This window comes from Notolepis coatsorum, assembly GCF_963971535.1.
Source record: "Notolepis coatsorum genome assembly, chromosome: 1".
Taxonomy (NCBI): domain Eukaryota; kingdom Metazoa; phylum Chordata; class Actinopteri; order Aulopiformes; family Paralepididae; genus Notolepis; species Notolepis coatsorum.
In genome coordinates this window covers 28394259-28682616 of record NC_140165.1, presented here as the reverse complement: position 1 = coordinate 28682616, position 288358 = coordinate 28394259, and the positions used below count along the sequence as shown (strand labels likewise).

At 45.8% G+C, this 288358-nt stretch overlaps 1 protein-coding gene across 1 annotated transcript; it reads left to right on the top strand.

Annotated features, from left to right (window-relative positions):
* The first annotated feature begins 84183 nt into the window (after window positions 1–84183).
* On the top strand, window positions 84184–238516 carry prkx (protein kinase X-linked). The gene is made up of 8 exons (XM_084331108.1): window positions 84184–84789; window positions 127079–127247; window positions 133999–134262; window positions 185121–185240; window positions 209144–209239; window positions 224628–224685; window positions 233343–233420; window positions 234956–238516. Exons 1-8 carry the CDS (start codon window positions 84630–84632, stop codon window positions 235079–235081), a joined length of 1071 nt encoding a protein of 356 aa, XP_084187234.1. The 5' UTR covers window positions 84184–84629; the 3' UTR covers window positions 235082–238516.
* Window positions 238517–288358: the final 49842 nt, after the last annotated feature.

The following is a 288358-nucleotide window of genomic DNA, read 5'->3' as shown; positions in this document are numbered from 1 at the left end:
TTGATCGATACCGGAAAAGTGTTTTGAAGTGGGGGAGGGAATGGGGGATTGCTGTGTTTTTTTGTTTTTCTTGCCAATCAACTCGCTCTGTTTTATTTTTGTTTTCACGCTCACGCTCGGAACTCAATAGGACCTTAACAAGTGGATATGTATCTATTATGGTGTTCTACTCCAAACGAATTACATTCAGTCATACTGCAGCCTTTTTAGACTATGGCTAATTTGAACATATTGATCTGGAATATAGGGGGTCTCAATATACCCCATAAACGCACAAGTGTACTAACGTGGCTAAAAAGGAAGGAAGTAGACCTTGCTTTACTGAGTGAAACACACCTTTTATTGGCGGATAATGCAAAAATGGCAAATACATTTTATCATAACATAAGTTCTTCTTCTTTTAGCACCAAGGCCCGTGGGGTAGCCATAATAGCGAAACGAAAATTGAATATTAAACTGTTAGATGTGTGGTCTGATGCAGATGGTCGAATTACTATTGCTAAAATAGAATGTTCTAACCGAAAAATTGCGCTGATCTCTGCTTACGCCCCTAATTTGTATGACGCTAACTTTTATGCTGTACTCACTGCAGCTATGCTGAAATGACCTGATTACTCATTAATAGTAGGAGCTGATTTTAATCCAGTTTGGGATCCATTGATTGATAGGTCCAATCACGCTGAAACCTCTGATCAGAATCAAGCTACCACAGCCCTACAAGCCTGGTCTAAGGACACGGGGTAATCGATATGTGGCGATTGCTCAACCCTTCCGCAAGTGATTAGTCCTTCTTCTCGTCGAGACAAGACTTTTTCCAGGATTGATTATTTAGCTATTTATTTTAGGTACTGTAGCACTTTTTTGTTTTTATTATTATTATTGATCTTTTCCCCCCTCCATTTTCCTCCGATTTTCTCCCATCCCAATGTTAGTCGTATGCCAATTCCCAGTCCCTTCCTGGTCGCTGTAGGAGTCGCTGTTTACAACGACCCGGACCCACCCCGCCAGCTTCTCCCACCCTCTAATACAGCCAATTGTATTAGTGTGGACGGCCAGCCAAGCTGGTGACAACCCCGGAGCTGTGAGCTGGATTCGAACAGGCGAATCCAGCTCACAGCTCCGGGGTTGGTGACGAACGCAATCTCCGCTCGGCCACCTAACCGCCTGCTTTTTTTTTCTTTTTAATTGTTTGTGTAAAACTGTTATTGTGGGGATTGTATTGCATGTATTCTTGTGTTTTTATATTGTATGTTTTTATAATGTATGTACCAGAGGTGTGGACTCGAGTCACATGACTTGGACTCGAGTCAGACTCGAGTCACGAATTTGATGACTTTAGACTTGACTTGACCAAAACAAAAAAGACTTTGACTTGGACTTGGACTTTAAAACCAATGACTTGTGACTTCACTTGGACTTGAGCCTTTTGACTTGAAAAGACTTGATACCTCCCCCATGCCCAACGATTAAAAATTAACGTTATTAAATGTATATATATTAATTCATTTTGCGCGAATCCACACTTCATTTCCCAGAGCCACTTTGTTTTCAAACAATCCGACCAATCACGTTGCGCGAGCGATCCACAATCAGGAAATGAAACACAGCTGAGTTCACTCATTCAGAATGGCGCATCCAGTTGGAAACGTAAAATGCTACCCAGGATTGTTGCGTTTGGATATAAAAACTATTCTGTGATAAACAAAAAACGAATCGCAGTATGCAAAACATGCGGTTCGAGGATCACAGACGGAGACGCAACAACGTCCAACTTCGTTCGACACTTAAAGCTTCACAAAGATCGGTAAGTGAATGAAAACTTTATTTAACAGATTGCAGAATGGGTACAATACAGTACAGCTCAATACACACAATTTGTTAAGGGGATGCAGACCAGAGAAATACTTTCGTCTTGTTTACATCAGGGTCCCCCATTTTCAATTCATCATGACACTTGTGATAAGTAACTTGGCTTGCTAGCTAGTAGCTACAGTTAAATCAATGAGCCATCGACAACGTAACATGGCAAACATGCTAACGTTATCACACTCTTCATAAATGTATCACACTTTTTTAGACTCTTTTTGTATCACAAACAGTACTGTATTTGTAAATCTGGTATGTCATAAATGTAGCAGTACTGTCTATCTGTATGTTGTGTATGTCATAAATGTATGGGGGACCCTGATGTAAACAAGACTAAAGTCTTTCTCTGGTCTGCATCCCCTTAACAATTGTATGTATTGAGCTGTACTGTATTGTACCCATTCTGCAATCTATTAATACAATTTTCAATCAATCATTACATCCAAGATGCACGGCTGCTGTAGTCTTGTCTTATAAAATACAAACAATCAGCAATGTCTCGCTTGATGAATGGCCAGCAGTAGCCTAATTAATATTAATAAAAGTATTAAAAGTATTATCATTTTAATAATTGTACAATTTTGTCAGATTATCATTGAATGAAGCATTTAAACTAGTATGTTCTGGACATGTTTAGAATCAAGGAAGCCAGTGTAGACAATGTATGCACTTCAGTATCACATTACAAGAGAGAGATCACAGGTTACATGTACACATTCTGACAGCTGTTTAATATGCTTACCTCTTACAGATTTGAAGAATACCAGATGAACAAAAGCATCCCAGATGAACCACAACAGCCTTCAATCTCCCAGTTCATGGGGATCCGTGTAGGGCAGTATAGCATGAATCATCCACAGCAGAAAGCCATCACCAATGCAATACTGTCCGACTTGGTTATTGATTGCAACTTGCCCCTGTCTATTGTGGAAAACAAGAGTTTTCGGCACTTTCTGACAGTAGTTGACAGTAAGTACAGCCCAGTGTGTCGCAGAACATTGACATCAAAAGTGGAGAACGTCGCTGCAGAGAGACGTTCAAAACTTAAAACTCAGTTGAGCAACACAGACCATGTTTCAGTCACAGTGGACATTTGGTCCGACCGAAAGATGAGGGGGTTCCTTGGGGTCACTGTGCACTGGACCGAGAAAGATGCAGAGAGGATACAGCTAAACTCCAATCTCTTGGCCTGTGACCGCTTCAAAGGCTCACACACAGCCGAAAGAATCTGTGAGCAATTTGAGGCTATATGTGATGAGTACAACATCAAAGACAAATTGGACTATATTATTAGTGACAATGCCGCCAACATGCGGAAAGCATTCACAGTGTGCTTCCCCACTGAACAAGAAGATGAAGTACATGACGACGATCATCTTGATGACCCAGAGCTCTGGAATGACCTAACCCTGGAGGATCAGCAAACCGTAGATGCAGCTATGGCAAAAAAACAACGCTTGCAGTGTTTTGCCCACACTCTCCAGCTGGTTGTGGGAGATGGTTTGAAAGAAACTAAAGTGATGACTCCTTCTCTTTCAAAGTTATCAAAACTCAGCTCACTGCTGCACACAAGCACAACATTCAAAGATGTGTTTGAAGCTGAGTTTGGGGAAAGAGGCATCCCTGCTGCTGTCAACACAAGATGGAACTCAACACTGAGACAAGTGAAGGCAGTTCTCCAATGTGATCATCTAAAGCTCTGTCGTGTTGTAGAACAGGCTGGCCACAAGGAGTTGTTGTTCACGGGAGTGGAATCTGTTGAAGGAGGCGGTGGACATCCTGAAGCCGTTTGGAGAAGCAACAGATTTGACACAGGGGGAGAAGATAGTCACAATCAGTGCGGTTGTTCCATCTATCCTGTCCCTGAATCACCACCTTGAGAAGCTGAAGCCTAAAGCCCGTTTCCTGAGCGGCCTGGTCAGAAGTCTCCAGGCATCCCTGAACAAAAGATTTCTTGGAATCTTCATCAATGTGAAAATGGCCAGGACACAAGATGGAATCACTGCCCCCTTTTCAGATCCAGTCTACCTCAAAGCAGCGGCCTTGGATCCAGCCTTTTCTCTGATGTGGGTGGAGCACCATGTGCTGGTCAATCATGAGGTCAAAGCAGAGGTGGCACAAACGGTGAAAGGTAAGTGTTATTGAGTTTAATGTAACTTTTTTCCCCTCATTTGATTATGAATTATGATATTATAAACTAAAGGACTGCAACAATAATACTTTTAAGTTTAACCCACTGCATCACCAACACTCTTAATAGTAATAAGGGCTCTTTTGTTTCTGCTATGCTTTTACATGTTTTGCCAGAACTGATCCTGCGTGATGCTGCAGAGACTGAGCCACCTGTGCCTCGTGTTGATGAGGATGAGGGAGAGCGAGAGGACCAGACCCGTGGACAAGTGGGAGGCCTGTTTGCTGCATACCATAAGAGGCAGTAGAAGGATGTTGGGACCACTCCAGCACTACAGCTAAGTCACTACTTTGACATATCCGAAGGACAGAACGCCCTCTTGTTCTGGGCAATGAACATGAGGACTCTTCCTTCACTGTTCCGAGTGGCCATCAGGGTCTTGGCAGTGCCTGCCTCCAGCGCTCCGGTGGAGTGGGTTTTCAGCCATGGTGGCATCATACTGCGGCCCCATCGTGCACAAATGAATGAGACTGCAAAAGACCAATTTGGTCTTTTGCAAATGCAATGCTAGGTCCTAGGATAACAGAAAAAGCACAACCGTTCCTGTTGTGAAGGATCAGATTAAACCGAATATATATATTTATTTATGGATATATATTTAATAGTATTTGTATATCGTTTGATATCCCTTGTATATTCTTTGTACATATACACTGAATATCCCTTTAGTCTACTACAGCCCATAATAGTTCATTCTCTCATTGGACAAGAACCTGGCGCCAGCAGACAGGCCCCTTGAGTCAAGTTCAATAGTGCCGACGAACATGTCCCAACTAGCCCCGGTTCCGCGTAGGAATACGGCTACCGAAATACGAATGGTACTATTTGTTCACCGTGCATATAAATAGGGCGCAAGTAAAGTAGAACTTTCTTTTAGTCCATTAGTCCTTTACCCTCCAACCTAGTAACAGACGTGAAGCCTCACCCACGACCCACGTGTGGTGCAGTATGGCCTATTTTGGCCCCAGAATAGGCATTGAGACCTCGTGTAAATTCATAGCTGAATTGTCATAGTTTGGCACTGTACCGTCGAGTGGGACGTATTTCTATTAAGTTAATAATAGTCTATTATGTATGGTGCATCGTTCGGTTAAAGTTCTAAAGTGAGCAGCACCCCCTTCGTTTCCTCGCGTTATCTAGAGTCTTAACCAGGCTGGGCAGACCACGCGTGGTGCTTTCATCCGAGGAGTTCTGGGCGAGGACGAGTGGACCTGCACATTGGATTACCTACCCGGACGACTGCTGAGCCTATACGGCATGGAATATCTATTTGCTTTGGGTGCTTTGATTTGTGGAGCGGATAACAGCCAACGCCAGTGAGTGTTGGAATTACCCCCGAGAGGAGCCCAGGTGAGACGGCGCTCAACCCAGACCGAGGCCGCCTCGCTTCTCCTTCGTTGTGGACCTACAGCTACCGTCTACAAGAGGGCCCAAGTGTATTCATCTGTGGATCAAGATCCTGCGGGCACTGTTTTCTGTACCTGAATTCTCCCCAGGAATCGTTGGCCAGATGGGATGCAGCTGACGGCTCTCCAAACCCCCCCCCCCCCCCTTACTGACTTACAACCAGCAGGACCCCTTTAGTATCCCGCTATAATCCTTAAGTACCATCGCTATAGTTTCCCTAAAGAACCAGGTTGTATACTTGCTTCCTGCGTAACCAGAGATTGGACATTCAGTGTTGATTTGCCTATGAATACTCATTTGCCTTACAAGTGCATTCAAATCATAAATGTAATTAAGTGAATGTTGTATATACCTTTTGCTATATTAAACCTTCGCCTGTTATATTTGTGTGGACCTGATTTCATATGTGGGAAAGTGTTCATCATACTTAGATATCGTGTACTGGATGGCCAGAAGTTAAAGTACATCAAGCGGTAGTGGTTTAATGATACCTGTAACTGAGGGGTACAATTCCCTGACTGTATTACTAGATATGATACTTACTACCACTACCTTTGTACTTAATATTCGGCCACCCAGTACACGGCATAAATATATTATCATAAACACTCTCACGTAGATGAAACGGATCCAACACAAATGTACGAAGTCGAAACAGGTCTTTATTTCTACACAGCGATGGTGTGTAGAACAAGCACTTAATCACTTAATTACATTTATGAATTGAAATAGTATGCACTTTTATGGCAAAGAGTATTCGTCGGTATATCAATAGAGAATGTCCAATCTCTGAAGGCGCAGGTGGTAAATATACGACCTGGAATAGTTAAGGAATAACAGCAATGATACTTTAATGATTATATAACTGGATACACTAGGGGGGGTTAATCCGGTCGCTTGTAAGCCGACAGGAGTAGGAGGGGGGGGGGTAGAATCCGGCTGCCTCGTCCGGCCAAGGGTATCCCAGGTGAACCCACTGTAGTGCCGTTCAATGCGCCGGCGATCCTTGGACCACAGATGAAAGCAGGTGGACTCTTTGTGGGCCGGCTCTCTCCGGTCCACGGGGGAGAGACGTGAAGCGACCTCGTCTTGCAGAGCGTCTCCTCACCTTGTGTCCTCTCCAGGGGGGGGGGTTCCAACACACGGCAGTGTCGGGGGTCTTTATCCATGGAATAATCAAAGTATACAAAGCATAATCCGTGCCTGGGAAGGCGGGCTGTCGTCGGTAGAATAATCCGGTATACAGGTCCACTCGCTCGTCGGCTCTGGGGCTCCGCGGGTGCAGCTTCGCATGGGTCAACCACCCTGGGTAAGCAGCCAGTTCTCTGCCCGAAACGATGGGGTACTGACTACGGTAGTATTCTCACCGCACGAAGCACTATATATTAACAGACTATTATTAGCTTAATAGACTACGTCCAACTCGACGATATAGTGCCAAATATGACTATTCAAATATTAATATACACGATGTCTCAATACCGATGGTAGGCGAACTTGGCCTTACTCCCACACGTGGCGTCGCGGGGAGGCTTTACGTCTGTGACTCTATTGGAGGGTAAGAAACTGGACTGAAAAGGAAGTCCTACTTTAGTAGCGCAGTATATATACGCACTATGAACAAATAGTCCCATTAGTGGTGCGGTAGCCAGATTCCTACGCGGAACTAGGACTTGTTCGTACATGTGGAGCGGTACGTTTGAACTGGGTCTGAGGGGTATGGCAGCCTGGCACCAAGGTCTCGACCAATAGTAGAATGGAGACCATTATGGGATGTTCAGTAGGCTAGAATGGATATTCAATGCATATTGTACAAGGAATATACAAGGGATATCAGGGAATATTAGAGAATATACAAATACAATTAAATATATATATATAAATAAATATATATATTCGGTTTAATCTGGCCCTTCACAACAGCCACCCCCTGAATAGGTCCCAGACCTAATCAGTTAAACAGAGACAGATTAATCGCGTTGTCTATTTACACATAAGGGTTTGCTGTAGGGGTCAGTCAACTTCACAAAGTCATAGGGTTGTAGGGTCATGGTCATCATCGATTGTGTCTGGGAGTCGAGGCAGTTCTATGAGCCTTGCCACGGGACGGGTGTAAGTGCGACCCTGGACGAGCACTTCAGCTGCTCGGACCTTGCCGTCGGCACCGGTGATCACTTTGCTTACGCGGCCGGCCGGCCACATAGCTCTGGGCAGTGATTGATCAATAATCATGACGACTGTTCCTTCTGTCAAATTGTCTCTCTCCTTTACCCACTTCTGGCGGGTCTGTAGAGACGGTAGGTAGTGCAGTAGGAAACTGTTCCAAAACTTGTCGGCTAATACTTGGCTGTACCTCCACATTCGTCGGCCGTTCGCTTCTTCAGGCCGGTACATTGTCTGGGGTAATGCAGGATCTAGCCGCCCCATCAGGAGTGTGTTGGGGGTAACTGGGTCGATATCCGCCACATCACTGGAGACATATCCGAGGGGCTTGCACTCCGGGTGGTACCGCAGGAATGTTCTTTGTTGTGCACTCTCTATGGACGTGCAATCGTCTACGTTAGGGTCGGTGGAGGCTACGGTGCTCAATCCACAGAACACAGACTTCTTATTTTCCACCTCCTCTGGACTTGCTTCCCTCGGGATAGGCATGGGCCACTGTCCTTCCGGGAGTCTTAGGAATGCGGGGCCGTCACTGTAGACATTGCGACGGGTGAGGTCATCCAGGGGCATCCCCCGGGTGATGACGTCAGCTGGGTTCTGTTTTGTATCAACGTAGCGCCACTCTGTTTCTCCGGTTAACTCTTCGGTTAAGTCTTGAATCTCGGTGACTCTGACTCCCACGAAGACTTTGTACTTGCATGAGTCCGATTTGATCCAGGCGAGTACCGTCGTGGAATCTGACCACAGGATTGTTCTAGACACCGGTATGGTGAGCTCACGTTGGATGAGCGTGGCTAGGTGCGCTCCGGCTAGGGCTGCGCAGAGCTCTAGACGTGGGATAGATTGTTGCTTGCGTGGGGCTATTCTCGAGCGGGCGAGGACAAATGCTGTGTAGATCTCTCCCCCCTGGTCTTGGGCCCGCAAGTAGGCTACTGATCCGTATGCGACCTCTGAGGCGTCACTGAAGACGTGTAAGTCCATTTTACATGTCTCTGGCCTCACCGTGGGTGGGAAGTAGCTTCGGCGCATATTAACGCCTGGGAGTGAGTGGAGCTCCATCTCCCACTCTCTCCAGGTGGATACAAGGTGTGCGGGAATGGGGTCGTCCCAGCCCTGGTCCTTGTCCCACAATGCTCGTACAATCATTTTTGCCCTGGTGGTGTACGGTAGAATACATCCTAGCGGGTCATATTGTCGGGCGAGTGTTGTGTACACACTCCGTCTGGTGGTCGGCGCCGCCGCCGGCCTTCCCTGCTCCGTAGTCAGGGGCTTGTGTCTGTAGTGAAGCGAATCTGTTTTGAATCGCCACACCAATCCCAGGGTCATCTCCTGGGCTTCTCCCGGGATTGTAGCCATCCAGGTCTCGCTGCTGGCTGCCTTGTCCTCGGAGGAGAGGCTGCGCAGTACTTGCGGATCGCTGCTGGCCCACTGCCTGAGATCAAAGCCGCCTTTGATCAATGAGGCGCGGAGTTTAATCAGGAGAGCCTCGGCTTCTTCCTGGGTTGAAAGGCTTTGTAGACAGTTGTCTACGTAGAAGCTGTTCTTTACGCTGTGTCGGACCTCTTCGTCCGCTGCTGGGTCCTCTGCTACATGTTTCTGTAGTGCAAATGTCGCACAGCAGGGGCTGCACGTCGTTCCGAAGGGGAGGACTTCCCATTGGTAGATGGCTGGGTGCTCATCTCCTGGCTTCTCTCTCCATAGGAACCGTAACAGGGGCTTGTCCGCCTCTACTAATCTCACCTGCAGGAACATTCCTTTAATGTCCCCGCTGATGGCCACCTTTTCCTGGCGGAAGCGGAGTAGAACGCCGAGTAGGGAGGGGCCGAGTGTGGGACCGGGCAGTAACTCTTTATTCAGATTTTGGGATCCGATCTGGTAGCTGCAGTTAAATACTATGCGGTCTTTACCGTTGTGATGGACCTTGTGGTGGGGCACGTACCACGATTCAGTGGTCTGGTCAGCCTCTTTAATGTCCATCTTTGTGACGTGTCCCGCTGTGATGAGCTTCTCAATCTCAGCGCGGTATACACTCTCTTGGGCGGGGTTCTTGGCTAAGCGCCGCTCCGTGTTCAGCAGGTACCGTTCTGTGGCGTCTGTCTTGGCGTGGAAAGTAGGCATTCCTTCTCGCCGCAGGAGTGGCGTGGCGTATCTCAACACGCCGTTGACCGGGACTCTCTTGGTCCCTGTCTCGAGGAGGTGAATTGCGTAAATGTCATCTTTAGAGCGAATGTCTTTCTTTCCGTTCTTAAAGGGCATTTGTTCCAAGGTCCATAACCGCTCTACGTGTTGCAGGAGTGCGGTTTCTCCCTCTGTGACTCGGGAGTGGAGACATCTAGTGGCTGTACTTCGGTTGAGAGATTTGGCGAGCGGGCCTTGGAGAGTCCATCCCAAACGGGTCTCGACTGCTGCAGGACAGCCTCGGGGTCCGGTATGAACCCGGTCTATCGGGACAATGAGGTCTGCATGGTCGGAGCCTATCAACAGGGTCGGCATAGCATTGTCTATGAGCGGGATCGGTAACTTGCGCAGATGTGCATATTTCTCCATCAGCTTGGCGACGGGGTATGTGTACCGCGACAGTCCTATTTCTTGGCTGGTGAAAGCGTCTGCAATCTGGTACCGTCGCTCAGGCTGGCCGCTTGCTGCGATAGAGAATGAGACATTCTCGCCCTTTATCGTCTTCAAATCTCGTCTTATTGTCCGAATTGTCATTTGGGTTTCGCTTCCCCGCAGCCCTAGCTGGGCCGCAGCGGAGGCGAGCAGCAGGGTCTTCTCTGACCCATCATCGAGGACGGCGTAAGTGTCCAGGACTTTATTCTGGTAGCTTAGTGTCACACGCACTACTTTTAGGAGTACTCGGGCTCCACTGCTGCTGGCGGGATCGATGTACATGACGCTCGCTTTGCGGCTGGATGGTGCAGGTGAAGGGCGCCATCTGTTACTGTCGTGAAGTATGTCCAGATGGGCTCCATCGCACTTGGTGCACCTTTTCTTTAAGCGGCATTCGGCTGCCATGTGTGAGCGCGCACAGCGAAAACAGCGCTTGTTGGACTTTATCCATTGACCTGCTTCCTCCGCGTTCAGCTTGGGGAAGGAGTCACATTGCGCTAGCCAGTGTTCTTTCTCACAGTAGGGGCACACTATCTTCCACTTCTCCGTTCTGGAGGGGGTACTGTGGCTCCTGCTGCTCGGTACTGACTCCGATTGGTGCATCACAGTCACCGATCTTCTTCCATCATTTAGTCGTCTGGTTCCTTCTCTGGAGCCAGGGGTGCTCCGTCCGAATGTATCTAGCCGTAGGCTGCTGACTTCTCTCGCCAGGAAGTCTGCTAGATCGAGGAGGTTCGGTTCGGGGCCATTCGGGTCTCTGTGGTCCCTCTGCCGCCTAAAGCGCTCCTGACGAGCGGGCGGCAGCTTCTCCAGGATCCTTTCCACATTTGAGTTGGCGTAAAGTTCATGCCTCCCCTTCTCTCTTTGCGCTCCCAACATCCCTACCAGGGACTGCACTCTGATGGACAGGTCGTCCAGTGCTCGATTGTCTATTGCTGGGGGTAAGCGGTCGATGTGTCGGATCTCCTGGATCACGTAATCCCATATGCGCCCATACCTCTGGTCCAATGCTACCAGCGCTGCTGTGTATGGGGTGGTGGAAGTCGCGTAGGCGAGCGCTATATTATGTGCGCGGGGTACCTTTAAGTGCTTCAGTAGGATGGCGTATTTGTGGCGTTCATCCAATACATCCACCAACATGGTCTCCAGACACATGCGGAGTTCTGTATACTGGGCCCGGTTCTCTTGGGTGAAGTCGGGTACCATAGGCGTGCCAATGTATGACGCTGACTGTGGATACATCGGCGAGCGTTGGGGGAGAGGCCTCCTAGGCGAGTCTCCTCCCGCTCCTTGGTATGGGCTGGTACCGGCAGTGTACCATGGCCCGCTTGTCCAGGTGCTGTTCTTCGGTGCGGGTCGTGTGTCGTGCTCACCCGTGTATAGAGTCGGGGGTCTGTAGCGCAGCTCCGCGGGAGTATAGCCTGGGCTGTACCGGACCTCCTGGTCCGGTAGAGTACTGTGCTGTCTTCGGGCGTGGTTCTCCTCCTCTTCCTCTTCGTCTTCAGTTAGGTCATCCAGTGCTTGTAGTCTCTGGTTTAGCCTCTCCACAGGATATGCTGCTCCTTCCCGGTTGCTAGGTCTCGCTTGGACCGGTGGGGGGAGGTGGTCTGTGGGGGGTATAGACCTCGTCTGTTGGTCAAGTTCAGGGTTGTTTACTCGGCTAGGGGATGCCGCCCTGGAGGTGTGTCTAGACGAGTTCCTGGAGCCTCTGGCGGAGGGAGAGGGTGTTGTCCGTCTGATCAGCTGTTCTATTAGTTGCGACTGCTGTCTGTCGCGCGCTGCGTCCCGTTGAGCACCGGCTCGTTCTCGGGCCACATTCTCTTCCATCTGAATGCGTCTTATTTCTAGACGTATCTGCTCGTGTTCGCTTCGCTGCTGGATCTGCAGTCGGTCGCGTTCAGCAGCGGCGTTCAGGCTGATGAGGAAGGCCTGCTGTAGGGTCCTCTCTGCCTCTGGAGAAGGCGGTTGTATAGGGGGGCCTTCCCTCGGTGTACTACTTGCGGAGCCTTGGAGTTCTATCTCCACGGTGCTCTCCCCGTCTTCTTCCGTGCCGAGTTCTCTCTCGGTAGCGTTGTATTCCTCCCGGGACTCATCGGGGACTACTTCTTCAGTACTGGCGGGGTGTGAAGTCATGTCTGGTTCCCACTGGTCCCCACCGTGAACTTGGTCAGTTACATTAGAGCCCGTAGGGGCCTCTATGGTCGGGGTAGTCTGGGCGTTGGGGTTAGACATACTTTTACTTTCTAGTTTTACCGCGTTTACTGTTAGTAGAAGACTAGGTTGTTGACTGACAGCGTAAGCCTCTAAGTACTGAGGGAGCCGTCGTTCGCGCTGCGGGCGTTGGTTAGGAGGATCGTTTCGTGGAGTGTTCATCATAGGCCATTTCAATATTAATAACACTATATTAATATTACACTAATTACCCTCCGGCTCGAAGGACCAATTGTAACTGAGGGGTACAATTCCCTGACTGTATTACTAGATATGATACTTACTACCACTACCTTTGTACTTAATATTCGGCCACCCAGTACACGGCATAAATATATTATCATAAACACTCTCACGTAGATGAAACGGATCCAACACAAATGTACGAAGTCGAAACAGGTCTTTATTTCTACACAGCGATGGTGTGTAGAACAAGCACTTAATCACTTAATTACATTTATGAATTGAAATAGTATGCACTTTTATGGCAAAGAGTATTCGTCGGTATATCAATAGAGAATGTCCAATCTCTGAAGGCGCAGGTGGTAAATATACGACCTGGAATAGTTAAGGAATAACAGCAATGATACTTTAATGATTATATAACTGGATACACTAGGGGGGGTTAATCCGGTCGCTTGTAAGCCGACAGGAGTAGGAGGGGGGGGGGGGTAGAATCCGGCTGCCTCGTCCGGCCAAGGGTATCCCAGGTGAACCCACTGTAGTGCCGTTCAATGCGCCGGCGATCCTTGGACCACAGATGAAAGCAGGTGGACTCTTTGTGGGCCGGCTCTCTCCGGTCCACGGGGGAGAGACGTGAAGCGACCTCGTCTTGCAGAGCGTCTCATCACCTTGCGTCCTCTCCAGGGGGGGGGGTTCCAACACACGGCAGTGTCGGGGGTCTTTATCCATGGAATAATCAAAGTATACAAAGCATAATCCGTGCCTGGGAAGGCGGGCTGTCGTCGGTAGAATAATCCGGTATACAGGTCCACTCGCTCGTCGGCTCTGGGGCTCCTCGGGTGCAGCTTCACATGGGTCAACCACCCTGGGTAAGCAGCCAGTTCTCTGCCCGAAACGATGGGGTACTGACTACGGTAGTATTCTCACCGCACGAAGCACTATATATTAACAGACTATTATTAGCTTAATAGACTACGTCCAACTCGACGATATAGTGCCAAATATGACTATTCAAATATTAATATACACAATGTCTCAATACCGATGGTAGGCGAACTTGGCCTTACTCCCACACGTGGCGTCGCGGGGAGGCTTTACGTCTGTGACTCTATTGGAGGGTAAGAAACTGGACTGAAAAGGAAGTCCTACTTTAGTAGCGCAGTATATATACGCACTATGAACAAATAGTCCCATTAGTGGTGCGGTAGCCAGATTCCTACGCGGAACTAGGACTTGTTCGTACATGTGGAGCGGTACGTTTGAACTGGGTCTGAGGGGTATGGCAGCCTGGCACCAAGGTCTCGACCAATAGTAGAATGGAGACCATTATGGGATGTTCAGTAGGCTAGAATGGATATTCAATGCATATTGTACAAGGAATATACAAGGGATATCAGGGAATATTAGAGAATATACAAATACAATTAAATATATATATATAAATAAATATATATATTCGGTTTAATCTGGCCCTTCACAACAATACCATACTTATCAATACAGTCAGGGAATTGTACCCCTCAGTTACAATTGGTCCTTCGAGCCGGAGGGTAACTAGTGTAATATTAATATAGTGTTATTAATATTGAAATGGCCTATGATGAACACTCCACGAAACGGTCCTCCTAACGTAGAACGCCCGCGGCGCAGACGACAGACACCTCAGTACTTAGAGGATTACGCTGTCAGTCAACTACCTAGCCTTCTACAGACGGTAAACGCGGTAAAAGTAGAAAGTAAAATTATGTCTGACCTTAACGACCAGGTTACCCTGACCACAGAGGCCCTAGTGGGTTCTAATGTAACTGACCAAGCTCACGGTGGGGACCAGGAGGGAACAGACATGCCTTTACCCCCCGCCAATACCGAAGAAGTAGTCCCCGACCAGCTCCGGGAGGAAGACAACCCTCCAGAGGTGGAACCCTGCACGGAACAAGATGAGGAGAGCGCCGAGGAGATAGAGCTCCAGGACTCCCCAACGAGGACAGCCAGGAGCGGCTCACCTCTACAAGCGTCTTCCCCCAGCGAGGCGGAGAGGATGCTGTCACAGGCGTTCCTCGTCAGCCTGACAGCCTCTACCGAACGCGATCGACTCCAGGGTGAACGCGATCGACTTCAGGGTGAACGCGATCGACTCCAAACACAGCAGCGGAGCGAAGAAGAGCACATACGCCTGGAGATGAGACGCCTTCAGACGGAAGAGAATATGGCAAGAGACCGGTCCGACACCCAGCGCGCCGCTGACGGTGCCCAAAGAGAAGCAGAGCGCGACATCGCTCTCATCCAGCGCGAAGCCGAGCGCGACAGACTACAGGGCGAGCGCGACAGACTACAAGCGCAGCTAATGGAGCAGCTGATCGCCAAGGCAACACCCTCTCCCTCCGCCAGGGGTTCAAGGGCCTCGTCGAGACAACAGTCAAGGGCAGCATCCCCTAACCGACCAAGCGACCCTGAACTTGACCACCAGAGAGAGCCTATACCCCCCGCAGACCCCCTTCCCCGACCGGTCCAAGCGAGACCCAGCTACAAGGAAGGAGCAGCATACACTGCGGAGAGGCTAAATAAACGACTACAGGATCTAGAGGACCTGACAGAAGAAGAAGAGGGAGAGGAGGAGAACCAAGCCCGACGACAGCACAGTACTCCACCGGACCAGGAGGTCCAGTACAGCCCAGGCTATACCTCCGCGGCGCTGCGCTACAGACCCCCGACTCTATTCACGGGTGAGCATGACGCACGACCAGCCCCGAGGAACAGCACCTGGACCAGCGGGCCATGGTACCCTGCCGGTACCAGCCCACAGAGAGGCGCAAGAGGATACTCGCCTAGGAGGCCTCTCTCCCAACGCTCACCGATGTGCCAGCCATCCACGGCGTCATACATTGGCCCACCGACGTTTCCAGACTTCACCCATGAGAATCGAGCACAGTACACGGAGCTCCGGATGTGCTTAGAGACAATGATGGTGGATGTCGTTGACGAACGCCACAAGTATGCAATATTACTGAAGCACCTGAAAGTACCCAGAGCGCACAATATAGCGCTAGCCTATGCCACCTCTACGACCCCATACACCGCGGCTCTAGCAGCGCTGGACCAGAGATATGGACGTATATGGGATTACGTAATCCAAGAGATAAGGCATATTGATCGCCTACCCCCAGCAACAGACAATCGCTCACTAGACGACCTGTCTATAAAAGTGCAGTCCCTGGTAGGGATGCTGGGAGCGCAACGAGAAAAGGGTATGCACGAGCTATACGCCAACTCTAACGTCGAGAGGATTTTAGAGAAGCTGCCGCCCGCCAGACAAGAGCGCTTTAGGCGGCAAAGAGACCACCGTGATCCTAACGGTCCCGAACCATCCCTCCTCGATTTAGCCGACTTCCTGACGAGAGAAGTCAGCAGCCTACGCTTGGACACATTCGTGCGGAGCACACCAAGCTCCAGAGAGGGACCTAGGAGAGTAAACGATGGAAGAAGATCAGTGACTGTCATGCACCAATCAGAATCAGTACCGAGCAGTAAGAACCACAGTACCCCCTCGAGAAAAGAGAAGTGGAAGATGGTGTGCCCGTACTGCGAGAAGGAACACTGGCTGTCACAATGTGACCTGTTCAAGAAGATGAATGCAGAAGAAGTGAGTCAATGGATAAAGTCCAACAGGCGCTGTTACCGATGTGCGCGCAGTCACATGGCAGCCGAGTGCCGCCTAAAGAAGAGGTGCAGTCGGTGTGACGGAGCCCACCTAGATGTCCTACACGACAGTAACAGAAGAAAGCCTGCACCTGCACCATCGAGCAGCACAAAGGCAAGTGTCATGTACATTGACCCCGCCAGCAGCAGCGGCGCCCAGGTGCTCTTAAAGGTAGTCCGTGTAACATTGAGCCACCAAGATAAAGTCATGGACACTTACGCCGTCCTTGATGACGGGTCAGAGAAGACCCTTCTCCTCGCATCCGCTGCGGCCCAGCTGGGACTGCGGGGGAGCGAGAACCAGATGACGATTCGGACAATAAGAAGAGATTTAAAGACGATAAAAGGCGAGAATGTCTCCTTCACTATCGCAGCAAGCGGGCAGCCAGAGAGACGGTATAGGATTACAAATGCTTTCACCAGCCAAGAAATAGGACTATCACAGTACACCTACCCCATCGCCAAGCTGATGGATAAATATGTGCACCTGCGTCAACTACCTATCCCGCTCATAGACGGCGCCACCCCGACCCTGCTGATAGGCTCCGACCATGCAGACCTCATAGTCCCGATAGACCGGGTCCATACAGGACCCAGAGGCTGTCCTGCAGCAGTCGAGACCCGCCTAGGATGGACACTACAAGGCCCCCTCGCTAAATCTCTCAACCGAACAGCAGCCACTAGCTGCCTCCACTCCAGAGTGACAGAAGAAGACACCACTCTCCTGCAGCATGTCGAGAGGCTATGGACACTAGAGACAATGCCCTTTAAGAACGAAAAGAAAGACATTCGTTCTAAAGAAGACATTTACGCCATAAACCTCCTCGAGCAAGGGACAAAGAGAGTCACAGTCGGCGGAGTGATGAGATCCGCAACTCCACTCCTGAGGCGAGAGGGAATGCCCACCTTTCACGCCACGAAAGAAGCTACGGAGCGGTATCTATTGAACACAGAGCGGCGCCTAGCCAAAGACCCCGCTCAAGAGAGTGTGTACCGCGCTGAGATTGAGAAGCTAATCACAGCGAGACACGTAATGAAGATTGACATTAAAGAGGCCGATCAGACGACCGAATCATGGTACGTGCCGCACCACAAGGTCCACCACAACGGCAAGGATCGCATTGTGTTTAACTGCAGCTACCAGATCGGATCCCAGAATCTGAATAAAGAGCTCTTGCCCGGCCCCACACTCGGCCCCTCTCTACTAGGCGTGCTACTACGCTTCCGCCAGGACAAGGTGGCTATCAGCGGGGATATCAAAGGGATGTTCCTGCAGGTGAGACTAGTGGAGGAGGATAAGCCCCTACTGCGGTTCCTATGGAGAGAGAGGATCGGAGATGAGCACCCAGCCATCTACCAATGGGAAGTCCTCCCCTTCGGAACCACATGCAGCCCGTGCTGTGCTACATTTGCACTGCAGAAACACGTCGCAGAGGACCCAGCAGCAGATGAAGAGGTCCGACACAGTGTGAAGAACAGTTTCTACGTGGACAACTGTTTACAAAGCGTTTTGACCCAAGAAGAAGCCGAGGCTCTCCTACTCAAGCTACGCGCCTCCCTGATTAAAGGCGGCTTTGATCTCAGGCAGTGGGCCAGCAGCGACCCGCAAGTATTGCGCAGCCTCTCCCCCGCGGACAAGGCAGCCAGTAGCGAGACCTGGATGGCGACCATCCCAGGAGAAGCCCAAGAAATGACACTAGGACTAGTCTGGCGCTTCAAAACAGACTCGCTCCACTATAGACACAAACCCCTGACCACGGAGCAGGGAAGGTCGACGGCGATACCGACCACCAGACGGAGTGTGTACAGAACACTCGCCAGACAATATGACCCGTTGGGATGTATTCTACCTTACACCACCAGGGCAAAGATGATTGTACGAACACTATGGGACAAGGACCAGGGCTGGGACGACCCAATACCCGCACACCTTGCCTCCACATGGAGAGAGTGGGAGACGGAACTCCGCTCACTCCCAGGCGTCAACATACGCCGCAGCTACTTCCCACCCACAGTGAGGCCAGAGACATGCAAGATGGATCTACACGTCTTCAGCGACGCCTCCGAAGTAGCCTATGGATCTGTGGCCTACTTGCGTGCCCAAGAGAAGGGAGGAGAGATACACACCGCTTTCATCCTGGCTCGCTCAAGAATAGCCCCACGAAAGCAACAATCTATCCCGCGTCTAGAGCTCTGCGCAGCCCTAGCAGGAGCGCATCTAGCCACGTTAATCCAACGTGAACTCACCATCCCGGTGCAAAGAACAATCTTGTGGTCAGACTCTACGACAGTACTCACATGGATCAAGTCTGATTCATGCAGATACAAGGTCTTCGTGGGAGTCAGAGTCACAGAGATTCAAGAGTTAACAGAAGCAGCGAGCTGGCGGTATGTGGACACCAAACACAACCCAGCTGACGTCATCACCCGGGGAATGTCCCTAGATGACCTCACCCGTCACAACATCTACAGTGACGGACCAGAGTTCCTCAAGCTCCCGGAAGAAGAGTGGCCTACGCCCACCCCACGGGAGGCGAGTAAAGAGGAGGCTGAAAACAAGAAACCTATGTTCTGTGGATTGAGCACAGTCGCCTCCACAGACCCCAACATAGATGATTGCCTCACCCTACAGAGTGCGCAGCTAAAGACATTCCTGTGGCACCACCCAGAGATTCAGCCCACCACTGACATTTCAGCAGCTGACTACTGTGGCAACCCCAAGCCACCCCTGGGCTTGGTGATTGATGGGCGCTATGTGGCGACCCAATGGCTGGGCGCTGCCCATGTTTGGGCGTCCGCTTCCGGACGCACCTGTCACTAAATACCCATCAGAGTGATTACCTGATTAGCGAATCACGGCGCGGTGCGCCTGTTGGAGAGGGGGGACTTAATGGAGCCGAGGAGCCTCCTCTCAGTCCCTCGTAGCAGCGCAAGGCAAAAGGCCACAGAGCGGAGACGCCGCCCGGCCGACAGCAAACCGTTATTATTTGACTAAGAAAATAAAGAGTATGATTTTGGGAACTGCAACCTGTCTGTGTGTTGTTTATTCTGCCACCCCTACACCTGGAATTGCCACAGTGGTGGAGAATGCGGGCATAGTCTACTGGCAATCAGGGGTGCAGAATAAACAACAATAGACTTTATCAGAATAGAATAAAAGAAAAAAAAAAAGAAAAAAAATATATAAATTTAATAACGGAAAAAACATGGACGCGCTGGTGCAGCAGCTTGTACAGGCGAGCATGGAACAACAGACCCGGCACGAAGAGGCCCTGCACGAACAGAGGAAACAGACGGGGATGATCCACGCGGAGCTCCAGCGGATGGCCGCTCACCGGCAGGAGGAAGGGGCCGCCGGGACGCGGCCTAACCCCGGGCGCTTCATCCCCAAGCTGACGGAGCAGGAGGATATAGAAGCCTATCTCCTGGCGTTTGAGCGCACCGCCGGCCGGGAGGGCTGGCCCGAAGACGACTGGGGGGGACTGCTGGCCCCCTTCCTGTCGGGTAATGCACAAAAGGCCTACCAGGACCTGCCACCGGAGCAAGCCGGGAACTACACTCGGCTAAAGCAGGAAATTCTGTCCCGGTACGTCCATAGTCTGCAGTCCCGCGCGCAGCGGTTCCATGACTGGGTGTATGACGCACAGGCCTCCCCGCGCTCCCAGATGCACGACCTGGTCCGCACAAGCCGAGCCTGGCTAATGACTGACCCCGGAGGGCCCACGGTTTTGGAACGGATTGTTATGGACCGCTTTGTCAGAGCCCTCCCCTATGACTCGAAGAAGCAGGCGAGTCAAGCGGACCCCCGCTCCGTGGAGCAGCTGGTGAATATTGTGGAGGCCCACCAGGTAACACGGGAGTTACTCAAAGGGGGGCGAGGGGAAAAGCCAGAGCGGCCGAGAACAAGGAGGGGTCCCGACGAGCCCAGCCCAAGGGGCCGGGTAGGGAACGCAGGTGAGCCCGAACTACCCCGAAGAAGACCGCTGTTCGACCAGGACCAAAGACGCTGCTACGACTGCGGCGAGCCCGGGCATCTCTCATGGAACTGCCCAGGCCGGGATGTGTCCATGCCATCGGCGGCAGCTTCAGACCCCCGCAGAAAGACGTGCAACTATGGCGCAGCCTGTTGGGCCCATAAGGAAACATCGGCAACACTTTTACCCGTGCGCGTCAACGACAAAGATGCCGTAGCGCTCCTGGACTCGGGTAGTGCCATAACGCTGGTTCAGCCCCATTTGGCACACTGCGACGCAGAGGCTCCGCAAGTGTCAGTGTCCTGTGTGCACGGGGACACAAAGTTGTATCCTACAGCGCCGATCACCCTGACAACCACCAAGGGGGTCTGCTCGATGACAGCCGGCGTCATACCTAACCTGCCGGTAGCGCTGCTGATTGGTCGAGACTGCCCCCTGTATCGCCAGCTGTGCTCAGCCGTCATCTCCCCGCGCACCCCACCCTCTACGGGTAAACCGAGGAAGAAGAAAGGGTTACGTCAGCCGAAGGTGTGTGCTCTGAACGTAACGGGGAGTGAGACTGAGACGGCCTCAGATGTAGGTGACGACGCGCCGGAACCCCTGGATATACCGGGGAGTGAGACAGAGACGGCATCAGGTGTGGGTGACGACGCGCCAGCGCCCCAAGCGGGCCCCGAGACGGATAACAGTGACGAGGACCCCTTTGCGGAGTTCCCCCAGGCGGACGAGGTGGGGAGGGACCTGGGGGGTCAGTTCGGAACGGCCCAGCTGGAAGACCCAAACCTAACGCAGGCCCGGGCGAATATCAAGACCATAGATGGAAATCCCGTGGAGGGGGTGAGTAACCTGCCATATCCTCACTTTGCAATAAAAAGACAATTGCTGTACCAAGTTGTAAAAAAGAATGATGAGGTTAGGGATCTATTGCTGGTACCGAAGTTCTTTATTCCCACTGTACTCCAGCTGGCGCATTCACATATCCTCGGAGCGCACCTGGGCGTGGACAAAACCATGGAGCGCATAAGGGCGCGTTTCCATTGGCCGGGCATGAAGAGAGCGGTAGAGGACTATTGCCGGAGCTGCCCAGAGTGTCAACGCGCAGCACCAAAGGTACAATATAAAAGTCCTCTGATCCCGCTGCCCATCATTGAGACCCCATTCTCAAGAATTGCCCTCGACGTAGTGGGCCCTCTAGTTAAATCGTCCCGAGGCCACCAGTATATACTGGTAATCATAGATTATGCTACCCGTTACCCCGAAGCCATCCCGTTACGCACGGTGACGGCCAAAATTGTGGCACGGGAGCTCTTTCATTTGTTTAGTCGGGTGGGAATTGCCGACTCTATTCTCACGGATCAGGGCTCGTGCTTTATGTCGCGGGTCATGAAAGAAATGTGCAAACTAATGAAAGTGGAACAGCTACGAACCTCCATATACCATCCACAGACGGATGGACTGTGCGAGCGCTTTAACAAGACCCTGAAAAGCATGCTAAGGAAGGTGATGGAGAAGGATGGGAAGAATTGGGATCAGTTGTTGCCCTTTCTGATGTTCTCTGTGCGTGAGGTCCCACAGGCCTCCACTGGCTTCTCGCCATTTGAGCTGCTCTACGCCCGCAAGCCGCGGGGTCTCCTGGACATCGCAAAGGAGATTTGGGAGGAACAGCCGTCGCCCCACCGGTCTCTCATAGAGCATGTGCAGGTAATGAGAGACAGGATGAAGGCGCTCTGGCCAGTGGTGAGAGAACACATGCAACAGGCCCAAGACGCACAGAAGCGCATTTATGACCGGGGCGCACAGCCACGGGAGTTTAATGTGGGGGACCGAGTCCTAGTACTGGTACCGACAGCAGAGTGCAAATTCCTAGCCAAATGGCAGGGACCCTACGACATAATCGAGAAAGTGGGTCCCGTCAACTACAAGGTCCACCAGCCCGACCGTAGGAAGCATCGACAGTTATACCATGTTAACCTGTTGAAGAAATGGCATGCCCGGGATGTGTTGTTCTCGCCCCCCCCTCTTCCCCCTTTTGCGCAGCAGGTGGCAGAGGCGGCCGATGTTCCCATCGGGGAACAGTTGTCCCCGACCCAACGGCAGGAGCTTCGGGAGCTGGTCCAACAGAACCGGGACGTGTTCTCGGCCACGCCGGGCCGCACCACATTGGCCCAGCACCACATCATTACCAGCCCGGGAGACAAGGTAAAGCTGAAGCCCTATCGTATCCCAGAGGCAAAAAGAGAGGCAGTCAGAAGAGAAGTGCGGGTCATGCTGGAGATGGGAGTAATTGAGGAGTCTCATAGCGGGTGGTCCAGTCCTATTGTTTTAGTGCCAAAACCCGACTCAACAACCAGGTTCTGTAATGATTTCAGGAAGCTTAATGAAATTTCAAAGTTTGACGCCTATCCCATGCCTAGAGTGGATGAGCTCATTGACAGACTGGGCCTGGCCAGATTTATCACGACACTAGACCTAACGAAGGGTTATTGGCAAGTCCCTCTGGCCCCCGCCTCAAGGGAGAAGACGGCTTTCTCCACCCCAGATGGGCTGTTCCATTATAAAGTTCTCCCGTTTGGCCTGCATGGGGCGCCATCTACCTTTCAGAGGCTGATGGACAGAGTACTACGGCCCCATCGGGAGTATGCAGCCGCATATCTCGATGACATTATCATCCACTCGTCAGATTGGGACACCCACCTCCAAAAGGTGAGAGCGGTGTTGGGGGCCCTCCGGGAGGCGGGTCTCACCGCCAACCCAAAGAAATGCAGGCTGGGATTAGAAGAGGCAGAGTACCTGGGGTTCACAATAGGCCGGGGCAATGTGAAACCGCAGAAGAGGAAGATTGATGCAATAAGGGAGTGGCCTCGCCCTTTAACCAAGAAGCAGGTCAGGACATTTAATGGGCTAGCGAGCTATTATAGGAGGTTTATCCCTAACTTTGCTGCTCGCGCTGCTCCCCTCACAGATCTGACCCAGGCGCGGCGGCCGTTCACGGTGAAGTGGACACCGGAGGCGGAGGCGGCGTTCGAGGACCTCAAGACTGCCCTCTGTTCGGGACCGGTGCTGATCTCCCCGAACTTCGACAAGGAGATGACGGTACAACAGACGCATCAGAGGTGGGACTGGGAGCGGTCCTCTCCCAGCAACTGGAGGGTGAGGAACATCCGATTTTATATGTGAGCAGGAAGCTGCTGCCACACGAGCGCAACTATTCTGCGGTGGAGCGCGAAGGTCTGGCAATTAAGTGGGCACTGGAGACGCTCCGCTATTATCTGCTGGGGAGGCGTTTCACGCTGGTGACGGATCACGCCCCCCTAGTCTGGATGGCCAAGACAAAGGGGACCAATGCCAGGGTGACTCGATGGTTTCTGGAGTTACAGTCATTTAACTTTTCTGTCATTCACAGGTCAGGGGTGGCGCATGGCAACGCAGACGCCCTCTCCAGGAAGGATGCCTGTTGGGCGTCGGACGCTCTTCCCCGACGGTCGGAGCTGGAGGGGGGGTACTGTGGCAACCCCAAGCCACCCCTGGGCTTGGTGATTGATGGGCGCTATGTGGCGACCCAATGGCTGGGCGCTGCCCATGTTTGGGCGTCCGCTTCCGGACGCACCTGTCACTAAATACCCATCAGAGTGATTACCTGATTAGCGAATCACGGCGCGGTGCGCCTGTTGGAGAGGGGGGACTTAATGGAGCCGAGGAGCCTCCTCTCAGTCCCCCGTAGCAGCGCAAGGCAAAAGGCCACAGAGCGGAGACGCCGCCCGGCCGACAGCAAACCGTTATTATTTGACTAAGAAAATAAAGAGTATGATTTTGGGAACTGCAACCTGTCTGTGTGTTGTTTATTCTGCCACCCCTACACCTGGAATTGCCACACTACGAAGAAGCACAACTTCTTCTACTACAACGAGCCCAGAGAGACTCGTTCCCCGATGAGCTAGACTGTCTACAGGGAGGAAAGCCCGTCCCATCAGACAGCAGACTGCTCCACCTGGCACCCGAGAGTGACGCCCATAATCTCATCAGAGTGGGTGGTCGTCTGCGGAGAGCCGCCGACCTACCGGATGACGTTAAGTACCCGATAGTCCTGAACAGCCGACACAAGGTCACAGAGCTGATCATAAAGAAATACGACGAGGATGTGCACCACGCAGGCACAGAGAGAGTCTTCGCGGAGATCAGACGTCGCTATTGGATACCTCAAGGGAGAGAAGCAGTGCGACGCTTCCAGCGAACCTGTCTAGACTGCCGAAAGTGGCGCGCGCAGCCCAGCATACCCCGGATGGCTGACCTACCTCCCTGTCGCCTCCGACTCGGCGACAAGCCCTTTCACTCCACAGGCATGGACTGTTTTGGCCCGTTGTATATAAAGAAAGGAAGAGGAACCGAGAAGCGGTGGGGTATTGTATTCAAATGCATGACCACCAGAGCGATACATATCGAACTCCTTCCAACCATGAGCACAGACTCATTCCTTATGGCCTTCCGAAGATTCACATCGCGGAAAGGAAAACCGTCTACATTGTTGTCTGATCACGGGACAAACTTCAAAGGCGGAGAAAGAGAGCTGAGAGAGAGCTTCCAAGCTATGGGCCCAGAACTTAAGACCCACCTCGCTCCATCCCAGATTGACTTCCAGTTTAATCCCCCGAACGCACCACACTTCGGTGGAACCTGGGAACGAGAAGTACGTTCTATAAAGACAGCCCTGTACGCCGTGCTTGGGGCCCAGACTGTGGCGGAAGAAGTCCTAATGACAGTCCTCACGGAGATCGAGGGAGTATTGAACTCCAAGCCCCTCGGTTACGTCTCAAGTGATGTAGCAGATGTCGACCCAGTCACCCCCAACACACTCTTGATGGGGCGGCTGGACCCCGCGCTACCCCAGACAATGTACAGGCCTGAAGAAGCGAACGGCCGAAGAATGTGGAGGTACAGTCAAGTACTGACTGACAAGTTTTGGAATAGCTTCCTACTCCACTATCTACCGTCTCTACAGACCCGCCAGAAGTGGGTAAAAGAGAGAGACAATTTGACAGAAGGAACAGTCGTCATGATTATCGACCAGTCACTACCCAGAGCTATGTGGCCGGCTGGCCGCGTAAGCAAAGTGATCACCGGTGCCGATGGCAAGGTCCGAGCAGCTGAAGTGCTCATCCAAGGGCGAACTTACACACGACCCGTGGCGAGGCTAATAGAACTGCCAAGACTCCCAGACACTATCGATGACGACCATGACCCCACGACTTTGTGAGTTGACTGACCCTTACAGCGGACCTTGAGTGGTGGACAGTGCGGTTAATCTGTCTCTGCTTAGCTAATTAGGTGGGACTAATTAGGGGGCGGCTGTTGTGAAGGATCAGATTAAACCGAATATATATATTTATTTATGGATATATATTTAATAGTATTTGTATATCGTTTGATATCCCTTGTATATTCTTTGTACATATACACTGAATATCCCTTTAGTCTACTACAGCCCATAATAGTTCATTCTCTCATTGGACAAGAACCTGGCGCCAGCAGACAGGCCCCTTGAGTCAAGTTCAATAGTGCCGACGAACATGTCCCAACTAGCCCCGGTTCCGCGTAGGAATACGGCTACCGAAATACGAATGGTACTATTTGTTCACCGTGCATATAAATAGGGCGCAAGTAAAGTAGAACTTTCTTTTAGTCCATTAGTCCTTTACCCTCCAACCTAGTAACAGACGTGAAGCCTCACCCACGACCCACGTGTGGTGCAGTATGGCCTATTTTGGCCCCAGAATAGGCATTGAGACCTCGTGTAAATTCATAGCTGAATTGTCATAGTTTGGCACTGTACCGTCGAGTGGGACGTATTTCTATTAAGTTAATAATAGTCTATTATGTATGGTGCATCGTTCGGTTAAAGTTCTAAAGTGAGCAGCACCCCCTTCGTTTCCTCGCGTTATCTAGAGTCTTAACCAGGCTGGGCAGACCACGCGTGGTGCTTTCATCCGAGGAGTTCTGGGCGAGGACGAGTGGACCTGCACATTGGATTACCTACCCGGACGACTGCTGAGCCTATACGGCATGGAATATCTATTTGCTTTGGGTGCTTTGATTTGTGGAGCGGATAACAGCCAACGCCAGTGAGTGTTGGAATTACCCCCGAGAGGAGCCCAGGTGAGACGGCGCTCAACCCAGACCGAGGCCGCCTCGCTTCTCCTTCGTTGTGGACCTACAGCTACCGTCTACAAGAGGGCTCAAGTGTATTCATCTGTGGATCAAGATCCTGCGGGCACTGTTTTCTGTACCTGAATTCTCCCCAGGAATCGTTGGCCAGATGAGATGCAGCTGACGGCTCTCCAAACCCCCCCCCCCCCTTACTGACTTACAACCAGCAGGACCCCTTTAGTATCCCGCTATAATCCTTAAGTACCATCGCTATAGTTTCCCTAAAGAACCAGGTTGTATACTTGCTTCCTGCGTAACCAGAGATTGGACATTCAGTGTTGATTTGCCTACGAATACTCATTTGCCTTACAAGTGCATTCAAATCATAAATGTAATTAAGTGAATGTTGTATATACCTTTTGCTATATTAAACCTTCGCCTGTTATATTTGTGTGGACCTGATTTCATATGTGGGAAAGTGTTCATCATACTTAGATATCGTGTACTGGATGGCCAGAAGTTAAAGTACATCAAGCGGTAGTGGTTTAATGATACCATACTTATCAATACAGTCAGGGAATTGTACCCCTCAGTTACAGTTCCCCTACACACACACACACACACACACACACACACACACACACACACACACACACACACACACACACACACACAGGCCTGTAATGTGTGTGAGGTTAAGACAGACTGTGTTACATACAGTGTTTACAGTGTTTACCTGAGTTTATCATCAGCAAACCTCATCATCATGACTCCATGTCACACGGCATACGTATGGCTTTAATTGTTTGCTTATATTTATTTTTTTATTGTTTTGCTGTGGGTATTTCATTTATACCCTTTTGGTTTGCTGTGGTTATTTTATGTTGCATGGTTTTGTATATAGTGTTTTAAATAGAGTTAATTGCTGTGCGTGGCTTTATTTGCATGCAGTTTGAAATGTACACACACAGTCTCCATGAATCAGGTTATCTGGGATCTGCATGGTTTTTCTCATACATTTCAGGCCGGTGTTCAAATTGGAGGCCTACTTGAAGGTCAGTAGCAGTTTTTTGATGTGCCTTATAATAAATGTAACTTTATGGCAGGAATTTGTTTTAGGTGTCTAGAGTATATCATTAGAGAAAGAGGGACAGAGAAAATAGGAGTTGGTTAGTGTGGTATGGGGGGGGGGGGGGGTTCATTGATACATTTTGAATGAAAATACATTTTATTAGGAAAATAAGATAAAATGCTGCTTCTTTGTTTGCACTACTTGTTTTTTTTATTAAGTTCAGTCACACTTGTTTTAACAGACCTTTGACTAAATGATTGTAATTAGCCTATATGACAGTTTTATTTTGTTGTCATATTGATGTTCTAATTTTTTATAAAAGACAAGCAAATCTTTCTAATCTTCTAGTCAAAACTGATTTTCCCATAAGGAAACCCACTCATTTTATGTCCAACATCCCAGATGGTAATTTCCCCTGTCAAGCCTGTGTACAATGTCAAGGCATGATCAAAGATAAATTCTACACACACCCAATAACGGCCAAACGTATACCCGTTAAAGGACGTATTACGTGTAATTCCTCAAATCTGGTGTATCTGCTGAAATGTCTGTGTAATTTTTCTTATGTGGGTAAAACAACAAGAGATTTTAAATCGAGAATCAGTGAACATAAATGTTCAGTTAGAAATTCAGATGTCAAGTCTTCGGTAGCTAGACATTTTTCTAAATGCAAACATGCCGTTAATGATCTCAAATACATGGGACTCGAGTTAGTCCACAGGCCCTCTAGAGGGGGAGACAGGCACAAGTTATTATTGCAACGTGAATGTTATTATATTCATTTGTTCAATTGCATTGAACCAAGGGGAATGAATGAAGAGAACGTGTTAACCTGTTTCCTTTAAGTGCCTTGCACCATCATTATTATTTGTTCATGATTAATTATGATTGTTTTTATGTATGAGGTATGGTTTTCCAAGGTTGCTCATATGAGAATTTTTGTTTTGTAAATACGGTAAGGGGCTTATCTATTTAGCCCTAGAAACTAGGGGCAAGATGTATTTTGTTTCTGGTAATTTTGTAATTTTGGTATATATGTATATTTTGTATTTAGGAATAGACTTTAGTTGACCAGCAATCCCAGGCACACCTGTGTTTTGATGTCATTTCCTGCCTACCCCGGTATATAACCACCATTTTGTCACATTGAACACTGCTAGTAGTAACAAATCAGTTCCGAAACATGTATGTTTCAGGCTGCCATTAAAACTTTTGAATCTGAGAGTGCTGGTCCAGCTTCCTGCTTTCTTCAACTGTTCTCATGGCTACCCATGTATTTCCATGGAAGTTTATTTGGAAAGTAATAAAATACAAATAAAAAAATAACATTCATGCATTACATTGTGTAAATGTAATATATTATTACTCTGGTAATTAAAATTGTACTACATTTGGTGAAGCTTGCATTATGACTTGTTTAGGACTCGAAACTCAAAGGTTAGGACTTGGGACTCGACTTGGGACTTGTCAGTCTTGACTTGGGACTTGACTCGGGACTTGCCTGTCTTGACTTGGGACTTGACTCGGGACTTGAGTACCAAGACTTGAGACTGACTTGAGACTTGCAAAACAATGACTTGGTCCCACCTCTGGTATGTACTGTATGTGCTGGCACCAAGACAAATCCCAATCAACCATGTGTTGAAATGGCAATAAAGTTTTCTATTCTATTCTATTCTATTCTATTTTCCAGGGTTGATTATGTTTTTTCTTCCCCACGTCTATTTGATAGCTTTGATTTGACTTATTGCCCATTGCACTTTCAGACCACAAAGGTATCCTACTTAAGGGTTCACTCAGTAAAATAACATCCCACGCCCCTAGATGGCGCTTTAACTCTACACTGCTGAAAAACGGGGAGTTTAACTTGCAATTTAAAGAGAAGCTCACTGAATTCCTGCAGTGTAATGCTGGCTCGGTACAGGATCCAAGAAGTCTATGGGATTCGGTTAAGGGTTTTATCAGAAGTAACACTACTCTCTTTGCATCTAATCTCCGCAAGGGTTGTCTCTCCAAGTTGGTGGAATTGGAAAAGCTTCATGCTACGTTGATCTCTTCATTGCAGCACAACTACTCTAGTCGACTGGAGCTTCAAATTAAGGTAGTGAAAAAAGAGATTAACTCCATTTTAAGACAACAATCTGAATTTCAAATGCACAGAACAAGACAGCACTACTACTTTCACGGCTCCACACCTAGTCACCTACTAGATATGAAGATACGTGCCAGTGAACAATTTGCGGATATCCCTTCCATTAAAGACCAACAGGGGGAGGTAACCACCAACCCCAAAAAGATGAATGATACATTTAGCTCTTTTTATTCCAACCTGTACAAGTCAGAGGTGGTCTTTGATCACACTAAACTAGAGGACTTTCTTAATCAAATCAACTTACCACAGGTCTCAGAAGATGACGCTAAGCGGTTAGCTGCACCTATCACACTAGATGAGCTTAAGGAGGCGATTGCTGATATGCAACGGGGCAAGGCTCCCGGTTGGGACGGCATTCCACCGGAACTATATCTTGCATTCTGGGATGTACTCGGTCCCTTATTACTTTCAATGATTTTACACTCGAAGAGGGCAATTTTTCCAGAGATGTCAATATGGTGCTTATATCTGTCTTACTCAAGAAAGATAAGGACCCCACCGAATGTGGCAGCTACAGGCCCCTAAGTCTCCTCGGAGCCGATCTTAAGCTATATGCCAAGGTTCTAGCCACTTGACTTCAAAAGCATATGACATCTCTAGTTCACCCTGATCAGACCGGCTTCATAAGAGGCCGCCTGGTTACTGATAACATCAGACGGTTATTGCACGTGATTGATGCCAGCAAGGATGTTGCAGTTCCTACAGCGGTCATGTCCTTGGACGCAATGAAGGCATTTGACAGATTGGAGTGGTCTTACTTGTGGGCAGTTCTTAAAAGGATGGGGTTTGGAGAGGGGTTCATTCATATGATCAAAGTTCTGTACACAGGGCTGTATTACTCCTGCCTGTGCTGCTTCCCGTCATTCTGTGACAGGAAGCCAATGGGAAACAATAACATCTTCTGTCTCCTTATTTCATCTGTTTACAAACAGGTCAGTAGCATGAAATAAGCACTCAAAACATTCACAAAATGTATGTAAAGCGATGATATGGATGTGGACATTGTTTATTGTATAATTTCGTAACAGATGTCTGTAGATGAGGAAAATGTGGGTGCTAGCTAGCAGTCACCTAGCTAGCTGCTAACAGTGGAGAAAGTCAGTTGGTTATTGTGCGTGCAGGACAGGTGTAAACGAACGTCATAGCTGCTCGTTTTGTACAGTTAGAGGAATATTATTTTCTATACTTTTTGCCTTATTCATTTACAATGAGTTATATGATTATATATATGTTATATATAATTACTGTTTCTTTATTTGCCTCATTCATTTACAATGAGTTATAAGGTTAAATATATATATGTTATATATATTTACAAATGTTATTGTGGTATAAATACCTGATGCCTCTATTGTTTTCTATAGTGTACTGTTTCTTCATTTGCCTCATTCATTTACAATGAGTGATACGGTTAAATATATATATGTTATATATATTTGCAATTGTTCTTTATTTAATTGAGATATCTATACCAAAAGAGTTGGGTTCAGATGTATTTTAATAAATGCATTCTGTGACAGGAAGCCAATGGGAAACAATAACATCTTCTGTCTCCTTATTTCATCTGTTTACAAACAGAATCCTATCTGTGCAGGTCTCACACCTGAGACCTGTAACAGATTCATGGGGGCTCGTCCGGGATTGGCGCCATAGTGGTCGGAGGTCGTCAATCCAGAGATCATTGAACCTGTGGACAAACTAGATACATTATCAGAGCTGTGGACCACGCTAGTCCAGGGTACCTGTCTACAGTCTACACTTCAGCAGAGCGGGGAGTACACAAGTATCCAGAGCGTCTGAAGAGTGTTCATCATGGACAACAGTATCTGTAAAGAACTGACTTGGTCCATAAAAAAAGGACTGCTCCATCTTTCCTTGGTGGCGAAGGACTTGTTATCATCTGACCAGGATCCAGCTAAATTGGAAGATGAGGGGGGGTGTTTTGATCATATTTGTGGTTACATGTCTTCTACTACTGTATTACAACTAGAAGATCAGGGCATGGTTCAGTTGTTGTGTTTGAAGGATGTAATTGATCTGATGGTTGCAGGGCATGGTCATAGTCCAGTGACTCCACAGGGAGGATCTCAAAGATCTAGCTCTTCTCCAGAGAAAGGAGTTTAAGATACATGGAGGCCAGATAGGGGATAGTGCATCTGACATTAGTTATGGTAATATCTGTAAACAGATAACCGAGGGACTAAAAGAAAAGCACACTGAGGGTGAAGTTATCCGAGCAGTGCTGCGCATCATCAAACCTGGCAACTTCAAGGACATGTTGATTAGCAAAGATGAACTAACCATGATGGAGCTTAAAAGCTTCCTACAGTCACACCAGGGAGAGAAGAATACAACGGAGCTCTTCCAAGAACTGATAAATGCACGGCAGCATGAACATGAAACACCACAACAGTTCCTCTACCGGATGATGGGGCTCAAGCAAAAAGTGGTCTTCACATCAAAACAGATAGACACTGGCAAGTCATCAAAACGACCAGTGAAGTGAGTGAAAGGAGACGTCGACTGGGTCAGAGCACACATAGCAAAGAGACCTACCCTCACAGCGGGCAAGTTGACACAGACCAGTCGACCAAAGGTAAGGAAAACACTAACCGCACAGACAGGGATGAGGAAGTCCAACGACTGAGTGCCCAGATACAGGCGTTAACACGAATGGTGGAATCCCTAAAACCGCCACAAGCAGCGTCATGGCCAGCCACACCCCAACACCCACCTGAACATTCATGCTACTGTGCGAGTTCCCAGGCAAGACAAACACCACAGAGAAAGGTAATGTATGGCTGTCCTACCTGTGTTGTACAGAACTTACCTAACAGTAATCATTGCTTTGCATGTGGTGAAGAGGGACACCATGCATTGGGGTGCCTTAAGGGGAGACCACCCACCTAGATATGGGAAAAAAATTATAAACGATGAAATCATTTGCAAACATCTTAATTGTTTAGAATAGTCCAAAAAAGAAAAAATTGCCCCTTTTTGCATGTTACCCCAAACAAAATTAAAAAAAAATTGATGATATATAGATATTTTCTCATGGTTTTTCATGTTACTACATTAAATACCGAACTTTTTGCTAGAGGATTTTTTTATATGCCACCCGAACGCGTGAACACTTTAGGCAACCAACATGCCCTTCCGCGTTGCTCTGAATTGCTCTGATTGGCCGAGCGCGCGCATGCGCATGAGCCGCGACGCGCTCCTCAGAGGCAGGAATACTAAGCTCCCCCTTAAGCTCCAGGAGAGAGGAGAGAGGCTGAAAACCTGCAGTTCTTGCCCGACTGATGGGAGCCGAATCCCGGATCCGATTTTTCTGATGAATACCCCCAAAACATGGAGGTCCCAAACGCATGGAAGTATTGATTGCGCCGTAACGAATCATTAAAAAAATATACCGTTAACTGGAATATGTTGTGCCTTTAATCTAAAGGACTGGACACGGACGCATTAAACAGCAATCAATTAATTTAATATAACAGTCCGGTTCTGTGTTTGTTTGTGTCTGTAGATTGTTGGTGAACAACTAACTTTAGGTTAGTTTAACGTGTCCGTGTCCAGTCCTTTAGATTAGCCCCACCGTTCATTGTAAACAATGATGCATATAGTCACTGTGTGTTGTTGTAGCCACCGGGTAAATCGCGATTTTTTATTAGTTTGTCATGACAAACCAATTACATAATCCAACATATGTGTAAAGGCACAACATATTCCAGTTAACGGTATATTTTTTTAATGATTCGTTACGGGGCAATCAATACTTCCATGCGTTCGGGACCTCCATGTTGTGGGGGTATTCATCAGAAAAATCGGATCCGGGATTCGGCTCCCATCAGTCGGGCAAGAACTGCAGGTTGTCAGCCTCTCTCCTCTCTCCTGGAGCTTAAGGGGGAGCCGCGCTCGGCCAATCAGAGAAACGCGGAAGGCGCTCGGCCAATCAGAGAAACGCGGAAGGGCATGTTGGTTGCCGAAAGTGTTCACGCCACCCGAACAGGAATTTATGACCTTTTATGACCCCCTAAATTTTTTTTTGCATCCATTTTTTGTATAAAATTTTCTAAAAATCTGGATGAGTAATATATAAAAAGATCCTCTAGCAAAAAGTTGTGGTATATGGATAGGAGGAAACGTGGCGAGTTTGGTGTGTGGAGGTACTAGAGAAATTGAGATTCTTTGTTTTATGTGTAATACAAACTCATAAAATCTCGTTTTGAGAAAAACGCCTTTAAAGTTTTATTTATTCAAGGAGGAGGTGCGGTATGTTGGGAGACTTGTCTCTGCCAATGGAGTGCGTGTCGATCCTAAAGATATAGCAGCTGTCCAAGCACTGAGAGAGAAAACCCCGAGCACAGTTGGAGAAGTCCGTAAGCTGTTGGGATTTCTCAGCTACTACAGGACATATGTGCAGGAATTCGCAAGGATTGCAAAGCCAGTCTATGATCTTCTACAGGGGAAAGGAGACCACATGGTGACAACTCGGTCCAAGTCAAGAAAGGGGAAAGGTGCCCAGATGCCATCACGGACCCCCATACAGTGGACTGAGGAACACCAAGGCGTCCTTGACCAGTTGTTAAACATCCTGTCCAATCCGCCTGTATTAGCCTACCCTGATTTTGACCTACCTTTCGTGTTACACACGGATGCATCAGTGTTACGACCCTGGCTCAAGGCCCGCAACCTATGTGCAAAACCGACACCAAAACCTGTGTATTAACTCAAAGTGCTACTATATTAAGGAATTACTAGTGTAAGCTAAAAGGATAAGGACTGGAAGAACGTGACTATCTATCTGGTAACCCACACTCTTCTAAACACAGACCCTGCATGTGTGTGTCCCTGGCTGGTTTTAAACCTCCCAGCAGGTAACCAATCAGCACTAATTAACTAATTGGCAGCCCTCACCTACATGCCCCGTGACACAGGAGTGATCAGGCCTCTAGTACATAACACCTCCCCCACCAAACTGGTTGCCCAAGAGGCAACCACTACACAACAACCCATAGACAAAACAAAAAACAACTGTGACCCCTTAGTTGTCAGGGCCACTACCACAACAGCGATAACGGGTACCACAAACACCGGTACTATGATCGTGAGAGGGCGTCTGCTAGCACGTTGTCCCTCCCACGAATGTGGCGAATATCCAAGTTATACGCCTGGAGGAACAAACTCCATCGCATCAAACGATGGTTCGAGTTCACCATGCTGCGAAGAAAAACCAAAGGGTTATGGTCTGTATACACAACAAGGGGTAAACTGGAGGATCCAACGTAAACATCAAAATGGTTCAAGGCAAGAAACAAAGCGAGCGCCTCCTTCTCTATAGTAGAGTAGTGCAGTTGATGCCTGTCAAACTTTTTAGAAAAGTAGCACACTGGGTGCTCCACCTCTAATGCATCCTCTTGCAGGAGGACGGCTCCAGCACCGAGGTCACTAGCATCCACTGCCAACTTGAATGGCAGTTGAAAATCGGGAGCTGACAGAACGGGAGCACTAATCAGAATACCCTTGATGCTCTCAAAAGACTGTTGACAAGTCTCAGTCCACACGAAAGGTACCTTAGGACTGAGCAGATTGGTCAAAGGGGCAACAACAGAAGCAAAGTTCCTACAGAAACTCCTATAGTACCCTGCCATACCTAGGAAGCGCTTTAACTCCCGCCTGGTGATGGGAGCAGGGAAGCCCACTATAGCCTCCACCTTAGCTGTAATGGGGCACACATGCCCACGTCCAACCACCTTACCCAGGTAGGTAACCGTGGCCTGTCCAAATTCACATTTCGCAAGGTTAACTGTCAAGTTAGCATCACCCAACCGCTTGAACACTTCCGCCAGATGCTCCACATGTTGTGACCAAGAGGAACTGTGGATAACCAGGTCATCCAGATATGCCTCACAGAACGCTACCCCGGCCAGGACCTTGTTCACTAGCCGCTGAAACGTCGCTGGGGCATTTCGCATGCCAAAGGCCATCACTGTATACTGGCAGAAACTCTCTGGTGTGACAAAAGCGGATATCTCACGTGCTCGCGGAGTAAGCGGAACCTGCCAGTATCCCTTCAGCAAATCCAATTTACTTACAAAGGCTGCTGAACCCACCCGATCGATACAGTCGTCCATCCGAGGAAGAGGGTACGAGTCCGGCTTGGTTACTGCATTAACTTTACGGAAGTCAGTACAGAACCGATGAGTGCAGTCTGGCTTATCAACAAGCAGGCAGGGGGAGCTCCACGCACTAGAACTGGGCTCCGCAATGCCATGTCTCACCATATAGTCTACTTCCTTACTCAAGATCCGTCGTTTTTCCGGATTCACCCTGTAGGCATGTTGCTTAATTGGCCCTGCACTACCAACATCAATGTCATGCTCGAGTACATTAGTACGACTAGGGACATCAGAAAACAAACGTGTATGCTGTCTAAGTAGGCGCACCACATCCGCACGCTCAGGAAGTGGCAAGTACGACAGGTGTGAGTCCAAGTCACCTAGTATCTGGGTGTTTGGCAACCTGCCCTGAGAAATCTCCTTCGACACAGAACAGTCGGCCACAATAGGAGATGCAGAAACTGTCAGAATAGCCACAGGCTTGACCCCTGACTGGTCAATCTGAGCCCTATCATTGTACGCCTTCAACATATTGACGTGACATAATCTACTCTTGCGCCTGCGGTCGGGAGTTTTAATCAAGTAGTCGACCTCACCAACTTTGCGCTCAATGGAGTATGGCCCACTGTATTTAGCCTGTAATGCAGACCCAAGAATAGGCGAGAGAACCAACACCTTGTCTCCCGGTGAGAACACCCTATGTCGGGCCCGCCTATCATACCACACCTTCATTTTTCCTTGGGCTACCTTTAGGTTCTCTTTCGCTAGTTCACATGCTCTACTAAGCTTAAGCCTGAAGTCACACACATAGTCCAACAAATTAGTAGAGGAAGGAGTCTTGTCAGCCAACCACTTTTCCTTCAGCAGTTTCAAAGGACCCCTCACTGTGTGGCCGAACACCAGCTCAGCCGGGCTGAATCCAAGAGACTCCTGGGTTACCTCCCTAGCAGCAAACAGAAGCAAAGGAATTCCATCATCCCAGTCTTTGTCGAACTCCGTACAATATGCCCGCAGCATTGTTTTGATAGTCTGGTGAAATCTCTCCAGCGCCCCCTGGGACTCTGGATGATAGGCAGAGGAAGGGCAATGCTGGATAGACAACTGCTGGAGGACCTGAGCAAAGAGACGGGACATGAAGTTAGACCCTTGATCTGATTGAATGACCTTTGGTAGACCAAACGTCGAAAAAAACCTAACCAGAGCTTTGGATATAGCTGGGGCTGTGATCATGCGTAAAGGAATGGCTTCAGGAAAACGGGTTGCTGCACACATAATAGTCAAAAGGTACTGGTTCCCTGTCTTAGTTCGAGGGAGGGGACCAACACAGTCAATGAGGATCCGCTCAAAAGGTTCCCCAACGGCAGGGATAGGCTGCAGAGGAGCCTGAGGGATCTTCTGGTTTGGTTTACCAACCACCTGACACACATGGCACGAGCGACAATATTGTGCCACATCTGACTTCAAACCAGGCCAACAAAAATGTCTCAGCACACGGTCATAAGTCTTCCTGACCCCCATGTGACCAGCAAGATCATGATCATGTGCTAGATGCAGTATATCAGGACGATACACGGCTGGAACAACAATCTGAAACACACTGCCCCAGTCATCCAGACTGGACAGGTTAGGTGGTGTCCACTTTCTCATGAGCACGTCATTGCTAACAAAGTATCCTTGAGACGTATCTACCATTGCATCCTCTAAAACCGCCTCTTCAAAGAGGGACGACAAGGAGACATCCTTGTTTTGCTCTAGTACCAACTGCTCATGAGACGGTATCACCTTACCAAAACCCTCATCAGGGCCACTTTTCAACTCAACAAAGAACGTGTCACTAAGTGTCATATCACCATCTAAGTTAACAACCTCATGGGTGTCACATTTGACCTTTGACATTGCGCGTGTTACCGCACACACAGGAAACACTCCTGGATGCTTCTGTGCGAGCTCATCAGGAACCTCAGAAACTACAGGGACGGGAATTACAACTGGAGTAGCCAGCACTTTGCCACCGGCCAAATCGTTCCCTAGAATGAAGGACACCCCCTTTATGGGAATGTGAGAACACACTCCTACGACAACATTGCCTGATACTAAGGGAGAGTTTAGCGAGACCTCATGCAAAGGAGTATTCACAAAGCCTCCTCCAAAGCCCTGAACAATGGCACCGGAATGCAATGAAGAATCTTCCGAAAATGGCAAAATCCCATCCAGAATGAGAGACTGGAAAGCTCCTGTATCTCTCCATATTGTAATAGCCTGCCTTGATCCTAATGCACCAACCAGTGAAACAAATCCATCCATCATAAATGTTGAGGAGCCCTCTAGCTCCCTGTCTGCACCTTTGATACTTCGCACCCCACCCTCTAATGTCGGCATAGGTGTCCTGTCCATGATTTCTACCAGAGCCACCGTTTTTACATTTTTCTGCTTAAGCACAGGGCATCCAGCAACGATATGACCAGGCTCCTTACAGTAAAAACAGATAACCCCCTCTGGGAATGCACTAGCAGAGCCACCTTGCCTAGGAGTCGAAGTAAACCGACCAGCAGACACGGGTGCCGGGAACCGGCTCCCCTGAGAAGGACGCCTACTACCCCTGGACTCCACACGGCCCTCCTCTACAAAGACAGATTTGTGTGTTAACACAAACTCATCAGCCAAGACAGCAGCGTCGGCTATCTTCGATACCTTATGCTCATTTAGATGTGTGGAAACGTTATCAGGAACACACCTTTTAAATTCCTCTAGGAGAACCAACTGTCTGAGCTGCTCCCTTGACTCTGCTTTTTGCGAGGTGCACCACCGGTCAAACAGGTTCTCCTTCTCTTTTCCAAATTCAACATAAGACTGCCCCTCCTGCCTACGATAACCTCTAAAACGCTGACGATAGGCCTCAGGGACCAACTCATAAGCCCTCAATATGGAAGCTTTAACAAGTTCATAATCAGCGCTTTGTTCAAGGGACAGAGCAGTGTAGGCTTCTTGTGCCCTACCAACCAAAACACATTGCAGCAGCAGTGTCCAGGCGGTATCAGGCCACTTCAATGTGGTTGCCACCCGTTCAAAAAGGGGAAAATATCTTTCCACGTCTTTCTCAAAAAACGGAGGCACCATCCTAATATTCCTGCCTACATCAAAACCGGAACGTGACTCTGGATGCAGAGCACCCGCCTGTAAGGCAGCATGCTTATACTCAAGCTCCTTCTGCGCACGCTCGTGCTCCAGCAACATTTGTCTCTCCTTAAAGTCATGCTCCTTAAGCTCACGCTCATGCTCACGCTCCTCTCTCCGCTCTCTCCCCTTAAGCTCACGCTCCTTAAGCTCACGCTCCTCTCTCCTCTCCTCACGCTCTTGGTGTAGCTGCCTCTCCTTAAACTCCAACTCTCTAACCCTCCATTCACCCTCTGCACCAGGTAATAGCGGAGACACATCAGACGAAGGAGGCTGCTCCACCCTCTCCTCAAGCACCTGCCCTCTAATGAGCAACACCCTTAAAGCACTCAAGGCAGTTGGCTTCAACCGTTTCTCACTGGGAGAAAGCTCCACCTTGTAGTGTACAGCAAGCTCCAGAAGCTGTTCTTTGGAAAACCTCTCCAACATGTCATGCAAAGGGAGATCAACAAAATCCCTAACGGAAGCCATCTTTCCTACACCAGCGCCACCACCCGTTCACTTTAGAGTCACCAAAAAGCTGCCAAAAGCACTCTAGTACACACACAATCCACCTAAAGAGCCACCAAAGAAACACCAAAGAACCACTGAAGAACGACTAAAGAACCACGACGAACCACTGAAGAACCATACAGAATGCCAAAGCCACTAATAATAACCATAAAGGGACGCGGTGGCAATGTGTGCTACGGAGCGCACATTTCAAGGACGCAAAAAAAAACCACACCCACCCCAAATAGACGTGTCATACACTCAGGGTGTTAGGTGCTACCAGGTATGCTCACCAAACACTCAAACAAACAAAATAAATCCAACAAACAATTCCAAACAGGTGCGCCTTCTAACCTGATGTGACTACATATGCTTCTACGTCTAAACTGCAGAAAAAAAACCGGCCTACCACATGTCTACCCTAAGAAACTACCTGTGTTTCCTGGCCGCCCTAATCTACCTACCCTTAAACTAATGCCCTGTAGACCTAACTTTCTTCAACCACACCTGCTACCAGTCAAAGATCATATACCAATCATTCCATTGACCGCCCCAGGAGTACGTGGTGCACCGGACGCTAACCAACAACCAGAAAATAATGTCCCTATCTACATGTGGTGCCTACTAAACTATATATTTTAACAGCATAAGTAGTCACATCAAATTACAAACAAATACGGCATACTCACCTGTTTGATGAAATGGCTCAGCCCCCACGTTACACCATATGTAACGAACACCACCCAAACCATAATACGATGACACCCCGTGCAACAAAAAAAAAAAAAAAAACACCAAACAAAGTTCTAGGGGTAAAAGATCCCGGACGAGCGCCCAATTGTTACGACCCTGGCTCAAGGCCCGCAACCTATGTGCAAAACCGACACCAAAACCTGTGTATTAACTCAAAGTGCTACTATATTAAGGAATTACTAGTATAAGCTAAAAGGATAAGGACTGGAAGAACGTGACTATCTATCTGGTAACCCACACTCTTCTAAACACAGACCCTGCATGTGTGTGTCCCTGGCTGGTTTTAAACCTCCCAGCAGGTAACCAATCAGCACTAATTAACTAATTGGCAGCCCTCACCTACATGCCCCGTGACACAGGAGTGATCAGGCCTCTAGTACATAACAATCAACAAAAGGGCTTGGAGCTGTATTGTACCAGCATCAGGAAGGGAAGCTCAGGGTCATTGCATACGGATCCAGAACACTCACCTGCAGAGAAAAACTATCACATGCACCCAGGGAAACTTGAATTTCTAGCCTTAAAGTGGGCTGTGTGCGAAAGGTACAGGGATTACCTTTTCTATGCCCCTCACTTTACAGTGTATACAGACAACAATCCCCCTAACCCAATGCTTCTCAAACTTTTTCTGTCAGGCCCCCCTTTGGCGGACCAAAATATCTTGGGCCCCCCCCCCTCGCCCCAACAAAATAGCCATGTTTAAATTTATTGAAATAACACCAATATCGTGACCTTTCAAATTGACAACACCTTCCCTCGTGAGAGCCACCTTGCCTCGCTGTGAAACAGCACTGCAGAATGGTCAGCTCCCATCTCCTCACACAGCGCAGAGAACAGGCGCGCTTTCAGGGCTCGGGTTTTGATGAAATTTACCACGTTTATAACTTCTGTCAAAACCTCATTCAGCTCAGGGTTAAGCTGTCTTGACGCTGGCGCCTCTCTGTGAATTTACAGTGCGTCCATTGCGCGTTTGGCGAGACCCCCTTGATGAGCGCCTGTAGCCCCCTCCTTTTCCCTGCCATGGCCTGCGCACCGTCAGAGCAAAAGCCCACACAGTTCTCCCATTTCAGTCCATGTTCTGTCAGGTAACTGTCAATAATTTTGAAGAGCTCATCAGCTGTCGCTCTGTTTTTGACATATTTGCAAAACAGCAGATCTTCACTCAGTGACTGGGAATTTACAAAGTGAACATAGGAAATAAGCAGTCTTTATTGCTGTCAGTCTTTGACAAGGCAACACGCATGTCATCCTCAAGGCTCAACTTGGCCCTATATTTTGTTTTCAGAGCTGTCATGGATGAAAAGCCAGCTTCACACAGATATGTGGTGCTGAATGGTATCAACACCTTAACTGCTGCATCATGAGATACTTGGTACTCAGCACCACACTCTGAAACTAGCTCTCCAAGTGGTATCAGATGAGATTTCAATGAGTTCTTCCAAGAGTTTGGATGGAGATGTGTCAGGAAGCTTTGTCTCAATGTTGTCTGTAAAGTTTTTTTTTATCGAGAGTAACTTGGTGATCCTTTTCTGTGTTTTATTAATGATTTTCAGATTTTTAGAAATGGTCAAACTTATCCAAATATGGTATTTTCATGGAGAACAGTGCAGCTGCAACAGATAGCACTTTGTTGCACTTAGTGATAATTTTCTGTAATAAAAAAAAAAAAAAATTTTTTTTTTTTTTTTTAATCTCAAGGCCCCCCCTGTCATGCCTCTGCGCCCCCCTTGGGGGGCGCGCCCCCCACTTTGAGAAACACTGCCCCAACCTATGTGTTGAGCACTGCCAACCTTAATGCTGTAGGCCAGAGGTGGGTTGAAGAACTGGCAGACTTCCGGTTTGAGGTCAAGTACAGACCTGGCAAAGTGAACATTGATGCTGACACACTCTCCCGGTTACCCCTGGAGATGGATGAGTATGTTGCAGGATGCACTGAGGAAATGTCCAAAGACACAATCCAGGCAGTGTGGGAAGGCAGCCAGGCAGCAGAGAAACAGGATGTGGCCTATGTAGCGGCGTTCAACCTGTCACTGGAGAGCTCTGAGCACTATACACCCGGACTTCTCCCAGCTATCAGTCATGAGGAGCTTGTACAAGCCCAGAGAGATGACCCGAGTATCTGTGAAGTCATCAAGCTGAAGGAGACAAATCAGACCCTAACTAATGACACAAGAACGGACTATGCGCCGTATTAATATGTGGAACCAATTATGGGTGCATCGTGACGCCTGTCAGCACATTCGAGGAGTGACAGTCGGCCACTACAATCAGGGCATGGTTCAGTTATCAGCTTATACGCAGATGATGTACTCCTGTTTATGCAGAATCCCTCCGTCTCTCTGCCTCATCTGCTCAGAGTGATAGATGAATTTGGCAGCCTGTCCGGCTTTAAGATCAACTGGCCAAAATCAGCTTTTCTTCCACTTAATGAGCCTGTGATGGCTACCATCCTACCTGCAAACATACTTATGGTGGAGCACATTAAATGTCTCGGGATTGAAATATTCCCTACTATTAGCCAGACGGTAAGGTATAATTACTCCAGCTTGGGTGACAGGATTGCGAATGACTTCAACAGATGGTCAAAAATAAAAATAAATCATTACAGGCCTGTGCGTCAATAATTAAAATGAATATTTTACCCAGAATTAACTTTATCAGCTCCATGCTCCCGTCACCTCCTCCTGTTGGTTACTGGCAGAAATTGCACTCTGCCTCATATAAATTTGTTTGTAACAATAAACACCCACGCTTGAAGAGATCAACTGCCCAAAGAAGTAAACTCGACGGAGGCTTAGCATTTCCAGACTTTAAATATTATTTTCAAGCTTTCTCTCTGAGACCTCTGATCACTTGGTTTGACGCTCAAGCAGCCGTGTCTTGGCGACCATTGGAGGAGAAGATGGTGTCCCCACATAGACTTCAAGATATTGTGTATACCAACATTTCAATTAAGCAATGCAAATTACGATTTGGCCCTCTTATCACACATGTGATCCAGACTTGGCGTGACTCCCAGAAAGCATGTACTAACTGCCATAAATGGCACACGCACACCCCTCTATTTAATAATAATTTACTCCTTATTGGACAACAACCTATTAGGTACCCTAGATGGGAAAAGAAAGGCATCCACACATTGGGGGATATCTTCGATAACTCTGGTCTCCGTTCTTTCCTAGATCTATCCAACGGATATGATCTCCCCGGAACCTACTTTTAATTTTATTTACAAATAAGAGCAGCTCTGAGGGCTCATGGCGTTCCATGGGACGTTCCACTCAGGCACGCGGGAACTATAAAACGGCAGGGGGTGCTGGGGGGTCGCCAGATAATTTTTTTTTTTTTTTTTTTTTTTTTTGCGGTCAGGCCACTGAACTTAGAAGCAGGCCAGGCCAGTGTTTCTATTTGCACCAGCGCAATAGTTAGATAACCTAGGTGGGGAACAACCAGGAGATCACTGCAACTCACACAAGTTGGAGAACTATCTCTCTCTCTCTCTCTCTTGCTCTCACACACACACAAAGGGAGCCGCATGTGATTGGTGGAGGCGGGATCCTTACGAAAAACTGCTAATCATTGACACATGCTAGCCTGTAATAATCCCCCCCAGAAAAATGTACTTTGCATTTGATATATTGCAAATATATGCCATCACACACACTGGCATTTAAAGGGTTAGAATTATAAAATGAATATGTGGTGTTATGATCAGGGCTGAAGTTGAATAAAATATTGTATTTATCAATTACAAAAAACTGAAAATCCATAAAAATCTGTGTTGTTGCTAATCATACATATGCTAGCCTGTTTTTTAACAATAAGTTGTGATGCCATCACAAACACTGGCATTTAAAGGGTACAAATAAAAAAAATGCCTGCACCAGAATGCAGGAAATTAAGTCTTTGTAACAAAAAAATTCCTGGTGGGGGACCCCCAGACCCCCTGCTTAAAAAGTGGCCTGACTGGGGCTATATTTCCTGGCCTGAATGATTTCCCCAGTCCGGCCCTGGTTAAAAGCCTCCAATGCTTATTAGTGTGTGTGCGTTTGAACGTTTGCATGTTTCAACCATACATTTCCATTTAAAAATTTTTTTTTACCTCCTATAATAGTGGGGGTCGCGGCTCTCTGACACCGTTTTTTTTGGGTCGCGGCCTGAAAAATTTGGGAACCCCTAGTCTAGCCTGTACCCCCCAGACATGTTGCTGGCCCCGTCAAAACAGTATCCTATCAGCCTCTCCATGGGCAGGTCGAGGCGTAAAAGTATTTTATACACAAAAACAGCGTCTCGGCTGTTGTGTCTGGGCCGGGCATTGTAAAAACCCCAAAAGAAGTTCTGAGCTTCCAAGTTGTCATCGGCTAACTGTATATTACACGAGAATTGTTCTTTTCCAGTGAGTGACATCAGTGGTTCCGTCAGCGCTCAAGCCAAAGATTGGGCTTTTGGATGCTTTGCCTCTAATTTGTCGCTGAATATCATGGGCAAGCAGCTGTAAGATTTCGTTTTGGATGTTGTTGGACATCCAGTTGTCTCTCTTTTGGAGCCAATTCTTCAACTCGGGATCAGACTCGGTGCGCACTCTTTCCATCATGAGCTGCCATAACACCCCATCCCTATTTGCATCACCCCTCAGTGGAAGCCCCTGGCGCCCGAGGGGGGGTATAGGGGAACAGACTCAGTTAACTCTTCAATACCTGATGCTGAGGCTGAACCTGTCGTCTCTGTCTCTCTCTGACGTTTATCAGATTTAGTGGGACTGTCACTGGGACCGGCGGGACGTTTAGAAAATAAATCTGATATTTTTCTTTTCTGCGAGTGAGACATTCTGTGCTAGCAAAGTCTGACTACTAGCTCAAATCGACTGAGTGCGCAAGCACTGTATCACAGTAGCTCAGTGGTTTGTGGCGCGTGGGAACGGCGGGAGACGGGAGGTGAATACAATTAGTTGTTTCACCTGTCATTCAATCAGTCTGTGACAGTCTGTCATCACTCGAAAATCTACTCGGTTTTACACGTATGATTGTGTACATACAGTAGTGTAATGAATGAATGAAAACTTTATTTAACAGATTGGAGAATGGCTACAATACAGTACAGCTCAATACACACAATATTAAAATGGTGACGTGCTTTGAGCAGGATAAACTTATAATATACAGTGTTACAGTTATACAGTTACAGTATATACAAATATATAAATACTACCATAAAAAAAAAATATATCTTTTTTTGCAATAATTGAGAGGGGGTGCTGCAGCACCCCCCGCACCCCCCCTTCCCGCGTCCCTGGTTCCACTAGAACGTCACCGTTTTCACAAATTATTTTATGACAAAGAGACATCGAGAGGCTTCGTTTCTGACTTTTATCGCCATTTACTTATGTCATCGTATAAGGACCTCCCCCTGGATACGATTTGGAGAAAGGATGTCCCGGAGTTGGATGTAGATTTTGATTGGGATGCAGTCTGGGAAAATGTTCGGCTGTCCTCTCGCAACCCAGATCACCAACAGATTCATCAACATTTTGTTCATAGGACTTATTTGACCCCTAGACGATTGAATCTAATGGGTCTCAGACCTGACTCTCGATGTACCTTATGTCCAAACGGTGCCACCGGAACATTTATGCATATGTACTGGGAATGTCCTCCTGTTGAGCTCTTTTGGGAAAATGTTACCTCCCAGCTATCAGATATTTTCTCTCTGACCATACCTGTTCTGCCTTCTGTATTGTTATTGAATGATGTTTCTCAATTACCAACCTCTATACATGTGAAGAGACTCATTCTAGCCGGCCTCACAGCCGCCAAAAAAGAGAGAGCGAGCGAGCGTCAACTGTCCACGTATATATTTTGAGGGGGGGGGGGGGGGTTTTGGTGAGTCGGAGTGTCAAAGAGGCATGATGCTCTGGATCGCTGGGGCTCCGGATTCGGGGTCCTCACAGGTTGGGGACCTTGGTGGTCGGTGCTGGAGATGATGGGTGCTCAGGTGGTCTAATATGATTGAAGGTCTTGTCATTGTTGTTATTGTTGTTTGTTGTGAAGGGCCAGATTAAACCGAATATATATATTTATTATATATATATATTTAATTGTATTTGTATATTCTCTAATATTCCCTGATATCCCTTGTATATTCCTTGTACAATATGCATTGAATATCCATTCTAGCCTACTGAACATCCCATAATAGTCTCCATTCTACTATTGGTCGAGACCTTGGTGCCAGGCTGCCATACCCCCCAGACCCAGTTAAAACGTACCGCTCAACATGTACGAACAAGTCCTAGTTCCGCGTAGGAATCTGGCTACCGCACCACTAACGGTACTATTTGTTCATAGTGCGTATATATACTGCGCTACGAAAGTAGGACTTCCTTTTTAGCCCAGTTTCTTACCCTCCAATAGAGTGACAGACGTAAAGCCTCCCCGCGACGCCACGTGTGGGAGTAAGGCCAAGTTCGGCCTACCATCGGTATTGAGACATTGTGTATATTAATATTTGAATAGTCATATTTGGCACTATATCGTCGAGTTGGACGTAGTCTATTAAGCTAATAATAGTCTATTCATATGTAGTGCTTCGTGCGGTGAGAATACTATCGTAGTCAGTACCCCATCGTTTCGGGCAGAGAACTGGCTGCTTATCCAGGGTGGCCGACCCCATGTGAGGCTGCACCCGAGGAGCCCCAGAGCCGACGAGCGAGTGGACCTGCATACCGGATTATTCTACCGACGACAGCCCGCCTTCCCAGGCACGGATTATGCTTTGTATACAGTGATTATTCTATGGATAAAGACCAACACTGCCGTGTGTTGGAAACCCCCCCCCCGGAGAGGACGACAGGTGAGGAGACGCTCTACACGACGAGGTCGCTTCACGTCTCTCCATCGTGGACCGGAGGAAGCCGGCCCACAGAGAGTCCAACTGCTTTCATCTGTGGATCGAGGATCGCTGAGGCACCGAGCCGCACAACCGTGGGTTCTCCCAGGATACCCTCGGCCAGACGGATACAGCCAGACTCTACCCCCCCCCCCCCTTCTCCAGTTGTCTTACAAGCGACCGGAACCCCCCCCTAGTGTATCCAGTTCTATAATCATTAAAGTATCATTGCTATTATTCCTTAAATATTCCAGGTTGTATATTTACCGCCTGCGCCACCAGAGATTGGACGTTCTCTATTGATATACCAACGAATACTCATTTGCCATAAAAGTGCATCCTATTTCAAATCATAAATGTAATTAAGTGATTGCTCTACATACCTTTTGCTATGTATTAATTATTATTAAACGCAGACTTTCGACTTGGTACATTTGTGTTGGATCGTTTCATCTACGTGGGAGTGTTTACCATAATTATTTATGCCTAGTACTGGGTGGCCAGAGTCTAAAGTACAAGAGGTAGTGGTAGTAAGTATCATATCTAACAATACAGTCAGGGAATTGTACCCCTCAGTTACAATTGGTCCTTCGAGCCGGATGGTAATTAGTGTAATATTAATATAGTGTTATTAATATTGAAATGGCCTATGATGAACACTCCACGAAACGATCCTCCTAACCAACGCCCGCAGCGCGAACGACGGCTCCCTCAGTACTTAGAGGCTTACGCTGTCAGTCAACAACCTACAGTAAAACGCGGTAAAACTAGAAAGTAAAAGTATGTCTAACCCCAACGCCCAGACTACCCCGACCATAGAGGCCCCTACGGGTTCTAATGTAACTGACCAAGTTCACGGTGGGGACCAGTGGGAACCAGACATGACTTCACACCCCGCCAGTACTGAAGAAGTAGTCCCCGATGAGTCCCGGGAGGAATACAACGCTACCGAGAGAGAACTCGGCACGGAAGAAGACGGGGAGAGCACCGTGGAGATAGAGCTCCAAGGCTCCGCAAGGAGTACCCCGAGGGAAGGCTCCCCTATACAACCGCCTTCCCCCAGCGAGGCAGAGAGGACCCTACAGCAGGCCTTCCTCATCAGCCTGAACGCCGCTGCTGAACGCGACCGACTGCAGATCCAGCAGCGGAGCGAAGAAGAGCATATACGTCTAGAAATAAGACGCATTCAGAGGGAAGAGAATGTGGCCCGAGACCGAGCAGACAGCCAGCGAGCAGCTGCTGGTGCTCTACGGGACGCAGAGCGCGACAGACAGCAAGCGCAACTAATAGAACAGCTGATCAGACGGACAACACCCTCTCCCTCCGCCAGAGGCTCCAGGAACTCGTCTAGACACACCTCCAGGGCGGCATCCCCTAGCCGAGTAAACAACCCTGAACTTGACCAACAGACGAGGTCTATACCCCCCACAGACCACCTCCCCCCACCGGTCCAAGCGAGACCTAGCAACCGGGAAGGAGCAGCATATCCTGTGGAGAGGCTAAACCAGAGACTACAAGCACTGGATGACCTAACTGAAGACGAAGAGGAAGAGGAGGAGAACCACGCCCGACGACAGCACAGTACTCTACCGGACCAGGAGGTCCGGTACAGCCCAGGCTATACTCCCGCGGAGCTGCGCTACAGACCCCCGACTCTATACCCGGGTGAGCACGACGCACGACCCGCACCGAGGAACAGCACCTGGACAAGCGGGCCATGGTACACTGCCGGTACCAGCCCATACCAAGGAGCGGGAGGAGACTCGCCTAGGAGGCCTCTCCCCCAACGCTCGCCGATGTATCCACAGTCAGCGTCATACATTGGCACGCCTATGGTACCCGACTTCACCCAAGAGAACCGGGCCCAGTATACAGAACTCCGCATGTGTCTGGAGACCATGTTGGTGGATGTATTGGATGAACGCCATAAATACGCCATCCTACTGAAGCACTTAAAGGTACCCCGCGCACATAATATAGCGCTCGCCTACGCGACTTCCACCACCCCATACACAGCAGCGCTGGTAGCATTGGACCAGAGGTATGGGCGCATATGGGATTACGTGATCCAGGAGATCCGACACATCGACCGCTTACCCCCAGCAATAGACAATCGAGCACTGGACGACCTGTCCATCAGAGTGCAGTCCCTGGTAGGGATGTTGGGAGCGCAGAGAGAGAAGGGGAGGCATGAACTTTACGCCAACTCAAATGTGGAAAGGATCTTGGAGAAGCTGCCGCCCGCTCGACAGGAGCGTTTTAGGCGGCAGAGAGACCACCGAGACCCGAATGGCCCCGAACCGAACCTCCTCGATCTAGCAGACTTCCTGGCGAGAGAAGTCAGCAGCCTACGGCTAGATACATTCGGACGGAGCACCCCTGGCTCCAGAGAAGGAACCAGACGACTAAATGATGGAAGAAGATCGGTGACTGTGATGCACCAATCGGAGTCAGTACCGAGCAGCAGGAGCCACAGTACCCCCTCCAGAACGGAGAAGTGGAAGATAGTGTGCCCCTACTGTGAGAAAGAACACTGGCTAGCGCAATGTGACTCCTTCCCCAAGCTGAACGCGGAGGAAGCAAGTCAATGGATAAAGTCCAACAAGCGCTGTTTTCGCTGTGCGCGCTCACACATGGCAGCCGAATGCCGCTTAAAGAAAAGGTGCACCAAGTGCGATGGAGCCCATCTGGACATACTTCACGACAGTAACAGACGGCGCCCCTCACCCGCACCATCCAGCAGCAAAGCGAGCGTCATGTACATCGATCCCGCCAGCAGCAGTGGAGCCCGAGTACTCCTAAAAGTAGTGCGTGTGACACTAAGCTACCAGAATAAAGTCCTGGACACTTACGCCGTCCTCGATGACGGGTCAGAGAAGACCCTTCTGCTCGCCTCCGCTGCGGCCCAGCTAGGGCTGCGGGGAAGCGAAACCCAAATGACAATTCGGACAATAAGACGAGATTTGAAGACGATAAAGGGCGAGAATGTCTCATTCTCTATCGCAGCAAGCGGCCAGCCTGAGCGACGGTACCAGATTACAGACGCTTTCACCAGCCAAGAAATAGGACTGTCGCGGTACACATACCCCGTCGCCAAGCTGATGGAGAAATATGCACATCTGCGCAAGTTACCGATCCCGTTCATAGACAATGCTATGCCAACCCGGTTGATAGGCTCCGACCATGCAGACCTCATTGTCCCGATAGACCGGGTTCATACCGGACCCCGAGGCTGTCCTGCAGCAGTCGAGACCCGTTTGGGATGGACTCTCCAAGGCCCGCTCGCCAAATCTCTCAACCGAAGTACAGCCACTAGATGTCTCCACTCCCGAGTCACAGAGGGAGAAACCGCACTCCTGCAACACGTAGAGCGGTTATGGACCTTGGAACAAATGCCCTTTAAGAACGGAAAGAAAGACATTCGCTCTAAAGATGACATTTACGCCATTCACCTCCTCGAGACAGGGACCAAGAGAGTCCCGGTCAACGGCGTGTTGAGATACGCCACGCCACTCCTGCGGCGAGAAGGAATGCCTACTTTCCACGCCAAGACAGACGCCACAGAACGGTACCTGCTGAACACGGAGCGGCGCTTAGCCAAGAACCCCGCCCAAGAGAGTGTATACCGCGCTGAGATTGAGAAGCTCATCACAGCGGGACACGTCACAAAGATGGACATTAAAGAGGCTGACCAGACCACTGAATCGTGGTACGTGCCTCACCACAAGGTCCATCACAACGGTAAAGACCGCATAGTATTTAACTGCAGCTACCAGATCGGATCCCAAAATCTGAATAAAGAGTTACTGCCCGGTCCCACACTCGGCCCCTCCCTACTCAGCGTTCTACTCCGCTTCCGCCAGGAAAAGGTGGCCATCAGCGGGGACATTAAAGGAATGTTCCTGCAGGTGAGATTAGTAGAGGAGGACAAGCCCCTGTTACGGTTCCTATGGAGAGAGAAGCCAGGAGATGAGCACCCAGCCATCTACCAATGGGAAGTCCTCCCCTTCGGAACGACGTGCAGCCCCTGCTGTGCTACATTTGCACTACAGAAACATGTAGCAGAGGACCCAGCAGCGGACGAAGAGGTCCGACACAGCGTAAAGAACAGCTTCTACGTAGACAACTGTCTACAAAGCCTTTCAACCCAGGAAGAAGCCGAGGCTCTCCTGATTAAACTCCGCGCCTCATTGATCAAAGGCGGCTTTGATCTCAGGCAGTGGGCCAGCAGCGATCCGCAAGTACTGCGCAGCCTCTCCTCCGAGGACAAGGCAGCCAGCAGCGAGACCTGGATGGCTACAATCCCGGGAGAAGCCCAGGAGATGACCCTGGGATTGGTGTGGCGATTCAAAACAGATTCGCTTCACTACAGACACAAGCCCCTGACTACGGAGCAGGGAAGGCCGGCGGCGGCGCCGACCACCAGACGGAGTGTGTACACAACACTCGCCCGACAATATGACCCGCTAGGATGTATTCTACCGTACACCACCAGGGCAAAAATGATTGTACGAGCATTGTGGGACAAGGACCAGGGCTGGGACGACCCCATTCCCGCACACCTTGCATCCACCTGGAGAGAGTGGGAGATGGAGCTCCACTCACTCCCCGGCGTTAATATGCGCCGAAGCTACTTCCCACCCACGGTGAGGCCAGAGACATGTAAAATGGACTTACACATCTTCAGTGACGCCTCAGAGGTCGCATACGGATCAGTAGCCTACTTGCGGGCCCAAGAAGAGGGGGGAGAGATCTACACAGCATTTGTCCTCGCCCGCTCGAGAATAGCCCCACGCAAGCAACAATCTATCCCACGCTTAGAGCTCTGCGCAGCCCTAGCCGGAGCGCACCTAGCCACGCTCATCCAACGTGAGCTCACCATACCGGTGTCTAGAACAATCCTGTGGTCAGATTCCACGACAGTACTCGCCTGGATCAAATCGGACTCATGCAAGTACAAAGTCTTCGTGGGAGTCAGAGTCACCGAGATTCAAGACTTAACCGAAGAGTTAACCGGAGAAACAGAGTGGCGCTACGTTGATACACAACAGAACCCAGCTGACGTCATCACCCGGGGAATGCCCCTAGATGACCTCACCCGTCGCAATGTCTATAGTGACGGCCCAGCATTCCTAAAGCTCCCGGAAGGAGAGTGGCCCACGCCTATCCCGAGGGAAGCCAGTCAGGAGGAGGCTGAGAATAAGAAGCCTGTGTTCTGTGGATTGAGCACTGTTATCTCCGCAGACCCCAACATAGATGATTGCACTACCATAGAGAGTGCACAACAAAGGACATTCCTACTGCACTACCTACCGTCTCTACAGACCCGCCAGAAGTGGGTAAAGGAGAGAGACAATTTGACAGAAGGAACGGTCGTCATGATTATTGATCAATCACTGCCCAGAGCTATGTGGCCGGCCGGCCGCATAAGCAAAGTGATCACCGGTGCCGACGGCAAGGTCCGAGCAGCTGAAGTGCTTGTCCAGGGTCGCACTTACACCCGTCCCGTGGCGAGGCTCATAGAACTGCCCCGACTCCCAGACACAATCGATGATGACCATGACCCTATAACCCTATGACTTTGTGAAGTTGACTGACCCCTACAGCAAACCCTTATGTGTAAATAGACAACGCGATTAATCTGTCTCTGCTTAACTGATTAGGTCTGGGACCAATCAGGGGGTGGCTGTTGTGAAGGGCCAGATTAAACCGAAAATATATATTTATTATATATATATATTTAATTGTATTTGTATATTCTCTAATATTCCCTGATATCCCTTGTATATTCCTTGTACAATATGCATTGAATATCCATTCTAGCCTACTGAACATCCCATAATAGTCTCCATTCTATTATTGGTCGAGACCTTGGTGCCAGGCTGCCATACCCCCCAGACCCAGTTCAAACGTACCGCTCAACATGTACGAACAAGTCCTAGTTCCGCGTAGGAATCTGGCTACCGCACCACTAACGGTACTATTTGTTCATAGTGCGTATATATACTGCGCTACGAAAGTAGGACTTCCTTTTTAGCCCAGTTTCTTACCCTCCAATAGAGTGACAGACGTAAAGCCTCCCCGCGACGCCACGTGTGGGAGTAAGGCCAAGTTCGGCCTACCATCGGTATTGAGACATCGTGTATATTAATATTTGAATAGTCATATTTGGCACTATATCGTCGAGTTGGACGTAGTCTATTAAGCTAATAATAGTCTATTCATATGTAGTGCTTCGTGCGGTGAGAATACTATCGTAGTCAGTACCCCATCGTTTCGGGCAGAGAACTGGCTGCTTATCCAGGGTGGCCGACCCCATGTGAGGCTGCACCCGAGGAGCCCCAGAGCCGACGAGCGAGTGGACCTGCATACCGGATTATTCTACCGACGACAGCCCGCCTTCCCAGGCACGGATTATGCTTTGTATACAGTGATTATTCTATGGATAAAGACCAACACTGCCGTGTGTTGGAAACCCCCCCCCCGGAGAGGACGACAGGTGAGGAGACGCTCTACACGACGAGGTCGCTTCACGTCTCTCCATCGTGGACCGGAGGAAGCCGGCCCACAGAGAGTCCAACTGCTTTCATCTGTGGATCGAGGATCGCTGAGGCACCGAGCCGCACAACCATGGGTTCTCCCAGGATACCCTCGGCCAGACGGATACAGCCAGACTCTACCCCCCCCCCCTTCTCCAGTTGTCTTACAAGCGACCGGAACCCCCCCCTAGTGTATCCAGTTCTATAATCATTAAAGTATCATTGCTATTATTCCTTAAATATTCCAGGTTGTATATTTACCGCCTGCGCCACCAGAGATTGGACGTTCTCTATTGATATACCAACGAATACTCATTTGCCATAAAAGTGCATCCTATTTCAAATCATAAATGTAATTAAGTGATTGCTCTACATACCTTTTGCTATGTATTAATTATTATTAAACGCAGACTTTCGACTTGGTACATTTGTGTTGGATCGTTTCATCTACGTGGGAGTGTTTACCATAATTATTTATGCCTAGTACTGGGTGGCCAGAGTCTAAAGTACAAGAGGTAGTGGTAGTAAGTATCATATCTAACAATACAGTCAGGGAATTGTACCCCTCAGTTACATTGTTGTTATTATTATTTATTGCTATTGTGTCCCTTGATGTCTTGTTTGCTGGTGTTGTTACTGTATTGTGTTGTCTTGATTCATGTTGTTGAAAAAAGGAAAAGAAAAAAGATTTTATCCAAAAGAAAAAAATGAAATTGCCGTGATCATGCCATGATCATTTATCTTATTGGGAAGGCACAGGAGTTAAAGGGGCATTGAAGTGCGATGAAATTATGTAAATGGTAACATAGCAATACCTTGTTTTATAGGAACTGCTACCTTATCATTTCATTGAGTTGTCATTTACACAACACAAGGATGCAATGTCTTAAATGACATCGCTGGTCAAGTCAAGTGTTCCTTTGTTAAAATTCCCTTGGGGAAATGGAGGTGTCATAGCAGCATGCGGTACAGGTACAATAGGCAATAATTGTTACGACCCCTTCCACTCTGTCTCCATTGTCCGCCTATTACGTTGTTGTGTTGACAGGTACTGGAGGTGGGCGTGGCTGGAGCGCTAATCAGCGGAACGGGAAACACCTGGGCCCGGTGTTCCCGTGCTCTCTTTATTAAAACACTTGCGGAGCTCAGGCCCTGTCCACACGAACGCGGGGTGTTATGTAACTGTGATTTAATGTGAGCAGTTGCACTGTTCGTCCACACGCATCCGGGTTTTTGGAACAGTGCAACCGCGCTCATTTATAACCGGAGTCCAGGGTGGAGTTCTGGGCGCATCCTGGTTGCAGTGGTTGCGTGTGGACATAGTAACCGAGATTATTTCCAGTGTTTACGGCAGAGTTGTCTTTTTCTGGTCTGCATCCCCTTAACAATTGTTTGTATTGAGCCGTATTGTATTGTACCTATTCTGCAATCTGTTAAATAAAGTTTTCATCCATTCATTCTACTAGCGTTAACGTTACTAGTACAACCAATAGCGAGCGATATAACAACATTAACCAGACTGCTATATCAACAATGTTTGTGTCCAGCAAGATAGTCTCCCATGTGTAACGTTACTACGCTAATGTACGCTAGCCGCAATGCTAACTATTATAATGGCAAATCCCAATCACGTTAGCACGTAAGCTAACAAAATCTGCGATCTTTTTATGAGACTAAACTCTCCGCTCTTGGTGGTAAATTGTGTTGATGTTGGTTTTGTTTCATTAACAAATGAGGCAGAACACACAGTGAATGTATCCTTTTTTGTTTATTGCAATTTTTGGCTGTGAGCAAGGAGGGATGCTTGTGTTCCAGGCTTCAGTTCAGTTTCCGGTATTAATGCTAAACCCTTCTGATTGGATGAAATGGCCTTCATGTTTGAACTTACATCGCCACCAATTGCTTTGGCATTGTACTACATGTATATTACGTCACTCGGTAGCAGCTTTTCCAGTTGCGTGAGCACGCAGTTCTTTTTTTAAACCACCCGTGTATACGGAGGAATATGTTTTTTAAAACCTCTGTGTCATAAATACCTGTGATCGTGTGGACTGGGCCTCAGTTGCTGGGCTCTCTCCTCATGGGACGCCGTTAGTGTAGTTTGATACCTTTGATTTCTGTTTGCATTATACAACATTACACCTATGGGGCTATCGTGGACAGGGTTAGCAGTTTTAAGTAGCTGGGAGTCCACATCACAGAGGACCTAACACACATAGACACTGTGGTAAAAAAGGCAAAGCAGCGCCTCTATCACCTGAGACAATTAAGGAAATACAGAGTATCTGGGAAGACTCCTTCTATTCCGGGGCTGTAGAGAGCATCCTGACTGGGAACATCACTGCCTGGTTTGGAAACTGCACTGCCCAGGACAGGAAGGCTCTACAGAGAGTGGTGCGCTCAGCAGAGCATACTACGGGTATTGCACTACCACCCCTGCAGGACTTATACAATATGACATGCAAATCCAGAGCCTGCAGAATAATGAAGGGCCCTCACCATCCCAACAATATCCTGTTCAAGCTGCTGAGGTCAGGCAAGCGCCTCCGCAGCAAGAACAGAGAGACTCAGGCTCAGCTTCTTCCCCCAGGCCATTGATTGATTGAAAACTTTATTAACAAATTGCAGAATGGGTACAATACAGTACGGCTCAGAACATTGAACACTGATCTCTCCACACACAAGCACACATGAACACACACACACCACACATTCTGCACTCTCTCACACACAAACAGGGGCGGACCTTCCTACAGGCGATATAGGCGGTCGCCTAAATTATTTTTTTTATTTTTTTTTGTGCAGTTTTGGCGCCCACCTCTATATCTGCAACCATTATTTTTACATTAAAAAAATTCTAACATAAGGGAAAATGAGCCAAAAATCTAAAACGGTCGGTCGGTCTGAGCCTCAGCTTTAGGTGTTCACAGTCAGAACATGCTAGAGCGCTGTGCATTGATGGGTATCGGTCAAGTGTTTATAGAATTGAACATTGAGGAAAGAAAGACTAACGTTAGAGAACTATGAAGAAAAAAGCAAAAAATTTAAAATTTAATTACAAAAAAAAATAAAATAAAAAAACTGGGGGGGGGGGGGGAGGCAGCGGCGCAGTGGTGAATCTCGCCTAGGGCGCCAAATGGGCTAGGTCCGCCCCTGCACACAAACACACACCACAGGTCACTTTAAACACATAAGAAAAGGTCACTTTAAAAACTGTATATTGTATAGTAGTGTACATAGGACTCATTACCTACGTTTAGCATTGTATTGTATTTTATCTTAGTACTTGTATCATGTCTATTATCTATTCTATTTTATTCTATTATTATTTGTATTTTTTGCACAATCGAAGCGGGCATGGCCACCTTCATTTCACTATATGTCTTGTGTATGTGATGAATAAACATCTTGAATCTTGAATCTATACACTTACACTACTGATATCACTGACTTCACACACCACTGTTAGTTTAATTCCGTTAGTATTTCCTTGTTTTGTCTGTAGTAGTTAAATAAATAATTTGTTAATTGACTTTGATTGTCTGCATCTCCCTCTTTGTCATGGCCGTGCGGCCGGTTTGTTACATAATAATAATAGAACCTAGAACAAAGAGCAAAGTAATAATGGTGATAGTGATAACAGTAGTGAATGGCAGGATTCAATCGGACAGTAGTAATAGTGATGATAGTATACATGGTCCATAATGTAGTAACACGCTGTACCAGAGTCCATATTGTTATTTGTGCAGAACTTGTCACCAGAGCGCACCTGTGTACTTCCCTGAAATCAGAGTTGCATGTGTGATGTCATCAATGTCAAACCTAAGTGGTAACCAGTCTTGTGCAAGTTACTCAGGAAGTGTAATTAATTACTTACTTATTACTCCTTTAAAAAGTAATCAAAATGACTTGACTGATTACTTTGTATCAAAGTAATTAGTTACATTACTAGTTACGTTACTCATTACTTTTGCTTACAACCCCCCCCCCCCCCCCCCCCACCCCCCCCACCCCCTTACCCTCAGAAAAAAGTCATGTAGGCCTACAACCTGTTTAGCTTCTGTTGTTGGAGTCATTTTTCCAAAACAGTAGAATACATTTCTTGGCAAAGTAAGTTATACTAATCAACAATCTATATTTTTTTGGATCCATCTGGATCTCAGGCAATTCATTTAGTAAGTATAAGCACAATCTAACGTTATAGGAGGACAAAAAAACAACACATTGCATTCTGGCAATGATGTAATGCAGTAACTCAGCGTTTTGAGTTGTAAAGCCTTACTTTACTCATTACTGGGAAAGTAATACAACTAAGTAACGTGTTATTGCCCAACACTGGTGGTAACTTGACACCTTTATCTTCAGCAGACACAGAAAGCTGAGTAGATATTGACATGGCCTCAACGAATATAAGCTCCTGACTTGGGAGTTCCTGGTAAATATCAATGTGTGCCAAGATTAGCATATTCATAGATCCTTAAATTATCAACAAGGGTAAAGGTGTAGAGATGCTGCTAAGACATTTTCAGTAGTTTACTGAACAATGTGGTGGGAAAACATATTTATCCAAATTGCTATTCAATATATAACTTTGAGGGTTAAAAATACTACATAATAGGGGGGATCTAAGTTATGCTTTTTGCCTGAAGTTGCAATGTCAAGCACAGATGGAAGATTTAGCAATTACCTCTTAATATGAGTCACTCAGGAGAAGTGTAATATTAAATGTCCAGGTAGGGAAATAGGGAAATCTTCCGCTGAATAGGGAAAGGCCATAGGGGAAGACTGAAAAGGCATACCTGAAAACAGATTAAACGGATGGTCACAATATCGCTAACAGTTGATAGCCAGTATAGTAATTGCTTGACCTAACTTGATGCATTAACAAAATAAATGTTTCCAACAATGTAAGCTCCTGCCAGCTGTTTTTATGAAAGCCAAATATAGGAATATCCTATATATAGAGTCCGAATCACAATATGAATTCGGTAAAGCACAGATAATGAGATGGACACAAATATTATTATTCTGGAAAGAAAATATTATGTTATGAGCGCCATTAGCGCGCTCCGCCTATAGGTGCACCTTCTGTTTGCCATCAAAAACGACCTGTCAGACTGCCATCAAAACTACCTTCAGGTCAGGACCTGTAGGACTGCCCCGTCTCTTAGTTTGGTCCCACGGAAATATATTTTTAAAGTCAATGTGCCAAAATGAGAAAGAAAAAGGCAGGTGTTTTCTAGAGTTTTCTCTAGTATCTCGGCTGCTCCATGAAAGGTTCCCCCTACATTTACAAAAGCCTAGAGAAAGCTAGTCTTTCGCTTGTCATGTCTTTAGCTTGTCTTAATTTGTCATTATCGACTTATGTATGTGAAATTAATTATATTTATCGTGTGTGCGCTCCTTTGGAGACCTATTTCAGAACCAACCCGAGATGCACAGTGCGTTCCTGCACCTCTCATCTCCGTTACTACACTAAGAGCACTAACCTTTACTTACGCCAATTCCAGGAATATGATTTATAGATGATTTATCTATTCAAATGCTGTCATGGGTTGTCCTAGTATTACAAATGCAGTTACTGGTAAACTGAGATACTGAATCAAAATGTGCATCGCAATGGTTTTTTTTCTCCCAGACACACACCATTCCAAATATTATTAAAAAGATTTCCACTACTCCAAATCAAGAACAAAAACAATGATTATGAAGGCGGACATGATTGCATGGATAAATAAAGGTTACATAAAAAATAAATACAAATTGAAACTGGGGCAGTATCCACTTGTCCTTCCTCATGTATGGAAAATAGCCCACAAACTATATTATATTTAGCCTATTTATCGTTCTTATGTATGAATAATTAATTAGATGATAAGACTTTAGAAACTAAATCTTGAACATGGTCCAATTTAAATTTGTTGACAAGACGTGAGCATTTTTTAAAGATGCTCATTAGTATCAAGCTTAAACCTCTTCTGCTCTATAAAGCTGATTTTGTTTTCAGAACATCATACAAATATTAGATTAGATTCAACTTTATTGTCAGAGAACAACAAAATCACATGGGCAGCCTAATAGTCTACACTCTACAGGCGACGTAAAAAGAACACAGCTGGTTTAGCAGGGGAGGGAGGGTGGGGTGTGTGCAAAGCAGTGGCGGCTGGTCAATAGGGGCGCTAGAGCGCCGCCCTCCCTGGTTAAAAGAGAGAAGAAGAAGAATCTTTTTTTATTTTTTATTTTTTAGAGCTCTAGAAATAAAATAAACATGTTTAAAATGAATAATATTTACTCATTTTAAGTATGTTTGTGTTTCCAATGCACAATATAACGTTAATATATCAAATATAAATAATTGTTTTCATTAACAGGAAGTGACTGTCTGCTAGAGAATAATACCGCCTCTATACTTTCCATAGCCGCATTTCTCCTGGGCTAGACGCATAGCGCTTACAGTGGGCGTGCACTGGTTTCATCGCTGTATCCGTCGCAGCCAATCAGTGCGTAATTCGCTGTGCGTTGAAATATGATGTATTATGATGGAAACCGGGCGCGTTTTCAAGCGATCTATTATCATCTAAGCAAGCAGCTGCAATACTTTCCGTAGCCACATTTCTCGGAGACGCTCTCTGATTGGCCGACGCCAGTTTCTACACTGGGAAAGCTTAGCCACTCTTCGTTCGAAGTAGGTTAAGGTAACGTTAGAGTTTGTCTTAGAGCGTGATGGCAAGTTCTTTCGACGGTTAAGCTTAGGCACTCTTTCAAAGTTGGTTAAGGTTAGAGTTTGTCTTAGAGCAGGGCGATAGAACGCCAGGTAGTTTGCAGGCTGTTCGACGCGGAATCATTCATCACAGTACTGTTGTGTTGTGCTAACAAGCTATTTGGCTAATAGCTGGATGCAGTCTGGACAGAGTGGATATACATCAACAGTCTGGGACTGTGGGACAACAGTGGACATAATTATACACTTTATCAAGCCCTCCTCGACCACGTAAACAGTGAGTTAATTCGGTCTCTCTCTCTCTCTCTCTCTCTCTCTCTCTCTCTCTCTCTCTCTCTCTCTTCTCTCTCTCGCTCTCTCTCTCTCTCTCTTTGCTCTCTCTCTCTCTCGCTCTCTCTCTCTCTCGCTCTCTCTCTCACAGCGTGTTGTTGTTGTTAATTTCGCCGCCGGTGACGCATAATGAATGAATGAATGAATGGTAACTTGTTTAAAATGTCAAGATATATATATGTGTTCATTATTGCATTGATCATACGTGTACTAGTGTAGTATGAATGAACTCGACTTAACGTTGGTAAGTCGCGCCCACCCAAATGTAGTTCACACCGGCCGCCACTGGTGCAAAGGCCTGCAGTTCTACACTTAGCTCAACTAAGGTTACACGACAGGAAAACACAACGTTGCATTTTTACTCGTGAAATACACAGTCAGGTTAGACCACGCGTTGTCTCCTGAGCTATCCTCGTTGCCAGAAGCCTAGGCAGGGTCAGACGGCAATGATGTCATCACTGAATTCAACACTGAGCATGTACTCGTCGTGAGCACAGAGCTATAAACACAGAGCGCGCATGTGTGCATGTGTGAGCGACTCGAGTCGCGAGTGTGTGTAAAAGCACAGCCTTGCTCCTCGTGCAGACAGAGAGAGAGACGAGAGAGGAAAGATAGAGAAAATGGCAAACAAGATTAGTTCGCAAAATTTAAATTTCTCGAAAAAAAACTATAATTTCTCGAGTACCGATAGCAGAATGGTTAAGTTAAAATAGTTTTTTTTCTCAGTGACGTGGACGTTGGTGTCTAGGGCACGCACCCGCACATGCCCGACTACGGCAACAACGAGGTTAGATGGCACCGTTCCAAGGGACTTTTGACAACGAAACCACCTTTTTAGCTGGGCCAGCAAAAATGCCAGCTAAATCATTGTTGCCATTCGACTTGGACGTGCAAACGAAATCATTCGAAAATGCAACATTGCTGTTTTCCTGTCATGTAACCCTGGCATCAGCAAGGGTGCTAAATAAATAAGAACGATATTCCATTTGTTCCATCCAGTTTAATATGGGACGATGACAATATACAAACAAGTCTCGGACAGCTGCAGGTGTATTTAGCTTCCTGTTCCGGTCGCTGCGCTACTGTGCAGGGTCGTCTATTATAGAGGCGCTGTATATTCTCTATCTCCCCCAGAGTCTTTAACATATTGTGTAAAGGCTGAGAAAAAATGTATAAACGAACACACAAAAACGTGAATAAATGCCTGTATAACCCACACCCAGGTTATGTGACTATAAATCATGTGTCCATTATGTGACTAGCCCATGGAATAGTCCCTGTGCCAGGCAGGCACTCTGGTTGCCCTGGTGGATCGGCGTAATTCCGCCCCCTAGGTGCAGGGGGCGACACAGTGGGCCCCGGTGGGGGATCGGCTCCCGGGTCCAAAGGGGCCGGTGGTGACGCCCGAAGGATCGTGTGCGAAGCGGGTGGCGTCCCACGCCGGGGTTGGCTCGCCAACGTGAGTACCGGAGGCGATGTGGGGGACACAGACACAGTAGAGGTCAGGCAGACGTGGTGTCACAACGAGTGCTGGTACGGTGACACGGGTCGCCAGGTCGTCGTAAATTGATAGAGGAGGAGGAAGGTTGTTGCGAACAGGGCTGAACTTGCGTAGGAACCTCCTGTTCCGAAGTGTGACTCTGCCTGAGCCGTCGATCTTGACCATGTATTGGTCATGCTGGCGTACCTCCACAACACTGCCTGTCCTGTCCCATTTGTTGGGGTAGGGCCCTGTCTGGTTCTGTACACGGACCTTGTCCCCTACCATGAGTGGCGGGAGGCGTTTCGTGTGCTCTGCCCAGGCATCCGCTGTGCGGATGTGGCGTTTGCGGAGAGCCTCCTCCCTTGCCGCCAGTGTCTCACGCCAGGTCTTGTGTGGTCTCTACTTCCCAGGTACAGCCGGGATGAAGTCACGTATCGGGCGGCCGAAGACACACATTGCCGGAGATATTTTTGTGTCAGGGTCAGGTGTGTTACGATATTGCAGGATCGCCCTCTGCACAGCATCTGTGTCAAGCTCCCCCTTTGGGCCGGTGTTGTCGGTGATAAGGCGTTTCATTGTCTTCACCCCAATCTCAGCGCGGCAGTTGCTGTGGGGGAAGGCCACAGATGAGAGGCGGTGGTGTACGCCCCATCTGTATAGAAATGACCTGGTCTCAGTGGAAGTGAACTCTGGCCCCCCGTCCGATGTGAGCTCTTCTGGCGTCCCGTACGTCACGAAGGCCCGACGTAGGTGATTTATGAGGCCGGCGGCACCCCCCGTCACCTTCGAGATGATCGGCCAGTTTGAGTACCGGTCCACCGTCACGAGGTAGTGCACGCCCCTGTGCATGAAGAAGTCTGAACACACCGGCTGAAAGGGCTAAACAGCTGGGATAGGCGGGGTTGGCGGCGCTCCAGGCTGTGAAGGTGCCATCCGGTGGCAGTGCTCGCAGTTCCTCCGAGTGGCGCTGATGTCAGCCGACATGCCTGGCCAGAACACAGAGGATTCTGCGCGGGCGGTCATCATCGATACGCCCTGGTGGGCAGCGTGTAGGGCGCTCAGCACTTCTCTGCGGAGTGAGAGTGGTATAATTACTCTGTCCTTGTACAGGACCACCCCGTCAGTTGATGTGATGCTCTCACGGTACTGGTGGAAGTCACGGATTGTCTTCGGCATCTCGAATTTTGGTGAATCCACCTCTTGCTTCCGGGTCTGGATGCCTCTGGGGAGTGAGTTTACTTGCAGTACCGCTTACCATCCACAGCCACTGAACTACTTGTACCATTGTGACTGTGGATATACTGCGGTACCTCCGTTACACTCACCCCCCTAAACTCACTCCACCCAGGGCATCCGGGTCTAGCGGCACCACGTGTAGCCGGTGTGATCTTAACTGCGTTGTGTTTGTCGATTCGACCCCTGTTAAGGGATCGCCCTGAGTGGGAGTTGAACCCCGATCCCCCGCATCGCGGGCGGCATCACAGACCACTATACCAAGAGGTGAATCCACCTCTTGCTTCCGGGTCTGGATGCCTCTGGGGAGTGATTTTACTTGCAGTACCGCTTACCATCCACAGCCACTGAACTACTTGTACCATCGTGACTGTGGATATACTGCGGTACCTCCGTTACACCCGAGACATGCACAATGCGGAAACGATAACGCAAGGTCTTCTCCTTGAGGTTCCGTAAGTGGGGGTTCGGTATGTCATCGAGTGCCCTGTCTGCAAGGAGTCTCAGCAGCAGCTTATGGTCTACCGCTACAATCAAGTCCTCGCATCCCAACACAAAGTATAGCATGCCTTGTCCAATGCGTCCGCGACCACAAGAGCCTCGCCCTCTATGGGCGAGTATCTGGACTCCGCCGCATGCGTGAATCTGCTGCCAACCATGGTTATCTTCCACCCATCGGTGCAGCAGAAAGGTCTGACTGGCATACATCGGCAGTGTTTCTGGAATAACCAGAATCCAATGCCCTCCTTTGACTAGTCCATGGCGATACATGTTGGCTTGGTTTAGTCAAAGATGCGGACACCACGCTCAATTTCTTGGATGATCACATCCTTTGACTCACAGAATATCTCGTCCAACTCCGTGGACCACTCAAAGCGTTCTCCACTCTTCAGGAGCTTCCGGAATGGCTGCATACTGAAGGCGTAGGCCACCTGGTTGACCAGCCCGAACCACGACCTGATGTCTGTGACATTACATGGTTGTGGGAAGTCGTGTATCGCCTCCAGGTAGCGACTGCACGGTCACACGTCAGTCATGGTGATTGTAAAGCCTGCAAAGTCCACCGTGGGTGCGCTAAAGATGAACTTCTCCGGGTTGAGGACTATTCCATTCCGGCCGCATATGTCCAGCCATTGGACCGCCTGGAAGTAGCTCTCCTCAATTGTGTCTGACCATAGTAGCGTGTCGTCTATGCACTTCGTTTTGTTGCCTATGTCCGCGACAACCTCGTCGTACCGTCGTGAGTAACCGCCCCCCGATGCCATGTACCCCTGCAGGGCCGACAGGTACCGGTAGCACCCCCATGGGGTTATGAACGTCGTCTTGTGGCGATCGTCCTTGTGTAATGGGACGCTGTGGTAACCGTTCCAGGCATCGAACACGGTCTTGAGTTTCCCGTTAGGCACACATCTCGCTTGGTGGAATGGAGATTGGGTGTGGTGGGTCTCGCGGAGTGCATACCTGTTCAGGGCCTGGAAGTCGACAGTGCGTTGCGGTTTGCCTGTCTTCTTCGCACAGATCACCATGTGATGACACCACGTCACCGGTGTACCGATAGGTACTTCCTCCAACACGCCGAGGCGGATGTCCTGGTCGAGGCCTGCCTTTACCTCCTCTTGCCAGTGTAGGGCCACGGGGATGGTGGTGTGACAGGCAACCGGTGTCGCATCCTCATTAAGCATGAGCCGGAGTGGTGGGCCGGTCATTTTCGGTAGTGTCTGGTGGGGGCATGTGTTAAATGTGCTCTGGGCATACAGTTCTAACAAATGTCTCCGTAACGCCTTCTTGTTAGCCTCGATCGCCAACATGGGGAGTGTGGTCGGCCTGGTCGGCGGTTCTGCACGCTGCGGGCAGTCACATACTTCTGATGTCACCAGATTCACCTCCCCGAGTGTTGGGAACTGGGCGGAGATCATTCCCAGGTCCATGCAGGCTGCGCGGGAGAGAAATATGCGGTCTGAGGTGTCCGTCACATACGCGATTTGGCACGTCTCTAACCTTCGAGCTGTTGCCGCCGAATCTGACTACCACAGCTCAGAGGATCCGAATTCCCTTATTGTTCCCAGCCTTCATGGTCATGGATACAGAGATGAGGTCCTCTGTGCTTAGGCCCATTTGCTGAGCGACTTTAATGCCGATCAGGCAGCTTTGGCATCCCGTATCGGCCATGGCAGGCAGGGATACTGCACAGGTGCGTTTTAGGTCAAAACCCAGAGCCTTGTAATCCTCGTGCTCGGTGGTGAGAGTGAGGTTGACGTATGGCTGTGGGCTGGACGCACATTTCATCCACTTGTCGCACATGTCGTCGTGCAGGTGGTGAGCGAGGGGAAGTGTGCGTAACTCGCCATCTGCGCTGATTGTGCATAGCTCAACGAAGGCTGCTGTCTGCTCGTCACACATCCAGTCAGTCTCCTCGGGTGGGGGCCTAGTCGATCGGCCACCCAGGCAGGCCCTCTCGAGGTGATTTCTTGCGGCCACACTTCTGACACTTTTTACCGTATGCGGGGCACTCAGCACATCTGACGTGCACTGGGGTGTTTTGCCGTGGCCCACCTCGCCGCAATGGATGCATACCCCTTCGGGCTTGGCCTTTGGTTTCTCTAGCCTGGCTCCTCCTGTTGTCTCACCCGCCTGTACAAACTGCTGACCTTGTCCGCGCACTGAGGGTCGAAGAGGCGCGATGCCGAGCGCTTTCCAGACTCCTTAGCCTCGATATACTCGATCATGTCCTTTAGTGGCATGTTCTGGTTCTTCTCACCGAGCAGGTCGAGATGTATTTCTGAATCTGCAATGCCACGGGAAATCACGTCACGTAGGATCTATTCTGTGAAGTTGTTGACTCTGTCGCACCCTGTGCATTTCATCTGGTACTTGCACGTGTCCGTCTGCCCCTTGATGCGGGCGTGGAACGACCGGATGGGCTCTTCATATCCCTGCCGCATGTTAGACAGGGCTGCCCGAGCTACCATGGTGTTCTCTGCGCGAACAGCGAGTGCCTTCATGGCAGCGAGGACGTCCTCCTCATCATTGCCCGCTAGGCTCCTGCCCGCCACGCGTGTGAGGTCCTTCCTCAGATCCTCCTCGCAGCACTCCAGTAGCTGCGAAACTATGTCGGGCCCGACCAGCTTGGTGCCTGTTTTGTACTCACCCCAGCGGGTTACAAAGTATGACCAGGCCTCGCCCGTTCCGGCCAGTGCTATGGAGGGACACTTTAGCTTCTCCATTTTAGCATTTGCGCCCGGCGCCCAGGGGGCTGCGCCTGCGACATGTATAGTGGCATGTACACTTAACATGGCCGCCACCACTGCCGCCGCTGCGTGCTCAGCTACATAGTCACAACCCTCAATAGGGCACTCTGCATTTATAAGCACCATTGTCAGTTATTTGGATGAATAATTATAATAGCTTGCTTCCAATGTATAATAAATTACTTCAGATTACAGCTGTAGCTCCAACAAAGTAAAATCCTTTTTGGCATCTTCCGTTGTAGAGCTAATAATAAAAGTCCACTATAATCCAATGAAATTATCCTCTACATGAAAGTAAAAATCCATACCAATTGTCGACGTTAACAGTGTCCTGGTCCTTTAAGTCGACAAGGTGCGTGTTTGCCGACGGCTCCGTCGACTATCCGACTTTCTCCGTGGTCTATTTGCACACCTCGTCGTCGTCCTCTGATCCACTGATCATATCCGTTGGACTACATCCAGATGTTTGTATATAAATAAGAACGATATTCCATTTGTTCCATCCAGTTTAATATGGGACGATGACAATATACAAACAAGTCTCGGACGACTGCAGGTGTATTTACAAATAGCGTCTCAGCTTCCTGTTCCGGTCGCTGCGCTACTGTGCAGGGCCATCTATTATAGAGGCGCTGTATAGATATTCTCTACTAAATAGCACTAAAAGTGGTTATTTCATCTACAGGCTGCGTAAAAGATTATATATGTGTCACTGGTCTTATTTGACATGCCCTGAGTGGGAGTCAAACCCAGGTCGGCCACACCGCGGCTGCGATTACAGACCGCTATACCAAGAGGTGAATTCACTTCTTGGTAATGTGTCTGTAACTGAGGGGTACAATTCCCTGACTGTATTGATAAGTATGGTATCATTAAACCACTACCGATTATGTACTTTAACTACTGGCCACACAGTACATGATATAGATATGATGAACACTTTCCCACCTGATGAAACGAAGTCCACACAAATGTATAAATCGAATATTTTATATAGCAAAGGGTACAGTAGAAGCCCTTAGAAGTCAGGCATTTACTGCTACTCTGCCACTACTCCACCACTCTGATTTTGTGACTCCTATTGTTCTGGACCGGGCCAGATTTCACACCTCCACTGCTCACCCACCGGCTGGGGAGATTTTCATCTTACATTTTTATTCGTCCCAAATGTCCCAGCCCCATCCGATTTCTTAGATTTTTTCACTGTTTATTTATCATGCATTGCGACACTAGTATATGGTCAGTAGGCCAAGTCAGACTGCCCATATAAAAATTATCTTGGGGGTCTGAGGGCAGTAGCCCCTGACCCCCTCCCTGGGGAAGCACTTAACTTAAGTACCAGCCCCCGAAAATTAACACCTGAGTGAGTTCTAAAGTGACATTGGAGTGGTAGATGAGTGGCAGTGGGGACGTGATTCTCGAGGGCTTCTACTGTATATACAACGTTCACTTAATGACATTTATGATTTGAATGCACTTGTAAGGCAAATGAGTATTCGTAGGCAAATCAACATTGAATGTCCAATCTCTGGTTACGCAGGGAGCAAGTATACAACCTGGTTCTTTAGGGAACTATAGCGATGGTACTTAAATGATTATAGCTGGATACACTAAAGGGGGGTCCCGCTGGTTGTAAGTCAGTAGGGGGGGGGGGGGTTAGGAGAGCCGTTGGCGATATCCCATCTGGCCAACGATTTCTTGGGAGAATTCAGAGTGCTGAACACGGTGCCCACAGAACCTCGGTCCACAGATGAATACAGCTGGGCCCTCTTGTAGACGGTAGCTGCCGGTCCACAACGAAGAGACGTGAGGCGACCTCACTCGGGGTAGAGCGCCGTCTCACCTGGACTCCTCTCGGGGGGTAGTTCCAACACTCAGCAGTGTTTCAAGTTTCAAGTTTCTTTAATAGTTGTCATACAGAAGTACAGAATACTTTTGTACAAAATGCTTCTTACTGTTGCGCTCCAGAGACTGTGCATGACAAGATAAGTATGAAATAAAAACATAGTAAAAATTAGAAGTAAAAAAAGAGGTCACAGTGTTCAGTTTAGACATATGTACAATGTTCGTAGACGTAGTTACCATACAATATACAATACTGTGCAGTGTACTAATATACAATACTATATAGTGCAAGGCATAAATGGACGAGGTGCAGTTTAGGTACAATTCACAGTAGGTGTACGAGTTGTAGTGCAAATCCTTTATCAATAAATATAAAGTGTAAGTGTGTTTGTGTGATCTAAAGTGTGGAGAGTGGGTGCTGCAGTGTGTTGTTTGTTTGAGTGAGTGTGTGCGTGTGGGTGTGTGTGCTGTGTGCATTTGATGGTTGTTGCATAGTGATTATTGTTCGTTTAGCGATTATTGTTCGTTTAGCAGCCTGATGGCCTGGGGATAGAAGCTCCTTCTGAGTCTTTCTGTGCTCGCCATAAGACTCCGGTATCGCTTGCCTGACGGCAGCAGTTCAAAGAGGCAGTTGTTCGGGTGGCTCGAGTCCTTAATAATTCTCTTAGCCTTCCCCTTGCACCGCTTGTTGTAAATGTTCTGGAGGGTGGGAAGCCCCCCTCTAATTGTGCGTTCGGCTGAACGTGTCACTCTTTGTAGTCTGCTACGGTCTTGTGCAGTGCTATTCCCAAACCAGGAGGTGATGTTGCCGGTCAGGATGCTCTCTATTGTACATGAGTAGAAGTTCCTAAGGATCTTCTGACTGACTTGGAACTTCCTTAGGCGCCTGAGGAAGTAGAGGCGTTGTCGTGCCTTCTTCACAACACTGTCAATGTGTGTGGTCCATGTCAAGTCCTCGGATATGTGGGCTCCGAGGTACTTGAAACTGTTCACTCTCTCAACTGGTGCCCCGTCGATGCTGAGGGGGCTGTAGTCCTTGACCCCCGACCTCCTGAAGTCCACAATCATCTCTTTTGTTTTGCTGACGTTCAGGGAGAGGCAGTTCTCCTGACACCACTGTGACAGGTTCTCTACCTCTTCCAGGTAGGCCCTTTCGTCGTTGGCAGAGATCAGGCCCACCACTACTGTGTCATCAGCAAATTTGATGATGGTGTTGTTGTTCCGCTGTGCTACGCAGTCATGTGTGTACAGGGAGTAGAGGAGGGGGCTCAGAACACAGCCCTGGGGGGCCCCTATGTTGAGCGTGATGGATGAGGAGGTGCAGTTGCCGGCTCTTACCACCTGGGGTCTGCCCGTCAGGAAGTCCAGGACCCACTGGCACAGGTCATAGTTCAAGCCCAGGTCCCTGAGCTTGGCTATGAGTTTGGAGGGGACTATGGTATTGAATGCTGAGCTGTAGTCGATGAACAGCATTCTCACATAGTTCCCCTGCCTCTTGTCCAGATGTGATGCTGCTGTGTGCAGCACATGGGCTATGGCGTCCTCCGTGGACCTGTTGGGGCGATATGCAAATTGCAGAGGGTCCAGGTTGATGGGGAGGGAGGAACAGATGTAGCCCTTCACTAGCTTCTCAAAGCACTTCATGGCTATGGAGGTGAGGGCTACAGGGCGGTAGTCGTTGAGGCAAGCGGGCGTAGATTTTTTGGGTACAGGGATGATGGTGGACTTCTTCAGACAGGTGGGGATGACGGCCTGTTCCAAGGACAGGTTGAAGATGTCAGTGAATACCGGGGCCAGTTGGTCGGCACAGACTTTTAGGACGCGGCCGGGGATGCCGTCCGGTCCTGCTGCCTTCCTGATATCCACTTTTTTAAAGATCCGTCTCACCTCATGCTCTGTTACCCTGAACAGTGTTGGCTGTTATCCATGGCATAATCAAAGCACCCAAAGCATGTAGATAATCCAAGCCGTGTAGGGCTCGCCGTCGTCCGGGTAAAGTAATCCAATGTGCAGGTCCACTCGTCCTGGCCCAGAACTCCTCGGATGAAAGCACCACACGTGGTCTGCCCAGCCTGGTTAAGACTCTAGATAACGCCAGGAACGATGGGGGTACTGCTCACTCTATAACTCTAACCGAACGATGCACCATACATAATAGACTATTATTAACTTAATAGAAATACGTCCCACTCGACGGTATAGTGCCAAACTATGACAATTCAACTATTAATCCACACGATGTCTCAATGCCTATTCTGAGGCCAAGTAGGCCATACTGCACCACACGTGGGTCGTGGGTGAGGCTTCACGTCTGTTACTAGGTTGGAGGGTAAAGGACTAATGGACTAAAAAGAAAGTTCTACTTTACTTGCGCCATATATATATGCGCTGTGAACAAATAGTACCATTCGTATTTCGCCAGACGTATTCCTACGCGGAACCGGGCTTGTAACGACATGTTCGTCGGCACGATTGAACTTGAACCAAGGGGCTTGGCTGCTGGCGCCAGGTTCTTGTCCAATGGTAGAATGAAACTATTATGGGCTGTTAGTAGACTAAAGGGATATTCAGTGTATATGTACAAGGAATATACAAGGGATATCAAACGATATACAAATACTATTAAATATATATCCATAAATAAATATATATATTCGGTTTAATCTGATCCTTCACAACAGCCGCCCCCTAATTAGTCCCACCTAATTAGCTAAGCAGAGACAGATTAACCGCACTGTCTACCACTCAAGGTCGGCTGTAAGGGTCAGTCAACTCACAAAGTCGTGGGGTCATGGTCGTCATCGATAGTGTCTGGGAGTCTGGGCAGTTCTATTAGCCTCGCCACGGGTCGTGTGTAAGTTCGCCCTTGGACGAGCACTTCAGCTGCTCGGACCTTGCCATCGGCACCGGTGATCACTTTGCTTACGCGGCCAGCCGGCCACATAGCTCTGGGTAGTGACTGGTCGATAATCATGACGACTGTTCCTTCTGTCAAATTGTCTCTCTCTTTTACCCACTTCTGGCGGGTCTGTAGAGACGGTAGGTAGTGGAGTAGAAAGCTGTTCCAAAACTTGTCAGCTAGTACTTGACTGTACCTCCACATTCTTCGGCCGTTCGCTTCTTCAGGCCTGTACATTGTCTGGGGTAGCGCGGGGTCCAGCCGCCCCATCAAGAGTGTGTTGGGGGTGACTGGGTCGACATCTGCTACATCACTTGAGACGTAACCGAGGGGCTTGGAGTTCAATACTCCCTCGATCTCCGTGAGGACTGTCATTAGGACTTCTTCCGCCACAGTCTGGGCCCCAAGCACGGCGTACAGGGCTGTCTTTATTGAACGTACTTCTCGTTCCCAGGTTCCACCGAAGTGGGGTGCGTTCGGGGGATTAAACTGGAAGTCAATCTGGGATGGAGCGAGGTGGGTCTTAAGTTCTGGGCCCATAGCTTGGAAGCTCTCTCTCAGCTCTCTTTCTCCGCCTTTGAAGTTTGTCCCGTGATCAGACAACAATGTAGACGGTTTTCCTTTCCGTGATGTGAATCTTCGGAAGGCCATAAGGAATGAGTCTGTGCTCATGGTCGGAAGGAGTTCGATATGTATCGCTCTGGTGGTCATGCATTTGAATACAATACCCTACCGCTTCTCGGTTCCTCTTCCTTTCTTTATATACAACGGGCCAAAACAGTCCATGCCTGTGGAGTGGAATGGCTTGTCGCCGAGTCGGAGGCGACAGGGAGGTAGGTCAGCCATCCGGGGTATGCTGGGCTGCGCGCGCCACTTTCGGCAGTCTAGACAGGTTCGCTGGAAGCGTCGCACTGCTTCTCTTCCTTGAAGTATCCAATAGCGACGTCTGATCTCCGCGAAGACTCTCTCTGCTCCTGCGTGGTGTACATCCTCGTCGTATTTCTTTATGATCAGCTCTGTGACCTTGTGTCGGCTGTTCAAGACTATCGGGTACTTAACGTCATCCGGTAGATTGGGGGCTCTCCGCAGACGACCACCCACTCTGATGAGATTATAGGCGTTGCTCTCGGGTGCCAGGTGGAGCAGTCTGCTGTCTGATGGGACGGGCTTTCCTCCCTGTAGACAGTCTAGCTCATCGGGGAACGAGTCTCTCTGGGCTCGTTGTAGTAGAAGAAGTTCTGCTTCTTCGTAGTCAGCTGCTGAAATGTCGGCAGTGGGCTGAATCTCTGGGTGGTGCCGCAGAAATGTCTTTAGCTGCGCACTCTGTAGGGTAATGCAATCATCTATGTTGGGGTCTGTGGAGGCGACTGTGCTCAGTCCACAGAACATAGGTTTCTTGTTCTCAGCCTCCTCTTTACTCGCTTCCCGTGGGGTGGGCGTAGGCCACTCTTCTTCCGGGAGCTTGAGGAACCCTGGTCCGTCACTGTAGATGTTGCGACGGGTGAGGTCATCTAGGGACATTCCCCGGGTCAGCTGGGTTGTGTTTGGTGTCCACATACCGCCAGCTCGCTGCTTCTGTTAACTCTTGAATCTCAGTGACTCTGACTCCCACGAAGACCTTGTATCTGCATGAATCAGACTTGATCCATGTGAGTACTGTCGTGGAATCTGACCACAAGATTGTTCTGTGCACCGGAATGGTGAGTTCACGTTGGATTAACGTGGCTAGATGCGCTCCTGCTAGGGCTGCGCAGAGCTCTAGACGCGGGATAGATTGTTGCTTTCGTGGGGCTATTCTTGAGCGAGCCAGGATGAAAGCAGTGTGTATCTCTCCTCCCTTCTCTTGGGCAGGCAAGTAGGCCACCGATCCATAGGCTACTTCGGAGGCGTCACTGAAGACGTGTAGATCCATCTTGCATGTCTCTGGCCTCACTGTGGGTGGGAAGTAGCTGCGGCGTATATTGACGCCTGGGAGTGAGCGGAGTTCCGTCTCCCACTCTCTCCATGTGGAGGCAAGGGGTGCGGGTATTGGGTCGTCCCAGCCCTGGTCCTTGTCCCATAGTGCTCGTACAATCATCTTTGCCCTGGTGGTGTAAGGTAGAATACATCCCAACGGGTCATATTGTCTGGCGAGTGTTCTGTACACACTCCGTCTGGTGGTCGGTATCGCCGTCGACCTTCCCTGCTCCGTGGTCAGGGGTTTGTGTCTATAGTGGAGCGAGTCTGTTTTGAAGCGCCAGACTAGTCCTAGTGTCATTTCTTGGGCTTCTCCTGGGATTGTCGCCATCCAGGTCTCGCTGCTGGCAGCCTTGTCCGCGGGGGAGAGGCTGCGCAATACGTGCGGGTCACTGCTGGCCCACTGCCTGAGATCAAAGCCGCCTTTGATCAGGGAGGCGCGTAGCTTGATTAGGAGAACCTCGGCTTCTTCTTGGGTCGAAACGCTTTGTAAACAGTTGTCCACGTAGAAACTGTTCTTCACACTGTGTCGGACCTCTTCATCTGCTGTTGGGTCCTCTGCGACGTGTTTCTGTAGTGCAAACAATACTGGGGGGTCGCTGCTGGCCTGCTGCCGGAGATCAAAGCCGTCTTTGATCAGAGAGGCGCGGAGCAGCGCTCGGCGTCGCCAGTCAATCTTCTTTACGTGTCCCGCTGTGATTAGCTTCTCAATCTCAGCGCGGTACACACTCTCTTGAGCGGGGTCTTTGGCTAGGCGCCGCTCTGTGTTCAATAGATACCGCTCCGTGGCGTCTTTCTTTGCGTGAAAGGTGGGCATTCCCTCTCGCCTCAGGAGTGGAGTTGCGTATCTCATCACTCCGCCGACTGTGACTCTCTTTGTCCCTTGCTCGAGGAGGTTTATGGCGTAAATGTCTTCTTTAGAACGAATGTCTTTCTTTTCGTTCTTAAAGGGCATTGTCTCTAGTGTCCATAGCCTCTCGACATGCTGCAGGAGAGTGGTGTCTTCTTCTGTCGCTCTGGAGTGGAGGCAGCTAGTGGCTGCTGTTCGGTTGAGAGATTTAGCGAGGGGGCCTTGTAGTGTCCACCCTAGGCGGGTCTCGACTGCTGCAGGACAGCCTCGGGGTCCTGTATGGACCCGGTCTATCGGGACGATGAGGTCTGCATGGTCGGAGCCTATCAGCAGGGTCGGGGTGGCGCCGTCTATGAGCGGGATAGGTAGTTGACGCAGGTGCACATATTTATCCATCAGCTTGGCGATGGGGTAGGTGTACTGTGATAGTCCTATTTCTTGGCTGGTGAAAGCATTTGTAATCCTATACCGTCGCTCTGGCTGCCCGCTTGCTGCGATAGTGAAGGAGACATTCTCGCCCTTTATCGTCTTTAAATCTCTTCTTATTGTCCGAATCGTCATTTGGTTCTCGCTCCCCCGCAGTCCCAGCTGGGCCGCAGCGGACGCGAGCAGAAGGGTCTTCTCTGACCCGTCATCAAGGACGGCGTAAGTGTCCATGACTTTATCTTGGTAGCTCAATGTTACACGGACTACCTTTAAGAGCACTTGGGTCGCCGCTGCTGCTGGCGGGGTCAATGTACATGACACTTGCCTTGGTGCTGCTCGATGGTGCAGGTGCAGGCTTTCTTCTGTTACTGTCGTGTAGTACATCTAGATGGGCTCCGTCACACCGACTGCACCTCTTCTTTAGGCGGCATTCGGCTGCCATGTGACTGTGCGCACATCGGTAACAGCGCCTGTTGGACTTTATCCATTGACTCACTTCTTCTGCATTCATCTTTGTGAACAGGTCACATTGTGACAGCCAGTGTTCCTTCTCGCAGTACGGGCACACCATCTTCCACTTCTCTTTTCTCGAGGGGGTACTGTGGTTCTTACTGCTCGGTACTGATTCTGATTGGTGCATGACAGTCACCGATCTTCTTCCATCGTTTATTCTCCTGGGTCCCTCTCTGGAGCTTGGTGTGCTCCGCACGAACGTATCCAGTCGTAAGCTGCTGACTTCTCTCGCCAGGAAGTCGGCTAGATCGAGGAGGGATGGTTCGGGACCGTTAGGATCACGGTGGTCTCTCTGCCGCCTGAAGCGCTCTTGTCTGGCGGGTGGCAGCTTCTCTAAAATCCTCTCGACGTTAGAGTTGGCGTATAGCTCGTGCATACCCTTTTCTCGTTGCGCTCCCAGCATCCCTACCAGGGACTGCACTTTTATAGACAGGTCGTCTAATGAGCGATTGTCTGTTGCTGGGGGTAGGCGATCAATATGCCTTATCTCTTGGATTTTACGTAATCCCATATACGTCCATATCTCTGGTCCAGCGCTGCTAGAGCCGCGGTGTATGGGGTCGTAGAGGTGGCATAGGCTAGCGCTATATTGTGCGCTCGCGGTACTTTCAGGTGCTTCAGTAATATTGCATACTTGTGACGTTCATCAACGACATCCACCATCATTGTCTCTAAGCACATTCGGAGCTCCGTGTACTGTGCCCGATTCTCATAGGTGAAGTCTGGAAACGTCGGTGTGGCAATGTATGACGCCGTGGATGGCTGATACATCGGCGAGCGTTGGGGGAGAGACCTCCTAGGCGAGTCTCCTCTTGCGCCTCTCTGTGGGCTGGTACCGGCAGGGTACCATGGCCCGCTGGTCCAGGTGCTATTCCTCGGGGCTGGTCGTGCGTCATGCTCACCCGTGAATAGAGTCGGGGGTCTGTAGCGCAGCGCCGCGGGGGTATAGCCTGGGCTGTACTGGACCTCCTGGTCCGGTGGAGTACTGTGCTGTCGTCGGGCTTGGTTCTCCTCCTCTCCCTCTTCTTCTTCTATCAGGTCCTCTAGATCCTGTAGTCGTTTATTTAGCTTCTCCGCAGTGTATGCCGCTCCTTCCTTGTAGCTGGGTCTCGCTTGGGCCGGTCTGGGAAGGGGGTCTGCGGGGGGTATAGGCTTGGTCTGTTGGTCAAGTTCAGGGTCGCTTGCTCGGTTAGGAGACGCTGCCCTTGACTGTTGTCTCGACGAGTTCCTTGAACCCCTGGCGGAGGGAGAGGGTGTTGCCTTGAGGATCAGCTGCTCCATTAGCTGCGCTTGTAACTTGTCGCGCTCGGCTTGTAGTCTGTCGCGCTCGGCTTCGCGCTTGGTGAGATCTGCTTCTCTTTGGGCACCGGCAGCGGCGCGCTGGGCGTCGGCCCGGTCTCTTGCCATATTCTCTTCCGTCTGAAGGCGTCTCATCTCCAGGCGAATGCGCTCTTCTTCGCTCCGTTGTTGCGCTTGGAGTTGTTCGCGCTCGCTAAGCGTCTGTGCTTGGAGTCGATCGCGTTCACCCTGAAGTCGATCGCGTTCACCCTGAAGTCGATCGCGTTCGGTAGAGGCTGTCAGGCTGACGAGGAACGCCTGTGATAGCATCCTCTCCGCTTCGCTGGGGGAAGACGGTTGTAGAGGTGAGCCGCTCCTGGCTGTACTCGTTGGGGAGTCCTGGAGCTCTATTTCCTCTGCGCTCTCCTCCTCCTCTTCCGTGCAGAGTTCTCTCTCTGTAGGGTTGTCTTCCTCCCGGGGCTGGTCGGGGACTACTTCTTCGGTATTGGCGGGGGGTAAAGGCATGTCAGCTCCCTCCTGGTCCCCACCGTGAGCTTGGTCAGTTACATTAGAACCCACTAGGGCCTCTGTGGTCGGGGTAACCTGGTAGTTAAGGTCAGACATAATTTTACTTTCTACTTTTACCGCGTTTACCGTTTGTCTAAGGCTAGGTAGTTGACTGACAGCGTAATCCTCTAAGTACTGAGGTGTCTGTCGTCTGCGCCGCGGGCGTTCTACGTTAGGAGGACCGTTTCGTGGAGTGTTCATCATAGGCCATTTCAATATTAATAACACTATATTAATATTACACTAGTTACCCTCCGGCTCGAAGGACCAATTGTAACTGAGGGGTACAATTCCCTGACTGTATTGATAAGTATGGTATCATTAAACCACTACCGATTATGTACTTTAACTACTGGCCACACAGTACATGATATAGATATGATGAACACTTTCCCACCTGATGAAACGAAGTCCACACAAATGTATAAATCGAATATTTTATATAGCAAAGGGTATATACAACGTTCACTTAATGACATTTATGATTTGAATGCACTTGTAAGGCAAATGAGTATTCGTAGGCAAATCAACATTGAATGTCCAATCTCTGGTTACGCAGGGAGCAAGTATACAACCTGGTTCTTTAGGGAACTATAGCGATGGTACTTAAATGATTATAGCTGGATACACTAAAGGGGGGTCCCGCTGGTTGTAAGTCAGTAGGGGGGGGGGGTTAGGAGAGCCGCTGGCGATATCCCATCTGGCCAACGATTTCTTGGGAGAATTCAGAGTGCTGAACACGGTGCCCACAGAACCTCGGTCCACAGATGAATACAGCTGGGCCCTCTTGTAGACGGTAGCTGCCGGTCCACAACGAAGAGACGTGAGGCGACCTCACTCGGGGTAGAGCGCCGTCTCACCTGGACTCCTCTCGGGGGGTAGTTCCAACACTCAGCAGTGTTGGCTGTTATCCATGGCATAATCAAAGCACCCAAAGCATGTAGATAATCCAAGCCGTGTAGGGCTCGCCGTCGTCCGGGTAAAGTAATCCAATGTGCAGGTCCACTCGTCCTGGCCCAGAACTCCTCGGATGAAAGCACCACACGTGGTCTGCCCAGCCTGGTTAAGACTCTAGATAACGCCAGGAACGATGGGGGTACTGCTCACTCTATAACTCTAACCGAACGATGCACCATACATAATAGACTATTATTAACTTAATAGAAATACGTCCCACTCGACGGTATAGTGCCAAACTATGACAATTCAACTATTAATCCACACGATGTCTCAATGCCTATTCTGAGGCCAAGTAGGCCATACTGCACCACACGTGGGTCGTGGGTGAGGCTTCACGTCTGTTACTAGGTTGGAGGGTAAAGGACTAATGGACTAAAAAGAAAGTTCTACTTTACTTGCGCCATATATATATGCGCTGTGAACAAATAGTACCATTCGTATTTCGCCAGACGTATTCCTACGCGGAACCGGGCTTGTAACGACATGTTCGTCGGCACGATTGAACTTGAACCAAGGGGCTTGGCTGCTGGCGCCAGGTTCTTGTCCAATGGTAGAATGAAACTATTATGGGCTGTTAGTAGACTAAAGGGATATTCAGTGTATATGTACAAGGAATATACAAGGGATATCAAACGATATACAAATACTATTAAATATATATCCATAAATAAATATATATATTCGGTTTAATCTGATCCTTCACAACAGTGTCTGTATGCCTTTTAAGGGGGAGTGAGTTTACTTGCAGTACCGCTATGTGCCACAGTCACTTCACAACACTTGTCCATCGTGACTGTGGATATACTCGCGGTACCTCCGTTACATACATGTAGACAAATTATTATAAAACAGGCAACAAAGTGAATGTATACTATTAATGTTATGTAATACTGTGTAAATATGTATTCCAGTTTCTGATTGTTCAATGTCACACAGTTCCCAAAACATTTGCCAGGAGGCAACTGGAGCGTGCCTATGTTCCTACAGCTCTATGTTCCCAGGCCACAGCTCTATGTTCCCACATTTCCTTTTTTCATACATTTGTATCTGATTTGATCCCCCTTTCTCTTAATTCGGTAGCCAATTACACCCAACCTATTATCCAATTGTCCTCTGGTAGTAGAGGGTTCGTCCAAGAACATAGGGCTGTGGGAACATAGGGCCTAATTTTTGGGCTGTGGGAACATAGGGCCTAATTTTGAGAAAGATCTTAGACATGTGGGAACATATGGCTGTGGGACCATTGGACTGTGGGAACATAGGGCCTCATTTTGAGAGAAATCTTAGAAATGTGAGAACTGTAGGGCTGTGGGAACATAGGGCCTAATTTTGAGTGAAAATAAATCTTAGAAATGTGGGAACATAGGGCTGTGGGGCCTTTGGGCTGTGGGAAGTGGAACATAGGGCTGGCTCCGAGGCAACATCAAGAGGAGAGGAAAGTTATGGAAAGAGACAGAAATAGACACACCCAGAACACTCACAATTTGCAACAGCAAATTACACAGTTGGTTGGCCGTGTTATGACTGACTTCAGCGGACGGGGGAGGCATTTTAGACTGAGATAATGATGGCTAACATAGCACTAAAAGGCCCATAGAAGTGAGCGATTGTGACTCACCTCGTCATGTCAAGAATACTTTGTCTTTGATAATACCTCATGCTCACTGCTTCAAATGGAACACGGCTGGATTCCAGCGTTCAGAAAATGTGTTATTCCTACGAGCCCTAGGGCAGTTCAGTCTGTGAACATTCACTTTTGTCTCCCATATAGCCACAAACGGGACGGGAGCTTGTCCTGCCCTAGTTGGCTTGATGTTACTTAATATGTCAATAAACTACTAATCGACCACAGGAGAAAAGGTACATAATGAACGTTATGTTATAGCCATAAGTAATATATTTACATATTGTATCAAAAATGTACGGTCTTACATACAAATAAGTATGTAACCTTATGTCTTAACCATAACCGTTAAGCGAATGTTAAAACTAACCTTAACTCTAACTATAATCATAGTTAGATGGTGAGAGCACTCGACCGCGAATGCTTTCACTGTATGCTTGTATGCCGTGACAAATAAAAAAAACTCCCTCTCAATGATTGTCGGTTCAACTCCTGGTTGCAGTACAATATGCACATAATATATTACTTATGGCTATAATATAACGTACATTATATACCTTTTTTCCTGTGGTCGATTAGTACTTTGTTTACATTTTCTGATGAGGCAGCATTGCCACGCCTGCAGGGTTATAGTCCTTTGGGTATGGGAGGTATGTTGTTAGGTTCAGAACCAGATTCAACAGGGTGTGAGGAGTTCACGAAGGAACATTCTGTGTCCACAAAGTCAGTCTCATGTTCATTTGCCAGTGAAGTAGCCGCTCCAGGCTGTACATCTGAATGCTGTCATGGGTTGGAGTGTTTATTTCTTCGGTTCTTCTTGATTCTAGGCTAACACTGTCACCTCACAGCTAGAAGGTCCTGGGTTCGATTCCCACTTGGGGACCAGGTTGCCATGTTGACAGTTACCCAGGTGGGGTATCTCCCGGGCCTTTCTGTGTGGAGTTTGCATGTTCTCCCCGTTCTCGCAAGGGTTTCCCCTCCCAATATGATAAACCCAATGGAAAAACATGCACAACAGATCGCTGTCGTGTCCCTGACGAAGACGGACAGGAGCACTTGGATTGGTCCCCGAGCGCGGCGCACGTTGCCGCCCTTGTCTGCTCCCGGCTGCCCTTGGGGGGGAAGGACGACGGGAGGGGAGGTGCAGAGAAAATTTGTCAGCGATTCAGTGCATGTGTGTGTGTTCCTGTGGGTCGCCCATCTAGTGTGTGTGTATGTTAATCTGATGACAAATAAAGACTTCTACTTCTACTTGATTCTACTGTCCCAGGTAAGAGCAATGACATTAAAAATGGCTATGCTAAAAGTGGACTCAGAGATGGGCCTACATTATTAACAGATTGCAGAATGGGTACAATACAGTACAGCTCAATACACACAATTGTTAAGGGGATGCAGACCAGAGAAAGACTTTCGTCTTGTTTACATCAGGGTCCCCCATTTTCAATTAATCAGGACATATATGACATACATGACATACAGATAGACAGTACTGCTACATCTATACATTTATGACATACCAGATTTGCAAATACAGTACTGTTTGTGATACAAAAAGAGTCCAGAAAAGGGAGTATATACATTTGACGTACAAACTGTACATTGGAGGAGGTTGGGTGGGGTTGGGTGGGGGGGGGGTTGGGTAGGAGGGGTTGGGGGGGGGGAAACACTGTACAACTGTACAAGCAAGACTGTACATTGGAATATTGAAAACCATACTAGGTAATTTACTGTACATTGGAGGGGTTGGGGGGGGGACACTGTACAAACAAGCAAAACTGTACATTGGAATATTGACAACCATATTAGGTAAATTACTGTACATTGGAGGGGGTTGGGTTAGGACATTTACAGGGGCCAGTTTCGAATTGCAGTCTCCCGTAGGTGTTCTTTGAGAGTGGTTTTGAAAGTGGGTAGTGATTCACATTCCTTTACAGCTTTAGGTAGGGCGTTCCACATTGATGTGGCATAATCAAGATCCCAATAATAACATGTGCATGCAGATTGGGCCAACAGCAGAGCATATATATTGTGTGCAATTGGCGAGGTGACTGGTGTTCAGTGCGTCCACAAGCCTGTCATCGAATTATCAGCAGCACACATATGAATGCTTGACATATGGCTATTAATACAAAATCAAAAGGATTTAGCCAAGACTCTTATCATCTACTCATTCTACTGGAAGAATTGGCATAGGCATCTAGCCAAGAAAGAGACAGGTTGGAAAGACTATATTTAGATGTGTTTGCTGTCCCACGATGGGAGTAGTAGGCTGTTATGACCAGCTGAGAGCTGAGATCATCATTAATTATAATCCCATGCAAATCTGCTATGTCTATCGTTTGTATGGTATGGTAGCCTACACATCTGAGTGAAAATGACCTACTGTATTTTGATGAAGACAGGTCCCCTGATAACATTAATCCAATGTGAATGCACATCTCGGTAATGTCAGCCACAAAACTGGCATTGCAATAGCGTATATAATTTTTTTTTGCTTGAGGCAGTGAACTCATTACTAATTAGGTTATTTTGACATACAGTATCAGCCACCAGTAATGTGAGGGCCAACGATCCTCTACTGGTTAAATTACTTACTCGTGAGTAGTACGTTCGTTGATAAAGAAAAGTAATGTCCACAGCCGCTCCAGTGCAAAGCAAAGATATATAAAAATGTTATGTTCTAGAAAGTTGTATTATGACATTTGTGCACCACAAATGTTCTAGAAGGTTCTATGTTCTAGAATGCTCTATTATGACAAATACAACAGTTCAATGACTTTATCTAAATCCAATCAATATTAAACATTCATATAATACAATAACCTAAATATATATAGCTTTGGCTCTTACAAGTAATATTAATCAATTTATTTTAGATTAATCAACCAGGATCATGTCAAGTCAAGTTCAGTTTTACAATTTATGCCTCATATTCAGCACCAATGGCGGAGGCAACCATGCAAGGTGCCAACCTGCTCATTGCTCATTGGGGGTATCTTGCTCAAGGACACTTCGACACGCTGCCGGGAGGAGCTGTAATAATAATCCACAGTGTATGTTATGTTACTCCACTTACCCAGGTAATCCAAATGGGGTCATATCCCTGCAGTCTTGAGGTGTGACAGAACTAGTGCTTGTGAAAAAAAGTATTTAGGAGGGGCTAGTATGTGGATCCTGTCAACGTGTGACAATAACACAAAGGGAAGGTACATGACTGCATAATATACCAATAAATTGGGTTTAATGCAAAACCTGTAATGCACACAATGTCATTTTAATAGCTGCCTGCCAGTTGGACATCAACCAACACTCAATGAACCTATATCTAATCTGGTTTCCTGACAAAAATTGCAAGGTGTGTTCATTTTTGTTGTATGTGCCTTGCATAATCATAACAGTTAAAATAGTACATGAATTTATCTTGAACTTTCACTTTTGTAAACTTTTCACTTTTATCAGAACAATGCTCTAAAGGAATGGGCCTGTCAGGTTTGTTGTAAGGATATCCTATTTATAGACACATTAGCAGTTTCTCAAAGTTTGTGTTATTTGTTTGATAGACAAATACATAATTTGCAGTTTAAGTAATTCATGTAACTACACCTCAAAATAGAAAAAAAGGAATGAACAACTACTTTGCACATTTGAAATTAGTTTAACTACCAGCAAGCTAATGCAACATGTAGTTAAACTACCAGTTTAATTACATGTAATGAAGGGAATCCCCAACACTGGTCATGTTACACAATCAATCTACTGTCGTCGTGGAAACACAAGCCCACCCTGGCCACCCACACTGGTGGGAAAGGTATAGCCTGATTTAGGCCAGTGGGTTTAGAGGCCCCTCAAACCTCTTGAGAAGGCTATAGCCTATAAATATCTACCGAAAATAGGTGTCCAATACACGACTGCCAAGCAAACAGAGGTGCTCTCCTCTCCGTCTTACACCTTGGGTCCGGTCATCGAGGTTTTCGGCTGCACAGCCACCTGATTCTCCCTGGGCTGCTTCTGCCAGCTCCAGAAGGCAGAAGTCATGAGGACTGAAGACAGCTGCCTGTGTGATCAGAGGTGTTTAGGTTAGTGGTGTCTTGAGTTTCGTCTCCCCCCCAACCCTGCTGCCTGCAGGCTATATTGACCACAAACCTCCAGGAGCAATACCTATTTAAAACAGCATAGGCCTATATATAGCCACACAATGTTCATATCCAGCCTACATTTGATTACTAAGTAGTACTCATTTATATATATATATTTAAGTTTAATCACTTGCTAATGCTATTGCACTTTACTCGACATTTGCATATTCTGGTTAGATGTCAATTTATTTTCGTTGTGCTGTATGATGACACTACATTTGAATCTAATATAATCTATTATTTGTAACATTACAGGACAATAAGATGAAATAAAGAAAAACTGTTTCCTGTCTCCTCAATGTTTGTGTGCGTGCTAAAGCTGGGAACGAGGTTAATGCAAGGAGCTCTTGCCTCTGCCAAATCGCCACGCCCCTCTCGGCATACAATTGGTTTACTCTGCCAGCTGGGTTGATACTCATTGGTCATATTTTTGTCAACAGTGCAGCCGTGTCTCTTCCTTATTGTTGATGTGGACACAAGACAGATAGCGTCGGGTGAGGCTGCGGCTAAAATTGGAAGAATGGAGAGAAAGCGGCAAATAGAAGCCAACAAAGGATGTAATTCTTCGAGTTAGCCTGCCCTTGAGTCCATTTTTCACTAACACGCATGTACGTTAAGAGATTCCCCGTATGTTTTTTTTTACCCGTTCATCATTACTGAACTGTTCTAAGTGTAGTTGCCGGGTTAGTAACGGTTAGCTGCTCACGCTAACTGAGCTAGCTTAGCTAACGTTGTGCATAGTGCACTGTTGCCAAGTCTAGACAAAAGAAGACGAGACAAGCTACTGTAGCCTTGCTATGCCCGCGTCCAAGAAATATGCAAGTGCTAGAAACCAATGAGTTTTGTACTACTAGGCGTCATGTTGGACAATCGGTGGGCAAAATATTAAGTTAGCCTTTTGCGGATAAAACACAAATAAAGAGGGGGGGATGGCCTCGTCTAAGGTAAAGGTCGGAATAAGTAATGAGTCAATCTCGGTCAGAGACTGTAAAAGCAATGCCAGCAGCAACCCCACGATGTCAGCTGGAGAACAGTCACTAAATAACCGGATGTACTGCCTGGACGACCTGGAGACTGTTGCCACCGTTGGTAAGTTACTGGAGAGTAGACACGTCATCATTATTAGACTGAAACTCTAACATTCTCAAACATGTGGAAAAAACAGGCGTTGCACTGAACGTTTGTGTTGTTTCCCGTCTTCCATCATGGCTGCCTGTAACATAGCAACCGTTGTTTTGTATATGGCAATAGTCAGAAGAGACATCGGTTGCTATGTGCAAAACAACGGTTGCTATGTGTTGATAATATATGATAAATGAAAACATACTAAGTTGGTGTCTTTGTTACTGGATCCTGTCACAGAAGAAGAGTTGGGCTATATGCGTTCCCAATGTTTTACCTACTCGACCTCTGCACAGAATAGCACTACTTTAAGTTTGAAAGTAGTTACCAATGGTTACAGGCAGCCATGCTGGAAGAAAAATAACTCAAACATTTTGTGCAAGGTCACAGGTATTAGGGCTGCACAATTAAGTGAAAGAGTGCAATTGTGATTGTCTATATTGCAATTGCGATATAATATATAAATAGTGTCATGAGTACTTGCTTGGTTATCAAGGACAATGCAGAGATTATCTAATCTTAACAATTACCCTAGTTTGATTTCCTCCTAGGTGGCTGGTGATGTGTTTGTTTACATTCCTATATCACATGTGCCACAGGGAGAATAGTACAATGACCAGGCATCCCCGAATGTCTTATTTCATAATACAATGTTTCTGAATGGACTTTTCACCTTTGGATTAAACACACAGTGATGAATGGTCTTTCCCAGCGGAACACAATTGACTTAACATTACACAAGTCATACTACACATGCTTACCTTGCTAACATTAGATAGCAGTATTGATAAGATTGATAAGTCTGCCAACAAAGATGTTGTTTCAACAAATATATTCACATTGGATTACCATCCAATTGGTATTGAAGACTCCTGTGACCAGTAAGTAGGTACTACCTACAACCTTTCCTAAGCATTTTATGACTGCAGCATTTGCACATTATGTATGCAAATATAATGTGTATGCATACATATAAACGTCTCATTAATGGCTCGGATCTTGACATTTAATGCGAGAAGTTGTGGGCTTTCACTCGCATGCGTTCAGCACACACACATTTATTTAATTAAATAGCAAATTGCAGCCTTTTTTGCGGTTATGTAATTGCCCTATTAGCTACTTACCAATTATGTTGTTGATTGGTCCTTTCTCGGCAACTCAAATCTACTCCACAGTGCACACAAAGTAGTATTCTGTTGTCCTTGGTCAGCTTGTACAGACAGTGTAAAGACAGACAATGTCTGTTGCCCAACCTTTAAAGGACCATGCCAGTATTTTTTACATTTGGGTTCCAACTAGTCATTCTCGCCTTAACACTTTCCGTGTCAGCCGTGTTTTCCTTTTTACCCCCTTGAATGGCACCACCCCAGGGCACGAAATTAACTTTTTGACTCACCGGCCAGTGGCGGGTAGATGGGACAAATCTACCCGCCAAGCATATTTCTTGCCAGCCAAAAAAATAAACGCATTTTTGTGTCACATATATATATATATTAGAGCTGGGCATAGATACATTTTTTTAATCTAGATTAATCTACCTGCAATCCTGGAATTAATCTAGATTAATCTAGATTAAAATGGCTAAAAAAAATAAAAAAAAGTCTGCCGAAGGTGTTCAAAATAGGTGTGTTCTACCCAAATAATGACCAGAGGAGGAGATTTATCCTCTCCTCTTCATCTGAGGAGTCACTAGGTGTTCTATCTCCTTGTTCAACAGCATAAACATGTCTCTTCTTTTTGTAATTTCCAGTGTTTCTTTTAAAACCAGATTTATCGTAATTTTCAGCCAGAACCAGTCCTTCATGGTAAATCTAGGTTAGTTTCCTATTGAGGAGCAAGTGACTGTGGATTCACTCCGTGCATCACAGTCACGAAAGGGGCTACATTGTCATCAAACGGTCCAATATTTCCAATAACCCAAGCCATTTCTGTTGTAAACACTCACGATAGTCCAGTGACTCCAGTCGATCCTTCCTTTAGTGTGTAAAGTGGATTTCCTCCTCTTGTAGATGTTTCCCAGTGCCGCCCGTATCAACGTGAGCTAACATGCTAACTCGCGTCGTTAATAATGTAAACAAAGCTTGCAACGGACTTCTTTTTTCTTGCATTGCGCAGATTCAGACGTCCTCATCGCCGAATTGTGTTATATCCTGAGGACTTCTTAACCTCACCTGTATAACAATGATTACCGGACCACTACTTTAGTTTAACACATTATTCTGACTACAGCTCCGGTAGTGCAATCACTTCCTGGTACCACAGCTGGGAACTACGGCAAGTATTTAAGGACAATACAGACCCAACGTTGAGAAAAAGATTAACGGCGTCAATTATATTATCGCGCGATACTAGTCTCGTGATAACGCAGCACGTTAACGCCGTTAGCGGCCCAGCTCTAATATATATATACAAAAAAAATCAGTACATTTCAAGTAGATAGGGTATTATGTTGAAGAATACACTTAAAAAGAGGCCAGAGTACAATTTTAAGCAAATTATTTTAATATATTCATTGATGATTGATTAATCAATCAATACATGTCAATTCAATCTTAAGCTTAAATTGTAACCTACTGTTAAACATCATCAGACTCCTCACTCTACCCTCTTTGCAGGATTTAACAGAACATAATAAAATGTGAAGGTTTTATAAACCTAACTTAAACCTCCTCAATCATGTCCTCATCAGAGTCCACAATCTCATTGATTTACTACCGATGACAAACGTGTTGTTTCTGTTTTTCTTTTTGACTTTGACTGTGAGAAAATAATAATCACACACAAAGGGATAATGGCTTATAGCAGACTTAATGAGTTTAGAATATTTCAGATAATGAAATGTTTATCAACTATCCAGTTAGTATTTATAGTGTAACGTTTGGCTTTAAATCATATTGAACAGAGAGAGAGAGAGAGCGAGCGAGCCCCCCCGTCTGAGTTGCCGTAGACAGTTGATGATGTCACACACACTAGACTAGGATATCAACACGGAACCTGGATGCCCGATGCATGAAGCGATATAAAGAAACCAATAGCCAATAAATGTGAAGTTATCTTTGAACCCCTGTTGTCAAGCCTCGTTAATATAACCCCTTTCCTCACTAATGGAACTGGTTTTGTGGACTCACTGACTGACGGTGCTTTGAGCGTTTCCAGGGTTAGCAGCTAACGCTAATTAGCTGGTCAGACTACTGCTTGACCTTACTCCTAGAACCCACCTCACCTCTGCCCACTTTGACAACCTAGGATCATGGCTTAGAGTAGACGACAGAGTACAGCAACTTGCAATGGGCCTGGTCTACAAGATACACTACACGACCAAGGTACCCATGTACATGTCAAAATACTTCCCAAAGGTCAGTGAATACCACTAGGGCTGCAACTAATGACTAATTTGGTAGTCGACTAATCTGCCGATTATTTTTTCGATTAGTCGACTAATTGAAAACCAATGTAAACAACAACCAAAAAAAAAAAAAAGGAGACAGAGCAGAGGAACAGATTGGACATTGAGCAGAGTTGCTTGTCTACCATCACCCCAGACTTTGAGACTCTTGTCAGGACCAAACAACAACATCATAACATGATGATCCCATAGCAAATTAAAATAATGACTCATGAAACATTTGAATTTGGATCTTTAAGCCACTTTAAATGAAAATGTATTTGAAGAACAATACAGCAATCACTCATAACAAGATAAATAAATTAAATAATACAAATTAAAGTGGAAGTGTACTTTAAATAACTTTTGTTTGCTGTGTGTGAGAGGAGTCCGTGTGTATGTGTGTGTCTTACTCTGATCGCTGTGTGAGTGAGAGGAGTGTGTGTACTGTGTAATTTGTGTGTGTCTTACTCTGATCGCTGTGTGAGTGAGAGGTGTGTACTGTGTAATTTGTGTGTGTCTTACTCTGATCGCTGTGTGTGAGTGAGAGGAGTGTGAATGTGTGTGTGTCTTACTCTGATCGCTGTGTGAGAGAGAGGAGTGTGAATGTGTGTGTGTCTTACTCTGATCGCTGTGTGTGAGTGAGAGGAGTGTGTATGTGTGTGTGTCTTACTCTGATCGCTGTGTGTGAGTGAGAGGAGTGTGAATGTGTGTGTGTCTTACTCTGATCGCTGTGTGTGAGAGAGAGGAGTGTGAATGTGTGTGTGTCTTACTCTGATCGCTGTGTGTGAGTGAGAGGAGTGTGTATGTGTGTGTCTTACTCTGATCGCTGTGTGTGAGTGAGAGGAGTGTGTATGTGTGTGTCTTACTCTGATCGCTGTGTGTGAGTGAGAGGAGTGCGTGTGTAATGTATTGTGTGTCTAGTCTGATCATCATCTCCTGCAGGGGAACAATGTTTTCAATGTCCAAAATTTGCTATGGGATCATCATGTTATGATGTTGTCTGGAACCCTGAGAAGCCACTCTCACAAAGATAGGTAGTGCACAAAAAAAAAAAAAAAAAAAAAAAAAATTAAATTAAATTAAATTTTTTTTTTTTTTTTATGACTAATCGACGCAACAATTTCTCGTCGACGATTTTTTATAATCGACGTCGTCGATTATGTCGACTAATCCTTGCAGCCCTAAATACCACGATCACAACACCAGAGGGAGCTCCACAAATCATGTTGAACCCAGATTCGGCTCAAACAAGGGACTAAATACGTTTCGCAATTATGCCACATCAATGTGGAACGCCCTACCCAAAGCTGTAAAGGAATGTGAATCACTACCCACTTTCAAAAAACACTGCAATTCGAAACTGGCCCCTGTAAATGTCCTAACACAACCCCCTCCAATGTACAGTAAATTACCAAGTATGGTCTTGTCAATATTCCAATGTACAGTTTTGCTTGTACAGTGTCCCCCACCCACTCCTCCTACCCACTCCCCCCCCCCCCCCCCACCCACCCAACCACCTCCAATGTACAGTCCCCCCCACCCCCCCCCCCACCTACCCAGCCTCCTCCAATGTACAGTTTCTACGTCAAATGTATACTCTTTTTTTCTGGACTCTTTTCGTATCACAAACAGACAAACAGTACTGTATTTGCAAATCTGGTATGTCATAAATGTATTGATGTAGCAGTACTGTGTGTCTATCTGTATGTTATGTATGTCATATATGTTATGATGAATTGAAAATGGGGGACCCTGATGTAAACAAGATGAAAGTCGTTCTCTGGTCTGCATCCCCTTAACAATTGTATGTATTGAGCTGTACTGTACCCATTCTGCAATCTGTTAATAAAGTTTTCAATCAAGCTTACCTTAGTCAGCTCATGGTCTGTGGTCTGTGTGTCTATAATGAAATGATAGGAAAAGCTCTGCGAAACGTTCTTTTGTTAGGTGGTCCCGCTCTCGCTGCCGCTGTGGGTTTTCTTTTTAGCGGTCGGCTTACTCTTTCCATAGTTCCACATTATTTGTAACCCATTTAAAGTTATTAAGCTAACGTTAGCTCCCTACAGTGCAAGCAGGCGCCACAGGCAGGCTAACGGCATCTCCAAATGTCCACTCCTCTCTAAACTTTATTTCATTCGGTGGTCCCGCTCTCGCTGCCACTTCTTCCCCCTTTTCGTGTGAGAAAGCCGCGGTGAGTTCTCTTTTTCCCGGCCGGCTTACTCCTTCAATATGGTTCCACATACTTATTTGTATCACATTTAAAGTTAATACGCTAACGTTGGCTAACCGGCGGATAGCTAGGTGGGCGCTTCAACGGCTCTGGGTGGGCGTAACGTTAGCTCCCTACAGAGCACTAAGCAGAAGAAGAGTAGCGGATGTGATGTTGGTAAACAAGCCAATGAGATGCCGCGCCGTGAGAGACGGGGCTGCAAAAAAAGGCGACTGTCGTAAGACCAAAACACACCGCCATTTTAATAATTTTACATGACTATTTGGTTGCCCGCCACATGGCGGACAGACCTCTCAGTCTCACTCGCCAAACCTAAAATCTGCCCGCCAATGGCGGGTGGCGCTCTCTAATTTCGTGCCCTGCGCCACCCACTTCAATGATAGCGCTCTCATATTTGTGAACGCATAATCTATGTCTTAAATTATGGCCTCTAATCTGTGTCTATGTGTCTAATCTGGCCGTCGCTTATCAATGACTTGTTTGCAGTCGACATTTTCGAAACGGGATTGTTTTTTAATCGGTTCATTTCCGTTTCATAGCATTTTGAAAATCGCTCGTTTTTTGAAAGTTTCAGGAAAATATAAAGATTCCTTGATAAACAGCCTTTACTGGAATATTCTGGAATACACAAAAAATTGTCATTTTTCGGCCTATTTATGAATCGTTTTCATATGATGCGCAAATGAAGCTGAGCGCTGAGCGAGCGGAGATCGGCTTGGGAGGGGGGGGGCAACATGAGCAAATGAGAGCGGAACTCAGCTGTCTAGAGCGAAGAGTGGATTTCTCGGCCGCTCACATGCTCTGCTACTAACACAATTGGCAGTGTTATCGGGTGGGAAGCCGGTGGGGTATGGTCGTTGTAAACTGTGACTCCTACTGGTCGGTCTGGGTGCCTGTTCAGCAGGGAGGGGATCAGGGGGTAATAGCGTGAACCTCCGCACGCGTTACGTTCCCCCAGTGAAACTCCTCGCTGTCAAGAGAAAAGAAGCGGCTGGCGACTCCACATGTATCGGAGGAGGCATGCAGTAGTTCTACACCCTCCCCAGGCCAACAGTGGGGCAATGCATGCAACGACCAGGAAGGGAATTGGCATAACGACTAAATTGGGATGGGTGAAAAAATACAGAAAGCCCAAAAATATATAGAATAAAAAAAAATGGGAATATATAGAATATACTGTATTAGGGGTGGAACGGTTCACAAAATTCACGGTTCGGTTCGTATCACGGTTTTGGCTTAACAGTTTTCGGTTCGGTTCGATATACGTTGTTTTCTTATTATAATTTTTTTAAATGTAACACTCCAAAAATAAAATACCATACATCAGCATAAAATAGCCTAAAAATAATCCAACTTTTCAGTTATTCTCAAGGACTGCAAAAACTGAAAGACTGAGGCAGTTTGACATCAGGCACATTATTTTGACAGTGACCGGTTAGAGCTAGGAGAGATGTTGGTACAGCAAGAGGGGCATTGCTGATTTAAACATGCTTCTCATTTATTTGGTAAAAAATAAGGTTTACAGCGGTTTGCCTTAAATACAAAGAATTGACTGACTGAAAAATATAGGCAACATTTGTCAAAGTATTAACTTAGTGCAAACAAACAAAATAATTCTATTTTTTGTGGCCACATTATAGACAAAGGCCATCAACATAAAGTATTGATTGATTGAAAATTGTAACAGATTGCAGAATGAGTACAGTACAGCTCAATACACACAATTGTTAAGGGGATGCACAGAGGATGCACAGACAGGGAGCGAAATTAACTTTTTGACTCACCGGCCAGTGGCGGGTAGATGGGAAGAATCTACCCGCCAAGCAGATTTCTTACCTGCCAACTTTTTTTTGATAAAAAAAAAATTATTATACTGTGTGTATACTCGAGTGGCCTCCAGCTCCAGCAAGGATTCTCCGGCGCTGCAGCTGGACCCTAAACTCTTACATTCAGCATGAAAGGATTCTCCTGCGCTGCACCTGGACCCTAGTCAGCAGCCCTCATGCGATGTAACTGGACACTTGCTGGAGCAGTTGTTGATGTCGGGAGCTATCAGTAGCTAGCCAGCTGGATAACGTTACACAATGCCTCATGTATTAAACTAAAAATGAATAGTTGACTGGGTCATTTTGTAACAGTAGCTAACATCAGCTCACGGAGGTCCCTCTGACTAGACTAACGTCAGTCACGGTGACTGTCCTCTGTTTACATGCAGCATACAGAAACAGGTAGGGGAGGGGTAGGAGCAGCAATGCGCTCCTACCTGTGCTGTGCTGAGACAGCGAGTGAGAACTCCGCTCAGAATTGGATCATGATTTTCGGTTTTCACATGACTATTTGATTGGCCGCCACACGGCGGGCAGACCTCTCAGTGGGAGGCGCCAAACGTAAAAACTGAGCGCCAATGGCGGGTGGCGCTCTCTAGTTTCGCCCCCTGTGCACAGAGTATGCATATGCTCAACAATCACTAGACTTTCTTATCAAAAAGGAAAAGTCACTGTTATTTAAAATAAATAAATCATGTTTACTAAATATATATTTACTTTTTAATTGCATGAAACATTATGAAGTATTCTCTTATGCCGTTTTTCACTGCATGGTACCTAATCAACTTGACTCGCTTTTGCTATTTGAGAGTCTTGCTAGCCGTATTTGAAGTGACATCACACCAGGAAGTAAATAAGTCGACAGTAACACACAGCATTGAAACCTGGGCCCTATTCCCCGTACCTGGTTCAACTAAGTCGATCAATAGTCCCATTATCCAGATTCAATTAACCCGATGTTCGAATCCGGGATTTTCCTGTTCCTCGAACGCTGATTCAGTCTCGTTCATTTGAACCAGACTTGAGACTCAGGATAATTGCGCGCGGCCGCTTCAGCTGAAAAGACAGCAGATGTCGATCGCAGAAATCCTGATTTTCTAACGGCATTGATTGATTGATTGATTTAAAACTTTATTAACAGATTGCAGAATGGGTACAATACAGTACGGCTCAATAGCCTCGCCGACAAGTTAAATGCATAATCTATAGGCTAATTTTAAGTCCTTCATTACCCATCAATCAGATTATATTTCTTTAAATGTGCCTGCTGGCAGTAGGTTTATGGATTGAATAATCAAATGAGCGAAAATAATTAGTTCAACTATTTCAGAATAAGGATATGGCTCTCTTATCCATTTATGGATGTATGGTGGATGTTTTATTTGTCTGGCACCGTGGTCTGATGGTTTGTACTTATGCCTTTCACGCGGACGACCCGCGTTCGAATCCCCGTCTTTTCTAATTTATTTTCTTCTTTTTGCAATGTAAATACTTCAATTTGGTGCACTTTGAGAGCTATATAAAGAATGACATCCTCAATGCATGTAGATTTATAATATTTTAACTTAAAACTAGGCTACTTTTGTGTATATTAATATTATATTCCAAAAAAAGTATATTGGAAACGCGGGGTCTCGAACTAGGGTCGTCCGCTTGACAGGAGTGAGCACTAGCCCTTGCACCACTGTGCCAGACAGGATATATCCATTATGTATCCATCAATGCAAGAGTCACGTGTTTCGAATATTTTTCTTTTGAATGAAGTTTTATCTCTTTATTCTCAAATGCATTAATGTGACGTCAACGGCTCATTCAATTGCTCAAATCGGTCAAACAGCGCATCTCATTCTCATCAGACATTTTAATCCCAGTTACAATATCACAATAACGTGTGAGTGATGATACAATTCAACAATCCTCAGATTCCTTGTAATTCATAATCCACAAAAAACACAATCCACGCATAGACACTTCAATTTTATGCTTGAATGAAACACAATCCGGGCGCTCCGTTAAGCAAATCTACAGCGGAGAATATATGAAACTAATCAGAGCCAAACGGCCGATAGGTTTCATTCATTAAAAATATCCCTGCGGGATTCACATTTGCAATGCGCCGTTATTAAAATAACCACATGCAGCATGTATCGCGACTCCGAGCGCCGTATATGACGTGCATTATTTTATTTAGGACAAAGTAAATCTATAGGCTGAATATGATTTATTATCAGCATTTAGTTCTATTATTATACATTTCAAAAGCCCCCTCTAGGAAAACGAAGCACAAAAACATAATTCAGAATGGTATAATGGGATCTAGACTGTGAGAAATATTTCAGGAAGCTAGCTGGCATTTCTTTGCGAGGGCGTGGCTATGGTTCATCCAGCTAACTGAACTTAACCCTGCTCCGGACCAGGTTCAAACTTTCTGATCTGTTACCATGGTGATTTAGAAAATCCGACTTCGGGGAACAGAAAGGTCCGGCTTAAGTCAAGCTATGCTGGAAATTATCCGGCTAACTCAGTTAGCCAGGTACGGGGAACAGGGCCCTGGAGAAGCCCTGATGATATAATATAAACGAACAGCTAATAAACGTGAAGTTATCTTTAAACCTCTGTTGTCAAGCCTTGTCAATATACCCCCCCACTAATGGATCTTGTGTTGTGGAGTCACTTCGCTGTGAGCATTTCCGTGGTTAGCTTGTGGCTTACGTTTGTTAGCTTGCGGCTAATGTAACGTTAGCCTAGCTTGCGGCTAACGTTATAACCAAACAATACACACATGCCCCGAACCGTGGAGGTCGTATCGAACGGTGCACGGTTCGAATGCGAACCGTTCCACCCCTAGCTCTCACCTCCATAGCCATGAAGTGCTTTGAGAAGCTAGTAAAGGGCTACATCTGCTCCTCCCTCCCCATCAACCTGGACCCCCTGCAATTTGCGTACCGCCCCAACAGGTCCACAGAGGACGCCATAGCCCATGTGCTGCACACAGCAGCATCACACCTGGACAAGAGGAAGGGGAACTATGTGAGAATGCTATTCATCGACTACAGCTCGGCATTCAATACCATAGTTCCCTCCAAACTCATAGCCAAGCTCAGGGACCTGGGCTTGAACTATGACCTCTGCCAGTGGGTCTTGGACTTCCTGACGGGCAGACCCCAGGTGGTGAGAGCAGGCAACTGCACCTCCTCATCCATCACCCTCAACATAGGGGCCCCCCAGGGCTGTGTTCTGAGTCCCCTCCTCTACTCCCTGTACACACACGACTGTGTGGCTCAGCGGAGTAACAACACAATCATCAAATTTGCTGACAACACAGTAGTGGTGGGCCTGATCTCTGCAAACGACGAGAGGGCCTACCTGGAAGAGGTCAAGGTCCTGGCGGGATGGTGCCAGGAGAACAGCCTCTCCCTGAACGTCAGCAAAACAAAAGAGATGATTGTGGACTTTAGGAGGTCGGGGGTCAAGGACTACAGCCCCCTCAGCATCGACGGGGCACCGGTTGAGAGAGTGAACAGTTTTAAGTACCTCGGAGCCCACATATCCGAGGACTTGACATGGACCACACACATTGACAGTGTTGTGAAGAAGGCACGACAACGCCTCTACTTCCTCAGGCGCCTAAGGAAGTTCCAAGTCAGTCAGAAGATCCTTAAGAACTTCTACTCATGTACAATAGAGAGCATCCTGACTGGCAACATCACCTCCTGGTTTGGGAATAGCACTGCACAAGACCGAAGCAAACTACAAAGAGTGACACGTTCAGCCGAACGCACAATTGGAGGGGGGCTCCCCACCCTCCAGAACATTTACAACAAGCGGTGCAGGGGTAAGGCTAAGAGAATCAAGGACTCCGGCCACCCGAAAAACTGCCTCTTTGAACTGCTGCGGTCAGGCAAGCGATACCGGAGTCTCAAGGCGAGCACAGAGACTCAGAAGAAGCTTCTGCATAGTATATTGTATATTATATGGTAACTCAGTTACTTCTATTCTGCATCGAACATTGTACATATGTCTATACTGAACACTGTGACCTCTTTTTTTACTTCTAATTTACATGCTATACTATTTTATTTCATACATATCTTGTCTAGCACAGTCTCTGGAGCGTAACAGTAAGAAGCATTTTGTATAAAAGTATTCTGTACTTCTGTATGACAACTATTAAAGAAACTTGAAACTTAACCTAATGGTTTGAGCAGGTGCGGCTGCTCAAACCAGCCATCCCGACACCACATTGGATCTCTTATATGATAACTTGTACTGTATGTACTGTACCTACAAAAAAAACATTCATATTATTGGTAAACATTTATGCAATGGCCAGACAGGAAACTGGAATAATCATAAAATCATAATCACAGTTATTTAGATTGATATTGAAATTAATCAATTACTCATTGATTTGAGACTGAATTAGTTTGACCTTTCTTCTCGGCCAAAGGCTGCCTTTCTGTCATCTTCTACAAGTTACCAAAGTTAACTAGTGAAACACATTGTGGCTCCCTCGTCCCTCTTAACACTTTCAGCGCCAAAGACGAGTTTACTCGTTTTTGGCCACCATGCGTTGAGTGCCAAAGACGAGTTAACTCGTTTTTAGATCCTTTTTTCTTTTATTCGATTTTTTATTCATTACATTGCTCACGGACCTCAGTGTTACCATAGGAAATCATTCTGAGATCCCGAGAGTGCAATACCGGCCGCATCCTGCTAGGTGGCAGTATCGCCCACCCTTTGAAACCTTATTTCACACTGTGTGTCACATCTAATTTCGTCCTGGCGGAGAACTTAGACCAAGCCAAGTAAATCGCTTCATCCGATCACTTCAAAACGTGTTCAGCACAGGGCGGCTACGTGGTGCAGTGGGCAAGGCGCTCACCACGAATACTGGAGATGCTGGCTTCGCCTGTTAGAGCCCAGCGCTCCACATTGCTTTCAGTTTAGCTGGTCGTCCGTACTAATACACATTGGCAGTATTAGGGGGTGGGAAACTGATGGGTGGGGATCGAGCGTTGTGGACAGCGACTCCTACAGGTCGGTTGGTGCGCCTGCGCAGTAGAATCAGGAAGCGATGGGGGTGGCGCCTCTCCAAAGCGCAGACCCCTGACGCTGAAAGATCGCGCAGCGCAGGTGAAAAGATGCGACTGCTGTTACCTCGAGTATCGGAGGGGACTCGTGCTATGTATGACTTAGTCCACATTTCAGCCGGCTTGTGGGAGGCAAGAAACAGCGTTCGAGACAGGGGAGGGTTGAATTGGATGATACGAAATTGGGATGGGAGAAAAAAATTGAAAATGGGAGAAAAGGTGGATAAAAGAAGAAAAAACTCGTTCAGCACACTTGAGGCATATCTTGTGCCACTTCATGTCACCCGATCGACATCAATACTGGAAATCGCAATCAGACAATTGGAATATTCTTTTTGGAATAACCCTGATCAAAGGTACTGTAAGTACTATCTGACGTCAATTCCACCTTGATCCCACAATGATTTCATATCGATCCATACGATTAAAAACGAATGCCGTTGCTGGCGGTCAAAGCATCAAAAAACAACCCCCCCCTTTCATGCATTCATGATGAAACATAATACCTATTACATACCTTTGATTGGGAAATAGTAGCGTGTCCAGGCAAGCAACGCGAACGCGTTTAGCAAAATTCACATATCGCTCCATAACACAGTTACCAGGAATTAGCCAGGATCACTCTGAAACTATACAATATTCACCACGGTATAACACGCAAACGTATACATGAAAGCATTTATTCTTTTTCACATGTTGAACGAGGGATAGTTAATGTCAAATGAGCCATAGTATTGTCTCCATAGCTATAATATAGAATATAGATATAGCCCTGCAAACACAGCGACGCACAGTGAAAATCCCTATCTCTTACAGTGGTGGCCCATTGAGTACAAGGATAACTAAAACGGCTGGCGCTGAAAGTGTTAACATGAGCTGAAACTACTGTGTGGGTTTGAGGAGGGGTGGAGTGCACCGCTGTGAAGGAAGGGTGCGCTGCATTTACAGAGCAAGACAAAATGCGAGCAACACTGCATGTGGCACAATAATCGTTTTATCTCAATTATCTTGTTTTCATGATCGTGGGACGCCAAAACAGTAATTGAAACTCGATTAATCGCCCAGCCCTAACGCGTTCCAGGAAATGCATTCCATATTCCATCTAGCGTATTGGTTTTGAAAGGCTTTATGCCCATTGGCGTGATGAAAGGGTCCAGACGTGCCCCCTGGGTCTCAGTCTTATCACGGCTGTACTAAGGGCACATTGAGGCCTCGGCCAAATATGACATTGGAAATCCAATTAATAATTCATTAGCTGCTACCGTCCCTGCCGCCCCCTCCCCTGCCTTGTTTGTTGTGGCCATGAATAGTTGCTTCAAACCATTTTATTATCATTACAGCAGAGCCTTTTTACCTCTTCTGATTTTTGGAACTACACCGTGTGGTACTTATGGGAGGTATCAAGCTCAATGTGCATTGATCAGCAGCCGGAGCTCTAGGTTAACAGTGAGGTGTGTGCAGCGGAGAAAGGCATTCATACAGTACCATGCTGTTGGGAGAAAGCTCCAAGCTTACGAGCCCCGCATAAAAATCCAATTTGCTAAGCCATTTAGCCTGATGAGAGGGATTTGCCGCCTAAAACAAATCAGCTAAAGCTCTTGATCTGCCCGCTGTTGTTTAATTGTCATTGAAATCATGAGGCAGGTCTCCTGTGCCAGTGGATATCGTACTGGTCCCAATATAAGACGACCCTGATAATATAAGACAATCCCTCTTTCCAAGACTCATTCTTGGAAAAATATTTGAAGACCAAATCTTGTTTTTATAAAGAAAATAATTTAACTTGGAAATAATGATAATAAAACACATTGTTTTATTCAATGTAAGCTGTTATTTTTATAATCTTTTGGTAAAACCATCTTTTGTAAAAAAAAGAAACTAAAGAAAAACATTGAATAAAACAATAGGTTGTTGTCTTGCCTTGACTGTTTGCATATATTTTTTTTATATATAAAAAAAAATATATATATTCTCCCATCCCAATGTTAGTCGTTATGACAATTCCCAATCCCCTTCCTGGTCGTTGCGCACTCTACCCCCTACCGTCGGTCTGGGAGGGCGAAGACTATCGCATGCTTCCTCCGACACATGTGTAGTCACCCCACCGCTTCTTTTCACCTGGCAGCGCAGACTCTCACTGGGAGAGTGTAACGTGTGGAAGGTCACACTACCTCTCCCAGATCCTTCCCTAGTTGTGCAGGCGCCCCGACCGAACTGTAGGAGTCGCTGTTCACAGCGACCAGGACCCACCCACGCCGGCTTCCCACCCGCTAACACTGCCAATTGTGTCAGTATGGACGGCCGACCAAGCCGGAGGAACCACAGCCGGATTTGATCCCACTGGCTCTGTGGTGGTAGACAGACGCTTAGTCCGCTGCGCTACCTGGCCGCCCGACTGAGACTGCATTTCTACTGCAATATTTTTGGACTTGCCGTCTTCTAACATTACACTGCATCATATTTCTTGGCTGCTCGACAGTTGTTTGATGACTGCTTCGTTGATATCCATGATCTTACGTAACTCCTCCTTTGTTGTTTGTTAACTTGCCTGAAGTTTGAGCCCCTTTGTTCAAGCTGGTCGCTGTCTCTCTCTTTCTCTCTCTCACTCACTCACTCACTCACTCACTCACTCACTCACTCACTCACTCACTCACTCACTCACTCACTCACTCACTCACTCACTCACTCACTCACTCACTCACTCACACCTCTCCAAACGAGAAGTGAACATGATATACAGCATGATTTATATATATAAAAAATATATAAAATAAAACAGGAGTATAGTTGCTGTTAACTCGCCAACCGTTCAGCGCCAATCACGATCATAAACCTACTGACAGCGCAAGTCGGGTTTTAATCGTTATTTCTTTTATTAGCTATATCCATTCATTTTCATCCATCCAGCCCGGTGTTATCATTGGGAATGGGTCTGAGCTTGCAAAAGGGCAAATACCGCCGCCTACGCCTTCCAGTAGGTATTGCACTCTATTAGAAATGGTGTAGTTTCTTTTCAGGGCCGATCTGAGCCGTGCGGGCGGGGTTTAAATACTCAGACGAGGCAGGGCTTTACAACGATGGCATGGAACAGTAACCCCGCCCGCCCGTTCATGAGTAACGCTCGGTAATGTGGGACTGACCTCCACGAGCAGTATTTGGAATGGCGATCAGATAATTGGATTATTTTTTTTGCATTACATCAGATACCAGGTAAGAACACTATATATATAAAATCTTACGTTGATCTGATATTTCTTTCTACCCCGATCAACGCTGTCTCTGTGTGTGTGTGTGTGGCTGTTTGCCGTTGGGTGGGAGGAGGTGGTGGGGGAGCCCCGCGGTCCAGGGCTCTTTTCATTCTTGCATGAGGAAGGATAATAATGATGATCTAGCGTTGATTTCAGGAAGATTCGATAATCAGGCGAAAAATTACGTGTTTAGTGTATTCCACTAAAGGGATATTATCGCGTCTTTTCCTGGAATTACTCTGAAGCACCCAAACTATATTCATATTCAAAACGGTATAAAACTGAAATGTACCTTCTGTTTCATGGATGTTGACTTAGGGCTGGGCGATATGACCAAAAACGTTATCGCGATAAAATTATAAAATTATTTTCATATAATTCGATATCGATAATTATCGTCGATATAATGTCCGTCAAGTTTAATTAACTTCTTATGCTGCTGCGAACATAGATATCTATATATATCTATGACTGCGAATGTCTCAAGTCGAGTTGATGTCGTCATCAGTCCGCGCACGTTAATAGTTAGCCGACAAGCGGAGTATCTCATGACAATAAATATGACACTAAAATACTCTCTTCCGCCACAATATATTGAAACGAACTGTATACCCCACACTACTATAAACGTGGCCTCAGAATTCAAAACACACACATACTCGGCACGTAAATATATAAAACATCGCCGTGCAAGCTAATTAGCCTAGCAAGCCTGTAGTATCTAAGCGGTGTATTCCATGACAATGTGCTAAATATTACACTAAAATACTCTCTTCCGCCACAATATATTGAAACGACGTCCACTGTATAACCCCACTACTATAAACGTGGCCTCAGAATTCACGTCACACACATACTCGGCACGTAAATATATAAAACATCGCCGTGCAAGCTAATTAGCCTAGCAAGCCTTGTTGATGAGTGAGTCCTACCTCCTTCCGGGTATACTTCGCTCTCGGCCATCTCCTTCACCGATTGGTTGTTAGCTGTTGTGCGTAAACACGTCATCACGTAACGTTGGTTGTTGTTAGTGAGTGCTGAGCCGAGGCTGAACGGAGCCAAGCTTGGAAAATCGATATATCGAAACTTTGCGACCACGTTTCATGTTTATTTCGAGGAAATAATTTATCGCGATAGTTATCGTTATCGTTTTATCGCCCAGCCCTATGTTGACTGGAAGCAACTCACTGACAATCGACGGGTGTATTAGACCCATAGCTTTAACCCTTTAATCGCCAAGGACGAGTTAACACGTCATTCTTCGCCATGCGTAATCTGCCAATGACGCCGTAACACGTCATTGAGATCAATATTTCAAAAATCTGTGATGGCAATCATATTTCACCCGCGGAGTCTTGAGATCCCCTGTTGATCTCCTCTCAACTCTCCAACGGTTCAAGAGCGCCATCTGGTGGCCGATCGGCGGATCGCCCAAACAGGAAATGAGCGGCAGGAACTGGTGCTCATCCATATTCGGTCCGGTCACTCTCTATCGCTCGCGGGACTCGAGCTCGACACAATGGATAGTGATCCGTTGCCAATAACTCGATAAACAACATGATTTGGACGTATATACTATTATACAACCTGGAAATGGATCGCATATTTCAACATCCCATAATAGCAATCTTTTTGCTCCACGCTCATTGCCCAACGGCCCGAGGAGACTGGGGTAAGTTTCAGCGTTGATTATTACCGTGTTCGATACAAACTGCTCTGATGATCATATCACCCACACTACATGAATCATCTAACGTTGGCCACGGAATTATAAACGACCCCCCCCCCCCATCCGGTCAACATCAGATGATGAGTAGTAACTTCTAGAAGCACGTACATTTGACATTTTTTATCTGGCGCCGATCGCTATCAAACTGTATTTGATCATCAATATAATGCATTTAGGGCTAAAAATCACGTTCTGCAGAATGCTGCAGAAAACGATAAAAACATTTATACTTTAGACCGTATTTTAGTATGAATATGTGAATGAAAAAGTAGAACGTTGCTACATCCTAAATGATAGATAATTGACGTTGAATGGGCCATAGTAATGTCAATTTAGCAATACAATTTAAAAAGTTATAGCCCTGCAAAGAAGGGGAACTTCTCCATAGACAAATAGAGCTGGCAGAGGATGGTATAAGGATGTACATAAGCGTGGCAGAGAAAGGGTTAATAGGGAGGTGTAGTGGTTACGTCATTGCCGTTTTTCGTGTTCCACCCTCTGTCCAACCCAATGCATTTCCCCATTGCCCATTTCTAAATCGTCTCGTTTAAAACAAATAAAGCATTAACATTGGCATGGTGTACCTTTCTGTGCTTATTCATCCGCAATCTATAGCTCAACATGAACATATTCGCAATTAATCATTAAAAAAAATCGCAGAAATGTATTTCAATAAAAAATGCTTAAACAATAATGTTAGTGATAGAAGGGAACTCATTTTGTGCAAAAGTGGAAAGTTTTTCAAATTCCATGCGGCAGAATTGTTACAATAGCCGATAATCCATTTTCCCAACGTCAGACTACACCTCCCTATATAAGATATATTTTAAGCACTCGCAAGTGAACAAAGCACCCCATTGACTTACAGCGCTGGCGTAATAGCGCCCTCGAACGCATTAAGCGATGGCGCAGAATGAGTTAAGCACCAGTTTGAGACTACAGTGTTTCCCACAGGATTTAGTGAGAATATTTCGTAATTAGGGATGTCCCGATCCGATCATGTGATCGGGATCGGGGCCGATCACGTGATTTTCAGAAAATCGGGATAAAAAAAAATCTGGATTTAAATTGCATAATCATCATTCAGTTTTTAGATTACTCCGGTTGCAATGCCTCGCTTGAATGACGTTAACTTTTCACCTGGATAACGTCAACATTCAGGGTGAATGTAATGTGAGCCACCGGCGCTCCAGCCACCTCGATCGAGCCCCTCGAGGGACTATTGAGGCAACAGTCTCGCTTCGCCAGTTTCTGACAAAAATGCGTCAAATCGGTTACTAATGGCAAGGCGCTCGCCACTAATTGAGGAGATGCTGGGTTCGAGCCCAGCTCTCGGCGTTGCTACTGGCTTGGCTGGTCGTTCATACTAACACAATTGGCAGTGTTAGGGGTGGGAAAGCCAGTGGGTGGGGATTGGACGTTGTGGACAGCGACTCCTACAGGTCGGTTGGTGCGCCTGTACAGCAGAATCAGGAAGTATCGGGGGCACCGTGATAGGGCTGGGCGATATATCGAGTATACTCTATGTATCGCGGCTTGTTCTACGTGAGATGTAGTAAATTACTATATCGTGAACATCGAGTATATGTTGTCACTTCGTGGCTGATATGAGACTTGCTTTAGTGCAGAGCGTTCCTCTCATTTCATTATAGACAGACCAGCGCGGACCTTAAATTACATGCAATTGTAATTTCATTACACAGACCAGCGCGGACCTTCAATGACATGCAATGGGCTAACGTTAGCTGCTAAGTTAAACCATAATAGGCTAAGCTAACTAGCGTTAGCTCTTAGCTGCTAGCTCTTAGCTGCTAGTGTTAGCTCAAAGCGGACTCCACGACACTAGTTCCATTCGTGGGAAAAGGGGGTGGGTTATATTGACAACGCTTGACAACAGAGGTTTAAAGATAACTTCATATTTATTGGTTATTCGTTTTTTGCATCCAGTTTCAATCTCTGTGTGTTCAACTTCCTGTGTTTACATTCGAGTGTGACATCATCGCCTACGGCAGCTTATACGCTCAAAACGCAAATATCGCGATATATATCGTGTATCGTGATATGGCCAAAAAATATCGCGATATCATTTAGAGGCCATGCCCAGCCCTACACCGTGAGCCTCCCACGCGTTACTCCTTGCCACTGAGAGATCGTGCTGTTCAGGTGAAAAGATGCGACAGCTGCCTCCTCGTGTACCGGAGGGGACACGTGCTGCAAGGCTTGGTCCTCACTGTAGCTGACCAGTGGGAGGCATAGTCTAGCAACGTTCGAGACAGGGGAGGGGAGAATTGAAGGAAGAATTGGTGAGGCGAAATTGAAAAAAAAAGAAAAAGATCGGATCGGGAAAGATCGGTATCGGTAGATACTCAAAATCACATGATCAGGATGGGATCGGGAGCAAAAAAATGTGATCGGGTCAGTACACAAGGGAGTTTATCAGCCAGTCCCGGGTCCAGTACACAATGAACACCTTCTCGCCTTCACCTCTCCTCTCACTACCTCTCACACAACTCCGAATATCTCAATCTCTCTCTCTATGTCACAAATCCAACCTCACCTCCACTCAACTTACCTCTGACTAACCTAGTGTATTTGTAGTGTCTGGGGTGTGTATATGTGGGTGAACTAATGATGCACAGGTGTGTTCTATCAGTACTAATCATCTACCTAATTGTTCCTACTCCTTCTGTGGCAATAATATCTCCCTTCCTTCACATATTTACATTTACATTTAGTCATTTAGCTGACGCTTTTATCCAAATAACGGAGGCTGAAATTAGAGCAATGTGAGTCACAAACTCACGACAGTAGTACACAACTACACATACAGACGCATACAATTTATTCTGCATTGATTAAGTGATAATCAAAACCCAGCTTAAGCCGTTAAACCCATGTAGTGAATCGCGAAGCCAATACGCACACACAGTCGAACTGGAACGGTTTACCAAACATATCGTATATTCCATCATATCTTATATCCCAGCAACATAACATAACTTACTTACCCAAACAACGTGTCCCCGACGACCCCGAGTCCACTCATGCACGAATCCATTAGGGCTGACCTTCTAAGCTTTTTTTGGCAATCGAAGCTTCAGGGCCGAGCTTCGATTTTAATTCGAAGCTTTTTTTTTTATTTTATTTTATTATCTTATGTTGTGGGACTTGTACAGCACTTTGGTAAACTTTGTTGTTTTTAAATGTGCTCTATAAATAAAGTGGATTGGATTAATTAATTAAGTAGCCCCTTTCGTGACTGTGACGCAGCCAACAATGTTTCACTCGGCTGCGCTGCCTGGGTGCAGTGGGGCTGCTCTCACAGCCAATGACATGACATTACATAATTATGTTGCAACCTTCGTCTATCAAGCAAACAATTATATTATATTTAATTTATAATTTATAATATATCAGACAATGCACCTACAAAAGCAGATGATTACAATTAAATTAGCCAACTTGGTCAATTAGTCATAGCAGCATAGGCATAGCCTTAATAATGTTTTGTGTGGCATCGCCGTCGTGTACAACGATACTTACGTTTTTTAGGTGATTTGACAAAGTTGTTGTAGAGTTGTGATATGCCATTTTCTTCTGGCATATCTGGCACTCTGCTTTTTGGGCATTGTCTTTGCATATTTTAAAGTGTAACCACACGTCTGATGACTTCTTCGTCGACATGTCTGCTGCACATGTCCTTGTTGTTTTCAACACAGATAATCTCCACATGCTTGTTGTAGAGAGGTGGAGTCGAGGCGCCGCTTACTTTTGTTTTATTGGAATGGAGGCGCAAGATTTGAGGCAAATTATTATTATTTTTTCTGTTCGAAGCTTCGAAGTATTTAAGACAGCCCTAGAATCCATTTCAAAACAGGAACACGCGCGTGGCTCTGACTGAGAGAGGGAAAGACAGACTGCCCTGCCCTCTGCTGGCGCGTGCTGTGCACTACAACCATTGGTGCACAGTCTGTGAGGCTGGGCGATATAACGATAACGATATATATCGTGATATATTTTAATAATCGATATCGAATATCGAAAAAAAAAACGGCAGTGGACAGACAGTGGACAGACTTGTCTTTCTTGCCTGCAACTTAAAGTAATGGCTTTGTTTGTCCAAATGACAATACTGATTACTGACCAAATTGAGATTTATTTTTCTCTTGTCCATTTATTTTGTTTGCTTTCTAATTTAAAATACAGTTTGAAACCGTCTGTACACAGTAGGCTATGTGTGCTAGCAGAGCTAGACTCCAGTCACGAGTCACAGTGCACCAAATAAGCTTTTTTTAATTTTTTTTTTAATTTTTTTTTATACTTATAACAATTTCGATAATTATCGATATCGAGTGATATGATAACATTATCATATCGTTATCGCGATATGATTTTTTGCCATATCGCCCAGCCCTACGTCACGGTATTGAAAATCATACCGACGGGATTTCGAAATATCCTGGTATACCGTAATACCGTCATACCGCCTGTAACTGAGGGGTACAATTCCCTGACTGTATTAATCAAGTATTGGTATCATTAAACCACTACCGTGTATGTACATTACTGGCCACACTGTACACAAGTATATGATGATGAGAACACTTCCACAATGAAACGGTTTCCACACAAATACTTGTTTAGAATATTTATTACAGATAAGAATATTATTACATAATATACTTTACTTAGATTGCGCTTATAAGGCAAAGAATGTGCAGGCAAATCAATAATGAATATTAAGAATTATCTCTGGTACTCTGGGATGGGGGTGTACTACCGGTTGTAAGCCAGCAGAGGGAGGCAATGCTCTATACAAAGTCAATGGTTCCACGGAGGCGATCTTACTCCCTGGAACAGCGGATGAAAACGGCAGCTGTGATCCCAGGGTGCGCGCCGCATAGGTGAAGCCGTGGAGTCTCTGCTCCGACAGAGACGGGCTCGAGTGATGTCCTCACGGGCATATGTAGATCCCACAGCCGTGGGTGTAGACGGTTCTCTGCTCCAGCAGCTTGGTGAAGAATGAAGAATAATAATAGTAATCCTGCCGGAAAGTGGCTCTGCAATCACCGGTGTAGGTATCCTCCGTGGTGCGCGGTGGTCCACGGTTGAACTTGACGTTACTATCCTATTAGCACGCGGCAATAAGTGCTCTATGTAGACACACAATTACTCACTTCACGTGGTCTTTGACTCGTAATGAAGGCTTACTCGTAGATAACGAACGATACGTTTAACAAACGTAGTAGGATAAACACGACTCTATTTGGGGCAATACGAGCCCTACTCTGCCCACGTTGCGTAGTGGGTGAGAGACGTCGCTTGGATAACTGGAACTGAACGAGACTGAACGGGACAAAGGGCTTCTACATTTACTTGCGCCATATTTATATGTACGGTGGACAAGTAGTGCCGCTCTGCTTTCGGTAGCCGTATTCCTGCGCGGAGCTGAGGCTAGTAAGGGCATGTCTCGTCGGTAGCTTTCAAGTCGGCTCTAGGGGGTAAGTCACTGGCGCCTGGTGGCACGCCATCCAATAGGAGAATGAAATATTATGGGCTGTAGGCTAAAGGGATATTCCGTGTATATGTACAAAAAATACACAAGGGATATCAAACGATATACAAATATTATGCAATATATATCAATCAATAAATACATATATTCGGTTTAATCTGACCCTTTGTAACAGCCGCCCCCTAATTAGTCCCACCTAATTAGCTAAGCAGAGACAGATTAACCGCACTGTCCACTACTCAATGTCCGTTGTGAGGGTAGGCAGTTCACAAGTCAGGGGTCATGGTCATCATTAAGCGAGTCGGGGGGCCTTGGCGACTATCAGCCTCGCCACGGGTCGGTTGTAGGTCCGCCCTTGGCCGAGCACTTCTGCCACTCTGACCTTTCTGTCGGCACCAGTGGTCACTTTGCTTACGCGGCCGGCCGGCCACGCAGCTCGGGGTAGTGACTGGTCTATGGTCATGACGACTGGACGGGATGAAGGGGGGCTTAGGAGGAAGCGGGCCTGAGACTGCTTTGATCTGTGCTTGGCTGTGCTTTCTCCTCCTCCGTCTGTTTCTCTTGTTTGCTCTGTACCCCGTCTGAGGAGGGGCCGGTCCCGGCCGCCCCGTCAAGGAGTCGCTTGGGGTGCTGGGTTCGATGTCAGCTACGTCTGGAGCGCAGCTGAGGGGGGTGGGGTTCCGAACTCCCTCTGGTACCCACGGTTCTCTCACGGGCCTCTCGCTTAATGTCAATAGCCTCTGCTGTACGGGGGAGAGGCCGGTGTCGCTCGCCTCTGTGTGTAGGCAGCGTGTAGACGTGGGTTGACTGTCAAGTCCGTAGAGGGGGCCCTGGAGCGTCCATCCCAGTCGGGTCTGAACCGCGACTGGGCATCCTTTGGGTCCGACGTGGGCCGCCTCAATTGGGAGAATGAGGTCCGCGTGGTCGGAGCCGATGAGCAGGGTCGGTGTGGCGCCGTCGATAAGCGGTATAGGTAGTTGACGTAGGTGCACATACTTAGCCATCAGCTGTGGGATGGGGTAGGTGTACTGAGACAGGCCTATGTCGTGGCTGGTGAAGACGTTAGTTATACTATACTGCTTCTCGGGCTGGTCCACCGCTGCTATCTTGAAGGAGACCTTTTCACCCGTTATGGTCTTCTGGTCCCTTCTGATGGTGCGTATGGTCATGGTATCTTTGACACCTCCCAGGCCCAACTGGGCTGCTGCGGAAGCGAGGAGGAGAGTCTTTTCAGACCCATTGTCCAGGACGGCGTAAGTGTCCAGGACCTTGTCCTCGTAGCTCAGGAGCACTCTGACCACTTTGAGAAGCACACAGGGGGGTCCCGCTATGCTGGTCAATGTGGAGCACTCCTGTTGGTTGGTTGCCTTGGACCTTCTGGTGGGCTCCGCACCGTGCTGCGCGGTAAGCGTCGCCCGCCTGGGCCGCCCCTGCGTGGTAAGCGGCGCCCGCCTGGGCCGCCTCACGCCACTGGTCCACTTGGACGGGGTTCAGTGTCTTATATTCGGCGCACTGTGCCAGCCAGTGTCCGCCATCGCAGTAGGTACAGTAGGGAGCGGTCTGGTGGCTCTTCGGTACTGGTGCCACCGCCTCGGCATGGTACATTACCGCGACGGGCCCACTCTGTTGTTCTGGCTGACGCCTGTTGATGTCATGCAGGACCTCCAGGTGGGTGCCACCGCACCTGCTGCACTTCTTCTTCAAGCGGCACTCAGCTGCCAGGTGGCTGCGCGCGCAGCGGAAGCAGCGGCGGTGGTCCTTGGTCCACTGACTCACCTCGTCCGTGGTCAGCTTCTTGAAATCTTCGCACTGATACAGCCGATGTTCTCCCTCACAGTACTGGCACTCAATCTTCCACTGGTCCTCTTTCGTCGAGGGGGTGTTGTGGTTCTTGTGTGGTACTGATTCGGCTTGGTGCATAACGGTCACCAACCGGCGGTTATCCGTTTGTCCCCGAGGTCCGAGTCTTGGGCTTGGTCCACTCCATACGAACGTGTCGAGTCGTAGGCTACTGACCTCCCTGGCGAGGAACTCAGATAGGTCTAGGAGGGATGCCTCTGGACCGTTGGGGTCGCGGTAGTCTCTCTGCCGCCTGAAGCGCTCTTGTCGGGCGGGAGGGAGCTTCTCTAATATCCTCTCTACGTTGGAGTTAGCGTACAGTTCGTAGATACCCTTTTCCTTTTGGGACCCCAGCATCCCTACCAGGGACTGTACCTTGATAGACAGGTCATCTAATGCTCTGTTGTCTCTGGCTGGGGGACGGTCAATGTCTCTTATCTCCTGTATCACGTAGTCCCATACGCGTCCATACCGTTGGTCGAGTGCTGCTAGAGCCGCTGTGTATGGGGTAGTAGAGTTGGCATAGGCCAGCGCTATATTGTGCGCTCGGGGCACCTTGAGGTGCTTCAATAGGGTAGCATACTTGTGGCGTTCATCAGCTACATCAACCATCATTGTCTCTAAGCACATCCGTAGCTCCGTGTACTGTGCTCGGTTCTCATGGGTGAAGTCTGGAAACGTCGGTGCGCCAAGGTACGATGTCATCGATGACTGGCACATCGGTGAGCGTTGGGGAAGAGGCCTCCTAGGCGAGTCTCCCCGTGCGTGTCGTCTTGGGCTGGTACTTGGTGGGTACCGAAGGTCGGGTACCCAGGTGCTGTCCCTCGGGGCTGGCGGTGCGTCAAACTCACCCGTGAGTTGAGTCGGGGGTTTGTAGCGCAGGGCCTCGGGGCTGACTTCTGGGCTGTACTGGACCTCCTGGTCCAGAGTACGTTGCTGCTGGTCGGGGCTGTACTGGGCCTCCTGGGCCAGAGTACGTTGCTGCTGGTCGGGGCTGTACTGGGCCTCCTGGGCCAGAGTACGTTGCTGCTGGTCGGCTTGACATTCCTCCTCTTCCTCCTCCTCTCCCTCTGCTAGGACCTGGAGTCTTCTGTTCAGTCTCTCGGCGTGGTCCGATTCTTCCCGGTTGCTGGGTCTCGTATGGACCGGCCGGGAAGGGGGTTCGGAGACGTGGACAGGATCCTCCTGTTGGCGGAGTCCCGGGTCGCTTCGTCGGGTAGGGGAATGTGTCCTAGACCCATGTCTTGACGATCTCTGAGAGCTCCGTGCGGAGTGAGGGGGTGTCGCCATGGCAACCAGTTTGTCCATCAGCTCCGCCTGCAGCCGGTCGCGCTCTGCCTCGCGCTGGGCATGGGCTGCGTCGCGCGCTGCTTCGCGCTGGGCATTGGCGGCGTCGCGCTGCGCATTGGCGCTGGCCTGGGCGGCGTCGCGCTGTGCGTTGGCGGCGTCGCGCTGGGCATTGACGCTGGCATGGGCGGCGTGGAGCTGTGCATTGGCGGCGGCGTGCTGTGCATCGGCGCGGCTTCTCTCAATGTTCTCTTCTGTCTGGAGGCGTCTGGTCTCCAGTCTTATGCGGTCGTCTTCACTCCTTTGTTGCGCCTGGAAGCGCTCTCGCTCGCCTGCAAACTGTTCGCGCTCGCGCGTCTGTTGCGCTTGAAGTCGATCGCGTTCGGTGGAGGCTGCCAGGGTGGCGATGAGTGCTTGCGCCAGCATCTTGTCCGCCGCGCTGGGGGAAGACGCCGTTCGGGGCGATCGGCTCCCGGCAGTACTTGTTGGAGACCCGTTCTCCTGTTGCGTACCGAGGAGATCCATCTCCTGGGTGCGCGTCTCTTCTTGTGGTGGGTCGGGTCCCATCCCGGGAGGGCTTTCTTTATCCTGGAGCTCTCCGGGGACTACCTCGTCGGCGTTGTCGGGGGGTAAAGTCGTGTCAGTTCCCTCCTGGTCCCCACCGTGAGCTTGGTCAGTTACATTAGAACCCACTAGGGCCTCTGTTGGCGGGGTAGCCTGGTTGGTAGGGTCGGACATAATTTTACTATCCGCTTTAGTTATTTTATCCGTATTTAATGTCCCTTTAAAGCTAGGTATTGGACTGACAGCGTATGCCTCTAGATAGGGAGGTGGCTGCCGTCTGCGCTGCGGGCGATCTAGCTTAGGAGAACCGTTTGTGGAGTGTTCGTCATCGGCCATGTCAATATTAATATTATATTAATATTACGCTAATTATTATCTCCGGCTCGAAGGACAAATTGTAACTGAGGGGTACAATTCCCTGACTGTATTAATCAAGTATTGGTATCATTAAACCACTACCGTGTATGTACATTACTGGCCACACTGTACACAAGTATATGATGATGAGAACACTTCCACAATGAAACGGTTTCCACACAAATACTCGTTTAGAATATTTATTACAGATAAGAATATTATTACATAATATACTTTACTTAGATTGCGCTTATAAGGCAAAGAATGTGCAGGCAAATCAATAATGAATATTAAGAATTATCTCTGGTACTCTGGGATGGGGGTGTACTACCGGTTGTAAGCCAGCAGAGGGAGGCAATGCTCTATACAAAGTCAATGGTTCCACGGAGGCGATCTTACTCCCTGGAACAGCGGATGAAAACGGCAGCTGTGATCCCAGGGTGCGCGCCGCATAGGTGAAGCCGTGGAGTCTCTGCTCCGACAGAGACGGGCTCGAGTGATGTCCTCACGGGCATATGTAGATCCCACAGCCGTGGGTGTAGACGGTTCTCTGCTCCAGCAGCTTGGTGAAGAATGAAGAATAATAATAGTAATCCTGCCGGAAAGTGGCTCTGCAATCACCGGTGTAGGTATCCTCCGTGGTGCGCGGTGGTCCACGGTTGAACTTGACGTTACTATCCTATTAGCACGCGGCAATAAGTGCTCTATGTAGACACACAATTACTCACTTCACGTGGTCTTTGACTCGTAATGAAGGCTTACTCGTAGATAACGAACGATACGTTTAACAAACGTAGTAGGATAAACACGACTCTATTTGGGGCAATACGAGCCCTACTCTGCCCACGTTGCGTAGTGGGTGAGAGACGTCGCTTGGATAACTGGAACTGAACGAGACTGAACGGGACAAAGGGCTTCTACATTTACTTGCGCCATATTTATATGTACGGTGGACAAGTAGTGCCGCTCTGCTTTCGGTAGCCGTATTCCTGCGCGGAGCTGAGGCTAGTAAGGGCATGTCTCGTCGGTAGCTTTCAAGCCGGCTCTAGGGGGTAAGTCACTGGCGCCTGGTGGCACGCCATCCAATAGGAGAATGAAATATTATGGGCTGTAGGCTAAAGGGATATTCCGTGTATATGTACAAAGAATACACAAGGGATATCAAACGATATACAAATATTATGCAATATATATCAATCAATAAATACATATATTCGGTTTAATCTGACCCTTTGTAACACCGCCCAAGCCTACTCATCAAAGTGTTGAGTGCTACAGTGTAGGTTAGTATATTAGGACAAGTGCATGACCGTTAGGGATGGGTACCGAATTCGGTACTTTTGAGGTACCGAACCGAAACACGTCGGTACTACCGAGTATCGATTCAAGTGAGATAAACATTTTTCTTTTTTTTTTACTTTTTTTTTCTTTTCATGTCAACGTTCACACGCACAATATATGCTTACCTAGGATTTGACTTGATTCAACAACAAAGCAGTCGGAGCAATGGCAAGCCGAAAACTGTCGAAATTGTAGTTATTTGAAGTTTGGATTTTTTTTTCAGGACTGAGGTAGGTAAATTACACTTCTTGAGACTAAACTACCGAAAAAAGGTACCTTTGGGTACCGGTATCGATTCACAGGTACCGGTATCTGTTCAAATGTGAAAGGTACCCATCCCTAATGACAGTAAGGTTAGTTGCGGTTAGAGTTATATATATATATATATATATATATTTTTTTTTTCATTTCAGATATGAAACCTATCCACAGGCCTGTACGCTGCGACGAGATCGTCGCAAATTGCCCCCTAATTTGGCCGGTGCGAATGAAAAATTATATCTACTCGCAAGCTTGCGAATAGTGATTTCACCCCTTCATTCGCATTTCACTACACTAACATTAGCCTACAAGCAGGGCTGTACAGGCGACATAATGTTGCGGTTGTAATTTCATTAGACAGACCAGCGCGGACATTTAATAACATGCAATTTAATTGACACGAGCAATGGGCTAACGTTAGCTGGTGGTCCGGAGTGAAGCAGGGACGGCGGAGCTATAGGCTAACGTTAGCTGGTGGTCCCGAGTGAAGCAGGGACGGTGGAAAAGTGAGGAAAGGGGGTGGGTTATATTGACAATATGACAATGCTTGACAACAGAAGTTTAAACATAACTTAATATTTATTAGTTATTCGTTTCTGTATATCATCCACTTTCCATCTCCGTGTTAGACTCTTCCTGTTTACATTCGAGTGTGACGTCATCACCTACGGCAGCTTAGACGATCAAAACGCGAACCTAGAACAAAACCCGGGGGGGGGGGGGGGGGGGGCTGGCTCTCTTGTGCGTTCTCGCCCCCTCTCTCTCTCTCTCTCTCTCTCTCTACATTCAATGATTTAAAGTAGCCAAACGTTACAGACAGTATAAATACTAACTGGATAGTTGATGATAAACATTTAATTTCATTATCTGAAATATTCTAAAATCATTAAGTCTGCTATAAGCCATTATCCCTTTGTGTGTAATTATTATTTTCTCACAGTAGTATATATATATATATATATATATATATGTGTGTGTGTGTGTGTGTTTGGCTAAAGTGGATAGAAAACACAGTACTGTGCAAAAAAAGGGGACCCAAGAGTTTTTATATAAATAGTCTTAGATGTAAATACATTTTTTTATTAGTGTGTCAGTAGACTATTCTTAGTACATTTTCATTAAATTATTTTTTAAAGCATCTTCATGGTTTAATAATGCAAACATATGTTGCAGGGACTTATTATAATCATCATATTGGCGTGACTGTATGCATCAAAGGGTTAAATCAAGCATTTTAAGTGCTTTAGGAAATGTCAAAATATTGCGATATATATTGTGTATCGTGATATGGCCAAAAAATATCGCAATATCATTTAGAGGCCATATCGCCCAGCCCTACTATAATGGTAAAATAGTTATTTAAAAATTTGCCCCTAAAAAATATTCTTTGCCCCTAAATTTCTCATTTAGGGGCAAGTGTGCCCCTAGTGAAAAAGCTTAGCGTACAGCCCTGATCCATGAGAGGGGGGGTGATATCTGCCTCAGTAACATATCGCTATAATTTGCGGTCCCCACCCCTAGCTCCAATGCTCTCTCTCTTGCACAAACACTCAAATCAGGCTTGGTGCAAAAAACAAACCAAATCAAACCCTTGCTTCCCCTTTTATTCCCTCTTACTCCCCATGGCCCTAGAGACCTCCCTGCTACATCAGCAAAAACATGTACCAAGGACACATAATTAGTTCAAGAAAGGGGCAATCTCCAGGCCAGATCTAATGGCGAGATGTCAAAATTAGAATGGTATGGCTTTTCTTTTATAAAGAGTCCCAAATGAGCCACATCTATCTTATTTCTTTGTGAAAACTGTGCAAAGCCATGACTTCTGTGACATCCATACAGTCAAGAGATAGAAGGTTAACCAATGGTTAAAACAAAGACGTGGCTACGGTGGCTCCCATTCATACACACACTCCTCCACAGAGCTGCCTCTACGCCTGTATGACAGACAGCCTGCAAAACAGCTCTGTCCCAAGTGTCTTATTACTGTAACAATAACTGACTTCTGCCACCAAATTAGTTGTGTAAACAAGACAAACGTATTTTTTTGGTCTTCATCCTCTTAGCAGTTGTTAGTATTGAGCTGCACTGTATTGTACCCATTCTGCAATCTGTTAATAAAGTTTTTCAATCAAGTTTGAAAGAAAATGTGGTAATAACTTTGAATTGCATGTGTATACATAGTATCACAAGTAACCAGATATGAAGCTTCTCTGAACATTTATGCAGTGATGTAGTTATCAGAAAAACAGGAAACCACACCTTTTATGGCTGCATTCATCATCGTTTCCATGGACACAGTGAATAAACACGACTGCACAGCAGACACTGTGAAGTGAAATAGTTTAACAAAATGTTGGTTCTCATTTGAAAAGTAGGCTAAACAGGATAGGGGGAACAAGTAATACACAATTATTTATTCAAGCCCTCCTTCTCACTCACACTGGATCAAAGACATTATGTCCTGTATGAATCTAGATCTGGTATTAGGGGTGCACCGATATGAAAATTGGCCACCGATACCGATACCGATTGTTCAACTAACACAATCGGCCGATACCGATACCGATACCGATAATTGTGGCAAAAAATAAGTATTTTTAATTTTTTTTAATATTTTTTTTAATTTTTTTTAAAATTTTTTTTAAAATTTTTTAATGAAACTACTGTATATTTGTATGTGTGTTTGTATTTGTAGGCCTCTTTACTTACTTAAAAAAGGAAACATCAAGAAATATGTTTATGGTATCACTGATCCCTCTCCCAGTATCGTCTGGCGGCCTGCAGAGGGATACTATTTTCTCAGAGCTTTCAACCAATGCAATGGAACCATTCTGGCGGCCTGCAGCGGGATACTATTCTCTCAACCAGAGCTTTCAACCAATGCAATGGAACCATTTTGATTGACAGTCGATTCGGCCAATTACGCCACACCGCTAGCACCCACCTCCTGCTTACCACCAAGCGAATATTCATTTTTCTACTTCGGGGCATGCCGCCATTGATCTGCTTGTGAGAATGCGAGTCAAACTCAGAACCACAACAAGCTAATAAGTTAGCTGCCCGGCAGTGCCCGCCGACCAGCGCGCTCCACAGGATGGCCAAACGAGACACAATGATTTTACTGCAACAAATGTTATAATAAAACAAAGCCTTTCTATACATTTGTCTGGTTGAAAACTTTATTAACAGATTGCAGAATGTGTAGTTGGGTACGGAATGAGCAACGGAATGTAACCGAGCTATGCACGGCTTGCTTGCTATCTTCGGGTAAATACTATGCTGATGTAATTGAACGTGTAACTAACTATAATAACGTTAATGCCACAAAACGAATGTTTGTGTCATTTTAACAGCAGATACTTTCTTAAATGCCATCCTCCCGACAGAGCGGTGTTGATGGGGAGCTCTGATGGATTCGCTTGGTTGTGTTATTACATTAGCATTGAACAGCTAACCGAAAGCTAGGGTTAACTAATGTTAAAGGTTTAGCCATAACGTTACGTTGGCTAAAGTTGGGGCTATTCTTAATCCAGTAATAATGGCTGCAGACCTGCAAGCAAAGTACAGCAAGTTGGCAAAGGAGTATTCCAACGTAAATCACATTTTCACCAGTAACGTTAGTCGTCTGCCTCCCGGCTATGAACGGACTCGGAGTAATGCCTTGCTGCTATGGGTAATAATAATATGCTGATGTTATTGTCCGTGTAACACTAACTATATAACGTTAATGCCACAAAACGAATGCCTTGTTAATCATAAATAGTAACTTTGATGCAGTAGCTTGTGTGTGTGTGGGGCGGACGGCGGGCGTTGTGCAGGTAGGTCGCGAGTGAATTTTTATTTTTTTGTCTTGACGCTACACAAATGGATGGTTAGTTATCGGCGACTGCTATCGGCACATTTGAGCTTATCGGCCGATAGGCCGATAGCAGTCAACAAGGCACTTATCGGCCGATACCGATACCCGACCGATATATCGGTGCACCCCTATCTGGTATACTATTCGGGGAACAAAGAGTATGTTTTACTAAATGTGGAGCCCCTTCTTGACACTTTTTGAGAGACCCACTACAGTAATTTCTGAGTAGCTATTCCTTCATTTCATTATTCTTATGTTTTTTATGATTATTTCCCCCCTCTTGTTATTTTCTTTGCGTATTATTCCTTATTCTATTTCACTATTAATGTATATTAGAAGCACTTTATCTGTAATGTTGTTTATCATTTTAATCTATAGTTATCTAGAACTTAGAATATATATAGGCAACTTTTTTGGGGTGGTGGGTAGATGGATGGTTTGTGATATGGGAGAGTGAAAAATCTCCTGTCCATGTATAATAACTGTTGTACTGTCTCTATATACGTTCAATAAAAATACAGTTTGAAAGAGATTATTCAATATGTTGAGGTCAAATAATGAGAATAAGTAGCACCGGTTAGTTTACTTCCTCTCAGATGTTTTGACAGTGGAACATAGGAGTGTGATTCATACAGTCAAGAGACAGAAGGTTAAGCCATCTCAGATTTGAAGTAGGCCTATGTGATGATGGAAATACTGGGTGTTGTGAAAAGGTTGTATAGCAACCTATGTGTTGCACAATATGAATAGTATGTAATATTTCACTGTATGGCAAGAAAAACACGTTCCCACAGAGCTCTTGTACTCTTAACATATTCTTACAAGAAAAAAACAAATAACCTATATCATGATATGTTACCATCCAAAATATTCTTAATATGCTGCTATATCATTATGTAATATGTAGGCTATATTGCCCACCCCTACTATAGTATATAATTTTGTCCAATGACCCCAAACCAAAGTGTCTTTAGGTTTACTGTTACTGAGTACTAGGCCTTGGAGCCATGTCAAATATCAAGGTATACCATTATGGATCCATAAAAGGTGTAGGTTTTATTACTATACCATCAACCATATTTACAAATATTATTACATATTATTAGGGCTGACCTTCGATTTTTTTTTGGTATTCGAAGCTTCGGGGGCCGAGATTCGATTTTAATTCGAAGCGTCGATTTTTTTTTTAATTATTAATTAAAAAAAAATTAATACTTTTTTTTTTTTTTATGTTGTGGGACTTGTACAGCACTTTGTTCAACTTTGTCAGTAGGGCGGCCAGGTGGTGCAGTGGGCAAGGCACTCGCCACCAATGCTGGAGACGCTGGGGTTCGCGTGTTCGATCCCAGCTCTCCACATTGTTTTCAGTTTGGCTGGTCGTCCGTACTAATACAATTGGCAGTATTAGAGGGTGGGAAAGCTGATGGGTGGGTCCTGGGAGTTGTAAACAGAAAAATACTCCTACAGTTCGGTCGGGGCGCCTGCTCAGCGAAGGAAGGATCTGGAGGGAGGTAGTGTGACCTTCCACACGTTACCCTCTCCCAGTGAGAATCTGAGCTGCCAGGCTGGCTGCCGGCTGGCTGCGCATGTGTCGGAGGATAGCATGTGATAGTCTCCGGCCTCCCCACCAACAGTAGGGGGGGTGCGCAACAACCAGGAAGGGAGTTGGGAATTGGCATAACGACTAACAGTGGGATGGGAGAAAAATCGGAAAAAGAGGAGGGAAAAAAAAAGATAGTAAAAAAAAAAAAAAAAAAACGTTGTCAGTGCTGTAAAGTTTAAATCTTAGACAAACTAAACACTGCTTCCATGAAATATTGTAAGCCGTCATTTGAGGCTTTATAAAAGCAGCACAATGAACACAAATCTGTCAGTGCAGAGTCCAACCTCATCTTAAATAACAAACGGCATTGCCTGTTGTAATTAACAAAGAGAGGCAGAGTTGATTTTGCAAAAAAAAAAATGCATATATATATTTTTTTTACATAATCGCATTTAATTTTCATATTCGAATCCCATGCCCATCGAACGAAGCTTCGAAGTATTTAAGACAGCCCTACATATTATACAGATTTGGGGATGGCAACTGGATTAGAATATATCCTTTTGAATTCAGAAATTCCTTGCCCTATTTTAGGCGTGGGTAGAAAGGTCGGGTCGGTGGATCCCTGGAGGAGCAGGCCTGCGGCTTATTACCAAGTAGCCAAAGTAAGTTTAGTGCACGTTGTGCAACATGGTACTCTGTGTGTTGTACTCGGTCACACATGCCTCACCTGTGCTGAAAGATTTACGAGGAGGAGCAGGTCCTCTTGCACGGAAGGGAGCGTTTGGCCTAGAGTGAAACACTACACTGGTTTCAGCAGTGTCTCGCAGTGTCTCGCAGTGTGGTGTTGAGACGGCTACCTGACGCCCCCCCCCCCCCATCGCATCATGTAAAACAAAGGCCGCTTCCACTCCTGTTTATTGCCCTCCGAGTTGCCATGGTGACGCCAGGAGGGCTAAGACAAAGGCACGTTGTAGGTAAAGTGAAGCGCAGGCCGGCAGCAAACATGCCATTAGTCTGTCATACTGTCAGGGCCATATGTGATGTTATGAGTCAGACTGGATGTTTGGCTGTAATATAACATGACATAGATAGGAAGAATGTTTTTTTTGTATTCGTGTAATATAACATGACATAGGAAGGATAAGGAATAATAAAAAAAAATTTCATGTAATATAACATGACATAGATTGGAAGAATGCTTGGATTTAGTGCTGCCCTAGTCTCCAATTGGGAAACAAGTTAGATTGATGGATGTCAAGAACATATGTATTGATAGACAGGCAGATACTGTGGATGGATAGATAGACAGTGACACTATAGATAAATAGATACTGTCGATGGATGGATGGATATATACTGTATAAATAGATTGATACTTTATTGTCCTCTTCTGTGGACATTTGCCTTTGGCTTCACCATTGGTTGCAATCATACGGTCACACAACATGGACCACCAACAGCATAGTACCAGGGTTTCCGTTAGCTGGTAATTACCGGTATTTGACCGGCAAAATCTGTTGAAGTCCGATATATTTAATCTCTCCGGTCACAATGTCCGGTGAAAATAATTCCCTCTAAGCACAATTTGATTATTTGAATTGTATTAAAATAGGCTAAAATTAAATAGCCTATGCGATGAACGAAACAATCATTACATTTGTTTCATCGTTGCTTCACCAAGCAGGTCTAACGATGTTGTCAGCGAGAGCTTAGTGCTGGGTTTGCGAGAAGCATGCAGCTGCAGAGCCACAGAACCCACCAGCCTTGCTGGCACAGTGCAGTACTCCAATTCAGCCATTGGCAATTCAGCTGTTGGGTGGGGGGCGCTGCTGAGCGATCCCCAGACCGGACCTGAAAACACTGCTGCTCTGCGGGTCTGCAGCTGCATGCTTCTCGCAAATCTAGAAGCAAGCTCCCGCTGACAACATCGTTAGACCTGCTTGGTGAAGCAACGATGAAACAAATGTAATGATTGTTTCGTTCATCGCATAGGCTATTTAATTTTAGCCTATTTTAATACAATTCAAATAATCAAATTGTGCTTAGAGGGAATTATTTTCACCGGACATTATGACCAGCACCAAGTCGTTGGGAGGTGGAGATATACATCACGCAAACCCACGATAATGTTGCCGTCTCTCTCTGCCAAATTTCTCAGTTCTTCGCTTGATATAATTAATACAAATGTCCAATATAACGGAATTCGTTAGCTCATAAAAATGTGATTATAACAGACTGCTGTTTATTAATGTTGGGCAGACTGCCCACCGACATCTCAAGTCGGCAGCAGCACGAAGTCTCGAGGGACTTATTTTATTTGGAATATATTAATGACTGTATATACGCAAAAGTAGCCTAGTTTTAAGTTAAAATATTATAAATGCCTTGCGGATGTCATTCTTTATATAGGCCTATCAATTGTTTTTAAGCTCTATAAACTCTGACCGGAATTGATCCCATTTGTCCGGTAGATTGAAATCAGTTCGGTCTTTGTGTGCTAAACATTATTTAACATACATAATTAACATAATTATTAAAAACAACATATCAAACCGAACCGAAAACCGTAACCACAAAACCGTGATACGAACCGAACCGTTGATTTTGTGAACCGTTCCACCCCTAGTGTGTTTTAGGGCTGGGACAATACATCGATCCAGATCGATATATCGATCTATTATCAATTATCAAATATGATCGATGCAACGTAAAAAGATCAATTCATATTGCGATACTCTTATTTTAAAAATCCCCTCGTGAGCATATCCGCCCGCCCGGCTGGCTGCAACAACAGTAGCTCAGCGTGTGTGTAGACGTTAGACAACATTGCTTCAGAGTCCGCCTATTTTGCCCGAAATAAGTGCCTGTTGTTTTTTTTCCCCACAAGGGGTCAAATGCATCTAACATGCTTTCCATCCTCGCCATTCCTTTATGCCCACGTCACGTTAAATACCGAAATTAACGTTGCGTTAGCGTGAGCTAACTAAGCTAAGCTGATAGAGAGAGCAGCAGAGGTCCACTATGGACTGGGAAGGAGGGGGGGTTACTGCATTCTCAAGATAGCCCCACTAACGGGATCTGGCCGGTACTGCACCTTCTGACTACCAATATGCCTTTTCCAGCCAAAATACAGCGCTGTGATAGGATATTAATATCGGAAAAAAACGAAAAACGAACCAAAAACAGTGAACAGGAGGTCTATTTGTATTAAAAACAAAAGATTGTTTTTCATTTAAATGTCTGGAAGAGATCAACAATAAAAATGTCATGATATTTCCATTGCCTTTTTTTGTTGTTGATTTAAATGTTACTGATTGTGTTAAATGGGCATATAATATCGTCTCATATCGATCGCAGGCACCTGAATCGTATCATATCGTATCGTGGCAGACTTTGTGATATCGGAAAATATCGTATCATTGTCCAAAGAATCGATATCGTATCGTGATAAAACTGGTGATTCCCACCCCTAGTGTGTTGTAACTATGTAGTTGGATGCTGTGTGCGGGAGAGCGGAGCTAAGTTAACAATATACTCGTTATCACCATACATAACGCTTATATTGAAACACGTTGACATTAGGGCCGTTCTTTCAACCTAAAAGTGCACTTTCTTCAACCTCAAACCTAAATTCCTTAGCGACCCGTGTTATCAACGTAAACAAATCAGCGCGCACATTTGAGGCACAAACATATAAAACGAGTCATACGGAACAAATAACGTATAACGGAGGCTGAAATTAGACCAATGTGACTCACAAACTCACCACAGTAGTACACAACTACACATACAGACGTACAAAATGTATTCTGCATTGATTAAGTGATGATCTAAACCCAGCTTAAGCCGTTAAACCCCTGCAGTGAATATAATCACCGAAGCCAATACGCACACACAGTCTAAATGGAACGCTTTACCAAACATACACTCCCGGCATTCATAACTCGGTACGTTCATCTTCCATACGCTTAGCGATAACATAACTTACTTAACGGTACCCAAACAACGTGTCCCAGAGTCCACATTCATGCACGAATCCATTTCAAAACGTTAGAAAAACGCTTCGTTTCCCGATTCCTCAATCATCCAATGTCTGGAAGTGGACCCATGGTCCATCCATTCGACCTTAATAAACGGACGGCCACCGGTCCATAACCGCATTCTATAGAAGAATAAGTCTATTTGTCGTGCAGATTAACACGCATGCGAGATGAAAGACCCACAGGAACACGCGTGTGGCTCTGCTGAGCTCTGACTGAGAGAGGGAAAGACAGACTGCCCTGCCCTGCCCTCTGCTGGCACGTGCTGTGCACTACAAGCAACGCATCTGTGATTTGGCGCACAGTCTGTGACGCCACAGTATTGAAAATCATACCGACAGGATTTCGAAATACCCTGGTATACCGTAATACCGTCATACCGCCCAAGCCTAGTTTAAAATCTCAAAGTTAAAACGGATGAATGCAGTCTTCATTTAGAGGCAGTGCAGATGCATGCAAAGTCAGAGGCGAACAGAGCAAGATGCAGCTTCCTTGTGGCGTGAACTCAGGGGAACAGAGCCAGATGCAGCTTCCTTGTGGCGTGAACTCAGCGAAACAGAGCGAGATGCAGCTTCCTTGTGGCGTGAACTCAGGGGAACAGAGCCAGATGCAGCTTCCTTGTGGCGTGAACTCAGGGGAACAGAGCCAGATGCAGCTTCCTTGTGGCGTGAACTCAGGGGAACAGAGCCAGATGCAGCTTCCTTGTGGCGTGAACTCAGGGGAACAGAGCCAGATGCAGCTTCCTTGTGGCGTGAACTCAGGGGAACAGAGCGAGACGCAGCTTCCTTGTGGCGTGAACTCAGGTGAACAGAGCCAGATGCAGCTTCCTTGTGGTGTGAACTCAGGGGAACAGAGCCTGATGCAGCTTCCTTGTGGCGTGAACTCAGCGAAACAGAGATGCAGCTTCCTTGTGGCGTGAACTCAGCGAAACAGAGCCAGATGCAGCTTCCTTGTGGTGTGAACTCAGGGGGACAGAGCCAGATGCAGCTTCCTTGTGGCGTGAACTCAGCTAAACAGAACGAGATGCAGCTTCCTTGTGGCGTGAACTCAGGGGAACAGGCACTTGCTTAATTTGCCCCAGTTTCCTATTTGTTACACAATTCTACACATGAGAGCAACAACTTGTCTGGACTCGGAGAAAGGGCCTGCATGCAGTGACTACAATCAAGATCCCACTTTAGAAACCAATGTCACTTCTTACATTACTTTTTTGTAATGTATCATTTGTATTTATAACTAGACAATAATACAAATGAATCCAGGAACATTTGAATTAGAGGGGAAAAAAGAATACAGATGGTATTAGATCCCAAGCATCACAATATGCATGCATGCCTATTGGGCCAACAGCAGAGCATATATATTGTGCGCAATTGACGAGGGGGCTGGTGTTCAGTGCACCCTCAACCCTGTCATCGATAAGGCGATGTATGGCTCTTAAGACAGAATCAAGAGGATTCTGCCAAGACCCATCAACCTCCTCCATGATGAATTGGGCATATACTTCTAGCCAAGAAAGAGACGGGTTGGAAAGCCTAAAATTAGATGTGCTTGCTGTCTCACGATGAGTACGCTATTCGCGTGAATATTAAAGGCAACCAACTTGTCTTCAGCTTTTCTCTGATTGGCCACGACCCCCCGCCCCCTTTTGCCGCGAACGCGGCAGGCAAGCGGCAGCGGTCCCAAATGAAATCCATCAGTGGAGGAAGCGGCAGCGGTCCCAAATGAAATCCATCAGTGGAGGCTGCATCAGTGGAGGACGCAGGCTACTGACTGATTATGAAATGAATGAATGAAGCACGGAGCATAATGTTATTTCGCGGCGTTTGTAACGTCATAACATCAGTGGAGGACGCAGGCTGCCGACTGATTATGAAATGAATGAATGAAGCACGGAGCATAATGTATAATGTTATTTTGCGGCGTTTGTAACGTCATAACATCAGTGGAGGACGCAGGCTGCCGACTGATTATGAAATGAATGAATGAAGCGCAGAGCATAATGTATAATGTTATTTCGTAACGTCATAACATCAGTGGAGGCTGCTGACTGAACTAGAAACTGTATGCTGTAACGTTATTATGTTATTTCACGTTTTTAACAACCAACTACCAGATTCACTCGTCGCTGTACATCACTTCTGAAGTATAAACAAACTATACTGCTGTGACGATTTTGAATATCTTAACATGTATTTACGCCCATACAATTTTTTAGATGAATGATTGTGGATATAATATAGATGGCGTTGTCAGATGTGTAGAATTCACCTACTTACAATTATTTCCATATAAAATACAATGGTGAGTGAGAAATGTATCTCCAGTGATAAAACCCAGTGCTCTATGATACACAGCGTGGATGGGCTTTCAGAGGGAGAGGCATGCATGTACATAATTTCACCATAATCAAATACAGACATAATTACTGTACCTCTGCTTGCACCTACAGCACAGCAGGTAATGGCGTTAATCAATGAAACATGTAACCTACTGTACCTTACTGTACCTCTGCTTGCGCCTACAGCACAGCAGGTAATGGCGTTAATCAATGAAACATGTAACCTACACCTACTGTACCTCTGCTTGCGCCTACAGCACAGCAGGTAATGGCGTTAATCAATGAAACATGTAACCTACACCTACTGTACCTTACTGTACCTCTGCTTGCGCCTACAGCACAGCAGGTAATGGTGTTAATCAATGAAACATGTAACCTACTGTACCTTACTGTACCGCTGCTTTGGCCTACAGCGCACAGCAGGTAATGTAGTTAATAAATGAAACATGTAACCGCCTGTAGCTTACCTCTGTGCTGCACGTTTGGCGTTGTGCAAAGCTTGAAGTGATGCGGCGATAGCGATATGGCATTAACCAACAACAACGGGGATTAACCAACAACGCAAACACAATGAGGCATTAACCAACGAGCACCTCTCGAGCACCTCTCAGAGCACCTGGGGGAGCCTCATGCGCATGCGCGGCCGCGGTCACTCTCTGCCGCGTCTGCCGCGTCTCTCAGTGCGGATAAGGGCGTGTGCTAGGGCGGTCACGTGGCCGTGTGGCCAATCAGAGAAACGATGAACGAAAAGCTGAACACAAGTTGGTTGCCTTTAATATTCACGCACCCTATTCGCATGGGACTAGTAGCCTCTTATGACCAGCTGAGATCATTGCTGATCTCATAATCCCATGCAAATCTGCTATGTCTACCATTATATGGTATGGTAGCCTAGACATTTTAGTGCAAATTACCTACTGTATTTTGTTGAAGACAGGTCCCCTGATAATATTAATCCAATGTGAATGCACATCTCGGAAATGTCAGCCACAAAACTGGCTCTGCAGTAGCATTATGTATGTTTTTATTTTTTGCTTGAGGCAGTGAACTCGTTATTAATTATTCAGATGTCAGAATCAGCCACCTGCGATATTATTCGGATCAAATCCAGGAGCATGTTAAGTCAAGTTCAATATCGGAACAGCACTGTCAAATATATCTTGTTGGAATTGTGTCTTTGTAAAAATAGGTTGGGGAGTCATTTTCAATTCCAGAAGGTTGGGTCCCCACATAACTAATATAAAGCCATGTGTGAATAATAGCCTGTTCTGGTGACTCCATTTTGCTCTACCACAATGCCGTTATTGTGAATATGTGTACAATAATGGGCCTACTTCATTACTTAAAAATACATAATATCTCAACATTTTATTATTAAATTATTTACTCAGTGGCTTTGGTATTATTTCTGCTGTTGCCTACTCTGTTAGAAGCCTTCATTTGATACATGACACTCACAGGCTTAACTGACCCAGCAAAGCCAAATAGAAACATTTCATAGAAGAATTTCATAAATACCCTACCCATGATAAACAAAAAAAGAATCAACATTGAGAGATGAAAATGTAATTTCCATTGGGTGTTGGGGGGGCATTATGGAACCTGACATTAGATAGGAGGGCATTATGGAACCTGGACAATATTTTATTCTGAACTATCATCTCAAACTGCAGCTTTCATTCTTTCTCTCATTTTATGACCTTTTATGACAACTGAACGAGATGGTATCCTGTTTTATCTGGTAGCTCCTCTTCACACTGCACCCCCCCCCTCTCTCTGTCAACCTCCACAGGCACAGGGACCTTTGGACGTGTGTTCCTGGTCAAGGACAAGAAGAGCAGGTCTTTCTACGCGCTGAAGCAGATGAAGATCCTGGACGTGATCCGACTGAAGCAGGAGCAGCACGTCCACAATGAGAAGGAGGTTCTGTCGGAGGTCAACCATCCTTTCCTCATCAGGCTGTGAGTCGAGTCCTTTTCCTCTCAAACAGCATGAAGGAAACATGCATTTCTGCCACTGCCAGGCTAAACTTAACCCCCTCCTCCCATATTGTTGCTCTCCTATTGGTTCTTGAGAGTGATCAGATATTCTGTTCAGTCTATTTTGATTAATTTGAGTCAAGTGTTCCTGTATTGATCCCCTTGGGGAAATTCAGGCATCATAGCAGCATGGGGGAGGGGGGAGATGAAGTACAGACAGGAAAAATTAAAATAATAATAGAATTTAGCAGTATATTCCATTGATAATGGTATGGTAGAGTTGGTATTTTGTTATTGTGCTTACTAACTACTAGACATTTTAACAAACACCATTATGACATGATGAGAGGTGGAGCAGTTCACAAAACTTTTGGTTCAAAAAGTTATTTTTAGTTCTCGATTTTTGGTTCAGAACCATTAAGTGGTTAGAAAAAAAATACTGTTGCCAAGTCCAATATGCTTTTCATGTAATTGGGGGAAAAACATGTTAACGGTTTGCCCAATCATTAGCAAAACGCAAGCACTTGACCATTATCAATTCTCTTCAATTCTTATATCAATTCTGGCAGGAGACAGGGGGGAGACAAATTTCAACTGCCTTGTGTAAACTGACAAAGTAACTGTTGTTCATAGTGACAGTGGCTCAGGAGGTAGAGCAGTCATCTGGTAATCACAAGGTTTCCGATTAGATTCCGGCTCCTCCCGGCAGTTTGTCAAAGTGTCCTTGAGCAAGACACTTAAAGGGGAATTGTGGTATTTTTAAACTGATTTATGTTTACAAAAGTAGTTGTGAAGGGGTAATAATTCTATATAGATATTTTATAATCAGTCAATGACTCAGTTGATATTTTGTACATACTACTGGCTTATTGAGTGATTGTTTTGGCTGTTATCCTGCCAAGCTTTTGTGTGTACTGATGCCAGGTCAACACAATAACTTTTGCTAATAGCATTACCTCCACTCTGTCTGCAGCAGGTGTCTCCACTCTTGGAACAGCATTTTTCTTTAGGAAAAGGTGCTTTGGTAAATTGGTATATTATGATTTATTCTTCTCTTGGACAGTAATCATCAGGGTAAAAATTATCGCTACAGACCCGATGATCTGCAAGGTGCAGTATGCAGACAAGTGTTTTCATCCATTTGTAGCATAACTAGCCACACTTTCAGCATGTCCCTATCCAACAAAAGTAGTCTATGAAAACTGTGAAGTGTGGCTCAACATTTTCTTTGTACAATTCGGATATGTGCAAACACAAACCATTGTGAGACAAACAAATCTTCCTCACCAATTCACTCAAGTTTTCCTCTGTACTCTTTCTACAACAACTTACGCCTCACATGATTTCAAAGCGATACTTCTGTTTGAGCCAGACTCCTGACACCGGTTCCTGACAGGGAGCGAGCGAGCGAACTGGAGACGAAATCGCGCGCGACACTGTCCTGATATGAGGCGGCGCGTGTCCGAGTGTGTCTGTGTGTGTGTGTGTGTTACCTGGAAGCACACGTGGGGGGGGGGCAAAGTTACAATTAATTCTTGACCAATAAAAAGTGTTTAGGGGCGGGACTCGGCCGCGTAATCGCCCAACTAGAGACACAGCGAGCGAATATCTGAGGGGTGAACGACATCGCTGCTCAGTTCGCTGTCGCTCGCGGCAGGTCAGGATAGTCTGATTGAAACGAATACATTTTAATCATTTTCGCAATCACGCTCGCTCGCGTCGCTCCCTGTCAGGAAGGGGTCTGAGCAGGGTTTCCGTTCGAAAATATTGGTGCCGGTCTCCGTGTCCTGGAAGATTTCAATCTCCCGGACAAATGAGAGAAATTCCGGTCAGAGTTTATTGAGCTTAAAAACAATCGATAGGCAGGCTATATAAAGAATGACATCCTCAAGGCATGTAGATTTATAATATTTTAACTTAAAACTAGGCTACTTTTGCGTATACATTATATTCCAAATAAAATAAGTCCTGTCGATAGACTCACAGGCTGCTGCTGACTTGAAATCAAATAGGCGAATTTCCGAATTTTTGGGCAGTCGGCCCGACATTAAACAGCAGTCTGTTATAATCACATTTTTATGAGCTAACGAATTCCGTTATATTGGACATTTGTATTAATTATATCAAGCGAAGAACTGAGAAATTTGGCACTACTGAGAAAGAGAGAGACGGCAACATTATCGTGTAGGGTTCACTGAAATCTAAACGTTGTGTGATTTGCCGAATCCAATGACTATCTCCGCCTCCCAACGAAGCGATACGCTAATCCAGCATCAAGGTCCCGCCCCGCCATTCTCATCAGCAAACCACAGGTCGCGCTGCAGCAGCTGTCACACCCCAAATTAATCTCGACATCGCTTCACCAATAATCGTTGTATCAGAACACTACACATTTCATAATGTTCACAGCAAACTGTAGTTGATCACCAGGTATGTTTTATTAACGTAGGTTGAATAATTCATATAAGAAAAACGATAGGGAAATCTCTCTTACCTTTCTCCACTGGAATGCCAGGAACTGGTCAAACTTGCTGTGCACGTGAACATATCCCTTGGACATGAACTGACAGTACGTTTTTATTGATATATCATTGGGATCCCCCTCCGAAATTGGTCAACACGTCACCACGCATTTTGGCCGGAGCTTAAAAAGTGTTGATAGAATTTGACGTTCTGAGCACGGTGGACACCTTACGTCTGTGTTTATAATGAATTAATGGTAAAAACGGATTATATTGAAACATAGTGCGAGTACTCACAACAACTATTCACACAATTTAAAACGGCCCATATTTATTTTGTCATACACAATGTTTGTATCTATTGGTTTATCTAATGAAGACCATTGTGTAGAATAGAATTCTCATCCAGCAGACAGCTTTTAGAGCGTTGCCTAACTCCCTACATAGGAACACACATCGTTGTCATTATTAGACCTGCTTGGTTTCATAAAATATTTGTTAAGGTTAGCTTGTTTGGCCATCTCTCTCTCGCTCGTATAGCTGTTTGCCGTTATGGTGGCCAAGGCAGCGTGTTGCTTAATGACAGCGGAAGAGTGCAAGGGCGCTTCCGCATTCTTCGCCGCGCATGAGGTCCTTGCTTAGTTCAGACGCCCCATTCAACACGGTGAATCCCAAACTCGAAACTCCTTTAAGCTCCAGAGAGAGAGGCTGAAAACCGCCAGTTCTTGCCCGACGGATGGGAGCCGAATCGGGATCCGAGTTTTCTGATGAATAGCCCCAAAACATGGAGGTTGCGAACGGCGCCGGCTTCGCTGACCAGAGCTCTCTCAGATTCAAAATTGCAGCCTGGAACATACATGTTTCGGAACCAATGTGTAGACAGTTACAATATAACATTTATATTAATTAACCCAGTTAATGCCTTAAGAGAAAGAGTCTGGTGGTCAATTACTACGGAAATGTTGTGTCTTACTAATAATAACTGATTCCGCGGTCAATATAAGTCTCTGTGATACTTTCTGAATATGATTTGGGAATGGGCAGGGTTATATTAGAAGAAAGACGTGTAAACAATATAATTAACTCTGAATATAATAATGACGAAAAATAAACAGGATACACAACACAACAAGGTGCACTACCCTGTTTATTTTTCGTCATTATTATATTCAGAGTTAATTATATTGTTTACACGTCTTTCTTCTAATATAACCCTGCCCATTCCCAAATCATATTCAGAAAGTATGTGTCTAATCTGCCCGTCGCCTATCAAAGACTAATTTTCCAGTCAACATTGTCGTAGCAGATTGTTTTTTTATAGCTTCATTTCCGTTTTCTAGCATTTTGAAAAGCACTAGTTTTCACCGAAAAAATAAGACATTCCATGATAATCGCCCTTTACTGGAATATTCTAGAACGTTGTCATTTTCCGGCCTATTTATGAATCGTTTTCAAATAAATGCTAGATTATCGATAGTTGTGTACGCATGCACGCTCTGGCCGCAAGCTGAAAATCGATTCTCCTATTTCCTGACCGCTCGCACAGTCAATCAGCCATATCACATAATCACATAAAAGCTTATATCTCCGTGAAAACGAGTCTGATTATCCTAAGACTGGTAACATTGATTCCTTACCTGAGATCAGATGGTATCCAAATGGATTATTCCAATTCCTGATCGCCATTCGAAAAAAATCGATCCTTTTATTGATCCACCGTGTATACTGTAAAAACACATAATCCTTGCTGCTCTGAGGCTCCAGAGTGGAGCTGATCGACCCTGGCTGTGTGAGTGAGACGTAAAATGTGGAGTCCGGGATTTTTTTTCTCATTCATTTTCATTGAGTTCAATCCAAAAGGGTGAATTACCATCTGGGAGACGATATGGGGCGCTTTTTTCACATCTGAGCGCCTGGAGTGGCTGAATTTCCAACGGTAGACTCGGTTGATGAAATGTGATTTCAGATCGCTAATAAAAAAAATAAAAAATACGAGAATTCTCCTGAGTGGGCATTCAACCCGCGGGGGGTAAACCCGAGAAAACTCGGGTTGGGCAATCAAAGTGTTAACCTGCATGTGCAAACTCAGCCAACATCACAACCACCGTCGACAACAGATTGACATCTCCCTTACAGTGTTACAGAAGCTATTGAGCTTGATTACAGCTAAATGTACTTTTTCTGAAAACCCAAGTGACTATTAAAAAGCCTCCATCATTTAGTAAATAGTATTCCCATGGCTGGTGTTGAGCTGTAGCCAGTGAGCTAGCATTGATGCTATGCTATCAACTAAATAGCTAACCAACTAAATACAATAGACAGTGGTATCCTGAGGTAACGTTAAATACAGACACCTTTTGCTACAATTACAGTGGTATCCTGAGGTAACGTTAAATACAGACAACGTTTGCTAGTCCAAAGGACTGGACACAGGGACAAGTTAAACATCAATCAATTAATTGAATACATCACAGGTAGTTTGAGCTGCCTCCAACCGCACCACGGGGCTATTATATTATATACGGCTTTGAGCTCTCTCTCTCATGCCGATTAAAATCTGCAGCTCTTCCTCCTCCTTTGCGCAGCGGTGTCGTCTCTCTCCTATCCGTTGGAAACTAGCGTCAGCTCAAAAGCACAGAACCGGACGACACAAGTTATCGAAAACAATGACAACACTTCCGGTCGGGGGTTTTCAAAATAAAAGAGCAACGTCTAAAACAGGAAAGACATTTATTTTGTAAATTTGTGGCACGCACTTATTTCTTGAAACTATTTCGTTTTTACGGAAACCTTTTTTTAAATGAAAACAAAATGAAAACGAAAAAGATCAAAATCGTTTTCGTCTGGACAAGGCCTTAGTGGACGTCATTTGACATGCACGTTTCCCCCGTGTGATTACATTGCAGCCCATTTTGTGGCTGCCGGCTGAAGTGACAACTCAAAACTGGACCAATTACAACAATTGTTGTCCCCATTATTCATTTAGACCCCACGTGATGGAAAAATATGGTCCAGGTTTAAAAATACAGAAATTCCCCTTTAACCCCTAACTGCTCCCATTGAGCAGGTTGGCACCTTGCATGGTTGTCTCCGCCGTCGGTGAGTGAATGGGTGAATGCAGGGTTAGAAAAAAAAATTTAAATTCAATGGCTTTTTTTGCCCCCCTTAATTGATTTTCGGGGGCTTTTTTTTGTATTTCGGGGGCACAACATTTTTATAATGAAAATTAACATAAAGATTATAAAACATTGTTGACACTTTTTTTTACAGTCTTCGTCCCTATGTTTGATAACGTAATGTTAATGTCTCCATATATAGGGCTCTACGCTAACCTTTTTCCCATGGAGCTCCTAAATAAAATGTTAATAAATAAAATTTAAATACAAATTTAGGAGCACACAGAAATTTAGGAGCAGAGTGACAATTGTTCAAGTAACACACACACACACACACACACACACACACATGATGTGTGACATGGCTTGGTTTCATGTTTTGAGGTACCTTCAATTATCTGTAAATAATACATACATACTCTATCTAAATAGATTAAATATGATTGTCCCTGAGGGCAAGTTGTGTTGTTGTCAGATCGATCAATGAAATACAAGCGCTGTGGAATGAAGGAAATGCGCATCAGGATCATTTGGATGTTATTCTTTGGAGTTGTGTTACAAATGGAACGGTCTTTCCCCACCGAACACAAGTTACTTAACGTTACACAGGTCGCGCTATGCAGATGCTTAGCTTGCTAATGTTAAGATAGCAGTGTAACTTAATATTACACAGCACTATGCATGCTTGCTGAAAAGCAGAGCTCTCCGTCTGTCTGTCTGTGTTCGCACCTCTCAAGCACCCTGTAACACGCAGCGGGCCCCGCCTCCCTCCCTCCTTGCATTCCACCCAAAAACTGAATTTCAGTCCAGTTTCTTAACTATTAACAGCGGAGCTGTTTTGTAATCTTCACTCTGCAAGTAAATGATTTTTCCGGTTCGTACACACACATATTATTAGGGCCAAATACGAGGGAAATGCTCGCACTGTAGAGCATATATATAATTATAATATTATATATATAATTAGTAAACTGTCTGGGGCTTTTATTGCCCCCCTTAACTGATTTTCGAGGGCATTTACCATTTGGTAAATTTGAGGGCATTTTGCCTCAAGCCCCCGTTAATTTCGAACCCTGGGTGAATGTGAGGCATACGTTGTAAATCGCTTTGGATAAAAGTGCAGTCCATCCAATGCAGTCCATCCATTTTGTTCAGGTTTTGGACCCACCACGACGAGCGCTTCCTGTACATGCTGATGGACTATGTGCCCGGCGGCGAGCTCTTCAGCTACCTGCGCAGCCGCGGCAGATTCAGCAACAACACCGGCCTCTTCTACACCACAGAGATGGTCTGTGCCATCGAGTACCTTCACTCCAAAGAGATCGTCTACCGCGACTTGAAGCCCGAGAACATCCTGCTGGACGCGGAGGGTCACATTCGCCTCACCGACTTCGGCTTCGCCAAGAAACTCTCTGACAGGTACTGGTGTTTCCATAGCCTCACAGTGCCAGACTAGGGCTGTCACTAGGAAACTCTCGGACAGGTACTGGAGTTTCCATAGCCTCACGTTGCCAGGCTAGGGCTGTCACTAGGAAACTCAGCTCTCTCTCCCCTCTGCTCTCTCTCCCCTCTGCTCTCTCTCCCCTCTTCTCTCTCTCCCTTCTTCTCTCTGCTCTCTCCCCCATCTGTTCTCTCTCCCCTCTCCTCTCTCTCCTATGTGTTATCTCTGCCCAAATAAGTGTGGCTGCTGGAAGACACAGACAACCAGGCAAGCACTGCATGACCACAGACTATCCAGACCAAATCATATAGATGCAAAACTTGCCAGAGGAGCATAATCCGCCATTATGAATAAAAGGATGTCTATCATCTTACCATCTTCTGTATTGTCTGTAGTCGGAGCTCCGTCTATCTTGCATGCGTGCGTGCACTCTCCCTCTCTGACGAGGAAGGCAACGTGCAACTACAAACTATCAAAACCACATCACACCACAAAAAATAATCACCACTGCCAGAGAAAATCGGATATTACCAAAACATGGTCCTTTATTTCAGTATCAGTGCTCATCGGCCGATAAGCTCGAATGTGCCGATGGCAGTAGCCGATAAATATCCCTCAATTTGTGTAGCGTCAAGACAAAAAAAAGTTCACTCGCGACCTGCACAATGCCGTCCCCAGTCCCCCCCACACACACACACACAAGCTACTGCATCAAAGTTACTACTTATGATTAACAAGGCATTCGTTTTGTGGCATTAACGTTATATAGTTAGTGTTACACGTTCAATAACATCAGCATATTATTTACCCGAACGTAGCAAGCGTTCATACTAGCTCAGTTCCTTCCGTTGCTCAGAGCCCTGAGTTTTACCCATTCTGCAATCTGTTAATAACGTTTTCAATCAGACACATGTATAGAAAGGCTTTGTTTTATTATAACATTAGTTGCAGTAAAATCATTATGCCTCATTTAAGTCATCCTGCGGAGCTAAAAGCTAAACGTCAGCCGCGCCGCCATTGTTGTTGTTGTAGAAAAGCTCTCGTCAACTCAAAATCAATGGCGGACAAAAGCCGAAGTGTAAAATGTATACGCGCTTGCTTGCCGATTGGTGGTAACAGCAGAGGCGGGTGCAAGCGGTGTGTGACGTAATGGACCTATCTCAAACCCTGCCCTCTTTTCTTGATCCTCCAATCACAGCTGTCGCTTACCTCGGACTTCCTCGTACAGCGACAGCTGTGATTGGAGGATCAAGAAAAGGGGCAGGGTTTGAGATGGGTCTATTGGCAGAATCGACTGTCAATCAAAATTTAATTGGTTGAGACAATAGTAACTAGCTGCAGCCCAGCAGGTAGACCATGCTGGGAGAACTAGTATCTAGCTGCAGCCCTGCAGAACATACTGGGAGAGAGATAGTGCTATTTCTTGATGTTTCCTTTTTTTAAGTAAGTAAAGAGGCCTATGTTCATATCGGTGAGCACAATTTGTAACACAAATATACAGTAGTTTCATAAAAAAAAAAAATATTACAACAACAACAAAATTACAAAAAAAATAAAATTTAAACAAAATGTGTTGCCACATATATCGGTATCGGTATCGGCCGATTGTGTTAGTTGAACAATCGGTATCGGTGGCAAATTTTCATATCGGTGCATCCCTAGTCATATTTAAAAAAAAGATCCAATCAAGATCTCTAAAAACACTTTTATATTGGAGTCTCAAAATATTTGGAAGGAAATACTTGAGTCTTTAATCTGATGTGACCGAGTGTATTGAGTTTCCCATATTCAGTAACAGCAATAAACTGAGTAGACTCCGGTAAATCTACTAAACTTATATTTATTTGTGTTCCACCTTATACTCTAGGATGCTCAGGGCGGCTACGTGGCGTAGTGGGCAAGGCGCTCACCACGAAATGCTGGAGACGCTGGGCTCGTCAGTTCGAGCCCAGCGCTCCACATTTGCTTTCAGTTTAGCTGGTCGTCCGTACTAATACACATTGGCCGTATTAGGGGGTGGGAAACTGATGGGTGAGGATCGGGCGTTGTGGACAGCGACTCCTACAGGCCGGTTGGTGCGCCTGCGCAGTAGAATCAGGAAGTGTCGGGGGCAGCGTGAGCCTCCCACGCGTTACTCCTCGCCACTGAGAGATCGAGCTGCGCAGGTGAAAAGATGCGACTGCTGTTACCTCAAGTACCGGAGGGGACTTGTGCTATGTATGACTTAGTCCACATTGCAGCCGGCTTGTGGGAGGCAAGAAACAGCGTCCGTGACAGGGGAGGGTTGAATTGGATGATACGAAATTGGGATGGGAGAAAAATATAGAAAAATGGGAGGAAAAAGTGGATAAAATAAAAAAAAAAATACTCTATGATGCTCCACATTTTGGTTAAAAGGAACCAATCATAGTCTCAGAAACAATGTGAGTTTCCCAGGGGCAGGTTTATGGTCCGTCAAGACAAATGGGACAGAAGTTAGCCTACCTTTGATGCTTTTTACGGAGACATGTGCAGTCATTTTTCTTAGATCAAAAGGAGTTCAGCCATTTTGTTCTAGCAGGTGGGTGTGAGTTCACACAGAGTTCCTGTCCTTTGCATGACCTTCTATAGCTGTGGGTTCAGGGGTTGTAGCCTTTGAAAACCAAATGCATCAAATTGTGTGACCTAGGATTATATTCAAATGTAGGTTGTCCCAATTTAAAGGCTCCTTCAAATGCAGCAGAAATGCAGACTTGCATCCTCCTGAATTTCATGGAAGCCAAGAATGAGAATGCATTTCTCACCAACAGGCAGATATGCCGACTATTTACCAATGCCAAACACTGTTTACAGTTTTAATATTCTTTTCAGGCGAGAATGTCACCATTTAGATTCCAAATATGTAGTCAGTTCGTCCAAATAATACCTGTCTGGAAATTTCCTCCAACATTTTCAGAGATTGATACAAGATACAAGAGTATTATTTGTCACGGCATACAGGTATACAGTGAAATGCGGGGGGTCTTGCCCGCAACGATGTGCATAATACAATAGTAATAATATATGATAAGAATCCAACCAATAGAGCGACGTTGTGCAATAAACAAGGATTGAGCGGCTGCGACGGGACTCGAGTTGACTATTTTCCTTCATCTCTAATTTATCAGTCTCCCCAGTTAGTAGCTAGATTAATAAACGTAACCCTCTAAAGGTGAGTGTCATGCCCATGCAACACTAGACATATTTTGCAAAACATTCAATATATTTGGAACGGTTTGTGATAAATTTGCTTTAAATTGTATCTGAATTGGGATATTCTCCTCTCTCCACCAAAATTTAAAGTGTATCTCACACTTTCTCTCTCCCACAGGCTGAGTGCGCGAAAGTAAGGCCTAGAATCTTGAAATATCTAGATTGGTCGTTTTCTGTTCCGACTGCATCTATTCCGCTGTATCTATATCTAATATTATCTGTCACTGAGTTTTTAGCCTATAGCCAATGGAAATGCTAGAGATGGTCACGCGGGCTAGGAGAACCAATGCAAAACTCCTATTGTTTCTCTATACTCCAATACAAAGACGAAGAGGTATAATGTTCAACATGCATTGCAACTTGTTGTGGATGCGGAGGATGATCCAGATGATATGAATGAAAAGGACTCTGAGCCAGAATGCTGGGACAGTGATTATGAGAATCATAGTGAAGGATTTGATGCGTTTGAAGTGGTCTGACAACTGACACAAGACGCTGTGTGTGTGTGTGTTTACCTTGCAATGCAGCTGGATTCGTGATGTGTGTATGCATGCGCCAGGATTCTATAGACTAAAGTAACGTTACCACAAAGCGTTTATTGCATTGAAATATAGCTATCTTAGCATTATCTAAAAGATAAAAGCAATGGTTTGTGAGCATTTCAAAGTTTTGCCAACAACATGTTGTGTAGCGTTCATAGACTATTGATACGGACGGACACACTTTTTTTTTTTTTTTAACTTTGGCCATTTCCCTGGCTCTTTTATACGTTTATCGCATTTATACTTGGTCAAGTTCGACCGACAGAAGCAGGCTGAAGGGTTCTTCAAATGTGAATCACTACCCACCTTCAAAAACACTCTCAAAAAACACCTACGTGAGACTGCAATTCGAAACTGGCCCCTACAAATGTCCTAACCTAGTTGTACAGTAAATGACCAAGTAAGGCTTTGTCAACATTCCAATGTACAGTGTAAAATGTGTGTGTGTCCCCTACCCAACCCCCCCCCCCCCCCCCCCACCTACAATGTACAGCCCTCACCCAACCCACCCAACCCCACCCCACCAACCTCCTCCAATGTACAGTTTCTACGCCAAATGTATATACACTCCTTTTCTGGACACTTTTGTATCACAAACAGTACTGTATTTGCAAATCTGATATGTCATAAATGTATAGATGTAGCAGTACTGTCTATCTGTATGTCATGTATGTCATATATGTTATGATGAATTGAAAATGGGGGACCCTGGTGGAAACAAGACGAAAGTCTTTCTCTGGTCTGCATCCCCTTAACAATTGTATGTATTGAGATGTACTGTACTGTACCCATTCTGCAATCTGTTAATAAACTTTTCAATCAATCAATCAATCAGATGGGGGGGAAGACACTCTGGGAAAGGCACGGCTGCAGTCCGGGATTCGAACTCGCTCAGCCCCAGATCCGCGCGAGCGCGGTTGTCCACGGCGCTGAAATAGCACTCGCGGTACGTGGTGAGCTACTGGAGCTCCCCTCGGACGGACACACTTAAGTCGTGTCTAGCTTGTGCTACATGGAACACTTGAGCCATTCTGGCTGTACCAAGATTTCTTTCTCAAGAAATCGGCCGTTCCATGAGTGAAGAGAGTGGAGGTAATTTAACGATTATTATTACTATGGATACAGACTATGGATGTGCATACCGGTTATTTTCTGTCATTAACCGGATGAAAACTGTTAGCTGTGTTTTTTTAACGTGGTCTCCCACTTCTCTCTCTCTCTCTCAACACGACAAAACAAATCTATCTTGACGTTACCAGACGAGGCTACACACAGTGATCATCCTGAGTTAACACTGCTGCTGCTCATCATCAGGCATGAGTTAACACTGCTGCTCATCATCACACAACAATGCTTGCTAATGCATAATCTTGGCTAACTACAAAAATACAGCGTGCCTGTTTAACTGTAATTTACTCATCATTAGTAGCAACACTTGTATAACAGACTGAAACGCATGGCCACAGTACAGTATAGACCAGTATTGATCTCATGTCTTTGTTTGCTAAATTCAGGGTTGCGTAGTAGTGTGAGCAGGCGGAGACAGAGATTGTGAAAATGATGATGCAGACCCACTCTCGCTTCCACAACAAACAATACCATGTGCAGCACAGTGATAGAAAACATTGTTGCATATTCTGACATGACAATGGAGCCACTATATGCTAACAACGATGGGACTTATAATTGACTATACACATTTCACCACACAGCACAAACGCTCACTCGCTGTGGGGCTTACAGTGATATGCTCATCATCAATCATCCTTATTGATCATCAACACTATTCAGAGAATGGTAATAAAAAGCGTGCATACCATTTTATTAATTTGTCCAGCTCATAAAACAGCCATGGAGCAATCGGCCTCTTTCTGCTTCATAAGGTTATTCCCAGGGTTTTTCGTGGGCAGTATTTTATGTCCTTTGATAATCCATGACCAGCCAGTCCTTTGATAATTGCCAGACTGTTGATTCTTCTGACTTTGGCCTGCAAAGGTCCGATTTGAAAATACCTTTATACATTTCACCAGTTTTTCCGCTGTGTTGCCTACTTTGTGCAGTTATATCAAAGAGGATACAGGTAGGCTCCTTCACGTGCACTGACTCAATTAATCTTCCCAATGGACAGTTTACACAGGCATGCACTGTTAGGACTCGAACACTACAGTATGCAGTGTGGCACGCACATGCCTGGAAATAATTTACTTCACTCTAAATGGAAGATGCATAAGTCTAAACGTAGAAAATGTCTCAAGTGTTCACTTTATTTTAAACATTTTACACATTCACCCTATACAATTTATAAAAAATATATAATAATATAAAAAATGCTAATTGACCATTTAATTTAATATCCGGTTAATTTAAAATCACTGGTTAACCTGCTAACTGGATGTCCTTGCACATCCCTAATATGGACGGACACGCTCATGTTGTGGCTAACTGAGTTGTGCTACATGGACCCAAACACTCCTGGCTGTACCAAAAAAATTAAAAAAATGCTCACGAAATCTGTCGCTCCTCCATGAGTGCTTCAGTGCAGACAGAGTGGAGATAATGTAACGTGAATTATTACAAATGGTAACGGGTATAACATTATTGCAATAAAGCTCAATAAACACAGATAATATTTGACCGGAATTTATCCCATTTGTCCCGGACATTGAAATCTTCTTGGACATGATTCTTTTCTAGCGGAAACCCTGGTCATGATACATAACGTTAGGTTATGACTATAACCAAGTTCTGTTAATTAGGGGTGACGCTCGGCATCACTCATGCACTCCCTCGCGTACGTGCACGCGCACTGAATAAATTCCACAAATGTACCTTTAATACCAGTATTCATCTGACCACACCCCTCGTTAGCTTACCTTCATAAGCAGGTGTGTGGTCACCTGCTCTCCTCCTTCCCAAGCTTTCACCACAAGGTGAGGTCAAGGGCTGCAGCGGCGTCTGATGCCGAGCGTCACCCCTAATTAACAGAACTTGGTTATAGTCATAACCTAACGTTCTGTATCATTAGGGGATCCGCTCGGCATCACTCATGCACATAGGGAGGCCGAGCGGAGCCACCGGCCGACAAATACACCCCGCTGAAGGCCCCCCACAACCATCAGAACAGGGAGGGCCGAGCCCCCCCGACCCCCCCCTAATGGAGGGCACCCCCCCCGGCCGACAAATACACCCCGCTGAAGGCCCCCCACAACCATCAGAACAGGGAGGGCCGAGCCCCCCCGACCCCCCCCCTAATGGAGGGCACCCCCCCTATTAGAGGTTTCCCGGGAGGGCGACGGACCCGACCGTGCGAAGAGGCACTCAAGCAATTCAACGCACAGGGTGAGCAGCCGTGGCCTGACCCCACGACTACACACACGCACAACCTGCATGCCACCCGGGAACGAACGGAGGGAACAACCTCGTTACTGCCCCCAGAAACACGGGGTCAAGGGCAAACCCAACCCCGTGGCAAGGCCGTAGCAGCGGAGCGCGAAGGAAGGCCCAGACCTACCAAAGGGACTGGACCCCCTGGAACGGGGGCCCGGAGAAGTCCATGATGCCAGCATCACGACCCCACCAGGTGGGTACTTAGTGACCCCGCCCCCCACATCGCCAGCGTATTCGAACAAAGGCCCCTCAGCCGAGCGGGCCCTGTCCCCCCAATAGTACACCACCTGGCACACTGACCCTGCAGAACAGGCAGTCAGCATGGCCGTAAGCACACAAAAAGGATAAGCAACGGAAGCAGGCAGCGCACCAGAGAAAAACCAGGCAACAGGCTGTTAACCCGAGCCTGGAGACTGCGGACGAGACAGGCGCCAGAGGGGACAGCTGAACACAGCCGCCCCGGCGGAAGGGGCGCATGCTGGCGTTGTTGCATGACCAAGCCTCCATTTAAAAAACCCCACCCAGAGGGGTTGAGGCAGAGAAGGCTGACACGATTGGCAGACGTCATGAACGTGCAGGGGCACCCTCAACCGGTTAACCCGGGAGTTGACACTGCTCCAACACACCAGAGAACCAACCACCTAGTCGTTACCCTATGCGGTGGTTGGTCCCATAACCCCCCAGGAAAAAACTCCAAAACATACCTGCGGCACTGCCGTAGCCTGTGTTCCAGTTCCCAACAGGGTTATCCCGGGCCTACGGGTCAACGAAAACATTACTTCGGACCGGGCCCGGTGATACGGGGAGCACAGGGTCCCCCGAGGAGGTCAAAGACCACTCCAACAGGCCCCTCTTCGCCATGCGTAAGAGAAGAGCGCAATAATGGAAAACCAGCCCCAACACCCCGTACTTGGTATTCCCAGGAGGTCACCCAACCAAGTACTAACCAAGACCAACCTGCGTGGCGGCCGAGATCCGACGAGATCGGGCGCGTACAGGTTGGCACGGCCGTAAGCCATTACGACAGTGTAGAATACAATGCACCCAACAAGGGTTCCATAGCGCTTAACCCTGCGACACCCGGACCGACCTAGCATTTTTCCCCCTGAAAAAAGCCCAAGTCCCTCAGGGTACCAGAACAGCAGATCTGCATCCCCGGCGGACAACGGGTTTAACTGATCCGGACCAGCGTGACCAGAACCAGTCCCGTGCCCTAACCACGCCGACATGCCAACTCCAGGAGAAGGCGCAGATATGCGTGTTGATCTTAAACATAAAAAGAAGGCGCCACTCAGACGTTCGGTGCGAACCGCGCCCGGTGGCCCACCCCCAGGGCGTGAGACCCTTCTACATATGTTCAGATCCATTCCGTTATCATCCCCTGATATGAACGAGAACCCGTCGACAACCACACAGGTCGTCGGAAGAGGAAAACCCCCATCCCAATTGCTTTATAAAAACACTGTTTTAACCCCAAGCAACCAAGGCGCGCCAGTCAGTTTCCTAATGTCCAGCAGAACATCCTGAGCTAGCACTATGTGTGCGTCGGGCATATCCACATCAATAATAGGCTATGTAGACCATCTTATTGAATCCCCAAGGCGCCCAGGGGAACGACAAGAGGGGCGGGATGCAACCAACTCCATGAATGAATGAATGAAAACTTTATCCAACAGATTGCAGAATGGGTACAATACAGCACGGCTCAATACACACAAATGTTAAGGGGATGTAGACCCGAGAAAGACGCCAGTCCTGTTTCCATCAGGATCCCCCATTTCCAATTCATATAGATTCATCCAACTCTTTATAACAATAAAGAAGAAGCATCACCCGTATTGTAACTGAGGGGTACAATTCCCTGACTGTATTGATAAGTATGGTATCATTAAACCACTACCGCTTTATGTACTTTAATTACTGGCCATACAGTACATGATATATAAATATAATGAACACTTCCCACAATGAACCGGTTCTGCACAAAGTTGTCTTTAAGTATTTATTGCAGCAAAAGGTACATAATACTTCTCTATTATACTTTGAATGCACTTGTAAGGCAAAGGAATGTGCGTAGGCAAATCAACAATGAATGTCCATTCTCTGGTTACGCAGGAGGTAATTATACAACCTGAATCTTAGGGAATTATATCTATGGTACACTAGTAATATATAGCGGGAGATACTGGAAGGGTCCCCCTGGTTGTAAGCCAGCAGGGGTAGAGGGTCTGTCGGTAGTAGAGAGTCTGGTCAACGATGACTAAGGAGACTCCAAGTACAGGAGACGGTGCAATAGCCTCTTGATCCACAGACGAATACAGCTGTTCTCCGTAGACTGTAGCTCCACAGTGAAGAAAGCTAGCCGGCCTCAGGCTCTCTGAGGCGCCGACTCGACTTGGCTCCTCGCGGGGTAAATCCAACACGTGTAAGCGTCGGCGATTCTCCGCTCCATAAATCACAGGACCAAAGCAAATATATTCCAGCCGCAAAGGGCTATGCAGTCGTCGGGTAGATTAATCCAGTGTACATGTCCACACGGTTCTCGTCTAGGTCTCCTCGGGTGAAAGCGCCATGAAAGCAGCCCAGCCTGGATAAGAACTCTAGCTAATACGAGGAAGCGTTGGTGATGCTGGTCACTGTAGAACTTTAGCCGCACGATACACTATACACAAATAGACTATTACTGACTTAATAGAAATATGTCGCACTCGACGGTATAGCGCCAAACTCTGACAATTCAGTTATTAATTCGCACGCGGTCTCAATGCTCTATTCTGGGGCCAAACAGGCCATACTTCACCGCACGTTGTATCGTGGGTGAGGCTTCAACTTATTGGGTAACTCTTGACTTCTGACTAAGTGCTTCTGTATTCACCTGCGCCGTATTTATATGCACGGTGAACAAACTAGTGCCAACGACATTTCTGTCTCGTATCCCTGGGCAAGGCCGGGCATGCACAGACATGTCTTGACGGTGACTTTGAACCTGACTCTGGAGGCTGGTCCCTGGCGCCGGTGGACCGCTGTCCAATAGGAGAATGAAATATTATGGTCTGGGCTAAAGGGATATTCCGTGTATATGTACAAGGAATATACAAGAGATATCAAACGATATACAAATACTATGCAATATATATCAATCAATAAATATATATATTCGGTTTAATCTGATCCTTTGTAACAGCCGCCCCCTAATTAGTCCCACCTAATTAGCTAAGCAGAGACAGATTAACCGCACTGTCCACTACTCAATGTCTGTTGTGAGGGGTCGGGCAGTTCACAAAGTCATGGGGTCATGGTCATCATCGATAGTATCGGGGAGCCTTGGCAGTTCTATTAGCCTCGCCACGGGTCGGGTGTAGATCCGCCCTTGGACGAGCACTTCGGCTGCTCGGACCTTTCCGTCGGCACCGGTGATCACTTTGCTTACGCGGCCAGCCGGCCACATAGCTCGGGGTAGTGACTGGTCGATAATCATGACGACTGTTCCTTCTGTCAAATTGTCTCTCTCTTTCACCCATTTCTGGCGGGTCTGTAGAGACGGTAGATAGTGGAGTAGGAAGCTGTTCCAAAACTTGTCAGCCAATACTTGACTGTACCTCCACATTCTTCGGCCGTTCGCTTCTTCAGGCCTGTACATTGTCTGTGGTAGCGCGGGGTCCAGCCGCCCCATCAAGAGTGTGTTGGGGGTGACTGGGTCGACATCTGCTACATCACTTGAGACGTAACCGAGGGGCTTTGAGTTCAATACTCCCTCGATCTCCGTGAGGACTGTCATTAGGACTTCTTCCGCCACGGTCTGGGCCCTAAGCACGGCATACAGGGCTGTCTTTATTGAACGTACTTCTCGTTCCCAAGTTCCACCAAAGTGAGGTGCGTTCGGGGGATTAAACTGGAATTCAATCTGGGATGGAGCGAGGTGGGTCTTAAGTTCTGGGCCCATAGCTTGGAAGCTCTCTCTCAGCTCTCTTTCTCCGCCTTTGAAGTTTGTCCCGTGATCAGACAATAATACAGACGGTTTGCCTTTCCGCGATGTGAATCTTCGGAAGGCCATAAGGAATGAGTCTGTGCTCATGGTTGGAAGGCGTTCTATATGCATCGCTCGGGTGGTCATGCATTTGAATACAATACCCCACCGCTTCTCGGTTCCTCTTCCTTTCTTTATATACAGCGGGCCGAAACAGTCCATACCGGTGGAGTGAAAAGGCTTGTCGCCGAGTCGGAGGCGACAGGGAGGTAGGTCAGCCATCCGGGGTATACTGGGCTGCGCTCGCCACTTACGACAGTCTAGACAGGTTCGCTGGAAGCGCCGCACTGCTTCTCTCCCTTGCAGTATCCAATAACGACGTCTGATCTCCGCGAAGACTCTCTCTGCCCCGGCGTGGTGCACATCCTCGTCGTATTTCTTTATGATCAGCTCTGTGACCTTGTGTCGGCTGTTTAAGACTATCGGGTACTTGACGTCATCCGGTAAGTCTGGAGCTCTCCGCAGACGACCACCCACTCTGATGAGACCATGGGCGTCGCTCTCGGGGGCTAGGTGGAGCAGTCTGCTGTCTGATGGGACGGGCTTTGCTCCCTGTAGACAGTCTAGCTCATCGGGGAACGAGTCTCTCTGGGCTCGTTGTAGTAGAAGAAGTTCTGCTTCTTCGTAGTCAGCTGCTGTAATGTCAGTAGTGAGCTGAACCTCTGGGTGGTGCCGCAGGAATGTCTTTAGCTGCGCACTCTCTAGGGTGAGGCAATCGTCTATGTCGGGGTCTGTGGAGACGAGTGTGTTCAATCCACAGAATATAGATTTCTTGTTTTCTGCCTCCTCTTTACTCGCTTCCCGTGGGGTGGGTGTAGGCCACTCTTCTTCCGGGAGCTTGAGGAACTCTGGCCCGTCACTGTATAGGTTGTGACGGGTGAGGTCATCCAGGGACATTCCCCGGGTGATGACGTCAGCTGGGTTGTGTTTTGTGTCCACATACCTCCAGCTTGCTACTTCTGTTAAATCTTGAATCTCTGTGACTGACTCCCACGAAGACCTTGTATCTGCACGAATCAGACCGGATCCATGTGAGTACTGTCGTGGAGTCTGACCACAAGATTGTTCTTTGCACCGGAATGGTGAGTTCACGTTGGATTAACGTGGCGAGTTGCGCTCCTGCTAGGGCTGCGCAGAGCTCTAGACGCGGGATAGATTGTTGCTTTCGTGGGGCTATTCTTGAGCGAGCCAGGATGAAAGCAGTATGTATTTCTCCTCCCTCCTCTCGGGCACGCAAGTAGGCCACCGAACCGTAGGCTACTTCGGAGGCGTCGCTGAAGACGTGCAGGTCCATCTGGCACGTCTCCGGCCTCACTGTGGGTGGGAAGTAGCTGCGGCGTATGTTGACACCTGGGAGTGAGCTGAGTTCCGTCTCCCACTCTCTCCATGTGGATGCAAGGTGTTCGGGTATGGGGTCGTCCCAGCCCTGGTCCTTGTCCCATAACGCTCTTACAATCATCTTTGCCCTGGTGGTGTAAGGTAGAATACATCCCAACGGGTCATATTGTCTGGCGAGTGTATACACTCCGTCTGGTGGTCGGTAGTGCAGTCGACCTTCCCTGCTCCTTGGTCAGGGGTGTGTGTTTATAATGGAGCGAGTCTGTTTTGAAGCGCCAGACTAGTCCTAATGTCATTTCTTGGGCTTCTCCTGGGATGGTCGCCATCCAGGTCTCGCTGCTTGCTGCCTTGTCCTCGGGGGAGAGGCTGCGCAATACTTGCGGGTCGCTGCTGGCCCACTGCCTGAGATCAAAGCCGCCTTTGATCAGGGAGGCGCGGAGCTTGAGTAGAAGGGCCTCGGCTTCTTCTGGCGTCGAGACGCTTTGCAGACAGTTGTCCACGTAGAAACTATTTCCTACACTTTGTCGGACCTCTTCATCAGCTGCTGGGTCCTCTGCGACGTGTTTTTTTTGCAGTGCAAACGTAGCACAGCATGGGCTGCATGTGGTTCCGAAAGGGAGGACTTCCCATTGATAGATGGCTGGTTGCTCATCCCCGATCCTCTCTCTCCATAGGAACCGCAGCAGGGGCTTGTCCTCCTCCACTAGTCTCACTTGCAGGAACATCCCTTTGATGTCGCCGCTGATGGCCACCTTGTCTTGGCGGAAACGTAGTAACACGCCTAGTAGAGAGGGGCCGAGTGTTGGGCCGGGCAAGAGCTCTTTATTCAGATTTTGTGATCCGATCTGGTAGCTGCAGTTGAACACAATACGATCCTTGCCGTTGTGGTGGACTTTGTGGTGCGGCACGTACCATGATTCGGTCGTCTGATCGGCCTCTTTAATGTCAATTTTCTTTGTGTCCCGCTGTGATTAGCTTGTTAATCTCAGCGCGGTACACAGTCTCTTGAGCGGGGTCTCTGGCTAGGCGCCGCTCTGTGTTCAATAGATACCGCTCCGTCGCTTCTTTTGGGGCGTGGAAGGTAGGCATACCCTCTCGCCTCAGGAGTGGAGTTGCGTATCTCATCACTCGGTTGACTTTGACTCTCTTTGTCCCCTGCTCGAGGAGTGCTATAGCGTAAATGTCTTCCTTGGAACGAATGTCTTTCTTTTCGTTCTTAAAGGGCATTGTCTCTAGTGTCCATAGCCTCTCGACATGCTGTAGGAGGGTGCTGTCTTCTTCTGTCACTCTGGAGTGGAGGCAGTTACTGGCTGCTGTTCGGTTAAGAGACTTAGCGAGGGGGCCTTGTAATGTCCATCCTAGGCGGGTCTCGACTGCTGCAGGACAGCCTCTGGGCCCTGTGTGGACCCGGTCTATCGGGACTATGAGGTCTGCATGGTCGGAGCCTATCAGCAGGGTCGGGGTGGCACCGTCTATGAGCGGTATAGGTAGTTGACGCAGGTGCACATATTTATCCATCAGCTTGGCGATGGGGTAGGTGTACTGCGACAGGCCTATTTCTTGGCTGGTGAAAGCATTAGTAATCCTATACCGTCTCTCTGGCTGCCCGCTTGCTGCGATAGTGAAGGAGACATTCTCGCCCTTTATCGTCTTTAGATCTCTTCTTATTGTCCGAATCGTCATCTGGTTTTCGCTCCCCCGCAGCCCCAGCTGGGCCGCAGCGGACGCGAGGAGAAGGGTCTTCTCTGACCCGTCGTCAAGGACGGCGTAAGTGTCCATGACCTTGTCTTGGTAACTCAGTGTTACGCGGACCACCTTTAAGAGCACCCGGGCGCCCCCGCTGCTGGCGGGGTCAATGTACATAACACTTGCCTTTATGCTGCTTGAGGGTGCAGGCTTTCTTCTGTTACTGTCGTGTAGGACATCTAGGTGGGCTCCGTCACACCGACTACACCTCTTCTTTAAGCGGCAATCGGCTGCCATGTGACTGCGCGCACATCGGTAACAGCGTCGGTTGGACTTTATCCATTGACTCACCTCGTCGGCGGTCATCTTCTTGAACGTGTCACATTGTGAACAACCAGTGTTCCTTTTCGCAGTACGGGCACACCATCTTCCACTTCTCTTTCATCGAGGGGGTACTGTGGTTCTTGCTGCTCGGTACTGATTCTGATTGGTGCATGACGGTCACCAATCTTCGGCCATCGTTTGCTCTCCTAGGTCCCTCTCTGGAGCTTGGGGTGCTCCGCATGAACGTATCCAACCGTAGACTGTTGACTTCTCTCGCCAGGAAGTCGGCTAGGTCTAGGAGGGATGGCTCGGGACCGTTAGGATCACGGTGGTCTCTTTGCCGCCTGAAGCGCTCTTGTCGGGCGGGCGGAAGCTTCTCTAAAATCCTCTCGACATTAGAGTTCGCGTACAGTTCGTGCATACCCTTTTCTCTTTGCGCCCCCAGCATCCCTACCAGGGATTGTACCTTGATAGACAGGTCATCTAGTGAGCGATTGTCTGTGGCTGGGGGTAGGCGGTCAATATGCCTTATCTCTTGTATTACGTAGTCCCATATGCGTCCATATCTTTGGTCGAGTGCTGCTAGAGCCGCTGTGTATGGGGTAGTAGAGGTGGCATAGGCCAGCGCTATATTGTGCGCTCGGGGCACCTTGAGGTGCTTCAGTAGGATAGCATACTTGTACGGTTCATCAGCTACATCGGACATCATTGTCTCTAAGCACATTCGTAGCTCCGTGTACTGTGCTCTGTTCTCGTGGGTGAAGTCCGGAAACGTCGGTGTGCCAATGTATGATGCCATGGATGGCTGGCACATCGGTGAGCGTTGGAAGAGAGGCCTCCTAGGCGAGTCTCCTCTTACGCCTCTTGGTGGGCTGGTACCTGCTGGGTACCATGGCCCGCGTATCCAGGTGCTATTCCTCGGGGCTGGTCGTGCGTCAAGCTCACCCGTGAATTGAGTCGGGGGTCTGTAGCGCAGAGCCGCGGGGGTAGAGCCTGGGCTGTACTGGACCTCCTGGTCCTGTGGAGTACTGTGCTGCTGTCGGGCTTGACTCTCCTCCTCTCCCTCTTCTTCTTCCTCTGGCAGGTCCTCTAGATCCTGTAGTCGTCTATTTAGCCTCTCCGCGGTGTAGACCGTTTCTTCCTTGTAGCTGGGTCTCGCGTGGACCGGTCGGGGAAGGAGTTCGGAGGGGGGTATAGGCTCTCTCTGGTGGTCGGGCTCAGGGTCGCTTGATCGGGTAGGGGAGGGTGCCCTTGACCCTTGTCTTGACGAGGCCCTGGAACCCCGTGCGGAGGGAGGGGGTGTTGCCCTGGTGATCAGCTGCTCCATTATCTGCGCTTGTAATCGGTCGCGCTCGGCTTCGCGCTTGGTGAGAGCGAGGTCGCGCTCTGCTTCTCTTTGGGCAGCGGCGCGCTGGGCTTCGGCCCGGTCCCTTCCCATATTCTCTTCCGTCTGAAGGCGTCTAATCTCTAGACGTATACGATCTTCTTCGCTCCGTTGCTGCGCCTGAAGGCGTTCTCTTTCCATGGAAGAATGTTCGCGCTCACTAAGCGTCTGTGCTTGGAGTCGATCGCGCTCTGTTGAGGCTGCTAGGCTGGCGAGGAATGCCTGTGCCAGCATCTTGTCCACCTCGCTGGGGGAAGACGCTGGTTGAGGTGATCCGCTCCTGGCAGTACTCGTTGGAGATCTGTTCTCCTGAGGCGAGTCCTGGAGATCCATCTCCGGGGTGCTCTCCTCTTCTTGTAGCGGGTAGAGTTCCATCCCTGGAGGGCTGTCTTTATCCTGGAGCTCTCCGGGGACTACTTCTTCGGTCTTGGCGGGGGGTAAAGTCGTGTCAGGTCCCTCCTGGTCCCTACCGTGAGCTTGGTCAGTTACGTTAGAACCCACTAGGGCCTCTATTGGCGGGGTAGCCTGGTCGATAGGGTCGGACATAATTTTACTATCTACTTTTTCCGCGTTTACCGTCTGTAGAAGGCTAGGTAGTATATTGGCAACGTAATCCTCTAAGTACTGAGGTGTCTGCCGTCTACGCTGCGGGCGATCTACTTTAGGAGAACCGTTTTGTGGAGTGTTCATCATAGGCCATGTCAATATTAATACCACTATATTAATATTACACTAGTTACCCTCCGGCTCGAAGGACCAATTGTAACTGAGGGGTACAATTCCCTGACTGTATTGATAAGTATGGTATCATTAAACCACTACCGCTTTATGTACTTTAATTACTGGCCATACAGTACATGATATATAAATATAATGAACACTTCCCACAATGAACCGGTTCTGCACAAAGTTGTCTTTAAGTATTTATTGCAGCAAAAGGTACATAATACTTCTCTATTATACTTTGAATGCACTTGTAAGGCAAAGGAATGTGCGTAGGCAAATCAACAATGAATGTCCATTCTCTGGTTACGCAGGAGGTAATTATACAACCTGAATCTTAGGGAATTATATCTATGGTACACTAGTAATATATAGCGGGAGCTACTGGAAGGGTCCCCCTGGTTGTAAGCCAGCAGGGGTAGAGGGTCTGTCGGTAGTAGAGAGTCTGGTCAACGATGACTAAGGAGACTCCAAGTACAGGAGACGGTGCAATAGCCTCTTGATCCACAGACGAATACAGCTGTTCTCCGTAGACTGTAGCTCCACAGTGAAGAAAGCTAGCCGGCCTCAGGCTCTCTGAGGCGCCGACTCGACTTGGCTCCTCACGGGGTAAATCCAACACGTGTAAGCGTCGGCGATTCTCCGCTCCATAAATCACAGGACCAAAGCAAATATATTCCAGCCGCAAAGGGCTATGCAGTCGTCGGGTAGATTAATCCAGTGTACATGTCCACACGGTTCTCGTCTAGGTCTCCTCGGGTGAAAGCGCCATGAAAGCAGCCCAGCCTGGATAAGAACTCTAGCTAATACGAGGAAGCGTTGGTGATGCTGGTCACTGTAGAACTTTAGCCGCACGATACACTATACACAAATAGACTATTACTGACTTAATAGAAATATGTCGCACTCGACGGTATAGCGCCAAACTCTGACAATTCAGTTATTAATTCGCACGCGGTCTCAATGCTCTATTCTGGGGCCAAACAGGCCATACTTCACCGCACGTTGTATCGTGGGTGAGGCTTCAACTTATTGGGTAACTCTTGACTTCTGACTAAGTGCTTCTGTATTCACCTGCGCCGTATTTATATGCACGGTGAACAAACTAGTGCCAACGACATTTCTGTCTCGTATCCCTGGGCAAGGCCGGGCATGCACAGACATGTCTTGACGGTGACTTTGAACCTGACTCTGGAGGCTGGTCCCTGGCGCCGGTGGACCGCTGTCCAATAGGAGAATGAAATATTATGGTCTGGGCTAAAGGGATATTCCGTGTATATGTACAAGGAATATACAAGGGATATCAAACGATATACAAATACTATGCAATATATATCAATCAATAAATATATATATTCGGTTTAATCTGATCCTTTGTAACACGTATGAACCCAACTGCACAGCTGGGAGTAAAAAACCGTTTACATGTTTTTACATCCAGTCACTCCTTTTGTCAAAGAGTAAGACCGGACCTTCCCAGAAACCTTCCCACATGAGTCGTAGTCATGAAAAAGACATGTCAACTGTGAGTCACGTGACCAACTGACTCAAGTTTACACATAAATCGAGCGTAGCAGACCCGTAAGCCCTACGCTCTAACTCGACACCTTAACACTCTTTAACTCACGGAAGGCGTCGCCATAGCAACATTGCACACGGCTCCTGTTTGTAATAGGAGTCGGCAGGATAACCCCCCCCCCCTGCCAAGACGTCCTAACGGCTCGGCCCTGACTGGCTCAGCAGAATGAGATAAAATCTCCTAAACCAATCAAGTGGGAAGGAGGGGTTTATTCGACACCCCCTCACAAAAAACCCTTCTTTCCCTACACACAAAAACTGTAGCATTTTGAAACCTCCGGTAGAATGCTAATGTATAGCGTAAGCTAATACAATGCCCACTACCCACAAAATGTGAACAGGATTTATAACAAAACAAGTCGTATGTGTGTGAATCCTACACCCGTTGACTATGTCGTACATAGCAAAACGCTGACAGAGAGTAACGGCTAGGCCGTGGAACGTGTGTGTACGAGTATTACTGCAACTAATACAACAGCGTCGTGGAACACATATACTTTGTTTAAGCAATGGAATACCACCAGTTTCTACCTGCATGTGGAGCGTCAGGCTAATAGAACCTCCTACGACTGAGTGTATGCTTGCAGACCTTGCTTAATCTCGTAACACAACATGACTCATCTCTCAACGTAACAGTGCAGATTCATATTTACGCAACCCCATCATATGATTTGTTGAAGAAACACAGTTTGTTTGGCCAAAAACATAGTCCCCCTTATATCGGGGAACTTTTTTATTTTATATGGCTCAAAAACACAATCCTAAGGGGCCGGGGAGGGTGTAGAGGAGAGGGGGCACAGAGGGGAAAAGTCACTCTTAGCGGCGTACCAGCGATAAATGACTGGTCACCCCAATATGCCAATCGCCTAGCCGATCTTCCATGGAGAACCGGCTTGCATAATGGTTCCCACACCACATCCGGACAGAGGAGATCGGCCATCGGACTATCAAGCCGAGGCACGCCCTCCCTCATACCTTTGACCAACCCCGACACCCGCGTAACTGGTACGTAGGAGGGGGTAAGTCCCATGATGTGAGACACCGCCTGACCCTGACGAACATAGGCCCCCATTGAAGGGAAAAATGGGTAGACAACATCCACCCCTCTCACCGGGCGACGCTGCCAGAGATGACCTATGAGATCGTCAGGGACAGGAGCAGGCAATGGCAGCGGCACGCCGTTTGCAGCGGCGGCTACCGCCATGAGCTCGGGAAACAAAGCCTGCAGTTCCCCCTGCTGACCTTCCTCCACCGAACCCGCATCCCTCACATGCAGCAGGCTGCGACTGGTTAAGGAGCCACAGTCTGATGTGGCTGATAGTAGGGCATCCTGCTGATGAGGCCAAGGTGGTTCCTCGACATCTTCAAACAAGGCGTCCCAAGGAGCCATTTCTCCCCCCTCCGGTGTTTCCTGGATAGGAGGGATACTCTCCTCCACAGGACCTTCAAACAAGAATCCGTCCGACTCTTCCATGAAGTCCTCAGTTTCCATCGGAAATCCAGAGCCGGACGCATCCTCGCTGGTCTCCAGCAATTCTCCAAACCCAGGCCGTTCGCGCCTGCATGCCACCATCTTGCGACGTGAACGGGCAGACGCGAAAAGTTTGCGTCGCAAATCCTCCGGACCCAAAACAACCGCCCGTTCAACAACGGACGATTCCCTGGAACCAGAGGAACCAGAGTCGAGATCAGGCCATCGCCGGAGCGACGGCACCGATGCCTCGGCTCCTCGGAGAGGCAAACTACCCATCGGCTGCCTCCTGGGCTGGGCCGGCAACCACGAAAGTGGCAGCAGCCCCGCACCAGAACGCACGACGGAGGCGGGAATGGAGAACCGCTGGTGAAGAGTAGGTCTACTCTCCGAAGAAAACATTATGACTTAGCTTTTCCCTTTTAACAGATATGAGAGAAGAAAAAACTAAGCACAATGTAGACTCGTCACAACTCTTTTCAACTAACAACACGTCAAGTGGGGTACTACCGAGGCACTTCCTTGTGGTGAAAGCGAGAAGGAGGAGAGCAGGTGACCACACACCTGCTTATGAAGGTAAGCTAACGAGGGGTGTGGTCAGATGAATACTGGTATTAAAGGTACATTTGTGGAATTTATTCAGTGCGCGTGCACGTACGCGAGGGAGTGCATGAGTGATGCCGAGCGGATCCCCTAATGATACAGAACTGGAGTTGTATAAATGGACGATAACAAAGCACATAATTAACTCAGAATTTCCACCCAGATTTATCACTGGCAAAGACAGGAAGTCCACCACAGGATTTCATACTAGATGGATGGAGGCCAACCCACGGATGACAAATGAAAAAGAAAAAAACAATGGTGTTGATTGCTTCTGTAGAAATGGTAGAAGCAAAGGGAGAGATCCACTTTAAATTTCCCCTTCATCCCACTTGAATGTGGACGTTGCAACACGGCATGCGGCACAATAATCGTTTTATCTCAATTATCTTGTTTTCATGATCGTGGGAAGACAAAATCGTATTTAAAATTTAAACTTGATTAATCGCCCAGCCCTACGGTCTTCCCAAAGCTAGATGTCATGAAAAACGAGGCTCCTACTAAGAACATGCTTTGTCCAGACTTGTTTGTATGGCCGAATACCTTGGTTTTCCATTTTAAAGGGGAACTACGCCCAATTTAAGTATTCACACATGTTATTCCTATGATCTAAGACTGTCCAAAAATATTAGTGAAAACAAACAACTCTCCCAAATCCAAAAACGACTAACTTGTGATGTCATCAAGTATAAAGTCTGGAGATACTCCACAGATAATGAGTTGGGAAGGATTTTATGTGATACTGAGAACACCCAGGATAATATTCTATAGAGATAACTGTTCTGTAGAGAGAACCCAGGAGAATATTCTATAGAGAGAACCAAGGAGAATGTTCTGTAGAGAGAACCCAGGAGAATGTTCTATAGAGAGAACCAAGGAGAATGTTCTGTAGATGGAAAGAACCCAGGATAATGTTCTATAGAGAGAACCCAGGAGAATGTTATATTTATTTAATAAAAAAAAATTGCGTTTTTACAGCTTTTATGTTCAGCCATGACCAACAGAGGAGAGGGAGAGCGGGAGAGGATGTGGGGGAGAAGCATGCGCCAGGTCCGTCCGGGAGCCGGATGCGAACCCGGGTCGGCCGCGTGGGTCTGCTACGCAGTATGCGGTGCGCCACTCGGGCGCCCCCCCAGGAGAATATTCTATAGAGAACCCAGGATAATGTTCTGTTGAGAGAACCCAGGATAATGTTTTGTAGAGAGAACCCAGGAGAATGTTCTATAGAGAGAACCCATGAGAATGTTCTATAGAGAGCAGCCAGGTTAATGTTCTATAGAGAGCAGCCAGGTTAATGTTCTATAGAGAGAACCCAGGTTAATGTTCTATAGATAACAGCCAGGTTAATGTTCTATAGAGAGAACCCAGGTTAATGTTCTATAGAGAGAACCAAGGTTAATTTTGTATAGTATAACCCAGGTGTGTAGAGGGTATGTATAAAATAAAACCAATTTGGGTATAAAAACTCAAACAAACATTCTGTGGTTCCACAAAAGTCTCCCATTCATTGTCTATGGAGCAGCTTGAGACCTTATACCTAATGACATCACATGTTTCGCATGTTTAACGTTAGGCTCTAGGAGAGAGTAGCTCATGTTCTCACATCTGATTGAACTTTCCTGCGCTAATTCTTAATTCGGACAGAGTTTCCCTTTTTAAAGAGAATGGGAAATGTGTATATGGTGTGGGGGCGGGACCTACAGGATGTAGCGGTAAAGTCGTTGCAAGTGATTGACGTGAACACTGCTGTTGTGTTTTCATGTGACAGACGATACCAAACAGCTGACACTTTAAAAGTCGAAGCATGCTGTGTGTGTGTGTGTGCAATACGCTTTTATATTCTATAACACCCTCATCTTGATTCCCGTCTAAGAGACATTATGAAAGCAAAAGGAAAACACTCTGGTGTTCCAATGCACATCTCTCTTAAAATACTCAAAGATTACGATCCGAATCATGAAAATAAATAAAAGAATAAAAACAATTTCCAGAAAACAAGATTTTCATTCCATCGTCATCCAGGCACCCGGGCCCACCGAGCCTGTTCCCCTTCTAAAGTGTGACTGGGAGGACGGCCGGCAGGGCAATCTGAATAATGTTACTGATTGCTTGGCCTAGGGGTTCCAGCTCCACTTCCTTGAAATGCTCCCATCCTTGGAGAAGGAAGGGGGGGGGGGGGGGGGGGGGCAGACGACGACAAGGGCCTCAAGGACAAACCTCCCCCCGATTTGATGTAATTCGGTTTGAATTAGAAACACACCGAGCCAGTCATCTCCGAGACCTCTGTAGAATTGGAAAGCTGCACTTTCTGCAGAAGAAGAGGAAGAAGAGGAGGGAGAAGAGCGAGCCGGCAGCGCGTCATGGCGGAGCTGCAGTGCAGCCCGTGGACTCGGTACTGCAGTGTTTTTCACCAGCGGCTGGGCGCATTGTTGACCCTGCTGACATGTAAACATAATGGAGTAAGATTACATTTTTCCCCAGACTGGGGAGAGCAGGAACAGATTGGGAGTAGATACCTCTCTGATGTGTGAGTGACCCACTTATATAAATGGAGGCAGCGGAGGCTGCTGGGTGACGGGAGGATGCAGTATAGGAAGCTCCTGGTGTGGCTCAACACTCTACTCTACATAATGGAGCAGCACGGCACACACACTCTGCCTGCGCGCTGCCACAGTGCCCCCTGCTGGTAGACGGGCTCTTTGTCTTGTGCTCTTTGATGCTCCCGAGTTGGATTGGATAGCCCCATATACCCTCTCTATCTATCTCACTCTATCTCCCTCTCTATCTTTTTATCTCTCTCGCTCTTTCTCTCTCTCTCTCTCTGACTTTCTCTCTCTTTTTTATCTTTCTTTCTCTCTATTTTTTATCTTTCTATCTCTCTTTTTCTCTCTAGTTCTCTCTATCTCGCACTGATACAGATGGTAAATGGACTACATTTATATAGCGCTTTTATCCAAAGTGCTTTACAACTTATGCCTCGCATTCACCAATTCACACACCGACAGTGGAGGCAACCATGCAAGGTGCTGACCTGCTCATCGGACACTTCGACACGCTGCTGGGAGCGAGGATACTTTTAGATATTTGTCTGATACACAGATATTGGAGTTGGATATCGGCCTGATACAATGGTAAATGGCTGCATTCATATAGCACTTTTATCCAAAGCGCTTTACAATTTGTTCCTCACATTTTACCCATCCTCTCACACATTCACACGACGGCGGAGGCGACCATGCAAGGTGCCAACCTGCTCTTCGGGAGCAATTAGGGGTTAAGTGTCTTGCTCAAGGACACTTCGACATGCTGCACGGGAGACCGGGAACCTTCCGATTACCATACGACCACTCAACCTCCTGAGCCATTGTTGCCTCCAACACAGATACTGGTATTGGATATCGTTCTGATACATTGTTACTGGTGTTGGATATCGTTCTTCTGATACATTGTTACTGGTGTTGGATATCGTTCTTCTGATACATTGTTACTGGTGTTGGATATCGTTCTTCTGATACATTGTTACTGGTGTTGGATATCGTTCTTCTGATACACAGATACTGGTGTTGGATATCGTTCTGATACAGATATTGGTGTTGGATATCGTTAGGGCTGACCTTAGATTTCTTTTTTGGAATTCGAAGCTTCGGGGCCGAGATTCGATTTAAATTCGAAGCTTCGAGAGAGAAAAAAATAAAATCTATTTTTTTTTAAAGAAATTTACATTTTTTCTTTTAATGTTGTGGGACTTGTACGGCACTTTGTTCAACTTTGTCAGTGCTGTAAAGTTTAAACCTTTTTAAATCTTAGAAAAATGACAAACAAAACACTTTGCTTTCATGAAATATTGTAAGCAGTCATTTGAGGCTTTATAAAAACAGCACAATGAACACAAATCTGTCAGTGCCGAGTCCGACCGCATCTTTATAAGTCCGTGGCCGACGTTAAATGAATCATGTAGTATGGGTGATATATTGATCATAGGAGTTTGTATCGAAAATGGTAAACAAACAGGCTGAAACTCACCCCAGTCTCCTCGTAGCGTTGGGTGATGAGCGTGGAGCAAAAAGATTGCTATTATGGGATGTTGATATATGCAATCCATTTCCAGGTTGTATAATAGTATATACGTCCAAATGTTGTTTATCGAGTTATTGGCAACTGATCGCTATCCATTGTGTCGAGCTCGAGTCCCGCGAGCGAGTGGCCGGACCGAATATGGATGAGCACCACTTCCTGCCGCTCATTTCCTGTTTGGGCGATCCGCCGATCGGCCACCAGATGGCGCTCTTGAACCGTTGGAGAGTTGAGAGGAGATCAACAGGGGATCTCAAGACTCCGTGGGTAAAATATGATTGCCATCACAGATTTTTGAAGTATTGATCTCAAAGACGCCTTACGGCGTCATTGGCAGATTACGCATGGCGGAGAATGACGTGGAAACTCGTCCTTGGCGAATAAAGGGTTAACAAAGAGAGGCAGAGTTGATTTTTTGCACCAAATTTTTTTTTTCATAATTTTATTTTAATTTTTTTTTTTTTATAGTCTAATTTTATTTTCATATTCGAATCCCATGCCCATCGAACCAAGCTTCGAAGTATTTAAGACAGCCCTAGATATCGTTCTGATACAGATACTGGTGTTGGGTACCGGTCTGATACAGGTACTAGTTGGATATCGTTCTGATAGTTACTGGTGTTGGATATCGTTCTGATACAGATATTGGTGTTGGATATCGTTCTGACACACAGATACTGGTGTTGGATATCGTTGTGAAACAGATACTGGTGTTTGGTACCGATCTGATACAGATACTGGTGTAGATAAGGGGATGGTATCGGTCCATCCGTAATAGAATTACAACACGTGTTATCTGCACCCTACCACCACACGCTCACCCGCTCTCCATTAGCTCAAAATGTTCACCCCCCCCCCCCCCCCCCAGGTAATTTCCATATAAATTACTGTCACCATGGCAACTGGCTGAGGGGGTCGTTATCCAGGTGATATCAGTGACAGACAATGAAATGCCCAGCCCCCCCCCCCCCCAAAGTGCTCTTTAACACAGAACGAGTGGGTTTTTTCACAGGCGACGGCTAGTGTTTTGTTGCCAGGGCACAGGGTGGCTGCTGAGTGGCACAAAACAAACAGAGGACGTTTTTCTACGAGCCGTTTATCGTCTATGTTGCCTGACCGCTTTGGCTGCTCATTACATGAACTACTTTTGAAGCCGTTTTAGATCAATACTAAAGAGAGGGTTTATTTCAAAATGCCACACATCCATTTTAAGAGCAGACCTGTTTACCTGACATTCATGACACAATGTTTCATACTGATTCCACTCTGAAAACCTAGTATTTAGCAGGCTTTAAAGTAGGGATGTCCCGATCCAAAAATGGATGGAAAAAATTGTATACGAACAGGTCGAAAAGTACCTTGCGGAAAAAAATCTAATCTTCGAATTCCAATCTGGATTCAGAAAATCCCACTCCACTGACACATGCCTTCTCTATTTGAACGACCACATCAAACAAGAGGTGGACGCGGGCAAAAACTGCGGCATGGTCATGCTGGACCTACAAAAGACCTTCGACACTGTCAATCACTCCATTCTGATTGACAAGCTAAAAGCAATTGGTTTTGATGGTCTATCAGTAAACGGTACCCTATCCCCTCCCAGTGAGCTGTGGTGTTCCACAAGGAAGCATACTATGACCGCTACTGTTCCTAATTTATGCAAATGACATGTCGTCAGCTTGTGACTGCAACTTGTTCCTGTTCGCGGACGACTCAGCCCTGCTGGTCTCTGACAAGAACAAGTTACAGGTTGAAAAAACCCTCAGCTCGGAACTAGGTAAAATCTGCACCTGGCTCGCTGATAACAAACTATCATTACACCTGGGTAAAACAGAGTCCATTCTCTTCTGTTCAAATAACAAACTCAGCAAGGCCGACGGCTTCTCAGTTACAGTGTGTGACAATATTGTCACAAGGAAAGATGAAATTACATACCTAGGTTCCATCCTAGAGGCTAATCTTTCCTGTGACTAAATGGCATCCAATGTAATAAACAAAGTCAACCAACGAACTAGATTATTGTACCGGATCTCCTCTCTGGTAAACAAGAATACCCTGAAGACTCTGGCAGGAGCACTCATTCAGACTACTGCTTGACCTTACTCCTAGAACCCACCTCACCCCTGCCCACTTTGACAACCTAGGATGGCTTAGAGTAGACGACAGAGTACAGCAACTTGCAATGGGCCTGGTCTATAAGATGCAAGATACACTACACGACTAAAGTACCCATGTACATGTCAAAATACTTCCCAAAGGTCAGTGAATACCACGACCACAACACCAGAGGGAGCTCCACAAATCATGTTAAACCCAGATTCGGCTCAAACAAGGGACTAAACACGTTTCGCAATTAACACTATGATCGCCGTGGACGAGTTTACACGTCATTCCTAGCCATGCTCATTCTGCCTAAGACGCCGTAACTCGTCTTTGATGTCAATATTTCAAAAATCTGTCATCGAAATCATATTTCCTTTCCGGAGCCCTGAGACTCACTGCAAAGCTCCACTCAACTCTTTAGCGGTTCAAGAGCGCCATCTGGTGGCCGATCGGCAGATCGCCAACCGGAAATTAACCTTTGAACCGGTAGTGCTCATCCATATGTGGTCCGGGCACTCGCTATCGTTAGAGAGACTCCGTATTGACACAGTGAACATCGATCGGTGCAAATAACTCGAAAAAACAACATGATTTGGACGTATATACTATTATACAACCTGGAAATGGATCGGGCATTTCTCCATCCCATAATAGAAAAAATTCTGTTCCACGCTCATCTGCCAGCGGCGCGAGGAAGCCACGGTGAGTTTCAACGTTATTTTCTAACGTCTTCTATACTAACTGATCTGATGAACATATGACCCACTCTGGATGAATCATCTAACGCTGCCCACGGAATTATAAACGATCCCCCGCCCATCCGGTCATCATCAGATGATGCGTAGAAACTTCTAGAACCACGTCCAGTTGACATTTTTTATCTCGCACAGATTCCTACCAAACTGTATTTGATCATCAATATAATGCATTTAGGGCTATAAATCACGTTCTGAAGAAAGCTGCATAAAACGATAAAAACATACTTATACTTTAGACCATATTTTAGTATGAATATGTGAATGAAAAAGTTGAACGTTGCTACACCCTGAACAATACATATAGGACATTGAATGGGCCATAATAATAAGATAAGATAAGATAAGATATTCCTTTATTGATCCCCTTGGGGAAATTCAGGCATCATAGCAGCATGGGGGGGAGGGGGGGAGGGGTACAGGTAGTAAAACAACACAGTATACAGGTAGTAAAAGACAACACAGGCAGTGTAAACAATTTGATCAATATGGTCAATATAATTTACTATCTGACTAGCTGAGGAATATTCACATTATTCACAGTGTCACATGAGGTGCAGTATGCAAGAGGTAGTGTTATAATTTACTATCTACTGAGTATACATTAATCAAAGTACCAGGGTAGTCTACTTTGTCCCCCTTGGGTTCCTATAAGTCCCAGGTCAATGTCTGGTAGCAGTCGCTGTCGCTGCCCCCTGTTGTGGGGCCTGGAGGCTGCTAGTCGCTGCCCACTGTTGTGGAGCCTGATGGCCGCTGGTATGAAGGACTGTCCGAGGCGGTTAGTTGAGTGTCGGGGGGGGATGAGTCTGTGGCTGAACGAGCTTCTCATCTTGACTAGCTCGTCGTAGAGGGGGTGGTAGGGGTTCTCCATGATGGCATCCAGCTTCCTTATCATCCCCCTCTCTACCATCACCTCAAGTCTAGGTAGCTCGACTCCCACCACGGAGCTAGCCTTCCTCACCAGCTTGTTGAGCTTGTTGGTGTCCCTTGAGTTGATGTAGCCTCCCCAGCATGCCACAGCATAGAAGAGGATGCTGGCCACAACAGACTGGTAAAAAGACTGCAGCAGTTTGTTGCACACATTGAAGGACCTGAGTCTCCTCAGGAAGAACAGCCTGCTCTGTCCCTTCCTGTAGAGGGCCTCTGTGTTGTCCGACCAGTCCAGTTTATTGTTCAGGTGTACCCCAAGGAACTTGTATGAGTCCACCATCTCCACATCCACCCCTCGGATGGAGATGGGAATCGGGGGGGGCCTCTTCTTGCCCCTCCGGAAGTCCACCACCAGCTCCTTGGTCTTACTGGTGTTGAGTTGGAGGTGGTTGCTGTCGCTCCACCCCACGAAGCTCTCCACCAGGGCTCTGTACTCCTCCTCATCATCGTCGGTGATGTAGCTTACGATGGAGGAGTCGTCTGAGAACTTCTGCAGGTGGCACCCGCTGGAGTTGCGGCAGAAGTCTGAGGTGTAGAGGGTGAAGAGGAAGGGTGACAGCACAGTTCCCTGGGGGGCGCCGGTGTTGCTCACCAGTACGTCAGACTGACTGTCCTTTAGTCTGACGTACTGTGGCCTCTCAGTGAGGTAGTCCTTGATCCAGGCCACCAAGCCGTGCTCCAGCTGCATCGCAGAGAGCTTCTCCGCTAGCAGTGACGGCTGGATGGTGTTGAAGGCGCTGGAGAAATCAAAGAACATAATCCTCACTGAGCTGCGCGGCTTCTCCAGGTGCGTGTACGCTCTGTGGAGCATGTAGATGATGGCATCCTCCACCCCGATGTTTGCCTGGTATGCAAACTGCAGGGGGTCGAGGGAGTCACGCACCAGGGGCTTGAGGTGTTGCAGGACCAGTCTCTCAAACGTCTTCATGACGTGTGACGTCAGAGCGACTGGCCTGTAGTCGTTGGGGGTGCTGGGACGTCCCTTCTTGGGCACCGGGACAATGCAGGAGGTCTTCCAGAGCTGGGGCACCCTCTCCAGCCTCAGGGAGAGGTTGAAAAGATGCTGGAGCGGTGCTGCCAGCTGCTCTGCACATACCTTGAGCACCCTGGGATTGGTGTTGTCCGGTCCTCTGGCCTTGTTTACATTAATTTTGGAGAGCTGCCTACTGACCTGACTGGTTGTGATCGTCAGGGTTGGGGGTGGTGGGCAGTCTGCTGGTGTTGGGGGTGGGGTGCCGTTGCTGATGGGTGTGGGGGTGTGGGGGGTGGGGGGGCTGCTTTGTAGGTGTGATCTGGTGCTGGTGTCGATGGGTGGGGGGAGGGGTGTGGGGAGGCCACTCTGGTCAAAGCGGTTGAAAAACGAGTTGAACTCGTTTGCACGCTCTGGAGGGCCCTCCACAGCTGTGCCCTGCTGTTTGAAACCAGTGATCTTCCTGACCCCCGCCCACACCTCCCTGGTGTTGTTGGCCTGTAGTCTGCCCTCCAGCCTGTCCTTGTAGCTGACCTTGGCTGCCCTTAGCTCTTTTTTGAGCTCCCTTTGGACAGCCCTGGCCTGCTCAGTGTCCCCTGCCATGAAGGCCCTCTTTTTCCTGTTTAGCAGGTGTTTAATGTCCTTGCTAATCCAGGGTTTATTGTTTGAGAAGCAGCGTACCCTCTTTGTGGGTACGATGCTCTCCTCACAGAACCTGATGTAGTCTGTGATGCAGTGGGATAGTCCATCAATGTCATCACCGTAAGCCCTCTCAAACATATCCCAGTCTGTCGACCTGAAACACTCCTGTAGCTCCTCCTCGACGTTTATCAATTTAGCAATTTATCAATAGAATTTAAAAAGTTATAGCCCTGCAAAGAAGGGGAACTTCTCCATAGACAAATAGAGCTGGCGAGGGATGGTAAATTATGAATTTAACCCATGGCGATTAAAGTGTTAAGCCACATCAATGTGGAACGCCCTACCCATAGCTGTAAAGGAATGTGAATCACTACCCACTTTTAAAACTACTCAAGGAGCACCTACGGGAGACTGCAATTCGAAACTGGCCCCTGTAAATGTCCTAACTCAACCCCCTCCAATGTAAATGTCCTAACCCAATAATACACAAGACCCTCTTCTTGGGACCAAGTAAGGTTTCGTCGATAATCCAATGTACAGTTACCCCCACCCCACCCAGTTCCTCTGTCTGACAGCTTACTCTTGTATTAATTGATCTGACAACTATATCATATATTGTGCAAGTTGGTAAAAAGATTGTATTTGCACCAAATATCACATGGCGGTTCAAAACACCTAAATATATTAACTTAATGTTGAAAAAACAGGAAGAATCATTGAGGTTGCTCACATTCACAACAATGTTGAGATAATACAACGAGTTAAAATAACAGACAAATTTAATTTTATATTTTGTAAATTTGGAAATAGGGTTAGGGGTCCAGAGGTACTGCCCTTGTTAAGGGCTTGAGCATTCGTTCATATAATGTTCAACTTGCAAGTCAGCAGCTGTGTTTTGAAAGAGGTGTATGTCACCAGTCATCCTCATTATTCACATAGTGCCAGATAGAAAGAGATGCATTACTTTTACATCGACGTCAAGCTCAATGTCATTATAGTACTACAAGGCTAGACGCAGCCAGGGCATATAGTATCCAGGATCACTTTACCAATGGCTGTTTCCATCGTCATCATCCCCCCCAATGTAACTGGAGGTAGCTCTGTGTACGCTGTGTGGAATGTGTAGATGTATTCATTCCAAACAGAGATAAACAACGGACAGGGGATTTAAATCATCACCTGTCAAACCTGTATGTTTATTTTTATTTATTCTTTATTTAACCAGGCCAATTAACACATTGACCGCCAGCAGCAGGGGGTGCTGATCCCCCTTCAGCGCCAGGTCTTTATTCAATGGAGATAGTTTTAGAATGCCAATCTTGCGAGTCAAAAAACTATATTTTATATTATAGCTATGGATCTAATAACGCTGTCGACTGTCGGTGAGGTGCTTCTGGTCAACATGCAAAAAAACTAGTGCTGTCAGGTGATTAAAAAAATTAATCTAATTAATTACAGGATTTGTAATTAATTAATCTAATTAATCGCATTTTAATTGCATTACCATTTTATGCCTAATATTCTATATTCTATAATCATATTTCAAATTGGATGGCAGAATTCAGTACTGTATCTACAAAACCTTCTGTTTAATCATCTTCCATCTATTAATTTGCTTAGATTTTTCAGGTCTGGTCAATTTGAGCATGGTGTTATTCACAGTCAAAGATAAAAGAAAATGTATTGATATTCTCATTTGGTTCATTACAATTTACTCAAAATAAAATTTTCATTCAATCAATCACCGCGCAGATTGATTGATTGAATGAAAATGTTATTAACAGATTGCAGAATAGGTACAATACGGCCCAATACACACAATTGTTAAGGGAATGCAGACCAGAGAAAGACTTTCGTCTTGTTTACATCAGGGTCCCCCATTTTCAATTCATAATGAATTGTAAGAAAGGGTGCAACTTGCACCGTGCAATCCATTCTTTGTGGATCTAGCCCACAGTATTTCTGACACTGGGAATACATTCCCTGAGATTCATAGATGTCCCTAGAATCAGATACCAAGAACATGCAAATGGACCATATTAAAAAAAAATCTGTAAATGTGTATTCTACATGCTTATGGAATGAATGAGATACAAAAAATAAATTATTATATATAAAAAAAAAATAAAAAAATTGTAATTAATTTTGAGTAAATTTTCATAACACGATTATTTGCTGTGTAATTAATTAATCTAATTAACGCGATAAACTGACAGCCCTAAAAAAAACAGATTGTTTTTTCATCCGTACATTTCCGTTTTATACCGTTTTGAATATGAGTATAGTTTGAGTGATTCTGAGTAATTTCAGGAAAAGACGAGAAAAGGGCATTTTAGTGTAATCCAGTTATCACGTTGTAATTTTTCGGCTGATTATCTAATCATCCTGAAATCAATGCCAGATTATCATTATTATGTCTCCTCGTGCATACATGAAATGGCCCTTGTAGCCTCTTTTCACCTGACAGCGCGGACTCTCATTGGTGAAGTGTAACGCCTGGGAGGTCACGCTGCCTTCACCACTTCCTGTCTTTTGCTGTGCAGGCGTCCAGACCTGACCTGTAGGAGTCGCTGTCCACAACGCCAGATTACCACCCATCAACTTCCCTCCCGCTAACTCAGCCAAACGAGTTAGTATGACGGCTGGTCCAAGCCAGAGGCAATGCTGACTAGGGCTGCAACTAATGACTATTTTGGTAGTCGACTAATCTGCCGATTATTTTTTCGATTAGTCGACTAATCGAAAACCAATGTAAACAACAAAAAAAAATGATTTTTTTAATTTTTTTTAAACTACCTATCTTTGTGAAAGTGGCTTCTCAGCTCTGGTCCAGCTGAAGACAGAGCAGAGGAACAGATTGGACATTGAGCATGACCTCAGAGTTGCTTGTCTACCATCACCCCAGACTTTGAGACTCTTGTCAGGACCAAACAACAACATCATAACATGATGATCCCATAGCAAATTAAAATAATGACTCATGAAACATTTGAATTTGGATCTTGCAACTTTAAATGAAATGTATTTGAAATGTTGAAGTCAAGAATACAGTCAGTCAGTGCATTGAGTCAAGTGCAATCACTCATAACAACTTAAGATAAATAAATTAAATAATACAAAATTGGAAGTGTAGTGCACTGTACTTTAAGTTTAAATAACTAAAATAATAATAAGAAAAAATAAATAACTAGCAGCAGCATCTGCCCCCAGCACCACGGCTGATGGGGCTGTAACTTGGTCCACGACCAGGAGGGGAGGGTGACGTACACTACTGAGTACTGACGTCGTGGAACAGCTGTAGGGGGAGACGGGGATGAGTCAGATCAGACAGACTTCTAGGTCTTTTGTTTGCTAGGTGTGAGAGGAGTCCGTGTGTGTGTGTAATTGTGTATGTGTGTGTGTCTTACTCTGATCGCTGTGTGAGAGTGAGAGGAGTGTGTGTACTGTACTGTGTAATGTGTGTATGTGTGTGTCTTACTCTGATCGCTGTGTGTGAGTGAGAGGAGTATGTGTGTGTGTCTTACTCTGATCGCTGTGTGTGAGTGAGAGGAGTATGTGTGTGTGTCTTACTCTGATCGCTGTGTGTGAGTGAGAGGAGTGCGTGTGTAACTGTGTAATGTATTGTGTGTCTGTCTGTCTGATGATCATCATCTCCTGCAGGGGAACACAGTACACCAATTTCTTTAAATTGCAGTGAGTGCAAGCATATCGACATGCTCTGTACTTTAAATAACTACTAAAATAATAATATTAAAAAAAGAAATAACTAGCAGCAGCATCTGCCCCCAGCACCACGGCTGATGGGGCTGTAACTTGGTCCAGGACCAGGAGAGAAGGGTGACGTACTGACGTCGTGGAACAGCTGTAGGGGGAGAGGGGGATGACATGAGTCAGATCAGACAGACTTCTAGGTCTTTTGTTTGCTGTGTGTGAGAGGAGTCTGTGTGTGTGTGTGACAGACAGTGGTGGTATTGGTGGTGTATGTTAGTAGTGGTGGTTGTATTGGTGGAGTTAGTAGTGGTGGTATTGGTGGTGTTAGTAGTGGTGGTGGTGGTGTTAGTAGTGGTGGTGGTGGTGTTAGTAGTGGTGGTGGTGTTAGTAGTGGTGGTGGTGTTAGTAGTGGTGGTGGTGTTAGTAGTGGTGGTGGTGTTAGTAGTGGTGGTGTTAGTAGTGGTGGTGGTGTTAGTAGTGGTGGTGGTGTTAGTAGTGGTGGTGTTAGTAGTGGTGGTATTGGTGGTGTTAGTAGTGGTGGTGTTAGTAGTGGTGGTGGTGGTGGTGTTAGTAGTGGTGGTATTGGTGGTGTTAGTAGTGGTGGTGTTAGTAGTGGTGGTGGTGTTAGTAGTGGTGGTATTGGTGGTGTTAGTAGTGGTGGTGGTGGTGTTAGTAGTGGTGGTGTGGTGTTAGTAGTGGTGGTGGTGTTAGTAGTGGTGGTATTGGTGGTGGTGTTAGTATGTGTCTTACTCTGATCGCTGTGTGTGAGTGAGAGGAGTGTGTATGTGTCCAATGTGTGTGTGTCTTACTCTGATCACTGTGAGTGAGAGGAGTGCGTGTGTGTGTGTAATTATAATGTATTGTGTGTGTCTGTCTGATCATCATCATCTCCTGCAGGGGAACACAGTACACCATTTACAATTTCTGATGCCAGCAGCCAGCAGGACATTGGCGCCATTGTCATGAACAACCGCCACAAGCTTGCTTGGAGGGATCTCAAACCTTTCCACAGCCTGCTCAATCCATGTAGCAATGTTGGTCCCAGTGTGCCGTTCTTCGAGTGGCATGGTTGTGAGGCAGAAGCTATTGAGCTTCCAGTCATCACTTATAAAGTGACAGGTGATGCCAAGATATGCCTCTGTCGCAACACTGGTCCAGGCATCAGTTGTCAGGGCAATCTTGTTCTTGTTTGCTTTAAGAGCAATTTTAACCGTAGCCAAAGTATCTTCATACTTTCTCTCCATGAGCTTTGTAAAATGAGTTCTGGAAGGTAAGGTGTAACCTGAACGGAATGTTATGTGGTGACCATCTGCTTAAAGCCCTCATCTTCAACCATCGATAATGGTCTCATGTCTTTAACAAGCATGGTGAGGATGCTCTCTGTGAAGACTCCAGCCATTTGAGGGGTGCATGAGCCTCTCTTCAGGACAAACTCATCCACACGTGTTTGCTTTGCCCTACAATAGAAAGAGAACAAAAAAAACAGAAAGCTGTATTAATTATCATCAGAATTTGTAGGCTATAGTATCAGACTATCAGTTTATTTTTATTAATTATAGTCAGCCTTATATATACCTAGGCTAGAAGTAATAATATTGAGATGCAATATCTATGTTTTCCCACTAGAGGGAGTTATCGCTTAAGGGATATTATTTTGTGGACTACAGACAGAGTGACTACAGATATATACGTGAGGTATTTCCGTATCCGGTTGGTCGGCATAACAAACGAAACTAAAAGTGAAGCAGCGCCAGCAACGCTGTAACCTCACCTGTACTAACTACTAAGCATGGCGCTGTTTAACGTTACTTACAACATACAGCAGCAGCGCAGCCTCTATAAGCCTCAGCAATAGAGTTCGCATAGCAAGCATTATATCCATATCCATGAGACGTTCTGTTTTCCAACGTAAAAAATACAATACTATGGCTAACTACTCTAGAACTTACCCATGTTCAGACGACGTCACCGTGGCTCCGGGGTGCTTTCGTTTTAGATGTTCGTGCATCGCCGTGGTGCTGCTGTGAAATGCCAATTCCACCTTGCATAATCGGCATTTAACAGTTTTCTTCGGTTTGTCATCTGTAAAGAATTCCCACACCTTTGATGCCCTCGGTCTCGCTTTTTTTAATTCATCTCCTCCGTCTTTCTCTCTCCCTTCCGCCATCTCATCTCCTCTGTCTTTCTCTCTCCCTTCCGCCATCGTTCATTCTTTCTTCTGAAGTGAAGTTCTTACCTGCAGGCTGCGCCGTTAAGTACCAGAATGCACTGCAGTCAGACAATGGAAACTATACTGCCCCCAGCAGTTCCTGTAGTGCATTGCAGTTACAAATGAACATTTGCGCATTGCAGTTACTTATTATTAATTGTTATTGTTATTGTTTTTAATGACTAATCGACGCAACAATATCTCGTCGACGATTTTTCATAATCGACATCGTCGATTATGTCGACTAATCGTTGCAGCCCTAATGCTGACACCTGGATTCGAGACCGGAATCTCTCGCATTGATGACGAGCGCAATCTCCGCTGTGCCACCCAGCCGCCTTATATATAGTGTTCTTACCTTGTCTCTGATGTAATGCAAAAAAAAGAATCCAATTATCTGATCGCCATTCCAGTTATCCACAGCGATCCTGTCCCCGACATTACCGAGTGTTACACATGAATGGGCAGGCGGGGTTAGGGTTCCATGCCATTGTTGTAAAGGCCTGCCTCGCCTGAGTATTTAAACCCCACGGCTCAGATCGGCTCAGAAAACACACCAGACTGTTTCCGATGAAGTGCAATAGCTACGCAAGGCAGTAGAGGGCGGTGTTGACCGTCTACCAGCTCAGACACATTCACCAGGGTCTGCAGAGGCTGCAGCCATGAATTATGTAAGGGATAATGTATAGCTACGAGGTCATTGTCGCAAAATAATTGACCGACACATAGTTTAAAATACCGAGCCGCCTCGGCGAGGTGTTTTAAACGTCAGTGAAGGTCAATTATTTTGCGATGATGACCGAGTAAAGCTATACATTATCCCGCTTATTACATAGCTAACTTACTAACAATATACCTAATTCATTTGACAAATCGCAGTTGTTCTGTGGCTCTGTCAGCCCAAATAAAGTGATTATTATTATCGCGGGCAGCCTGGCAGGTGTGTCTGATTGGCTGCACTGAAACAGTGTTTGTCAGTGGGCTTGATTGCGAACAGCTGCGCACAGCGGTCATTATTGTCCCACAGCGGTCATTATTGTCTGATAACTGACCTCTGACGCGCGCTATTGACCAATCACAAGCAAGCATTTCGGCGAATGTGAAAACGGCATGTAATAAGAATAGATATAGCGAATAAAATAAATAACGATCATAAAAACGAGTTAACTCGTTTTTGGTGATATTCGCATGGCGGGCAATAACGAGTTTTTGTCAATTAATGTGTTAAGACATTTTTTTTATTTACAATGACTGCCTGGGGAGAGGAGAAAATGGCCTCTTGAAGAGAACCATCCAGCTATTGGACACAAATGATACATACCATCACAGAGGTAAGAGCATAATTAAAACGCACACCAAACACACAACCATGTAAAATTACAAGTCATGCAAGACATGAAGCAAAACAGACACATTTAAATATCAGTTAAATTGTGTGTGTGTGTGTGTGTGTGTGTGTGTGTGTGTGTGTGTGTGTGTGTGTGTGTGTGTGTGTGTGTGTGTGTGTGTGTGTGTGTGTGTGTGTGTGTGTGTGTGTGTGTGTGTGTGTGTGTGTGTGTGTGTGTGTGTGTGTGTGTGTGTGTGTGTGTGTGTGTGTGTGTGTGTGTGTGTGTGTGTGTGTGTGTGTGTGTGTGTGTGTGTGTGTGTGTGTGTGTGTGTGTGTGAAAAAACTCTGCAATAGAGTCCTTAAAAATAGTGAGGGTCATCAATTTGTCTGTTTTCAAAGTATTTTGCATCTCGTTCCGACTGCTGGGAGCAGCAAGATGGATGGAGGATTAGCCAAAGGAAGTGTTAACATGGTGAACATCTAGGGAGATAGGGCGAGCAGCTCTGGTGTTTAATCAAGACCAAGGAGTAAGGGTGACACCGGAGAGACGTTTCAGACCAGGGTTTAAAGTGACGATGTGTTTCTGGCATTTTCCGGCCACAAGTGCCGCCGTCTCTTGTGTTTTTAATACATTTCCCATGAGCCTCTTTGCTCTGTTGCCTCTTGTTTACTTTTTTTTTTTACTTGCAGACTTTTTGCAGAGTGAATTCTTTGTTTCTTGGTGGTCGAGGTGGCTGCGTGTTTGTTTCCCAGTGTTGCAAAAAATTCCCCACGTTCTGTGTCTTGTTCATTCAAGGCATACTTCTAGTATCACGAGGAGGCTGACTAAAGTGTGTTTCACCAGACCCTGTGAGGCTAGAGCAGCGAAGGTGAGTGCCGTGTTGAAGTGCCGGTGGTCTCAATTTGTTTTATACACACTCCAGAACTTGATTCGTTACTTGGAAATATGGCACATTTAAGACACTCATAGGGCTTTCCGGTGAAAATTCATGGGCTGTATATTGTCATATGGCGAACATCCTGAATTTGGCGACAAATAGCAATAATGTTATATGGGATTTTGGTGGTCCCATAAATGTACAGCAAATGGCCACTAGAGGGGGATATTGTTCTTAAGGGGAAGCCATATAGGGCTATTTGGACAAAGGGTTATTCCACCCAAATAGTTTGAAAGGGTTATTCCACCCAAACAGAACATTAACATGTATTATATAACATAAATGAACAAATACATCGAACGATGGCAAAATAAACACTGAATAGAACACACAGCCATTGATGAAGAACTATTACTACTACCACCACCTCCACCACTACTACTACTGTACCACCACCACCACTACCACCACCATCACCTCTACTACTACCACTACCTCCACCACTACTACTACCACTACCACCACCACTACCTCTACTACTACCACTATGACCTCCACGGTTCGGCGCATGTGTGTATTGTTCGCTACACGGTTCAAATACGTACCGTTCCACCCCTATAAATAACAAAAACCTTGAAAACACAATAAAAGTTATAAAACACACAATTGCAAATATAACAATAAAAAAAGAACAGCAAATCAAAAACAACTATTTAAACTATATACAAAAGCAGTTTTGGGTAAACTACAAGTAATTTAACTACTTCTTGAACACTGTACAACAGTGTGTGTGTCATCCTTTTTGAGCAACTAAACTAAAATCCAAGTTTTGTTTTCTTTTTGATCACCCTTGTCCCGAGCTGCTTCCTCTGTTCATCCTTCCTCAGTTTCAAGGGAGACATCGGCACCATTGCCTTCATCCAGAGCTGCTTCCTCTGTCCGTCCTTCCTCAGTTTCAAGGAGACATCGGCACCCTCGCCCAGAGCTGCTTCCTCTGTTTGTCCCTCCTCAGTTTCAAGGGAAACATCAGCACCCTTGCCCGAAGCTGCTGCCTCTGTTCGTCCCTCTTCCGTTTCATGGAGACATCAGCACCCTCACCCAGAGCTGCTTTCTCTGGTCGTCCCTCCTAATTTTCAAGGAGACGTCACCACCCTTGCCCAGAGTTGCTTCCTCTGGTCTTCCCTCATCTTTACCTGTGTACACAGCAAACACGTACCATAATGAATGTCTTGTTTGCCTGATACAATGACTAAACTTCACTTACTAAGCGATAAGAGGGAGGGGGAGAAAAGCACAGACCGACTCTTTTCCTTGTCCATCAGCAACTGCCTCGTCTTTTGACAGGTCTGGTGTGAAATGGAGCGGCGAGCCGGTCGATGGGCTAGGCTGAGCGAGAAGGGTGGCAGCTGAGTCAATATCTTGACGGTGACCCGGTGGAGAATGCAAATTTTTCTAGTGACTTCTTCAGGGCCACTTCTAAGGCCTCCACCTTGCAATTTGCAGAATCAAGTTTAGCCGTTTGTTCTTCATCCTTCCTGACACGCTGCAAGCTCTTGCAGGCCCTCATCAAATGGAACTGACTCTTCTGCTTCAGTCCCCAACTCCTCCTGCACAAGCATCTCCCCCAAATCCAACTCTGTGGCCATCCAGCTGGGAGTATTCCCACTTTGCGTAGCACAACTTGCTTCTTAACCCTTTCACTGCCACACGACAGAAGGTTAACCCTTTACTATCACACAACTGACGGTCACCATCAAGGGGGGGGGGGGGGGGGGGGGGTCATTTTACGAAGCTGCGATCGTTACCAAAAGCATGTGTTTGGCGCACAAAGAGTTAAATGGGGGGGAAATAAATAGATCCAAACGGACTGATGTGAACATGCTGTTGAATGAAAGGATCCTCTTCACATTAAGGCTGCAACTAACAGCTATGTTGATAACACATTCATCTATCCATTATTACTTTGATGAATCGGATAAAAAGAAAATAACATGCTGTACATCAAGAGAGCAAAAAAAACACAACTCAACATAAACTAAGTGTTAACTTTGTTATACATCAAATGGCTTCAACAACAGGCCATGAGGGTGTAACCATAGACCCAACTAATCAATTATAAAAGTAGTTGCCAACTATTTTTGTAATTGATTAGTTGTTGCAGCCTTACTTCACATCCACAGCCTGGTTCCGCAACCCAGGGGGATGCTGATTATTTGGAGGATATGTGAATGAATTTGGAAAAGTCCAATTACAGGGGTTAAAGTCTGATTCAACGTGTGTGGTGCGGATGTGCTGTTGCGTGGTTGGGTGATAACCACCCAGATAGAAGACTGGGCACCGATTAAGGTCTTAGGGGCCCTGACCACCACACCCAGCAGTGCCATCCTAGTGGATGACTGGGGAGCCTATACTTACCCCCTACCCGAGTCTGGCCTTCGTTAACCCGGGCCAACTCATGTAGGGCCTAATAATATGTCTCCTCTTCCACCTGGGCTTTCCCCAGCCTGGTTCCACTAACCCACCCCCCATTGTGACCCTGAGGTGGTTGTAAGTTCCTGGCTCACTCCTAAATGAAAAGGCCTTAAAAAATCACTATCAACGGGGTATATTGGAAATTGGCAGATTGCCAAATTCCAATATGTTAACATTGCCTACACAACTATTTTTACACTACGTTTTGGGGTCCTTCCCGGGGGCCTATGACCCTATACATTGAGTATGTTCTAATGGTGGGGCCCATTTTGAACCTGAAGTGGTTGTAAGTTCCTGGCTCACTCCTAAATGAAAAAACATGGTGATGGCCTATAACCCTGGAATTCGGCACTGATAGGAATCGCTCTGGGGACCATATTTAGCAGTATTTTTGCCCCTTTAACACATTAATGATACATACAAGAATGGCAAACATATAACACAACAATCTATAGCTAACAATGCTCTCTCTGTGGCCATACACACAAAGGCAATGTCACTAATACAAAGGCCAACAAACAAATGCAATATTATCCAAAGTCAATGTCTCAAAATATCACTAGGCCTAGCCTCATGCCAGAGAGAGAGCATGACTGAAGTGAGCAGCCATGTTTTAACAGGGTGTGGTGATCCAGGATTGGGTGGTGGGTGATGGTTTCTGATTGGGTCTTGGAGTCTTGAAACCCATCGACCAATCAGTGCTGTGCTGCTACGTAGTCCACCAATGGAGGGGCAGGCATAGCAGGGACCAATGGTGGAGGATGGGTTCTGGCTGGAGGGAGGAAACAAAATGGAGAACAAGACACACACTGGGGATGTAACACCCCCACACAAGACAAAAACCTGTTTGACATATAACGCATAACATCAACAAAACATATTTTTAACAATGAGATTCCCATATCCGAGATAATTTAATATGTACTTCCAAGTAAAGGGCTAAAAAAAAAAAAAAAAAAAAAAAAAGAGCAGTTGGTACAACAACCACTCGGGTCAACAACAAATAACAAGTTGACAGCATGATTCTTATCTCCGAGATAGAGCATCCGCCAGCACATTCTCGGATCCCTTCTTATGCCTTATTTCGAGGTTATAATTTTGGACTATGAGCGCCCAACGCATGAGGCGCTGATTGTGGTTGTACATCCGCGACAGAAATGTCAACGGGTTGTGGTCGGTGTATACTACCACCGCCACCGGTAACGCGCTTGAACCGACATATACCTCAAAATGTTGCAAAGCATACAACATAGCCAAAGTCTCCTTTTCAATAGTGGAATAGTTTAGTTAAATTTCCGGGAAAAATAACAAACCAGGTGATCCTCCTGTAATAACACTCCTCCAGCTCCCACCCCGCTGGCATCCACCTCCAACTGGAACGGCAGGGAGAAATCTGGAGCAGAGAGAACAGGGGAACTGCATAAGAGAGCTTTAACACCTTCAAATGCATCAGCTGTCCAAATGAATGGTTTGGACAGGCTACACAGGCTAGTGAGAGAAGTGACGACAGAAGAAAAATGCCGGCAAAAGCCACGGTAATACATAGCCATCCCAAGGAATCTACGCAATTCCCGCCTAGTAGTAGGCACTGGAAAAGTTGTGATTGCAGATATTTTTGCATCCACCGGACGCACTTGTCCTTGTCCTACCTGCTTACCAAGATAGGTAACTGTAGCCTTGCCGAACTCACACTTGGCAAGGTTAAGGGTCGGGGAGGCTTCAGCTAAGTGGTCAAAGACTGTTTGTAAGGTTGTCATCTGGTCACGCCAGTTGGTCGAATAGACAACCAGGTCATCAAGATAGGCATTACAATTTGGAACACCAGCCAGGACTAGATTCACCAGTCGCTGGAAAGTGGCCGGGGCATTACGCATTCCAAAAGGCATCACAGTATATTGCAAAAAGTTGTCAGGAGTAACAAACGCAGATTTCCGAGGCACGGGGGTCAAAGGGACCTGCCAGTAACCCTTTAACAAATCTAGCTTGCTAACATAGGTGGCGGATCCAAGGTTGTCAATACAATCTTCCATGCAGGGCAGTGGGAAGGAATCGGGCACGGTGACAGCATTTACCTTTCGGAAATCGGTACAAAATCTAGTAGTTCCATCCGATTTGGGAGCCAACAAGCAAGGTGAACTCCAAGGACTGCAACTTGGCTTAGCTAAACCATGTTTCAGTCAACCTCCTGTTGCATCATCGCTCTCTTGGTGATGTTAACACGGTATGCATGTTGCTTGATAGGCACAGCATTGTTAACATTAATATCATGGGCCAATACAGAAGTACATGAGGAACATCACCAAACAGAGCCAGGTAGGCCTGAATCAAAGTTGTGATGTCCTCTCGCTGCTCCTCGGGTAAGTGTGCCAAGTTAGTGGGCAGGTTCAATAACATCTCAGTGTTGGACAATCTAGCACACTGATGTGCTGCATTGCGCAACTCTAAGCCATCTACATCCTCACCACTAACGTTAGGAGAGTCTGGAACTATAGGAGTTGAGGCAACAGCAGAGACAGCCAGTCCTGCTGTCTGGTCTGAGGTCTTTACCTGCAGACTATCTCTGGAGAAATATGGTTTTAGCATATTGATGTGGCAAACACGAGAGTGACGTTTACGATCAGGTGTGCGAACTACATAGTCACTATCACTTACTTTCTTGTCTATTGCATAAGGTCCAGAAAAACGAACAGAAAGAGCAGAGCCAAGGATAGGTAACGGGACTAGAACCTTATCACCTGGCTGGAAAGATCGAGAAACGGCTTTCTCGTCATAGTGCCGCTTCATAGTTCTCTGGGAAGAAGAGGGCGCTTCTTTTGCGAGAGAGCACGCCTGATGCAGTCGCTCTCGAAACTGGCTACCAAAATCAAGAACATTAGTGGGTGTGCTGGCACCCTTTGACATAAACCGTTCTTTAAGAACTTTCAGAGGTCCTCTAACAGTGTGCCCGAAAACGAGCTCAGCAGGACTGAAACCAAGAGACTCCTGCATTGTCTCTCGTGCAGCAAATAGAACAAGGGGGACACTCATCCCAATCTTTCTCTGTGTCTAAGCAATATTTACGCAACATGGACTTTAATGTCTGATGCCAATGTTCTAGAGCCCCCTGAGTTTCAGGGTGGTAGGTACTGGACACTATATGTCGGATACCCAGGGACTGCAACACTTGCTCAAATAACCTAGACAAAGTTGGTGCCTTTGTCAGTCTGTACTACCTTAGTTCAAGTTCAAGTTCTTTAATAGTTGTCATACAGAAGTACAGAATACTTTCATACAAAATGCTTCTTACTGTTACGCTCCAGAGACTGTGCTAGACAAGATAGTATCAAATAACATAATATAGCATGTAATTTAGAAAAAGAAAAATGAGGTCACAGTGTTCGGTATAGACATATGTACAATGTTCTGAGTTACCATATAATATACAATACTATGCAGTGTACTAATGTACAGTACTATCTAGTGCAAAGCAGAAATGGGATGAGGTACAATTTTAGGTACAATTTACAGTAAGGTGTACGAGTTGTAGTGCAATCCTTCATCAATAAATATAAAGTGTGGGGAGTGGGTGCTACAGTGTGTTTGTTTAAAGTGGGTGTGTGCTATAAAGTGTGTGGAGTGGGTGCTACAGTGTGTTTGTTTAAAGTGAGTGTGTGCGTGTGGATGTGTGTGCTATGTGCGTTTGGTGGTTGTTGTTGTGTAGTGTTCATTCATTGTTCGTTTAGCAGCCTGATGGCCTGGGGATAGAAGCTTCTTCTGAGTCTTTCTGTGCTCGCCTTGAGACTCCGGTATCGCTTGCCTGACCGCAGCAGTTCAAAGAGGCAGTTGTTCGGGTGACTGGAGTCTTTAATGATTCTCTTAGCCTTGCCCGTGCAACGCTTGTTGTAAATGTTCTGGAGGGTGGGGAGCCCCCCTCCAATTGTGCGTTCGGCTGAACGTGTCACTCTTTGTAGTCTGCTTCGGTCTTGTGCAGTGCTATTCCCAAACCAGGAGGTGATGTTGCCGGTCAAGATGCTCTCTATTGTACATGAGTAGAAGTTCTTAAGGATCTTCTGACTGACTTGGAACTTCCTTAGGCGCCTGAGGAAGTAGAGGCGTTGTCGTGCCTTCTTCACAACACTGTCAATGTGTGTGGTCCATGTCAAGTCCTCGGATATGTAGGCTCCGAGGTACTTAAAGCTGTTGACTCTCTCAACCGGTGCCCCGTCGATGCTGAGGGGGCTGTAGTCCTTGACCCCCGACCTCCTGAAGTCCACAATCATCTCCTTTGTTTTGCTGACGTTCAGGGAGAGGCTGTTTTCCTGGCACCATCCCGCCAGGACCTTGACCTCTTCCAGGTAGGCCCTCTCGTCGTTGGCAGAGATCAGGCCCACCACCACTGTGTCGTCAGCAAATTTGATGATTGTATTGCTACTCCGCTGAGCCACACAGTCGTGTGTGTACAGGGAGTAGAGGAGGGGACTCAGAACACAGCCCTGGGGGGCCCCTATGTTGAGGGTGATGGATGAGGAGGTGCAGTTGCCTGCTCTCACCACCTGGGGTCTGCCAGTCAGGAAGTCCAAGACCCACTGGCAGAGGTCATAGCCCAAGCCCAGGTCCCTGAGCTTGGCTATGAGTATGGAGGGGACTATGGTATTGAATGCCGAGCTGTAGTCGATGAATAGCATTCTCACATAGTTCCCCTGCCTCTTGTCCAGGTGTGATGCTGCTGTGTGCAGCACATGGGCTATGGCGTCCTCCGTGGACCTGTTGGGGCGGTATGCAAATTGCAGGGGGTCCATGTTGATGGGGAGGGAGGAGCAGATGTAGCCCTTTACTAGCTTCTCAAAGCACTTCATGGCTATGGAGGTGAGAGCTACAGGGCGGTAGTCGTTGAGGCAAGCAGGCTTGGATTTTTTGGGTACAGGGATAATAGTGGACTTCTTCAGGCAGGTGGGGATGACAGCCTGTTCTAAGGACAGGTTAAATATGTCAGTGAATACTGGGGCCAGTTGGTCGGCACAGACTTTTAGGACGCGGCCGGGGATGCCGTCCGGACCTGCTGCCTTCCTGATATTCACTTTTTTAAAGGTCCGCCTCACCTCATGCTCTGTTACCCTGAACACTGCGCCTCCATCAGCAGCCGACCCCCCCCCCCCCCCCCCATTGCCGTGGCTTGTGAGCTGGTGTTGTTATTACCAGCATCAAACCTCGCATAGAAGGTATTGAGGTCATTTGCTAAGGAGATGTCACTGTTCAGTTTGAGGGAGGCGCCTTTGTAGTCTGTCATCGTTTTGAGCCCCTGCCACATAGCTCTAGAGTCAGCTTGTTCAAACTGGAGTTCAATTTTATCCCTGTAGCGCCGTTTGGCCTCTGACACTGTCCTCCTTACGTTGTATCGCGCCACCTTGTGGTCATTCATGTTGCCTGCCACTAGGCCGTCGTTGTATGCTTTGGTGCGCTCTCTCAGAGCTTCACGGACGGATTTGTCTACCCAGGGTTTTTGATTTGGGTAAACTCTCATTGTGGTAGTGGGGATTGTTTCTTCCACCCTAGTACAAACATAGTCCAGCACTGTCTCCGTGTAGACATTAATGTTATCTGTGTCGCGGAACACATTCCAGTCTGTGCAGTGAAACACAGACCGGAGCGTCTCCTCTGACGTCAAATCCCATTTCTGCACCTCTCGCGAGACTACAGGAGTACTTTTAATTCTCTGTTTGTACTTTGGTGAAAGAAAGATTGACGCGTGATCTGATTTACCAAAGCCACTATCAGAATGAGCCTTGTAGCCACCTTTAAATTGCGTGTAACAGTGATCTAGGATGTTACCGCCTCTGGTGTTGCAAGTCACATGCTGATAGAAGTCAGGTAATACCTTTCTCAGATTGGCGCTGTTGAAATCGCCCAGCACCAAAATGGCGGCGTTAACGTTCGCCACTTGTATTCTATTTACCTCGTCGTGGAGTCTGGAGAGCGCGGCGTTGTTGCTGGCTTGCGGTGGAATATACACTCCGATCAGGTTGATCGCTGTTAACTCCCTCGGGAGGAAGAAAGGACGACACTTAATATTTATATATTCCAGTTCTGGGGAGCAGTGGTTGGATAATTCCTTCACGTTAGTTGGATCGCTCCAATTTTTGTTAAACATGAAGGCAATACCTCCTCCACGTTGTTTACCGGACTCTGATGACCGATCCTTGCGATGGATAAAGAAGTTATCGGCCGGTTGAATTGCGTGGTCTGGGACCTCCGGCGTGAGCCACGTTTCAGTGAAGCAGAGAACGTTGCAGTCCCTAACGTCTCTTTGATATTGAATCCTTGCTCGGATGTCATCCAGTTTATTGTCAATTGATTGTACATTGGCTAGCAATATACTGGGTAGTGGTGTCCTGTGCCGCCTGGTTCTCAGCCTGTTACGGACTCCAGCTCTCTTTCCTCGTCGTCTGGGTCCTCTTTTCCTGGGATCAAGGTACAAAGGATCTGGTCCTAATCTCCGGAGAATTTCTTCAGGCCATTGTTGCGGTTCGGAAAGCTGGTCCAGTGAGTAATCCAGTTGGTAAGTTTCCCGTAATCCAATGTCTATGAGTGACTGACGGTCATATACATTAAATGCACCAACAGTTGGTACAAACAAAACTCTAAAAACTATAAATATTAACAAAAGTAAGCACAGTCTCGACGGAGCGCACAGACAGGCAGCCGTTCGTTGCGGCGCCATCTCCAGGGATAATGTTGGCGTGTTCCTTTAACGCCGTCAGGCAGTCCAAACGTGGAGAAGAACTTGGTCAAAGCCTTAATTATTACATGAGCTGTAATTTTGCGAAGAGGTATAGCCTCAGGAAAACGGGTGGCAGTACACATTATTGTCAACAACAACTGGTTGCCGGCTTTGGTCTTCGGCAACGGACCAACACAATCAACTATGACATTCAAATGGTTCACAGACCGCTGGTATGGGACAGAGGGGAGCAGGTGGAATTACCTGGTTTGGCTTTCCGGTGATGTGACAAGTACTACAGGTACGACAGTACTGTGCTACATCGGACTTCAAACCGGGCCAAAAGAAATGTTGAAGTATTCTGTTGTTGACTATGACTCCCAATGTCCAGACCAAGGGTGGTCATGGGCCAAGAACAGTACATGCTGATGATAAACTGCAGGGACAACAATCTGATAGACAGTGCTCCAGTCTGGTTTCTGATCTGGTAGCCCTATCTCTGATTGCTCATGCTCTGCCTGTCTAGTAGCATGGGACCTCCATGTACGCATCAAAACTCCTTCATCCACAAAATAAGAATGCAACTCTCCTCTGTTCTGTCTCAAGAGAAGAGAAACATTTAGCAAGAGAAGGGTCAGCCTTCTGGGCAGTAATTAGCATTTCACAAGTAACTGGTAACTTCAATGCATCTGAACTAGTTACAGTTGTCTTTGGGTGTACTGAGTCGGTGGTTTGTCAGCGGTGTCAGAAGTTGGAGCCAGCAACTCCTCCCTGACAAATGCTGAAGCAAAAACAGAGTCAGACAAGTCAATTTCATCACCCCTCTTTTTCAATTGAGCCCTAGTGACAACACTTGCAGAAAAAACTTCAGGGAAGTTCTGTGACAGGTCATCAGGCAGAGAATCTGTCTGGGTGATCCAACACTTCCAGCACAGCGTTCACATGGCCTCCAGCTAAATCATTTCCCATGATAAAGGAAATGCCTTTAACTGGCAAGGAGGGTCGCACCCCTACTTTAAAGAAACCAGTGACCAAATCAGATTGTACATGAATACAGTGTAAAGGGGATGGCACGAAATCTCAATACATTGAACTAGGACACTAGAACCACAGGAAGATTTCTCAGACAGAGGCAGTACATCAGAGAGGATAAAGGATTGTGAGGCTCCAGTATCTCGTAAGATCTGAACTGTACACTGATCTTTTTGATCCCCTGTCAAGGAAACTAAACCCTTGGAAATAAATGGCCTGAAACAAGGGTCGAGAACATCCTGATCATGGTGCATCTGCCAATCGGAACCAGGAGCAGGTGCCATTTTAATCAGACCAACCCCTTTGGGTTGCCTAAAGTTCTGAGAGGACGGTTGCTGCTTACGTTTCAATGTTAAACATTCAGAAATAACATGACCAGATCTATGACGGTAGTAACATGCCCGCTCCTCTTTTGAGCGTGGAGGTGACATTTTTGGTCGGGGGTGTGTGAATTCTGAATGGTTGGGGACGGAATGTTTCTGAGAGAAATCATGGGGGAGAAAGGAGTCACGCCTATCCACAAACACAGTTTTATGCTAATACAGCAGCCTGCTGCAGAGTGGACACTCTGCTCACTCAGGTAAATGACGATACGCTCTAGCAAACGATTCTTAAACTCTTCTAATATAATGAGTTCTCTGAGAGAGTTAAGATCTGAGGCCTTGCTTGCTGCACACCACTTATCAAAGAGTTCCCTTCTCTCTAGCAAACTCTACAAAGGTCTGGTTGGCAGCTCTCGTGATTGCGAAACCTCTGCCTATAAGCTTCAGGCACAAGCTCATATGCACGAAGGATGGCAGCCTTCACAGTATCATACAATAAACTATCTTCTAGGGAAATTGTTGAACAAACCTCTTGGGCTTTACCAGTCAATTTGCATTGAAAAAAATATAAAAATCCATAACTCAGCCCTGTGATGAACTATACGTATACGGATTCCTATTATAGCATATTGGGATCCGGGCGCCTTAACTCATTGACCGCCACATGGTTTTCCCATCTCTACTCAATGGCGCCAGCCTTATTGACTATTTTAGAGATGTTTGCGGACCCATCGTGTGTTCTGTATTATAGCTATGGAGACAATAGTATGGCTCATTTTACAGGCATTGTTCATAGTCCAACACTGATTAACCAGTTCATTTCTACATACTGTAGTTTGTGCGCTATTCCATGCTAAACATCGCCCCTTTCCAAAATAATCCAGTCTTTTTTCCTAGATAGCGAGATATGCTGCTTTATATGCAATATGCCCAAATCGTTCAGGTTGCTCGCCTGAAACTCCAAATACTTCCAAATCAAAGGTGTATACCATATACATATGTGTCTTCACAAAATCATCAAGGGGGGGGGTCGTTCTACCTCGAAACTGCGATTGTTACCAAAAGCATGTTTTAGGTCCGGTAAAATACGACACTGATCGGTACAGAAGCATGTTTTAGGTAAGAAAATAAATACCAGCAGGTTACCTAAGATAGACCTTACCTCAGTCAGAAGGTACTCCAAAATGAATAAATCCCAGTCGTCCCATGGCGATCGCAATTACTTGTGTATATTGGGCATGGCTACCATACGTGAAAGAATAGGTCTGAGGCACCAAATCTCCTACCGATTGCTATGTCCCGATCCACTCCGAGGCGGAAGTAGCCGGAGGTAACTCGGTACTGGAAGACAACTGATATCCCCAGTTCAAAAGTTAGGCGATACTGCCACCTGGCGGGATTCAATCATCATTGCATTTCCAACGTAGGCAGCTGTACCAGGGAGACAGGCAGCTCCGAGTGAGTGTTTAGAACAGGGATCAAAGAGAAAATATCAAAAGGTTCAAAACCCGAGAAAAGTCGGGGTTGGCGACGGTTTGGTGGCCAATGAGTTAAAGGTGTAGATAACATTCAGCCACTAGATGTCGCACTAAAGCACCAGCATGTAATTTTTTGCAAGCAGGTGCATTCCCCGTGGGGAAATGGGAGATATGGAGAGAATACAACATTAATTTTGGACCCACCAAAACTTTTGAAACGATACATTCATGAATACATTTTCTTGGGGGAAAGGCAATACTTTTATTCCGCACCTTTCTAAAACCTCTGTGGATGATCATTTTTTAAATGATTACATGCAAATGCTATCTATAGCACCTTTAATACAGGGTAAGCATTGCACGGTACATAAGGTGACGCCAGATTGGATTCAGGGACAGTATGGTTGAATATATGCAGGTGACACCGTGGGCTAGAATGACATGCAGTGAAAAGATCAGGCTGGTGGTGATTGGTAGCAGACATTGCCTTAAATTGTTGCTTGTATATCAGGGAGCTGCTGCTGTCTCTTCTAATGACAAGCTGCTCATCTCTTATTCTTCACATATCAGCAGTAATTAACCTTTCATAACGCACGCCAGTGTTAAGTGCAGGCGAGGGCTGTTTCTGATTTAAGACTTCAGCAGCTCAGCCGTATCTGTCACACTGCAGCCCCCCCCCCCCCCCCCCCCCACCGCCCTCTCTCTCTCTCTCTCTCTCTCTCTCTCTCTCTCTCTCTCTCTCTCTCTCTCTCTCTCTCTCTCTCTCTCGTCAAGGAATAAAGACGAAACACAAGATTTTTTAGATAAAAAATAAATACAAATGAATAAAAAAAAATAAGTAAATGGCAGAAAACTGTAAACACTTGTCTCTCGTTGGTCTACTGTATAGGAACATCAATTAAATGTATATTTCTGTATCTATCTCTATCTCTCTCTCTCAGGACCTGGACACTTTGCGGGACTCCTGAGTACCTGGCGCCCGAGGTCATCCAAAGCAAGGGGCACGGCCGCGCAGTGGACTGGTGGGCCCTGGGCATCCTGATCTTCGAGATGCTGGCCGGGTAGGTGCCGCTGGTCCCACCGCCGGTTTGAAACACGGGGGCACTCTCCTCCATGGTCTGCGCCAGTCTTGCATTCTGCACCGACAGAATTAGCATGTCAAGAGAAGAATTAGGTTAAGGGGGCGTCGTCTGAGTGGTGGCGAGGAACAGCATCCGGCGTCTTCTGAGAGTCGCCCAGAGACACGAGAGTTAAGGTCAACGGCAACCACTGAGGCAGCCTAGTTGTTTTGTCTTTGAAGAGAGCTCTGCACACACACACACACACACACACACACACACACACACACACACACACACACACACACACACACACACACACACACACACACACACTTAAAGAGGCTCAGAAGCACAACTGTCATGGTAGAGATCCCACTGTTTCTCTGGCAGGGTCTCCGATCTTCAGCCGACGCATCGATAGAAGTCTAATCAAAGCGAGCTAATGCTGTAGTCGTTAAAGAGGCACTTTAAAAACAACCGAAAAACTGCAGATTTATTTTGCACATAATCTCACACACGCATCCTAAAAAGATTGTTTGCAAAGAAACGGTTTTGCACACGTTCATATAGTTTGACAGTTATTGAGAGTGAATCAGTTTGAATATGGTAACCACCAGAGATGTCATCGGGCACATTGAGTCCTTGTGTTGTGTTAATTACAGCTCCATGAAATGATAAGACGAGGTGTTGCTATTCTTTCATCTACATTATTTCATGGAGCTGTAATTAACACAACACAAGGACTCAATGTCCCTGATGACATCTCTGGTTGCCATATTCAAACTAATATACTCTCAATAACTGTCGAGCCCATCAGGTCTGGGATCACAGTTCTGCTGTATAGAATACAGTAACAAGACATAATACATCATACAGTAGTAACTGCAGCAGAAATCCGTCAACTACAGTAGGTTAAAGATAAAACGTTATCACACCCTCACACAGTAAATAGATACTAGCCCACACATAATGTTTTGTCTATCGGTTGTAGTTCTAGCGTAGCTGCCTAGGCCAGAATAAATTGTTTCCATACATCCGACCAGCAATACGTCAATCCCATTGATTTGAACACCTCTATTTTGGTTTCGCCATGTCCCCTTTTGGGGGAAAACCACTGGGGGAATAAATAGGGATTAGATGGTGTTTGTTCATAAACTACAACTTTAGGTCAAAACACATGCATATTAATCACAATGAAGACCATCGTTGCCCAGAAATAGTCATTACCTCTCAGTGTTAGGTCACTTGTGAGATTCATAATATTTAAATGTCCAGGTGGGGAAATGAGGAAATATCCTGCAGCTGACTGGGGAAATAGGCCAGCCTGAAAACGGATCAAACCTTACTTTTCACAGTGGCGTGAACGATCCATGGTGGCCAGTGTTGGAGAGTAATTGCTTGACTTAACAACGTTTGAAACTTTTTAAACAGTCTAAGTGTTCTTCCAAACACAATGGCGGTCAATAGGAACGCTGTCTGTGTTTTTCCAAAAAGTAGGCCAAGAGTCAAAGCCAAAGTATCCGGATTTTCCGGTCTGATGTGTTGCCAGAACGCTTTGGCCTGGATTAGCTTTATGCTTCATCTGTATCCAGTAAACTGATTATATCCGTAGTTTTCACAGTATTCAGTTCACATCCTTATCGCAGACATCTTGGTTGGCAAATGACAGGTGATTGTAATCAAATAACGGGTGATCTTTAAAGCACACAGTCATGTCAGGAGCTGAACATGTGTCTGTAATCAAGCCGCAGGTGAGATCATGAAAGCCACGGCCATCAGCATGTTGGTAGAAAATGGCCGCAATGTACTGAGAACGCTATGAGCGGGAACATGTTTGCCTTATGTGGACTTCGGTCTGTGGACAATGTAGTCACGTATTGATGGACAGCACGGTTAATTCCGTATTCACGCCGCATTGCCGCAATCGGCACGGTGTGATGGCACGGTTTAGTTCGGCAGCGTCAGCCGTCTCCCCTCCCTGGACTCAAAAGCACTGGCACGTGGCGAAACACGTTTTTGGAAAAGGGATTTTGGAGTTGTCAGCAGACCTTCCCCCCTTTACCCCCCGATGCCCTCTTTTATACACTGTTAGGAGAGGTAGTGTGGCCTTGGGTGTGTGGAAACATGTGACCTCCTGGAGGTATTTCACCGGGGGCCGCCTTTGAAGCGCCGACACCGGTCCAGTCCAGGGTGGGGCTCCCCGACAACCGCCCAGACAAAGAGCTCCCTTCATGACACGACACACCTTGGAAAAAAAGAAAAAGCATGCCTGCTTTTGTCAAAGGTCCCTCTCCCAGAATGTAGTGAGGGCTTCTTAAAAGTTACTGCCTGGTGGTGAGACCTCCTTCTTCAGGGTGGAGGGAGAGCCCAGGACCTAGGGAGCAGTCACCTGCAGAGGGAGAGGGAGGGGGAGAGGGACAGAGAGAGAGAGAGATCATAATCCCAGCTTGAGGCACAGATTTCTCTCCATAATTGAAACCAACTACCTTGTGTATTTGTGTGTGTGTGTGTGTGTGTGTGCACATGGTAGTGTGACAGACAGACGGGGAGATAGACACACACAGAGAGAGAGACTCTATCTTCCTGTTCATAATCCCGGTTTGAGGCGCAGATTTCTCTCCATAATTGAAACCAACCACCCTGTGTATTTGTGTGTGTGTGTGCACATAGTGGTGCTCCTCGGGGCCCACACACGGCCGTTCAGTAGTTTCCTTTCTAATAGACTGGGCTTCTGTTAGCAGGGCTGTAAACCTCAGAAGAAGAATAGATAGAATAGAACATTATTGTCACGTCGTCTGAACACAGTGCAGGTGAGTGAACATCGTTTGTGTTTGATTCCATTAAGATTTTACTACAGAGGGGCTCTTTTGCACCAAGGTCGCTGTTTGGCGCCATTACAGATTCTACATTTAAGGCAACAATGTGATACTTAACACATTTTTGCTACTAAACGATTAGAACCAGTGGTTTTATGATCAATATCATACAATATATTATGATATTACAACAATTTAAATTGAAAAAAAAACATTTAAGTCTTAAAGGTCAACCTCCACGTTGTATTTTTGTTCAATAAACAATGTGGACTAGGCCAACAGTGACTTTCATGAAGAATTGGAAAAAAAAGTATTGAAATTGACCCAGTTTTAGCGTTTTTATCAAAACATTTTGTCTGCCCAACACAATCAACATGCACATGCATATTTTAATCAATGGTTTATAACGTGCACGTGTAATGTCGTCACAACAGGTATTGGTCACCAGGGGGCTCTGTGACCCTACTCCTGTGCTCTGGGAGACACAGGCAGTAGCAAGGAGGCAGAGCATTATTTTCGGCGTTGGGTGCATGATGCGCATGCGCTGTGATCACACAAGGCAGCCAACGCCGGAAATAATGCCGTTTTGAGCAGTTTATAAAAAATATTTAAAATGTTTATTAGCAACGCAGAGCTTTCAAACCATCCCGTATCTCTGTCCGAAACCCTCGTGCAACTGTGAGTACATTTGAAATGTCTCTGTGATACTTGTATAACGAACGGTTCGGCCAGAACCAGTCCTTCATGGTAAATCTAGGTTGGTTTCCTATTAAGGAGCAAGTGACTGTGGATTCACTCGGTGCATCAGTCACGAAAGGGGCTATGATGAGCTTGGCAAGCCAGAGTAAAACACAGTTTTCATTCAATCAATCAATAACAACATTAACCAGACTCTCGTTGTGTCTATTATGCTAACGCTAAGGTTACCTCATTGTGTCTATTCTACAAGCTTTAACGTTACCTAGCCTCTCGTGTCTATCTGCTAACGTTAGCATTAGGCTAACTAACGTTACGTCCCTAACCCCAACACGCGTAACTAATCAGCGATCTTTTTGTCAGACTAAACTCTCCGCTCGGTGGCAAATTGTGTTGATGTCGGTTTTGTTTCATCAATAAATGAGGCAGAATACACAGTGACTGTATCCTTTTTTATTGCACTTGTTTCTTGCTGCAAACATACAAAAGACATCCTACACGAGACATTAAAGATGGCGGCGTTCTGTTTTCGTTCAGACTCCCCAAACAGTGACGCGTCTCTCTTCTGACCAATCAGTGGTCTGCAGTTTTTCACGTGTCATTTCTGGAGCTCTCATGCTGATCATCAGCAGCCCTGCCTCCCCACACGGAGACAAACTGAGTACTTTATTTTAGTGGAAAAGCAACATTAGATTCGGCTCATTAATATGCAAGCCACACCTGTTGTGACGTCGGCGTTTGATAAGCTTTTTTGATTCGCGCGTGCATGTTATTCGTGCATGGACCTTTTTAACTCTTTCAGAGTGGCATTTCCGGTGTCAAATGGAAAAAAATAAATAATGAAATTATATACCAATGATGTAAACTACCCATAATTGATCAGTAGGGTTTAACCTAGAGGTTGGGCTTTAAACATATACTGTACAACTAAAATGACGTTGAGAGTGCAATTATATTATTACGCTCTTCTTAAAGGAACACGCTAAGATAATGGGAAATTCACTTACCGTCTTCTCCAGAGTCTGACAATAATATTGATGGTAATTTCCTCTGTGCGTTCAGTAGAAAGCTTTCTGGCTGCAAGCTAGACTAGCATAGCACAACTAAATTGAAGCGGTCACAGACCACTAGCCTAGCTTAAAACTCCTATAGAAGTGTTTTGGCCAACAGCTTGGCTAGCTGGTTCATATCCACTTCCATTCATTTGAGTTTTAGTCGTGTTTTCTACTAGAGTTTCCTCATCGTCTATTCCGTCCGTAGAGTTAAACATTTTCTTAGAGTGAGTTAGTCATTAGTCGTTACTGGAACATCTCTGGCATCACAATAATATTCAAAAACATGCTTTGGTTTTTAATAAGCGCCAAATGTAAAGGGGTGCTTCTGCGAGACAGCATCCAACTATTACATAAATCCTGTGACTCTCAGGCCGGGGACACATAGGATGATGAAGCATCATGAAAGTGTAAATTCTTGAGCGAGCAGGAACCTGGCTGTTCACAACAGCAGCCATTTTCTCTGTGCCGATCAACCAGAGATTCTGCTCATCTTCTCCAATCACGTGTAGAGGTGCTTGCAAAGAAAAATACAGACGACTAAGACGAGACGCCGAAACTATAGCTGAAGATCACAAGCCGGTCACGGCACTGCTGGTATGAACGGACTAATCGGTTAACATGGGCGCCAACAGGAAACTGTGCTGTTCCCGACGCTTCCGGACACACCATGTGTCTCTGGTGTCAATGGAGGACAGCCCTATGAGATAGCACCCACTGACCCATCGGTTTCATGCAGACCATGAATATGATGCAAAGCAAACTGGATGGTTGTATAGCTTCTTCCTCTAATTAGCTGTTAATTACACCCAGCCAGCTTCATCTGTACACCTGGGTTTATATCTGCAACAGAACATTTTGTACTAAATATCTAAGCAAATGAACAAAGGGTAGATTATTTACAGGGGTTATGGTAGATACAGTACTGAATGTTGCCCTCTGAACACATTCAATATGAAATATGAATATAGAATATCAGGCCTATAAATTACCTTATTATGGCCAAGTCATGCATCTATGGATCGGCCCAAATCTCCTCTTTCCAATGGAAGAGTTAAATCTGGTACCACCAGGCGCCCGTTACAGGGCAGCAAAGACTGTGAATGAAATCTACACATACAGTTACTTTTGTATAATGTCCATAGCTCCGCCATTTTTTACCGGATTGAGACGTGTTTTTTTCCTAGACGTTCACAGAAAGGTAAATAAACAACATACGTTGTATTTTATGGCAATAACGTTGAGGTTTGTTCAAACCATGAGGTATAAACATGACTAATGTCAATATTTGCAAGAAAAAAATGCAGCTGGTGTGAGCTGGGTAGTGTAGTTTTATGGAATGTAGATGTTCATCGAAAGCCCTGGGTCTCCTCTTTCTTAGGACTACAACAATTTCATGACGGGTTCCTGTCCTTGCGTCTAAATCAGGGGTTATCAAACTTTTTTATACCACGACCCCATTTTATTTAGGATATTTTTTTTGGTGACCCCAACAGGTTCAGCGCCAGAGGTCGCTGTGGGCGTATGGCCGTGTGTGCCAGCGCTGTAATGAATGGGGATACATGCCGGTGTTTGCAGTGCTAAAACTATATTAAATATTATAGCTAGGGATCTAATAATATAGTCGATTGTCATTGAGTTTCTTCTGGTCAAGATGCAAAAAACAGATAATTTTTTCATCCATACATTTCTGTTATATACCGTGGTGAATATGAGTATAATTTTAGAGTAATTCTGTGTAATCCCAGGAAACGCCGCCAAACAGCGTTTTACTGCATTTCACTATAAATCGTGCCATTCCTCGCTTGGATCAACAATCAATCTGAAATCAACGCTAGATTATCGATATTACAGGGCTGTACAGTGCGACGAGGTTTGTCGCAAATTTCCCCTATATATGGCCTGTGCGAGTGGAGAAAAATATTTGGGCGCACCTTTGCGAGTATGGATTTCAACCCTCTCATTCACATTTCACTCCTTTTTTCCAGAGGAATTTAAACGTCGCAAATCTTGTTGGCCGTTTTCTATATCTTTCCTCCCTCGGTCTCTCTCCGTCTGCCAGATCAGGAGCGTGGCTGTTTTAGTTACACACTAAAACGCTCACACTCACACATGCATACGGGTACTTGAGAGGTAATGTCCGCGCTGAAGCAGAGCGGAGAAAACGAAACGTTCTGAAAGGCTATCGTTAGATAGCGCGACCCGTGTAACGTTAAGTAACTTGTGTTCTGTTCAAGTTCTTTAATAGTTGTCATACAGAAGTACAGAATACTTTCATACAAAATGCTTCTTACTGTTACGCTCCAGAGACTGTGCTAGACAAGATAGTATCAAATAACATAATAACATAATATAGCATGAATTTAGAAGAAGAAAATGAGGTCACAGTGTTCGGTATAGACATATGTACAATGTTCTGAGTTACCATATAATATACAATACACAATACTATGCAGTGTACTAATGTACAGTACTATCTAGTGCAAAGCAGAAATGGGATGAGGTACAATTTTAGGTACAATTTACAGTAAGGTGTACGAGTTGTAGTGCAATCCTTCATCCATAAATATAAAGTGTGGGGAGTGGGTGCTACAGTGTGTTTGTTTAAAGTGGGTGTGTGCTATAAAGTGTGTGGAGTGGGTGCTACAGTGTGTTTGTTTAAAGTGAGTGTGTGCGTGTGGATGTGTGTGCTATGTGTGTTTGGTGGTTGTTGTTGTGTAGTGTTCATTCATTGTTCGTTTAGCAGCCTGATGGCCTGGGGATAGAAGCTACTTCTGAGTCTTTCTGTGCTCGCCTTGAGACTCCTGTATCGCTTGCCTGACGGCAGCAGTTCAAAGAGGCAGTTGTTCGGGTGGCTCGAGTCTTTAATAATTCTCTTAGCCTTCCCCTTGCAACGCTTGTAGTAAATGTTCTGGAGGGTGGGGAGCCCCCCTCCAATTGTGCGTTCGGCTGAACGTGTCACTCTTTGTAGTCTGCTTTGGTCTTTTGCAGTGCTATTCCCAAACCAGGAGGTGATGTTGCCGGTCAAGATGCTCTCTATTGTACATGAGTAGAAGTTCTTAAGGATCTTCTGGCTGACTTGGAACTTCCTTAGGCGCCTGAGGAAGTAGAGGCGTTGTCGTGCCTTCTTCACCACACTGTTAATGTGTGTGGTCCATGTCAAGTCCTCGGATATGTAGGCTCCGAGGTACTTGAAGCTGTTGACTCTCTCAACCGGTGCCCCGTCGATGCTGAGGGGGCTGTAGTCCTTGACCCCCGACCTCCTGAAGTCCACAATCATCTCCTTTGTTTTGCTGACGTTCAGGGAGAGGCTGTTTTCCTGGCACCATCCCGCCAGGACCTTGACCTCTTCCAGGTAGGCCCTCTCGTCGTTGGCAGAGATCAGGCCCACCACCACTGTGTCGTCAGCAAATTTGACGATTGTATTGCTACTCCGCTGAGCCACACAGTCGTGTGTGTACAGGGAGTAGAGGAGGGGACTCAGAACACAGCCCTGGGGGGCCCCTATGTTGAGGGTGATGGATGAGGAGGTGCAGTTGCCTGCTCTCACCACCTGGGGTCTGCCAGTCAGGAAGTCCAAGACCCACTGGCAGAGGTCATAGCCCAAGCCCAGGTCCCTGAGCTTGGCTATGAGTATGGAGGGGACTATGGTATTGAATGCCGAGCTGTAGTCGATGAATAGCATTCTCACATAGTTCCCCTGCCTCTTGTCCAGGTGTGATGCTGCTGTGTGCAGCACATGGGATATGGCGTCCTCCGTGGACCTGTTGGGGCGGTATGCAAATTGCAGGGGGTCCATGTTGATGGGGAGGGAGGAGCAGATGTAGCCCTTTACTAGCTTCTCGAAGCACTTCATGGCTATGGAGGTGAGAGCTACAGGGCGGTAGTCGTTGAGGCAAGCAGGCTTGGATTTTTTGGGTACAGGGATAATAGTGGACTTCTTCAGGCAGGTGGGGATGACAGCCTGTTCTAAGGACAGGTTAAATATGTCAGTGAATACTGGGGCCAGTTGGTCGGCACAGACTTTTAGGACGCGGCCGGGGATGCCGTCTGGACCTGCTGCCTTCCTGATATTCACTTTTTTAAAGGTCCGCCTCACCTCATGCTCTGTTACCCTGAACACTGCGCCTCCATCAGCAGCCGACCCCCCCCCCCCCATTGCCGAGGCTTGTGAGCTGGTGTTGTTATTACCAGCATCAAACCTCGCATAGAAGGTATTGAGGTCATTTGCTAAGGAGATGTCACTGTTCAGTTTGAGGGAGGCGCCTTTGTAGTCTGTCATCGTTTTGAGCCCCTGCCACATAGCTCTAGAGTCAGCTTGTTCAAACTGGAGTTCAATTTTATCCCTGTAGCGTCGTTTGGCCTCTGACACAGTCCTCCTTACGTTGTATCGCGCCACCTTGTGGTCATTCATGTTGCCTGCCTCTAGGCCGTCGTTGTATGCTTTGGTGCGCTCTCTCAGAGCTTCACGGACGGATTTGTCTACCCAGGGTTTTTGATTTGGGTAAACTTTCATTTTGGTAGTGGGGATTGTTTCTTTCACCCTAGTACAAACATAGTCCAGCACTGTCTCCGTGTAGGCATTAATGTTATCTGTGTCGCGGAACACATTCCAGTCTGTGTTGTGAAACACTGACCGGATCGTATCCTCTGACGTCACATCCCATTTCTGCACCTCTCGCGAGACTACGGGAGTACTTTTAATTTTCTGTCTGTACTTCGGTGTAAGAAAAATTGATGCGTGATCTGACTTACCGAAGCCACTATCAGAATGAGCCTTGTAGCCACCTTTAATTTGCGTGTAACAGTGATCTAGGATGTTACCGCCTCTGGTGTTGCAAGTCACATGCTGATAGAAGTCGGGTAATACCTTTCTCAGATTGGCGCTATTGAAATCTCCCAGAACTAAAATGGCGGCGTTAACATTCGCCTCTTGGATTCTGTTTACCTCGTCGTGTAGTCTGGAGAGCGCAACCTTGTTGCTGGCTTCAGCTTGCGGTGGAATATACACTCCGACCAGGACGATCGCCGTTAACTCCCTCGGGAGGAAGAAAGGACGACACTTGATGGTTATATATTCCAGTTCTGGGGAGCAGTGGTTGGATAGTTCCTTCACGTTCGTTGGGTCACTCCAATTTTTGTTAAACATGAAGGCAATACCCCCTCCACGTTGTTTACCGGACTCTGATGATGACCGATCCTTTCTATGGATAAAGAAGTGATCCGCTGGTTGAATCGCGTGATCTGGAACCTCCGGCGTCAGCCATGTTTCGGTGAAGCAAAGGACATTGCAGTCCCTAACGTCTCTTTGATATTGAATCCTTGCTCGGATGTCATCCAGTTTATTGTCTATTGATTGTACATTGGCTAGCAATATACTGGGAAGTGGTGTACGATGGCGTCTGGATCTCAGCCTGTTTCGGATCCCAGCCCTCTTTCCTCGTCGTCTTTTCCTGGTCTCTGGGAACAAAGGGTCTGGTCCTAATCTCCGGAGGATTTCTTCAGGCCATTGATGTGGTTCGGAAAGCTGATCCAGCGAGTAATCCAGTTGGTAAGTTTCCCGTAATCCAATGTCTATGAGTGACTGACGGTCATATACATTAAATGCACCAACAGTTGGTACGCACAAAACTCTAAAAACTATAAATATTAACAAAAGTAAACACAGTCTCGACGGAGCGAACAGAGAGGCAGCCGAACGGGGCGGCGCCATCACCAGTTCTGCGGCGAAAGACCGTTCATCACTGCATACAACTTTGTTTAATCCAAATATCCATTCAGAAACGTTGTATTATGAAATAATTCTGGGATGTCTGTCTGACTATTTCCCTGCCTTGTTTGGTGCGAGTTCAGCTGACACTGTTGACACGCCCACTACGCACGCACGCGCGCGCACACACACACACGCACACGCACACACACACAGAGCTCCGGTCATGCGTCCACTCAACTCATGGAAAATACAGCATCAGGCTATTGTTCTAAAAGTATCTCTACTAATAAAATGGAGTATTGAACCGTTTTTAACAGCTGAGTGTTGGGTGGGACATTCTGATTTAAGAACTTTCTAAATAAAATAGAAAGTCCCAAAATATTTAATTTATCTGACTGCTTGTATTAATTGATCAAAAAGTAGCCATGTGCAGTAATATAGTTATATAAAAGAATAATAAAGCAATGTCGATTCTGTTCTCAATAAAATAAAAATGTCTTGCAAAATAATCAAAAAGAACCGATAAGCAGGGTGGCTAGGTGGTGTAGTGGGCAAGGCGCTCGCCACCAATGCAGGAGATGCTGGGTTCGAGCCCAGCTCTCCCCATTGCTATCAGCTTGGCTGGTCTTTCATACTAACACAATTGGCAGTGTTAGGGGTGGGAAAGCTGATGGGTGGGGATCGGACGTTGTGGACAGCGACTCCTACAGGTCGGTTGGTGCGCTTTCGCAGCAGAATGAGAAAGCGACGGGGGCGGCGTGTCCCTCCCACGCAGACCCCCGCCGCTGAGAGATCGCGCTGTGCAGGTGAAAAGATGCGCCGGCTGCTTCCTCGAGTACCGGAGGCTTCGTCCACATTGCAGCCGGCTTGTGGGAGGCATGGCCTAACCGCGTTCGAGACAGGGGAGGGTAGAATTGGACGATACGAAAATTGGGATGGGAGAAAAATAGAAAATGGGAGAAAAAAGTAGATATGATATATAATACATCTATATTACATTTGTAGTTGACGTGTAAAAAATGTGGCAAGTCAAAGTCACTTTGCTTAAATTTCTGGCACATTAGACATGTTTCCTGGTATCGTATTTCAGTATCAGGGGAAATTCTCAGATACCACTATTCTATTTTAGCCTGGTATCGGACCTATATCTGATACCAGCATTGGTCTCGGTGCATCCCTACTGTAATTTCGGGTGTGACACGTAATTTCAGTTCAAACATAGATCTTACCTTTCTATCAAGCATTCAGCAGTTCAAACATTGACCTTTCTATCAAGCAGTTTTTACTCGCCATTAGAAAACCTAAAATAAGCCATAGCCCTAACAGAATATAACGCAAGCCTACATTACCATAGAGCAGGGGTAGGCAACCCTAGGCACGCGGGGGCATTTGCATAGGCACAGGGGGCAGCATTAAAAAAAATATATATACCGGTATATATAAAATATTTTTTTTTTTTTTTTTTGCTTTGAAATATTATAGTGAAATATTTTGCACTGTTGTCGCATTTATCTTGTTGAAATCCTCCCACAGGTTCTTTTTACTACCACATATTTAATTGAGACCCTTTATTTGTTTATTATTTCAATTTAGCTGGAAATACATTGCTACATCATTCAGTAACATTTGCAGAGCCTTATAACAAAAACATTATTACGGTCACCATTGTGACCAGTGGAATGAATCAACAAATTGTATTATTTATTTTTCTATTTCATTGAACATTGCACATGTTAACACTTTGGGTGCCATGGGTTAAATTCATGATATACCATAGATTGCCAGCTCTATTTGTCTATGGAGAAGTACCCCTTCTTTGCATGGCTATAACTTTTTAAATTCTATTGCTACATTGCCATTATTAGGGCCCATTCAAAGTCCTATATGTATTGTTCATTGTGTAGCAACGTTAAACTTTTTCATTCACATATTCATAGTAAAGTATGGTCTAATGTATAAGTATGTTTTCATCTCTTTCTGCAGCTTTCTCCAGAATGTGATCTATAGCCCCAAATGCATTATATTGATGATGAAATACAGTTTGATGGCAATCGGGGCGATATAAAAAATTTCAATTGGACGTACTTCTAGAATGATCTACGTATGATCTGATGATGACCGGATGGGCGGGGGATCGTTTATAATTCCGTGGGCAGCGTTATATCATTCATCTAGTATGGGTCATATGTTCATCATAACAGTTTATATGGAACACGTTCGAAAATAACGCTGAATCTTACCGGATCTTCCTCGCGCCGTTGGACGATCAGCGTGGTGTAGACCGTTTTCGATTATGGGATGTTTATCCTGATGAACCATTTCCAGCTTGTATAATACTATATACGTCCAAATCATGTTGTTTATCGAGTTATTGGCAATGGATCGCTATATATTGTGACGAGCCAGAGTGCCGGCAGCCAAACCGAGTGCCCGGAAGTAATATGGCCGACCAGCACAACCTCCACAGCACTTCCTGTTTGGCGATTTGCGCCGATCGGCCACCAGATGGCGCTCCTGAACCGCCAGAGAGCTCAGTGGGTCCTCCTGGTGGATCTCAGGCCAGCGGAGGGGTAATATGAATCCGATCACAGATTTTTGAAATATTGATATTAACACTTTGACTGCCGGGAACCGTCTTTAGACGTCTTTGCTGGCCATGCTAAAGTTGCCGGAGGACGCGTTACGTCGTCCTTATATCAATATTTCAAAAATCTGCGATCGGATTCATATGTCCCCTCCGCTGGCCTGAGATCCACCAGCAGGACCCACTGAGCTCTCTGGCGGTTCAGGAGCGCCATCTGGTGGCCGATCGGCGCAATCGCCAAACAGGATGTGGCATAGAGGTTGTCCTAGACGTCCGTAGTACTTCCGGGCGCTCGCTATAGGTCATGGGACTCTGGCTCGTCACGCTACATGGTGATCGATTGGCAATAACTCGATAAACAACATGATTTGGACGTATATACCATTATACAAGCTGGAGATGGACCGGGTAAAAATATATCCCATAATGATAAGATTTCTACTCTACGATGATCGCCCAACGGCGCGCGGAGACTGGGGTGAGTTTCAGCGTGTAACATTACCGTCTTCGATACTAACTGCTATTATCAACATTTGACCCACATTAGATGATTGGTATAACGCTGCCCACGGAATTATAAACGCCCCCTCGCCCATCCGGTCAACATCAGATGACGTGTAGTAACTTCTAGAAGTACGTCTAGTTGGAATTTTTTATATCGCGCTGATTGCCATCAAACTGTATTTCATCATCAATATAATGCATTTGGGGCTATATATCACGTTCTGGAGAAAGCTGCAGAAAGAGATGAAAACATACTTATACATTAGACCATACTTTACTATGAATATGTGAATGAAAAAGTTTAACGTTGCTACACAATGAACAATACATATAGGACTTTGAATGGGCCCTAATAATGGCAATGTAGCAATAGAATTTAAAAAGTTATAGCCCCGCAAAGAAGGGGACTTTCTCCATAGACAAATAGCGCTGGCAATCTATGGTATATCATGAATTTAACCTTAGGCAGCCAAAGTGTTAAAGACGCTGTAAAGCATCCTTCGGCAACTTGAGCATGGCCGGGAATGACGCTGTAAAGCGTTTCCCGGCACACAAAGTGTTAAAAGCAATTTTTTTACTCAAAATGTGAGTATTACCAAGTCAACTTGTGTTCTTAAAACAATGACAATAAACATAGTTTTATTAGGTTGAAATAATGTGGTTGTGTACTTATTTTTCTGTTAACTTATTATGGATTGAAAACTGAAAACCTTAATGCACAGTAACTGAACTCAATATTTTTAAGTTCTGGTAACTTATTATATTTTTTTTACAGTGTAGTCTTGCGATTAATCAAAACTTATTTACATGATATACCTCACATTCACCCTCCATTCACATCCTGGTGTTCTCCATTAGGCCTGTAGGTCGAGCTATGACAGCACACGTACAGTACACACACCAATGGTGTGTGATGTGTCCAAAAATGAATGGGCAAATGTGAGTGAAATGGTCGCACTGTATGCAGCTGTTTGTCTGCATTGCATCCCCTCCCCCCCCCCCCAACTCAGATTTAGGGTTGATACAACCATCATAATAATATTGTTAATAATAACAATAACAATAATGATGTAATAATGTAAAAATTATCATTAAAAAGACCTTATTATGAGGAAAAAAATATTACGATGCATGGAATATTGTTGAGGCACACTAGTTACAACTATATTTCAAACAGGCACTCCATGTCAAAAAGGTTGCTGACCCCTGCCATAGAGGATTACATTTCTGATAACTTGAAAACTCAAAAGTGGCAGCCCTAATGTAGCTGAGAACAGAGAATGTTGAATTGTTTTTGCCGAGCAATGATGATGAAGGAGCGCCGCTTGGCGGAATCTTGTGCTCTACTCAGCACAGCTTTCTAATTTGGGTCTGTGTCTCAGAAGGAGGGAGAGTACGAGGGGACACTGGCCTATCTCTGTAGCTTCAGAGGGAGGCTCAGGGTCAATCAGACTTTAATTATAGAAAGTAACTTATGGGGGGGGGGGGGTATTTAATATAAAAGAGGAATCTCGATTTGTAATATAAATGGATCTATTCTCTGAATCAAAGTGACGGAATTCAAATGAAATTGACCCTCCGAATAGATCCGTCTCACCTCTCCACAGTTCAATGGAGTTTCATTCTGTGCAGAATAAGAGATTCCACTGCCCGTCCCTCTGTTGTTGTCTGGGCCAAATCATCTCCCCCTCTCCCTGGATAGTCTCATTCAACCACTAGAGGATCCCTTGTGACTGCCAGGTTCCCTGTGGCTCCTCACTCTCTATCTCTGTATCTCTCTCTGTCTCTCTCTCTATCTCTATCTCTATCTCTCTCTCTCTCTCTCTCTAGAGCAGTCTTCTGGTAATCTCTCTGCCCCCCTCTCTTTCTCTTTCCCTCTCTATCTTTCTCTCTCTCATTTCCTCTCGTCCCTGTGTTCACCGCATACTGCATGTCCTATAAATGCTGCTGATGTCATTCCGGGTCAGTGAGCGGTTGTTTAGTTTCATGTAACCGGGCGATGAACAGAAGAAGTGTTACTTCTGACCCCGTGCTCCTTTTCCCCCTGTTTGTTTCTGAACTTCCATGGACTGTTTTCATGGACACTCCGATGCCCAGGATGGAGAGAAAGCTGACGGGACAGTATTAGAACTTAAAGGAACATGCCAACATTTTGGAAAATTTGCTTACCGTCTTCTCCAGAGAGAGACAAGAAGATAGATACCAGTTTCCTCTCTGTGCGTTCAGTAGAAGGCTATCTGGCTGCATGTTAGCCTAGCTTAGCACAATGAATGGAAGCAGACATGACCGGTTAGCCTTCGGGAGAGGTGTTAGTTGGACAATGCCTAGGCTAAACGGTCATGTCTGCTTCCATTCATTATGCTAAGCTAGGCTAACATGCAGCCAGATAGCTTTCTACTGAACGAACAGAGAGGAAACTGGTATCCATCTTCTTGTCTGTCTCTGGAGAAAATGGTAAGCACATTTCCCAAAATGTTCCATCTGTTTATTTTTTTTAATCTAAATCTCCCATTCAACGGGCCAAGCAACGCAATCTCAACTTTTCCCATGATAGCCTACAACTGTCTGTCTGACGTCACCCAATGCACACTGTGCAATGGTATAAACGGTATGCCTGGAACTCGTCCACTGAGAAACGTTCCGCGGTGTCTAGAGTGCCAAAAATTATAAAATGCGTAATTTCTTTTTACGCAAAAAAGATTCTGTAGTTAATTAATCGAAATTAATGCGATAAAGTCCCAGCCCTAGTTTCAATATCCAGCCCTGGCTGCGTCTCCTCTCATAAAGAGCCAGATTCCCCGGCTATGACCGCACGTCGTCCTGCGGTACAGACCCCCAGACCCTCTCTATCCCACAAGTCTCCCCCTGCCTCTTGGGGTTTTTGGACTTTGGACAGCAGTCGTGTGACAAGCCAGCGCGATTACGCGCACTGTCTGCTCCGTGTGTAATGCATTTAAGCCCGGGTCCTCCATTATGTAATTTGTGGGTAATGGCTTGTCCAGGCCTGAGGAGAGAGAGAGAGGGGGGGGGGGTGCTGTGAAAGCACTCAGCTTCAACTCCTTCCGTCACCAGAGAGTGCAGCAGCACGCACACACACACACACACACACACACACGGGTGGAAACGGCGGTACACACAGCCCATCGTGCGCCCATTCCTCACAGACGACACACGTATTTAGAAAACAAGCACCAAGCACACTCAGGGGAGTGGTCAACCCGACGGACTACGGTCAAGTACACACAAACAGGAGTGTAGGTTACTACCCAACCTAAAGGACGAGCTGGACACGTGTCTCAGAGCCTCTTGTGTGTCATTCCTTCACTTGTGCTGTTACTCAAGTTGCTCTGTATCCCTCTCGCCTGGTCACTGCTGTCCCAGGGTTCCTGTTTACACACAGTGACTGTTTACACATACCTGTATGATAGCTACAGTATGTACAATAATTCACTTAAACTGTATATGCCGTATTTACTGTATATTTATCTACAATTGTTGGATATATCTGCATATATCCCTGTTCACATACCTGCATACATACATATATATATATATATATATATATTTGTATATATTCCATGCATACTCTTAATAGTTATACTACTAGCCAGTATGGCTACTGCCATGGTATATTTATACCTGTTTCACCTTTTACACTTTTTATACTTTTATCACTGTACATAATTATACTGTACATACGTCAGTTTAGCATATATTTAACAGTAGATACAGTAGTTATACAGTATGTATCACACATAATCACTTGTTGTTGTACTGTACTTGTGCTGTGCAATGACAATGAATTTGAAATCAAATCTAATCAGGATTAGATTTGGGCCGATATGCTCCATATTCAGATTGTCCTATCGTCACTCTGTGAGATTGCCAATAGCCGATGCTATCGCCCATATTTCTTCTCCTTTGGCTCTCTCTCTCTGCCCCCCTTTCCTCTCTCTCCCTCCCTCTATCTCTCCATCTCTCATTTTCTCATGTGGACTGGGTTAACAGTGGCACACGTGAGTCTAGCATATTGTTCAAATTGTGCGAAAACGAAACAGGATTTCTCCTGTGGATTGTGTTGATGAATACATCTGTTGGTCAGATTGTTTAATTTTTAATTGTAGCACAACAAATACTTGTTTGTGTGATCTGGCTGGACTGTCAAAACATTGCAACCACAAGAGACACTTTGGCTTGTTAAAACAAGTCACAGAGCTGTACTGTTTGCTTTGGTCAGTATAATCCATGTTAAAACAAGTCACAGAGCAGTACTATTTGTTATGATCAGTATAATCCATCATCTTAAAACAAGTCACAGAGCTGTACTGTTTGCTTTGGTCAGTATAATTCACCATTGCGATGAACACTTTCCTGGAACTTCCGGTTCAGGCAGACTCGGAAGCCATCACTGTCACGCCATGAGGTAGTTCCAGGAAAAGGTACAATGCCATTGCCTGTGTTCATCGCAACATTATACTGACGAAAGAAAACCACATGGCTTTGTGACTTTATTTGTTTTTTATAAACAACTTACTCTATGATGTGCCTTTTTTAAATTATACATTTTTTTATACATTTTAGTGGTGGGGATATTAACACATTGAGTGCCACAGCCCCTTCCGGGAAGTGCATCTGGCCTTGCCGCCCATTAACCCCATGTAAACCCTAACCTTGTTTGTAGAGCTAAACCTATATTTTATATTATAGCTATGGATCTAATAACACCGTTGATTGTCAGTGAGTTGCTTCCAGTCAACGTGCAAAAAACTGATTATTTTTTCATCCGTACATTTCCGTTTTATACCGTTTTGAATATGAATATAGTTTGGGTGCTTCTGAGTAATTCCAGGAAAAAGAAAATAGCGTTTTAGTGGAATCCACTTATCATGTTGTAATTTTTCACCTGATTATCGAATATTCCTGAAATCAACGCTAGATTATCATTATTATGTCTCCTCGTGCATACATGAAATGGGCCCTGGAGCGCGGCGCTCCCCCCCCCCCCTCCTCCACCCAACGGTAAACAGCCACACACCGCACACACAGATAGCTTTAATCGCGGGAGAAAGAAATATCAGATCAACACAAGATTGGATATATAGAGTCCTTACCTGGTCTCTGATGTAATGCAAAAAAAATTATCCAATTATCTGATCGCCATTGATTCCAGTTATCCACAGCGATCCTGTCTCTGACGTTATTGGGCATTGCACATAAACGGGTGGGCGGGGTCAATTGTCCAAGCCATCCCTACAAGTGTGTGTTTTGCCGGAGTGTTTAGGACCCGCCCCCACGCCGCAGCTCGGTAGAGAAAAGAAACTACATAGTTTCTAACTGGGTGCAATAATGGCAGAAGGCATTAGAGGGCGGTATAAGACAGTCTGCCAGCTCAGACACACTCAGAACAGTATGCACAAGGTGCCCCGCTGAATTATGAATGGCAATAGCAAATAAAAGAAATACTGTGAGAAAAACGTAGATCTACGTTTCTGGCACTCAACCGTCGGGCGACAGAAACGTAGTTCTACGTTAACGGCACCCAAAGGGTTAATGAATCTGCGTGGTATCAAAGGTGTAATAAGGGTAATCTGCATGGCATCAAACGTGTAATAAGGGTATTCTGTGTGGTATCAAAAGTGCAATAAGGGTAATCAAAGTTTGGGTTAAGACTAGGTATGTCCCGATCTGATCACGTGATCGGGATCGGGGCCGATCAAGTGATTTTCCAAAGATCGGGATCGGCAAAAAATAATAATAATAATCGGGATTATGACCATGTTCACGTCTTAAACTCATACTGAGGCCTTAGTTTTGGTTTTAAATTTCATATCATCATTCATTTATTTATTGTCAAATTAATTGTTTGCCAAAACAAACCAATAGTATCCAGCTGCAGAACGGCAGACCAGCCACACTCAGACCCAAACGCATTTCCTTTGATTTAATTATACATCAAATGATTTATGTCAAGGATTGCAATGCCTCGCTTGAATGAAGTTAACTTTTCACCTGGATAACGTCAAAATTCAGGGTGAATGTAATGTGAGAAATTGGGATTAAAAAAATATATTTAAAAAATACTTTTTTTTTTAAATTTCTTTTTTTCTTTGATCGGATCGGGAAAGATCGGTATCGGTAGATACTCAAAATCACATGATCCGGATCGGGAGCAAACAAATGTGATCGGGATATCCCTAGTTAAGACTATATAGAGATACTTTGCTGTGAGGGATCAAAGTCATCTCTGTTGTAGCTACATTTCCTTGTTGCCAAAAGCGTAAAGTTCGAAGTGGGCACAGTTTATTTTTGTGCGATTGCATCCCGGACAAAATCGGCCACAAAACGTTTTTCATCCATAAATGTAAATATAAATCTTTGAAGCAGCTCATTGTTCTCAAACAAAGGTTATACATTCTATCCAGGGCCGCCTGGGAGAAATGCGAGGCCCCCCCCCCCCCCCCTAAAGGTAATTTTTTTTTTTTTTTTTTTTTTTAATTCATACAGTCAACATATTCTTAAATAATAGCGCTGCCCGAGGCTGGGCATGATACAGTCAACATATAGCAAGAGAGAGAGCGAGAGCGAGCTCCCGTTCTACAGTCAATATACAGTGTTATCGCTTTGTAACACTGTACAAATTTCTCCACAACACACATGTACAAGTGGCAGTAATGCAGAAAATCCAGCAAGGGAAGAAGCAGTGTAGAAAACAGGTGGAGTTTTTGCCTAGCAATGGGAATGCTTTGGCTGTACTGTGTAGATAGAAGTACACACTCTAGTGTTGATGTCTTTGTTTACAAGGCTTCAGGTATGGTTGCTCTGCTACAAACACAGTAGAGCAGCTGTGTGCACATCCAACCTGTTTTAGGCCAGGTGCAGGATAAAACTAAATGTGACTGAAGGAAAAATTGCAATGAACTGACCGACACAATTGACAACTATAAGCAATGCAATGCTCAGAGAGCGAGAGAGAGCGAGAGAGAGAGAGCGAGAGAGCGAGAGAGAGATCGATGGCGGGAATAGAATAGAGTGCATTAAAAACTCACCAAGAGGATGGAGACAACCGCATGGAGTTGACGAAGTTCATCTGCCAAACGACCGTCCTCTTCATCTTGGCATAACAATGCTGCACGCGCTCTCTCTAGGTTAGCTAACGCTAGTTAGCCTTTAGCTAAGCTACTAGCCGACATGGCTATCCCGACTGAACCACACGTTAGCACTCGATATTATAACGTAGCTAAAGCTAACTAGCTGTCCCTGCCTTTAGCTAAGCCGACATGGCTAGCCTGACTGAACTTTCTAACATGCAACAACTTTCATCTTCAGTCCATCTGCCGAACGACGTCCTCTTCGTCTTGGCTGGCATAACCTCGAATGCTGTACGCGCGAAATAGTCAGACGCAGCTGACGCACGCCGGCCGACTGTACACATGTAACCCCTCCCTTCGTTGAAACCAATAGTATGTCTGCTGCAGAGCCCCAGTCAGAGCTCCAATAGTGTATCTGCAGTCTGCAGAGCCGCAGAGCCAGGAACAAGTCAGACACATTCTACAAACGTGTCTAATGTGAAATATATAAGCATATAAGCAAAACTAGATTTTAGGTTTGTGATGAAAAAGGGCCTCGCGGGAAGGGGGGCCTCGCAAAATAAAAAATAAATATTATTTTTTTTATTTATTTTTTTGCGAGGCCCCCCTTCCCGCGAGGCCCTGTGCGACCGCACTGCTCGCACACCCCCTGAGGCGGCCCTGATTCTATCCTTCCAACGGCCCTGTCCCTCCTCCCAGAACGCCATGTTGTGGTATCATTGCCACCTGCTGGCAACTCGTAATGGATTACGATAGCTCTCCTACATACTTCCTTTCCTAGGTGAAGAAGGTTGTTAGGACTGAAGGTAATGCTTTGTAAACGGTAGGGCTGTCTTAAATACTTCGAAGCTTTGAAGCTTCGTTCGATGGACATGGGATTCGAATATGAAAAAAATTATTATTTTCTTTTAAATTTTTTGCAAAATCAACTCTGCCTCTCTTTGTTAACTACAACAAGCAATGCTGTTTGTTATTTAAGATGAGGTCGGACTCTGCACTGACAGATTTGTGTTCATTGTGCTGCTTTTATAAAGCCTCAAAAGACGGCTTACAATATTTCATGAAAGCAAAGTGTTTTGTTGCTGTACAAGTCCCACACCATACCTAAAAAATTTAATATATATATTTTTTTAATCTCGAAGCTTCGAATTAAAATCGAATCTCGGCCCCGAATTTAAAAAAAATTATTCGTAGGTCACCCCTAGTAAACGGGGGCCCGGGTGGTTGTGGTGATATGAAGCCAGCCGTCCTGTGCGCGTGAATATTAAAGGCAACCAACTTGTGTTCGGCTTTTCTCTGATTGGCCGCGCCCCCACGCGCAGGCAAGCGCAGCCGTCCCACGTCCCAAATGAAATCCAAAGAGCAAGCGCGGCAGCGCGGCAGCGCGGGCAAGCAACTTCTGTAGTGTTGGGCTGCTGTTCCAACGCACTTGTGTTGGGCTGCGGTAGCAGTGGAGCGCTGCTGACTGATTATTATGTTTCGCGTTTTTAACAACCAACGGTAGATTCACTCGTCACTGTACATGTATAAACAAAGCCCATACAGTTATGAAATAATAAACACTGTTAGGACTCGCAATAATAAACACTGTTACGACTATATATATATATATATATATATATATATATATATATATATATATATATATATAGGTACTAAATACCTATATGTCCCTATGCCATAAATGTCATGTATGTTGTGTATGTCATAAATGTCTATATGAATTGAAAATGGGGGACCCTGATGTAAACAAGACAAACGTCTTTCTCAGGTCTGCATCCCCTTAACAATTGTATGTATTGAGCCGTACTGTATTGTACCCATTCTGCAATCTGTTAAATAAAGTTTTCATTCATTCATTCATTCACTATCTGACTCTTAATAATAAACACTAGTGTTAGGACTATCTGACTCTTACTAATAAACACTGTGTTAGGACTATAAACACTGTTAGGACTATCTGACTCTTAATAATAAACACTGTTACAGTGTTAGGACTATCTCGAGTCACGCGTCACTACTGTAACTAGAAACTCTGGGTGTCACTGTACATCAGTAACGTTATTTCGCGTTTTTAACGTCAGCGGGGCGATGCGGTGGTTTGTCGCCGGCTTCCGTGCACCGCCGCCGGCTCTACTCGGTCCAGCTCCAGCAGCAGCGGCCGTTCCTCCGTTGTAGAACGAAGCCCTTCAATGACCGCGCTCTCATATTTTGCGAATGCATAAACGATGTCTTAAATTATGGCTATGTGTCTAATATGGCTGTCACTTATCAATGACTTCGCGACAGCCATATTAGACACATAGCCATAATTTAAGTTATAGTTTATGCATTCGCAAATATGAGAGCTCTGTCATTGAAGTGGGTGGTGGCAGTGTAACAACGTTCACCCTGATGTAAAGTAGCGATTTTTATTGTTTTGTCATGACAACCCAATTACATAATCCAACATATGTGTAAAGAAACAACATATTCCAGTTAACGGTATATTTTTTAATGATTCATTACGGTATAAATTAGGTTAACTGGAGCTGTGGAGGCTCCTTGCTGAAGAGCCAGCGGGGCAATGCGGTTGTTCATTCACCGGCTTCCGTGCGCCGCCCGCGGCTTGACTCGGTTCAGCGTTCACCCTGATGTAAAGTAGCGATTTTTATTGTTTTGTCATGACAACCCAATTACATAATCCAACATATGTGTAAAGAAACAACATATTCCAGTTAACGGTATATTTTTTAATGATTCATTACGGTATAAATTAGGTTAACTGGAGCTGTGGAGGCTCCTTGCTGAAGAGCCAGCGGGGCAATGCGGTTGTTCATTCACCGGCTTCCGTGCGCCGCCCGCGGCTTGACTCGGTTCAGCGTTCACCCTGATGTAAAGTAGCGATTTTTATTGTTTTGTCATGAAAACCCAATTACATAATCCAACATATGTGTAAAGAAACAACATATTCCAGTTAACGGTATATTTTTTAATGATTCATTACGGTATAAATTAGGTTAACTGGAGCTGTGGAAACTATTATCTTAAATTGCGTTATGGCTATGTGTCTAATATGGCTGTCTCAAACACAAGGACCTGGGGGAGCCTCATGCGCATGCGCGGCTCTCTGCCGCGACTCTCTTGTCTCTCTTGTCTCTCTTGCCGCAAGGCCGCGTGCTAGTGGATTGATTGATTGGCCGTGTGGCCAATCAGAGAAACGCTGAACGAAAAGCTGAACACAAGTTGGTTGCCTTTAATATTCACGCGTCCTGTGCGCTCATTATGATCAGGTATGACGGTCATGTTCTGTGTTCCTCCCTGCAGGTATCTACCGTTCATGTTCTGTGTTCCTCCCTGCAGGTATCCACCGTTCATGTTCTGTGTTCCTCCCTGCAGGTATCTACCGTTCATGTTCTGTGTTCCTCCCTGCAGGTATTCACCGTTCATGTTCTGTGTTCCTCCCTGCAGGTATCCACCGTTCTTTGACGACAATCCGTTCGGCATCTACCAGAAGATCCTGGCTGGGAAGCTGGAATTCCCCCGGCATCTGGATTTCTACGTAAAGTAAGCGCTGATCTACTACCCAGACATCAAGTATTAAAGGGGACCAATTGTGAAAATGGCCTTTTCCTGTGCGCTTCATTGTTGTTGTTTTTTTTTACAGAGGGGTTGTCCCAACGCTGAGAACATTTTAAATATGTGCATTGTGCCTTTTCTGCAGTTCAGCCGTGACAAGAGCCGTCCCTCTTGAAGCGAGACGTTCTGAATTGCAGCCACAATCGCCGTAGTTAATAACGCCTCACATGTGCGTGTGAAGAGAGCTCAGTTTTTACACGTGTATCTAAAGCTAAGTGATCCTGTGACCTAGTTCCATATGTGCTTCAAAAGCAATCAAATAGCAGACGTTTCATAAGCAGAGCCTTATAGATAAATACAATATTCTGCAAGTCCCTTCTCTTAAAGCTAAAGAAGTACAAGGTGAGTGAGACGTGTCTCTCCAGTGATAAAACACAGGATATGCAGCATCCAGGGGTTTCATGGTGGAGGGCAATTATTCTGGCAATTATTTGGCAACATAATGGCATACATGGTCATAATGTAACATACTTGTTGAAGGGATACATTACACACGCTCCAACCAACCCACATCAAAAGGAGATGCAGGCCTGTCTGTTGCTCTCAGAGGATGGCAATCTGGAGTCAGGGAGAGACTTCAGAGGTTTGGCCCAAAGTAGAACACTGGAGCACACAGATCTGAGGCTCTTTATTTACAGATAATGTTTCGACACGGGGTGCGTCTCCATCCCCCTGCGTTGTAACGTTACTTCAAAATAAAGTGTGCTCCAGTGTTCTACTTTGGATGAAGATCACAGAACCATTATAAGCAGCTCAGAACCATTACGACCAGCACAGAACCATTACGACCAGCACAGAACCATTGCAACCAGCACAGAACCCTTACAACCAGCACAGAACCATTAGGACCAGCACAGAACCATTACAACCAGCACAGAACCATTACAACCAGCACAGAACCATTACAACCAGCACAGAACCATTAGGACCAGCACAGAACCATTGCAACCAGCACATAACCACTACAACCAGCACAGAACCCTTACAACCAGCACAGAACCATTACAACCAGCACAGAACCCTTACAACCAGCACAGAACCATTACAACCAGCACAGAACCATTACAACCAGCACAGAACCATTACAACCAGCACAGAACCCTTACAACTAGCACAGAACCATTACAACCACCACAGAACCATTACAACCAGCACCGAACCATTGCAACCAGCACAGAACCATTACAACCAGCACAGAACCCTTACAACCAGCACAGAACCATTACAACCAGCACAGAACCATTACAACCAGCACAGAACCATTGCAACCAGCACAGAACCATTACAACCAGCACAGAACCATTACAACCAGCACAGAACCATTACAACCAGCACCGAACCATTACAACCAGCACAGAACCATTACGACCAGCACAGAACCATTACAACCAGCACAGAACCATTACAACCAGCACAGAACCCTTACAACCAGCACAGAACCATTACAACCAGCACAGAACCATTAGGACCAGCACAGAACCATTACAACCAGCACAGAACCATTAGGACCAGCACCGAACCATTACAACTAGGGATGTCCCGATCCGATCACGTGATTTTCCGAAGATCGGCATCTAAAAAAAATCTGATTTTTTTTTTTTTTTTTTTTTTTTTTTTTTTTATACTTTCATTTTTTTTATTCAACAGACATGACCATGTTCACGTCTTAAACTCATACTGAGGCCTTAGTTTTGGTTTTAAATTGCATATCATCATTCATTCATTTATTGTCACACAGAGCAGAAGAATTTTGGCAAAACAAACGCATTTCCTTTGATTTAATTATACATCAAATGATTTATGTCAAGGATTGCAATGCCACACTTTTCACCTGGATAACGTCAACATTCAGGGTGAATGTAATGTGAGAAATTGGGATAAAAAAAAATAATGAAAAACAAACTTTTTTATTGGATCGGGAAAGTTCAGTATCGGTAGATACTCAAAATCACATGATCGGGATTGGATCGGGGGCAACAAAATTTGATCGGGACATCCCTAATTACAACCAGCACAGAACCATTACAACCAGCACAGAACCATTACAACCAGCACACAGAACCATTACAACCAGCACACAGAACCATAACGACCAGCAGAGGGGGGAAAAAAAGGTTTTAAATGAGGTATTACTGTAATACTTGAAACAACAGTGGAGGATAGGTAGTGATTTTTGACTGGGACCTTTTAAGTGCAGCGGTGTCACTTTAAACAGTGGTGGCAATTACCTCCCTGGAGCGAGGGAGGCAGCTTAGATGGACACACGGTCACTAATGACCGTGTGTCCATCTAAGCCAATTTCACAGCCCCCTCCACACACACACACGCGCACACACACACACATACACACAGACACACACTCACTCACTCCCCTACCACCACTCCCAACCATTGGAACAGCTGGAGGGCACAGGAATGTGTGAGATTACAGGCTCTGTGTGGCTGTGTTTGTGTGCATGTGTGTGCCTTGTCTCCATTAGCTACAGTATGTTCATTCAGCCTGGCTGGGGCTAGCCATGGTCTAGTATGGTATGGTTGGGTTTATATCTTCATTGACTATGTGTTCAGCCTTTGCTGGGGCTAGCCATGGTCTAGTATGTTATGGTTGGGTTTATATCTTCATTGACTGTGTTCAGCCTGGCTGGGGCTAGCCATGGTCTAGTATGGTATGGTTGGGTTTATATCTTCATTGACTATGTGTTCAGCCTGGCTGGGGCTAGACGTGGTGGTCTAGTATTGATGGTATAGTATAGTCGTGTTTGTGTCTCCATTGCCTTTCATGTAAACTTTCCGGTTGCTAGGAAACTTTTCTAAATGCACACCACCAACTGTGGAACACAAGATGAACCATGATGAGACAACAACAGTCCCAGCCAGGTTTGGCCAGGTTCTAAAGACAATGGAGATGTGCACTGTGTGCCAGACAGGCCACAGCATGGCTAAAACCTGGATAGTGGAGACGAGGCATAAGTGCAAAATAAATTTCATTCACTTGGGGCTAGGAGGTATACAGATTATGAAGGTATACCATCATGGATCCAATGCGAAGGTATGTATTTTTACTATACATCCAGTGTTACGTCCAGTGTTTCCCCTAGGATTTTTTTCAATTAATTAATTTATTCAATCATTCAAAAATCTAATCTCAAAGGATTATTGAGAACAAGCTCTCATTTACAATGACGTTGAGAAATGAAAAACGTAATAAATACAAAAAAAGTCTAACGCTTTAAACTGACCAATAGATACTAATGAATTGAGTTTTAAAGTGCATTGCAAAACATTCCATGTTTCTGGGGCACAGAAGCTAAAAGCCCATTTTCCTAATTCAGTGCAAACTCTAGGAACCTGAAGTGTAAGCCAATCACCAGAGTTGAGTGTGATTGATACCAACACAACATGTTGTATCACAATACTTGAAATTGAAACAATACAGATACTCGGTACTTCCTAAAAAAATTTAAACTCTAAAATAATTGTAGCTAAATACATTTGTTGTTTTGGAACTAACTTTTTTCTATGCTTGTCAAGTCAAGAGTTTTATTTGTCACGGCATACAAGTATACAATGAAATGCAGTAGGCCTGACATTACGCTATGTCTCTTGATATAATACAGGTCATCACCATCCTACCAGCTGGCTAACGTTTAAGCATTACATCACGCGCAGGAGTGGTTTGTCGTTAGACCCCCCTAGGCATGGTTTATTGTTCACAAATCACGACTGCAAGTGGTGTAATGCTTTTATACAACTGCCACATTCATCCAACCTTATTGCTATACAATAAACACACATTAATCGAAGATTTATTGAAAAAACCATCCGCCAGAAAAAGAGAAATTGCCTCCATGTGGAAGCAGCTCGGAAGTGCATCCAACCAACTAACACATCCAACTGTGTGTTATTGGAATCCAACTGCCTTTCAACTAAGACATCCAACCAACTAACACATCCAACTGTCTTTCAACTAAGACATCCAACCAACTAACACATCCAACTGTCTTTCAACTAAGACATCCAACCAACTAACGCATCCAACTGCCTTTCAACTAAGACATCCAACCAACTAACACATCCAACTTTTCTTTAGTTTTTAATTATGAAGTTAGTGGTTGTTATTGGAATGATTGATTGATTGATTGAAAATTGTATTACCAGATGCAGAATGGGTACAATACAGTACGGCTCAATACACACAATTGTTAAGGGGATGCAGACCTACTTTCTATAGAACTTCATTCTTAGATGCTTCTATAGAAAGTAGGTAAAACAAATTAAGAAGTTTTCTTTGCCCTATAGGAAAAAACAGTTTTCGCCCTATTTTTTTATTTATTTTTTTTTAAACCTACTGTAGAGGGCCTAAACTTAACCAGTTGGAAACCAAGCGTACAGTAATAAAATTAGCAATCAATCAACTCAATAGGCCATGTTCACTTAGAACAGCGCAGCACCCAGCTCTCTCTCAGTCTGACTCTCCCCCGCGTTGCAGACAGGAGTGTGTGTGTGCGCGCGTGTGTGTGTGTGTGGGGGGGGGTGGGTGGGTACGCCAGCGTCGGACAGTGTGAGAGTGAATGCTGCAGTCAGGGGGAAGGAAGTAGAAATTTAAAATAAAATTGCAAATAATCAATCAATCAATCCGCGATTTTTCTTTTGTTCTAAAATGACTCATGACATTGTTTAAAGGACTAAGGGCCCGCGTCCACTTGGCGCATATTTCTGACCGCACGCATCTGTTTTCAATGTATTCCAATGGGGAGGGAGCGCATGCGGCCGCATGCGGCCGCCTCTAGGAAGTGCGCTGCCGTCGGCTTCTTTTCTCAGCTTTTTTGTGCGGCCGAAAGTTGAAACTTTCTGAACTTTCAGAGCGATGCGCTGGAGCTCATTTTCAGACAACCAATCACAGCCATTCATCTACCACTCTGTTTGTAACCTGACACCGGAGCTGTCTGGCTGTCTCCCACAGACCATTGAGATTCGCGACAAAACTAATAATAATAACTACACGAATACACTACTAAAAAGCTAATAAAAAGCAAAGGGCGAACTGTGGTGTCAGGCAATAACTATATATATAATTAATATACAATAAAGTTATTCAAATATGCTATAATATGTGCAAAACCGCGGCATGGCTGTAGATTTATTTCTGTCATCTACAAGATGCGCTTCAAGCCAGCTCTGCCGGCGCACTCCCAGCATGTTTCACGGAGAAATATGCGCTAGGTGGACGCGGGCCCTAAGACATTCGCCGTGACAGAATCGCTTTATATTTAGTCGTTATGACGCTATCAACATATCCATTTGTTAAAGATTATTGTCCGCCATCTTGTTTTTGCCGACGGAGTGATCCTGGCGGAGTGATGTGATTCGGTTGTGGGCGGGTCCTGGGACCAGAAGCGTAGAATGGTCCCTATACATACGTGTAAATGGACTGTTTCAGCCAATCAGAATCGCGAAATTTGCATGCCGTTAATATTCACTAACCTGTCATGTTTTGTAGAATTTGTAGTTGTACCCTTGGTGTCTGTCACTGAAGTGCTTGAAGAGGTATTGGTGTCTGTCACTGAGGTGCTTGGTGTCGGTCACTGAGGTGCTTGGAGAGGTCTTGAACACTGAGTGCCACAGAACACTGAACTCTCCACACACAAGCACACACACGACACGCACGCTGTACACGCTCGCACACTAGCAGCCACTTTAACATGAGCAAGCACACACTCATGCTGCACACGCCCACACTTATGGCCACAAAGGAAAGGTCACTTTAAAAATAGTATAGCAACAGTAACAGTGTATTGCACTACCAAAGGACCTAGCATGTCCTCCATGCTCTGTAAATAACTTATGTACAAATACCGAGATGCCCCACTATGTTACCTGTTTATTGCACAATGTTGTTTTATTGGATTCTATTATATGTTGTAGTATTGCACATCGTTGCGGGCAAGACCACCCGCATTTCATTGTATACTTGTATGCCGTGACAAATAACTCTTGACTTGACTTGTAGAGGTCTTGTTGTCACTGAGGTGCTTGGAGAGGTCTTGTTGTCACTGAGGTGCTTGGAGAGGTATTGGTGTCACTGAGGTGCTTGCTTGGAGAGGTATTGTTGTCACTGAGGTGCTTGGAGAGGTCTTGGTGTCACTGAGGTGCTTGGAGAGGTCTTGGTGTCTCACTGAGGTGCTTTGAGAGGTCTTGGTGTCTGTCACTGAGGTGCTTGGAGAGGTCTTGGTGTCTCTCACTGAGGTGCTTGGAGAGGTCTTGTTGTCTGTCACTGAGGTGCTTGGAGAGGTCTTGGTGTCTGTCACTGAGGTGCTTGGAGAGGTCTTGTTGTCACTGAGGTGCTTGGAGAGGTCTTGGTGTCTGTCACTGAGGTGCTTGGAGAGGTCTTGGTGTCTGTCACTGAGGTGCTTGGAGAGGTCTTGTTGTCACTGAGGTGCTTGGAGAGGTCTTGGTGTCTGTCACTGAGGTGCTTGGAGAGGTCTTTGTGTCTGTCACTGAGGTGCTTGGAGAGGTCTTGGTGTCTTGTCACTGAGGTGCTTGGAGAGGTCTTGGTGTCTCACTGAGCTGCTTCCTCAAGTGCACGACGCTGTCTTATAGCACCTTTTGCTACAGGCTTCGTTATGTCAGTGGATTCTCCATCAGCGTCCTTTAGTTAACTAGTACAGGGTGTGGAGGTGTTATCTGTGAGGATGACGTGCTGTTGTCAGTAGTAGTGTTGTCAGGCATGTTGAGGCAGAGGCAACATGTCTGACAACACATTGCTTCTCTCTCAAGTTCAAGTTCAAGTTCTTTAATAGTTGTCATACAGAAGTACAGAATACTTTCATACAAAATGCTTCTTACTGTTTCGCTCCAGAGACTGTGCTAGACAAGATAGTATCAAATAACATAATAACATAATATAGCATGAATTTAGAAGAAGAAAATGAGGTCACAGTGTTCGGTATAGACATATGTACAATGTTCTGAGTTACCATATAATATACAATACACAATACTATGCAGTGTACTAATGTACAGTACTATCTAGTGCAAAGCAGAAATGGGATGAGGTACAATTTTAGGTACAATTTACAGTAAGGTGTACGAGTTGTAGTGCAATCCTTCATCCATAAATATAAAGTGTGGGGAGTGGGTGCTACAGTGTGTTTGTTTAAAGTGGGTGTGTGCTATAAAGTGTGTGGAGTGGGTGCTACAGTGTGTTTGTTTAAAGTGAGTGTGTGCGTGTGGATGTGTGTGCTATGTGCGTTTGGTGGTTGTTGTTGTGTAGTGTTCATTCATTGTTCGTTTAGCAGCCTGATGGCCTGGGGATAGAAGCTACTTCTGAGTCTTTCTGTGCTCGCCTTGAGACTCCGGTATCGCTTGCCTGACCGCAGCAGTTCATCTCACTAAGTTAAATGAAGCTCACGCTGTATCAACAGGGATGAATGCTCAGGCGCGTGTGGGGCCTGACCGCAGACCACACAAGCGGCCGACTCGGCTACCTTGTTAGTACTGCCACCTAGAGGAGACAAATGCTACATTTCATCCTATCGATCACTCACGCCGGAGACACATCTGACCTAAAAAGTACCGAACTGGAAAATTAAAATGCCAAACCGCTTTTAACGAAAGTAGTGAAAAAGTACCTACGAGTTGTTATACGGTGCAACACTACACATTATATTTAGTCTATCACTCACACCACTATATGTTCACTCAGTCAGCTCTGACACAGTAGCCCGGCAGAGGCCAGACTCTCACCGCCTTCTGTCTCCCGCCCCCTCCCTCCCTCTGATCATGCCGTGAACTCTGAGCCTTCCCCACTGTTAACAATCATCTATCTTCTTGGCCGGCAGACAGAACCATTTTTTGTATCTATTATTTCCAGCGTTTCTATCGGTCTCAACATAAAGCCATGTCACGCTGCAGGACGAGAGCCTCCAGGCAGAGAGGACCCTCCTCTCTGGAGATAATGAGATTGAAAGTTGTTGGCTTCTTCTTTTTTTTTTTTTTAATGCCCCGAAATATAAACCTATAACCAAGTGGAAGTTAAGAAAGGCTTGTCTCTTATCTCTGTCATTTTATAGAAGCCTTTATTCTCATATTACTCTCAACTCTGGCTCCCATCCGCCGATTTATCTTCATAAGTAGGGCAGTGCAGTTCCTTCTGCCAGCTAATGTTGTTGTCGGCACACTATAGCTGTGTCTTGATTCAGCGGCCGTGAAGGACGCCGGACGGCGGGAACCGAGCGCTGTTAAATCAGACTGTCTGGTCTACGCAGGAGAGTGGGGTTGACGGTGACGCATGCCCAGTTAAAATGAGGAAGCCTCTTGGTGGCAAAATTGGCACAGATTGGGCAAGTCCTTGCGTCACGGTACACAGTTATGCCCATGTATGGACCAAGAGAGGCTCAAAATGGCAGACAGTGTCATCTGAATAGCACAGATAAAGCAATGATTTTATCCAGATTCTTTGACTTCCACTAACGTTTATTGATCTAGCTATTAACTGGGGAGGCTGAGAAATGACAGATAAAGTAATAGTGAGGACGATCGGTTATGATAGTTAAACCTCACGTTGAACGGCCATTCCCAGTTAAACCTGGCTTGCGTCATTCAACTCCAGTCCAGGCGTATCTGCCGTCAACCCCAGTTCAGACGTAGCTGCTCCATCTCTGAAAAAGTGGGAGCAAATTTCCAAACGGGTGTTATTTGGAAAAGCTTACCACATATTATTGGGAATCTAAATGGTTACTTTCTCATCTGAAAAAATATTCAAACTTAAATAAAGCAACATAATAATGGTCCTAGATTAGTACATTCCTGCGGTGTCTCGCATCTTTCAGCATTCTGCCATCGTTGGTGTGAAATGCATTCTGGGATACCTGGCTGTCCGGAAGGATCCATCCGATGGATCCTCCAGACTCTGGAAAAGAAGCTGCGTTTCTCTGCCTCATTTGAAGGAGCCTTGGAAATGGGACAGCCTTGGTCGTGCCGCTATGACGCATACGGTCTTCAAATGCTGCCTTTGAAGGATACAGCCCTTGAATTGAGACAGAGCATATATGGGTATAGTCTACCCACATAGCCTAACACTGTATGATAGTCTAACACTGTATGATAGTAGCTATGTACAATAATACTGTATATACTGTATATATATTTATCCACATCTGTTTAAAAATACGGGCATATATTCCTGTTTCGATACCCCACTATCCCTTACCTACTCTTTCTACCGTAGTGTATTTATACCTGTATCACTATACATATTATTCAGTAGTACTCATTTATATATATACAATTTTTATCACTTGTACATTGTATATTGCTATTGCACTGTTACCTTGCACTCTGGTCAGATGGCAATTTATTTTCGCTGTACTGTACTTGTTCTGTACGATGACAATACATTTGAATCTAATCTAAAAACCTACTAGCAACTACTAAACATTTATGCCTTTCACACTAGTCCAACACACTTCATCTGGATTGTACTTCTGAGCTTTCACACCACAAGCCGAACCGCTTGAATTCCAAAATCCTGTCGACTGACTTGTTACTTTGTAATCACTTTAATTTATACAACATAGCATAATATGTTGGCGGCCAGAACCAATCTAGCAGACGGAACACAGTGCTGACAAAAAAATAAATCATTAATCGTTAGATTGCTATCTCTGCATTACGGGACCAACAGGGAATACTATTATGAGTACTTATTGACGTAAATAATACTACTAAATAATAGATTGAGACTTAGATCTCCCGAGTCCCAACTCTGTTCACTGAAAAGAAACGTGTACCTAACGCTCCAATAACAACTGAGGACATTTTTAGAAAGTCTCATTGAGATCAGAATAATTTTAGAAAGTCTCATTGAGATTAGAATCCCTTTAGCAAGAGTAACCTGCCCACGGCGGTAGCATTTAAAATACACATCGAAGCTACAGACGCAACATAAAACAAATGCAGAATAAATACATAGAATAATATCATATAAAACACATTAAAAGTCAGGGCCAGGGTTATAGGAAGTGAGATATTCAGAAACACGGACCGCTCTCGATTTACTCCATTTCCATGTAATGGATTATCTTGATAATCATGCTCTTCCACCTCCAACATGCTTTCAAGCTATAATCACTCATTCTGAAGAAGGATACAGAACCCACAGACTATCGTGGCTATAGACCTATTTAATTAGGATTATTAGATTATCAGTAAGGGATGCCCCGATCGATCGGCCACCGATCGTTATCGGCCGATAATCAGTATAAATATGCGATCGGTGATCGGTGATAATGCTTTATTTTCGCCGATCGTCAAACCCAATCTCACTCACTGTCGCTGAGTTCTGTCTCAGACACCGGGGGCTGTGGCGTCTGCTCATCCCTCCAGCCCCTCCCGCACGCATGTAAACACTGAGCGCTGACATGGTTGTCATCATACCTCAATGACCGCTCCTACCAAGTGTCATGGAGAGGGACCCTGTCGGCCACCCGCCCCCTGCGGACGGGTGTCCCCCAGGGCTCGGTTTTAGGACCCCTTCTCTTCTCCCTCTACACTAAATCACTGGGTAACATTATCACGTCTCATGGCTTCTCCTACCACTGTTATGCCGACGATACTCAACTCTTCCTCTCCTTCCCTCCCTCAGATATCCACGTCTCTGAGCGGATCTCGGCCTGTCTGTCCGACATCTCCGCCTGGATGACGACCAACCACCTCAAACTGAACCTAAGCAAAACAGAATTGCTCCACCTGCCGGCCAAATCCTCCCCCCTGACCGACCTTTCCATCACAGTCGAGAATGCAGCTGTGACCGCGTCCCCGACCGCCAAGAACCTTGGTGTTGTCCTCGACGACCAGTTGAACTTCTCTGCTCACATCGCAGCGACAACCAGAACCTGCCGATTCCTCCTGAGCAACGTCAGAAGGATACGCCCCTTCCTGACAAAAGAAGCCACCCAACTCCTCGTCCAATCAACAGTCATCTCCCGCCTCGACTACTGCAACGCACTGCTCGCTGGCCTCCCGGCCACTGCCACTAAGCCTCTTCAACTCATTCAGAACGCAGCGGCCCGCCTGATCTCAAACCTACCGAAGTCGGCCCATGTCACCCCACTTCTTAGGGACCTGCACTGGCTCCCCATTGCTGCACGAATCCGCTTCAAGGCCCTTGACCTAGCATACCGTGCGGCAAAGGGAACTGCTCCCGCCTACCTCCGGTCAATGGTCTCTAACTACACACCCTCAAGACCCCTACGCTCTGCATCTTCTGGCCGCCTCAGACCTACTCCTATCCAAGCTCCGGGAGGGTCATCAAAGAGAAGTCGCCTATTCTCAGTCCTTGCCCCACAATGGTGGAATGAACTACCCACCCCAGTTAGGACAGCCGAAACACGTCCAATCTTTCGCCGTCGACTAAAGACTCACTTCTTCAACCATTATCTGAATTAAAAAAAAAAAAAAAAAAAAAATCTAACCCTAACTAACCATACTGTCATGCACTTGTCCTAATAAACTAACCTACACTGTAGCACTCAACACTTTGATGAACATTGTTACTCAGCTGATAGAGTTGTGCTCTTCCTGATGGCTTGTCGTACAGAACTTGTAAGTCGCTTTGGATAAAAGCGTCAGCTAAATGACTAAATGTAAAATGTAAATGTAAACACGGGTCTACTCTAGTGAGACGGGACACGGGAGGACGGCGTCTCCCTGAGCTAACGTTAGCTTAGCTACCGTTACAAAATGACCCAGTCAACTATTCACTTTTAGTTTAATACATGATGAGGCATTGTCTAACCGAACGGTATCTAGCCGGCCAGCTACCGATAGCTCCTGACACCAACAAACGCTCCAGCAAGTATAGTAGAGATGTGTATGATACCTGTTAGCTCGCGTTAGCGCAAGTTAGTTCACTGTTCAAAACTAAATGTCCCATTGAACTAAATAATTCACTGAGGCGTTGTATTAACGTTATATATCCGGCTAGCAGTAGCTACAGATAGCTCCTGATATCAATGTCTTATAACACTGATTCGATGCGTATTCGAGCTGAGGGCTTGCTGAGCACAGTTAAGTAACGTTATACCAATAGGGTCCAGGTGCAGCGCCGGAGAATCCTGGCCGTAGCTCGAGGCTACTCGAGTATAGGTCCAGCTGCAGCTCCGGAGAATCCTGGCCGTAGCTGGAGGCTACTAGAGTACACACAGGCAGTGGAGCTTGTTGCGTGGTGGCGATGTCTCGCAGATAATACAAGTACAAGTCTAATTATATGATATATATATTTTATAAAAAAAAAAAATTATATAAAATAAAATTTAATTTCTTTTAATCAAAAACGATCGGTATCGGATCGGTATCGGCCGATATGGCTCACGACGATCGGTGATCGGTATCGGTGGCAAAAAACGTGATCGGGGCATCCCTATCTTCTCAAAGATCCTTGCCAATAGATTAAAGCAAGGTTGTGCCCTCCCACACTGTATTGTACCCATTCTGCAATCTGTTAATAATAATAATAATAATAATAATAATAATAATAATAATAATAATAATAATAATAATAATAATAATAATAATGTAACTCAAAACCTTTCCAACTTGTCCACTGTTACATTAATAGTAATAGTAATAAGTGTGGAATAGGTGGCAATGCACAATCTATTATCCTATCGACAGCCAATAGTTGCCTATATATATATATATATATATATATATATATATATATATATATATAATGTATGTGTGTGTTCATTCAATCTCATCAGGCATAAACCTATAAATAGGCTAAGCAATGTACTGCCATGTTGACAATACAATAGCTAGTCTACAGGCAAACAGAGCAGAGAAGAATGCTTGGATCTCTGCCTGTCAGGCGCTTCCAGAGTGAGGACTGAGCATAGTCATCTTGACAGTGGAAGATAAATGCTCATACATACTGTAGCAGCAAAGGCACCGAAGGGCAGATGATATCGTGCATAACTTTCATAACCTGTAAGAACCTTATAGCTTGTCAGCTGTTGCTTCCATGTCTGTGGCACACGGTGCAGCACAGGCAGCGTTGTGTGAGCTCTGTGTCTGCCTGTGTGTCATCTCCCTCCTGACTTACGTCTCATCTTGAATTCATTAATGGAGGAGAGCGGATCCATGTCCCCATGTGTACGTATTAAGATAAATAGCCTAGAACTACACAGATGCAGAGGAGTCCTTGTTGCATAATCAGTCTTAACTATACTCTTATCCTTTGGGTTATCTAACCAGTGATGTAAAGAAGCGATTTTATAGAAACAAAATCAATACATTTATAAATAAAGTTGATACACTCCATACATGTAGTACTATATACATCAAACAATAGACAGTAGACTATACATATCACTCTCCATACATGTAGTACTATGTACATAGGCACTGCTCCGGAAGGTTGGAGATCTCCTCCACGTTGACTGCTGTTCCATCTCCCTGTCTCTCGAAGTCTCGACTCCACACATTCATTTCACTCCCACATCAAATCCGTTACCAAGTCTGCCTTCTACCACCTCAAAAACATCTCCCGTCTCCGACCCGCACTCTCAGATTCTGTGGCTGAGACACTGATCGACTCATTTATCACCTCCCGGTTGGACTACTGCAACTGCATCACCCCCACCCTCATCCTCCTCCACTGGCTCCCAGTCAAGTTTCAGATATCCTTCAAACTCCTGCTCCTCACCTACAAGTCCCTCCATGCCCTCGCTCCCCGATACCTGTCTGATCTCCTCCATCAGCACACTCCATCCCGGAACCTACGATCCTCTGATCTGGGTCTCCTCTCCATCCCTTGTACCAGGTTGCGGACTTTCGGTGACAGAGCATTCCGCGTTGCGTCCCCTACCCTCTGGAACTCTCTCCCCTCTGAAATCCACAATTCCCCAACCCTGGACACCTTAGAAACTGCTCTCAAAACACACCTTTTCACCAAGGCTTTTCCCCATTAGTTAGTTTAGATTAGGTTCATTATCCCTCACCTGCCCTCATCCCCCCTTTTTCCCCTATTGCCCCCTTTCCCTAGCCCTCTTGATTGTGAAGCGACCTTGGGTTTCCTGAAAGGCGCTATAGAAATTTGATTTATTATTATTACATCAAACAATAGTAGGGCCCTATGGAATCCGCAATCATGGAGGATTTCACGGAATTGAGATATTAACACGGAATTCTGAATTATCGCGGAATGGTGTGGAATTTGCTTAAAATTTTAATTTTACATAAATCTGTTTTCATATAAATCAATCTTCACTGACTAAAACGGTGGTGCTGCACGGTCTACAGAGACGCAGAAATGACAGCTACCAAATCCATTCCGGTACAACGGACTGCAGTGCGCGCTCCGTAATAGTCAGACTCGCGTTGCGCATAATGAGAGTCTCTGCATTGAACTGAACTGAATAAAACAATTCATTAAACTGCACTGGCACTGTTGTACGGAAGATGTACTGTTATTAAAGTTAGTTAAAAACATAATTTTGTATTTTTTTTTGTTAAACTTAAATCCAAAGGAAAAAATATTAAAAAAAAATGAGAAATCCGAAAACAGGAAAATTCAAAACCGGGAAATCCGAAAATAGGACAATTCAAATCCGAAAACAGGAAAAGTTAAAAAAAAAAACATATTCCATAGGGCCCTACAATGGACAGTAGACTATACACTTCACTCTCTTACATACATTTAGTACATACATACAGTATTTATGAACATCAATTTGGATAAAGAACAAAATACACATTTTCAATAGGGCTGGTTAAAGTTCAAATTCTATCTCAAAAAGCTTTGAGAGGAGGACCGATTTAGATGCAAAAGAAAGAAAACTTGCTGACTGTGCACCTCCAGCCAGAGTGTTTTATGAAGCTGTCAGAAGCTCATCGGATGCGGAGAGGCGACACCTTTTATTGAAAGCTCCCTTTTCCTCAGCAGGTATCGTATTCATCAAAGAACAGACACTCTGTCATTTTAATGTCGCTGTGAATCAACCCCCCACACCACTACACACACACACACACACACACGCACACACACACACACACTGATTGTATGCCCACACATGTTTATATTTATAAAAGGTTCCTTTGCTGCAAAAAGTGCCCACTTTCTTTCAATTGAAAGATTGTCAAAGGGACACGACTCACTTAGCTGCGCCCTCGGGTTCTCTACAGTGAGACGGACCAGTGCTGGGAGACCATTCGTCACCTTGACAAGTGTTTCATCCACCGACTCTTAATACACTCTCTTTCTTTCTTGCTTTCTTGCTTTCTTTCTTGCTTGCTTTCTTTTTTCCCTTCCCAGGGACCTCATCAAGAAGTTTCTGGTCATTGACCGAGCCAGACGGCTAGGCAACATGAAGGTGAGTCGTTCCGCCGTGTCTTTATGACCTCAGCAGGTAGTTTATGACATCACTGGTCGGAGAACTAAAAGCAGGGTTAGGAAAGGGTTCCCGCTGTCTGACTTGACTGCATGTCTGCATTTGTTTCCAATAAGCAAGATAACCACATTTGTGACTGATTTGTGGCTAACTATCCAGAGCTAGTATGAGAAACAGCATGGATTGTGCTGAGAAGGGATTCTACAGATCAACAACATCCTTGGTGAGAAAGAAAGAATTAAGAAACAGGGCTAGGGTTAAGAAACTGAACTATCCCTTTAAGGAACGGTTCATAGCAAGTCTCTTAGGTGCTGAGCGACAACTAAGTGTTTTGACATCATGTGCACAATTACCAGCATCGTAGCACCTTACATATTTAGTGACATACTAGGTTTCCAGTCTCAAAACAGTTCTGCTGTCACCCTGTTTCCCGAGAGCCGCACGCACGGCCGTATCCACCTCTGAGCAGGTCATAAGGGAATCATTAACCTAACAAATAGGGCTAGTGTTACGAAGGATCAGATTAAACCGAATATATATATTTATTACTTGAGATATATTGTATAGTATTTGTATATCGTCTGATATCCCTTGTATATTCTTTGTACATATACACGGAATATCCCTTTACCTAGTACAGACCATAATATTTCGTTCTCCTATTGGACAGCGATCCACTAGGCGCCACGGCCATACCCCCAATGTCTAGTTCAAAGTCACCGCCAAAGACATGCCTGGACATGACCGGCTCTGCGCAAGAATACGAGACAGAAATGAGGCTGGTACTAGATTGTTCACCTAACGTATAAATACGGCGCAGGTGAATACAGCAGTATGTTAACCAATAAGTTGAAGCCTCACACCACGATACAACGTGCTGTGAAGTGGGCCCGTTTTGCCCCAAAATAGAGCCTTGAGACCGCGTGCGAATTGATAGCTGAAGTGTCAGAGTTTAACGCTGTATCGTCGAGTTCGACCTATTCTATTATTTAAGTAATAGTCTATTATGTATAGTGTATCGTGCGGCTACCGTTCTACAGTGACCAGCATTACCAACGCTTCCTCGTACCGAGCTAGTGTGCTTATCCAGGCTGGGCGGCTTAACCTGGTGCCGTCATCCGAGGAGCCCTAGACGAGAACCGTGTGGATATGTACACTGGATAACCTACACCGGCGACTACAGAGCCCTTTTCGGCTGGATTATATTTGCTTTGGTCCTGTAGCTGATGGAGCGGAGAATCGTCTACACCCACAGTTGTGTGGGATTTACCCTGTGAGGAGCAACGTCGAGCCCGCCTCTAGGACGCCTGAGGCTGACTAGCTTTCTTCCATGCTGCACTGCATACCGGAGAATAGCTGTTGTTCGTCTGCGGATCAAGAGATTATTGCACTGTCTCCTGTACCTGGAGTCTCCTTATTCCTCGTTGACCCAGACTTTCGTTACCGACAAATCCTCTCCCCTGCTGGCCTACAACCGGAGGGACCCTATTAGTATCTCCCGCTGCCCTACTAGTGTACCATATATATATAATTCTTATGATACAGGTGGTATTAATTATCTCCTGCGTAATATGCTCATGGACTTACGCTCTTGACCTATTCATGCACATTCTTCGCCTTACAAGCGCAATTCTCAATCTTGATAAGTAAAGTAATGTAAGATAATCTTATTGCTGCTAATAAATATTCTTCTAAACGAGTATTTGTGTGAAACCGTGTTATTGTGGATGTGTTCATCTCATATACCTGTGTACTGTATGGCCAGTAGTAATGTACATAAGTCAGTAGTGGTTTAATGATACCATACTTATTCAATACAGTCAGGGAATTGTACCCCTCAGTTACAGCTAGGGTTAAAGAAATTATTTGAATACGCTGTCTGTCTCAGTTTGTACCAACCTGGTTGTCTGCTAAGCATATGTAACCGAAAAGTATCTTTTTATATATCTGACGGCATTCACAATGTTTACGTCCCTTGGCCTGCTTTGGAATTCATGAGGACATAAATAAATCATTCATAATGTGTGTTATCATTCTGACACGGTCAGTGTAGAATATAAATAACCCCCCCCGCTGAACGGATGTCCTCATACACTTTTCAGCAGGATATAATGGCTTTTTCCTCCTAAAACAAATATGTGTAGCTCGGCAAGTGTACCTGCGGGTTTCCGTCCAGGGATGGTACCTGAAAAGAATTCCCAATGAGTAACGTCACCTAGCAACCAAAACAAAAGAGATTCCTGGAAGAAGCTGCTGAATTGGCCCCCATGCTAACCCCTTACATCTCACATGGCGTGGCCTCCCGACCAGCACTCCACGTGCGCTGACAGTCTGTAAAGTGATGTGTTATTCCTCCGCAGTGAATGAATATCCTTGACACCGCCGTGCCGACTTTGCTCAACACTTCTGACGGGGGGATTAGAAAAACATGGTAGTCGTCTCGCATAAATCCGCCATTTTTCACGCAGAGCTCTAAAACAGCTCTTTAAGCGGCAACACAAGAGCTCTTTTAACCAGAGGGAGAGAGAGAGAGAAGGGGGGAGGGAGAGAGGGAGAATTGGAAGTGTAGCGCAGCGCGTTTCTAGATATGTACCACAAGTCTGCCGTTTGAGGATTCATGGACGGGAATGTGGTGGAAGTATTCCCATTTAAACGGAATGTCCTTTTTAATTAAACATTTTTCAAAAGGCAGAGTGGGAATATGTGCGATCTCAGCTAAACTCATTCTAAACGGTGTGATTAGCTCAACATAATCCCCGGACACGGCACTATCGATTAGTTGCTGCCAATATTACTCTGAGGAAAACTGTCACATAAATGTTTCACGTTCGCTCACCATTGAATGGTTTACATGGCTGCACGCTCAAATTCCAAGACATTTCCAAGAAATTCCTCCTTGTTGTTTTTCCACTGATTTCATATTTCATTGTGGTGAGTGTTTGATCAACATTTCCCATGTGGTCTTATTACAGTGCATTGATTTTTATCCATGCATTGATTCAAAAGGCAGTGATCCAATTCAGTCGATGCGATGTCATAAAACAAGTAAGCTGTTCAGAACCATGAGGGACCAAACAGTTAGGCACAGGGTGTCGTAGGTAGGGTGCTAAAATTAAGCGTTTATTTCCCAAAAAAGATAAATACATGGGAACAAAAAACTGCTAAAAGTAACAACATTTAGGGGAATTTAACATAAAGAGCTGTTCTTGGGCCCAGCAGAACATGGGTCACCTAAACAGAAAAGAAGTACAACTGAACTGGACAAAACTGACCTAAAGACTGAGACAAGAGGGGCGTTTATGCTAATTGGCCTAAACTGACTCGAATAATAAATGACATGATCTTTAATTTTATTTTGTACAGGTATAAATGGTAGTAAGCCATACTGGCCAGTGGTATAACTAGTAAGAGTAGGTATGGCATATATACTGATATAGATATAATGTATACAGGTATGTGACAGGGTTTCCGCTAGAAAAGGTTTGGTGCAGGTCCACGCATTGCGAAGATTTCAATGTCCCGGACAAATGGGGAAATTCTGGTAATATTATCTGTTTATTGTAATAACATTATACCTGATGCTTAATACTTAATGTCAATCAAATAAGTCAGTTAACATTTGTAATAAAATCAACGTTACATTACCTCCACTCTGTCTGCACTGTTTGGGTCCATGTAACGTTAGTTAGCCACGATGTCAGTGTGTCCATCCATATCAATAGTAATACTTATTCATAATAATCGGTCTGCACTGTTTGGGTCCATCTAACTCAGTTAGCCAGAACTTCAGAGTTTCCGTACGTATCAATAGTAATAATTAATGTTACATCAGCTCGACTCATTGAACGGCAGATTTCTTGCGAAAAAAGTGTTTGTGTAGCCAGGATGACTAGAGTATTTGTGACCAGGCACAGACGTTAGGGTCTTGTTGAGCAATCTTCAATTTAAGCCATCACTTGTACAAATCAGGTGTCTTATTAACCATGATGATTTTTCATGAGCTCGTTTTGTGCCAGAGACCTTCAAAAGTTTAGAGCTGTTTCTGTTAACAATGCATGCTGAACTACTTTACCCAAGGGCCATTGCAATACACAACCCCTCCCCCACCTAACACCTTCCAGGTGAGCTGCAGGACAGCAGATGTGGCTTTGTTATTATGATGTGAGAGACAGTCTTACAGTTTAACTTTGAGTTAAATCCTCACATAGGGTTCTCATTAAAGGAAGGAGAGGAACAGAGGCTTTTGTATAAAAAAACATACAACAAAGCTGATGATGACAAAACGGTGATTATTCTGTTAGAGGAAAAAGTTATCACAGCGCAACGTTAAATCAAAAACACTAGACTGAACTTGTAATTTTCAACTATAAAAACTCTCTCACACACAGAGAGAGAATAAATAAATTTTTATGTTGCCTTCATATTTGGACCAATATCTCCCTGCAATTTACCCTCCCCCTCCACAAACATACACAAAATGCCCCTCCATAGCTCTCTCCAAAACGAATTTCAATAATCTATGCCTTATTCTATGCGCACTTGCCAGCCTTTATGCGACGGAGAGATACACTTTCAATTTTGACGGAGAGAAGATAATCTCCCAATTCAGATACAATTTAACACAAAGATTCCAAATATATTTAATGTTTCTCTGCATATTTTGACACCGCCAACAAATTACTTTCGAATGGATTTGGTGCCAGCTGTCATTTCTGTCCATCTCTGTCATCTAAACTTGAGAGGGAAAACTCCCCTCCAACAAAAATGTAGTTTTTTTTCACACAGCGTGGGAAATAATCCAACTGGACTATCTAACAATAATTACAATTAACATATTTACAAATCGGATTACGTTGTGTAAATAAGGAGACTGATAGAGAAGATTTCAAAATTGCCAATATCTCAATTTCTACCTATTTCTGAATTACTGTACGCAACATTTTGCCATTTTCTGAGAAATTGTGAGCTCCTTAACACATTGACGACCACGGCTTGCAGTGTAATATATGGCTGGAGGACAACGCTTTGTCAACAAACCGATGTACTTTCTAACAGCTATATATATACTTTATAGTATTGCTATCTGTCCATTCTCATTGTCACTTGAGTGCATAAACCGTGCCTTCATAATGGCTTAAAGAAAATAAAAATCCATCGGTTGGTTGTCATTTTATAGCGCCGTGAATAAGGTTCATCGCAGTTTTCGCCTAGTCTTTTTTCTGGGGAGCTAGATAATAGGCTAAAGGCTAGTCACGTTATATCAAACGCCATTTCTGCTGTATATATACGAATTAAATAAAACAAACTGCATAGCATCCGGACTATTACAGAGCATCTATGGATGAAATGGGGGCGGCGGGGGACGCCGATTACTATTATTGATTAGCAATACAGTGTGCGTTCATGTAGCCATTTTCACTGATCGATCACGTTGCGTTTTAAAACGATGTCCAATCCAGCTGTAATTTGGGGGAATAGTATCCTACCGTCAGCCCATGTGATCGCCGGCAGCATTTCGTCATTAGTCATCGGAATCTGGTAGATCGATATGTCCATTGGTTGATCATAAATCCCATTATTCCAGGCTGAAATCTGCGTTCGGTAACAGGATCAAAGATGGAGTCTGTTCGGCTGGGATCGAGGCTCATATGAAACGCCCACAGACAGTAAAACATTTTTTTTTTCAATCGCCCTCAATGATACTGCAGTGGAGCGATGGCGCCCCTAAGCGGATCTGGCCGGTATTGCATGTTTCGAAAATCAAATATGCGGGTAGGTCCTGCAAGTCGATCGGGGACCTTAATAGCGTTATTAATATGGAATAAAACAATAACAACTCTGGTCCACAACGCATGGCACCGAAACACGAGTTAACTCGTGGCTGGTCCCTATAGTGTTAACAAGGCAGGTTAGACGGTGCATAGTCACATTTATCATGTAGCACAACAGCTACCCACAACTTGGGTGCGTCAGTCCGTATTAAATGAATGTTACGCAAAGTAGACTACAATTTTGGAAATGTACAGACACAAACCATTGTTTTTATCTTTTACATAACGCTAAAGTAGCTAATGCAACAGAAATGTTACTACAGTCCCTGTTTGTTTTCCTGGTTCACACACGCGCACACATCTCGCAAATCCAGCTGCTTTGCAACACACAAGGGATGTTTGAGCTAGATTTCTGTTTCAGTGGCACAGACGACCACTTTTAGTGGGCGTACGTACATTGGTAACCAAAAAAAATAAGAGGGGAATTATTTTCACAGGACATTATAACCAAAGAGATTTAAATGTGTCAGACTTCAACAGATTGACGGTAAAACATTATAATCCGCGGATAAAGGAAACCCTAGTATGTGAACAGAGTATGCTGTTCTGCCTCCCACTATTCAGTGCACTATAAGTACTCTCTCCACCTACATCAATCTATTTTATCATCTAGATATGCTCTCTACATGCCATGCTGGCTTAATGTCTCAATTATCAGTATCACGTCATGTGAGCATGTGGTCTCTAAGCTCTGCTCATGATGTCCCCATGGGGGGGATTTTTATGTTATGCACTCTCAGACAAATCTGTTGCAGGCTGGATTTGTGCGGAGAGCAACTCATTGACAGAAGGATATGCCAGAGAGAGCTCTATTGGATCCACTCATTAGGAACACTAGCCCCTTTCGTGACTGCGGTTTGCAAGCCTGGGGCTTTTGTGACCGCAGTCACTTGTTTATGTGACGCGACCACTTTAGAAAATACCAACCAAGCGTGAATGTGTGGATGACGTTGTGTCAAAAATATATCAGATATGAATTTCAAAGATACCCAGCGTACAATATGGGTTTAACACAGCTTTACGGTGGGGTCTGGAAGCTCGGAGTTGCTAATAAACAGTTTAAAACATTGTTAGGAAAAAAAAGTGGTACTCACAACGAACTCTGGCAAGATGGCGTCGTCTTCTTCTGCAAAAATTTTTGGCGCATGTGGCGCAATGATTGCTGTACGCACCAGGCATGCGACAAAAAAAGTTGCAGAAGAAGAAGATGCCATCTTGCCAGAGTTCGTTGTGAGTACCACTTTTTTTTCCTAACAATGTTTTAAACTGTTTATTAGCAACTCCGAGCTTCCAGACCCCACTGTAAAGATGTGTTAAACCCATATTGTACGCTGGGTATCTTTGAAATTCATATCTGATATATTTTTGACACAACGTCATCCACACATTCACGCTTGGTTGGTATTTTCTAAAGTGGTCACGTCACATAAACAAATGACTGCGGTCACAAAAGCCCCAGGCTTGCAAACCGCAGTCACGAAAGGGGCTATAGGAACACTGCAACCAGTGCGTCTAAATTAGGATTTTCACATGAGTGATTTGCTATGAGTAAATTATAATAGATTTTGTATGTTATATGATGGCAATAGCCTGTTGTTTACATAGCATATATCTCTATTGTTATTTATTATGTAAATATTACATATGTCAATTTGTTGTGCTTAGTGTTTATTGACTGTCTCTGTAGACACACTGTTTTTAACTTGTAGTCCACTAAGCCGCCGATATCAGTAAAATAGCTGGATCGGGTATCGGTAAAAAAATAAAAATGTAATCCGATATTTTTTTAATAAATTTTTATTTTTTATAATAAATAAAATAAGAAATAACCATTCAGTACATGTTTTAAGTCAAGCCTGATGTTGCCTTGCACAAAAGAATGATCCCAGTCTCTTCCACACAGTGACAGTGAGGCATACAGTTTATTAATTGAATGAATGAAGTTTATTTTCTGTCTTTGTTTACAACAAATCAAAAACACACTTGTGATCCTTTACAATTCTTAAAAACAAAATATATTATATAAAAATAAAAAAACATGGATTTTTTTTTTAACTTTTGGGGGGGCGGGGGGGGGGGGGGGTATTGGACAATGGGTATCGGATCGGTATCGGTATTGGCCGATACCCAAACCCAGGTATCGGTATCAGGACTGAAAAAGTCGGATCGGTGCATCCCTACCACTAAGTATATCTAGGACTACAATTCCCTTGGTGTTTGGCCACGCAACTGAATGACAGTCCTGCATTAAGGCTGATCAAGTGGTGGTTCCCTCAGTCCCCTATTCACTTGTTACCTATTCATGCTCTGAAGAAGGTCTCTGACCGAAAGCTTGCAAATAAATCTGATTCTTGCACAGATTTGTGTGGGGAGGCTCTTTTCATTCAGTCCGCTGAGAGCATCTTGTAAGAAGAGCCTACTCATCTTGTATACTTCCCAAATACAACGTTATAACCTTCTGTCACTTCTAAATGGTTTGTAAGTTAAGTGAAACTTTATTCATCCTCTGCATTTGACCCAACCTAACTATTTAGGAGCAGTGGTGGTTCAGCCACACATAGTGCTAACCCGGGGACCAACTCCAGTTGTGATGCCATCATGCCAGTACTTTGGTCGAGGGCAATGGGCAATGCACCTAGCGTGCATATCTTTGATGTGTGCGGAAACCCACGCAAACACAGGGAGAACATGCAAACTCCACACAAAAACCGTTGCTCTGGAATTGAACCCACGACGTCTCGCTGTGAGGCAATAGTGCTTTACCCACTGTGCCTTGTGCCAACTATGTTAATGTGTTCGTTTTTCCAGAACGGGGCAGACGACGTGAAGAAGCACCGGTGGTTCAAGACCATCGACTGGGAGGCGGTTCCTCTGAGGAAGCTGGCGGTAAGCGTCCCGACCGCGACACCCATGGAAACGGCTGCAGAGCACTCTGTCCTTTTTGTTCCATGTTGAGTGTAGTAGGGAGGTCAAGTGTTCTGCCGTAATGTAATCAAATGGGAGCTCCGCCCACAATGCTACTCAGAATGCAGTTTTGCTCTGGTTTGGACTCCTTACATTTTCGAGCCACTCCCCTCACAAAAAGCCTCAACCGATACTTTCAATTGGTAGAACAAACAACCACTGAAATTGTAGCCAACCCCTGTGCGCCAAAAATGGTGTTTCTTGGTTGACGATTTGTTGGAGAAATGCCTGTCAAAATGACGTCTGTGTTTTTCATTCAAATGGCTACTCACCTTAAATAGGAGCCAACAATGAGGTTTTTGCAACCAAATGTTGCCCTGAGTCTCGGACTACAACCGTGTGAAAACGTATTATTCTTTCCGTTTGGAACTTTGTGTGTTTTTAACCAAAAGGCGATGATAATTTCGCCGTCATCTATTTGGAATTCAATGTGGCCAAAGCGCCCGTCTGAGTCGCGGCACAGGCATTCTCCCGCTGCCAGATTAATAAATATTGGCTCTACCACCGATTTTATATATATAAAAATATATATAGATACAGTATATATATTATAATTTTTATTTCTTTTTTCTCGGTGACGGCAGTGTTGACCTTTTTGAAATTATGCATATGGTCTACATATTATACAACGTCTTGCTACTGTCATCTAAACACGTGTGTCAGTAATGTGCTCTTGAGAACCTGACGATGTGGGGACAAATTCCTGTGCATTAGTTTGTGCTCGTGAATACACTGTTCCTGATTCTAATTATTGTTCACTTGAACTCTACTGTTGTCCACACCACACAGACTAATTCATATATTTGACACGGAGCAGGTGGTTTGCCAATATAACAGGCCGATATATTAGTGCATCAGCAATTTTCTGTCTTATTTGTTACTATTAAATAGTTGTATTTGATCAGATATTAGTCGTTAGGTTGTTATTATTAGGACTAATAGTTGTTAAGGTGTTATTATTAGGACTAATAGTCATTAGGTTATTATTAGGACTAATAGTCATTAGGTTATTATTAGGACTAATAGTTGTTAGGGTGTTATTATTAGGACTAATAGTTGTTGTTAGGGTGTTATTATTAGGACACCCATAGCAGAAACACTGACTATAATGTTGGGTGAACCACATGATATTTGAAAGCTCTTGTTGGTAACAGGGGAGGTGTTCGTTCATGTGGTCTGTAGAGCGATGTGTAGGCCTCAGCCAATAACAGAGTGCAGGGTGTGAGTTTCCTGGTGTGGCGTGGGAAAAATATGATGGCTTGCTCATAAACGTTCTCTTTTTCCAACTAAACGGCTCACTAAAATATGTTTCTGACAACATCTTAGGCTCGAAATAGGACATGCAATTGCTGGATCTTAATTCATGTTTGATCTGCAACGCCTAGTTTTGACCGTTTGATCTGAATTCCATATCGTATAATTTGACATGTAACAAAACCGTAATTATGTCTCTACAGCCACCCATAGTTCCCAAAGTGTCTCACGAGGGGGACACCTCCAACTTTGACGTCTACCCCGAAGACGACTGGAAGAAAGACGCCCCTGTGCCTCCGAAGGATCTCGAGGGCTTCAAGACCTTCTGACTCCACACAGCCAGGCCATTACCACATGTAATCACTGGAATATCGGGACATCATCCATCATTTTAAAAGCAATTTTACTCTTACAGAAGTCCAGCATGAAGAACATGCTTATTACCAATGGAGGGATTTCACGAAGTTAGGAAAAAGTGAATGGTTCCACTTGGAACAAACTCCAAAACGATTGGTGCTGTGATCTCAGATATCACACTACAATTGCATCGACAGCTATGTCTTTGATCTCCTTTTGCCAGAATTTTCTTTTATTGTATTTATCTGTCTAAATGGCAAACCTTAGATGTGTTTGTTTTTATTATTATTGTTGTTATTGTGTTCTTCCTCTGAGCCTTCTCATAATTATGCAAAAAAAAAAGTTCCTTTGAAACCAAAGGACTGTTACTTGCTACATTTGAAAAAAGAAATAGAATAATCAGGTCTTTTTTATATTATAATGTTGTTTTTGTTTGTTTGGTTGTTTTTTTATGACTGAGCAGTTCTTTTTAAACTTTAAAAACACTTGTCCGAACAAGACTTATCCAAAAAAAAAAGAAAAACTGATGTTTTATTAATATTTAAATGTATATAGACTTAAATCCAGACTACATCATAACAGGTAGTTTGTATTAGATTGTACTGAATAGCTAGTACTGTGCGACTCAAAGCTTTGTAGTTGTTGGCTGGCCAGTAGTCATACAACGGGAGGGGGTTTTAAACTCCCCACAGCAGGGTTTGTCTGTACTCTTCCGTCCAGCGCTTTACTTCACAAGCCGAGACCAGTAGCACTTGTAAAAAGGTGCCTTACACACGCTTTGACAGGCATTGGCCTCTTGAGACTGTAAAAGAAATTCACTTGAAACTTGTACTTCCAGTTATTTCTACGCGGATTGGCGTGGTACTAATGAAGAGCTGTGCCGCTGTGAACAGTGACTGTTAGCGTTAGTATAATGTGACGTGGTGTTGTAGAGCGGTGGTTCTCACCCGGGCAAGAAGAGAAACAGAAGATCGTGTTAATAATCTGTGTTACAGGCGCTTTCTTCTTGCTAAATAATGAAGTCTAAAGCTCCGCTTCCAATCAGTAATCAAGTTAAAGGGGCACTTCACTAAATAACAATGCTGATTTTAATTTGGCACATAATCTCACACATCGGAAAACTGAAAACAGTTTTGCATACATTAATTTTGTTTAACAGTTATTGAGAGTAAATTTGTTTGATAATTGCCACCGGTGATGTCATTGGGGACATTGAATCCTTGTGTTGTCTTAATTACAGCTCCATGAAATGATGTAGATGAAGACAATAGCAATACATCGTCTTATAGGGACTGCTTATAATTTCATGGAGCTGTAGTTAATACAATACAAGGATTCAATGTCCCCAATGACATCACCGGTGGCCATATTCAAACAAATTTTCTCTCGATAACTGTCAAACTAAATTAATGTGTTAATAGTTTTTGGATGTGTGTGAGATTATGTACAAAATAAATTGCTTTTTTTTTTCTTTTTTTTTGTGAAGTACTCCTTTAAATAGCCTGAAAAGTGGAAATAAAATTGACGCATCAAAGTCGACCGTTCTGTCGATGCCTGACTATATAGGAGGGTTGAGTACCACTGTCGTAGAGCAGGAGGCGCAGTGCTGAACGTGCTCCGTGCTGAACGTGCCGTCTGTCAAGTTCCTCCTCTCCGCCTCACCCGTTATTTAGCGTTCCGTCTCTCTATGAGTGGAGTTTCTGTTTCGCAGCCAAAGTACCTTGTTATTATGTCTTCAGCCATACGGACACACATCTGTTCTGGAGATGAGGCGAGTCGTCTTCTGAAGACCGCAACCGCATCTTCACATGAAGATTGATCATCAAGCAGCAATTTAGAAGATTTTCTCTTTAATGAAATAACCTGGATAGTGGAGCCCAGAGTGTTTGTCTTCTAGTAGTCCTGTCCAGTATTCTGTACTCTGGTCTTATTCCTTTGCATGTCCTTTAACGGTCTATTATATTTACCCACATTCAGTGTAATCCACAGGGATTAATAGTCAATAGTCTCCAGCGGTGGAAAAGTAACTAATTACAATCACTCTAGTTCCTGTAATTAGAAGGGAAAAAAATTGTTTTGTTACTACTTTTACTTGAGTGAGTTTTTTTGTTTGTCATAAGTGTAGCAGGTACAATGACATTTAATTTACAGTGAAACCTCAATTACACATAACTTCTGGATTTAACTTAACCTTTTGCAATGTATGCTAGCTTTGTCGATACGACTTAACAGGCGACCATCTCCGCATTTGCTAATGCCACATTAAAAGGATTATTCTTTTAATGTAGGGATGGGGGCATAAAATCTGAATGATTTATTTTTAAAATTAATATAAATTTGAAAGTACTTGTGCACTTTTTTTGCGTGCTACTCTAAGTTGAGTCATTTTCAAAGCGGTTACTCTGACAGTAAACATTTTGCAATGTACTCTATTTTAGCACTCTTCCCTCCAATAGTCACACATGTTCCTGAAGTCACTAATCTAAAATTCACAGGCGTAATCTACCTTAATATCTTCTGATCTGTAGTATATAAGACATCTCATATCTGTAATTGACTTATTTTCAATAGCAGCTCTCTTTTCCCCTCTCCCTTAGATCATGTTTTTATACAGTAGGATTACAATGATCACAACCCTTAACGAGGCTCGTAACACTGCTACATATTTAAGTTTTTTTGTCAAAGAAACAAAGAAAGGTATTTGACTGCATACATTGGGGTTAGTCCGATAAGTGCAATTTTGTACAATGCATCTGTTGTCCGTGACTTTTATTTCATCTCATGTTTGTGGTGCTCAAGTGTTTCTCAATAAGAAATATTTTTGAGAATTCTCAAGACTTTGCCTTTTTATTTAAAAAAAAAGTTTTAACTAAGGTTTATTGTTTGTTTTTTTATTGTAGAAACAATCGTACATCATTTTCTACCCGATGCTATGAATGCCTTTTCATATCGCTCCCTTTAAAACTTTAATTACTCAACTGAAAGCAGTGGAAAGTGTTTAGCATGGCTATATTAAGCCTTTTCTCCACTAGCTATGTTCAGCCTGGCTGGGGATAGCCATGGTCTAGCATGGTATGGTATGGTTGAGTTTGTGTCTCCATTGCCTTTCATGTAAACTCTCCGGTTGCTAGGCAACTTTTCAAAATGCACACCACCAACTGTGGTGCACAAGCTAAACCAGGATTATACAACAACTGTCCCAGCCGGCTTTGGCCAGGTTGTGAAAGGTGGCTGTCTCAGTCAGGGTCCAGCCAGGTTTGGCCACGTTCTAAAGACTATTGAGATGCTCACTGTTTGCCAGCACGGCTAAACCCTGGCTAGTGGAGACAAGGCACTAGGTTACCAAGCTTTTGAGATATTGCTCAAACAAATGCATTCAAGCTAGAATAAACATTCTTCTTTCTTTTCTTCTGTCCTATGGAGTATTTTTCCTGTCTTTCAGAGTCACTTGTTACCAAAGTGTGTCACGTACAGCAATGCTTTTTTGTCCAGCGGATACCCACTCATACAGTTACTGTAGATTGGATTAGATTAAAATGTATTGTCATCAAGTACAGTACAGTAAAAAATGTTGCATCTAACCAGAGTACAAATGTAACGAAAGTGCATTAACAATATACAATGTACAAGTAATTAAATTTATATGTATAACACGCTACTCGTATGCTAAACTGATGTATGTACAGTATAATTATGCTCAAGTTTCAAGTTTCTTTAATAGTTGTCATACAGAATACTTTTATACAAAATGCTTCTTACTGTTTCGCTCCAGAGACTGTGTTAGACAAGATGGTATGAAATAAAATAGTATAGCATGTAAAATAGAAGTAAAAATAGAGGTCACAGTGTTCAGTATAGATATATGTACAATGTTCGATGCAGAATAGAAGTAACTGAGTTACCATACAATATACAATATACTATGCAAATGTACTAATATACAATACTATATAGTGCAGAGCAGAAATGGGATGAGGTACAATTTAGGTACAATTTACAGTAAGGTGTGCGAGTTGTAGTGCATTTACATTTACATTTAGTCATTTAGCTGACGCTTTTATCCAAAGCGACTTACAAGTTCTGTACGACAAGCCATCAGGAAGGGCACAACTCTATCAGCTGAGCAACAATGTTCATCAAAGTGTTGAGTGCTACAGTGTAGGTTAGTTTATTAGGACAAGTGCATGACAGTACGGTTAGTTAGGGTTAAATTTTTTTCTTTTTTTTTTTTAATTCAGATAATGGTTGAAGAAGTGCGTCTTTAGTCGACGGCGAAAGATTGGACGTGATTCGGCTGTCCTAACTGGGGTGGGTAGTTCATTCCACCATTGTGGGGCAAGGACTGAGAATAGGCGACTTCTCTTTGATGACCCTCCCGGAGCTTGGATAGGAGTAGGTCTGAGGCGGCCAGAAGATGCAGAGCGTAGGGGTCTTGAGGGTGTGTAGTTAGAGACCATTGACCGGAGGTAGGCGGGAGCGGTTCCCTTTGCCGCACGGTATGCTAGGTCGAGGGCCTTGAAGCGGATTCGTGCAGCAATAGTGCGAATCCTTTACCAATAAATATAAAGTGTAAAGTGTGTTTAGGTGTTCTAAAGTGGGTGCTGCAGTGAGTTGCCCGTTTAAAGTGAGTGTCTGTGTGTGGATGTGTGTGCTGTGTGCATTTGATGGTTGCTGCATAGTGTATTGTTCGTTGAGCAGCCTGATGGCCTGGGGATAGAAGCTCCTTCTGAGTCTTTCTGTGCTCGCCTTAAGACTCCGGTATCGCTTGCCTGACCGCAGCAGTTCAAAGAGGCAGTTGTTCGGGTGGCTGGAGTCCTTGATGATTCTCTTAGCCTTCCCCCTGCACCGCTTGTTGTAAATGTTCTGGAGGGTGGGAAGCCCCCCTCCAATTGTGCGTTCGGCTGAACGTGTCACTCTTTGTAGTCTGCTACGGTCTTGTGCAGTGCTATTCCCAAACCAGGAGGTGATGTTGCCAGTCAGGATGCTCTCGATTGTACATGAGTAGAAGTTCCTAAGGATCTTCTGACTGACTTGGAACTTCCTTAGGCGCCTGAGGAAGTAGAGGCGTTGTCGTGCCTTCTTCACAACACTGTCAATGTGTGTGGTCCATGTCAAGTCCTCGGATATGTGGGCTCCGAGGTACTTGAAACTGTTCACTCTCTCAACCGGTGCCCCGTCGATGCTGAGGGGGCTGTAGTCCTTGACCCCCGACCTCCTGAAGTCCACAATCATCTCTTTTGTTTTGCTGACCTTCAGGGAGAGGCAGTTCTCCTGACACCACTGTGACAGATTCTCTACCTCTTCCAGGTAGGCCCTCTCGTCGTTGGCAGAGATCAGGCCCACCACTACTGTGTCATCAGCAAATTTGATGATTGTGTTGTTCCGCTGTGCCACGCAGTCATGTGTGTACAGGGAGTAGAGGAGGGGGCTCAGAACACAGCCCTGGGGGGCCCCTATGTTGAGCGTGATGGATGAGGAGGTGCAGTTGCCTGCTCTTACCACCTGGGGTCTGCCCGTCAGGAAGTCCAAGACCCACTGGCAGAGGTCATAGTTCAAGCCCAGGTCCCTGAGCTTGGCTATGAGTTTGGAGGGGACTGGTATTGAATGCTGAGCTGTAGTCAATGAACAACATTCTCACATAGTTCCCCTGCCTCTTGTCCAGGTGTGATGCTGCTGTGTGCAGCACATGGGCTATGGCATCCTCCGTGGATCTGTTAGGGCGGTATGCAAATTGCAGGGGGTCCAGGTTGATGGGGAGGGAGGAACAGATGTAGCCCTTCACTAGCTTCTCAAAGCACTTCATGGCTATGGAGGTGAGGGCTACAGGGCGGTAGTCGTTGAGGCAAGCGGGCGTAGATTTTTTGGGTACAGGGATGATGGTGGACTACAGTGGTACAGGTATGGGATATATACAGATAGATATACAGGTATGTGAACAGGCATAATGCAGATATATCCAACAGTTGTAGATAAATATATATATTTGGTATACAGTATAATAGTATGGTATACTAATATAATTATTGTAAATGGCTATCATACAGGTATGTAAATACATTCACACATGGTAGTTGACTAGTACTACCAGAGTAGAACCACTTGAGCCGTGCGGTGTAAAATGTCTTGCTCCAGGGACAGCCTGGTCCTCAGGCTAGTGCTGGCTTATATAATACAGTACAGTCGGTTGCATCATGATCTCTTCACTCATTTATTTTAATCTTCCAACTTCTTGATTTTCAGATGGCCAATATTAAAGGAGCATGCCAAAATTATGGGAAATGCACTTACCGTCTTCTCCAGAGTCAGACAAGAAGATGGATACCAGTTTCCTCTGTGCGATCAATAGTAAGCTAACCTAGCTTAGCACAACTAAATTGAAGCCGATACAGACCACTAGCCTAGCTGAAAACTCTGGAATAGGTGTTTAGGCTTGCTGGTTTAGGCTTGATATCCACTTTCTTGGTATCTATCTTCCTGTCTGACTCTGGAGAAGATGGTAAGCCCATTTCCCACAATGTTGCTGTGTTCCTTTAAAGGAAATACGTTTTCCTCTGCAGACAGTTGTCACATCATGTGGGAAACCTTTCTATGTGAATCATTCAAGTGTATGAAGTGAAAAGCAACTTTCACCTGTGCCTGGATGACCTGGTGTGCGCTGTACTGACCTAAACATGGCACTTCTTAGAAATACTAGAAGAAACAACATATAGGAGAGATGACCATGGCATGGTACTAGAAGAAACATAACCTATGAGAGAGACAACCAGGGCATGGTACTAGAAGGAAGATTTGTTTAGGTCACAAAAATTAAAAGATGTATTTCACTCTGGATCATGAATGTGCACAGGAAATGTCATGGGGATCTAGCTGTTACTTTGTGAAATATCTTACAAACACAAAAAACAAGACCGGACAGATTAAATCCTTGGTGGAGGTAATCATGTAAATCAGGTAATCAACACGTAAAAAAGATCATTAGTGAGATCGGGTTGGGGGGGTAGACTAACATTAAGTATAGACTAAAAACAAGCGTATACAACAATTTAGATGTTCTTTAAAGTACTGCCTGCCCTGACACCTGAACTAGCAGATGGATATGAAGATACATCTCTTGTCATTCACTGTGGGAAGTTGATGATAATTGAGCTGTGATTGGAGATGATATTCCATTTAAAGGTACAATAAATAAAAATTGTATGTAGAGTAATAATAAAAAAAAAACTCTACAGAGCTTTTTAGAAAGGTTCGGAAATAGAAGTATTGCTTTGCCCCCCCAAAAAATATAAATTAATTAATTTATAATAATAAAAAAAAAAATGGTTGGTGTCCAAAATATATGTTGTTGTTTACATGCTTACCATTTCGTGGAATGCACGTGATTGGATAAATTACGTGATGGTGCTCTAGTGCGACATCTAGGGGTTGAATGTTATCTATATAGCACCTTTAAAATATCAGAAAACATAAAACCTTCCAGAGCATGCACGGAATTGTTGCAATCACCATGAACAGGAAGTCCAAAAGGGGTCCTCACTCCTCAGGGATAAAGCCATAGATATCTATGGATAAAGCTACCCATCTCATTTCCTGATTTATTCTAGATCCGATGGTGGTGACAGAAATTGTCAGTGAGTTGCTTCCAGTCAACATGCACAAAACAGATTGTTTTTTCATCCGTACATTTCCGTTTTATACCGTTTTGAATATGAGTATAGGTTTTGTGATTATTAGTAATCCCAGGAAAAGACGTGATAATAGCTTTTTAGTGGAATACACTTATCACGTTGTCATTTTTCCCCTGATTATCGAATCTTCCTGAAATCAATGCTAGATTATCATTATTATGTCTCCTCGTGCATACATGAAATGGCCCTCGTAGCGGGGCACTCGCCCCCCCTACTGCAGCCAATGGTAAAAAGCACAACATTCCACACAGACAGCTTCGATCACGGTAGAAAGAAATATCAGATCAACGCCAGATTGGATATCTAGAGTCCTTACCTGGTCTCTGATGTAATGCAAAAAAAATAATCCAATTATCTGATCGCCATTCCAAATACTGCTCGTGGAGGTCCGTCCCACATTGTCCGGCATTGCATATGAAGGGGGGGGGGGGGGGGGGGGGGCAGACTTTTCTCGTGTTTCGGCGCAGAATGAGTTTAATATGCACACATTTGCATACGGGCAAGACTCGCATTACCAACATGGATAATGCCAGATAAAAAAACTTGGTTTCATTTTGTTGATACATTCAAAACGAAACTTCTTATGGAGCCGGATTGTGTCTATGTCCTCTTATCAGCCCATACATCAGGAAATACTGTCTACTGTCATAAATATTTTTATTTTTGCCTAGTTTCGGTATAAAATTTACTATAAACCCAGCTATGAATGACGTATCAACAAACCCCTCCATACCAAGAAGCATAATATGGATGGGAAGAAATGTGGAAAGATTGGTGTGTGTAGGTATAGGGAAATACTACTACTATGTTAATATGTCTATACTGCTACCTACTATGCGAATATGTCTATACTGCTACCTACTATGTTAATAAGTATGTATACTACTACCTACTATGCTAATATGTCTACATACTATGCTATTATGTCTATACTACTATGCTAATAATGTCTATACTACTACCAGGGCCGCCTGGGAGAAATGCGAGGCCCTGTGCGAGATTTAAACGCGAGCCCCCCCCCCCCCCCCCCCCCTAAAAGTAAAAAAATAAAATATATATATATATATATATATATATATATAATTTTTTTTTTTTTTTTTTCATACAGTCAACATATTCTTAAATAATAGCGCTGCCCGAGGCTGGGCATGATACAGTCAACATATAGCAAGAGAGAGCTCCCGTTCTACAGTCAATATACAGTATACAATATACAATGCCCCTGACCCTCCACCAGAGCAAGGCCAGAGAGAGAGAGACACATTGGAAAGAAACAACCCAAAACCAGAGCAAATTGAAATGCTATTTGGCCCTAAACAGAGTACACAGTGGCAGAATACCTGAGCACTGTGACTGACTCAATACTAAGAAGATCCTTGACTAGGTACAGACTCAGCGAGCACAGCCTAGCCATCGAGAAAGGCCGCCATAGGCAGACCTGGCTCCCAAGCGAAGACAGACCCACTGCACACAAGATGAGGTGGAAACCGAGCTCCACTTCTTAACAACCTGCCCACTATACCAAGACATACTTCCCACAAATTGCAAACACCCAAAGAGACTTTGAAAACATCGACAATAACTCAAAACTCCCGTACCTACTGGGAGAAATACAAGAATGTGAAATAAAGCCCATTTGAATTGAAGAGAGAGAGATAGATAGAGCATGTCTGTGTGTGTTAGAAAGAGAGAGATAGAGAGAGAGCATGTCTGTTTGTGTTAGAGAGAGATAGAGCATGTCTGTGTGTTAGAAAGAGAGAGAGAGAGAGAGTGCATGTGTGTTAGAGAGAGAGCATGTGTGTGTGTGTGTTAGAGAGAGAGCATGTATGAGAGAGATAAGCAAAGATGAGCCCCTAAAGGATATTCAACTTTTAATGGAAGAACAAAACAGAAGGAAAAGATAACTTCACAAAAGCAACATGAATATACATAGATCCAAAAGGACAAAGATCAACACTTAAATCCAAAGAGAAGAGGGTCTATACCAGAGAAAACAAAGTAGCAAGGAGCCAATGGCCGACATCAGCTAAATAGGCTAACTGCAAATAGAGTAGCCAGGTACTGACACCAGGCCACACACCGTTAGATACTACAACAGCTAGCCGGCCCGTTTGGCTCAATATATCGCTAGCTACGTTAGCTAGCCGGCCCGCTTTGGCTCAATATAACATTAGCTACAACAGCTAGCCGGCCCGTTTGGCTCCCGAGAGAGAGAGAGAGACATATCCACGGCGGGAGTAGAATAGAGTGCATTAAAAACTCACCAAACGTCCAAGAGGATGGAGACAACCGCGTGGAGTTGACGAAGTTCATCTGCCGAATGACCGTCCTCTTCATCTTGGCATAACAATGCTGCACGCGCTCTCTCTAGGTTAGCTAATGCTAGTTAGCCTTTAGCTAAGCTAGCTACTAGCTGACATCATCATGGCTATCCCGACTGAACCACACGTTAGCACTCGATATTATAACGTAGCTAAAGCTAACTAGCTGTCCCTGCCTTTAGCTAAGCCGACATGGCTAGCCTGACTGAACTGTCTAACATGCAACAACTTTCATCTTCAGTCCATCTGCCGAATGACCGTCCTCTTCGTCTTGGCTGGCATAACTAAGCATAACCTCCAAAGCTGCACGCGCGAAATAGTCAAACGCAGCTGACGCACGCCGGCGTACACATGATGTAACCCCTCCCTTCGTTGAAACCAATAGTATGTCTGCTGCAGAGCCCCAGAGCTCCAATAGTGAGTGTCTGCTGCAGAGCCGCAGAGCCAGGAACAAGTCGGACACATTCTACAAACGTGTCTAATGTGAAATATATAAGCATATAAGCAAAACTAGATTTTAGGTCTGTGATGAAAAAGGGCCTCGCGGGAAGGGGGGCCTCGCAAAAAAAAATAATAAATAAAAAATATTTATTTTTATTTCTTTTTGTGCAAGGCCCCCCTTCCCGCGAGGCCCTGTGCGACCGCACTGCTCGCACACCCCCTGAGGCGGCCCTGACTACTACTAACATGCGGACTGTTGGTCCCAGAGCCTTCTCTGTGGCCGCACCCACCCTCTGGAACTCACTCCCTCCAAACATCCGTAGTGCTACATCCCTGCACTCCTTCAAATCCCAACTCAAAACCCACCTTTTCACCAAATTTGTAAATTACTCTGCCTGATTTCCCCTTTTTTCTTTTGTTTTCCTTCTTTCTTTCCTTTTGATTATTATTTTGTTGTTACGTTGTTCCCTGTCCCCTCCCTTAGCTGTTAAGCGCCTTGGGTCTCCTGAAAGGCGCTATATAAATTTAAGATATTATTATTATTATTATTATTATTTTTTACTATGCCTATATTACTACCTACTATGCCAATATGTCTATACTACACAGTAAATTTCACACAGTAAGTTTTACTCAAACTGAGTCCATTTGAGCCCAAGTGAGTAAAATTTTACTCAGTTTGAGTAAAATTTACTCAGTGAAATTTACTGTGTAGCCTACTATCTATTAACTACACTACTATTACTACCTACTATGCTAATATGTCTATACTACTATCTACTATGTCTATACTACTACAGTACTTAATATATTACTATACTACTATCTACTATGCTATTATGTCGAAACTACTACCTACTATGTTATGCACTCAGAGTGTAGCACTCAAGTTTGACACTGTTTGACGAACAATACCACCCTTAACTGCCAGAGTTGTACCCCTCCTGCTGACTTGTACAGAACTCGCTTTGGATCAAAATCATCAGCTAAATGTAAATGTAGATATGTTAGAGTTAGTGGCAATTCTTACCAAGCATTTCTGGAGTCTAAGAATAGATTGTAGATAAGATGGAAGTGAAGCAATTGTCCTCTATTCCATTTCCTGGAGATTTTCCTTCTGCTTGGCTGTAATGAGGAACGCTCGTTAAACCTGGTGCTCATTAGAGCTGTGGTCACTGGCTACTGGCAGCCACTCTGACCAGCCCTCCAACCGCAATCATGCCCTGCTCAGGTCCCACCGTCTGCCACCTGAAAGGGATCCAAATCAGAGAGCGAAGCGTGGATATTTCAACTTGAGTGAGTTTTACACTAGCGGGTTACTACAACATGGTTTTAAACCGTGTTACACGGACAAGCCTTACTTAGGGAAACTTAACATGAACCTAAACATAACATTTGACAATTGTTAACACTTTGAGCGCCACGCCTGGTTTTCCGTTTTACCGCTTGAATGCCACCATCGGCGCCAATGTTAACGTTAATGTCGCCTAATCTATGTTTTAAATTATGGCTATGTGTCTAATCTGCCCATCGCATTATCAAAGACTATTTTCCAGTCAGTGCTGTGAAGGCAGATTGTTTTTTTATCGCGTCGTTTCCGTTTCAGAGCAGTTAGAAAAGCCCCCGTTTTGATATAAAAAACAGCTCATTCTGGAGCATTCTATGAAAATCGTCTTTTAGTGGAATATTCCACAACGTTGATATTCGTCGGCCTTTTTATGAATCGTTTTCAAATAAACGCTAGATGATCAATATTACAGTATACGTGCACGCAAGCACATTACGGCCGCGCACTGATAATCGCTCAGTTGATTTCCACAGACTTTTACAGTGAAACCGAAAGAAGACATTTCACAAAACAGCTTATAACTTCATCAAACTTACTCTGATTATCCTACCACTGATAACATAGAGTCCTTACCTGACATCAGATGGTATCCAACTGGTATATTCCAATTCCTGATCACCATTCGAAAAAATCGATAAGTGTATGGATCCAACGCGAGACTGTAGATCTCCATGATCCACGGGGATCTGAGGCTCCAGAATGAACTGTGGTAACCCCGGCTGGATCAGTGGACTGGAAAATGTGGAGTACCGGATTTTTTTCCCCATTCATTTTCATTGAGTCCATTCCAAAATCACTTATGTCATCTGGGAGACGACAGGGGGCGCTTTTTTCCACAGTGATCACCGGCGCAGCTCGGGTAGGCTCGGGTGATGCAATAATTTTTCAGATCGCAAAAAAATAATAATAATAATTCCGAGAAATCTTGTGAGTGGCACGCAACCACCTATAAAAAAAAACAGAGAAATCTCGTGAGTGGCACGGAAAGTGTTTTAAAGGGGTACTTCACTGAAAAACAATGCTGATTTATTTTGCACATAATCTCACACACATCCAAAAACCTTAACCTGTTAAACTGTAGGAATATTTCGCCCAAAGGTACATGCCTAAGTAAATGGAAGATTGCTCCACTTCTGCAAGGTCAATTAGCATGTTCTTGGTATCTAGGGACCTGGGGGTATGTATTTCCAGTGTCAGAAATATTGTGTCTGTTACTAGGCTGAGTAAATTGTAATGAAGAAAAGGAGAATATAAATTATGATTTATTTTTGGATCTTTGATGGTGAATAATACCATGTTAAATCTGCGGGGTACGAGAAAATGCTCACTAAGCTCATTCTTATTGAGATCATGTGTACAAAAAATCTAAGCAAATGAATAAAGGGAAGATGATTAAACAGAAGGATTTGTAGATACAGTAATAAATGATAATCGTTTTTAATTATAAATTCATATTTGACTTTGAACTTGAGCTTGACCTTATTATGGCCAAATCATACATCTATGGATAGGGGAAATGCTCCTCTTTCCAATGGCAGGGTTGAATCTGGATTTAGTAATTTCCTTGCGGTTTTACGATAATGAGCATTTTCAGATAAATTCGTATTTCCGATAAATCGTATAAAAACATCGGTAAAAATGAAAATATACACTTTGACTACTATTTTTGATAGGGTTATGGTCTTTACTCTTGGCTACAATTTTTTTTTAAACATTAACCTCTTAACATCCAAGGGCCCACATGTGGACGATTCTTTGCCGACCTCTAGTGGCTCGGGTGTGCATTTATTTTAATACAATATATGGATAGAATTAAATCCCTATTTGTTGCCTGTCGATTGCCCTTTCAGGTGACAAAATCCGTTCAGCGGTTCTCGAGTTACATGCCGATATGTGAGGCGTGCCCCAAAGTACGCAAAAGTACACATTACCACCCCCGACTCCCGGGGATCTAGCTCCGTCAATCATTTGGCGATCTCGAAAATATTTGCACAGGGTTGTAGCCGATGAGTGTGGCTTTCCAATGATACCCCATGATATGATAATTGGGGATCTAATACGGTCTCTATTGATCGATTTATGTTAAAGAAAAGCAGGGTCCCCCTATACGGGACCTTAAGGCTTAACATGTTTTGCACACTTTCATGTCGTTTGACAGTTATTGAGAGTACATTTGTTTGAATATGGCCACCAGTGATGTAATCGGGGACATTGGATCCTTGTGTTGTGTTAATTACAACTCCATGAAATGATGTAGATGAAAAATAGCAATACCTTGTCTTATAGGGACTGCTACCTTATCATTTAATTGAATGGAAGTGGATACGGACCAGCTAGCCTAGCTGTTCATTTGTGCTAAGCTAGGCTAGCTTGCAGCCGGATAGCTTTCTACTGAACGCACATAGAGGAAACTGGTATCTATATTCTTGTCTCTCTCTGGAGAAAATGATAAGCACATTTCCGATAATGTTAGTGTGTTCCTTTAAGCACCTTCTTCACATGCTTGAACCCCAAGCATGTTCACCACACAGCAGCTCTCCTTGGAGTTTTAAACTCCTCCCCTACGACTTTCTGTCTCAATTTGGTCGTATGGACTGCGTGCCGCTAATAGTGCTGAGCGCTCCGTTTTTCAAGGAGGGCCATTATGTTTACAGTGGAAAGTGAGTCATGTTTTGTCTGCTGCACCCTGCCAGGTACTGGGTGATGACAGTCGGGGGCATGGCCCCAGTCGTTAGGCTAATGATTCCCTTATGACCTGCTCAGAGGTGGATTTGGCCGTGCGCGTGGCTCTCGGGAAGCAGGGTGACAGCAGAACTGTTTTGAGACTGGAAACCTAGTATGTCACTAAATATGTAAGGTGCTACGATGCTGGTAATTGTGCACATGATGTCAAAACATTTAGTTGTCGCTCAGCACCTAAGAGACTTGCTATGAACCGTTCCTTAAAGGGATAGTTAAATTTTTTTCTTAACCCTAGCCCCGTTTCTTACTTCTTTCTTTCTTACCAAGGATGTTGTCGATCTGTAGAATCCTTACTCAGCACAATCCATGCCGTTTCTCATACTACAGTAGATCATACTAGCGCGTGGTGCGGATGTCCTCGGGGACACCGTGGAGACAGCTGTGGAATGCAGGTGGACAAAGCCTTCATCTGGTCAGACATGAGGACAGAGGTCCTCATCATGTTGGACACACGCATCTTGATTAGTCTGACCCGACTGTCGGCTGAATGCACCAGAAAGAATATGAAATAAGATATGAAACAAGATAAGATAAGATAACATAAGACAAGACAACATAAGACAAGATAACATAAGACAAGACAACATAAGACAAGATAACATAAGACAAGATAACATAAGACAAGACAACATAAGACAAGACAACAAGACAAGATAACATAAGACAACATAAGACAAGATAACATAAGACAATATAACACAAGACAACATAAGACAAGAGAACATAATACACGATAACATAAGACAATATAACATAAGACAAGATAAGATAACATAAGACAAGATAACATAAGACAAGATAAGATAACAAGACAAGATAACATAAGACAAGATAAGATAACATAAGACAAGATAACATAAGACAAGATAACATAAGACAAGATAAGATAACATAAGACAAGATAAGTTAAGATAACATGAGACAAGATAACATAAGACAATATAACAAGACAAGATAACGTTAGGTTATGTCTATAACCAAGTTCTATGAGTTGTGGTGACGCTCAGCATCATACTTGCACTGTACTTCACTTCGTGCACATGCACTGAATAAAAAATTCCACCATGTACCTTTACATCCCAACATTCGTCTGGCCACACCCCCATCCGCTTACCTTCATAAGCAGGTGTGTGGTCACCTACTCGCCTCCTTCCCAAACTTTCACCACAAGGCGAGATCAAGGGCCGCAGCGGCGTCTGATGCTGAGCGTCACCACAACTCATAGAACTTGGTTATAGACATAACCTAACGTTCTATTTCGTTATGGATCTCGCTCAGCATCATACTTGCACAAGAGAGGCTGAGCGAGAGCCATAGCCCGACAAATGTACCCCGCTGAGGCCCCCCACAACCATCAGATCGGGGAGGACCGAGCCCCCCGACACTCCCTAATGGAGGATACACTCCCTATTGGAGGCTTACGGGAGGGAGACGGATCCGACCGTGCGAAGAGGCACTCAAGCAACTCAACGCACAGGGTGAGCAGACCGCGGCTTGACCCCACGACTACACACACGCACAACCCGCATGCCACCCGGGAACGAACGGAAGGAACAACCTCGTTACTGCCCCCAGAATCACGGTGTCAAGAGCAAACCCAACCCCGTGGCAAGGCCGTAGCAGCGGAGCGCGAAGGAAGACCCAGACCCACTGAAGGGACTGGATCCCCTGGAAAACGGGGGCCCGGAGAGGTCAATGACGCCAGGCATCAAGACCCCACCAGGTGGTCACTTAGTGATACCGCCCCCCACATCGCCAGCGTATTCCCCCCAATAGCACACCGCCTGGCACACTGACCCTGCAGAACAGGCAGTCAACATGGCCGTAAGCACACAAAAAAGGTTAACCAACGGAAGCAGGCAGCGCACCGGGGAAACCAGGCAACAGGCTGTAACCTGAGCCTGGAGCACTGCGGACGAGACAAGCGCCAAAAGAGTCAGCTGAAAACAGCCGCCCCGGCGGAAGGGGCGTATGATGGCATTGTTGATCACCATGACAAAGCCTCCATTAAAAAAAACCCACCCAGAGGGGTTGAGGCAGAGAAGGCGGACATGATTGGCAGACGTCATGAACGTGCAGGGGCACACTCAACCGGTAACCCGGGAGTTGACTCTGCTCCAACACACCAGGGAATCAACCACCCGCTCGGTACAGATGGTGGTTGTGCCTATAACCCCTCAAGAAAAAACTCCAAAACACACCTTCGGGTATACACTGGCTACACCGCAGTACAAGTGTTTCAGTTTTCAAAAAAGGGTTATCCCAGGCCTCCGGTATCAACAAAACTTTACTTCGGACTGGGCCCGGCGGCACGGGAAGCACAGAGTTACCAGAGGAGGTCCAAGACCACCCCAACAGCCCCCTCTTCGCCACGCGTGAGAGAGGAGCGAAAAGAATGGAGAACCAGCCCTAAGCACACCGCACTTGGTATTCCCAGGCGGTCTCCCAACCAAGTACTAACCAGGACCGAACCTGCGTAGCGTCCGAGATCGGACGAGATCGGGCGTGTACAGGTTGGTATGGCCGTAAGCCATTACGATAGTGCAGAGTACAACATGTACCCAACAAAGGGTCTCCATAACGCCTAACCCTGTTACACCCGGACCGACCCGGCATTTTTCCCCCCGAAAAAAGCACAAGTCCCTCAGGGTACCAGAACAGCAGATCTGCATCCCCGGCGGACAACGGGTTAATTGACCTGGACCAGCGTGACCAGACCAGTCCCGTGTCCTAACCACGCCGACATGCCCACTCCAGGAGAGGGGGTAGGTATGCGTGTCGATCTAAAACATGAAAAGAGGGCGCCACCCAGACGGTCCAATTTGGACCGTGCTCAGTGGCCCACCCCAAGGGCGTGAGACCCCTCTACCTATGTTCTGATCTATTCCGTTAACATCCCCCAGATATGAACGAGAATTCATCGAGACAACCTAGTAAACTGGCGCTCGGAAGAGACAAAACTCCATCCCAGTTGCCCTATAAAAACGCTGTTTTAACAAGCAACCAAGGCGCACTTAGCCCCTGTGTGATTCTGTCACAGAAACACACCTGAGCCAGCACTATGTATGCGTCGAGACCCAAACACATCAATGCATAGTCTAGCAAGACACCAAACATTGTTCCTCCAAGTCACCTGGGAGAACGACACAGAGCCGTCGTGCTTCATGTACCTTCCCCTTTTTATTCAAAAAAGAAAGAACACAGACTGACATGAATCCCTCGTGACGCCGCTGAGGGTAAATTTTTTTTACATTTTTACATCCCACCACCCTCCCATAGGGAGGAGACGGAAATCCCCAGAGAGACTTCCCACACGAGCTGTATAGATTGAAAAGAATATATTGCAACATTGAGCCATGTAAAATTTGGGTTAGGGCTCTCCGAGGAGGAGGCACTGAACCAATACACACTCAATAATCGAATTGAATCGAATACACACACAATAGAGCAGGACTCCTTTTTGAAGTTCTACTCACCTTGACAATCTGAGGAGGAGGCACTGAACTCTGAGGAGGCTCCCTCACAGGGAAGGAGAGTCCTAACTCACAGAAGGCCCGAGTAGGAGCTTCGTGAGGAGGAGCCCTGACCACTCCCTGAAACAGATCCATCATATGGACCTGAACAACTCACGGAAGTCTTACCAACAGAGACACGCACAGTGACGTACTCTATGGTGGGGGAATTTCTTCGGTGCACACGCCCAATCTTCCAGGGCGTGAGACCAGGAAACTCCCTCCCCCCCCCCCCCCTCTTACCCTGTAACGTGCCGAACAGCAACGTGACAGGAACCTTGAAGGACAGGAGGTTTTAACCCCTGCCCATCAAAAGGGGGAGGAAAGGATTACCAGTTCACCCCTTTACGACCCTACACCCATGATATGATGTAATGACAAAAAAGAGCATGACACAGTCATAGTCAGCTACATGAAGTGTCTAACAGCTTCACACAGCTCATGTGCTAATCTGCTATCTGATTTTTACTAAGGAAAAAACACAGAATAGAGAGGGCCCCCTTAAGAGCCCCGGTACCAGACTTACACATGTGCTTCTGTAGCCAACCTAACCCAGTTATAGATCACAAGACACACACAACCCTTTATCACCACAAGAAATGGCAAGTACACTCTTGCTACAGAGGAACGTCGTTTTTCATAACGAGAGAATACATAATTCTCGATTAGTATCGGCCACAGGCCTTGCTAAGTGTTGTGTATTGTCAAAATAAAACATGTAAAATCCCAAGGAAATGTACAATGATACCGGACGAAATGCTGATAGTAAGTGGTAAGTTGTAAGGAAATGTGCAATCAACAGGGGCGACAGTGGCTCAGGAGGTGAAGTGGGTGTCTGTAGCTTGACCATGCCTAAGGCCACTGTGGTAGAAATGACCTCCCCCGCCCCAGGCAGACATTCTAAAAGCAGAAGGACACCAGTCACATATTATCGTTAGAACAAATAGACCGGAACGGTTTGAGGCCTTGAGGCAGTAGTTAAAACTAGGGATGTCCCGATCCGATCACGTGATCGGGATCGGCGTCTATCACGCGCTTTTCAGAGGATCGGGGATCGGGAAAAAATAATAATAAAAATCGGCAGTCAAAAAAAGAAAAATTTTATTCAACAAACATGACCATGTCCACGTCTTAAACTCATACGGAGGCCTTAGTTTTGGTTTTAAATTACATATAATATATCATCATTAATGTATTTATTGTCACACAGAGCAGAATAATTGTCCACAACAAACACATTCCCCTTTATTTTCACCGTTGCAACAAACACCCCTTTAATTTAGACGCTACACGCTACACGCTCGACCACATCACAACAACAGTACAACACGTCGCTCCCGAAACACGGTTAATATCCACTGACTTGAGCAGCTAGACTTAATGTCAGAGGTTTGGAACTAAGCATTTTAAAATAGAAAGTCAAGCCAGTTGCAATGTTTGCAAGGAGGACAGGCTGGAGGCGAAGTTTTCAGACTAACTTTTCACCTGGAGGTTAACGTGACTGAGGATTATCGTCGGCGTTTCAGACCAGAATGGACCATTACGTAAGTCGAACACTGAATGTATACTAATGTGCAAACATATTGAAACTTTTAATATTTCTCATATGAAGCAGAAGCACATTTCTCAGGGTGAATGTAATAACAAAAGCCTCCGCTCTCGCGCCCCAGACTATAGGCAACAGATGGGCTTGTCTCGCTCTGCCAGTTTCTGACAAAAATGCGTCAAAATTGATTACTAATGTGAAAGATCGGATCGGAAACGATCGGATCGATAGATATTTAAAATCACATGATCGGGATCGGATCGGAAGCAAAAAAAGGCGATCGGGACATCCCTAGTTAAAACAGATGGGTTTGTCAGATAGGTTAGTTATAAACCATAGAGAAACGGAACTGAACTCAGCTATGAGGGAGGTCAGTAGATTACCTCCAAGGATACGGCCTTAGGTCAACGTAAGGGTCTGGCCTTGTGGTTAACAGCTGCAACAATCATTGATCCTGAAGAGAGGGCCGTGAGAATAGTTGACATGAGGTCCTGAGTCAGGACAGGAGAGCGGTTTTTAGAAGACAGGAATTTGAGAACTGGGTTAAAAACAATCTAATGGTAAAACTAAATAAAATACAGACAAATATAGTAGATAGATAGATAAGAAGGTATAAGTAAGTTTAAGACTATAAAGATATAGATTGATCCGTTAAAAGCTTAGTTATACTATAAAACATAATGAACCAAAGATTAGAAACTAAAAAAGATAATAGAGTAACATTAGATGTTGGGATACAATGAGTGAGTATTTGGAGAAGGTTAGAACCTAAGCCAAAGATTACTTTAGAATATAGAAATACAATTAAACAGGTTCAAAGATAAATAATAAAGTTAAACATCTATTTTTGTAGGACAGAGCGCCTCGAGAACTGTAAAAACTTCCATAAAAGGGAACGGAAATGCTTTTAATAGTCAGTATGTAAATAGTATCATGTCCCTTTAAGGATACAAAATAGCCGAGCTCACGTTAAGCCAATAGAAAACAGTGACGCCCCTAGCTTGACGTCACAGGACGACGCGGGGAAAAGGGGCGGAGAATTGTCTTTAACTACAGACGCTGAGGAGGATCGATGATCGCAGCAGGGATCCAGAGAGAAAGACGAAACGAGCGCTCCCCCAGCTCCCAGCTCTGAGATCACGGAGGGCCTCGTGTTGCCGGGCCAACCAGCAGCAAACAAAGGCCTCGTGTTGCTGAGACAACCAAACCAGGAGAAGACGCTCTGAGCGGCCCCAGCCGATCAGAGGACATGGACCTACAGCCAACCCAAAGACGATGATTTTAGATATAGAAAGGAAATTCAGTACTTGTTTGATTCATAGTTTGTGTTTATTTGGAATGGAATAAACACAGCTGCTTTATTCAAAACATCTCGTCCGTGCTTCCTTCCTACAAACCGAACCACATTGAAATGACAATGCAGAGATGAGAAGGGTAATTTCCACTATACGATCACAGAGATGATAGACATTGAATGATTATTTACATCATAAGCACACACGAAAAGTAACCAAACAATCTTTTCTTTAGGAAAATATAGTTTCTCAAGCGGTTTAGCACAACCCCAGCAACTAAGCTAAGGGTTACATCGTATCCCCACAACACAGTGACACAATATATTGTAAACAACATGTCTGAGAGGAGGGTGGGGAAGCCCCAGGGAACCGGGGGGAACACCCCTCCTACCTTACCCTTGATACGGCCCAGTTGAACAGGTAAACCTGTTAATATGTGAACACACTGTTCATTGTCATTACAGGCTGAGAAAATAATTCATTCTTCACTCATGTCACTAAGCATAGCTTTATAGGTTAATTAACCCCCTTAGTTGTGAGTACACGGTACATGAACACACATGATGTTCTCAACATAACTAACCAGATCATTTTTACACATGTAACAACAACCCGATTTGTATGGAGAAGCTATACCAGTGACAAGACAATTCACACACAACACGCGTCGTATCCTCAATGTATTGCAGCAACACCCGTTTTGGAAAACATCGTTATTACAAAACATTTAGAAGGGAAGGAAGAAGACGTGTTTAAGGTCTGGTCGGGACCTTCCTACCGTGAGCGCAGGCCAAGCGAACTGCAGTCTGGCTAACAGGGCACCGACGGTAAACACAGCATTCCTGTGTTTGACGACAAGGTCGTCCCGCTACGGTCCATGTTGACGCAGTCCTCGCCGGCCGGGCTCCCGGTAGGTTCGACTAACATCCTCTGTCAAAGATGACGTCGTAGTCAGAGTGTTTAAGGCATGTTATAGTCACAGAACGTTCAACAGTGTAGCATTAAGCTAACAGCCGATTGGCTGATAGCAACAAGCTAACGTATACCAGCCTGGTAAACACAGCGAGCTTACGCCGCAGCTAACAGCTGCGCAGCTAACAGCTGACTGGCAGTAGTCCATAACTAGCACGCAAGCTAACCAGCCATCACCTGAACTGCATACAATGACATAACAAGCCACACTTCAGACAGGCCGCTGTCCCAATCCCTTCCCTAACAGGGAAAAGAAAAAGAAATGTCAGAACACAGTTGTCAACGGTGATCCAGACACACACGGGGCCCTTTGAGCATGGAACTTCCGATAAAGAAGATCTTATGCCCACATTTCCTCGTTAGGGTAAACTTTCATTTGTATATGAAAGATGGGGCCTGCACGGGACAGAGAAGCATCCGCTCTAGAATCCTGGGATCACCAGAACCTAGCGCGGGCCACTAGATTAGCCATCATGGGCGTCAGGCCAAGATCCTCCGATCGCCGTTTTAAGCCGAGCAGAGGACTCTAGCCTGGGGTCGGCGTTTCATAAATTGTTAGCTAACCCCCATAGCATCAACAACAACCAGAGCTCGCAAGCCAACAGTACATACCCAACCTAGAACCCACCGCTTCTCACAACAGTCGGTGCGTTGCTGGAGGGTCTTTACCCCATCCAGCCGCAGCAAGGAGGATTGTAGTTGGGAAGCATGTCAGCGGCGTGAGCTCCTAATACGAAAAAACTGTGGAGGTTTAGAATGATCATCATCTTCCAGACACTCCAGTAACGAAGACAATATCGCCGTATTTTCTCGAAAATAGTGAGAGAAAATAAAGATATGATCTCTTGTTTTCCAACTTTCTTCTACTAACAACCTCATCAAGTGGGGATCTACCGAAGGCACTTCCTTGTGGTGAAAGTGAAGAAGGAGGCGAGTAGGTGACCACACACCTGCTTATGAAGGTAAGCGGATGGGGGTGTGGCCAGACGAATGTTGGAATGTAAAGGTACATGGTGGAATTCTTTATTCAGTGCACGTGCACGAAGTGAAGTACAGTGCAAGTATGATGCTGAGCGAGATCCATAACGAAATAGAACATAAGACAATATAACATAAGTGTTGGCGGTGGTGCAGCCATAACTGCTAGTTAGATTAATTGTCTTTGGAAAGAATACACATGACTGCTCGCATCGGTTCACTTGCTGGAAAGAGGAAGGTTTATTAGGCGCTCTTACATTTATATGGAACGTGAATGTAACATACGTAAACAAGCGTATGACATCACACAGCGTGAATATGCAAATGAGATCAAACACTCAACACCCCCACTTGATCTCAGACTGTATAATACCGTAATGAACAAGGTACTTATCAACATTAAACATCAACACTCAACACCCCCACTTGATCTCAGACTGTACAATACCGTAATGAACAAGGTACTTTGACAGGCACTTTTATTGATCACACACCCAACATGAATCGCATGAATCTCTCCATCTTGAACTTGGTCATCGGTTTAGTCATAACGTCCGCCACCATGTCTTCTGTAGGACAGTACTCAAGTATGACTTTACCATCATTTACTGCTGAACGAACAAAATTATATCTAATATCGATATGTTTGGACCTTTGGCGGTGTAGCAGAGTGAAGTGGTTATGCTAGTATCATGGACAGAAACTGGTATCTTTTATCTTAAATATGTGGGTCAAAACAGAAACACTCTTATTTTGAAGGAACAAAAGTGGATCAACGTGGACCAACGTGCACCGAGTCCATTCTAGGTTTTGGAGGGGTGTCTGGTTTACTACTGTATATTAATTCCCTCACATTGAGTTACCAATTCCACAAACGAAATACCGTTTGGGTCCTTTATAATGGGTTTAGAGAAGATAAGATATCTTTCCATTGAATAATTGTTGTATTGTAAATACGTTCAACTAAAGTACACAATGGTTTGGCCGGTTTGTTGACGAGCGACATGCTGGCGCCAGCTTCCGTTCTCTTTGTGTATGTGCAGCATGAGAGCCAGAGGTATGAGCGTTCGTTTACTTAATATGGGATTTAAATGCTTTGTATAACTTGTTTTGCTATTGAAATACCTTGTTGTGCAATGACATTAATTCGCCTGTGTAAAACAGCAACAGTACGTTCGTGTACTAAACTCGGCATTCTGTTTGGCAATATCAGGTGGAGTGCACGCTGATAATGGCCAATAATGCCGTCGTGTCTTGTGTGCGTGCTGTTGTGATTAACAGGTATGAACCGCTGTTTTTGTATTTACTTTGGTTTAACTAATGTTTACACACTGTCTTTTATTTCATGTTGTTTCATATGTTGTTACTGAAGCTAACTTGCACGGAGCAAATGTATATAATGGTTGTAACTGTAGCCGGCGCGCTGTTCTAAATGTGCGCGTGCGGCTCTCTTTGTGTATGTGCAGCATGAGAGCCAGAGGTGGAGTGCACGCTGATAATGGCCAATAACGCCGTCGTGTCTTGTGTGCGTGCTGTTGTGATTAACAGGCAATAAACATCATCAACTGGGTACCATTGTCTGAGTGTCTACGTCCACCTCACACCAGACACAACGCAGAATTCATCACGCTACAACTGGTGCCGAGACAACCGGATCAACGGGTCAGCAGAGGCCGACCACCGGTGTAGCTGGGGAGACGTGGAGGCTTCAGGTGCGGCCTAGACGCGTGGTGCTGCTGGCGCGACCTAGCCACGGGGACGCTGCATTCGCCGCCGAGTCCTGAGGTCTGTTCCTGAGGGGGCTGGAGAGCACTGAATCCTTTAAAAAAAGTCTCTAATCAAGTTTATTTATTTCAAGTGTGTTACCCAGAACACACTGAAGAGTAAAAAGGTGAAAGCACCATTTGAAGATTGAAAATTACTTTGAATGCAGGAAACACTCCTACAAGGGACTTGACTGTGGGGAGAGGGATTACTGTGGGGAGAGGGGTTCTCGACTACACACCGGTTATGCAGTCTACCCCGGGGAGTCAAAATGGTTCAGGCTCCTCTAGCCCTGAAAGGAGGAGGGTAGAGGGTCACGTAGAGGGAACTGCCCAACAGTTACTTTTCACGCCGGTTGTTCCCTCAACTAGTGAAATCAACAACACTAGTGTTGAGACATCCCCCAGTCAAATGGCCAATTTGATAAGATCCATTGGGTCCGAAATAGGGGAAGCTATTAGAGTGACGTTAATGCAGAACACAATTACGGGGATTTCACCTGTTTTAGCTTCTCAAAATCCCCGACAGACGTTCCAACCTGACCAATGTGGGAATACTGTGATTGATGCATCCAAAATGAATCTCGTGTTACGTTCAGATGCAAATGCCCCACCCTATTTTAGAGGTGATAGCACAGATAAGTACTCTGTTTTTGAGTGGGAGGAACTCATGAGGACGTATCTCAGAAAGAAAAATAACTGTACTGGAGCTGAACAAGTTGAAGAGGTTATGAACAAGCTAATGGGGAGGGCCCGGGACGTTACCAAAGTATGGCTGCGTAGCAACTCAACTGACAGTGAAGTGGGTGTTATCTTTAGCATTTTGAGACAACATTTTGGTGATATTATTCATTCAGAACTTCCATTAGCTGACTTTTATGCAGTCAAACCATATGCAAGCGAGAATCCTCTTGACTATTGGATTAGGCTTAACAAAGCAGCAGAAGCCACAGAGCAGTGTCTTCTTAGCACAGGGGAATCCCAGACTAGCCTGAGCAAGCATCTAGTTCTCATGTTCATCCGTCACTGCCCCGATAAGGAGCTGTCCTTAGTGTTCAAAAGTAAGCCATCTCGTGAGTGGACAGCAGGTGAGGTGCAGGGACATTTGGATGAATACTTGAGAGAACATAGAGCGAGTCGAGGTCGGTTGACACAACAAGTGGTCGCCATTGAGTCATCACAGGAGAGGGTGGTTGTTAATCACGAACAAAGCGCGCCCCCAGTGGCTGTCAGTAGCCCAGAGATAGAGCAGCTGACGCCTGTAGCTGAGAATAACACAATGGAGAGGGTGCTGAGAGTGTTAGAAATGGCGTTAGGCAACAACACTCAGTCGGTACAAAATGGTCCTTACGTACCAAATGGTCCTTATGTACAAAATGGCCCCTGGAGACAGTTCCCCAGACCTTCTCAACAATGTCAGGTTTGTGGCAGTTCGGAGCACGATACTAGGACGCATTGTAGGACGGACAGGCTGTGTTTCAAGTGTCTGAGTCCAGGGCATATTGGTATCTATTGTGGGCAGACCACTCCTAGACAGCCCCCTGGTCAGAGACAGACTGGTCCTTCTCAGGAAAACTAGCCGGCCCTCGTTCAAAGGAGGACAATGTGGGCCCCTATGGTTTTTCCTCCAATTGCAATGATGATATCCAGTCTGTATATACGTCTGTTTGTGAAGCAGCACCCAAGGACAAGACAGTAATTATGCAGAATGTGACCAGAACATCCCAAAGTGACAGTTTATTTTTCACCACTGTATTGACGGGAGACAAGGTTGAGTTACAGGGGATGTTAGATAGTGGATCCATGGCTACGTCTCTGCGCGCTGATGTGGTTCCTCGGCTGAGGGAGGCAGGGGTAGTGACGGGTGATCTAATCTCGACTACCAATGTTGTTCTTGTAGGGTGTGGTGGGAAACAAACTAGCCCGGTGGGAACGTGTGAGCTGAAACTTAAACTTTACGGGTTTGAATACATAGTACCAGTATTGATAGTGGAGGGTCAGGTAGATGAGCTCATTATAGGCACCAATGTAATGAAGCCCTTAATTAGACAATTCAAATCCACGGGGGCCTACTGGCGCATATTGGGAAAAGCTGAGTCACCATGTCCGGACGAAAACAGTCAGTTTATCAGGTTCATGGCCAATCTTGAGAGATGGAGGGGGGAGGAAATTCCTGACAAAGTGGGAACAGTCAAGTTGAAACAGGCCGTAACTCTTGAGCCGATGAGTGAGCATGTAGTGTGGGGTCGTCTCCCACCCAAGACAAAACTGTCTATGGGAAGTACTGTTATTGTTGAGCCCAGCGCCGCTCGTTGTGTACACCGTAACATACTAGTTGGCAGGGTAGTTACACCTCTCTGGGGGGATGGGTGGCTTCCTGTCAAGATTATAAACCCGACTGACAAGGCGATCACCTTGAGAAGAAATGCAAAAGTGGCTGACGTATATCCATGCATTGCATTAGAAGATTTTGACAATGATACGGACACGTCAGTACACCAGAATGCCGGTAGAGTGAGTAGTGACAGCTCTCTCGGCAGTCTGACAGCTAGGAGTTGTGATAGCAACAATGTAGCTAGGGGGAACGATAGACTGGCTAGTCTAGGGCTCCAGAACCTGTCAGTTGATGACTGTCAGGTTTCACCAGTCTGGAAAGATAGACTGACTGATCTGATTGAGAACTATGAAGATGTGTTTTCTAGACACCGGTTGGATTGTGGGGAGGCTGGTGGCTTCTGTCACCGTATCCGACTGACAGACGATCGGCCCTTTCGGTTACCCTACCGGAGGCTCTCCCCCGCCCATTACCAAAAGTTGAGAGAGACTCTGAACGAGATGGAGGACAGGGAGATAATTAGGAAGTCGAGTAGCGAGTATGCATCTCCCCTTGTGCTCTGTTGGAAAAAGAATGGGGAATTGAGACTGTGCACAGATTTCAGGTGGTTAAACGCTCGTACTGTGAAAGATGCACATCCATTACCCCATCAAGCAGATGTACTTGCAGCGCTGGGAGGTAATGCCTTTTTCAGTTCCATGGATTTGACATCCGGGTATTACAATGTCCCACTGCATGAGGATGATAAGAAATACACTGCGTTTTCCTCTCCTCTCGGTTTACATGAATATAACCGTATGCCCCAGGGGCTGTGTAACAGTCCAGCTACGTTCATGAGAATGATGCTCACAATCTTTGGTGATCAGAACTCGCTGAGTCTTCTTTGTTACTTAGATGACCTTCTGGTCTTTGGCAAGTCGGAGGAAGAGAGCTTGCAGAGGCTGGAGATGGTATTCCAGCGTTTACGAGAACACAACCTGAAGTTGTCTCCATCTAAGTGTCAGTTTCTGAGAAAGTCACTGAAGTTTTTGGGACACATTGTTTCTCGGGAGGGGATAGCCACAGACCCCGATAAGGTGCAGGCGATAGTGGGTGTGACGGAGAGCGATATTATGGAGTCGGATGGGGTCACCCCGTCTGCCAATAAGATCCGGTCATTTTTAGGAATGATGGTGTATTATCAGCATTACATTGAGAACTGCTCTGTAGTTGCAAGACCACTGTTTCAGTTGACCACGGGTGTGAAAAAGCCACGGAGAGGCAAAGAAAAAAGCCAGAGAGCTGCCCCCCTTCGTAGGCTTAGTGCAGCAGACTGGACTGAGGAGTGTAGGGAGGCCTTTGAGGCGTTAAAGGCCGCATTAGTGGGACAAACGCTATTGGCTCACCCTGACTTTTCTCAGCCATTTTTATTGTCTGTAGATGCATCCACTAGCGGACTGGGAGCTGTGCTTTCACAGGTGCAGGAGGGGTGTAGCACAGCCAGGCCCATAGCTTTTGCTAGTAAATCTTTGAATCATGCTCAGTCTAAATATCCCGCTCATAGGCTTGAGTTTCTCGCCATGAAATGGGCTATACACGACAAGTTTAGCCATTGGCTGCGAGGACATACATTTACAGTGTGGACAGACAATAATCCCCTTAAGTACATCCTCACAAAGCCAAAACTCGATGCATGCGAGTAGAGATGGGTGGCTAAGCTGGCACCTTTTGATTTTGACATTCAGTACATCCCTGGGCCTAAGAATACAGTAGCTGATGCACTGAGCAGGGAGCCGTTTGCTAAACCTAGAGTGATGCACAGGCTGACAAGGACCTCGTATGATGTCTTGTTGAGGGAGGCTAGAGGTTTAGAAGTGGATGACGTGCAGAACATGTTCCGTCTTACCTGTGAGGAACCAGAGGTGAGGAGGAAGGGTCTAGGACTGTCAACTCAGAGTTCCTTTAAGGCCAGTGGTGAGGTGGGTAGTGACAGTGGGAGCATATCTCGTGAAGAGGTATCTGCTGTACTCCACACACATCGCTGTTGGGAGGATGGCGCAGCTATGAGAGCAGTCTCTCACGTGCAGCAGTTAGAGAGGTTGGTGTCCATGGGACAGAGCCCATTGCCTGTTCTCACTCACGAGGAATTGTACAACAGACAGTGCCAGGACCCTGTTACTGGTAGAGTCAAATTCTTTGTAGATAGAGGCCGCCGCCCATCTCGAAGAGAGAGAGTTCATGAGTCGAAAGAAACAAACCGCACATTGAGACAGTGGGGAAAACTCACAACAAAATTGGGAGTGTTGTACCGTGTTTCAAAACACGTTGTGAGTGGGAAGAAGGTCTTTCAATATGTTGTACCGAGCGCTCTGAGAGGACAGGTGCTGCAGGGGGTACATGATGAGGCCGGGCACCAGGGCCAGCAGCGCACATTGTGGCTCACTAGACAACGTTTCTATTGGGACTCCATGGAAAAGGATGTCAAAGAATATGTGAGTCATTGTAAGAGATGTGTACTGAGCAAAGCGCCTGAGCCGGAGGCGAGGGCCCCGCTGGTATCTATAGTCACCACCGCACCACTGGAGTTGGTGTGTATTGACTTTTGGTCGGCTGAGGATGCCAATAATAAGTCCATTGATGTGCTTGTTATAACTGACCATTTTACCAAATTAGCGTGTGCTTATCCGTGTCCCAATCAGTCTGCAAAGACGGTGGCCAGAGTGCTCTGGAATAATTTCTTTTCTGTTTATGGCTTTGCAGCCTGCATTCATAGCGACAGAGGAGCTAATTTTGAGAGTGCACTCATAGCAGAAATGCTTCAGATGGCAGGGGTTGAAAAGTCCCATACCACGCCATACCATCCTATGGGAAATGGACAGGTAGAACGTCTAAACCGCACTTTAGGTAGTATGATACGTGCCTTGCCACCTCGTTCCAAGGTGAAATGGCCTCAGATGTTGAACACTCTGACGTTTGCTTATAATTGCACAGTGCATGAGACCACAGGGGTCCCACCCTTCTTTTTGATGTTTGGTCGCACTCCAAGATTGCCTGTCGATGTCATGTTTCAGAGTGTCCTTTTGGATGGAGATACGGTAGATGTGGATAAGTATGTCCAGTCACTGGGAAAGGATCTAAGGGAAGCAATGGCGCTTGCTCAAAAGCATACTGAGAAGCAACAGACCAGGCAGGCTGAGGTGTATAACAGTTGAAGGGACATGCAGTAGAGAAGGGGGATCGGGTCTTACTGGCAAATAAGGGGGAGCGAGGCAAGAGAAAGCTAGCTGACCGCTGGGAGAGTGCCGTCTATACTGTAGTGTGTAAAAACAGTGGGCTGAACATATACAGTATCCGTCATCCTGTCACAGGGAGGATTAAGACTGTTCATAGGAACTTGATTATGCCCGTCAATTTCCTGCCTCTGCCGTCATGGGACGAGCCAGAGATTGAGGTGTCTATTCCTGGCACTGGTCCGAGTGAGGAAATGACAGATGATTCTGATCAGGATGAGCTGAGAACTGCCCGGTGGGTTGCTCATCTTCCTGAGTCCAGTGTGGAGAGGGTAGTAGATACCACGACAGGGATGGGTGTATCAGAGCCAGCAGAGGAGCAGGTGGGGAGCATGAGTAGTGATCAAAATCATAATATTGCACTTGAGTCACATAGTGGTGAGGAGCAGGAGTGTAAACTGAAGAAACCACGCCACTTTTGGGAGGAGGGACCAGATGCAGATGTTGAATCAGAGGAGTCATACTCTGTAATTGTTTATCAGGATAGTGATCAGTCGTCAGACACGACAACTGTGGAATCATTTACTGGAGACATGATTGCTTCGGAGGAGGCCCCTTGTAATGCATCCTTATTGGTACCAGTGAGTGAACCTGAATCGGCCATTGTCGATGTCACACCAAGTGTAGTTGAGCCACCTCAAGGGGTTTACACTAGGCGGGGGAGACTAATCAGGCCAGTTAACAGGCTCATTCAGACGATGGCAGTACAAGTCAGGGCTCTGCTGTCATCCTAGAAGATGATACAATTTTTTTTGTTTTCTTTTGAGTAATTATTTTTATTAGGGAATTTTTTTTCTTTTCTTTCATTGATTTTGCTGTTTGATTTTCTTTGAGTCATACTGGTTGTTGTGAAGGGCCAGATTAAACCGAATATATATATTTATTTATATATATATATTTAATTGTATTTGTATATTCTCTAATATTCCCTGATATCCCTTGTATATTCCTTGTACAATATGCATTGAATATCCATTCTAGCCTACTGAACATCCCATAATAGTCTCCATTCTACTATTGGTCGAGACCTTGGTGCCAGGCTGCCATACCCCTCAGACCCAGTTCAAACGTACCGCTCGACATGTACGAACAAGTCCTAGTTCCGCGTAGGAATCTGGCTACCGCACCACTAATGGGACTATTTGTTCATAGTGCGTATATATACTGCGCTACTAAAGTAGGACTTTCTTTTCAGTCCAGTTTCTTACCCTCCAATAGAGTCACAGACGTAAAGCCTCCCCGCGACGCCACGTGTGGGAGTAAGGCCAAGTTCGCCTACCATCGGTATTGAGACATCGTGTATATTAATATTTGAATAGTCATATTTGGCACTATATCGTCGAGTTGGACGTAGTCTATTAAGCTAATAATAGTCTGTTAATATATAGTGCTTCGTGCGGTGAAGATACTACCGTAGTCAGTACCCCATCGTTTCGGGCAGAGAACTGGCTGCTTACCCAGGGTGGTTGACCCTATGTGAAGCTGCACCCGAGGAGCCCCAGAGCCGACGAGCGAGTGGACCTGTATACCGGATTATTCTACCGACGACAGCCCGCCTTCCCAGGCACGGATTATGCTTTGGATACTTTGATTATTCCATGGATAAAGACCCCCGACACTGCCGTGTGTTGGAACCCCCCCCCCTGGAGAGGACGCAAGGTGAGGAGACGCTCTGCAAGACGAGGTCGCTTCACGTCTCTCCCCCGTGGACCGGAGAGAGCCGGCCCACAAAGAGTCCACCTGCTTTCATCTGTGGTCCAAGGATCGCCGGCGCATTGAACGGCACTACAGTGGGTTCACCTGGGATACCCTTGGCCGGACGAGGCAGCCGGATTCTACCCCCCCCCCCTCCTACTCCTGTCGGCTTACAAGCGACCGGATTAACCCCCTCTAGTGTATCTAGTATAATCATTAAAGTATCATTGCTGTTATTCCTTAACTATTCCAGGTCGTATATTTACCACCTGCGCCTTCAGAGATTGGACATTCTCTATTGATATACCGACGAATACTCCTTGCCATAAAAGTGCATACTATTTCAATTCATAAATGTAATTAAGTGATTAAGTGCTTATTCTACACACCATCGCTGTGTAGAAATAAAGACCTGTTTCTAATTCGTACATTTGTGTTGGATCCGTTTCATCTACGTGAGAGTGTTCATGATAATATATTTATGCCGTGTACTGGGTGGCCGAATATTAAGTACAAAGGTAGTGGTAGTAAGTATCATATCTAGTAATACAGTCAGGGAATTGTACCCCTCAGTTACAATTGGTCCTTCGAGCCGGAGGGTAATTAGTGTAATATTAATATAGTGTTATTAATATTGAAATGGCCTATGATGAACACTCCACGAAACGATCCTCCTAACCAACGCCCGCAGCGCGAACGACGGCTCCCTCAGTACTTAGAGGCTTACGCTGTCAGTCAACAACCTAGTCTTCTACTAACAGTAAACGCGGTAAAACTAGAAAGTAAAAGTATGTCTAACCCCAACGCCCAGACTACCCCGACCATAGAGGCCCCTACGGGCTCTAATGTAACTGACCAAGTTCACGGTGGGGACCAGTGGGAACCAGACATGACTTCACATCCCGCCAGTACTGAAGAAGTAGTCCCCGATGAGTCCCGGGAGGAATACAACGCTACCGAGAGAGAACTCGGCACGGAAGAAGACGGGGAGAGCACCGTGGAGATAGAGCTCCAAGGCTCCGCAAGGAGTACCCCGAGGGAAGGCTCCCCTATACAACCGCCTTCTCCAGAGGAAGAGAGGACCCTACAGCAGGCCTTCCTCATCAGCCTGAACGCCGCTGCTGAACGCGACCGACTGCAGATCCAGCAGCGAAGCGAACACGAGCAGATACGTCTAGAAATAAGACGCATTCAGATGGAAGAGAATGTGGCCCGAGAACGAGCCGGTGCTCAACGGGACGCAGCGCGCGACAGACAGCAGTCGCAACTAATAGAACAGCTGATCAGACGGACAACACCCTCTCCCTCCGCCAGAGGCTCCAGGAACTCGTCTAGACACACCTCCAGGGCGGCATCCCCTAGCCGAGTAAACAACCCTGAACTTGACCAACAGACGAGGTCTATACCCCCCACAGACCACCTCCCCCCACCGGTCCAAGCGAGACCTAGCAACCGGGAAGGAGCAGCATATCCTGTGGAGAGGCTAAACCAGAGACTACAAGCACTGGATGACCTAACTGAAGACGAAGAGGAAGAGGAGGAGAACCACGCCCGAAGACAGCACAGTACTCTACCGGACCAGGAGGTCCGGTACAGCCCAGGCTATACTCCCGCGGAGCTGCGCTACAGACCCCCGACTCTATACACGGGTGAGCACGACGCACGACCCGCACCGAGGAACAGCACCTGGACAAGCGGGCCATGGTACACTGCCGGTACCAGCCCATACCAAGGAGCGGGAGGAGACTCGCCTAGGAGGCCTCTCCCCCAACGCTCGCCGATGTATCCACAGTCAGCGTCATACATTGGCACGCCTATGGTACCCGACTTCACCCAAGAGAACCGGGCCCAGTATACAGAACTCCGCATGTGTCTGGAGACCATGTTGGTGGATGTATTGGATGAACGCCACAAATACGCCATCCTACTGAAGCACTTAAAGGTGCCCCGCGCACATAATATAGCGCTCGCCTACGCGACTTCCACCACCCCATACACAGCAGCGCTGGTAGCATTGGACCAGAGGTATGGGCGCATATGGGATTACGTGATCCAGGAGATCCGACACATCGACCGCTTACCCCCAGCAATAGACAATCGAGCACTGGACGACCTGTCCATCAGAGTGCAGTCCCTGGTAGGGATGTTGGGAGCGCAAAGAGAGAAGGGGAGGCATGAACTTTACGCCAACTCAAATGTGGAAAGGATCCTGGAGAAGCTGCCGCCCGCTCGTCAGGAGCGCTTTAGGCGGCAGAGGGACCACAGAGACCCGAATGGCCCCGAACCGAACCTCCTCGATCTAGCAGACTTCCTGGCGAGAGAAGTCAGCAGCCTACGGCTAGATACATTCGGACGGAGCACCCCTGGCTCCAGAGAAGGAACCAGACGACTAAATGATGGAAGAAGATCGGTGACTGTGATGCACCAATCGGAGTCAGTACCGAGCAGCAGGAGCCACAGTACCCCCTCCAGAACGGAGAAGTGGAAGATAGTGTGCCCCTACTGTGAGAAAGAACACTGGCTAGCGCAATGTGACTCCTTCCCCAAGCTGAACGCGGAGGAAGCAGGTCAATGGATAAAGTCCAACAAGCGCTGTTTTCGCTGTGCGCGCTCACACATGGCAGCCGAATGCCGCTTAAAGAAAAGGTGCACCAAGTGCGATGGAGCCCATCTGGACATACTTCACGACAGTAACAGACGGCGCCCTTCACCTGCACCATCCAGCCGCAAAGCGAGCGTCATGTACATCGATCCCGCCAGCAGCAGTGGAGCCCGAGTACTCCTAAAAGTAGTGCGTGTGACACTAAGCTACCAGAATAAAGTCCTGGACACTTACGCCGTCCTCGATGACGGGTCAGAGAAGACCCTGCTGCTCGCCTCCGCTGCGGCCCAGCTAGGGCTGCGGGGAAGCGAAACCCAAATGACAATTCGGACAATAAGACGAGATTTGAAGACGATAAAGGGCGAGAATGTCTCATTCTCTATCGCAGCAAGCGGCCAGCCTGAGCGCCGGTACCAGATTGCAGACGCTTTCACCAGCCAAGAAATAGGACTGTCGCGGTACACATACCCCGTCGCCAAGCTGATGGAGAAATATGCACATCTGCGCAAGTTACCGATCCCGCTCATAGACAATGCTATGCCGACCCTGTTGATAGGCTCCGACCATGCAGACCTCATTGTCCCGATAGACCGGGTTCATACCGGACCCCGAGGCTGTCCTGCAGCAGTCGAGACCCGTTTGGGATGGACTCTCCAAGGCCCGCTCGCCAAATCTCTCAACCGAAGTACAGCCACTAGATGTCTCCACTCCCGAGTCACAGAGGGAGAAACCGCACTCCTGCAACACGTAGAGCGGCTATGGACATTGGAACAAATACCCTTTAAGAACGGAAAGAAAGACATTCGCTCTAAAGATGACATTTACGCAATTCACCTCCTCGAGACAGGGACCAAGAGAGTCCCGGTCAACGGCGTGTTGAGATACGCCACGCCACTCCTGCGGCGAGAAGGAATGCCTACTTTCCACGCCAAGACAGACGCCACAGAACGGTACCTGCTGAACACGGAGCGGCGCTTAGCCAAGAACCCCGCCCAAGAGAGTGTATACCGCGCTGAGATTGAGAAGCTCATCACAGCGGGACACGTCACAAAGATGGACATTAAAGAGGCTGACCAGACCACTGAATCGTGGTACGTGCCCCACCACAAGGTCCATCACAACGGTAAAGACCGCATAGTATTTAACTGCAGCTACCAGATCGGATCCCAAAATCTGAATAAAGAGTTACTGCCCGGTCCCACACTCGGCCCCTCCCTACTCGGCGTTCTACTCCGCTTCCGCCAGGAAAAGGTGGCCATCAGCGGGGACATTAAAGGAATGTTCCTGCAGGTGAGATTAGTAGAGGCGGACAAGCCCCTGTTACGGTTCCTATGGAGAGAGAAGCCAGGAGATGAGCACCCAGCCATCTACCAATGGGAAGTCCTCCCCTTGGGAACGACGTGCAGCCCCTGCTGTGCGACATTTGCACTACAGAAACATGTAGCAGAGGACCCAGCAGCGGACGAAGAGGTCCGACACAGCGTAAAGAACAGCTTCTACGTAGACAACTGTCTACAAAGCCTTTCAACCCAGGAAGAAGCCGAGGCTCTCCTGATTAAACTCCGCGCCTCATTGATCAAAGGCGGCTTTGATCTCAGGCAGTGGGCCAGCAGCGATCCGCAAGTACTGCGCAGCCTCTCCTCCGAGGACAAGGCAGCCAGCAGCGAGACCTGGATGGCTACAATCCCGGGAGAAGCCCAGGAGATGACCCTGGGATTGGTGTGGCGATTCAAAACAGATTCGCTTCACTACAGACACAAGCCCCTGACTACGGAGCAGGGAAGGCCGGCGGCGGCGCCGACCACCAGACGGAGTGTGTACACAACACTCGCCCGACAATATGACCCGCTAGGATGTATTCTACCGTACACCACCAGGGCAAAAATGATTGTACGAGCATTGTGGGACAAGGACCAGGGCTGGGACGACCCCATTCCCGCACACACCTTGCATCCACCTGGAGAGAGTGGGAGATGGAGCTCCACTCACTCCCAGGCGTTAATATGCGCCGAAGCTACTTCCCACCCACGGTGAGGCCAGAGACATGTAAAATGGACTTACACGTCTTCAGTGACGCCACAGAGGTCGCATACGGATCAGTAGCCTACTTGCGGGCCCAAGACCAGGGGGGAGAGATCTACACAGCATTTGTCCTCGCCCGCTCGAGAATAGCCCCACGCAAGCAACAATCTATCCCACGTCTAGAGCTCTGCGCAGCCCTAGCCGGAGCGCACCTAGCCACGCTCATCCAACGTGAGCTCACCATACCGGTGTCTAGAACAATCCTGTGGTCAGATTCCACGACGGTACTCGCCTGGATCAAATCGGACTCATGCAAGTACAAAGTCTTCGTGGGAGTCAGAGTCACCGAGATTCAAGACTTAACCGAAGAGTTAACCGGAGAAACAGAGTGGCGCTACGTTGATACAAAACAGAACCCAGCTGACGTCATCACCCGGGGGATGCCCCTGGATGACCTCACCCGTCGCAATGTCTACAGTGACGGCCCCGCATTCCTAAGACTCCCGGAAGGACAGTGGCCCATGCCTATCCCGAGGGAAGCAAGTCCAGAGGAGGTGGAAATTAAGAAGTCTGTGTTCTGTGGATTGAGCACCGTAGCCTCCACCGACCCTAACATAGACGATTGCACGTCCATAGAGAGTGCACAACAAAGAACATTCCTGCGGTACCACCCGGAGTGCAAGTCCCCCGCTGATATGTCAGCAGCTAACTACGAGGAAGCAGAATTGCTTCTACTGCAGCGAGCCCAGAGAGACTCGTTCCCCGATGAATTGGCCTGTCTACAGGGAGGAAAGCCCGTCCCATCCGACAGCAGATTAATTCACCTGGCCCCCGAGAGCGACGCTCATACCCTCATCAGAGTGGGTGGTCGCCTACGCAGAGCCCCCAATCTACCGGATGACATTAAATACCCGATCGTATTGAACAGCCGACACAAGGTCACAGAGCTGATTATAAAGAAATACGATGAGGATGTACATCACGCAGGAGCAGAAAGAGTCTTCGCGGAAATCAGACGTCGTTACTGGATCCTACAAGGAAGAGAGGCGGTACGACGCTTCCAGCGAACATGTCTAGACTGCCGCAAGTGGCGCGCGCAGCCCAGCATACCAAGGATGGCTGACCTTCCTCCATGTCGCCTCCGAATCGGTGACAAGCCATTCCACTCAACGGGTATGGACTGCTTTGGCCCGCTGCACATAAAGAAAGGAAGAGGAACCGAGAAGCGGTGGGGTATTGTATTCAAATGCATGACCACCAGAGCGATACACATCGAGCTTCTCCCGACCATGAGCACAGACTCATTCCTTATGGCCTTCCGTAGATTCACATCACGGAAAGGAAGACCGTCTACCCTATTGTCCGATCATGGGACAAACTTCAAAGGCGGCGAAAGAGAGCTGAGAGAGAGCTTCCAAGCTATGGGCCCAGAACTTAAGACCCACCTCGCTTCAGCACAGGTTGATTTCCAATTCAACCCCCCAAACGCACCCCACTTCGGTGGCACTTGGGAACGAGAAGTGCGCTCCATAAAGACAGCCCTGTACGCAGTACTTGGGGCCCAGACTGTGGCGGAAGAAGTCCTAATGACAGTCCTCACGGAGATTGAGGGAGTACTTAACTCGAAGCCCCTCGGATATGTCTCCAGTGATGTGGCGGATATCGACCCAGTTACCCCCAACACACTCCTGATGGGGCGGCTAGATCCTGCATTACCACAGACAATGTACCGGCCTGAAGAAGCGAACGGCCGACGAATGTGGAGGTACAGCCAAGTATTAGCCGACAAGTATTGGAACAGTTTCCTACTGCACTACCTACCGTCTCTACAGACCCGCCAGAAGTGGGTAGAGGAGAGAGACAATTTGACAGAAGGAACAGTCGTCATGATTATTGATCAATCACTGCCCAGAGCTATGTGGCCGGCCGGCCGCGTAAGCAAAGTGATCACCGGTGCCGACGGCAAGGTCCGAGCAGCTGAAGTGCTCGTCCAGGGTCGCACTTACACCCGTCCCGTGGCAAGGCTCATAGAACTGCCTCGACTCCCAGACACAATCGATGATGACCATGACCCTACAACCCTATGACTTTGTGAAGTTGACTGACCCCTACAGCAAACCCTTATGTGTAAATAGACAACGCGATTAATCTGTCTCTGTTTAACTGATTAGGTCTGGGACCTATTCAGGGGGTGGCTGTTGTGAAGGGCCAGATTAAACCGAATATATATATTTATTTATATATATGTATTTAATTGTATTTGTATATTCTCTAATATTCCCTGATATCCCTTGTATATTCCTTGTACAATATGCATTGAATATCCATTCTAGCCTACTGAACATCCCATAATAGTCTCCATTCTACTATTGGTCGAGACCTTGGTGCCAGGCTGCCATACCCCTCAGACCCAGTTCAAACGTACCGCTCGACATGTACGAACAAGTCCTAGTTCCGCGTAGGAATCTGGCTACCGCACCACTAATGGGACTATTTGTTCATAGTGCGTATATATACTGCGCTACTAAAGTAGGACTTTCTTTTCAGTCCAGTTTCTTACCCTCCAATAGAGTCACAGACGTAAAGCCTCCCCGCGACGCCACGTGTGGGAGTAAGGCCAAGTTCGCCTACCATCGGTATTGAGACATCGTGTATATTAATATTTGAATAGTCATATTTGGCACTATATCGTCGAGTTGGACGTAGTCTATTAAGCTAATAATAGTCTGTTAATATATAGTGCTTCGTGCGGTGAAGATACTACCGTAGTCAGTACCCCATCGTTTCGGGCAGAGAACTGGCTGCTTACCCAGGGTGGTTGACCCTATGTGAAGCTGCACCCGAGGAGCCCCAGAGCCGACGAGCGAGTGGACCTGTATACCGGATTATTCTACCGACGACAGCCCGCCTTCCCAGGCACGGATTATGCTTTGGATACTTTGATTATTCCATGGATAAAGACCCCCGACACTGCCGTGTGTTGGAACCCCCCCCCCTGGAGAGGACGCAAGGTGAGGAGACGCTCTGCAAGACGAGGTCGCTTCACGTCTCTCCCCCGTGGACCGGAGAGAGCCGGCCCACAAAGAGTCCACCTGCTTTCATCTGTGGTCCAAGGATCGCCGGCGCATTGAACGGCACTACAGTGGGTTCACCTGGGATACCCTTGGCCGGACGAGGCAGCCGGATTCTACCCCCCCCCCCTCCTACTCCTGTCGGCTTACAAGCGACCGGATTAACCCCCTCTAGTGTATCTAGTATAATCATTAAAGTATCATTGCTGTTATTCCTTAACTATTCCAGGTCGTATATTTACCACCTGCGCCTTCAGAGATTGGACATTCTCTATTGATATACCGACGAATACTCCTTGCCATAAAAGTGCATACTATTTCAATTCATAAATGTAATTAAGTGATTAAGTGCTTATTCTACACACCATCGCTGTGTAGAAATAAAGACCTGTTTCTAATTCGTACATTTGTGTTGGATCCGTTTCATCTACGTGAGAGTGTTCATGATAATATATTTATGCCGTGTACTGGGTGGCCGAATATTAAGTACAAAGGTAGTGGTAGTAAGCATCATATCTAGTAATACAGTCAGGGAATTGTACCCCTCAGTTACACTGGTAGTTACGGTTGTCTATTGCACTAGACATGGTTTGGTAATTTTGGTGTATTCCGTGGTATAAATATGTACATGGCATGTTTTTTTGCCTGTGGTTGGATAAGGGATTAGCTACCCTTTATTTTTCCTGATCCTTTATCGGATAGCTTTTGAGCTGGTCGACCTATTTTCTAGGTCTGGAATGAAGGGAATACATTGAGTTACAGGTGACACGTTGACTTGTTGTAATTTTTTATTTTATTTTCTGTTTCTTTGGTTTATACTTACGCTGTTGAGCTGATTGAAGGGAACACTGTCCATGATCTGGCATAAGTCAGTGGGGGAGTATGTAGCAGAGTGAAGTGGTTATGCTAGTATCATGGACAGAAACTGGTATCTTTTATCTTAAATATGTGGGTCAAAACAGAAACACTCTTATTTTGAAGGAACAAAAGTGGATCAACGTGGACCAACGTGCACCGAGTCCATTCTAGGTTTTGGAGGGGTGTCTGGTTTACTACTGTATATTAATTCCCTCACATTGAGTTACCAATTCCACAAACGAAATACCGTTTGGGTCCTTTATAATGGGTTTAGAGAAGATAAGATATCTTTCCATTGAATAATTGTTGTATTGTAAATACGTTCAACTAAAGTACACAATGGTTTGGCCGGTTTGTTGACGAGCGACATGCTGGCGCCAGCTTCCGTTCTCTTTGTGTATGTGCAGCATGAGAGCCAGAGGTATGAGCGTTCGTTTACTTAATATGGGATTTAAATGCTTTGTATAACTTGTTTTGCTATTGAAATACCTTGTTGTGCAATGACATTAATTCGCCTGTGTAAAACAGCAACAGTACGTTCGTGTACTAAACTCGGCATTCTGTTTGGCAATATCAGGTGGAGTGCACGCTGATAATGGCCAATAACGCCGTCGTGTCTTGTGTGCGTGCTGTTGTGATTAACAGGTATGAACCGCTGTTTTTGTATTTACTTTGGTTTAACTAATGTTTACACACTGTCTTTTATTTCATGTTGTTTCATATGTTGTTACTGAAGCTAACTTGCACGGAGCAAATGTATATAATGGTTGTAACTGTAGCCGGCGCGCTGTTCTAAATGTGCGCGTGCGGCTCTCTTTGTGTATGTGCAGCATGAGAGCCAGAGGTGGAGTGCACGCTGATAATGGCCAATAACGCCGTCGTGTCTTGTGTGCGTGCTGTTGTGATTAACAGGCAATAAACATCATCAACTGGGTACCATTGTCTGAGTGTCTACGTCCACCTCACACCAGACACAACGCAGAATTCATCACGCTACAGCGGCACACTGGATTATTATTTCTTTTTTATCTACTTTTTCTCCCCATTTAAAAATTTTTCTCCCATCCCAATTTCGTATTATCCAATTTTACCCTCCCCTGTCTCGAACGTTGTTAGACCATGCCTCCCACTGGTCGGCTGCAATGTGGACCAAGCCTTGCATCACGTGTCCCCTCCGGTACACGAGGAGGCAGCTGTTGCATCTTTTCACCTGTACAGCGCGATCTCTCAGCGGCGAGGAGTAACGCGTGGGAGGCTCACGCTGCCCCCGTTGCTTCCTGATTCTGCTGTACAGGCACACCAACCGACCTGTAGGAATCGCTGTCCACAACGTCCGATCCCCACCCATCGGCTTTCCCACCCCCTAATACTGCCAATTGTATTAGTATGAACGACCAGCCAAGCCGGAAGCAACGCCGAGACCTGAACCCAGCATCTCCTGCGTTAGTGGCGAGCGCCTTGCCCACTGCGCCACTTAGCCGCCCGCACACTGGATCTTTTGATAAAGCAATTGCACCTTGATTATCTTCAAATATTTTCTTTGGTGCATATTGACCATTGTTTTCCATCCCATTCATTAACTGCATCAGGTATAAACTCTCTTGCGTGGTCACGGCCAGCGCCATGTATTCTGCCTCGCAGGTTGACAAGGCTACTGTAGCTTGTTTCTTTGATTTCCAAGAAATCAGTGGGCCATCATCTGTTAGACTGAAGCAATAACCTGCCGTGCTTCGTCTGTCACTTAAATCAGATACCAGCCGGTGGGTTGTATCCTGGTCGTTGTAAACAGCGACTCCTACAGGTCGCTCAGGGCGCCTGCACAGCAAGGGAAGGAACTGGTGAAGGTAGTGTGATCCTCCCACACGTTACACTTCACCAATGAGAGTCTGCGCTGTCAGGTGAAAAGAGGCTGCTGGCTGTCACCTATGTATCGGAGGAAGCATCCGATAGACTTCAGGGCTCCCTAGACCGGCAAGTAGGGGGCAAATGCGCGCAATGACCAGGAAGGGGAGGGGGAATTGGCATAACGACTAAATTGGGATGGGAGAAAAATAGGAGGAGAAAAAGTAGATCAAAAACAAACAAAAAGATAAGACAAGACAAGATAACATAAGACAAGACAAGATAACATAAGACAACAAGACATCTCATTGTATCTGTATCTGTATCTGTCCGGCAGCGTGGCTACATGAGTAGAGCTCCCGACTCATGACCGGAAGATCACCGGTTCGAGCCCCGGTCAAGGCTGCTGTCGGAAAGTGGTGTTGTTGTCCAGCAGGGGGCACTCTGTCCTCTGGACTTGTCAGTAACAATGCCCATGTTACGGTGATAGGGACACCGTACAGCTGCAAGTGCCGTCCTTCGGATGAGATGCTAAACCGAGGTCCTGACTGAATTTGGTCGTTAAAGAACCCAGGACGCCTATCGTAAAGAGTAGGGGGCTCCCCGACGTTCCTGGCCAAATTTCCAATCAGGTCTCTGACATCAAGGCCACCTAATCATCCCTTCCCCTTAATTGGCTGGTATCAATCCCTGTCTCCTGAGCCGTTCAGCCATTGTGTAGTGTGATGTGTGCCGGGTGCCAGTGTATGGTAGCCATTGAGCCTGCGTAGCCCAAGGTTGGGTGCTACCAGTGGTGGTGAAGGAGGCAATTTCCACCCTACATTGTAACGCGTTTTGAGTGTCTAGAAAAGCGCTATATAAATGCAAGTAATTATTAATTATCTGAAAAAAATAATAGCATTTATTGATAATTGTGATCTAGCAGAGGTAAATGGCAAATATGAATAACATCTAGATTGCTTGTAATTGAGATAAAGTTAACATCTGTTAAATATTTTTACATGAATTGTTATGGCTTTATTGTTTTAAAATCACAATGATGTTGTCATTGTTGTGGGTCCACCAGACTTGTGAGCATTGGGTGAGTAACGAAAATGCAAACACCACACACAGGTTAAAAGACAACACCACACAGGCATCGGTGGCCTAAAGGTGAGAGAAGCGGGTTTGTGACCAGAAGGTCGCCTGTAACGATCCCCCGAACCGGCAGGAGAAATCAGGGCTGGGGAAGTGAATTAATAACTCTCTCCCATACCCTTTAACACCAACCTCTGAAGTGCCCTTGAGCAAGGCACTAAACCCCCAACTGCTCCAGTGGAGTTGCTCAGTGGCCAATGGTGTTAGACTGAGGTTGTACTGGGCAGCTCCCAGGTGTGAATGCAACTGTGTGAATGTGAAGCAGGGCGTAGCTGAAAAAGAGCATTCATGCTCAGCAAACCTACCCTGGGTAAATAAAAGGTTAAAAAAAAGACAACACCACACACGGGTTAAAAGACAACACCACACTAGGGTTAAAGGAGAATCACACAAGGGTTAAAGGAGAACACCACACAGGGAATCCCAACGAATCCCAAAACGAATCCCAACCACCTTAGATAACTAGGTTTGAAGACATACGTTCTTCTGAAAATGTAAAATAGTATCTAGCATTCAATGCAGAGTTCAATGCAATCGTCGCTAGAAATACTAATGCCTCACTAATGGCTGAAAACGGATATGCAGCAACAGAATGCCCCCCCCCCCCTCCTGAGTAACCCCTGTAGGGTTACAGGAAAACACTGCACCAAAACGGTCTCACCCCCCCCCCCCCCCCTGAGGGATTATCACCTCACAAGCCCAGCCTCAGCTGTAGTCTGGAAAACAGCTTATCCAGTTTACCCATGACTGGTTGTCTCAGCAGATGTGCTAGGTAGGCCTGTAACACCTGGGCCTGGGACGTGTGATGTAATGGTTGGGGAGAGGTGTTCCAGTCTAGTGCATCTGGGGTGCATTCCCCTTCCCGGTGATCCAGAAACTCAAATATTTCCGCCATCTTTAAAGGAACACGTTAAAGCATGGGAAATGCACTTACTGTCTTCTCCAGAGTCAGTAGTCACTAGCCTAGTTTAGCACAAATTAATGGAAGCAGATACAAACCACTAGCCTAGCTGTTGGCCAAAAACACCTCTGAGTTTTGAGCTTGGTCAGTGGTCCGTATCCACTTCCATTCACTTGTGCTAAGCTAGGCTAGCTTGTAGCCAGCTTTCTACTGAACGCACAGATAATTGGTAATTGGTACATCATGTATTGTATCTATTTTCCTGTCTGACTCTGGAGAAGACAGTAAGCGCATTTCCCATAATGTTGACTTGCGCCTTTACAGTAACTGATCAAAATACTAGTATTTGCAAAGATCAAGCCAAAAAGTGTACTCATTTAAAGGTAGAATCTGTAAGAACCCCACTTCATCCTAAATGCGAAGTCAGTCCCCGTTTGAAGATTTTTGAAAGATTTCCAGTTCCAGTGTTCTATTGTCCATTTTGCATGTATAACCAGTTATTATATAAGTAATTAGAATGTTAGAATTCATTTTAGAATGATGATCAGTGTGACTGTACTCCTGAAAAAGTATAGTAATATGGTTTATTTGTATTGGGAAAGATACAGACACATTAGCTGGTTGAACAACATCTATATGTGTGGTAATAATTCAGATATTGTGTATTTCTGTGAAAATGCGTGTGGCGCACGCCTCTGAATCCAACTGAAGCGAAAACGATCGCTTCCGCCCCGCGAGTCGCGCGCCCGCTTGCGGCCAGTGGGCACAGCTACGTCAGTTAACATGGGAGCGAAAGTGCTGGTCGCCCGCCCGCCCGCCTGCGTGCGTGACTGGTCTGCCGGCCGGGGCCATCAGGTGTGGCCAGCAGTAGCAACCCCTCCCCCATCCCCACTAAAATCCAACCCACACATCAGACAAAAAAAAAATAAAAAATTCACACATGAATACAATTAAGCTCATTGGATCCACAATAGTCTCATATTTCCAGTCATACCAAGCATACCATGCAATTCCAAGACTGTTTAGGAACCCCGGTATGCAGAAATGGTCGAATACACCATGTTTAGAATAGGCGAAAATAATAAAGTTGTAATGCATACAAAGAACTGCATGGTTCTTGCCAAAACTGCATGGGATTAGCATAAAGTATGTAACGGTGGGACTCATGGCAGTGTTTTCCCTCATCAAAATGTTGCCTAGATTTGGAGCATTGTTTGTTCCCGACAAGCTAGCATGACAGGGTCAGAACAATTGATACCTTACGTTGTCTAGTTGTTTCACATGATCCCAGTATCTTCACTCTTTGCTACCGCCTCAGTACAGTCCTGCTCCTGTGGGTCTCAGAGGGTTAAAAAAGCTTGATCATTAGGGTTTTAAAAATGTCTTTTGATAATACTGTGAGATTGTGTTACTGTTTTCTTTAATCAAGTGTTTCTGAAACATGCTATACGGCAATGATCACTAAATCCCAAATTGAAGACGCCACAAGCAAGAATGTTCTTATATTACCAATCAAGATTAAAAGCATTATATAACATCAGAATACAGCGAGAATTAATCTGCTATCTTGTCAATGAAGATGGGGGTCTATAGATCCTGTGTCACGATCGGGGCTCGGGCCTTCCTCTGCAGTTATCCTGACGTGCCCATACATGGGCTTCCTGCTGGAGCGTTTCCGCGCTGCCAGATGAGGATCAATCAGCGTGGCTGCGAGGGATTCCCTCATCAGCAGATCCCTATATCACCTGGCAGATCCTGTCATCCAACGTCGCAGTGTTAAACTGCCTACCTAGGTACGACGACTCTACCTGAAGATCTGCTGTATCACTCCTGTTGTATCCCTTCTCTAACCCTGTGTCTCTTGTGCCCCAGGACCCTCGCTCCAGCGCCCTTCCTGCCTGGATGTCTCGTGCCTAACAAGGAGTACCCCTGCTCTCTCTCAGCGACACAAGACCTGTGCTCTCTGCCTTCAGCTGCACTGGAAGTGCACCTGTTCTCATTCCCCCCCAAGAACATTATAACCCCTGTCTATCGCACATTCCTGTTATTACTCTGCCTGTTTGGGGAAGAAACAATTAAAGAACCCTAAACCGCTCCATTCTCTCTCCTCCTGTTGTTGCTATTGGGATCCGCAAAAACCCCTATCCTCACATCCTGATGACATTGAATGAATTATTAGGCTCCACATCAACACATTTTGGGGCAGCGACAGCATTCAGGCCAGTGACAAAGAAACACAAATAGCCATTCCAATTCTGTCAATTCTAAACACGTTAGAGCAAACGCACTTTTTTTTATATCTACTTTTTCTTCTCCTTTTTTCTGTATTTTTCTCCCATCCCAATTTAGTCGTTATGCCAATTCCCCCCCTCCCCTTCCTGGTCGTTGCATGCATTTGCCCCCCACTTGCCGGTCTAGGGAGGGTTGATAGATACTATCACATGTCCCCTCCGATACATGTGGAGTCAGCCAGCCACTTCTTTTCACCTGACAGTGAGGACTCTTACTGGGGGAGCGTAACACATGGGAGGCTCACACTACTTCCCCCAGTTCCCTCCCTCGCTGAGCAGGCGCCCCGACCGACCTGTAGGAGTCACTGTTTACAACGACCAGGATACACACCCCGCTGGCTTCCCACCCGCTAACACTGCCAATTGGTTAGTATGGACGACCGACCAAGCCGGAGGTACCGCTGACAGCTGGATTCAATACCAGTGTCTCTGCGGTGGTAGGCAGGTGCTTAGTCCACTGCGCTACCCAGCCGCCCTAAACGCACTTAACGGGTTGCTCAGTTCCGCTCACTGTGAACCGAGTGTTGCTGAGCACTGACTAGGTGAAAGTGCAGTATATGGAGGAAATGGATCCTACATGGAGTACAGTCTTTCTCCTCGCCATTTCCGTGCTAGATGGCAGTCGCAAGAGCCATGCAGTTCTTTGCACGCAGTACAACTTTGTTATTTTTGCCTATTCTAAACATTCGACCATTTCTGCATACCGGGGTCCCTAAACAGTCTTGGAATTGCATGGTATGCTTGGTATGACTGGAAATCCGATACCCTTGTGGATCCAATGAGCTTAATTGTATTCATGTGTGATGATGTTAGTCTTCATAGTAGCCATTTCATTGTAGTTAAACTTGACCTCACTGTATAAAATGACCTATTGTGAACTAGGATAATCACAGCCTCATGTAACTAGAGCAGAATGTTAAGTGATAAAAAAAAATGCGCTCAGTGCTCACCATGAACATTCTCACTGTGAGCGCTCAGTTACCTTAACGCACCCACTGTCAGACTTCTTCAGCCAAGGCTGAGTCAACACTAAGATATCTGGATCTGCCTGAGACACCAGACTTTTCAAATTATCTAGTTTTTGATGTTGAAGTAGACTTCTTACATTGAAGTGAATCAACACCCAGAAATGTTATTTTTTTTATATGACCATTTTCATATTGTTTGTCCTTTGTATTTTGTCATCTCGTCTGTTGGTTTACTTGTTTTGTTATTGCTTGGTTGAATTTGTTGTTGTAGATTCTGTTTCGTTGTTTTTGGAAAAGGTGCATACCGGTACATTGTATTGTGCCTAGGAGCCCCTCGAAAACGAGATGCTACATCTCAAGGGGTTATTCATAATAAATAATTTCAATCATATTGGTTGTGATTGGTTGTGATACAGTACCTTGCCATCTAGCACGGAAAATGGCGATGAGAAAGACGGTACTCCATGTAGGATCCATTGAATCGTACAAATACCTGGGAACTGTGTTTGACTGTAAACTGAAGTTCAACTTAAATACAGAGTCCATTGTCAAAAAAGGTCAGCAGAGGATCTACCTGCTGAGAAAGCTGAACTCTTTTAATGTTAGTGCAAAGATCCTGAGCACTTTTTAGAGTTATTTTATTGAAAGCCTCCTAACTTTTTCTTGTATCTGCTGGTTCAGTGGCCTGTCTATTAAAGATAGGAACAGCCTACAGTACATTGTGAAAGTGTGCTCCAAAATAATTGGAGTAAAACAGAGAGACCTATGTTCTCTCTGGACGGACCAGGTGGTCAAGAAGGGGACGAGCATCACTAATAAACCTCTCCACGCTCTGTCTCAGCGGTTTTCACTGTTGCCTTCTGGCCGCCGTTATGACGTTCCACCAAGTAGGACCAACCGTTACGACAAATCTTTTGTCCCCTCGGCTATCAGACTTTTAAACACAGACAGTAGTCATTTTAAGTAGCCTTTTACACTTAGTTGTCTGTTTTTACTTTTACTTTACTGGATTGTGTATCACATGGAATGTTGTTTTTGCCGTGCTGTCATTGAGATGTTTTGTTTTGTTGTTTGTTGTTTTTTGTTACTTGTTACGTGTGAAGCTACAAATATGAATTGCCCCACGCGGGATCAATAAAGTTGTCTGAATCTGAATCTGAATCTGTATATATATATATTTAGTAAACACATGAGACCACATCTGATGATAAGATCACGTTTCCTTATAAACCCGGTTTGCCATTAGCACCTTGCTAACAGTGAACAATAAGTTATTTCTGGTGATACATTTTTGTGTGGAAAGTCTTCGTTTGCGCAAAATGCTTTCAGCAGAACTCCTGTGGAAACGGCCCGGACACACACAATATTAATAGAAAATAAAATATATAAATTAATTGTTTTTCAGTCTCTAGCGATCTCAACATGTTTCTGCAGTAATCCTGCCAAGGTCTGGATATGGCATTTTTACGATGACATATCTGTGTCAAAATCTTCCCAGTAGCTGCTTTAAAGGTATGTGGATTATTTAAACAGACCATATGTTCAAGTGGAGCATGAACAGAAATAGCAACAGAAGGCTGTAGGCCGGGGGACTGTGATTAAGTTTGAGGCCATAACAGTGCGGTTTGAGTAGTGACGGGTATGTAACAGTGATTTGGGTGACACCTCCTCGCACTCATATTTAAATATATAATCTTTTCCTTTTATCATTTTGCTGCTGTTGCACTTTTTCTGAGCTATGCGCCCTCTTTCAAACTAATGGAGGAATGTGTCAGTTGGAATTTGAATTAATTGGGCACAGGTGGAGCTCGTTAAGCCTGGGCCACGTGGGGCTCTTGCACATTAATAAAAATAGAAGGGGGACAGGTACAGACACTACTGCTGCAGACAGACTTGGCAGAGGAGGGGGGTTGAGGGAGGGGTTAGGTGTAAACCGCCACCACAATGACATGTGAAATCTCCCTGGGCAAATGATATGGTTCTCAACCTTTTTCATGTCGAATTGATATACGTTAAGATTATATCTCAGGGAACATCTGAGAAGATTTGGGTTGTTAGACATGACTTAGTCCAGAATCCCATGTGTCTATACTTAACATGGTGTCATCAGAAAATGTAAATAAAGTACTAATCGACCACAGGAAAAAAGGTACACATGTTATAGCCATAAATCATATATTATTTACGTATTGTAACGGCAAAAGTCCTAAACAAACACCGCAAGCGGGAGTCAAACCAACGTGGGTGAGTGTGTCAGTGTTCTCACCACTAGAATAAGACACCCACTCACCCTGATACAAACGCAGCATTACTATGATGATGGTTACAGTTAAGGTTAGTTTTAATGTTTTAACGGTTATGGTTAAGATATGACGTTAGAGTTAGGGTTTGGGCGAGGCTATCTGAAAAGTGTGTCTCGGTTGTCTTGAGGTAAAAGCACTTACCTCCCAATGCGAGCATCCGGGTTCTCTCCCCAGCAGGGGAACTCAAGCGTTTTCTGAAAATGTAAAAAGTTTACATACAAGTAATATTATGTACTTATTATTACACACAAACTTACATATTGTACATTTTCACAATACGTAATTATATTACTTATTGCTATAACATAACATACAATAATGTAAAATTGTTCCTGTGGTCGATTAGTACTTTATTTCCACATCTTAACTTAAGTGAGATGGGGCTGGTATACTGTAGTGTAGGAGGTAATGGGGGAGAAAGTCAGACCTGCGATCAGAGTAGTCACTCTTCAACCTTAGTTAAAGGTTAAAGGTTAAAGGTGTCTAGAGTTGGACACACATGGTGTTGAAAGTTCATGACTCTTTTTCAAAGAGACATCCGTCCCGATATTTGTTATCCTGTCTCTGAAATTACGTGGCAAATTCATCACACTCAGAGGAGGATGGTTGCTCACAGCTTAATGCCGTGATAGAGAGCCGCTAGTGATCACTATAGTTTCAAGTTTCTTAGTCACATCCTTGACTTTTTACAGTAGAGGAGTGAAATGTTTTTTTCTTGGCCCCTCGGCCTCCTAGCACCACACAGTAGTACAGACAACAAGAACAGTGTAAACCATAACAACTATTTAAAATATCAGCACAGTAATAACAAATAAAATAGCAAATATAAATGATAAAATATAAATGTTTACGTGTACTGTGTGAAAAAATTAAATAAAAATAGAACTTTTTTTATATTAAATATACATTTTATGTATGTGCAGATCAATATTGTGTGCAAGTCAGTAATGAATCTGCCTGGGGGGAAATAACTGTCTGCTGGTCCGGGCCTTGAGGCTGCTGTACCGTTTGCCAGATGGTAGCAACTGAAATTGTTTGTGGTTGGGGTGGCTGGGGTCCTTAATAGATTTGCTGACACACGACGTTGTTTACATCGTGGATGGAGGGAAGCTCACAAACACAAATCAGAGCCGTTTGCACGACTCTTTGCGGTCGAGGGCAAAGCAGTTTCCATACCAGGCGGCAATGCATCCAGGATGCTCTCTGTCATGCCCTCGCCCTCCGCTTACACAGCTGGTTTCCCTCTGGGAGGAGACCCTCGCCCTCCGCTCACACAGCTGGTTTTCCAAGGATCCTACGCTGGCCAGCAAGATGCGAGGGAGCCGAGTCCTGTTTGGTCGTTATTTAGTTGAGTTTATTTGACAATTATCAAAATACATGTTACAACCAGTCATACATCCTAAAACGATTAAGGATGGCACAAAAAAAGACGTATTTCCACTGTGGTCCTTGGTCTCAGTATTTACATAAACATTATTATCATCAGCCAAATTAAAAAGGTTAAATACAACATTGTTAATAGAATATGTACAGATCTCATACACTAAAGCAGGACGTCTCCCTCCACTGTCTCCTGTGTTTACTCTGGGACATTTTCTTGGAGCCGTTTCTCCACACACACACACACACACACACACACACACACACACACACACACACACACACACACACACACACACACACACACACACACACACACACACACACACACACACACACACACACACACACACACACACACACACACACACACACACACACACACACACACACACACACACAGCATTACCGTCTCACTCCACTTGATCCCTTTTCAAACTGCCCACCACTGGCACAGATATTAATATAATTGCAAACGACTATTTTAATATTCAAGAACTCCATTACAGGTTAGGTGTCTCCCTGAACCCTGCATGCAGTCAGATGGTAATTATGAATGGTTCCAGTGATGAGGCTATATGCTGCACATAAATTGAAGAGGCTTCCAAGACAGTTAATCATCCTAATAACAACTAAATAAACAACTAAATAAAAATAGGACTGGGTCCAGTTCAGTATGAACCAGTATCAAGCAGTATGGTATAACTATTATCAACCAGTAAGGTATGACCCTGGAAGAGCTCAGTTTAACCAACATCAACCAGTTTCCGGCCAACAGCTAGGCTAGCTGGTCCATAGCGGCGTCCATTCATTTATACTAAGCTAGGCTAGCTTGCAGCCAGATAGCTTTCTACTGAACGCAGAGAGGTAATTGGTAACTATCTTCTTGTCTGACTCTGGAGGAGACGGTGAGCACATTTCCCATAATCTTGGCATATTGATTTAATAGGGTCAGTGGTCTCAATCTAGTATTTTCTCTTTCTAATCACAAGACATTTTTGGAAATACCATCATTCATAGTTTGCTTTCATGAGCTAGCCACATCGCTTTGCATTGTTGTTTTGACATTTGTTTTTTCTTGTGTCATTACCCGTTTAAACCCTTCCAAACTGCAACTTAGCCAAACAACAGGGTAGGTTGTTCACAGAGGCTGTGTGATACGGCCACACCCGCTGAGTAATAACAAGCCTGGCCTTCTCGGAAGACCTCAGGACATTTACCTGCGCTGGTCCTTAATGCCTTTCATCAGGTCAGGTTGTAATACACCACACCCCCGGCAGGTACAGCTGCAGTGAAGTAGAGTGTGGTCCTTTCTGCCGTGGGGCAGGCGGCAGCCAGATCTGTCACCAGGCTACGCGCACAATAACCACACTCAACAAGTAGGGGCGCTCAGGTTACACCAACGTACGGCCACATCAATTTCCTGGAACTCGCTGTGTTATACAGACATAATGTGAATTATTAGTACAAGCTCGCATACACATTTTGACCTCACTCAACATACACATTTTAACTTCACTCAACACAGACACATTTAACCTGACTCAACACAGACACATTTAACCTCACTCAACACTGGCACATTTAACCTCACTCAACACAGACACATTTAACCTCACTCAACACAGACACATTTAAGGTATTTTCTCTTGGCTACATTTGAAAAAGAAACACAACATTAATTAATACTAGGGCGATTAAAAAAATTAATCTAATTAATTACAGGATTATTTTTTATCCACTTTTTCTCATAATTTTTCTATTTTTCTCCCATCCCAATTTCGTGTTTCCAATTCTCCCCTCCCCTGTCTTGAACGTTGCTCGACTATGCCCCCCACAGGTTGGTTGTAGGGAGGATAGAAGCCTTGCATCACGTGTCCCCACCGGTACACGAGGAGGCAGCCTGTCACATCTTTTCACCTGCCAGCGCGGACTCTCAGTGGCGAGGTGTAACGCATGGGAGGCTCACACT

Excerpts from the sequence above, each read along its gene's own strand:
- prkx (XM_084331108.1), top strand. The coding sequence starts at position 84,630 with ATGGCCTCGTCTAAGGTAAAGGTCGGAATAAGTAATGAGTCAATCTCG. Across the intron at positions 185,241-209,143 it reads ATCTTCGAGATGCTGGCCGG|GTATCCACCGTTCTTTGACG; the intron begins GTAGGTGCCGCT and ends TCCTCCCTGCAG. Across the intron at positions 209,240-224,627 it reads CATCTGGATTTCTACGTAAA|GGACCTCATCAAGAAGTTTC; the intron begins GTAAGCGCTGAT and ends TTCCCTTCCCAG.